Raw genomic sequence first — 252,269 nt, forward strand, 5'->3', positions numbered from 1 at the left:
CTTTTTGGATGTTTTATACACGGACCTGAGCTTTTTAAGTATTGCTAAGGTAGGTCAGGCTAACACAAAGATATTTTTCAAATTTTGTTAGATGAATGCTAAAGTTAAACAAATGTTAAAGTAATTTTAACAAACAGAACCTTGAATGTAAAACTCCGAGGTTAAAAGTCACTTGGCCCATCCTCAGAGGTGCTGCAGCATCTATTGAAATCAATTCCAGGAGTGAGGCTACAGAGAATTGTACTGGGATCAGCTTGCAATTATCCGCTGGAATGTCAGTCCCCCTGCAGACCCCAAATAATCACAGAGCCACCTCCTCCAACAAAAAAATAAATACAACATAGCATGAGTGTAGACTAAACAATTGCTTCTGTAAATTATTATCTATTGCTTAAGCAAAATATCTTGGGAGACAAAATGAAAGAACAATCCTGTGCTCTTTCTACCTAATCTGTAATCCATTAGAGCTGAGTTGGTGCAATCATTTTATGAAGCACTTAGAGAGCAGAAAGCACAGTGCAAATAGCAAGTCTCTCTGGGAATGTAGGGCTCTCTTCCTCTGAATAAAGGCACAAGAAGTTCAAAACACCATAGCAACCACCTTATTTTCTTCCCACACACACAGTTTGCAATCACTAAATTGCTTGGAAGTGGTTGTAATATAAGCAGAATATTTCAGCTCTGCAAAATATGTTGTAGGCCAAAGGAAAACCTTTTGAAGACTTAAAAAAACCCCAGTACTGGAACTGGAGGATCTGATGAGGATTGCTTAAAACAGAAGGAAGTTATTAACATTCTTGGTATTGACAGTGTAGCAACATGCTTTTGCAGTAACAACCCTCAGCCCTTCTCAGTACACATAATTTGTTTCAGCCTGCCTATGGCATGTCATATACACCTGACAATGTTAATACTCCTATGAGTAAGCACAGGGTAGTGGTCAAAGACCAGATAAACCCCATCAACCTTTGCACTTTGATCTTGTTTCACATGTTCAGTCTCTCTGGAGACTGGAGTGCTGCCATCCAGCGAGACCTGGACAGGCTGGAGAGTTGGGCGGGAAAAAAAATAAAAGAAATACAACAGGGGCATGTGTAGAGTCCTGCATCTGGGCAGGAACAACTCCAGGTTCCAGTATAAGTTGGCAATCAACCTGTTAGAGAGCAGTATAAGGGAAAGGGACCTGGGGGTCCTGGTGGACAGCAGGATGACCATGAGCCATCACTGTGCCCTTGTGGCCAAGAAGGCCAATGGCATCCAGGGGTGTATTAGAAGGGAGGTGGTTAGTAGGTCAAGAGAGGTTCTCCTGCCCCTCTACTGTGCCCTGGTGAGACCACACCTGGAATATTGTGTCCAGTTCTGGGGCCCTCAGTTCAAGAAGGACAGGGAGCTGCTGGAGAGAGTCCAGCACAGGGCAACAAAGATGATGAAGGGAGTGGAGCATCTCCTTTATGAGGAAAGGCTGAGGGAACTGGGTCTCTTTAGCTCAGAGAAGAGGAGATTGAGGGGTGACCTCATTAATGTTTATAACTATGTAAAGGGTGAGTGTCACGAGGATGGAGCCAGGCTCTTCTCAGTGACAACCAATGATAGGAAAAGGAGCAATGGGTGCAAACTGAAACACAGGAGGTTCCACTTAAATATGAGAAGAAACTTCTTCACAGTGAGGGTGACAGAACACTGGAACAGGCTGCCCAGGGAGGTTGTGGAGTCTCCTACTCTGGAGACATTCAAAACCTGCCTGGACACATTCCTGTGTAACCTCATCTAGGTGTTCCTGCTCCGGTGGGGGAGATTGAACTAGCTCATCTTTCGAGGTCCCTTTCAATTCCTAACATTCTGTGATTCTGTTGATCACATCATTAAAATGCTGGTTTTGTTTGCCTCAGAAGGGTTCCTCTAACCATCAACAGCCATGCCTTTCACGTTTCGGTCAAACATTTATATGTGCATTTGACCACGGGCCTTCTAGCCCCATGGACAGATGCTATGTCCTATGCTTTCTCAGCCATTTGGGATTTTTCTTTTCTTTAGCTTTTGGGGGGTTCAAGGGCTCTTCAGCTTAATGGGAATAGGGCTTGAATGTGAGAGAACAGTCTGCTGCAAGCAATGACCAGTTTCCTTCTTCAGAAGTAGCACCCTGAAGTCTAGTCCTCAGTTCAGCCGAATTAGTGTCCCTGAAGGCTCCTCAGTTCATGTTGTTGATGAAGCACGTTCTCAGACCAACGCTATCTACTCCAGCTGCTCACACCAGAGTGTTCCTCCACGATAAATTATTTTATCTGGGGTGTACAACACACATTCCCAGCAAGTCAGGACAAAGACCTGGGTATAGCTGTTCTCCATGAGCAGAAGCAGTGCAGTGTTGACAACAGACTTTCCACCTGTCCACTTTCTTTTTTTTCTGTAACAGCTTCAGGGAAAATAAACAAACCCCAGATCCTTCCCAGCCTCTGCTTACCAATTCCCATCCTTGGGGAATTGGTAAGCTCTGCTCCTGTGTCTTTGGAAACTTTGGACAGCTGACTGGATAGGAAGAATAAGTATTTTTCAGTTTCTTCAGAACATTGCAATACACTGTTAATATAATCTAAATTCATATTTTTAAATGTAATATCAATTAATTACTTGGCATACTTTTATAATTCTGAATCTTCAATGAAAAAATCTTAAAACTGTACAAACTGCTTTTACTAGAGAAGAAATAGGTGAGAAGTAGATTTCTGCTTGTCAGACTGAAAGGTAAACATGCTTGATGTTTCCAAATTCCATATTCAAATGAGCAATGCAATCAGAAACAACCATTTGATTGCTAAGTCTTTAGATGTTTTGATAGGTTTTTATGATAATTATCAAAGCAGGACTGGAATCCACTGTAGCTCCACCAGAGTAGAGTGCTTGATGACACAGTACGGACATGACAGCACTCTTCGCTACAGTACAGACAGCTGTAGCTCAGTATCCAAGTGCCTGCCACCTCTGTTTCATGGTGAATAAGATAGACCAAGATGCTTTATGCCAGAGCAAAACCTCTCTGGTAAGATCTGAGCAAGGAGAAGCAATTGAAATAGGCTACATCTCATTTTCTGCTCTTGCATTCTTTTTTTTTTTTTTTTTTGGTTATGATCCCAAATTCAATTAGATTTTAAAATTTGGAAATAGCAATAAAGCACAGATAAAGAAATGAAGAGTCTCACTGAGCAAAGTCTGTCTTCTCTCACCAGTTCATGGAGCTGAGGTATAAAATAAGGAGAAGTATTTCTGTGTCCCGTGGTGCATGCATTTCAAATAGCAGATGCTCAGCTCCAGGATCTTTGTGTTATCAGGTGCACCCACAGGACTTTGCCAAGGAAAGGACGGAGATACTGCGTGTCTTTTTCTGAAGCTGAAGGAGGAAGCATTTGAGTCAGTAAACATGTGAGGGCCTCCCTGCAACGGTAAAGGGAGCAGGCAGAATTACTCTTGGGAGATAGAAAAGACATATGTACTCCTCTCTGATCCTCACTAACACCTTGTAACAGCAGTGAGAAGTGGAAAAGCAGTTGCACACTTCAGTGTCACTTAAAATATTTAGACAGATATTGCTGGTTAGCCAGTGCTGCATCTGGAAGCTCCAATGTCTCCTCTTCCTCCTGTATGATACTTGTGTCCTCTACAAATAACAGTGTTTGGGAGTGGACACGCTGCCTGTCCTGCTGTGATCAAGTTTCCACAGGCCTGCATAAGCTGCTCCTCATGGTTTTCACAGAATCACAGAATGTCAGGGATTGGAAGGGACCTCAAAGGATCATCTAGTCCAATCCCCCCACCGGAGCAGGAACACCTAGGTGAGGTTACACAGGAAGGCGTCCAGGCGGGTTTTGAATGTCTCCAGAGAAGGAGACTCCACAACCCCCCTGAGCAGCCTGTTCCAGTGCTCTGTCACCCTCACTGAGAAGTTTCTTCTCATATTTAAGTGAAACCTCCTGTGTTCCAGTTTGCACCCACTGCCCCTTGTCTTATCCCTGGTTGTCACCGAGAAGAGCCTGGCTCCATCCTCGTGACACTCACCCTTTACATATTTATAAGCATTCATGAGGTCACCCCTCAGTCTCCTCTTCTCCGAGCTGAAGAGACCCAGCTCCCTCAGCCTTTCCTCATAAGGGAGATGCTCCACTCCATCATCTTCGTTGCTCTGTGCTGGACTCCCTCAAGCAGTTCCCTCTCCCTCCGATGTCTCTCTCTGACCCCACACGCCCTGCCTGAGGGAAAGCGCAGGGGGAAGACGACACCAAGGCTCCTCAGGAAGGCACCTCCCGGGAGGCGGGAGAAGCCGGCCCTGTCAGCCCACCGGCTGAGGCGCTGCGCCCCCTCTTCACTCGGGATCTCCTCCCCTGCGGCCGCCGCGGCCCGCTCCGACCCGACTCGGCGGTCGCCTGCGGGAGGAGGCCGGCCCGCCGCAACCCGCCTCTCCGCGCCGACCTCGGCCTCAGGCCCCGGCGGTCGGCACGGGGGCGGTCCGGGGGCGGTGCCGCCGGCGGCGCTGTGCCGCGGAACGGTCCCTGGCAGCCAGGAGGCAGCTCCTCCTTCTTCTCCTCCTCCTCCCTCTGCGCCGGGGAGGGCTCGGCCGCGGCAGCCGGGCTGCGCTGCCCCGCCGTCCTGTGGGCGCCCGCGTATGCCATGGACTGGCAGGTGCTGACCAAGGAGCTCTCCCTCTACCTGGAGAGCCAGGTCCGCGTGGGGCTCTTCGGCTCCGGCGTGGGCTTGTCCATGGTGCTGGGCTTCGGTGTCGCCTACGCCTGGTACTACCTCAGCAGCATCGCCAAGGTGAGCGGGTGAGCGGGAGAGCGGGAGAGCGGGCGGGCAGGCTCTGCAGGTGTCCCGCCAAGGGGAGACCGTCCTGGCGGGGACCGTCCCTCGAAGGTCACCTCCAGCCGGCGCCGTTCTGCCGAGGGGAGCGGCGGCACCCGAAATGGTCGGGCCGGCAGCGCCCGCCCTGCCCTCGCACGCCCCGTCTTTCCCCCGGAGGTGCCGCTCCGAGCTCTCGGCTGGGCGAAACCCCGCTGGCCGGGCCGCACGGGCCCGTCTCCGCGGCTGGGCCGGGCTGCGCAGCCTCCTCCGCCCGCCGGGGCTGTTGGGGTCCCTTCCGGTGAGGCGTCTCCTCGGCCCGCCGGGGCCCGGGCTGAGAGGGGAAGGAGCTCTGGCGTGGTGGGATGCCTGAAATGCAGTTGTACCAGGGGGAGAATTTGGCTGGGGCGATGGTGGCCAGGAGCCCTTCCTCCATCGTAAGAAGGACATTGAGGTACTAAAGAGAGCGCAAAGGAGGCGACAAAGCAGGCGAGGGGTCTGGAGCACAAGTCTGATGAGGAGCAGCTGAGGGAACTGGGGCTGTTCAGCTTGGAGAAAAGGAGGCTGAGGGGAGACCTTATCGCTGTCTACAACTACTGAAAGGAGGTTGTAGCATGGAGGGTGTTGGTCTCTTCTCCCAAGTAGCAAGTGACAGGACGAGAGGAAATGACCTCAAGTTGCACCAGGGGAGGTGTAGATTTGATACTAGGAAAAAATTCTTCCTGGAAAGGGTTGTCAGTCATTGGAACAGGCTGCCCCGGGAAGTGGTGGAGTCACCGTCCCCAGAGGTGTTCTAAGGGCATTTAGATGAGGTTTTTAGGAACATGGTTTAGTGCTAGAGTTAGGTTATGGTTGGACTCGATGATCCTGAGGGTCTTTTCCAACTGAAATGATTCTGTGATTCTATAAAAACCCAACCTGTTCACTGGTTTGCTAACAGGGCAGGTAATAAAGTAGTTTGCTGCCCTTGTGTCTGCTTTCATTACCAATGTTAATATCTTTAGGGCTGCTGTCACTGTGTTTTAGGGGGCTGAGACACTCTTATACATCTTCTCATCTGTAGTGGTTTCACAGATAAATTAGGCATTTGCCAATTACTTGAATACAGTGAGCCTGATCTGATCTAGAGTGGCCCTGTGGTGAGAGCACCTCGTTGAATGCTTAATCAACTGAAAATACACGTATCTATTATTGTCCTAATTATGTCTGTTATGTTGTCCCAATAATGCCTGAAGTGCTGGAGACCCAGTGTAAAAGAAGTTCAAGAAATGTGGTTGCTAGACTCTGAGGTGTTTGGTATACAGGGATTTCCGCATTAATTGGTGTACGAACAGAAGCTGCAAGAAAAACCTCTATACGCAGAGTGTTATTAGAGATGAGTAACCAATGCAGTTGTGTACTGTAGTATGAGATGGGAGGAGGAGTGTCCTACCAGGTTAAAATAGGTACTGCAGGTGCACAGTCAAAGTACAAAGTACACAGATAAGTGTCCTTTCTGTGTGGTGCAAGAAAATGGATTCAGTAAAATCTTTCTTGCTTACTGTGAGACAGTGTAGTTTTGATTTGCCAGTGAAAGATACAATGCTGATAAAAGTAGAGCTACAACAGCATATTATTAGAAATAGGTAAGGAATCCATAATGGTGAGTGGGTTTCACTTTTCAGTTTGGCATTTTGTTGGGTTTTGGTTTACTTATCCATGAAAGGAAAAAGAATTGCAAATGATTATATGCAAGAAATCAGTTTACTGGGAGAGGATTTTTAAACTTTCATTTCTTTCTTTATTTGTTTGTTAGGTTGTTTTATATGAGTGCACATGCCTGACTGTAGTCTCTTTCCTTAGAAACCCCAGCTGGTGACCAGCAACGACCGTTTCAGCCGCTTTCTCGAGGAATATTGCCCTGTTGTGACAGAAACGTACTATCCCACAATTTGGTGCTGGGAAGGCCGGGTGCAGACGCTCCTGCGTCCCTTTATCACCTCCAGACCCCAAGTACAGTACAGGAAGTAAGTGTCTTTCTTTCGGAAAGTGATTGATTTGGTAGCTGGCAGTTATCTTGCACTGTGTCACAACTGCCGTCATTGCTCAAGCTTGTTTGTGCCTTTTTTTTTTTTTTTTTTTGCTTTATGCCTGCCTTTGCAACTCCGTCCTAGGCTTGGAATCATCTCTATCCTGGATTTAAGAGGTTAAGGTTCCCAAATGACCCTATTTCAGCTCAGAGAGTTTTTGAACACTGAAATATTTGTGACAATATAGGAACTGATGTGGTTATGTGTTCACAGGATCACACAATGATTGAGGTCAGAAAGAACCTCTGGAGGTCACCTTGTCCAACCCTCCTGCTCAAGCAGGACCACCTAGAGCCAGTTGCCTCCAACCACGTCCAGATGTCTTTTGAATATCCCTAAGGATGGAGACTCTGCAACCTCTCTGAGCAACCTGTGCCAGTTCTCGGTCACCATCACAACAAAAAAGTATTTCTTGATGTTCAGAGGGAACCTCCTGTGTTTCAGTTTGTGCCCACTGCTTCTTGTCCTGTCAGTGGGCACCACTGAAAACAGCCTGGCTCCATCCTCTTTGCACCTTCCCGTTAGGTATTTATGTACATTGACAAGACCTCCTGAGCTTTCTCCAGGTTGAACAGTCCCAGATTTCTCAGCATCTCCTCATGGGAGAGGTGCTCCAGTCCCTTCATCATCTTTGTGGCCCTTTGCTGGGCACTCTGCAGTATGCCCATGCCTCTGGGGAGCCCAGAACTGGACCCAGTGCTCCAGGCCTCACCAGTGCTGAATAAAGCAGAAGGATCATCTCTCTCAACCTACTGGAAACACTACTCCTAGGAGGCCGTGCTGCTTCTTTCCTGGAGGGGTACATTGCTGGCTCATGTTCAATGTGGTGTCCACCAGGACCCCACATCCTTTTCGGCCAAGCTGCTTTCCAGCCAGGCAGCCCTAGCCTGTATTTGTGGATGGGGTTGTTCCTTCCCAGGTGCAGGACTTTGCACTTCCCCTCATTGAACTTTATCAATGGGCTGGTAGCACCGTCATCTGGTGTATCAAATATTCTGGTGATTGAATGCCATCATGTTGCAAAGGTCATGCAATCACTGTATCTGTTCATTGAACCAACATGTTCAACCTTAACCGTAGCATGGCCACATTCAGCCTTGTTTCAAATATATAAAACTTCTGGGATTTTCAGAGTAACTTTTACCTGTGGAGTTTGTGTTGGGTTCTTTGATGCCTAACTTCTAAGAGGGGAAAAAACCTGAAATGTATTGTTTGTCCTCAGCTGACCCGTCTCACAGAAATGAGACTTGGTCTGGCAAACGAGACATTTGGCACAAGACCTAAGGAGAAGTACTTTTATGTGCCGGAACCTGGATACAGCACAAGTTGTTTCAGCTCTGCTTGCATGGTAGAATAGATTTAGCATTTAGCAGCTTCCCTTAGTTTTAGTAACTAGGAAACATTTCAGTGGTATGGCCATGTCCACTTTTTCTAGCCCTTCTTGTATACTCTCTGTTTCAAGGTTTGTGAGGGAAGAAACATAGTTCCATGGGGCAATGCTTATTTTGCACCATTTGAGATTGTGTTGGCAGTACACACCAGCATTGCATCTTCTTCCCATTACTGAAAAAGGGCAAAGCTGAACTAATGAGTCCAACAAGGCTGATGAGCTTTAAAATATGAAGTAGGTGTTATCAAGACTTTCAAATGAAAAATCAAGTGCAAGGTAGGCTTTAATTTTGTTAGTTCCTATACCAGCTCTCTCATACAATGTCTTCATTTCCAGATAAAAAGGAAGATGCTTTATGTTTCTGAAAAAAGACTGAAACCTTCTTTTCATTGTTTAATTGATGCTTAGCTTCTTGGCATATTATCACATTTGCTGCATTCTTAAGATGTATGGTTTAAGACTGCATCGTAGCAAAGTTTACAGAGATACAGGGTGAAAAATATCGTAGTGTGTGTCCATGTTCTGCATGTTTAAAATGACAAAGTGCCTTCCGTTATACATGTTACTTCTTCGGATGATGAGAAAAAAATGTGATAGATGTTCAACACATTGCCCTGTGTGCTATCAAAAGAATCTCAGATGATCCAAAGGAAATCTGCATTACACAAGCCAATATAAATTAGATGGCAATGCCAAAAATCACTTTAGTTACGAACTTTCTGTACACCAGCAGCAATTCATGAAAGGCCAGCTCTTCATTTACTGTAAACAGGAATTACTCTGCAAACTGACTGTGCTAACTCACGTCAGCTGGAGGTATGGCTCTTTCCAAATGGTAAGCATGCAAACATACCTAGTTAGGTGGCACTTTGAGTATTAAAACATTATTAAAATGCAGAAATCATACCTGGTAATTTGTACACTGTAAGCACTCTTAATAGCGTGTATGTATTTTTCAAGCTAATCAATGTTATCTTGAAATGTGCCTTTCAGTGAGCTCATTAAAACAGCAGATGGAGGACAGATTTCGTTGGATTGGTTTGATAATAATGACAGTTTATATTATCCGGATGTCAGCACGAGACCCACTGTCCTGTTACTGCCTGGCCTGACAGGAACGAGCAAGGAATCCTACATTCTTCATATGATCCATCAAAGTGAAACGCTGGGATATAGGTGCTGTTGTATTTAATTGCTAGTATTTCTCTGCTTCCAATAAGATAAAATATAAGTATCTATATGTATAGGATACCTTCCTATGGCAAATGAGATCTAAAAACATTAGTTAATGTAAGAAATAATAATAATAATAATAATAATAATAATAATAATAATAATAATAATAATAATAATAATAATAATAGGATTCTGTAACAGGCAGTACATTTGGAAGGGCTGTTCTAGCATCTACAGATGTGCTCCAGAGATTGCAGCACAAGCAGGGGAAGTCTGCATAGACCTTTGCTACTGCTTCTTAAATTATAATATCAGTATTTTTGTTACCTTTACACTTTCTGGAGAAGGGGTTTGTATTCAGCTCCAGAACAACTTGTGTGGATGGGTTGCTGGCAGCTGGCCTTGGAGGAGGTCAGTTTCTGAATGCCAAAATTGCTTGATTCAGCAGCCTCAAATTGGTGAGTGCAGAAAAGAGAGCTAACCTATTCTTACTGGTGGTTAAGGAAGAGGTTTGTCACCTCTTAATTGTCACTGCCTAATTTAGTTTTGTTATTAAGGCTCCTGGTCAGAGTTGGGTAAAATAAGTGGATTAGTTGATGAGTAAATGCTGCTGCTGTGTTGTAAAATAAGTTGTCATTTTCGCAGGATCTGTATTTGGAATATTACATTTTGTCTTTGCAGATTCGCTTCCGGTACTGACTTTAATAAGTTCTTCAAATATGTATATATTAGCTTTTATCTACATGTCTGGCTCTCTCTTCTCTGTTTGGAGGTTTGGATAACTGCTTTACTAAATTACGAAAGTAAAGTAGCACTTTAACTGTTCAAAGGACTTTTAAAATAACTTTAAAGCTTACCTGTAAAAAATATCAGAGGAGGAAAGCCCTCAAATCAACAGCTTCTTACTATTATGTATTCCCAGAAGAAATATCTGCATTTGATCATCTAACAAAATAAGGTATAGCATTACAAAGGAGAGCTTTAGCTCAGATTTCAAAAGAATGCTGTAATTTTGGTTTTCAAACAGCAACATCTGAGAAATACCAGAATAATTTTTCATGCCTTTAACCCATTCAAAATATGTATATATTATTTAACAATGTTATTACAGCAAGATAGTTGAAGAGTAATAGAAAAGTAAGATTTATTACAAAAGCATAGATCCTTAAATCAAGGTAATAGTGCTAGAAAATTTGGAAAATCCCACCATCATAGAGAGAAAAAAAAATTCTTCTATACCAGACAAAAAAAAATCCCATCCTCAAGAACTTGCAACAAGAATCTGCTGAACTTATTCATAGAACTGGCTTATTTTTATTTATGCATTTTCAATTTGTTTGTGTTTTAGTTATTTTGTTAGTGAAATAAACATGTATAATTGAATTTACTTTCTCAATTTTTAGATGTGTGGTTTTTAACAATCGTGGAATTTCTGGTGAGGATCTTTTGGTAAGGATGCCCTTTTTTTTTCAAAAAATACTATAGTATCTAAAATGCACGCATCCAGGAAATTCAATTCAATCGATGCAATAGATGCATTGTTTTAACATACAACTCCAAATATAAACTGTCATAATTACTTTTCTGGTTGCCAATAGGAGTTTAAACTAGCTTTTGATATGGTTAAAAAGTTGTGCCATTAAAATCAATCTGTATTGTGTGTTACTGAAATAATGAACCAGATTTTTATGGATAGCCATATCCTAAAAGTTGAACATGTTCTTGTCTTTTTCTCAGCAATTATGGCACAAACTCAGCTACAAAAGACGTATTTTATGTTTGGGAAAGACATATCATGTTTGCTTAGAAATATCTGGCAGTTCCACAAATGACAAAGTCTTGAAGCTAAACGTTTTCTGCAGCTAGGGCCAAGGCATGATGAACTATTGCTGAATAAGCTTTGTTTCTTCATATGTGTTTTGTTGACAATTCTGCAGCTGGAATGAATGTGCATAATACTCGGTATTGTTTTGCATTTTTTAATCCCCTGGTTTCAAACTTTTAAAAAGCTCAGAATGTTTTCCCATAATCAGATAAAGCATTTCAGTGCAAATATTGCCATGTTAAGTTTTCTGCATAGTTTTGGAGATGGATCTACAAAGCAGTTTTGTGACACACAAAGTCCTTATTGATTAATTTCTGAATCCTTAACAGAAAAGATCCCTTGTATGGATGCATTGTGTGTATTTTACTGTAATCAGATTTACATCTTTAAGCTTTATAAGATTTTACTGTAAAGCAAACCAGCTGAAATTATCACATTTTCTGCAGAGTGGTTTCTATATTTTAATATAAAAACCCTAGTTAATGAGTTTGAAGCATAGTTGTACACCACAGTAGGAAACAGTCAGGCAAGTAGTTCTTTTTCTAGTCTCTTCAAAGATGGATTCAAATTTACTCCAAATAATAGCTATTTAAAGAATTGGTTTTAAAATGCCGTTGTCATGTGTTACTGGAAGTTGCTGTGAATTATTGTGATGGATTAATTAAATATTATGTTGACCACAGCCAATGTGAGCTAAGATGGTGTTTTAAAATATCTTCATACAATGAGTAGATAAATAGACATTCAAGTGTCAGGAATTAATTGAAATTAAAATGGAACATATCCCTCTAGCTTTATAAACTTTTAATCCACTTTCACTTAGAATAAACTTTAATACACTTTCACTTAGAATACATTAGACCCTAGTTACCAAAAATAATTTATTTTTCCAATTTCCAATTTAATTAAAGTAAAACACATTCACACTGTTTATAATTAAGAAAGTGTAAAACAGTGAAGAGTGATTCACGTGCATGAGAACTGGAAATGCAACATAAATGGAAATTAAGAATCTCTTCAGTTTTAATTATACAGACTTAGGGTTTTTTCCTTTTTTTTTTTGTCTTTGACAGCAACATTTCAATATTCTTGTTAAATGTATTCTAAGTAATTAGTTTAATCTAATTAAACTTGTTAAAATCGTCCACAAATATCCAAGCTGTTTTACTGAAAGCAATTTAAAAAAAGAAAAAAAGAAAAAAACCCTTAAACTTATTGTTGTTTCAGGCAACAAATAAGTTCAATTATCTCAGAATTAAGTATTTTTATATTTAAAGTTTATGCTGAATTTTGGCAGGCCAGCCACTGCCTGTAATTAAGTCAAGGTCACTAATACATGAGTAGCAATTCTACAGTTTAAAGCTCTCTTGTGCTGTAGGTGAAATCTAGAGAACAGCATTAGAAAAAACCCTTGTTTTATTGTACCAAAAAGGATTTATCTCCCTTACGCTGCTCCAGATATTCCCCAGGTTGTGGCCTGTAGCTGTTGTCTGTGCAGATGAGGCTGTAAAGCTGTGTGGATCCTGCCAGTAAGCAGGGAAGGGGTTACTCAGACCCCAGTGATGCCAGTGGAAGACATTCAAAGTCCAAATTAAAGACGTGAAGAGACAATGATGGTGGATAGAGAAGGGATAATACAGGTGTTTTATTGCTTGAGTTAACAGAGGATTTCAGTAAATTAGGTAAATGGCACTGGAGAATGTATTTATCTATTTGTTTGGCTATATGGTGTGTAGAATCTAAATATGGGCTGCTTTTCAAATGCTAGCTGACAGAACTTGAAATCTAATATTTTCTTTTGTATTTGAATGTGTGTGAAGATGGCAAAATTGTCATTATAATTTTCTTTTCTGTAAATAGCAGCCTCTGTGATATGTTTCTGTTTCCTCGGGGTATTTTAAAAAATATCGGTGCCTATTTAGTTCTGATCTAGTTCTGTCTAGTTCAGCTTGTGGCTCAGTGTTCAGATCTTACCTAATGGCCTGGTGATTGCAGATGCTGAAGATATTTGTCACATGTTCTATTTTGGAACAATAACACGTGTAACTCTTTCCTCCACCTCCTCGTGAAGTGCCCTGGCTTTACGTTTGCCATTTAGCACGGCTTCATGATAAATGCTAAATTTATCTTGTTATATAAATGAGCCACTGTTCAGTTTGCTTTGTCCTTGAAGTATAATACAAAAGCTTACGATGGCATTTTTCCTTCTGACTCTTTACAGACACCGAGGACTTACTGTGCCAGTAACACAGAGGATTTAGAGACCGTTGTTCATTATGTGCACAACCTGCACCCCTTGGCTCCCCTCATGGCGGCCGGTGTTTCTATGGGAGGGTAAGGTATTTTGTAACACGTCTCAGCTTAACTACCATCATAAAATAAGATTGTTGTAGCCTGATAGTAAATTATTACTCTGCAATACTTTAATGTTACTTACTGAACTGCAGCTAACTTGGGTCTGTCTCAAACAGACAATATTCAGAAGACTTTTAGAAACTTAACATCTTTAAGGCTTTTAGCGCTGTGTCAGGGAAGGTCGAAACTGGCCAACATTGAAAAGCTGAGGAGGGTGGAGAGAGGAAACGCTGACAGACAGATTGACAGCCGAACAGGTGGGCAATGCAATCTTTGGAAACAATGGAGGCTGTCTTTGGAGCAGAGTGATAAAAAATACGAACTAGAGTTAACATACCATGTTTCTTAGCAACCTCTGGAAATTACAAAATTTATCTTCACTCTGAGTTCTGCAGTGTGTGGGTAGGTTAAGCTGGAAGAGATGTGTGTATCTGCTCTGTCTGGCTCAGAAGCAAGAAGTACTATTGTCGCTGAAACCACTATGGGTTGATACAGCATGTGGTATTAAGACTTGCTATGTCCTGGCTTGTCTCCAGAAAGCACAGCTAGAACAATGATAGCACAGTTTCTTAGAATAAGCACTGCTAGAAGCTAGGAGAAAAGTACAGACAGCCTGTTTAAGGAAAATTGTAGAAGAGGAGAACTTCCATTAGAAATACTGCAGACAGTGGTAACTTCCTGAGACTTCCCTTCCTTCTGATAAATTTTATGGAGGGTGGGTGGATATATTGACATTAATCTACTAACACCTTGTAGGAGCTTTGGGATAAATACAGATTTGCTCAAGCAATATAGTTATTGATAATCGAATAAATAAGTAACTTGGAAACCTTTTAAATCAGGCCAGTCTTTTTCCATTTATGTCGCTGGGATTTTGCCAGTGTCTTCAGTATGAAGACACATGAATCTTTACAGTATGTCAGTGTCTGTGTTGCTGGGAAGCCCAAAATTTGGCACAGTGTTCCAGATACAATCTCATAAGTGCCAAATACAGGAAAATCATCTCTTCTCTAGACCTGCTTGTTTCGCTCTTACTAACAAAGCACAGCATGCCATTAGCTGTCTTCATTGCTGCGAGGGTGCATTGCTGAATCATGTTCAGTTTGCCCACGTCTTTTTCAGCAGAGCTTCTCTCTGTTCAGTCATTAATCTTGTCCTAGTTGTAGGACTTTGCATGTGCCTTTGTTGAACTTCATAAAGTCTTCGCCAGCCCATTTCTCCAGCCTGTTGAGGTTCCTCAGAATGGCAGCCCTGCCTTCCAGTTCAGCAGCCACTCCCTACAATTTGACCTGCAAGCTTATCAAGGGTGCATTCCATTTCATCATCCAGTTAATGAAGACATTACCTAGTACTGGCCCCACTATTGATTCCATGAGGGTCCCTGCTAGTAAGTGGTCCAACCACTCCAGTTCCTGATCACAAGTCTCTGAGCCTAGTGATCTAGTCTGTTTACCACTCACATTGCAGGTAACCTATTTGAACCATGTCCCTCCGATCTGGCTACACGGAGATCATGGAAGACTGTCAAAAGCCTTGCTAAAGTCAAAATAAGCAACATCCACTCCTTTCCTCCTAATTGACGAAGACAGCTCATCATAGAAGGCAATCAGGTTGTATTCAACCTTGTTAAATCCATGCTGGCTGTTATCAGTCACCTTCTTTACCTTGACATATTCCTAAAGTGCTGAGGTTGAGCTGACCACCCTGCATTTCCTTCCCCTTGCCATTCCTGTAGATGGGTGCCTTTTTTCCAGGTATCAGGAGCATCCCACAGTTGCTGCAACCTTTCAAAAGTCATAGAAAGCAGTCTCACAGTGACATTGGCTGCCTCCCCCTGGAGCTTTGGTGCACCTCACCTGGTTCCAGTGACATGTGTATGTCTGGTTTGTACAACTGGACCCTAACTCGATCTTCCTCTGCCATGAATAATAATAATTCACTCTGCCATGCTCTGCTAAATAGGCACAGGGACCTGGAAGGCCTGATAACAGACCTCAGCAGTAAAGACAGGGAAGACAGGTAGTCCGGGCCTTTTAGAAATCTTTTGTCACCAGGTTACCCTCTCTGTTGTATAGTGGTCCCAGGAGGAAATAATGGCTGGGCAGCCTAGCCTCAGGTACTTGGGAAGATCCTCCAGAAGCCATTTCCAAGCATATGAAGGATAAGAAGGTGACCGGATTCACCAAGGACAAAGCATGCTTGAGCGATTTGATTGTCTTCTATGATGAGACGATGGGCTTCACTGGTGAGGAGAAAGGAGTAGATGTTGTTTGTTCTGAGGCTTTCATTGCACCAGCGTACAAGAAGGGCTGTGACAGAAGCCTTTCTTGTTGCAGAAGCCTTTTTCTTGTTGTCCTGCATATCCCTTGCAAGTTCCAACTCCAGCTGGATTTCAGTTGTACTAACTGCATCCCTGCATGCTTGCGCAATGACTGTTCTCCAAGGCAGCCCCCTTCCATCATCTTTCTTGAACTCGGTCAGGAGATTTTGTTCTTCCATGTGGTCTTCTGCCACTCTTGCTCAACTCCCTGCTCATCAGAATGTACCACACTTGTGCTTTATGTTCAGTTATCCTTAAGGTCAAACAGTTCCTGTAGACCCCTTTGCCCAGCAGGGCTGTCTCACATGGGATCCTGCCAACTAGATCCCTGACCAAATTAAAGCCGGCTCTCTCCAGTATTGTAACTCTGCTGCTTGCCTTCCCCACTCATGTGTCTAAAAACCTGGATTCTGAAATTTCTTCTCATGATGAGGAGGTCTATGGCAGATACCTAGCATGGTATCTCCTTTGTTAGCTTCCTCTCTGATTTTTACCTATTAGCTTTAAACTGCCTTATAACCTGCACCAGGAAAATGTTCTGTGCATTTAAATGGCTTCTGTTTCTAAGGTACAAACTCTCTTTGTTGCCTTCAGGACCTTCATGAAGAGTCTTGTTTGCATCCACCATTGCATAGACTTGTGTGCCTGTGAGCCCTCCATGTCTCTGTGATCCAATAAGCTTGTTCTGTGACTGTGCAGAGGCTTCTGATTCCTCCCATTTTTTCCCATGCTGTGTGTTTGTGCATGTGCTGGCACATGAGATGAGCTGCAATCCTGATGCTTTCTCAGGTGTGAGAGCCTTTTCTGTTATGCTGCCCTTGGGTGCTTCATCAGGGCCTGCCAGGCCTTCACTTCTCCTCAGGCTTTGATCTCCATCCCTCAACAAACCTGGTTTAAACCTCTTCTTCACAATATTAGGAGGTCTGTTGGCTCTTGTCTCAGCATGCTATCTCTCCCTCCCCAGCTCTGGCTTTTTTTTTTTTCATACAAAACATGAAATAACATGATGTATTGCAAAAACATGTTTCATTGGAAACGGTGAAAGCCAAAGAAGTATCTGCAATAGAGGCTTGTTTCAAGAATGACACACAGATTTAAAGCACACTAGTTCTTCATGGGTAGCTTCATGTGTGCTGCACCATTACACTAGAACTAAGAGGGCCAGGGTGTAGCAGGTGAAGCACCAGGTGCTTGGGGCTCAAGGTGCAGTATAAGCTGATTGATCTACAACTGGTGTGAAAGACCAGTTCAGCCCTTAGTGTCATTTCTGTCCTTGGCTTAACCTAGTTATGGTATCCTAAATAACAATGAAATATGTTACTTAACTCCTATATGTGCTACGGGTGACTTTCCTCATTGGGCTCAGCTGTGTGAGCTGATGGCAGCACTCCCAAGTGTTGTTTGCTGTTCTTTTCCAGCTGGTTCCTACCAACTGGCAAGTTCTTGGTAATACCAAGGACTGTTTTCCCTCATTGTCCTGTGATCTGGTAGGTAGTGCATGGGGATAAACTTCCTGTGATGGCAGGCTGGTTCATGATGTCTTTGCTAAAGGTTGCTGTCTCCTAGAGTATTGTAGATGAAGCCAAGGTACACAGTGTTGGTGGTCCAGGGAGCTATATTAAGTTGTAGAACTTGTTTTGAGCTAAAGGCTTGGTATTAAAATGCTGGTTGTAAACTTCAGGGCCTCAGGCAGTAAAGTAAGACTTACAGCTTTTCTGTTAGTATTTTTCTTTTACTCTTTTCCTGATATTTTAATTTTTCTGCATTTGAAGGGTTGGGTACTGGTGAACTCTCCCCTTTTTTTCAACTCAACTACACATCAGCAGTAGAGACTGGAAGTTGCAATTGGTCAGAAAGGCAAGACTTCAGACATTTGTTTGGCTCATCATTTTGTTTTGCTGGTTTTATTCATTATCCAAGACTTAATTCTTTACATGCTTTGTGTTAAAGAATAGCTGTGCTCTGCTCATATGTGTGAGGTGGGGTGAAGGCATTACCTTCAACTCAAAATCCAGCTTCATCATGAGGCAAGCATGCCAGGGACACTGTGCATTTGTCAGGCACATTGATCAGATTTCTTAGATCAGGAAGACCAAGAGCTTGTAAAACGGTAAAACTTACTAACAACTTGGTAATACCTGTTCTATGAGTAAGATACATTTCTTTGACCGTTTCCTCCCTTTTAGTGACATAAATAAGACTAGTGCATCTCTAATAATTTCTAAATGCACTCCTACACGCATCCTACACAGTGCATTCAGTTACCCTCTGACAGTAGAGAGAGAAAGCAAACTTCATGAGTTGTATGATGACAACATTGCCTACCTTTTAGAAGTATCAGGCACAACTCTAGGGCTGATCCTAGAAATTATTGAAAAACAGATGAAAAGGTGGCTGATTGTTATATTTGCTTTAAAAGGAAGCAAACAACTTGATAGTATATATGTTTCTGTTTTTCATTTCTGTTTGTAGCATGCTTCTTTTAAATTACCTGGGCAAAACTGGCAGAGACACTCCTTTAATGGCAGCTGCAATTTTCTCTGCGGGTTGGAATGTTTTTGAATCTATAGCATCTCTGGAGAGGCCACTAAACTGGCTTCTTTTCAACTATTACTTGACTACTTGTCTACAATCCTCTGTCAGCAGGTGAGTTGCCTTCTAAACTATTTAGCAAGGTGGAAGGATCCACAGCAGGTATAATATTGGCAAAATTAATGCTGTAACAACACTTCAAATAGTTGTTATGTCAATGTGACTAAACTTCTCTGCTGCTCAAGGGACTTGGTACAAGACAAAGGTACTTCTATATTTATGGGTAAAGTTAACAGAATTTTTTAATTTTTATGCATGCACAGATTGACTTAGAGTATATATGTATACATACTAACTCTTTTAAGTCAGCCTTGACTGCAAAAGCATGGAAGGTACTAGTTCATTCTTTGCTTTGCAAAATTAGGGTGTATTTTGTATTCCCAAATATTTAACTCTCTTAATTCTCTTATCTTTGGCATCCTTCTCATGGCTCATGCAGATTTTTACTATGTTGCTGGATGTGCCTGCATATGAATGAATAATTCTGCTCTCGGATTCCAGACAGATTTTTGATATGACAGAAAATTTAAACCAAGCATGTTCTTGTTAGGGAGTTATTTCTATCAATGTATCTATTAATATAAAGCAGATGACTTCTACATCTGTTTATAGAACTAAATACAAGCCCTCCAGTTTTTCTCTCTTTCATTTTAGGCATCGACAGATGTTGGAGAAATCATGTGATATAGATCTTGTGATGAAGGTATGTGAAAATGTTACTTCTGCTTTAGCTGGATGCTGTTTTCCGAATGCTGACATAGTTCCCTATTTGAATTCTGTACTTCAGGCTAGATCTATTAGAGAATTTGATAAGCAGTTCACTTCAGTCATGTTTGGCTACCGTACAGTTGATGATTACTATGAAGATGCTAGCCCATGTCACAGACTGAAGTCAGTAGGAGTTCCAGTGTTATGTCTAAACTCTGTGGATGATGTTTTCTCACCAGCTCATGGTAAGTTTAGGCTTTTAAAAATATATTTATCTGTATATGCAATCATTAAGACAAACTACATAGAACTGAGAATAAACTCAGGCCTATGTGTATTTAAATGTTACTTATATATAGGATCAAAACCTCCAGGGATGGATCAGTCTTGGAGTTTACTTACAGTGTAAGACACATGTAAAGCAGCTGATGATGGAGAGACCTGATTAGTACAGAATGCAGAAGCACATGGGGTGGCAATCATTAGCAGGCTCCTTACAGTCAAAAGAAAGAAAGAAATATGCACATTTAGGGTGTGAGTTATCTCATTATAAGGAAGATATCAGATGTATTGCCCTCTCAGAAGGGTTGGGTGGTTTTTTTTTTCTGTTCACCAAGTACAAAGAAAGCCTATAATGAGAAACTCTGAGGTGTCTGGATTGTAGACATTCTGAGTTCAATACAAGTGAATACAAGTTGTGGGTTTTTTATTGCTATTTTTCAATCTAGTCACTATGAAGAATGTCTGGGAGTTGCTTATGTTTCAGATTACTTGAAATCCTCAGCTGTTGTTGCTCATGATCTCAGTGCCACCTCCAGTGACTGAAAATTAAAAGTAAGAAAAATTATAAGTTAGCATGTAGACCAAATTCTAGGGTAAGGGAAGAGATATTGACAAGGTGAGCTCCTAGAAGGGAGTGTGTTGAAATTAATAAGAATCTAACTATAATAGAGGATGAAGCAGATAAGGAAAACCAGAGTTTTCAGCCTTTCTTCCTATTTTCTGCCAAACATGTGATCATTACTAGCATTTTGGTTTGTATCTGAAGATCAAAACCCTGTTGCTGACTGTCTTAAAAAAATAGGCTTGTTCCTGCAGTCTGTGTATTGGTTATAGTGTCTGAGAGGAAGAACAAAAGTGAATGTAGAGGAAAACCACCATAATGAACAGCTGGTTGAGGAGACTGTCTCCAGCAGTGAACAGCTGAGACCTTTAAATGTGAAGTTTATATACTTGATTTATTTCAGGGAAGTTTTCTTCTGCCACCATGAGTCAAGTGAGATTCTTGTAGAATGAGTCATGAAACCAAAGTGAGTAGGCAAACAGATTAGAACAACAAATGAGAATGAAGGAATTTGAAGAGGCTGTGTGTGTACTGTTTATCTGTTTGCAGATATACAACAAATACAGAAAAATACACACACCTTATTATTTATAGTTTGAGGAGCTGTTAGAGACAAATATGCCTTGGAAAGGACCGCTCTAGTAGAGTGCACTAGAAAATTACAGTCCAATTTCTTCTCTTCTTGAGCGGAAGTCATCCGCGATACACATGAACGATATAAAGAGGTGACAGCCACCCAACATGAGGGGAAAAAATTGTGACTGTGGATTAGCCAAACTACCTATCCCTTACATTGGCCAAAACGGAGGCTTAAAAAAAGTAAGATCTGGTCAAACACAGAAGTATTCCTCCAGAATACTGCATCCACCAATTTGCAGTCCAGGGACTTTCTGAGCCAGATTTAGTCCCCTTGTATTTACTAGCCTCTGCGGGATTTTTTTTTTCCTTCAAAATTGTCCTGTTTCTGTTAAGAGCATATCATGTCCTGGAAATGAGAATGGATGGGGCTGTGGCCCTGAAATCTGTGTGGAAATACAAAATCTCACTAGTCCTAAAGATAAATTTTTATGGGTCTCATGACCCTTGGGGATGACTTTCCCTGTAGTACCACAAGGTGGGTGATCTGTGGTGTCACAATTCTGTGATTAAGTGCCTTAAGGAGAGAACAGTGGCTTCACCTCTATGTTTAGCTCTAGCTTGGTTTGTGGTTTCTGTTTTAAAGTGAAGGAGTAACTGTGGCAGCAGTAAGCTAGCTAGTTGGAACAACAGCAGTGAACCAGACAGTGTGCCTCTGTCCCTGGAGGATTTGTTCATCTTTTTCAACCTATAACTACTGGGACTGGGACCTTTGATAACTAGATTTAAGCTAGTGCAGATACTTCATCCCCTTGTCTCTTTATTTTATATTATAACCTTGAGCTCTCATGATCCAACCATTGTTGACCTTGACCCCATGAAATTCAATCTGAACACAAGAAAACACTGTTTTGACTGTGAGGGTGATCGAGCACTGGCATAAAGAGGTTGTGGGGTCTCCATCTATGGAGATGCGCAAAGCTCATTGGATACAGTCCTGGGCAACCTGCTCTAGGTCACCCTGCTTGAGTAGGGGGGTTGGACTAGGTCATCTCAAGAGGTCTCTTACAGCCTCAACATTTCTGGGCTCGTGTAGTTTTGACTAGCCAAAAGGTTGAGTCCTCTAGACTACAGCTGTAGCAGATCTCTCCTCCCTTGGAGCTGTTTTCTAAAAGAAACGTAACTGTGAACGATGGATTGTAGGGATGGCCTCTTGTGCAAGATTAAGTCTCAAACCTCTTGTCAGGATGCCATAGAAGACTTGCCATGTAGAGGGAGGTGAGGTAACGCACTGTGAGGAACCTGAAACAAGAAGTGTTAGAATCTGTTGTAATGACTGTCCATGCCCTCTTAAACTCTGACCCTAACCAGCCTTTCTCCGTGAAAGTATTTGGGTTGTTAGGCATTCATTTACTCCTTGTTCACCAAGTTAATGCTTTTGGCTGTAACCCATTGTCCTTGTGGTGACAAGTTTACCTTGGAAAGGGCCACCAGGACAATGTTGACTTATAGCTAATGATGTGACTCTGTTTGGTGTGTCTATCTTCAGCTCCTTTTTGTTTGTGCTGTGCACCCTTGATGTGAAAAATTGTGCTGGCAGGAGACATAAGGCACCCTGATTAGCAGCCTAGAAATCATAGCTGCTGCCATCAGTTACTGGAGTTCATGCATCTTGACACTTTTGTGGGCTGTTTTATGTTAAGAAACAGAAAGGGCTTATGTTACTCTGGGAGGTGACTTTATTCCGGTAACGGGCTTGTTTGTTCCGACTTAAAAGTGTGTGGACACATGTAAGGCTGTGGCAACCAGAGACAGTTTCCACTCACAACTGCAATGGATCCAAAGCCACAGAATTTCTTCTCATCCAGATCTCAGCCTTTTATTGACTTTGGGCGCTGGTTATTTCATGCCTCATCTCTCCCAGTAATACCTACCAGCTTTTAAGCTACCTTCCACCTCTGTTGTGGATAGCTGTAGTTTCTGACAGCTGGGAAACAGGCCTAGAAAACTCATTAAGGGGGAAGCTGTGCCAGAAATCCTTTGTGTTTAAATATCTTTTATAAAGCCAGCCACATCTATCTTCCTATAACAGAGTTTGGTGGATACAAACCCAAGTCTGCTTTGTCATTACACGATATGGACCTAAAGAGAGACTTCCTTTAAAAAATGTAGATGCTGTCTCTGTTGCCTCTTTTCTTCTCATGTGGCTTTTTGATACACTTTGCACTTCCCAGCAATTATTTTTTAATATATTGCGAAAATGTGCCCTTTGCTCTCAATCCAGTATCAGGAAGAAACAATTCATTTGCAGTCCTTCCTGAAAGTTGCTGTTTAGAGTTCATAGAGCTTGGCAGCTGACGTATCTGTAGTTTAATTCTAGAATGCCATTCTCATATTGCATAATACTAACTGATGAAAACAAATGCTTTCTTCACTGCATGACACTTCTCTCACCATAACTGATTTAACTAAGTTTCAAGAAATATGTAATACAACCAAATCAGCCTCTTTTATTTGTTTTGAAAAATAAATCAGGAAGGTGGAATGATAGCATGCATTATCTGTGCCATGTGTCACATTTAACTTTTTGTCTGAAGCAGAATTTTTCTCCTCAGAGACTTTAAGCAGCGTATTAGGCATCTGACTTAAATTTCACTAGACTAATGCTTAGCTAATTGCTGCTGGTGAGCATTGTGCCCAAGCTGAAAGCCTCCCCTTGAAGCTGTGTACTGTGCCAGCTCCCTCCTGATCCACTGGGCCAGATAAGTGCATGTCTGAAGCTCACTTACACTTTTTATAGAACTCTTTGAACCTTTTCCACTCCTCTGAATCCAGACTTGGAGTAATTGCTCTTAGGTGTTATTTTGCATCCTATTATGTAAACAGCACAATTGAATGAAGTTGTCTGGAGAGACCAAATGGCCCAGGAATGGCCATATGGATAACAATATGAGTAAGTGTTTAAGGAACAGGAAGAAATCAACCAAACAATGAACAGAAAGTCTGACAGCAGTGACTTACTTAAGCTGATGCTGCTTCACATGTATGTTTTTCTATTATTATTATTTTAAAAATACTTTTTGCAAAGAATGTGCAACAAATTTATTTTGAATGAGATAATTCTGTATATGTTATTTACCTTGTGGTTCTGTGATCACAGATAACAGGCCTGTGGCTGCTGGATCGAACAGCAGTACAGATGTTGCTCAGTAGAAACATAAGTACAGGGTTACATGTGGACAAAAATGAACAGTAGTATCTTTTGGCATGTCATCCTATATCCTAGAGTGCATCACATCCAGTGCTCCATTCATCTGCCCTTTACATTGCAAAATTTGCTCCTTTGCATTGTGGATTTATTTGGGGACAGCTAACAGTCCCTAAAAACAGCCTTGAGCAAAGCACCACACCACTGCCAAGCATCATTTGCATTTTGGCACTGTATTCAATTCTCTCCTGAAAAGCTGCAGAACAAGCTCTGCTGTGGAGGAGTCATACAAACGGAGACCCAACTTTATCGAGACTGACTATGCCAAGGGCAGGCTCTCCTGTTCACCACAGGGGAAGTAAGAGCAGAGGTAACAGCAGGTCAGACTTGGCACGTACTAAAAATCCTCACTACAGGTGGAAGCAAATGACTGCATAATCAGCAGAGTCCTGCAGCTTGTAATAACAGCGATGATCTGTGGTAGAATTCTGCTGTAAACATGTGTTAGTTAGAATAGGTAGAAGTTCAGGATGGGGAAGATGACATTCATAAAGACCTGTGTGTGGCTCACACCTTACTTGGACAGAAGATAACCCACATCCGAGTGCTGGTAGGCTTCTAGGAGCAAGCTGCTGTAGATTTTTGGAGTCAGGCAGCACATGGCACCCACTACAGTACTGCCAGTCAGTTTGGGAATGAATAATTAACCACCAGCAAACTGATTTGGGAGGGATCATTATGCTGGCAACCTTTGAGTGACAGGTCTGCGGAGGTCACGGTGAGCTTTGCCTGCAAGGGCTTCCCCAGCTGGGTTGGCACAGCAGACAAGACATTTACTGTCATCTCCCTTTCACAACCCCAGTGAAGTGCTTTCTCAGCAAGAAAGGATATTTCTCTCTACCCTTTGGCACTAATCTGAGAAAATGAATGACCATCATGGGTTTGCACAATCTTAGCTAGTCAAGAGGCGTGTTCAGGCCAGTAGGCAGTTGAACCTGAATCCGTGGTGATCGATGGAGCTCTTATGTTGTTTCTGGTTCTTGGAGATCAAGCCTGTCTCTCTTCATACACTCCTCCCCATACCTTTGCATGTAGGCCTATCCATGAGTTCCCTCGGTGACCAGGGAATGGCAGAATGGCCATGGAAAGTGGGATTCATTGCCTGAAGCAGGAATGGAGGACGTGGGCTTGAGTCTGGACCCCACTTCTCTATCGGGATTCTGTTTAACATGGCCCATGCACTACTAGATGGAAGAGGAGCAGCTGGCTTGGTACAGGGCAAATTTACCAGGGCAAATTCCCTGGCAGTCAGCAGAAGCTGACATGAATTGTAGCCACTGTCATTGTACACTGCAGTGTGTTCATGCACAGAATCCAATGGAGCCAGAGCAGAGATTGCTGGGCAGATTAACTGAGGCAAAACTCCAGATGAGCACTTGCTGAGTTTGGAGTCTGAAAATGATGCATGTGGTGGATTGCAAGAAATAACACATTGTTTTCTGCATCTCTTGTTTTCAGCCCATGCTATTTCCCAGTCAGGCCTGGCAGGCTGTAAGCTTTTATTCCATTGACTTTTCTTTTTAGTCTTGCCTCAGTATTGCTTTAAAAGGGCCAGATACTGCATATAGTATTTTCAGTTTTCCAGCTGAACAAAGGAAAAGTCAAGGACTTTTTGTAGAGATGGTGAGAGGCATGGTTTCTTCCACTTAGTAAAGAATCAAAATCATTTTCTAAAGCTGGACTCTATAAACTACTTAGATGCATGCAACTTAAAGGAGGAAAAGAGTGAAATAAATGAATAGCACCAAGTAGCAAAGAATCCCCATTGCTCTCTGGAGCTCAGTCTGTGCTCCATTCAGGGCACAACTGAGTATTGTGTGTTACGGGCAGGAACCTTGTAAAACAACATTCATAAAAGACATTAACCCCGCTATGGATATGGCTGGTTTAGCATCCATGCTGAGGCCCTGGCTTGGAACAGAGCATGTTGTTCCAGCACCACTAGTAAGGACCTCTGGGGATGGCTCCCTGACTCTGCAGGTCCAGTGCTTCTGCCCTGATCTGTTTTAAGTTGCGCATCTCTTGACCACAGTCATTGCATTTGGGATTTGGAGTGATGAACTCTGGCTGAGGTCCATCTTTGGCCAAGGAACGGGGACCATGCTGTTCCTCTAGTTGCTGAAAATGAAGGCAAATGGGCATCTAAAGCATACAGCAATGAGTCTGCCAGCACCCAAATGAAAGTCAGAAACTCAGTGAAAAGAAGGTAGTGATATGCAGGGATAATGGCTATTCAAGAATGACCTTTGAGATAGCAAATGAATAAAAGGGTAAAGGAAAGGAGACTCCTAGAAATAGGGGTGGTCTGAAGGAATTTCAGTCAGAAGGAGATGTGGACAACTGAACCCCCCAAAAAGTGAACCTGATTTAGAATCATAGAATCATTTCAGTTGGAACAGACCCTCAGGATCATCAAGTCCAACCATAACCTAACTCTAGCACTAAGCCATGTCCCTAAGAACCTCATCCAAATGCCTTTTAAACACCTCCAGGGATGGTGACTCCACCATTCCCTGGGCAGCCTGTTCAATGCCTGACAACTTTTTCCATGAAGAATTTTTTCCTAATATCCAATCTAAACCTCCCCTGGTACAACTTGAGGCCATTTCCTCTTGTCCTATCACTTGCTACTTGGGAGAAGAGACCAACACCCTCCATGCTACAACCTCCTTTCAGGTAGTTGCAGACAGCGATAAGGTCTCTCGTCAGCCTCCTTTTCTCCAGGATAAACAGCCCCAGCTCCCTCATTTTAAAAAATCTCTATTCAAAAATGCTTTAAAATACATGAGGCAGCAATAGAAATCCTGCCAGTGACTCACTGCTTTGTGTCGTAGTGTCAAGGCGTCTTTACTTTAGCAGAGTGTGGCCTAAAATCAGATTTATTTTTTTTGTGGAACCAGAACCTTTTTTAGACAATACAGTGGACTTCCCACTAGTCCCTTCTGTCTGGATGAAGCATGTCTTCTTTTGCTGTTGTGTTTTTTTGTCAGTCCTGAATAATCCAAAATTCTGTATGAATTTGTTTTCCTTCCATGAAATTTATTATTTTAAAACCGGAACTTTAAAAGGCATTCTTTGCTGAAATGTATTGAGATTTCTGCTTGTTCTGGAGTATATTTAGCGTATGTAAAAACTCCAGAAGAATTTGCGTAAATAACTTTTCTGTCAAGTGTGCAAACACCACAGCTCCATAAAGCTCCACTGTTGTGTCAACCAATTCATATAACAGTGTCATCCCATCACATTGAAACACCATTTGTAAAGTCCTATGCTTGCTTTGTTGTCAGTCTGCACTGACCTTTATTTTTTTTCACAAGGGGAACTGCCCAGGTGATAGGACTGATTAAGCTACACACCCATGCGTGTTCAAAATAAGATGCACTGAAGCCTCCCCTCGTATCAGCGCTTGTCTCGGATGCAGTTCAGGGGTGACTTGAAGCTCACTGTAGGCTCCAGTGGCAGGGCCACCTCAGTGCAGTCCTCATCCGGCTGTGCCTCCTGCCATTCTTATGTTGGCATTATTAACACAGAGAACCAGACCGGGGAGCTGATGCAGCTGAAAACTAATGCAGAAAAAGAAAAATCCTTGTAGTATCTGGTCCAGTAATCTAAATTAAATCCTTTTCTAGCAGTCAGTATTCAGTAGAGGACCACTAACCCACCTGGTGACACGGGGCAGCTTTCTGTGTCCACGTGCAGTTGTTTCTGTTTACCACATATATTTAGATTATGAGCTCCTCGGGGCAAGATCCATCTCCCAGTGTGTTGGCATGGTGTGGTCTAAACGTGCAGCTGTAAATAAAAGAAACCAGTATCTTCTTTAATATTAGCTCATAGGATATCTTAAAAACTTATTGTGATATTGAAGGTTTTGTGTTTGGAGTCGCCTACAAAAAGAATAGGATTCATAATTAAGGTCCCAGTTCCTCAGTTTTTCCAAAGTTGAATATTGCAGCATGGGTTAAAAACTACAGGTTCGATTGTCCTTTCACTTACACTATTTATACCAAATAGCAAGTCTGCATTAATATGGGTGCTGTTCCATCAGTGGGACTGAAAGAAAGATGAAGCTCGGTGATCTCTGAAACTTTCATAGCAGCCAGAAAAATCACACAGAAGGTGAGTTAATGATTAGGAGAGAAATGGCTTTTAACGCAGCTATGGCTCTACATCCTACAGTACGTTTAAGCATATGTTAAGATTTTGCATATTTATAAATGCATTACATGAGAAACATTAAAGAGAAGTTATTCAATGGATGGCATTCCATCAAAGGATAAGGACTTAAACTTTTCCCCCCCCATTTTAGCTATACCTGTAGAAACTGCCAAACAAAATGAAAATGTTGCTTTGGTTCTGACTTCGTGCGGAGGCCACATTGGTTTTCTGGAAGGAATATGGCCAAGGAAGTGCACTTACATGGACCGAGTCTTCAAGCAGTTTGTGCAAGCTGTGTTTGAGCATGGAAATAAAATCTTTAGCATGTAGCTTTGGACCAGTATTACAGCCCAGTGGCACATTCTGACAAGGGCAGTTAAGCTTCATGCACAAATTTTAACTCCTGTAAGCCAGCAAATGGATGAAGTCCATTACTACATGCAAAAATATTTTTTTGCATAAGATTTTGTAGCAAGAAACTAAGAATTATGTTGTCAATTTTATATTTCTTTTTAATATGCCTTACTAAGAATGACCTTAAATGAAACAGCATTCTGCATACATCAAATTGCACTTAACCAAAACCATCAAGTAAACATTGTAATTCCTCAGGATTTTAATTTAAACCAGTACGTATTTAGGAGAGTTAAATTAGATGGCTTTTAATATTAGAACGCCAACACTCAAAATAGCATATATTATCCCATCACACATTGTACAAGTTCACCCATTCCTTAGGGCACTGATGGTGAAAATCTTAAAAATATGAAAACAGAAGAAGGCAAGAACATGAAGAAGCACTGGTTCTTCATGTAAGTCAAAATTTCAGCATGTTGTTCCATAGCATTAGATTGATATCTGCTTTTACTGTTTTACCCTGAGAATATTCAGATTTAGGGCTAGTTATAATTTTTTAAACTATGTCAATGTGATATTTGCCTTACATGATTGTTTTTAAAGAGCTAATTTATAGTGTTTACATATAACCAAAAGATTCCTTTAAAACAGTACTTTAATAATTTTCTGTAAGTAAGAGATATCTTGCATCTCAAAATTCATGTAAAGCTGGGTGTTGTCATAGAATGTAATACGTACTTCATGTAACTGGTAAACTGAGTGATTCTATCTGTTATGTTTATATTATCCTGCAAGAACATTTCACTTTTACAGAATAAACATTAGAACATCAGAAAATTATGATACAATCTGCTTTAAATTAAAAGAAAAATCTAAACCCTTTGTCTCTGCCATTGTTTCAGATAATTTCTAAAAAGATTGTAACAAACTGTTTAAAGCAAGCTGGGAGCTGGGCTGGGGGCTCGGAGCTGTGTCTCTCTGGTTTGTTTATTTGATCATTTGTCAGCACTTCGGCAACAGGTTGTCAAATCATTGAAGCCTTTGCCAAGAGGTTTCTGCCTTAGTGGCTGAGAAGCTTATGAGGCTGACCAGGGCATCACTGTTCTCCTCAGCCCTGAAACAGAGGCAACATGAGACCCTTGAGGAAAAAAGGATGGTTGGACAGAAAGTATTTTGAGACAGCATAATTTAAGGCATACTGAAATTTTTAAAAGGCTTTTAACGAGCTTCTGTGGAGCTCCCACCTCATACTGATCACTGATTTGGGCCAAGCCACACAAGATAAAGCAGTAAAGATGCCTTTGCATTTTTATTTTTATCTTTTGAACGGGGTCAGTACAAGAAGAAAACACGGATAAAAAAGCAAGTCAGGTCTTTTGTCTCAAGCAGTACGTGAACAGTCCTCTTGCAAAGCATGTTTCCTAGTAACAGCAAAGGAAGAACAAAAATACTTCTTGTCTTTAGAAAAAGAAATTGGAACACGCTATACAAAAACAAATTTTGTTGGGTAGAAGATTAAATTAAAAAATTACAAACTGCTTTCAAGTTTTGACTTTTCAGATAAGCATTGGCCCTTGCCCAAATAACAAAATCTTATTTTTCTCTAATAAGCAAAATGAGAAAAGTGCATTTTGTGCATGTTACTACAATACATGAAATCAGCATATTAGTAGGGTGCCTTATTTATTCTTACATTCATTTCCAGCTTTTATGTCCATACAAAAACAATGAGCAATAAACAGTGTTTTGAGTATTATATTTGTAAAATTGTTTGGGTATGGTACTGTTCAAAACTCAGCATCAAGTATTAATAAAAATAAAACCACTTATATTGAAAGCACACCTTGCTGTTTAAATAAAAGCAACATGATTAATGGCAGAATTCGGCTCTTGGCACTGTTTAATTTCATTTAGGTCCAATCCCATATAGAAATCCCCATGAGACATTTCTCGCTACGTCTAGCAAATGTCCATATAGCTAGGTTTTTTGCCTCAAATGTAGAGTGATTTTCCTTACACCCCATTAGGGAAAATGCATTATTCAAGGCACAGTGTACAAAGTGGCAACAATCAAATTTTACTATGGATTATCTTCAAGCTTTCCCAGACAGATTTTCTGAAACATAAAACACAGACATCTCAGTTCTTGCAGAGGACACACAAGCTAGCAAGAAATACCATAAACATTTCTGCCACATAACTTCTTTGTACCTTGTACACAGTTTCACCAGTGAGCCAAAACTGACTCAAAAATGTGCCCTCTATCCAAAACAGTGTGAATTCATAGAGTCTCCAGACAGCAACAGGGCATCCAGACAGCAACAGGGATATGAAATGTTGGAGGTGAGGGAAAACTGTTAGTTGTCAATGTATTCATTATTGGAAAGACGGAGTATAATGAAGATGAAATTCCAAGTCACAAAGTTTGCAGACACGACTTAAGGAAAACTTTCTTCCTAGTTCAGAATCACATGGTAGTTGAAGTTGGAGTGGACCTCTAGAGATGGTCTAGTCCAACCTACCTGCTCAAAACAGTACATACTATTTAAGTACTCTAGAACATCCACCTCTTCTCAGTTTCCTCTTGCAGTCAATGCAAGGTCCTGTTCTTATCTGAGAGACCTTCAGTCACCCAGGAACTGTCTGTGACCTTAGCTGTCTTAGTAGCAGATCATAAAGACCAACATTTTAAGGTGTAATTTAATATGCCTACTCTTGCCAAATAGATCTAGAAAAACTTCAAATTTCAAATAGAAAAATTCGGTTTCTATGAGTGCACAGGAGCTATCCCATGGTATACATTTCGTGCTAAGCAGCAGAAGGATTAATGCTCTTTTTAGAAACCAGGACGTATAACAGACCAGTTTACAAGACTTGGCAGAATGGGCTGTGGAGAACAGCGTACAACCCTAAAGGAGACGGTCATGAGAAAATGTCAGTAAAGTGCTGGTGACTCCAGGCAGGTCATCATGGTCCTGTCAGTATGACACTGAGTATCACACTTCAGAAGCTTTTCGTGGCCTCCTTGCTGCACGTTGCTATTTTCAACTGAGATCTAGTAGTCAACTGTTTCTGCCCTTCAAATCAACAAACTGAAGCGGCTTGCTTATCTCAGAAACTCCCAAGTGTTTCAGACAACAGCCTCCTTCCCTTTTTCTGTAACTGCCTGGACGCCTATGCATCACATATATAGCCAACTGTCTGGCCTGGCACCAAATCTCTGCAAGCCAGCTGCCAGGCTTCCCTCCAGATGTAGCTACCTATAGTCCTTTCTATCCCTGCTCCCCTCTACCCCCCCAAAAAGATCTCACATTCAGCACACAAGCAAAATGGACAAGTCCCAGCCCAGCTTTTTCCTGCCTCCCTGCAAAAAGCAAAACACCAAAACAAAATGAAAAAACAGCTCTGTCTCCCTCCTGCCCATTTTCACCACAGGCCCCCTGCTTTCTCAGCTAGATCCCCTGTAAAGCTCTTTAACTCCGGGCAGTCAGGGCAGTCTCCAATCCCTGTTGTCCCATGTGCCATCTACACAGGAATTTCACAGGGGAGTGGGCTCTTTCCCCTACAACTACCTGGCTCATGCACACGACTCAGACCTGCACATGGTACTCATGAGCAAGCACACGACGCTCTCCCTCCCCAGGCCACTTCAGCTCAATGCACCATTGCCCTGCGAAAAAAAGAGGGAACATTCATTCATTGAGTCACCAAGTTGCCATTATGCACAGGCACCCTTCAGCCTGAGCTATGTGCTGTGGTTCTCATCTCAGGATGCCAGCTGGTCAAAAAGAGCCTTACAATGCTCAAGGCAGTGAAGAATAAAGAAGGAAGGTGTGAAAAAGCCCAAGAGAATGTCCCTGGATGCTTTCCACACACCTCCACCATACATGCTGGATCACCTCCCCACAGTTAGTGGTGATTCAGAATCCCCTGACTATGGTTTTTGGTTTGTTTTTTTAATTTTCATTCCAACAGAAGAAAAATCTGCAAGATGCACCAGTAGCCACAACAGCCAGCAGTTCTTCACTGGCAAACACCTCTTCCTCTGGGGGACCCAGTTTTTCTGTCTCTTTTTTTCTTTCTACTGAAGATACAAAAATACAGCCTCTCCCTTCTTCCTGGATGAGGGTAGAAGGACTTTTTGAATCTGCTGAATGGATGGAAATCAAGGCCCTATGCTGCATCAGTTGCTCTTCTAGTTCCTTACAGGATTTATATACATTTAGTGATTAGCAAACCACTAGTTTAAATCAGCTTCACGTGGCCTTAGCTAACCTGTCTGAGGCACTCTTCTGATGCACTAGGAGTACTTGTAGCTTTAATTACAGCTGAAAGGTTTAAGCACCTACTGCCTCTTGGTTGTCAGTCACCAGTTGCTTGCTCAGAGATGTCTGATAAGCAGTAGGGTAGATTGGGAGTGTGTTTGCATGTCAAATGGGGCTGCAAGGTCTGTGTGCTAGCAGGCCTGCTGTGATTGAGTTTGGGATCAAGAGCTCAATCCTCTAACTACGTGGCTGGTCCTAAGACTGCAGTTTCACAAGCAGCTGCCAATGTTAACAGCTCCCTCATGCCAAAAGGGGAAAGCTTGCCCTTTCCCCTCCCCTTTTTCTTATCCTCCCTGATTCTAGTCACATGATTCTCAGCATTTCTTGCTCTGGCACAATGAGATCCAGTTTTTCCACTGGATTAATTTTTTGCTCTCTCAGTAAGTTAAATTTGCTTGGTCCCTCAGGTGCTAGAAGGAGGGTGGCATAAAGTAAGAAGTTGAAGAACACTGCTGAGAGTGAGGAAAGAAAGTGGAGAAAATAGTGGGAAAGGCTTCCCCTTTATGGTGACAGTCAGCTCTTACACAGGGTCACTACATATCCTGAAGCTGCAACCTAACCAAGCACTCTCTGCAATTAGTGGATGATCCATATATCAGCTGAGATATTGCTCCTGTCAAAAAAGGAATAACCTAGAAGCAAGTCATTTTTCACTCAGCTGCAGACAGGAGGCACTCCAGCAGTAGTGGTAAACAAGGCTAATATTAACATAGAATCCTTTGGGGGTTAAATATGTCCTATCTACACACTCCACCCATGTGAATGCAGTTTCTCCTCCCTCCTCAGGTCCCCTAGTTCTACAGCAAATCTGTGCCTGAGCACTCTTGTTCACATGCGCTGCAACTTCTAAGGAGAGTAAATTTCTGTAAAGTTTGTGTTCTTCCAGCAAAGTGACATCTGCGACCAAGTTCATACTGACATCAGTGCTTCGGAATGCTGCCACCTTCTGTGGAAAACTGGAAATTTACTCCTTCCACTCCATGAATTGAGTTTTCCCAAGTTCTGTAATTTAATGCTTTATAAGAATGGCTGCTTCTTTACTATTTGCCTGCTGAACAGAAAATTACTATTCCACAGAGGGATGCGAGAAAATCTAGGTTTACTTGTTTCATATTCCTAAGAGAGAGGATTGGAAAAACATCATGTTAAATTTACAAACTTAGTGATAACATAAAGAAATGCTTTTATCATCCTCCAGGAAATTTACAGGCAACCCAGTGATTAAAATATCCTTCATCTGGAAAGTATTCTGTAGGTTACTGTAGGAAAGCAGGAGACCACATGTTGCTGTGTTCATTTTAAAGTCACAGCAGATTATCATGCATTAAATTGGAGTTGTTACAAGGAGTTATAAATAACATCTCCTCCTATCAGCTTTTTTAAAAACTGCAGCTGCTGAAAAATTTCCATTTGTCTAGGACAAACTATGCGTGAATGAAGTGTGTCCAGAAAGAGGACTTATCAAGGAAGGCAGTTCCTTGTTTAAGTTAATAAAGAGACAAAAAAATGTACAGGCAGAACAAAATATCTCCAGGTAGTTTGATCTGTATTAAAAAATATCTATCCAGGAACTTGAATGCAATTTCCAACAATGAATACTGTAAATGTAACAGCTACAAAAATCAATACAATCTTTGGAAGATTATTAAAAAGGCCTAAAAAGTTTATTATAAAAACCAAAATAACCACTTCTAAAATACTTCAGACATTAACAAAATAATATCTGCAGATTGTCTATGCCGTGTAGCTTCCAAGTACCAAAATACTTGTGTGGTCTCTGTCTGTTAGATCAGCAAACTGTAACCAGAAATCTGCACAGAACCTCTGGGAGAAACCCTGTCACGTACTGCCATTCAAAAACTTCTAACATTTTTCATGGTCATTTATTGGTTGGCTAATGCCAAGGTTCATCATGCTGTTCTCCAGTCATTCAAATGTAGTGATGTATACACATCATTAGGTAAATTTGCAGTCAAATAAGCTGAGACTGTGTCTATATTAACAAGTAGGACTTACTGATAGGAGTGGACCAGGACAGCAAAGATACTTAATGTTGAGATACTGACACACATAATATATGCATTTCGGGTAGGATGTGTGTCAGGTTAGCCCCAGCCTGGTAATATGGTTGGAATGCACTAGGAATGCACAAGCCGTCTCTACATTAGTATTCTAGTTAGGATCAGGAGCACACTTTTGAAGGAAACCTTCTGATTGCTCCCACTTGTCATGCAGGCTCCTGGAGTGTTTCCTTCTGAAGGAAACCAAACCCACACATCCATCCCCAGAACATACCCAAGGCATTCCAACCCTGGCAGTCACTGCATCCACAGGACTAGACTAAAGCTGGTCCGGACAGGTATGTCAGTGGTGTGGGTGTCAGATCCTCAGCTCCCCTTCTTCTGCTCAGAACTTGTCGAACTTGTCATACTTGTCATCTTAAGACATAAGCTCAGGAACAGAAACATCCCGAGGCAATGAAGCCTATAAGGTTAGATGACACAAATCCATTACCCAGTGTAGTAAGGACTGAAATATCCCAGATAATGGGGGGAAAAAAATCACAAATATGTGGTTATGCCATAGAATGAGTTGAGAAACACAGCTCAGAACACAGCTTTTAAAACGCCTAGCTGGTTTCTGCAGGGTTACTACCAAGCTTGGGAAGGCAGACCTCACTGGACTCAAAAAAGCAGTTCACTGAGTGAACTCATTGCTCTGGAGAGAAAAGGGAACACTGTACAGAACCAGGACATATCCAACAAGCCTCTTCAGTCTCTGAGACACAGACAAGCATCTGTCCTGCTTTTACACTCAAGCGACATACACTGGTACAACGCTGGACCTGCGTTAATGAGACTGACTGCTGTCTGTGCACCTGAAGCAAAGCCAATCAGCAGGAAATCCCCAACAACCACAAAACGTCTCTTTGTATCCTTAGAGAATTTTCCAAAGGTGGTGTCAGAATGGAGGTCACTTCCAGTACAGCACCAAACCCATCTTTGGAGGAATTTCTAAACACCTTGGTGGGAAGCAGCCCATGCACACTTAGGAAATGCTGCTGTGGGCACATACTGCTGTACCGCCACCACCACCACCAGAATACGACGAGGGGAGATTTCTCACTTTGCATCTAGCTACCACTGCCAGTCATGAGGTGTCACTGACACACCACGGGCCACCACATAAGGCATTTCATCACCACAGGCCTGTCAGCATGGAGCACTGCTTTGCCCCTTGTTTTCGACAGAAGAGCAGCCTAACGCCGACACGGGGCCAAGCTGGTCTGACCGCGCTGAACCAATGCGATAAAGCTGCCAGGCCAGTTTAGCACGGGGGCAGCACCAGGCACCTGCTGGGGACAGACCCCCTGCCTCACAGACAGTGAGTCCCGCGGGGAAACTGGGACCATGAGCCAGCACTGTGCCCTTGTGGCCAGGAAGGCCAATGGCATCCTGGGGTGTATTAGAAGGGGGATGGTTAGTAGGTCGAGAGAGGTTCTCCTGCCCCTCTACTCTGCCCTGATGAGACCACACCTGGAATATTGCGTCCAGTTCTGTGCCCCTCAGTTCAAGAAGGACAGGGAACTGCTGGAGAGAGTCCAGCACAGGGCAACAAAGATGATTAAGAGAGTCGAGCATCTCCCTTATGAGGAAAAGCTGAGGGAGCTGGGTCTCTTTAGTTTGGAGGAGACTGAAGGTGATCTCATGAATGTTCATAAATATGTAAAGGGTGAGTGTCACGAGGATGGAGCCAGGCTCTTCTCAGTGACAACCAATGATAAGACAAGGGGTAATGGGTGCAAACTGGAACACAGGAGGTTCCCCTTAAATATGAGAAGAAACTTCTTCTCAGTGAGGGTGACAGAGCACTGGAACAGGCTGCCCTGAGGGGTTGTGGAGTTTCCTACTCCGGAGACATTCAAAACCCACCTGGACGTCTTCCTGTGTAACCTCTTCTAGGTGTTCCTGCTCCGGCGGGGGAGATAGGACCAGATGATCTTTCGAGGTCCCTTCCAATCCCTGACATTCTGTGATTCTGTGGTTGGGCGGTGCAGCGACCCCGCCCGTCCCGCTCCCCTCTCACAGACCGCTGTACCTGCGGGCCGGTTGCGCACGCGCACACGACATCATACCCCCGCCCCGTGTCCCGTCTCCAGCCGGTGGATGGGGGGCAGGTCCGAGCGGCGGGCGGGGCGGGGCTGCCCTGGTGCCCGGATGTGGGCAGGTTCGTGGCTCGGGCTCGCCGCTTCGTTGGGGGGGGGGGGGGGGGTGGAACGGGAAGGGTGCGCGCGCGCCTCCGCTCACGCACTCGCGCCCCGGCGGCGAGCGCGTGCGCGTTCGCCCCCCCTCCCCCCCACGTCGTCGCTCCCCTCCGCCCCGCCCCCTGCTTCCCCGTCCCACCCCCCCCCCCAGCTGGCGAGCCGGGCGAGGAGGGCGGCTCGCGCTGCCGGCACGTCGCTGACACTCGCGCGAGGTAAGCGGCGGCCTCGCGCCGGAGCTGGGGCTGTGAGGAAGTTTGCCCCCCGGGCACCAAGGGCTCCCGGCAGCGTTCCGCCACCCGCGCCGTCACCGGCAGCCCGTCCTCGCGCGGAGAGGTGGCGTCTGCCCCGGCCCGGGACCGAAAGGCCGGCGTCTCCTCCTCGGGCCTGCCTCGCCGGCCGCGGCCCGGGCCCGGGCCTCCCTGCGGCCGCCGCTGTCTCCGCGATCGCGGTGGGAGTGAGCGGCGATACCCCCTCGCCGAGTGGGAGCTGGGGGAGGCGCCCTGCGGCGCACGGCCTCTTCTCCGCAGCCTCCGCCGTGCCCCTCAGTGGCGCCTGCCTTGGCCTGAGGAACGCTCGGCTGGGTGTAGGGGTTCCCTGCCAGGCCCTGCTCCAGAAGGGCTGTCACGGCGGGGCGCTGGGGCGGATGACACCGGGAGGCCTTCCCTTCCTTCGAGTTCCGTCCTGGGGTCTCAGCCGGGAGTTAAGGTGGCGGGGCTGAGAGGTTCTGCCGTGACAGTCAGCGGGGGAGGCTCGTGTGTGAGACCTCAGCGCCCTGTCAAGCAGGTGGGCCCTCCGTCTCAGCCTCTGCTTTAAGGACTCGAGGGTGTGGGAGTTGTGTGCAGCTGTTTTTCCTCTGCTTCTTGCAGAGGAAAACAACCTTTGGTTGTTGTGTAGTTTGTTGTCATTATTTCGTGTCTTCCCTTCTATCCATAACCTGGCTTTTACTAGAGGGGACTTCTTCAGGGAAGAAACTGCCAGTTCTTGAAAGTCAGGAAAAGTCCTTGCTTTGCTGTGCAAAGTATCAGTAGGAAATAAATGACTATTAAAGAGCTAGTTCACTTTGTGGGAGGAGAACGTATTTGTCAGCGTCCTGAGAAGCAATATGGGTGAGGGAAGGATTATGTTTTCTCTTTTGTACTTGAAAGTCTTTCTTGAGTATGCCATGTCATGTGGCTCAAAGTGACAGTAATGTCTGTATATGTCTGGAAAAAACCCAGAATGGTCTAGGTGTTTTCAGTGTGTGTCATGGTGCTCTCAAATTCTGTGAGTCAATGGGGTGCTCTAAACTAAGATAAGACTTATTCAGCAACTAGAGTTGTTATTTTCAGTGTGAGTGGCTATACTGTGTTTCTGATGGATGATCTTTCACTAGTGGAAACCTGTAGGCTTGCTAAGTGCCATGGAGCCATTAGAAGTAAGACATACAAATTCTATTACCTGCTCCTTAGGGAGAGACTCGGAAATAGCACTATGAAAAGTGCTATTAGAGATTTCTTCCCTGGATATATTCTTTAATTCTACCTCAAATATGAACTGCTGGTCATGCAGCTTCTTTAAAGGAGAAGATCAGAAGACAGCACTGTTGTCTGGAATTTGAGCACTATTGGTCTTGCATGGTTAGAAGTGTCTTCATGAAAGAGTGGATAAATGAAAATGGGGTTAAGGACAATTAAGAGTCAGAAAGAAAAGCAAAAGTACAGCTCTTTACTTTTCCATTTTGGATAATGAATAATTATTAAAAGGAACGTAATGTAAGTATCTTTCAAACTGTTAGACAAAAACATGGATTTGTCAATACAGAAAGGCTTACTGTAGTACCTAAATGAAAGTATCTGGTCTGTGTTATAGAATTGGTAATTTAAAGTTCCTGTTTGACCTTAAAATCTGTCAAATTTAACATCGGATTAGTTAAGCTTTCAGAAGTGTTACAGTTTTGTTACAGAAATATTTCTTTGTCAGTCTGTCAGTGGCAAAAGTTAATAGGTAATTCTTGGCTTTAAAAAGTGATACAGGATTTCTGAGCACTAAGTCTTCCAGTAAATTTAATTTTAAAAATGTATTAGTGAGGCTTGGCTGAACAATTTACTTGTGCCATAATACAAAACGGTGTCTTTGAATAAGAGAACTTAAAAATTTCAGAAGCCAGAAATAGGTGTGAAAGGCATGATCAACTGGATCTGTGAAGAGCTTTTACTGAGGATCTCTGCTAGTTTTCAGACTCTTGTGCAGATTAACTTCTGCATCGTTAACGTCATTTCAGTGTTCTTGAAGACATCGTCTTTAACTGCCCAAGGCAAATGTCTCAGATAATGTTAGTTTCTAGGCTGTCTCTGATTTGCAGTGTGTTGTATTAGAAGGAACAGTTATAGGTGGTTGCTGATGTCTGTGAAGTTCTACAGCAGCAACCATGAAAACTTTGTAGTCTAGTGGATTTATTCACTGTTGCTGTGAGGCACAGGACTGACAGCAGGCTCACTTTCTTGCGTGCTATGAAAGAGAGCACCGTACTGTTTTCTGGAAAAAATGCAAAAGGCTGAGAAACTTCCTTTCAAAAGGTAGAAGGGTAATGCTTGAGACAACAAAATGCCAAAAATGTTTGGATATGGAAAGAAAATTTGTAGGATTTTTTAAAATTGATTGTCAAAGACATTTTAAAGCTAAACGTTTGAGGGGGTGAAAGAGGGTGGGAATGCCAAATTCAGAGTTGGACAAGGAAGTTAATAAAGTGCTTACCTCATGAACATGTTTTATTTATCATAGGTGGCATGAAACGTCCTGTTCGTAAGCATATACATAAGGAATGCTCTTGGCACACCTTGACAAGTTGCTTTGGCCTAAACATCGATTGCCCCTTGTGAAAACCTGTAAGTAAAATGAACGTAATTTGATTTGAGATTGCTTTTGTGATTTGCTTTCTGATTACAGTTAGCATGGTCTGCCCCTAAAAGGAGAGCCAAGTATCAGTTACCTTATTTTGTAAAACACGCAAATCTTTGGTTATATTAACTGACATTGTAACTACAGTTGACAGAGATTCTAAAAGCTGAATCAACTATTGTGTCTTGCAGAAATGGCAGCTCAGAAAAGGAAGTCGATGTTAGTAGAGCCTTCTGCTAAGCGTCCAAAGCTGGACAAGAACAGCAAACCGTCATCAGTGAAGAAGGAGAAGGAGGTGTCAGATATAAAACATGTCTCAAATAAATCAAAACCTAATCAGTGTGCAGTGCAGGAGAAAACTGTACTCAAAACCTCTGCCAAATCAAACAGGTCAGTGGCAAAAAAAAGAAGTAATTTTTCTAGGTTATCTTCCTAGACTAAATTAGTGCAGAAACAATGTAAGCAGAATGAATTTGAGTCAAATATACAACTAAATAATTAAATAGTAATAGTGGGAAGATCAGCCTTAAATGATTGTGATATCTGCTACGTGGTCTTTCTCTGGAATTATATTAGTGTCTCAAAATCCAGAAAGCCTTCCTCCAAAAAAAAAGATTCTGAAGTAAAAATTAATCAGCTAATACATCATTTGAAATCCACAAATGTCAACAATTAAAAACTGCTGGAGATATTAAAAAGCATTCATCTGTGATTCATAGATCAGTCTTGCCATGCATAAAAAACACTAAGTACTACACTTAAGAGTAACCAGGTGGAAAAGAAGTCTATTTGGAATGATTCTAGAGAAAATTCTTCTATCAGCATTCAGGGAGCAAGATCTAGTGTTTCAAAAAAGAAAAGAAAGGTTTGAGGTAGAGGCTAGCAGGAAGGATAGGAGTCTTATGACAAATTCTACTTTTTGAATGCTGAAAAAATAATTATTTGAATTTTTCAGTGACAACACCAATGAACCTGAACAAGGAATGCGCATGACTACAAGATCATCAGGATTCAACTCAAATAATAAAACAATTCCTGACAAAAAGGTCCAACAGCAGCCTAAATCTGCAAAAAGTAAGGAAGTATGCCAGAAAAAATCTGTGCAAGAAATTCCTAAGTCAAAATGCATAATTGCACCAAATGAGCCAGTAATGAGGAGATCACAGAGGCTGCAGCAGTTAACACATGTACGTGTACCAGCAAGATCACTGCGCAACAGGGAAGTTAAAGAAGAAAAAGCTTCGGAAGTTAAACAAAGTAGCCAGGCAAGAAGACATGCTCAGAATGTTGCAGCAAAACCACTTAAATCTACTGAAAAGAAAACGGAACAGAAAAACACAAAAGCAAAGCCAAATGATACAAATGAGAACAAAGAAATACACGTACAAGTGACGAGGTCTCTAAAAGAGAAAAAATGTAAAGCAGACAATAAAAATGATAATTCGAACAACTTTCAACAAAACCTTCAAGGATCATCAGGTCCTGATCAGAGTCTTAAGGAAGTTAAGAAAGACCTAATGGGCCCTGTATCTCCTATTCCTAGCAACACAAAGAAAGTGGAAACAGATTCTCTTAAGCCAAATTCTAAGACAGTAACTAATGAAAAGCAACAAATACATCAGAACGTAAAAAACAGTAGAAAACCAAAAAAGATTTCACAGCCATCTGTAAGTGAAATAAATGTGGCTGATCAGCCAGAGAACGATGTGAAATCCAAAAGGGTAAGCATCCTTGAACTTTGTGAAGAAATCGCAGGTGAGATCGAGTCTGATACAGTAGAGGTGAAAAAAGATTCCCCTAATGCTGAGTGTAGCAAAACAGAAGAAAAGCATGCCAGCGTACAGTTTCAACAAAGTGAAATGCTTACTCAGAAAGAAGCTAGTCAAAGTACTCAATGCAAACGTTTTTTCCCCAGCAAAAAAGGAATGCCTGTTAAATGCACTCTGAATGGTAGAAATAACTCCTCGAACAAAAACTCTAAATGGACCAAAATTAAATTACTGAAAGCTAGTAACATTAAGCAAAGTAACTTAAATTCTGCAAATGTCCCCAAGCTTTCTTTGTTAAAAGATTACACTGAAGTTTCAGAGGCAAGTCAAATAGCTACAGAAGCAGAGCTTTCGAAGGCACAAGACAAGCTGTCATTAACAGGACTCTCTGAGAATGAAAGTGCAACTTGTGTGCAGGAGAAATCAGATCCTTCATCTGAAAGAACTGAAGCTAAAGAAGTAACATTGGAAATAAAACAGCCCACAAAGAGAGGTGCAGAAAATGGTTTGTTGCACAATTTGACAAAACATTTATGTGAGTCAAGACCAGATGAGGTAAGTCATTTTAATGATGGCATATGGCGGGAGGGTATTCTCAAACTGTTCTGTTTTCTGAGAATGACATGCTTAGAAAGTGTCTTAACAATTACTTTATTTTACAGTAACTTAGAATTTTTCAGTGTATTAAGGATCCTTTGCTGGTGTGTTGTCATAGACAGGATGATAGTAAGCTAGAAAATGAATTTGTTCCATCATCCTAAATTCTGTAGCTAATGAAATGTTGATCGATAAAATTTTCTGCTGGAGCTGAAGACTGTACAGATTCATATGGATGATTTTTGATGACTTCAACTTGCATAGCTGTTCTATTCTGAAAAGATGTATTAGGAGAAATGAGAGGGGAAACAAAGTGTTCTCTATTTGAGTGACCTTCTATTAAAATTTAAGATTTTAAGGACAAAAGTGTTCCATATGAAGTATTTTATAAGCTTATATATCAAATGAAAAAGATTTTTTTTTCAAAATTAATACCACAAACTTCAGTATGGACTAGCTAATCAGTTGCATTTTGTTTGCTAAAAATAATGTAGGAATCAGAAAACTGGTGCTATATCTAAGATGTTAATACTTAGTTAACTCAGTGATTTTGTTAATAGGTTAGAGGCGTTAAATAGTTTGGGCTTTTTATTTAATATTTTCTGTTTTGTTCAGAACTTTCGATTACATTTGGAATCAAGTCCAGAAAGTTCTCCAGTAAAGTATGTCACAGCTCCTAAACCTCCAAAACAAATTAAAAAAGAACCAGGAGAAAGTGAACCTCAAGGTAACTTTACTATTAATTTTTCCTCTTCTTCTGACCAGTTGTGTGGGAAGCATAAGTCTTCCTTTTGGGGAGTGCTTTACAGAATAAGGTACAGTTGGTGCAGAACTAGACTTCTGGGATTGGAACTGTTGACCAGGGTTTTCATATTTCTTTGTGTGTCACACCTGTGGCCACTTCAGTATGAATAGCAATGGATATCCTTTTATCTCTGGGCTGTGTAGCGGGAAAGACACGTGTCTGTTTTTCTACTGAGCTCTTGTTTTAGTGCGTCTTTATGCTTTATGCATGAGTATTTTAATGCTTAACTATTCTGTTTGAATAAAAGTGGAGTGACAACTTTAAAAAGAAACAAACAGAAAAAACCCTAACCAAATCCTTTCATTTTCTTTGTAATAAAATAGTAAAACTTCCATATTTCAATTGAGTTCTTCTCTTGGATAGATTTCTGTTAGGGATTCTCTGTTGGTTACTGCTTCCTTTGAATAAGTGTCTGCATTTCTTTCTCTTAAGTTGTTCTACTCCATCTTGACCAAATTATGGATTGAGTAATCACTCTCTTGTTTTTATTACATAGCCTTCATTTGTCAGCCTGTGAATGCAGTTTGTCAAACCTTATGCTAAGTGTGATGTGAATATTTTGACACAAGTATATTTGACTAAGAAATATTATTGATGGATCACTAAAATAGCTCTTCATTAGCTTCCCTCTTGATATGTCATCCTTTTGCCTCCAGGTTTTTGATTTGTTGGGGTTTTTCGTTTGACTTTTGGCTGGTGCTTTTTTTTTTTTTTTTTTAAATTTGAACCTGATTTTTAGTGTACTTTTTAACTATTTAGCTTCACTAAATAGTTCTGTTGGGGTTTTGATTCTTGGTTGTGTTTGGGGTTTGGATTTTTTTGTTTTCTTTGGTTGTTTTTTGTTGTTGTTGGTTGGTTGGAGTTTTTTCTGTTTTGTTTTTTGTGTTTTTTTTTCTTCCCTGCCATTATAGGGTAATTTTGAAGGGCAAAATACTCCAAGTGTACTGTTAGAGAATGTAAAAAAATTTTTTTTCTTTCTTTTGCTATTCTTCATTGTTTCTTTTCCTTAATTGTTATAGAACACACCTCAGATGGGGACATACTATACATTTATGATTCTAATACTATACATAGAGCTATTTGTATGGGGGTCATTAGAAAGAGATTTAAACTGCTATGTAGTTTTGCTAGTGGCCTTACTTAACTGCTGGCAAACTGCTCTGCAGAACTGCTGTGGAAACGTTGAAGAAAATTGCACTTTAATATATGTGGAGGAACACAGGAATACTGCCTCAAGGTTGCATATTTTTTTATTAGCCATGAACAAATGGCAACATTGTCTTGAATATACTTTTGCAAAGCACTATTTGTGTAGCTCAAATTTCCTTTGCAGCTAAAAACTTTTTAATGAAGTTGTAAACTTTGATTAATTTTAGGTTTGGCTCCCAAGCATTTGACACATACTTCATTTACAAATCAAACTTCTGAAACTGCGAACAGGTATAGTGTTTCCTACATTATGAAATTACAATAACCTTCCATAGAGTTATGAGGGGTTTTATTATAAGACTGTGCTGTTGTCTCCCAGCCTCAACTTTCAGTTTCAAATAAGTGACAGATTTCAGATAAAAACAGATTTTCATTTTACCCAGTTAGTAAGGGATGTTTTTATTTTGTTAAGAAAATTATTAAGCAAGATATTTGTGACTGCACGCTTGTTTTAAGAAGTAGAACTTAAAAGAGTTGGGAAGACATTTCTAATGGTCTCTTGCTCAAATCAGATGACGAGAGAGTATAGGAAGAGTTTACCGCAGGTTTTTCACTTGTTGAATTATGGCACTTCTGTAAGAGTTTTCTAATCCTTAAATTATGGGAGTCTATATGAGATCTTTTTAGGTGGGGAAGAGGGGTTTTAATTTGGGATTTTTTTTGTGATTGCCGTGAAATGAAGGTGTCAGCTGCCATATAAAACATGATGCTTGTTCTTGAGACTAACTAAATTGTTCTTACTACTAACAGTTCAAATTTACATTTTGTCCTCAATCATGTTAACTGTTGTAGTTTTTGAACAATTCTGACATAGTCTCTGGTTTTAGCCAGTTACAAGCTAAAGACAATGATTTCTTCATACTTGATACCTCAAACAGCAACATAGTTGGCACAATGGTTAGTACATCTATATTGTTTTCTGTATTCGTAATGGAGATAAGAAGAAATGATGCAGTTCATTTTCAGTACATCTGTCTGAAGCCAGGTTAGCAATTCTGACTGTTCAACCCTTTTGTACATGTTGAAAAACTCCACTACTATGGAATTTCACAGAAAATGGGTGGTAAGGTAGATGTAAAACTAGTTAAATGACTATTGTTAGATTTTTCAATAAATATTACACTAACTTCGATTTTTTAAAGTATTTTTTACTCTCAACTGCCACACAGCTTTATGGTTTCTACACAATTTTATTAACTTTATTAGCTGAACAAGCCCATATTGCTTTGCTGTTATTCGAAGATATATTTTTCTTGTGAGAGTTTCTTACCCTGCTTTCCATATGCTATCCAAGATTATAAGCCATCATTCTTTCTGTGGTAGTCCTGCCCTAACACAGAGTAATGTGCGTATCTGTAGTGTAGCTCTCTTTAGAGCTTTGTAAGAAAAGGTTGCAGCCGGAAAAGGCAAACCTTGAAGAAACTACTTAAGGAAAAATTTGCGGCACTGACAGGAAGAAGAAAATTAGCTCTGATAAAGTGCAAAAAATGCTATTTTAAAAATGTCTGGCAAGAATTTTTATTTTTTAAAAAGCTCACTGAGTTAACCTGCTACATATACTACAGCAGCTGCTACAATTAAGCCCTATATCCTTAGTTTGCTCAGAAACAGAAAATATGTAAATACATAGTTGAAGTACGAGTATTTTTGTCTGTGTTTCGCTTTGATGATCTCCACAAGTTTCATCCAAACCTGTAGTTAATGCTATTTTTCCACTGAATATAGTAGCAAGTTCATAGAATAACCTTGTTGATGTGTTATAGTACTTTACAGTGTTTCTTTCAGTTGTGACAAGGGGAAACTTACACTGAGTGAGATTCCCATTATATGTCGATTTATTCCTCATGTCCTCTTATTCCTCCCTTCACTGCCAGCTGTTAGAATAAGTTTAAATTGTATTTGAAAGATTTATGAAATCTGTTTTATATTGCCCACTTATATTTATGGAAATATTTACATGGTCTGCTTTAGCAGCTGGGTGTATGATATCTGAAACTAGAAACCTAAACCTTACCTAAGAAATATAAAGCATTGGGCACCATCTGTTATGCTCTGAAAATGCCTCAGTTAAATGCTTGTATTAATGGTTGTGACTAACCTTCCCCACTTGGTTGTAAATTTTTTATTTTATTTTTTGTCATTAAAAAACAAAACCCCAAAATATTAATAATAAAAAAAACCAACAACAACAAAACCCACAAACATTGTAATTAGACTACTTACAATCTGATTTTTTGTTAATCTTTTTATTTCCTTATTTTCCCGTTTGAATTACAAATTAAAATATATAGGATTGTGTTTTGGGCAATTAACTTGGATTTGCATCTCGTTAAAGTTTAGTTATACTAATCACAACGACTTTGATTATCTAGGATGACTTGTATAAGCAGTCCCGTTTTAACATGAAACATTTGTATTTCAAGGGTTCCATTGTCAAATCCTTCATTAGCATCAAAATGCAGTAACTTCCTGTCATCTGAAGAACATAGTCAGAAGCTAAAAGAAGCAGGAAAAGATGGTGATAAGCAGCTGATCATAGTAAGTAATACCATTTTAGTAAGGCTTATAGCTTCTCAAAGAAATTACTTTTGAATTTGCAGTGCTGTGTTTTTCTGAACTTGTCTAAAATTCGTTACTTATGGATACTACTATTACCATGGTGAATGGTTTGTCAGAGTAGAACCTCTACTAGATTGTCATTCAATGTTGATGGAGAAATGGTGGCAGACAGACTTAACATTTAAAGCTGATTCTTGTTAGTACAAATTTCTGAATTTTTTAATGGAATGGCTATTCAGTAAGAATACAGTTGTTTTAGGCAATTTGCCTTTACTTAGGTGCAAAATCTCAGTTTCTTAAAATTTCAGAATTATATGGGGAGGTGCATCAGGCAGATTGTGTGCAAAGTTAATATAAACAGTTTCATTCTCGCATCATTCATATGTCCATTGGTCTGAGACAAATTTAAAGATGTTCCTGTGGATGTACTCATTTTCACCATGATATTTAAGCAGCAATAGTAGTGTAGTTAGTTGTTCTTACCCTTTTTGCTATTAGCTACCAAATGTAGATATTTCTTTTAACACAAGAAAATGCAAAATGAGGAGGAGAGCAACACAGTCGTTTTTCGATATTGTGGAATCAGACAACTTGATAGTGGAACAATTGTTTGGTTGTATTGAATTTTATGTTTTTAATAATCCACGCATCAGATAATCCTTGAAAAATAAAAGGCTGGAGCTGGGAAGCTCCAGCAGGAGAGGAATCCAGGCCATTAGGAAGGAGGACTCTGTAGGAAGCTTTTTATGAAATTGCCTCTCTCACAAGTATAACTGGTGGTCTTGCTGAATTACGATTTTTTCATATAATACATGGATTATGCACACAAAAATATTAACTAAAGTAAAACCAGGTGAATTCTGAATACTCTTTTATATCCATACTGAAATATTTTAAAATCAGAGCTGCTGAGAGCTACATTGATAAACATATCCTTGATTTGCCTGAAGTTATACAAATCTAGGCACTTGATTGCCCAGTCACAGGATGATAAATGAGCTGTATCTAACATTTAAAAACATTTCAGCTGTTGCCACTTTGAAACGCATTTAACAGACAGAGTTAAAATGCATGATTAAATATCTTGACTATATTAAAAGATATATAAGAGTATTCCTTTTCATTCCAGTAAAGCTAACTTAGTTTTTGCTCGTACAGTAATAGAACTTGACTGAAGAGTTCCTAGGATCTTTGACAAGAAGAAATACATAACTTTCTGCTTACTTACTGAAGAGAGCTTGTGTGGCTCTTCACAGTATTCATGCAAAGAGGTTTTTTTGCAACTTCTTGATTATGCTGGCAGTATTCTTGTTTTCAGCCCAAATTAGGAGAGTAATATTTTTCCCTAGGTATTTATCAGTAAGTTTTAACTTATTTACCTAGCAAAATTTTAGAATATAAAGAATGGGTCATCATTTTCCCATACTAGGGAAAATGGGAAAGGCCTAGTTTCTTTTCTTCTGTGTGTATTTCTGCAAAGTGCAAGTGAGCACTGTATTTCATTTTAAAATGTGAAAGTAACAGCTTCATAATATCTAATATATTTCAGCACTTCATACAAATCTAATTCACTTTGATTTCATCACATTCAGAGTGGGCTTTTTATTGTGTTGAAAGTGCATTTTGGTAATGCCTGTAGTTTGCTTTAGGGAGAAAGTATTAGGTAAGGTATTGCTCTGTTATTCTTTTACCTGAGGGAAAACTGCTTTTATCATTGTCAAAACATATAGAGGAACCCAAATATTTGTTAAGCTATTTTGTAAAATACTATCCTTGACATCAGTTACTGTGGAGACAAGACATAGTTATGTCTAGAATAGCTTGTGCTAGCATCTGGAGAAGAAAAATCACTCAATTAATTTGTACAAGCATCTGGAGAAGAAAAATCACTCAATTAATTTGTATAGTACCTGACTTTGCTTTTCAAGTACTCAAAAAATTGGGGATTAAATGCATGTAATAAAATAAGGTGCGTTTTGTAATTAATAGTTTTGTTTGCAAAACTATGGTGAATTTCTTAAATGTGGATTCTGAAGGGCTGGGCTTTTTGTTTGTTTGTTTTGTTTGTTTAGGAAATATTTTCAAATACATTTATATACTTCTGTAACATTCCTCTGAGAACAGAGAAAAGATTCATTTAGTTTAAAAGCTGTTCGGGTTGAACTTTCTCCTATAAGAGGCAGCAGTCTTAGTACACACAGTCAAATCTCTTAGATTACCAATTACAGTGTCTGCAATTATAGTCAATAGCTAGAAATAATTTTTATTTCAAATTTCTGGTGCGTTGTGTTATGAGAAGTAGTTTCATCGTTCTTATTTTACCTTGAGCAAAGTTAGGAGGTCGTGCTTCTTAGCAGGGAACGCTTAACTTGCACTTCGTTGTACTTTTTAAAAAAATTAAATGCCTGAAAGTTGCGATTTTGGGCTCTATTGTGAGATCTTATTCTTTTGGAGATTTGTCAAGCCAGTCCATCTTAATGTATGTACAGAATCCTTTTTTTCTTTTTGCAACCAAAGTGTAAAAACCCGTTGCGCTTGGTTTGACCCACCACATGATATACTATCTTTGTTTTTGCTGGTTTTTTGCTATTAAATTTTTGTAGTCTTTTGTATTTAAGTTTTACATCTGTCCTTTTATTTGTCTTTACAGTATCTAAGCCTCAGAGTCTGGGATGTTTACAATATCGTCTGTGTATTCTAACCTTTTCGTTTCTTGAGCTATATTTAGAGAGGTGTTATTGTAAAACTAGTCTTTGTTTTCCACAATATGCTTTTTTTTTAATATTTAATCCGTAAAGATGTATCTTACCTTCCTTCTTCTCCCATATAGTTACTATAATGATAGATTCATTTTTTATTTTTCTTAAGTAATATAATCTTTAACAAGCTTTAAGACTATTTGACTGTAATAGGAGTAAAACAATACAACATCCATTTGTAGAAGAAATATTTAGTAGCTGTACTTGCACCATTTTCTTTCTTGGTATGCATCATTTAGTTATCTGAGCAGCTTTCAAACATAAAATTATCTTCATTTTGTAGAGGTACAACTAAGATCAAAGATGAGTTTTCTGTTTTCTTCAGATTTGCTTGCTGTCACGCATCTTAAAAAGCAAGTCTCTTCAGAGCGTAGAACTTCAGCTGAAAACAGCAAGGAATCTAATGCTGCAACAAACTTTGTAAAACAAACGGTGACAGGAAAAAACGGTGTTTGAAGTGATGGCCAAGATTTAGGTTCAGACTGAGGAGAGTACGATTTGTTTTTCTGGAGCAAAGGAATTAAAATTGAGGCTAAAATATGTTCCAAGTTGATGACTTAGTGTTTAGATTAGTCTGTTCTGAATATTTGTGAACTGTATCCTCTTGCACTTCATTTGAATGTTCAGTTGGTAGGTTGACAGGTTATGTGAAGCTCCATGTTGGAAGTTTTATAGAGTAATGCAGTGAAAGCATACTTTCCAAGTACTTGAATCTGATGTGCAAATATGAGAACTTGAATATGAAATCATCTGTTCCTTTAACTTCTGAAATTGAAAGAACAACACATGTGCAAAGCATATGTTTTCAATTTTCTTAAAATGAGATATGCTTTTTATCCAAGACAAGGAAAGTCAGTTGTTTGCTTCTTGTAAAAATTCTGCTTACCTGCCAGATCTAGGACAAAATTTTGACCGTAAGATGTAGATGATCTTTGTAGCAAATGTGTGGATCAGGGTTGCTTGATAGAAGATGCTTTCGATTCTAAGGTTTGAATTGGTGCTATATATTAAAGTGATACGCATGCTAATTCAGTTTACACATTTGGATATCATACTTAAGTATTTTCTTACATATATTTTGGTTAAACTTGAACATAGTTTCCTGCTTGATGTAAATAGGTAATATATGAAAGAAATGTTTTTATTTAAGCTGAAAACAGAATCCTCAGTGGAAATAAGTGTCTCATAAGAAATCACTTTTACAAAGTTGCTGTTTTCTTCCTTAAACTAGTACAGACTGGTTGTCAATTTCTCTGAAGAACTGGAGAATATCTTTTGGGCAATCTCTTGTTGTTCGCATTAGTTAAGTACCACCTATTTTCTTTCCTGTAATCCCAGTAACAACAAGGCAGTGGTTACTGCAGAAGTGACTGCAGAGGGAGTTTGGTAGTTGAGAGCAGTCATGATTCTTCCCACACAAATCTTACCTTTGGGGATAGCTCTGCTCTTACGGGGGCAGTAATGACCATCCTTTCTTATTATCACTCCTTCCCATTTCTATGTCACTGCAGCAACTCGGCTTTGTTTAACAAATTCAGGTGGTTGTGTTTTGCGTCTTTTGTCCTGAAGGTGAGAATGTTTTGTAAGGTTAGCTGGGAACCTGATACAGGAATTCAGGCACCAAGGCTACAAATGTGTTGTGGGTTACCCCTGGCAGGCAGCTAGGCACTGTGCAGCTGCTTGCGTACTCGCCCCAGGTAGGATGGGGGAGAAGGCATGTAGTTGACATAAGGACAGTTTAATAGGTAAAGCAAAAGCTGTGTGCGCAAGCAACAAGGAATTAATTCACTACTTCTCATTGGCTTGCAGGTATTTAGCCATCTCCAGGAAAGCCAGGCTTCATCTTGTGTAACAGTTGGGAAGACAAATGTTGTAACTCCAAACGTCCTCCCCTTCCTTCCTCTTCCCCCCAGCTTTTATTGATCAGCGTGATGTCATATGGTGTGGGACAGTTGGGGTCAGTTGTAGTCAGCTGTCTCTGCTGTCTCTACTCCCCACTTTCTATGCAGGCCCACCCGACTCAATGGCACAGCAGAGTGAGAAACAGAAGGCCTTGATGCTGTGTAAGCACTGTGCAGCAATAGCTAAAATATCAGTGTGTTAGCAACACTGTTTTGGTCAGAAATCTACAAGATAGCACCATAGCAGCTACTGTGAAGCAAATTAACCTTATCCCAGCCAAAACCAGTACCCATTGGAACATTCTCTGTAATATTCTTGAATAATGTTTTTATATGGGTCGAGAATGGATTGATTGTCCATTGTAAATATTGTGCAGATTTGGTCTTTAACTTATTTTTTTCATACTGCTTTAGCTAGTGACCAATGAGGATATTATTTCATAATGGATAATGACCTTTCATTTTCATTTTTCAAATATGTTAAATAAACATCACAGTTTTGAAAGTTTCAAGTTGATTTATATTCTTTGGCTAAAATAGCTTTTCAGAAAGATGGATACTGGTGTTTTTTTTGTTGTTGTGGCTGGTTAGTTGTTCTTTTGTTAAATACCACGGTCTTCATTTTGAAGTGAAACTTGTTTCTGAGTTGGGTCATGTCTTCTGATCCTTCTGGTCAGCAAGGGGATCCACCCATCAACTTCAATCTTGAATCCATCTTTTGTTGAAATAGCATTCTTTGACCTTTTCATTTTCTGTGGAGAGCCCAAAAATCTTTGTTTTGTTCCTTCCCGTTCTTCTTATATTACCTTTCCAGCCTGCCTGTTTCTATGGCTGGGTTTTATTCTTTGTTCTGTGAAAAGACTAGAAGAAAAAATAATCTTCATCTAACTAACACTAGGTAATCAAGAAGGGGGTGACCTAATCTTCGCCTGAAGAGAGAAAATATAAAAAAAAAAAAAAAGAAAAAGAAAAAGGAAAAAAATAAAAAAAAAGGGGCCCCTTTTCATCTCCTACAGAGGCACCAAATGCCTTTTTTGCTTGCAGGGCTCCTTATTCCACATATGGAGGATCAGCAGACATGCACCTTCTCAAAGAAGATGTTGGTAAGACTTTTCTTTCTGTCTAACACAGAATTAAGAAACCCTTCTGGAGATTAAGGCAACATGTCACAATGTTCAGTTGCAGTTAGCTTTGAAGCAGTGGATTTTGTCTATCCTGTGCTTATATTAATGAGGATTGCCTGAGATGTCGGGAATGCTTAATTGCCATCTACACATGCAGAATTTGATTAGGAAATAAAAGTATTCTTGCTCTTTATTGTTACTGTGTAGAAAATTGCATTTATTTTTAAACAGAGTAACATATCTTTCCGCTTGTAACCCCACATTTTCTAAATATTGTTCTGAAAAACATTTCTGTAAGTTCTGAGAGTCGAACCTCTTCCATCTTTTTCTAGTTGTGACAGGTTGGCAATTTATTCTCCAGTACGCAGTATGTGATGTTTGCTGAGCAGGTATATATATATATATATTTTTTTTTTCCCCTCTCCAAAATCCCAGTTTGAGTTTTAAGCTTTTATTTACTCTAATGTGTGACGCATATGGTGTTCTTGAGTTGTTTTTTGTTGTTCCTCCCTCCCCATTAGGAAGGACTGGCAACCTTTAATGCAGTATTTTTGTTTGGGAGCACTTTTTCCCTCTTGATGCATGCCCTTTCCACTTTTGCTTATGCAATGACATCAGGTTAAAAATAGATCCTGTAGATGTTTTGTTAAAGTACAAAAATGCATTCTTCATAATTCCTGACTTTGTTTTGCATATCCTGTTTGATTTTTTGTTGTGTGTTTTGGTTTTTTGTTTGTGGTTTATTTTTGGTTTTTTGTGTTGTGTGGTTTTTTTTTGTTTTGTTTTGGTTTTGTTTTGTTTTTGTTGTTGTTGTTGTTTTGTTGTTTTTTATTTTTTTGTTTGTGGTTTTTTGTTTGTTTTTGTTTTTGTTTTTGGTGGTGGTTTTTTTGGTTTTTTTTTTTGTAGTTGTAGTCTGTACTGGATTTTTTTTTCCTGAAGAGTTCTGTACTGTCGTATGGGTTTGAAATAGTACTTCAGTTACACAAAAAGTCTATGTTCTTTATGACCCTCAGGATACTGTAAAGTATTTGCTAAAAAATACAGTCAGCATTTGTTAGGGCTACAGCGTTTATAAGATTGCTTTAGATACTACAGTTTGTTTTTTCTGATAATTTGCGTAACAGATTTTTAATACTAACCTCTGTGTGTAGCCTACTGGTAGAACTGGATGCATGTAAAAATACTAATATCAGTGAAATCTTTAAAAAAAAATCTCTCCCAAAACCTAAACCCACAATACCAGCAATATCCAAGCAAGTCAGACTGTAAAATACAACAGGGCAGTGCTATTCCAGGGAAATTATCTGTTCCCTGCAAAACAGTATCTGTATGGACAAGGCAAGATGGATAAGTTTGGTTTGATTGGTTCATCTTAAGATGATCGCCATACATCATCCTTCCTGCTGAACGGCCCTTTTTCATCTTTCGTGTATAAACCCTTGAAATGCAATATGTTTTGGTGGCCACATGGGTACTTTGTTTTGAACTACGTTGCTGTTTTAAAGGAAGTCTGCAGGTAAAATGTGTTGGATTTTTATACCTTCAGAAACCTCATGTTATTCTGACTTTGCAAATCTAACTTCAGGGTTCATCTTTCCTTTTTCCTTCAGAAAATTAATGTACTCCTGTTTCACCTTCTGTATAGAGTAGGAATGCGTAAATTGACGTACTATTAAAGCAATGACTTCTCGGATTCAGCTGCTTTCTTTTGGCTGATTTCCATATATGTGCCCTAAAGAGAAGTTGAACTCTGAGTTTGTCTGGCCAGTTGCACCTTTAGTCTCTTCTCGCAAAGAAACTGATACCTACGTTTTAGATTTCACTAATGACTGTGTGATACAAGTTACTGTTGTGTGCAGAACTGAGCTGTCATCTAGCTCTTAGATGTATTTGGAAGAAGGAGTGATTTGTAAACACTTTTGCTGTGTTGCATAGTGCTTTCTTCTGTAAAGTTGGCTTTTTCACTATGAATATTTTCAGCTCTTAGAAAACAAAAGTAAATTCAGGTGATCTCTTTTCTTGCAAATTGTGCACTTTCAATTTGTGTACACAGATCGATTTCCTTTAAAAAAACACCCTCAAGTTGTCTTTTGCTTATATAGTATCCTACCAATATACAATAACTTTTTGTTTATTACTTGTGATATATGTTAAAATAGATTAAAACTGACATTTATTACTGCTTACATAAACTCAAAAGAAAAAAAAAAGTATTTGAGAATTAAACCGTAACTTAAATCACACTTATTTGTCCAGAGGCTTCAATCTAACTGGTATTTTTTTTCTCTTTGCAAAAGGCGAAGTACCTGACACTTCACTGTTAGGCACCAACTCCCTAATGTGATCATGACTCCAAATTAATAACACTGTTTTAATGAATAAGTAGCAAAACAATAGGTACTGGTAGTGCCCTTAATATGGTAATTCTTGGTTATAGAGTAGGAGTATCACCTAAAGGGTCACGGGTTAAATGATTTGATCTTCTGTTTGTATTGTAGGTGCTATCCAGTGTGTGAAAAATAAGTTATGAACCCTGTGCAGTTAAGATAGCATGTCAAACATCATAATTAGGTGCTTCCAGTTAAGAGTTAAGACTTAAGTTCTGAGAGTATATTAAATGAGGCTCTTAATCAGTGAAGAAAGGACCAAAAAAACATAATGCTATTTGATTGCCTTGAAATATTTGGTTTTCATAAAAATTTAAAAGGTAGCAATCACCTACTGCAGATGTATTGCTGATCTTAAATAACAATTATTTCCGTAACTTTTGTTTTTTATAATATCCTTCCAAACGTTCAGGAAAATGGTTCACCTTTGGCTTGCCTTGAAGCTGCTCACAGCCAAAAGACACAAAGGAGCAGAACTGTAGGGAAAATCAAATAGCATGGGACTGGATGTGGGAATTTTCTTTCTGGAAGATGACGATATTTATTGCAAATAGGGTAACAAAGAAATAATTAGCTGTTCTTTGTATTTCATAAAATAAAAGAGAAGTTCAAAACAGTGGGGGGGAGCTAATTTTAATGTTAAGTAGAGTTTGCTCTGTGACTGATGCTTGTGCCTTTTGAGTCTGCTTGGGTTTTTGAAAGATGGAATTCTAGATTCTGTTCTTGTTTTCTCCTGTTTCACTCCATTCTAGCCTCTGTGTTGAGTTTCCAGAAGATAAGTTACAAAGAGCATGTCTGATTAGATGAAGGTTCTGTTGAACTGTATTTAACTGTGCTCACAATTGATAAATACTTTTCTTTTTTCTCTCTTTCTCTCTTTTTTTTTTTTTTTTTTTTTTGTTTTTATAGGATGCAGGACAGAAGAGATTTGGTGCTATTTCCTGTAATATTTGTGGAATGCTTTACACTGCATCAAATCCAGAGGATGAAACCCAACATCTGCTATTTCATAACCAGTTCATAAGTGCTGTGAAATATGTGGTAAGAAAACTTGATCTTTTTAAAGACATAAGCATTATCTTTTATTTGCTGTATAGTAGTTACAATATGTATTACATTAAGTAATATTTTAATAGATTAGTGTCACAGTAGGCCATAAATAATCCACTTTGGGAAATAAATGTTTTAAGAGCCATGGCAGACAGGTTGTATGTAATGTATAAAAATATTTAGTAGGATAGTGGTGTTTCATTGCTGTTGCATTCTTTCTGTTACAATTCCTTAATCTTGGAGTGGATGAGATTCGTGGTAGAAAGACAAAAGAATGTCACTGTTCTGAAAAAGCTGAATACAGCTTTCAGTACAACTGGTATTTGCAATGGTTGGCTTAATAGTCAGATGAAGAGCTGATTGTACTGTTTTTTTGATTGTGCAATCTCAGATGACTTCTAAATTACTTTTTCTTAATTATGTGTGATTTGAAGAGAAACTGCCTAGGAATCCAGCTGATACAGTTTTATTAAAACTATACTGTGTATTTAAACTTTACTGAATTGATAGTGTGATGGTAATCTTTGTATTTAAAGTGTAAAGTATTATTCCTTCATTATATGTGCTGTATCTATCTTCCATATTAAAGCTTAGATTTGAAAAATTCTGTGCAATTTAAAGTGTATTGTAAAATCAGCTACTTCACACTAGCTGATATTACAAAACTTATAGGAAATACCTGTTCAAATGTCTGAAATCCAGAACAGAATCCGCAAAGTCTATTTTCTTTATCACACATGTTACCTTCAGTACTCTACACTCGAATAGATAAGACCTCCAGGATAACTGAACTGAGGCCACCAATTCATTTCATGTAGGTACCAAATGGCTGTTGGGCTACTCTTAAACCTCAAGCTCAATTTTATCCCAGTGTTTGCAAATATAAAGATACATCTTCATAGCTGAAGTGTTTGAAACTATCTGGTAAATTGTCCTGGTATTTGTTCTGTTCTTGGTTGGTTTTTGCTGAATAAATGAGACATCTTGAATGATCTCTTCTGATATACATGAGCTACATTGTAGGGTGAGACTGGGCAGAAAATGTGCTGGAATGTAGTACATTATAATGGCAGTATATAATGTGTTTCCCCGTTTTGGACTAGATGATCTCCAGAGGTCCTTTCCAACCCCAACTATTCTGTGATTTTATTCCTGTTTGTCCTTTCTGGGCCATCCCCTTCAGTCCCCCACTCAAGTACTTTCAGATCTTGAATGTTGCCAAAGACATAATTTACAAAATTATTACAATCAAAATTTACAGAAGCTGGCACATGAGTTCAGTAGTTACTTAAAGCTGCTATGGTCATGTAGGTAGGAAGCTGCACTGAAGTGGGAATATTTTGGAGGTTGAAAGAGCCGAATTTTCTCACGTGTACGTATGTCCAGAATTACAACATCGCTAACATAAAAATGAAAGAGCTGACTGCTGTAAACTAGATGTAAATAACTATGTATGAAGTTAGGTATGCTTTCAATTTGAGAAAAACTTTCACTATTGTTTTCTCAGTTGCTGGTCATCTCTTTAAGCCTCACACAATTCATACTCAAATTATTTGTGTTGTCAATTCAGTGAGTAAACGTTTCTATCTCTGAAATCTTTCAAGACTCTAGTTGTGTTTTGTGACATTATAGACGGCTATAGAGTGATGATTTAGATGGTTATTCTAGAAAAGAAACTGTAGAGTAAGAGGCAAAGGAAGGAGTCTTATGAGTCTTTAAATTCTCCTCTGATATTTGTTTTTATCATAACAATTTGATTGTTGCTCTGTTTTCTGCATGGGCAAGTAACTTTTGCCATGCTAAACAGATAAGTCTGTAACACATTTGACCCATAGTGGTTCTTAGGTGATTGTATTGTAGTGTCTGTGACAAAAACATCTTTACCTCCTCTTAGAAAGTAATCTGAATTTTAGATAAGCCCTCTTGGTAGTTAATTAGTACACCAAGTCTTTACTTGTTAATTCTTAGTCATCCAGAAATACTAGAAGAAGGATTACTAATTATCTTAGTTATGCTAGGAGGATTCTTGTGGGGATTGTTGGGAGGATGGCTTGGAGGTGTGATGTGCTTCATTTCTAGATATTTATATGTAGTTACTGTGTTGAAACTGTAACTACCTCCCTTTTCATGACAAAAAGTGTTAACTGGGCAGTAGCATCATGAGATTAAAAAAATTGTGCTAGAGTAAGTCTTGGTAACTTCTTGGTTAGACTTTCTGGTCCAGGAACATCTGTTCTTGGTCACCTTGGTATGTTACTTTATTAGCTCTCTAGATATTCTTTGTTATGCAGTTAATATATTGGGCATTATTGTTGATTTGGAGGCCATTCTAAGGTACCTTATAAGCATTTTTCATTCTCTGCTCATTCACATTCTTCATGCCACATGATGCAGTCCTAGTCTGACTCGAGATTTTTCTCAGTTTTTCTCCCTTTTGAGTGTTTCTTGTCATGTGCATAGCAGTTAGTTCTATTGGTAATTTATTTCACAGACAAAGAAAACCTATATTCATTATCATGCTAAAGCTTCTTGCTGTGAACTGTGAAAATGCACTTTATTGCTAGTGCCTTGCTCACCTACTTGCAGCTGCTTTGTGGGTTTTTTAAAAGTACTGAGTAGCCAGAAGATAGTTTGCATGGAAGCAATAAATTATTTACTGTCTTCAAACAAATGTAATTTTCTTTGTGTGTGTGTGTGTGGTTGTTGTTTTGTTGTTGTTTTGTGCTGTGTTTTGTTTGGTTGGTGTTTTGTTTTTTAAGGCCTATCTTGTTTCTTTTAGTACAAATTTATTTTTAAGTGTCTAGAAATTCCATGATGCCCCCAGAGGTAGGACAGGCTACATTGGAATACTTGTTTTGTCATGGATGGCTGCTAGACAAAATGAGGAAATTGCAGGCCTTGTGTGGAGGGAAGGTTTAGCAAGTTTAATGTCATTTTCTGGATTTGGGAGCAGAAGATTGGCAAGGACAGACAGGGGTTTTCTGAAGGCTGCCATTTGCTGTTAACAGGAGTGTGCAAATTGAATAAGCAAGTAGGTAAAAGTGGTCAAGGATAGTACTGGAGCAGGAAGAGCCTAGCATGAGAGATGTCCTCTACTGCAGACCAGTGTAGGAATCTGTCTCACTGTTCTTCTGGTTTCAGACATCTGAAAGTCTCCAGAAAGAAACACACCTTTCTAGCATGTGTGTGCATTGAGTGATGACACATCCATCGAGTTGTTAACTCCAGGGGGATGGATAACTTTGTGGAATGGATCTGTGGTTCAGTTTTATAAAATCCTCTAGCTGTGATACCACATGATATCAAGTATGTATCCTCTCTGTGATACCACATAGTATCAATTTAGTATTCCTGAAAAGTTCTTTCTAAGGGCAAGACGTTTTTAATTATGTTTTTAAGTTGCAGAACCAAATACTTCAGTTGATTTCAGGTGCCTGATGTGAAGGCAGTTAATGTGTTTTTACTTCAAACTCATGATCTTCATTAAGAATATCTCGAGCTGAAGAAAGTGGAAGAAGCTGTTATTTGGGCAAATGTCTAATCTGATACATTTTAAATAGCTATTTTGCTGTAATTGCAACCAAGCCCATCTGTGAGGTTCTTAGGATTTTCAGATTAAAAAAATAAAAAAAGACAATCTTTGATTTATTGGAACTTAATGTTAACAGAATCAGGATTGAAGGTGATGATGAACTTCATGTCACCTTAAAAAGATTTCGTGGTCGTCTTGATTTGCATTAGTTCCAAAAGTGATACATCTGTACAATGTAAAACTTAATATTTCAAATCAAGTTCTTACCATTAGCTGTCTTCTGTAAGAATCTTAGTTTTAACAGAGGGTAGTATTTAGTAATTACATCTGAGGATGTTAATGTTTTCTACAGTCAAAACCTGTTTTTCCATGTTACATTCATAGGAGAGAGAGGCAGAATATCTGTAATTTGATGAAGGGAGTGGGAAAGAAGAAGGTAGTAACCCCAGTTCTCAGCTACAAATTATCAAGGATAAAAGTGCGCAAAATTTCATACTGAACTTGATTACTAGGGGAAAATTTCGTTCGTGTTTTTCTTAGTGAAGAACAAGAATTATACAGTATCAAGCACATCTTTCTCACTACCTCAATATTTTTGAGGAAAAAACAGTAAAAGAAGAAAACACCACCGATTTTCACATATTTGTATTCATTTGTGAAATAGAGGGCACAGGCAAGCCAGAACTCACTTATACAGAAAAATACCAGGTTTGCTGTCCCATTTCCTACTCTTACGTAAGAACTTCTAAAACGCAAGGAAATGCATGGGAAGCAGTTTATTGTTTCTCCTAAGTTGGGCTTTTAAAGGCAAATCTACATCAGATATTATTTAAACTATATCAGAACATAGTTTTTGTGAAATCAAGAGCTGAACACTTCAGCTACAATGCCATTAATATTGGGGCCATCTTTCCAATTGTATTCTACATCATTCATTAAATACATATATAATATTCAGTGAAAGCAATGCACTACACAGTGCGTTCGTACCGTCCATACTACTTCTTCATGGTGTAGCAGTGACTGCTCATCTAGATTGCCTTTTTTGAATTATTTATTTCTTCTGTAATCCTGTTGCCATTGCACCTTAATAAGCAAGCAGAAGCAATCTTAAATCTTGTTTGAATTGGGAGGAAAAGTTAGAGGTAACTGTTATTGCAGAGTTGCCGTATGTTCTCGAAAGATGACAAATACCTGTAGGATAAGTAGCCATAATGTGGAGGGTATTGCAAGTTGTCACCCACCAGTGGGGCTCTGTACAGCACCAGTCTGCCCAGCTGTGGTGATGAGGCCGTATGTGCCTTGCTGCTGCTGCCTATAGGTCATGTGTTGTTGAGCTTTGACTTCAATATCAGGGAGGAGAGGTATAATCATGTTCTTTTACTCCAGGCCTTGCAGAACCTGTGTCCTGGTGTGAATAATAGCTTTCCTTTTAACTTCTTTGGTCATCACAAGCAACATACATGGATCTTTGGACATCTCATTCAACAGTAAAAAAGTCTTAATGCCCTTAAGTAAGGTCAAATAAAAGGAAAGGAAAAGCAAATTTTCTGACATTGCAAAATTGTTGCATATTGTAAAGTGCATTGCAGACATAATGCTTTTGTTACTTACTATAGTAAGTTGTTGTTGCCATCTGCCTGAGTGAAGGAGTCCTTCAGTTAACAGTGATTGAAACAAAATACAACAGTCTGCAAGATGTTTGAATAGCATTAAAATACTTCTATTTTGCTAGAAACTCCACATTAATAGGTGTGTTAAGGGAAATCGTTTTCAGACCACATGTAAGATACCAGTACTAAGGCATATTTTGTGTGTTGTAGATATCTATCTAGTAGGATCAGTCTCAGTTGAAGCTATAGCACATTTTCCTTAACACCTTTAATGTTAGGATAGGAAAGTACTGTGACCCCTCTTGTGCATTGCTTCCATAGGTCTGGTTTAAAGGAAGCACAATTCATTCCTTACTAAGACTGAACAATAAAGATACTGGAGATGCAGATACTTAAAGAAAATCTAACATTTCACTTAGGAAATTCATAGAGCTGCTTCAGTAACAAAGGAATATGACTTTTAAATGTTTTCTCTGATGTAAAGCAAATGAACTAAAAATCTTGGATGAGCCTAGGATTTGCAGACGATTTTTTGAAAGCTTTATCCAAAAGATTTATTTCTGATCAGATTCCAAAAGGCTTCAATTGAAACTCCCCCTCCTGTAAATATGATCAGTCCTCATATTATAGTAATTACTTAAGAAAATGAATAGGTGGACAGTAGTGAAAATAATAAGTTCTAAGTATTAGAGGTCAACTACTGCATTTTTGCGGAGTTATTTTTAGATTGCTACTAATATACCATTGCTTAAAAGTATAACAGCAGTAAGCTGTTCAGAAACATTTTCTTCCATCAGATTTTGTTTTGTTGGAAATACCTGGCTATTATGTTAACAGAGTACCTTGACCTAAAATTTAGAGTTGAATTTTCTGCATTAGGCCTGCAACATTCTGGAGGCTTTAATGGCAGGATTATGAAACACACTGAATGTATCTGCTGAGGAATGGTCACAGTTGGTTTAAAATAGGTTATGGAAAACTTTTGCAGGGCAAGCAGGCATCTAAAAGGCAGCAAAAGACAAAAAATTGAGAAAGGATGGTGTTTGAGGTTGGAGAGGAGTAATCCTTGCCTGAATGTTTTGAAAACCTTTCCTAACAGTCTCAAAAGTCATATCGCAGCCCCACAAACTGCACTTTTCTGCTTACCTGAATATTATGATGTTGCTGTTTCCTGTCCTTTGTGTTCAGACTGTAATATATAAAAATCCAAATAGGATCTTCATTTGCATTTGTATTTAGTGCAACTACTACTGAGAAGAAAAGCACGCAGGATTGAAATGGTGTATGTGTTGCAGCCATTGCCGTGCTGGGTGCTAAACTCACCCTTAAATAGTTCCAGGGCTACCAGCAAGTAGATACATTTCTAAGATTGTTCTCTTCATGTCTTGTTGGGGGTAAGGGAGTAAAATCAGCATGATTAAAATGAGATACAGATCAAGTATTGTAACACTTAAGTTTGTCATTTTTTGTGGTAGTATATATGGCATTCAGCCAGTGCCAAATTCCATTGTTTGGTCTTTAGTTGAACGTTATTTTGTGGGAAGGCACAGATTTCAATGAGAATGATTCCATCAATATTGTTTCTTCAAAGGCTTTTTTATTTAAAGTTGCTTTGAGTAAGACTTGTACATCAGCCTTTCTAGTGGCTGAAGTTACTTCTGCATTCAGTATTTTTAGGTCCCATCAAAGCAACTTGAGTTTTAATATCTACCAGTCCCATCTTACTAGATTTAAGTGGCTTTTTTGTTTTGTTTTTTTCCATGCAGGTACTGCTCATTATTCACCACGAGTGTGGATCTGAAGAAGAGTTAATTACCTCTATTTTTTTGAGTATGTTTATACTTCAGATACACACAACGTAGCCTCCTTCCCCATTAGATTCTTAGAAGGTAGTTATAACATTTTTTTCTAGTATCCTTCTTGTGGCTTTAACAGTTATGATCAGTAACAAAATAAACTATTCCTTACATTTTGGGCAACTGCATGCCAATCAGTTCACTTAGAACCTCCTGGAGGTCTTTCGCATGCCAAACTTTAAATCTGAGTGTGTATTTGTGGAGGTAACTATGTTAAAAAGAAATACTTTATTAAAACTTAGGGTTTTTCCCATTCACTGGACTTTGGAAAATAAGTATTACCTAGGTTTGGAAATCAGTTATGTGAGCCGAGTTTGCTACTTCTGTTGTAAAATTCAGTTTGCACTGCAGTCCTGGGGGGAAAAATCTAGTTGGGAATTATAAGACACTTTCACACATTATTTCTAGATATAGATAGGCTATTGTATAAATAATTGTATAAATAAGATATTTTATATGTTGTGCTCATTTTTAAAAGCTAGCTGAAGTTTCCTTGTCTAGCAAAGCAGCTGCTAAATAGTGTGAAGTCTCTGCATAAGTTCAGTTGTCTAGAACAATAATGTGCAATTTTTGTTTGTAAAAGTACATCTTGTGTATGGTATTTAGATAAGTGTTTGTTTTATTTAGGGTTGGAAAAAGGAGAGAATTTTGGCTGAATATCCTGATGGAAAGATAATAATGGTTCTTCCTGATGACCCAAAGTATGCACTTAAAAAGGTATGGAGAAAAGGAGTGGACTTGTATATCTTACCTTGTTTGATATTTCAATATGACTAATGAGAATGTTCATAGAAAGTTTATTTAATTTATGTGGGAGCAGCTGAAGTTAGACTCGAAACTTCAGTGGTTCTGTAGCTTTTTCCATAAACAGATTGGACATCTGACTCTTAAGCACTGCTGCTCTCCTCCTGGAGAGGATGATTCTAGGCATGAGTGGGAAAAGCATCAACCAACTGATATTTTTACATTTTTAAAATATACTTGCTAGAAATCTGGCAGATATTTTATGTAATAAAACTTCCTGCTATATTTAAACAAACTGAAATGTATTAACATTATTACACAGCATGAATATGGCACCATTCTCTAAATGATTTTTGGATAAAACCAGATTTATTTAGAAAGCAGCCTCGAAGTCCTGTAGTCTATTCCTGTGTCCAAAGCAGGATCATCTCTGGTTGTCATGGATCTGACAGCTTTCTAAAACTTCTCCCACTGAAGGTTTTTATGACCCCTTCAGGCTCTGTTACAGTGCTTCACTCTCCATAACATTAGGAGATTTTCCCTAAACATCCAACAGAATCTCCATACTGTAATTTATGCTTGTTAGTGCAAATCATACTGCCATAGCTGTGGAAAACATCCTTCTTTTTCTTTTTGGAACAGCTTTTTGCACCTGAACAAGCTCTCATTGTTTCATCTGAAGGAGATTGATGCGGTGTGCTGGGTTTTAGCTTATACTCCTAAATAATGTTTTATAGACCTCTGATCATAATCATACTCTCCTCTAGATTATTTCCATTTGTGCCATGTCTCGCATCTCTTGAAACTCGTCATCTAAAACTGAGCACAGTGGAGCCTTAGAGCAGCAGGTACTTTGCTGTCTTGCTGGCTAGCCTGTGTTCATACATCGTAGTATGTCATTGCATCTGTTTTTTTTCAGTAGCATGGCATTGATTCTGTGTCACCAGGGATTTGCTGTGACCAGTAGGTACTTTTTTTTACAGTACCACTGTCACAGGATCACAGAACACCTGTGGTTGGAAGGGACTGTGGAGGCTGAACTGAGGGCCAAGAGAGCTCTTTCTGATGGTGTGTGTGACTGTAGTGAGTTTTCTTTAGGTAGATTAACATAACTTTTTTAAAAGTTATCAAACTGAAATGAAACTACAAATTTTCTTTTTACAGTCTTTCATTCAGATAAGTTTATTGTAAAAGTTTTGTTTCTCTGGTGGTATTATCTTGATTTTAGTACATTCATTGTTCATTTATTTTTTACTAAAAAGCCTGAAGAAAATGTTACTTAAAATACCTGAGTGGAGCAGAGGAAAGGAGGACTGCATCAAATTGAGTCATTTAGGATGGAGTTCTCTGTAGTTCTGTGTGGTTGAAGTTGCGAGAATCTACAGCTGTCACCACTGTGGATGGCTGACTTCAAGAATGGTTACGTAGTGTTTCAAATTGGCTAATTGGACTTGTCATTAAAAGACTTCTAACTGAAGGTTAGATGAGAAAGCAGAGAGTAACTGATACCGTGCCTTAGAAAAGTTATTTTAAAAGCATTTTTTAACATAATTTTCTTTTGATCAGTACTAGCTTTATGTATTCATAGCATCAGTAATTCTAGTTTCGCTTTACTGATGTAACTACAAAATGCATTAACAAGCTAATGCCATTTAATGTACCACATAGGAGAAGCCACCTTATTTCTGTTTCTCACAAGTGCTGGGTTGATAAAGGCTGCTCCAATGCCCAGCTGTAGGTACAGGAATCCCCCAGTAAAATCTCAGCTCATGCTTAAGCTTTTATTTACATTCATGTTGGAGTTTATATATATTCTTCTAAACTTGCTGATATCAAACAAGATTTTATTTTTAGTTTCACTTACTCTTTGCAAGGCTAATGGAAGAGTGGAAAACTTAAGGAAAGAGGTGGCAGTTACAAACACATATATTTTCTAGCTGCCTTGGCACTGTGCTTGCAATCATCTGTTCAAAAGCCTAAATGGATTAGTTCTTTCAAGACTTTAAAAATAACAGACAGAAAACCTTCAACAAAGCTGGTTTAACTTCTGGCATAGATTTCATTTACTTGTAAGAATATCAGAGTCCACACTTAAAGCTGCATTCTCTATTTGCCTTGGACTTACTGGAAGCTGACTTAGAGGCCACTACTCTTCCTGTTTGCAGCCAAGTATTGTTTGAGGAACACTTATGTGGTTCCTTAGGATAATCCTTAACTTCTGGAATAGCTTTCAGTGTTCTAGATACCTCAATGCAATTTTGTAAATCTGTAACTTTTTATGTATATTTACACAAATGTATATTTACATGTTTCTTACACATCATTCAAACTTATTTTGACAGGTCGAAGAAATTAGAGAAATGGTAGACAATGACTTAGGATTTCAGCAAACTCCGCTCATGTGTTACTCTAGAACAAAAACTCTTCTTTTTATTTCTAATGACAAAAAAGTTATCGGCTGTTTAATTGCAGAACATATCCAGTGGGTAAGTAATTGAAGTGGAGAAAGGCAGTTTGTATCAGTGCTTAGTGACTGTGTCCTTCAGACATTCTGAAACTATAGAATTACTTGAGACTTTAAGTCTAGCCGTTTAGCAAATAAGTATTCCATGTATGGCTTTTCCAGAGAGGAAAAGACTTGTGGTGGTGGGCCATGCTGAAATGTAGCTGTTCATTTTTGCTTAGCTGACACCAGGCTGAGACACATGTATGGTGTCGTGCTTGGCTCCAGCCTGCTCATCTAAGCACTTCCTACAGGTGAAGGGTGCTCTTCTAGCCCTGGCCCTCCTCTTTCTTCTTGACAAGCAGGTTCAACACCCCGCCTGGCAGTAATCTAACTCGGATGAAAAAGTGGGTATTCTGTAGGACTGAGCTGAATCACCAAGGGCTGAAACAGCTCCACAGTGAACAGAAGCAGCAGGCAGAACTGTGCAGCGGAGAGCAGGACAAGAAGTTGAACTGCTAGTTGTAGTTCTCTTGTAAACTGGTTTTTTTCTGTCCTCCCTTGGGAGTAGCAGACAAGAAGCAAAACAACCTTTGTCAAAGGCAGAGAAATTGATGCAAACACTCTAATATAGGTGATAATAAGAATTAGATTACTTGGTGGTGTTATTTTTAAATCAGATAAACTTTAGAGGCATTTTTGGTTTAATCTTTCATCCTCTGTTCCAATTTCAAAACTGTTGAGAGAAATTAAATGAGGCACCTATATGCAGACTTTTTGGTAAGGCATTTAAGCAAACAAATACATTTAACTGAAATAAGTTACACAGTAATTATTTTGTTCAGTCATTAGTGATGCTTTTATAAAGTGATAAGTATTTTTTTCCATCACCTGCAGGGCTACAGAGTTATAGAAGAGAAGGTTCCAGAAGTCAGTTCAGAAAATGAGAAAGTCATATTTGAAAGACAGAAAGCATGGTGCTGTTCAACTTCTCCAGAACCTGCTATTTGTGGGATTAGTCGAATATGGGTATTCAGCATGATGCGTCGGAAGAAGATCGCTTCTCGGATGATAGAGTGTCTAAGGTAATGTAAAAGAAGTTCCTTGGTTACCTGTGTTTTAGATAGAACTCAGTCCAAGACATTTGATGCTTGGTGTGTCTCAAGCTTGTATTTTCTGAGCTGCCGTTCGTATTGGGGGATGTAGATTTGAGCACAGTTGACAGTTCCAGCATTATTTGGAGTTCAATAACGTCAGTGTTCTGCAGTAGTTTGTCTTTAACAGAAATCTTCCTGCTCCATGGAGTTGTAATGAGTCACCCTAGCAGACTGCCAGTGGGCCTGAGTAAATTCCTCTGAGGTAATTACGAGCGAAGGAAATGAGGCAGTCTTTGGTCAAAGTGTGAGACTACCCAAGTGGTAAGGACTGAAACCTAATTGTTGGCCGAATGTCCGTTCCTTAAAGGTAGAAAGGAGGAAAGAACAAAAAACCAGTGCACCGAACTATTTGATATAGTGTGGTGGCTTCCAACTGTACTTTTTATTTTTTTGCTTTGCTGTGGTTCCCTGAGCCTTATGAGATATTTTTGATTTCCATGGAGCTTTAGTAGGTAGTGATGAGTGTGTTCAGCTGAGTGCCAAGTGCTACATCCATAAAAGGACTCCAGCATCCATTTTACTGTTTAGATAAATGTTAAAAATGTTCAATCTCCAGATGTTAGGTTTCTTCCAGTGACATTTCCTAGAAGTTTAAATACTGCTCTGAGAAATGCCAAGAACTACCCACATTTTACTACCACTGGGCTGTCAGGTGTGTGCTGGGTGCCTGGCTGGCCCCATTTTGTTGGAGTCTGTGGCACAGGTACTCCTGTGTCTGCCAGTCCTCGCCCTCTTGGGGTTTTGGAGAGCCTGGCAGAGCTCTGTAGAATGCATCTGGCCTGGCTGGTGAAGCAGTTAGAAAGTTCCTATCAGATCACGTTCTGTCTGAACTACCAACTGCAAGGTTGTATTCAGATAAGCATATTAACTTTATGATTTAGTTATATTTTTAGCTGATGTGTTTTAAATTGCGTATTTGGTAGCTTCCTATAAACTGTTTCTGAAGGAAAGATTTCTTCCCCAAAGCAATGCTGGAGATGCTCCATCAGTTCCAGCTCTAAAGGATCTTTAGAATCAATTTTAATGTTTTTTGAGGGCCTAACTGTGTGCTGTGTCTTACCTTTTCTGTCCTCTCGTGCTTGTTTGACCTTCCATCAGCCCATTGCTATGTTAGTTAAAAACCAGGTTCAGCAAAAAGTGCTTTGTATTGTTCTGGTGCTCAGGCAGTTTGTAGAAGGGTCTGGTGAGCTCTAGAGTTGGGGGAAACAAGGGAGCCCAGAAAGTTGCAGAAGGCAAAGGAAAGGAGTGAGACTTGCTTTTTGATGGCAGTGAGCAGTTAGGTCTGCTCAGCTGCCAGTCCTAACCTAAATGTCTAAACGTCTTTTGTAGCAAGAGGTAGTTTGAATGGGGTGATTCTGGTAGCCAGCTAAATCCCGGCTTCAAAATGGTGAAGGCATCCTAGCAGGTGTTTGAGTCCATTTTAAGAATGTCTGCCCTGTTTCACTGGAGCTTTCACAGCTGACCTGAAGTCACAAAAACCTGGTCAGACAGTCTCAAGAATCTTGAAAATCGTCTTCCTAAATACACTAAAGAGAAGAGAATAAAAGTCGGTCATAATTAAAAAGGACTTTGTTCGTATTGTCTTTTCCTGATGATGTAATGAACATGTCAGTGTGATTGAAGTTGACACTTGCTCTGCAAGTGAACGTATGTTTATTTTATAAGAATTTAAAAACCTAATTTCAATGGGAGCTGCTTCTGTTTCCAAGGAGAACCATTGCCTCCTCCTTCCCGCGATTGATGTCTTAAAGCCTGAGATCAGTTTGCTAAATTTGCTCACATAGCCATCCAGAAAAGTGCAATGGTATCCCTTGATTCTCTCCTCTTTCTTCAAATCAGAATAAAACATACGTAAAATATTTTCATGAAGATGTTAGGCAAATGGAATCTTCCTTTTCAAATACCTACCACTGAAAGCGTATAACTTTTGAATTATGCCTTACAGCCGTGTTCTTAGATGTTCCAAATTAATCCAAGATGTGCTGTCATCTGAGTGTCAAATGTTTTTGCTTTATTTTTGAACCAGGAACTTCGAAGTTCATCAGGTCCTTTCAGCCCCTCTGTAAACACCCTAACTTGTTTGTAGCCTGTGTTTTCATTCCTAGTGATTGCAGTCATTGTCCTAGCAGTCTATTTTCTATGAAGAAATGGTTGGAATGAATTGAAGTCTTGTTTTGAACTCTGAAATTGAACACTTGATGCAACTCAAAGTAATTGCTCTATGTGAGCATTCTTCTAAAATACCAAAACGCTACAAAACCCTTCCAGAGCAAGTGATTCTTTTTGCCCTTTGGAAGGTGATACTTCATATACAGTCATCATCTCCTCCTTACAGAGCTGCTTCTTTTCAGTGTCTGTGCCACTTAATTAATGCTTTGCGGCTTAGTAGCATAAATATCCTTGCATTATTGCTTGAGGGTAATTCTATTTATTTTTTTATTTTAATTTTTAAACAGGAGCAACTTCATCTATGGCTCATACCTAAGTAAAGAAGAAATCGCTTTCTCTGACCCCACTCCCGATGGAAAGCTCTTTGCAACACAGTACTGCGGCACCGGCCAGTTCCTCGTGTACAACTTCCTCAACGGGCAGCACCAGACTTAACTGCTCCCGGGGGGAGCTCTGTTTTTATTGGGAGGCTTCTGCCAAAACACACCGAATGGGCACACCCTTCAGCAGAAGCCAGGGCCATTTTTATTACAGTGAACTCAGGACTGGTAACAACCGAAAAGGTTGTACTATTTTATTAAAATTGTAAACAATGCAGTAATAGGCTAACTTTGTTTTTTTAAAAAGAAAGATATTTTATTAACTTTTGCAAAAGTTTTATTGTATTTTATCTAGTTAGTCATGTTTACATGCAGCAGAAAATTGTTCATAGTGGACTGTAAACTAATGCAAAAACTCTGGTCTCATGGACGAGTACGTGGTGAAGTTCCCAATGTGGTGATATACCAGTGCTGCTGGGTGAGGCTGGGAGCGGTCGCTTGCTCGATGGCGTCGCAGGCCCTGCTCGATTGCGTCCGGGCAAGAAGTGATAGCGTGCAGTGGTCACGGGTGACAACCCTCACGGACTGTACGCTGCCTTCTGGGGTGCATTCTGCGCCCTGCTCGGTGTCGGGGAGCCTACTGGCTGTCAGCAGCGGTGGAATCTGCTTTTACTCACCCCCCTACTTCTCTCCCAGATTAGTTGTAGAGTAAAAGGTGGAACGAAAACCCTGAGGACTGGTGTACTCGTCATTTTTCTTCAAGTACTGTACTGAGTATATACCTTTGTTAGTGGACTTGGCTTTGATACTTGTCACTCCTTCATAAATCTCTCCTCTTTTCAAGGGTTTGTACGTTGAAAAACTGCTGTGGCCTTTCTTGATCTGTACATAATGTAGATAGATTAAAAATAAAATACTTGATAGCTTTTTTAAAGTTACTCTGTATTGATATGGAGTGTGAATGAGTCTTTAGTGTATTTCGTAGTTTTGTGTGTGAGATGCTTCCTTAGTGGCTAATGGCAGTCTCTGGAGAACATGGTCCCTGCATTTGTACCTGCTTGGGGGTCAGAATTCCCTTTGTGCCAAGGAATTTGCATCACACCCCAAGGATCAGTTCTGCAGTAGCTCTGGATCAAAGCCATCCTCATCCAGGGCTTACAGTTAGGTGAGCCTTGAATGATAGCTTAAAACCTTACTTTAAGATGGGAAAGAAAGATTACATTTAAACTTAGAGTTTGTTTTAGTTTTGGAACCTACTTACAGTAAGGTTGTGCTTGTTTATATTGTGCTGTCTTTAACCTTGGTCTAGAGCTAAAGCAAAAAACTCAAACCACCTCTGGAAACATCATTCAGACTCCTTAAAACTGAGGTAGCTGAACAGTGGGGAACTTCTGGGCTGTAGAGGTGGCTGTTCCCTTGTTGCCATTTGTTTGCAAGGGGATTGTGAGCAGACAAAGGGCTTTGTCAAAAAAAAAATGGTGGGGGTTCACAGAACCTCCAAAGGTGATCCCCTCTGGTGGGCACTGCTGCTGCTCCCAAGTTCTCACCTGAGCAATACTGAAGCGTGGTCCAGACAAAGCCCATTTTTGAACTGCTTATATTTAAGGGGGGTAAAAGTTGGTCTGTACGGCTTGTGTACCTCCTCCCACTGGTCTGTTTGACACAAAGCTGCTCTCCCAGCTCACAGTACCCAGTTTGAAAGAGGGCCAGTACAGGCAGCACAGGGCCCAAACTCCACCAAAACCAAGGGGTGGGATTCACGTTAGCAGCAGCAGGTGGGTTTCTCCAGGGCCAGCACTGTTGTGTGCAAAGAGAAAAAGAAACGGTGTCCTGTGCAGAGCTCCGGTTAAGAGAGAGGCAGTCTGAAATGGTAACTTAATATATTCAAATTTAATGAAAGCACATTATAAACATACCATAGCCACAAGTTCAGACAGTTTCAGTTCATAAACAATAACATGAGGTAGACTGACTAGTGAAGCTAAATTCACCAAGTTTTTGGTTAAGAAAACTTTATACTAGGAAAGCAACATTTTTTTTAACCCTCCTCCAAAAGTCACAAAACGCAATTACATAAGTTAAGCAAAAAGCATCTGCATATGATTCTTTAAATCTTAGTTTACATTCAAATTTAACCTGTGACTTGACAAGAACATCTACAGGTAAAAATGTAACGCTGGCCAGTTGAATACATTCATAAGAACGGCCTTGAAGGTGAGGCTTAAAACTAAAATGGAACGGCACTAATCTAGATGTCACGTAACCGTCTCCCTCCCAGGAACCCACAGGCCTACAGCTCTGGAGCTGCTTTGGTGCACCCCGACATGGGTGTTACCGAAACTCCTCGCTTCCGCAGGGCAGAGAGTTAAGGAAATGGGTTTATTATTGTTTGGTAAAGGTGGACAAACGCGCTGACTTCCTGACTGCGTTCTCAACCTTCAGGACAATTTTGCACTGCTCCACCAGAGCGCTAACTCCTCCTAGTAGTCTCAGCACCTGGAATTTTAAGAACTTAGTGCAAACATCAAATACACAAACAAAAAGGAAACCTCTTTTTTTTTTTTTTGAACACGTAATAACCTGAAACTTCTACACCACACTAAGACTCAAGGTTGGCCTTAAGCCCTCCTGGCAAAACCAGAACTACTGGAATACATTCAGGTGTGTATCAAAAGCTTCAAGAAGCATCTGTTATATCCCTACTTCTTCCAAGTGTTAAAATAGATAAGGCAGGCTGTGTCTGAAGGAAAATGAAAAACACATTTACAGAAATGGGTTGTTCTTTTGGAATTTGCTAAATGTACAGCATCAGAATTAAGCTACATTAACACAGGCATATGCAAACCATTTTCCTTTAGCCTCCATTGAATATATTACGTTTTTTCATCTGTAAACATCTCTTTTCACATTATAAAAAAAGTTGCTTAACTAACACTAGGTGTAAAAAAACCCATGCAGCTTTGGCAGGTCCTTCTCCAATGCACTGCAAGTAGAAAGATGTGTTACTTTCATTGCTTTTTTGGGAGTAATTAGACATTCCTGAATCACTTTGAAGAACACGCTGAATTTTTCTTCTTAATAAAGGGGTCATTATTGATTTTTTTGTACAGAAACCTCAGCGGGGTAACCCCTGCGAACTGCGGGAGTAGGACACCACTGCTACGATTTAACCCTGACAACCAACAGCTACTTGACCCAGTTCATTCCAGAACAAATTAATGAGGATCATTAACACGCTTGTAAGTAGAACAATGTGTGACTGCTGCTACACCCAGTATTTACAGAGGTTAATTAAAAAAAAAATAAAGGGCTGACAGTGTTGGGCGATGCATTCAACGGTCTTTGCTGCTGGCCAGAGTCTCTCCTGAGCAGTCCCAGCTCCCCCCGGAGCTGCTGTGAAATACCTTCTGTTTCCCTCGGATCCCGCTCAGGCAGCGCCGCCCTCCTGCACGTGCATTGGTACGTCGCTTCACGTATGGGTACGACTTGACAGACCTGATCTCAGCTCTGCAGCCAACTGGGGCTGAGTGAAAAGCACACGGAGAGTAGAAGTTGCATACGGCCCACCGCAGAGGCATCAGACATACAGGAGGACCTGTTTCAATATGCAAAGGAGGATAGACCACAGGTTTTCAAAACTCTGACGAGAGTGAGAAAGTGAAGGTGAGTTGCTGGCAAGTTATTCTGGCCTCTCACTGAGGAGAGAGCATCTAGGAGGAACCTTTTGCTTTGTCCCTGGAGTCGAGGAGGTGCCCAACTGGTGAAGTAGCGCTGCTAGGAGAACCTGGGTGCACAGTGCCTGCCACGCTTCTGCTGATTTGTTCAGGTTTAAGTAGTAAACTTTGAGCATCTGTGGAAATTTTGCCAAGGACAGTTTCAATACATACACAATTACAATTTTTAAACTAACACTGCACAGAGAACAAGACTATTCTTTTTTAATACAAATATCTACGTCATATTGTAGTTTCAAACCCCTGAGTATTCCTGTACCACAGTACAGAGCTGAAGAGACACAGCGGGCTCTCCTCCACACAGCTTCAATAAATCCCACGTGCTGGGTTGCATTTCATGTACCACATTCAAGCCAGCAGCTGCTGAGAGAGCAGCTTCTTCCTCTAGCTCAGCTGAATATCAAGAGAATTCTTCCTCAACCAAATCACATCATCTTCTAGATCCTACAGATGTGTGATCAGTGTCAGCGGTTGGGACTGATGTGAAAATACCTGGAATCCAGGATCCGTTAAATCCTGACCGATGCGGTAATTTCATCTCTAGGAATAAAGCCTACTTCAGAATTGTGGGGAATCCTTTAGAGCAGTCTAGATAAATATTGGTTGCACTTTGCTCCACAGTGATTGTACTTAAAAAAAAAAAAAAAAAGAAAAAGAAAAAAGTTTGTTTTTTCTACGTTAGCGGTGTCTTAGCGAAGCTCATATATGGCGTCCGGTGAGAAAATAGAGCGGTTTGTCCTCACTACTGTTCGCAGTTTGAAACTCATCCCGAAGTCGGAACTGCCACTCATCCTCCAGCTCCAACCGGACTATTGTCTGCCGTAACGAGCTTCTGTCTTGACATATGACGCACAGGGTGGCACCTTCGATTGAAAAGCACGTTAGATTCTCAGGGTACAATAACAACTCTATTTCCCTCATTCATTTTCCTAAAGTGTTTTAAAGAAACCTCTGCTGTAGGTAGGAAAAGAGAAGTATTAGAAGGGTTTACCCACAAGTGTCCACAGCCCAGGCTCAGCTCAGTCCTGGAGCCCTGAAACAGAGGCAAATGTGTCCATTTGCAGGAAGACATGGACGGGGAGAAGCAAGTGTAGTGTGGGGTCTGCTCTGTATCACAGGATGTCACTACCTGACTGGAGTTAGTGTCATCAGCCATAGCAGAGGCAACACAAACTTGAGTCCAAGATCCTTAAATCACGACTGATAATTATGCCAAAAGAATAAAGCCTATGTTTTCATGGGACATTTAGGTTTCTACAAAGTCAATGATGAAATTCTACTAATCCAAACCCGTTACAGGTCTGACTCTTGAGAAAATCTGCTATGAGTTCCTTAAGCCTGAGAAGTCCCCCTTGGCAAAGCACTGTGAGAGGAATAACAAACCAAATCCTTGATTTCTCTGTCTTAACAAACTTGCCAGCTTCCTTCCACCTGGTGTCACCAGACAACATAGTCATGTAATGAGCAGGAGAGCAGGACACCATCAGGGCTTCCTCTGTTCCATGCTCCAGCCCACACACCTGGCACATGGAAAGTTCAATTTCTGATTTGAGTTCTGATCAAGTTCTGCCTGATCTGAGCAGATGAAGGCCCTTCCTCCTAACCAAGCATCCACTGCCCATTTTTGTCAAGAAACTGCCCCTGGCCCAAGAAACAACAAACAACGTGGCCCCTCTGGCCACGTTAAGCCCACATCAGCTCTGGCGACAGCAGCACCATCCCCACTGCAGCCACTGCATGGCTGCACCTTCCTGCACTGCCCTGTGCTGGAGAGGGGGGGAACAAGTGTGTGCAGGAGCAACCTCCAAAATGTGCTTCTTGGCTCAGGGTCACCCCCGCTGCCCACCCTGCACCTGCACCATCCTTGCTCAATGCGAGACGGAAATGGCTCAGCCACGCCAACACAGACACCCTGGGGCTCTGTAACGCGCTTCAGTGTCACCGAATGCCTACAGCAATCTGCTGTGTGCTGCTATTTCAGACAAAACATTGAAGGAAGATTTTTATGAGGTTTATGAAGTTCTGACCCCACCAGGCTCCAGCTAAGAGCTGCCCTGATCTAGAGTACTGAGTATTTATTGCCATTAAAGACAGATTACTAGAGTAGAATTTATCTTCAGCAGTAACATCCACGCTATAAACATGCTGCTGACTGCACCATTCACTGACTTATTTCCATTGATCCTTGTTTTTCTGCACCTATTTCCATTTGATGCTGGTTTAAAACAATTCAATGACTGTACTTTATCAAAGGTTCAACTGCCTGCACGGGCAGAAGTTTTAAACACTCCCAAAAGAAACACACCATCTATTTCTTTTGAAAACAACTGCAGCACTAACTGAAAATAACAGAGCTGTTTAATGGAGCTGGCTATTCCTCCACCTTTCTCTTTTCCTCCATGCTGTTGCTTGGCAGGAAAGCGCCCAGGATGCCCAGCAGAGCCAGGACATTACCTTTCAGGAACCTGAAGCGTTTGAGGAGGTCCGCACCAACGAAGGAGTCACAGAGATAGAGCAGCAGCCCGCTGAAGAACACCCCTTCGCAGTTGACATTGACCGAGTGCGGGCGGGAACTGATATAGCAGATGGCCACCTGAAATGGAAGGGGGAAAGAAAGACTTGAAGAGGAGTGGAATATGACTGAATGGTGACAGGTGAGTCAGCTGGCGCTGGTGAAATGACAGCCTGACAGGAACGCAGGACTGAGCAAACTTCCCCCAGGAAATAACACAGGGGACAAACTTGTAGATTCAGATTTGGCCACTGAGTCTGCAATACATTCTTTCAGGGCCCTGTGTAATTCAGCTTGATTTTCTGCTTCTCTGTGAATTACCCGCTTATAGCGACTGTTACGATTATTTAGGTTTGATCGAATGAGGCTACATTTATCAAACACCGTAAGCAACTTCACGAGTATTGAAACTGCTGAAGCTTCAACTCCTCTGCGCTGCCACGTGTCTTCTCTTGCTGACCACAAGCATCGACTAGGTGGTTCCCAGCGTTGGGGCTCTCCTGCATTTCAGTGCTGTGATGGCTGTTCAGTATCAAAGGATTTCTACTCCATCTTGTCACTGACCCCATCTAATTTGTCAGAACAGACCCCTTGTTGGAGTTCCACCTTGCTTCAGATCCAGTTCAAACTGACCAATGGGTTCAAAAATCCTGATCTCCCAACCTCCAGACATCTCAGACATACTTGCAGCTCCCTGGCTTCCCTAGAAACCCAGGTTCATAAAAAGAAAAGCATCTAAAAGGAGAGCTGCATTACAAAGGAGGAGCTTTGTGCACCGGTGAAGCAAGACACCAGGAAAGGGTCACATCAGAAACTCTCTCAGCCAAAACAAGTTTGTTGCAAGGCCAAATCAGACATGGGCGATAAAATGCCGTATGGGTATGACAGTGATCTAAATGATTTTGTGGATAATTTTTGTACGAACAGCTAAGTAGTACACCTAGTTCTGCCAAGAATGGCATCACTTTTGGGCTTTTGCTTCACATTAAATATAATATCAGACAGACATGCCCAATTCCTTTGAAAAATCACATTAATCCACCACAGGCCTCTGGGTCTCTACCCACCCCAGCCAGCCGGGAGACCTCACTGCCAGCTCTTCCAGTGGAGCTGGTTCTTGGGCTCCAGCAGCAGAGTCTGACTATTTGAGACCAAAGTCTTCAAACACTACCCTTGATGCTGAAGGAGCATGAAAGAAGGGCTCTTCAACACAAGAAAGATGTTGAAGATTTGCATTTAATGATACCCATTGTCCCTGCAAATATTTGGTACCTCAAGCCCGATGTTCAGGTAGCAGTCAATGGCCAACACCGGGTTCTTGAAGTTATGGATGGCCTTTGGGAAGAGTTTGTACGTCGCGTGTTGAAGGAATTTCTCCAGGAGGAACTGAGACGGGGCTGCCAACAAGGTGTGCTCACTGTCAGGGGCGCAGACGTACTGAAGGGGCATTATTGGTGCCAGGCTGTCCGAAACCTGCAATGAAACCATGGGGAGCGCCTTTTAACCCACGTACTCAGTGTATCTTCTCTGCAGGAGCTTCTCTAGCACCACGACAGGGCAGGAGGAGAGAGAAAGCTGGGGGAAGGAATCAAAAATCTCCACTTGATTTTGACACAGCACCACAGCACACGAATTAATTACTTGTTCTGTGGTTGCCCAGTACTTCTCAGGGTATCTGCTTGCCTGAAGAAGGGACATAAAATAAGGACTTCAAACTGTCACAACACCCTTCATCCTGCCTTACTCCTGGACAGCCTAGGAAATGACATCCTCTTTGTGTGGTGTCAGCCACAGAAAACGTTTTCTATGGAGTTTTCTCATAGGCCAGGCCACTGCTGCAGGTTCCACTGCAACCACAAGAAATGGAAAATTCAGAAAATGGCCTCCCAAAATACTAAAACCTGGGGCTTAATCAGTTTAATCTGAAATACAGGGGGGAGTTTTTGAAAGAGGAATGGTAAGGGACATGTTTAAAATGACCAGGATCACAAACTCTAAGACTGCTAGATTAAAACCACCCCTTCAAAATACACTTCCATTTAAAGCTGGCACAGGTGTAACATGCTCTCTATAAATATATTTGGTATCCCCAATATTTGGTTTGCGTAAATATTTGTATTTCAGAAGGTTCGAATTTTCAGTGCCTTCCCTCAGGTCTCTTTTCACCAGCAAGTGCGAGAACTGAAAGTCACCACAAACCAGCAAACACTGGAAACGAGTGGCTGTGTTAAAATCATTGAAACTGGGTCCAGTGCAACTTCAGTGCTTTTGATCATAGTGCATGTCTGCAAATTCTTCCTCTGTCAGAGATATCGGCTAGACTCCACTCTTTCCAATCCAAGTCCATCTTGTAATGGATTAGGAGGGTTATTGTTAATGATTTATAATGAGCAAAATATTATTTCCTATTTCTGATGTGGCAGCCCTACCATGGAGTAGCCCACAAATGTCAAACAAGCACTAAATAAATCTAAAGGGCTAGAGAATTTGTTATTTCTAGCAGAAACAGGTCCTGGTGTGACCCTTCATTATGACAGAGTGTACATCCACACTCACCATGATTTTTGGCTTGACAACAAAGTCCTTTTGTCCTCCAACCTGAATATGTTTCTTCATGACACTGAAGTTGTTGAAGCGGCAGATGAGGAGGCCGCTGCTGTTTGTCCGCAGATTAAAATCTACATCTTCACAGAAATACCTGGACACCAAACACAAGATCACTAAACCAGCTGTGTGGCTGCTGGGTCCAAGCAAATATTCATACACCCACTACTGAAGTGCAATGGAACGGGCTCAGCAGACAATTTGAGAGACCATCTGATACGGTTCCTATGCAAATTCTCTGCACAGCTCTGAAGCCCTGCTCCTTCAGCGTGTTCCTGGAAATCAACTTCTGGTCATCTGAAGACCAAGTCTTCACTTCTCAATGCACCTGGATGTTTCTTTCCGTACCAAGTCTGACTAGCCCTCTCATCCCCATCATGTACTGCCATCAGTCATTTCGTCCTCATCCTTTCATTTTTTTTAGATCTTCTTTTTAGATATATTTTAGAACTGAGAGTAGCTCTGCAGTGACCAACCTCCATTTCCAAACAAGCCAGTTCTACATGACATGCTTTTTGATGAACTGGAATCAGGGGATAAAAGTGGCTTTGACAAATACCTGTCTGGAGGAGACAAAGCAGCTGAGATGTAATATTTATCTTGCGCTATTTACGATAATTGTTTACTCCGTGGGCTGATTCCCATCTCATAATTCAACCAGCCAGAGAATGTGAAATGAAGAGCTCTGGAAGCCACACTGAGAAGCTACAGTTCCTCACTCAAATATATGGGATCCCTGAAAACAGCAGCAGGAGACCAGGGTGAGATGCCCTTGGACCAGGCTGCAGCTCCAGAGACAGGGTTTGTTTTAAATACATCTGGCCAGGGGGGCTGGAAATTGGATATTGCATCAGTCTGTGATGAAAACTAGAGGTAAAGCCCCATGAGAACAATGCTTTACTGCAAATCCTTTCAGATGGAGCTGGGTGAGAAGGGGAATAAAAAGAAGGAAATAGTGGAAAGTTATTCATCTGACAGTATATTATTTTACCACACACATATATATATTGCCTACCTGTTCAGATCATATTGCACATTCTGGGTCAGGTCTATGTTGAGCAGAATAAAATCATGCACGTGGCACCTGGAGAACGGAGCTTTTGTCTTCCTGGCATTCAGCTTGCTGTTCCATTTCTGAACACCCAGTATTGCATAATGGACAATTTTGGGGGTGGCTTCGATGTGTTGGAGGACGCTCTTCAGAGACACATTTTTGCTGGAACCCCCAGGCTCCAGAGACTGGCTGCAAAACATGATCATACAAACAAGGCTTATTATATTTATATACCATACACTGCATATATATATGTGTGTATGTATGCAGAGGTCCAATTCCATTAACAATTTAAAGTGTTTACTCTAGATGCTGTGAAAATGCATAGATAAATGCAGATTTTTTTAAACAACCGCCAGCTAATCTTATCCCATCAATTTAGTCATTCTATGAAAACAGGCCCTTCAGCAGAATAGGGTCTTAGATAGCAATTTAGAAAGGGAAAAGGAATCTCCTCACGCTCCATTCCTGGAAGGCTATTTTCTCCATAATGGACAGCATAAGCACTCAGAAGAGCAGGAGCTTCATGCCTTCTGAAAAGCTAAAGTTCCCAAAATAAACTGTTCTCATTGAGAACCACAAACTGAATGAAAACAAATCAGGGAAGTAACATATTAAGAAATAACTCAAATAGTCACTAAAAGCAAGAGTGGCTTTAGGCAAAGAACAAGCGTGAGCAGAGGTTTGTTGATGGAACTGACTGTGGGGCACGGATGTGAAGGCAGAGCCAGGTGGAAATGTTCAACAGCAGAGGCTGTATGTTGGTGGTCAAAAGATAAATCTACAGCCTTCCTATTGCTCTGAGGGAAAGAGTTGTTTGGGGTTTTTTTCAGGTTAGACAATATATCTAATGCCCAAATGTACAGTTCCTGGCCTGAGTAACTGAGTGAATAATGACTTCGGTGAGGCCCTTTGGACAGGCAGCCTGGTGTTATTACATCAAAGCCCATGCTTTTGCTTTGCAATATTTCCAGTAGGTTATCAGCAGCTCCACCTGCCCAACTTTTCTAGTTGTCTGGTCCTTCATACCCCATCAGATGCTAGAGAAGGGCCTAAGTCACAGGGTATGCTGTGGTCTGTGCTGGATCATCAAATGTCCTTAGCTGGAAGGGACCCACAAGGATCATCGAGTCCAACTCCTGTTCCTGCACAGGACAACCCCACAGTTCACACCATGTGTCTGAGGGTGTTATCCAGTCTCTTCTTGAACACTGTCAGGCTTGGGGCCGTGACACCTCCCCCTGGGAAGCCTGTTCCAGTGCTCCTCCACCCTCTGGGTGAAGAACCTTTTCCTAATGTACAACCTGAACCTCCCCTGGATCAGTGCAGGGACCCCAGCACTGGGTGGTTACTCACCTCGACTGCTCATGGACGCTGTGCATGTTCCACAAGACGCAGGAGTCATCCATGACCACGATGAACGGCCACACGCACTGGCGCTTGACTCCCAGTTCCTCCAAGCGGTTTCGTTCCAGTTCAAGATTGTGGTAGGAAAGTTCCTTTATAAGAAACCTGGCAGCACCTGAGAAAACACCATAAAGAAAACATGTGGAGATCTTTATTAGACTCTATCACTCTCCTCCCAGAGAAAGGCTACATGAACATCAGTAATCATTACACTTTATGAACTTTATGCTCATATCTCACTTTATAAAGAAATCAGTATGTCCCTTTTCCAGTGCGAGTAAATCTGAAAGGTAGATGGCAATAAAACTGAACCTTTCAAAAGACTCTGCAGAACATGATTTTGTGGGCATTAGTAGCATAACTTGAACCAAGAAAGCTTCAGTTTTAGCATCTGAGCCCCATTTCAAAGCTCTTGCAGGAAAAAGTCAGCATCCATGAAAGTGAAGTCCAAAGTTCAAGCCCCCTGTGCTCAGATGCAGTTAATATTTAGCTTCATCTAACTAAACAAGTTGCAATTTGAAAAATCGTTTGTAAAATGTATAGAATGAACATTCACACCGCAGGGTTGAGTAAAATGAGTGAATACGGCCTATAAAACCTCAGATGTTAAACCTGGAAGGGGGTGATCGATACAAACACATATTCCACATCTCTAACAACATTTCTTACACACCAGTTTATTTTAAATAGACATTGCTGCTATTATCACAGCACAAATGTGAGGAGCTGCTGTAAAGTTTCCTACAGCAACATGATCCACCTTGTCCAACATGGATTTTGCTGCCTTCACAGCAAGGCATTGATGGGGTCTCTTACCAACGCCAGCATTGTTGAACATGCCTGGCAGGACCAGCATGATGTGGTTGGGCCAGTATTTACGGTAGAGCGGCATTTCGTACTCCTTGACTACAAGGAGGTGAAGGTGGCTGATGCCTTCCATGGCATGGTAGAGGTTCAAGAGGCCATGTTCATGACGTCCACTCGATGGCGTGAAGATAGGACTCTTGACTGCATTCAAATTCTGCCAGAACAGGAGATATTTTAGAAACATTAGGCAAATGCAGGTTATTCCTCATATGGATTTTTATTTCTTGTTTATACTGGATTTTAAAATTACTGATCATTGCGACATACATGAACTCGAAACTAGGAATGCAAAAAGGATGATTCTTGAAACGAAAACCTTCAGTTCTAAGGACAGTCAGGCAGGAACCCTGGAAAGAACTTTAAACCAAGAAGAAAACAGAGAGAAAATAGCCAGTCAACCACCGTTGATTTGCAAACATACGTCAAGTTGATGGGATTCAGCATTTGTAGTTAGGCGACGGATAAAAGCAGCACACACACCTTGTCAGAGACGAGTGGGAGACGCATGCTTTCTAGATGTTTTCCCTGCTTGCTGAAGACAAAATGATTCTCTTTGGACTTGGGGATTATAAAATGCAGCTGAACCTCTTCTCCCAGCATCGAGGATGAAAAGGTGAATGCATGCAGAGTGGAGTCAGATATCTGTACACAATGAAAAAAGTGGAAGTAAGATTTCCAAGTGGGTAACCCATAAGGAGTAGATGGCAACCTGCTCTTGCAGTCATGATACTGGAACGCACCAGAGAAGAACAACCAAAACATCCTCTTTCAGTAACTCTATTATATTCTCATTTTTCTCTACCATAAGCCACATCACTTGGCTGTGTAACTTGCTTGCTATTAAAACAATCGGCTTTCTGTACCAGTAATGATCTTTGGCCCAAGTGGACTCTTCTGAAGACCATTCAAGCTGGAAATTATTTATCAATATTTACAAAGATAAGTGAAAAAAATATGTATACCGTGAAATAAACTGTCCAAATAATTTTTTCCAGAAGATTCAAAGAGCAGTGCAGCACACAAGTGCACCTCCATAGCAGAATGTGCTGCCCTTCAGGCCCCTCAGCAGCAGCTCAGTTGGGTATTTTTCCTGGGGCAATACTGTGCTAGGCAGCCAGGGAACTGAGGCAGACCGTGCCATTTACAAGGCTGTAAAGAATCTGCATGAGCTTAAGTTTGCACGGTGATCGCTGAACTGTGTAGGTGTACACAAAGCACCTACGTATTTGTCACGGTTTAAGGCGAGCTGGTGATCACAACCATGATAACTGCTCACTCACCCCCCACCCCCAAATAGGGGAGAGAATCGAAAGGGAAGGGAGAAGCTCATGGACTGAGATAAATACAGTTTAATAAAATAAAAAAAATGATACATCTAAAACAGAAAATAGAATAAAAAATAAACGCTACTCAGTGCAATTCCTCACAAGCTCTGTCCACACCAAGCAGCCAGTCCCGGGCAAAAAGAGCAGCCTGGTCCCAAACAGCTGATCCCAGAGAGAAGAGATTAAAAACGCAGAAAGGCCCAGAGGCCTCTGCAATACTGCAGGATGGCAAAAGTAACTCCCAAACAGAATTCCACCAAAACAGATCAGGTCTTCGTCTCTGTTCTCCTAGCCAGAAAATCCGACTCTCCTTAAACATGAAGCACGACGCTAATGGGTTGGAATATTCTTATTGATCAGTCTGGATGTCAGTCAATCTCTGCCCCACTTCCTCAATGCCTCACACCTGTGGGCAGATTGCTCAGAAAGACCTTGGCTCCCAGACAACAACTAATATAACAACAAGCTCTTGCATTCTTTTTGTTCCAACTCAAAGACACTTGAAAAATATTTGGAAAAACACATTAATTCTGTCCTGGGGTGTTATCTTTTTGTTCTCAAACTAAATCCAAACAACAACCGTGCTAGCTACGAAAAATAAAAGTCTCTGACTGCATGAAGAAAATTAACTCACTTTCAGTCAAACCAGCACAGTGTCTGACAAGACTTCATCCTACAGAAGCATCTGACTTAGCACAAAGTCAAATAATTTACTCTTAGCAGTCATCTTTCTATATTCTTTAGTAAAGAATTGAAATAATTAGCCTAAATAAAGATGAAAAAAGAAAGTGGTTTTACTTAGGTTCTTTTAGAGCATTGAGGAATCTGCCTTCATAATGCCTGCTATCCAGTGGCTCCCCTTTTGATGTGTAGTTTCTCTGAATTCAATTATCATAATTCTGTATACACAACTCGCACTTGCCCATACAAGTATGTGTTTATATTTATTACTAGTCCTTATGTTTGACCACATGCCCAAAGATGAGTGGATAGAACAACAGGTGCCCCTTGGGCTTGCTTGTGTCAACATACTCAATGAAGCATGAGGTTTAAATCAGAGCTGCCGGTGCTGCTCCGCAGTAGCCCACACTGTACATTTCCAGGTCAGTGTGTCTACGCTGTGTTAGCCTAATAGCAAGCTGTTGGGAAAGATGAGTAAGCAAGGAAAGAATGATTTGAGATAAGAAACTTCCAAGTAAACTGCTGGTGGTGAAGAAATAACATCTGAGCTACTAACCATGAATAATCTTACTGCCAGTCTCCTGCAAGCATAACTACTTGTTTTACAGGTCAACAGCTTTTTAACTAAGCAGATAAAAATATTCATTTTTGTCCAGTGACTCATAAGCTACTGTGGAGAAGCATGCACAGTTACATACAACGAGAAGAAGAAGGAGCCTTCCAGTCTCCCATCCCAGGTGTGGATGGCTGCCATTTAGGTAAGACAAGCATCTCTCTCAATTTTATAGTTATCTCCCATGAGATGCTGCAAACCCTCTGGCCAGGTTGAGAGACACTTTGGCTTGAGGCAAATAGTCACAATATTTACCCTTTGTCAGGGGCAGCTGGAGAGGAGAACTCTGCTCACACAGAATGCAGCAGACACAGCTGATGCTTCAGCATCTGTAGTTCAGTATCTCCCCTGAGAATGGAAGAATTAATTCCATCTCAGGGAAGGTGAAAGCTTGAGTTCTCAGACCAGAGAGGAACTCCTGGAGAAACCACCAAAAAAAATCAAGGATGCAGTTTACCCTCAGACCTTGACACCAACCTGTGCGGTGGGATTGATGTCCATATACTGGTGGCACTGCTCACAGTGATGGAATGTATTGTAAGCTGCATATTTGGTCAGCATCATGGACACAGTCTCCCTTTTCTTAGGTTCCTCTGATTTTGTTTCTTTGCTTGTTTCTGTGCATAAAGAAAAGAAATAACAAAAATTTTATGAGTGTTAAAAAGACAGAGACTGTGACTCTGGTATCCATTTTAAAGAACACACAAATCGGTTTCTTCCGTATCATTTTGGAGACCAGTGGCTCTTGTGATCTCATGTGTTCATCTGAACCCATAAAAACTGGTTCTTTGTTAGAAAGTATTCCTAAAAACTTTTACTTACCTTGTTTTACTCTCGAGAGTTGTTCCGTGTATACAGGACTTATAGTTCTGTACTTGGGGTCATGTACACTCAGGTCAAAAGACATTTTGCTGAAGATCTCAATGTCTGGCCAGTGGTCGTTGCTAGACTGAGTAATTTCACTGTTGTCTGTATGATCTGCAAAAATACAGCTCAGGTAAGCAGTATCAGGTACCCACTGAATGGTGTTTAAGTGATGTTTGCTGATTTATAATTGCACGGGAACTCACACAGGTGCGCACACACACACAGACATCCTTGAACATCATAAATATTATCAAAATTGAAATTACAATCCACACAAAGCCACGTCAAAGAAATGGATTCCTTGGAAACTGTGTGCAAGCAAAAGAGGGTCACATGTATCTGCTCTGCTCCTCATCAAGCTGCTCAGGTATAATTCACTCCAGTTTAAGCACAAAATGCTCAAAGGAACGGTCCTATCTGTGCAGAAGATGCAGGTGTAGTCTCAGGCCTCTCTGAGGTGGAATGAGGAGCACAGGGTAAACAAGAAGCAAAAGTACCCAAAAGGAGAAGGATGAAAACAAGGAGAAAGAGGCTGTACAAAGTTATGGTGGTACATGATAAAGGCAGTAAAAGACACATTTCTGTTAGAGAATGGGATGTGGCCAGCAAGGATGAACTGGAACTTACTTACTTTGATCCAAGAGAGATACGTCTGAAGTAGAAAATCACGTGTAAGTAACAGGAACATTAGAAAGTGCCAAAGAAAAAGACTTTGGACTGCAGCTTGAACATGAGTCAATTCCATTTAAAATGAGATGGCAAAACACACAAAAGTAGGCACATAACTGAGGTTACTGATTTTAGAAAAGCAAATTCAGGTGAAACGAACGTTGGGTCTACAGACAAGCACATGCCCGCCCTACACAGCCTGACCCGACAGGATGAGTCAGCAGCAGCTGAGAGGCCACCAACCTCACCGGCACTGCATCAGGCTCAAAGGAACACACGCTGCCGGTGAAGGGAGGGGTTGTTAGTTTGTCCATACAGACGAATCCTGAGAAAGCTCTCTCTGTACGTCAGCCAGCCCGAGAAAACCAGCGAGTTGCCTATGAATGAGGCTTGGACTTCTTGGTTGCCAAATAACCAGTAACCAGCACTCCAAGCAAAATACAAACACCAGAAGGCAAGGCCTTCAGAGGCACCACATCAAAGAAGGACACTAAGAACAAAGGCCATGAGGAATGGAGAAAGCTCACCAGTGGATGAAGTTTTCTCTTAAAAGTCAACAAGCATGAGATAAAATAAGCTTTGCCAAATGTCAAGCTGAGGTAGACCTCAGAAAAGTGTGTGAAACAAATTTTCTTTGCTATATCACCTCACCTTTTTTTTCATTTTCTTTTCACTTTGACAGTTACATTTTCAAGGGAATAAAAAGTTTACTACAAGTCAAGGTGTAAACTAAACTCTAGAAGCTTGATACACACTCTAACTAGAGAAAGAATGATCTCCGTGCCAGTTTTCTAAAAGAAAAGGCATATGAAATGAGGCAAAACACTGATTTCCATGTAAGCATAGCACATATATTATCACCATTTAAGAGGAGACACAGCAGCTTATGGAGCTCTAGGTTCATTATTTTGACCTTGGTAACATCCAAAACTCAGGGAGGATGAAGGAAATAATTAAAGATGTTGAAGGAAATGAAAAATGTAAGAAAATCCAACATGGGTTTACCAAATAAATCTTCTGTTACTTTCATTATACAGCTATGATATATCTATTTCTCTGAACAAAGGATATGCGACGCATGTTATTCTTTTGGACTTTAGTATTTGATATGATACTATATGCCAAATTATTAATACATATGAAGAAAATGGAGACAGTGAATAGTCTATAAATTGAAAGAGTTGATTAAACAGAAGACAGCAGCATGTCACATTGTAAGCATGAAGGTAGATGGAAACTATCAATGACATTAAAAGATCAGCAGAGGGGCATCTTGCTTAATATTTTCACTGATGTCATCAACTCAAAAAAAAAAAAGTCGGCTTAAGTTTGCTGGTGGCACATTCTAAGAGTCATTGTCAGTATGGAGAAGGAATAGAAGATCATCCAGAAAGAATTCAGTGCTCTCAATGACGGATGATATTTAACAGAAAAAGTACAAGTCACACGTACAATCAAAGACTAATAACAAGTATTTCTGTAGCAGGTTGGGAGCACTTTGGTTGGAAATGACCAAGTTGCAAAGGAACAAGTGATGTATCAGTGCCAGTGAACTGGGAGAACGGAAAAGGTCAGTAAAATCACAGAGTTCACCAGTCATAGGCCTTTTTGTGGGGGCAGGGGAATACACGAGCTGTTGTACGCTGGGCTGGGTAAACATGCTGCAGAATACACATTCTGTTCTGGTCACCCGTGTAACAGAACGATAAACTAAAAACAAATGTGCAGGCAAGAGCTGCTGAACCGATAAGCAGAATAAAGAGCCTGTCACTTGTGAGGATCCTGTAAGAAGATCCAGGTGACACAGATAAATGCTTAGAGAGGGTAAGATTGCTGCCTGACTACACCAAAGAAACAAATATCAAAGAAGAGAAAGAGTATTTCAATTTAAAATTAGTATTTTCTTTGGTCTCAAAGAGAATGTTGATAACTAGGACAGGAACATCTTTGGGTTGGAGAACAAAATATTTTCAATCACCAGAGCACTGGGGCTCTGGAAAAGCATTCCAATAGAAGGAGTGGGAGCGAAACAGCCACAACCAAAAACCCCAAACAAACCCAAACCGCTCTTCTGCTGGAGCTTCACACATTCCTGGCAGGGGTGTGACATGTTGCTGTGATCACAATAGGCCAGATGGCATGATGCAGAACTTCTCTTACGTTTTGATACTTCATCCTACATTTCTGGGGTATTTTAGTTCAAATAATGAGAGAATAACAGCCCCCAAAAGCTCCAAATGAACAGATTTTTTTTTTTTTAAATTTAATAGCACTTTCTGAGCAGACAGAAAAGTTAGTCTCTTCAAAGGTTTCACAACAACTACATTTTCAGGACACAAGTTTAACAGTCATGAGATTCACGCATTACAGAGTTATTTTCATTGGAAAACCACAGTTATGTAAAGACCATCCTGAAGAGGACTTGTTTCTAAAAGGGTTTGTGCATCTCAAGGCAAAGTGCTGCCACAGCAGTTAATGGATCTGTGAGATCTGACAAATGAGGCTCCAAAGAGGCTCCCTCTCCCCTTTTTCCTCAGCATAAGATCTGCAAACTGCAGACAGAAGACAGTCTTATTGAAAACTGGTATCTAACTTATACATACGCATAAATAAGAGTGCTATTTTGGCCAGAAACAAAATGTTCTGAAACGTCTTGTCTGCTTAGAAGCAGCAAGTGCTTAAAAACGAGCAAGGAGACGTAACATTGGCAGATGTTGCCCGTTTACAGTTTTGTGTTCACTTTCATTTTAGTGCTATCCAAATGTATCAATCCAAAATACAATTAATAGTTCTCAGCTGAGCCCAGTATAAAATTTAATTTTTTATCCGTCTATATTTAAATATATGCAGACACCTAGAGTAAGTCTAGCTATACACAAATGGACAGGACAAGTGATAAGTATAATTTCTAGTCTTTCCATGAGCCTAAAAATTTGTCACTGCTCAATAATACATAACAGAGGTTCTTTATATGCATATTAAGAACAAATACTAAATACTTACTGGCATTAATCTCTTCTTCATCGTACACATCTACTTCCAACAAGCGGATCAGCATGCGGAAGAGAATCCTCAGGAACTGCAAGTATGAGCCAGTCTTTCCCACCTGAGCCAGAGACAGAAAAAAATCCAAACCCCAACTCAGACTCATATGAAGGAAGGATGGATATGTTTCAGATAAACGCCTTTGGCCCCATTCTAGCTCTGCATTAAAATATAACATGACAAAATATTCCCCATTGTGCTCAATAGTATTACAAAATTGATCTGTGAGCAAAACCTGGCCCACGGCCACTATTGCTTTTGTAGGCAGGGAGACTGGCAGCTTCTCCACTGATACACTCACAGCAGTTGTATGCCCAGTGCCATCCACACATATTTCATTGTGGTGCTTCGGGACATGGTTTAGTGGTGGACTTGGCAGTGTTCGGTTAACGCTTGGACTCGATGATGTTCAAGGCCTTTTCCAACACAAACAACTCTACAATTCTACTGTTTGGGCTACAACATGACATGCAGCATCACCCTTCCTCTCCTTACCCCTTCCAGCATGGATTTAACCTTAAAATTTGACTGATTTTTGACCTGGAAATACAACGCTGCGTGCAGCCCTTTTAGGGGGCCTTTACAGTACGATCCCCAGTCCTTGTCATAGGTCCTCTCATCCTGCTAATAAGGCAAGAGAAAGGAACTGTTCTCTTACTTGTGGTGGTCCTGTCAAAAGCAGCCGCCTGGGGTGAAAACTCCTCGTGCCAGACGTCTCACCCTGATTGCTGAAGTCCGCGTGGTGCTGTCGGGCCGCTGTCCACTGCCTGTAGTAGAGGGACTGCTCCTCGCTGCTCATGTCCTTGTGAAGCAGAGGCCTCAGAGAGCTCAGCCAAGACACATCAGCGTGAGGAAGGAGGGAAGAGGAGGAAGGCAAATTCCCACTTTTCTGCGAGCTCAGGAGGCAGTAGGCAGCTTTTGACAAGATGACGATACGTGGCAGAGCGGCACGGAGGGACTTGCTGTCTTTGGCCGAATGGGCAGGCCACCGAAATGTCTGAGAGACTGAAGATAGCGATGATGATAGTTTTGAAGTGGTGCTGCTCGCCATCTGGTTACCCAGGGAGTCGCATTCTTGTTTCAGGGTCTCTCTGGCTGTGAAACTGGGGTAAGTTCCCTCATCAACTGAGCTATGAGCCACAGTCTGGAAGTTCAGTGACGGTGCTTGCTTCTGAGATTTGTCTGCAGCACTCGAGGAGCTCACACCGTTGTCTGCCAGGGAACCTGGGGAAACAAAGAGCAGGCAATGAAGAGATACTGGCCGACAAAAACATGTAAAGAAATAAACTCACTTCATCTATGGGACAATCTTAACCTTCAAATACTTTGTTCAATGAGTGCTGCTGGGTGAGCTCATCATGTGGCTTATGTCAGTGTTTCGTGACTTTAAAATAAATCATTGACACCCATCTGTCCCTCTTGCTCAAGAGGCAACAGCCCTCTTCTGTTCAGGTTCAGAATCCAAACACAAGTGTCCCAACCCCAAATGACTGCTAAGCTCCATATATTAGCTACCATTCCTGCCCTGGGATTTGGAATTTGATGGTACAACCTTCTGAAATTCAAGTATAAGACATCACCGTATAGGTAGATCAATTTGACACTCCTTCCTATGGGGAACAGAGCATTCATTTCACTGCAGCCTTAATGTGAACTGGGATATGCTCCCTCTTTCATACCAGTCAAGTTTAGCTGATGTATGGGAAGATCTGGTATACAGTAAAGGTCCAGTTCAGCTGTCTCATTCCCTCAAACTCACAGGGAAAAAAAGGGACGGATCCAGAAGTGTCTGAGGAATGCAAGGAAGGGAAGGCCTGGTGGGAGATGATGCTCCGTAGACGCCTGAAGAGGTAGGGCAAGACCCTGCCATTCCGCTGCTCTTGGCAAGGAGGCAAAGATCTACTCCTCACAGTCGCAGAGCACTTTTCTTTTCCTAAAATTTTATACTATCTATTTCTACTCTGATTTTTAAGATATTTTTCAGCATCCACCAGATTAAATTAGCAACAAATGTGAAATGTAAGTTTAAAACTAAAATTCCCAAGGGACAGTTAGCTATGACAACCATCCTCCCACTGCAACACCATCCTCTTTTAGCTGTACACAGGAAAATTGCTCACTGTGGAAAGAATCTGGTACCAACATTTTGTTGCCTAGCTTGCAGCAGGATACAGCTCAGCAACCCACATTTGACTAAACATCCCAGTGTTTGCATTCAAATCCCAGTGACGCAGGAATGAACACTTCTTTCTCAGAACAACAGCAGAATAACTGACCTGAGGTTCCAGTGACAGCGCTGCTATTGCTCTGGGGTCGGTCCAAGTCTATCAACAGCTCATCAGAGTCGTTCTCACTCCCATTAGCCTTCTCGTGCTCCTTCTCACTAAGGTCAAGAGCTACAATAGGTCCTCGAATCGCCTCCTTCGAGACGTAGCAGCACGCCAGGCCTACTTCTTGCTCTAATGCAGTCCGAGTTAAGTAGCTTGAGTCAATTAGTCGAAGGTCACAATATTTCAACGACCTAGTAAACCCAACCCAAGAAAAAAGAAAGCTTTGTTTTCTCTGACTTTGAAGAATTCTCCCTATCTTTAATTGCTTATTAAATATCCATGAGCAATTTTATTAGCCAGTAAATATAAAATTATTTTAAAATACCCAGCACATAAGCTATTCTCCTTGGTACTTTGCACAGACATTCCTTGACTCACGCAGTACATTAGCTTTAATTTTCACAAACCACACCTTCCAAAATTTTAAACTGTTCCCAAACAAAGTCTAAAATACTTTTCTTTCACGTGTGTGAAAAGTGGCCAGGTGGTATCAAACCACTTATCAGCCCTCCAACTTATCTAAACATGTTAGAGAACAGCCATATTGCAAGAGCAATAACAGCACCTGGGGAAAGTTTCTCCTAGTGGGTCCTTGCCGGTTAGAATAACAATGCAAGGTAGACCTTCCAAATCCTGGTAGGTGCGAGGGATCCAGTCATCCTGCTCATTTCCCCTCCAAGCCTGTGAAGAGAGAAACTTCCAGTCACATTTAAATGACAACTTCTAAACCTGCACCTGTTGTTTTTTTTTTTTTCCAGTTCCTACTTTTTCTTTGTACACTGAGCTTGCTTTACCCCACAGCCAACAGGAAAGAGACCTTAGGTACAGGCATGCATTTTTTTTCTGATAGCGAAGCGTTAGCCAAGCATTCAATGCACAGAAAAAGGATGCATAGCATATATTACTCAGTGCTGGACACATACACTTGGTGTGGTATTAGCATGGCCTGTCAGAGAAAAATGCAGTTGATGCCTTCAATTTGAAGCTAGCACAGATGGAAGTTATTTGAAATTAACGTAAGGCAAAGAAACCTTCAAGCGGAGTACGAAAGTGATTCCATGATCCTCAAATATTTGCTTAATTATTCTATTTAATGAAAGATCACATGAAAGAAAAAAATCCCCTTTCACAGGAGGTAATCCCAAAACAAGGGACTCCTTGCCTACAGCCTACTAAGGTCCAAGACCACAAAACTGTACCATTTTCCGCTAACACTGAAAAGGGTGGTGGCATCAGTTCCATGTTCTAAAGCCCTTCAGCCCCCTTGGTTCAGCAGAGCCTACTGAACCTGACTGAGCCCATTTGTGTTCCCTGCGTTGGATGCAGCCTCCTGAAAACATTGCTCTATCTTGAGCAACACCACCTTTCTTGCTGTGTTGCACGGTGCTCAGACTTCCAGATGATACAGGCAGTATCTGACCAAGACAGGCCTGAGCACCCCACAGTAACTCTTAAAAGGAAGTAAAGCTGAAAGACTCTGAGCCTCTCACTTTGAAAGGAAAGAAGCCATTCTATCTCTACAAACACTGCAAAGCTGAAATGCAAAAATGCAGGTTCATAGGTTCTTAGGGACATGGTTTGGAGGTGGACTTGGCAGTGCTGGGTTAACAGTTGGACTCGATGATCTTAAAGGTGTTTTCCAACCAAAATGATTCCTGTCAACATGTTATGGATAACACCAGGAAAACTGACAACACAGCCTCTTAGAACACTGACCAGTCAAGATGGGAGATCAGCAGAGAAGCTTCCATATAACCCAGAGACTTCACATTTCCACAGTGATCAGACACTAAGGAAGTTAAACCCTTATGGTTACAGTATCACCAAGTATTTGAGTTACAGCCTATCACCATGCCGGAGAAAGGTTTTCCTTCTGTCTTATTAATAACAGACCAAATCAGTTCTGGAGAAGACTCTTATCTAGCTGAGGCACAGAATGTACTTTACTGAGTCATGACAGCAAGCTCAACCACTCAAACTGCTCATTAAAAATAATACATATATATAGATATTACTCTTCTCAGCACAGATGTGCAAGAAAAGACACAACTCTCTTGAGAAAACAAGACTTCTTGCAAGGTATGCTTTCCACAAAGCTTTTAGAAGAACCCTATCTTGAATTCTCTCTTGGTTCTTCTAGTCTCAACCTGTACCCTCAACCTGTTCTCTCCTTACCCTTCCTCCTTCCCAAAAAGGTCATATTTTGTAAGTAATCTTCTCTGACAGGTGAGGGGGATCGAAAAGGAGGACTCACTGCTGGACCAGTGACTCAGCATGCCATTTGTCCTTTTGAAATCCTCCACCAAAAAAACCCCTATGATTATTTTGTTCTTAGCTTCGGAAGAGCATGATTTGAAGTAATATTCCCCTTTTCTGCTACGGCTCTATTCTCTTTCCCCAGTACCCCCCCAGAGAGATGTTTTCTGGCTCAGCAGGGTTAGTCTGGCTGTGTGTTATCCTGCCTCTCCAGTGACAGAAGTTTCTGCGAAAGTGCATGGCTAGAAAATGAAATAAGGGAAGACAAATACAAAGCTCATTTTCTTTGCACTATCCTAAGGACTTAAAAAGAATCCTGAGTGTCTGTGGCTTTAAGCCATAAGCTTGCATAGAGAAGCTGTATTTCTTGACCATCTTATTCAGAAGGGGCAAAGAGCTACATCCCTCTGGGCTTCTCACACCTGATTGCATCTGAAGAGGTTTGATTCTTGTTACACTTAGAGGGTATGCCATGACACCATGCCTGGTCAACAGAATCACAGAATAATTTGGGTTGGAAGGGACCTTCAAAGGGCATCTAGTCCAACCTTCCTGCAATGAGCAGGGACATCTTCAACTAGATCAGGTTGCTCAGAGCCCTGTCCAGCCTGGCCTGGAATGTCTCCAGGGATGGGGCATCCACCACCTCTCTGGGCAACCTGGGCCAGTGTTTCACCACCCCATTTTAAAAAATTTCTTCCTCATGTCTAGCCTGAATTTCCCCTCCTTCAGCTTAAAGCAATTACCCCTTGTCTTATAACAACAGGCTCTGCTAAAACCACTTATTTAAATTATTTTCCATTTCTTCTTTCGTTCTGTACCTCTGGGTATACCATCCTCCTTGAAGCCTGGCTCCCTGATAGAGAGGACTGACCTGTCTGCCTGGCCAGAGGGTTGGTGTGACAGGGAGGGGAATGGTCCAGCTACCAGCACTGCAGAGGCAGCTGCCACCCCCTGCCCCGCTGTAGCACCACACTCTCTGCTTAGGGAGAGGATAAATTAAGTCAAACTTTTCATTTGGGGTTATAATGGCCATAAGATTTCCCTCCCTGCCACTGAAAAAGGTCAGGATGAAGTCTAATCTTCCCTGCAATCAACAGCAGTCATTGGTGGGACCAGCATTTCGATCAGTTCCTCACTTGCTCTAGTCCTCCAGCTTCAGTTCTCCATATAACATCAGGAGAAAAACCAAGCAGCAGAGAGACTAAATCAAAATTGTTTGCAATAAACTAGACTCAATGGTAGCATGGCTGATGAATTTTATAATGGGAACCCGTTGCAGAAACACATGCTCACACCATTTCAGATACCCTGTGTTATCTCTGGTACCAGACTGGCAGGTACAGCTGCCCAGCACAAGACTCACAGGCAAGCTTCATTGTTCTGGAGCACCATTGGCATAACCCACCTAAGAAGACAACACAGGCTTATCTTTGGGCAAATGAACTCCCCTCTTCACTCCCTTCTGATACACCTTTAAGAACTGAGTGGGTTTTTTCTAGTCAACTGCAAGGAAAGAAACAAGTCCAGAATTCTACACCTTTGTTTACTCCAAAAACGTTTCTTTTGTTGTAGGGGAGAGCAATAAGAAAAATAAGCTTTTTCATTCTCTGCCTGATCAAAATTCCTCTTTTCCAGATGAACGGCTACATATTCTCCTGCAACAGCTAACACTCAATCCTGATCTGCACTCAAGGCCTCACATGCTGCTCCAACAATGCATAAGGGCTGCAACCCTTTACAGCAAAGGGGCATAAAGAAGCCCCCACGGGACTCATAATCCAGAATGATTTAAGGTTGGAATGAATGTCTAGCCAAAAAAGCCCCACAGCAGCACAGAACTCCTATCTCATGTGTTGTTTTCTCCTTCACAACTACTACTTTCCTCTCTTCCCTCTCTTGTTGCAGAAAAGGCTGGAGAAGCAGAGGTGGTAGTCTCTTTAAAGGACATTTTATCTGCTTTCTTTGTAGGCAAACTGTTTGAGAAAGGCTCACAAAATTAATTCCTTTTCCATGCGGTTTTGAATGTGTTGTATAACTCACAGTAGAAACAGGAAATGAATATCTCTGTGAGGCTTAGAGCAAGGATCAGGACAGATAACCAGAATTACTTTCAGGCTGGTACCCAAGGCAGGCAATCTGTTTCTCTTTGTTTAACGTAGCAAGGTTAATTCAAGAAGCAAGTCTGGCTGGCTGAACCATGCTCTTATAAATCCATGCAAAAGTTTAGCTTGGTGCCTGTATGCTGTGCAGAACAGGCTTTCAGCGTGCAGTGGTTTAAGAAAAGAAGTCTGTGACAAACAGAATACTTTACCCGTTACCAGAAGGGCAGAAGATGGATGGAGAGAGCAGACAACAGATACACTGGACAGACAGATAAGTTGGTGGAAAGAATTAGTTTGCCTAAGGCGACCTGAGTTCTGCTTTCTGAGATTCAGAGACAAAATCTATCTGATCATGCTCTTATTCAGCTTTATCAAGGGAGATAAGATCCAATGTTTGACTTCATGGGCCAATAACAATTCTGTTTTCTTTCAAGTTTCTAAGTCATTTATGTTTACCAGAAGCACAGTAAACTTTAATGGAGACAGACAGAGAACATGCAGCCTTTTCCTATAGAATAATTAACTTATAAACATGAGAAAATGAACACAAAATGTGTACAACTGCCTGATGACTACAATAGGCATACAAAGAAAGATTTAGTTTCTGCTGACCTTCAATCGTGTCACAAAGTGTTTCGCGACAGTAAGCTCTGAGGCAGGATTCCCAAGGAGGATCTCAAAACGATACTGCAGACCTAACTTGTCTCTTACTTCTTGTAACCTCTCCTTGGCCAGCATGGCCAGCTGCACAGATGGCACCCTAATGACAAGCATGTGGCCACAGCCATTCTTATCCTTTCCTGGAGAACTGATAAGGTCATCCATGATGCTGAGTGTTTCAGGTGTGCTGTGATCCCTTAGGGAGGCCATGGTTGTGAGAGCCATCAGAGCTTGGGAATACTGCTGAATGAGGAGGTAGCAGCGGATGACCATGCTATGCAGCCGGGGGTACCTTTGAGGAGATACAGTTCTGTGTTAGCACATACAAAGTCACAGCAACGTCTGAGTATCAGCAAAAAACCAGGACCATATGGTAAAGCACTACCCAATTTTTTTTTCTGTAGTGCTCAAAGAACAAAGCCTTTGATTTTCATGGAGAGTGATTTTGCACAAAACCTACCTATGTTTTAAAGAAATGTATATAATAGTCCAAATGCAGAAGATAAAGAGCTAAGTAAGTCATGTGCTCAAGCAACTGGAATTATGAATTTCTGTTACCTCCATTTGGGTCAGAATTTCAGCTAAAGATCTTCAGCTTGATGGAGATACAGATCCTCTTGGATGTGTTTCACTTCAATGGCACAGGCTAATAACTACTTTGCTGTCCATAAGCTTTTTCTTCTATGCCTTTGGAGGACCATTGCTGCTTCAAGTGGTTTGTGAGAGAAGTAACTTCATAATTTCACATCTCTCAACTTCTCACCAGAAAGTCAGACTTACCAACAGCAAAAGCTGGCTCTGAACCAAATCTGAACTTCCATTTTGCCTTTTAACTTGCATAGCAAATGTTTCTCTCATTACAGCTACATGCAGTGAAAACAGATATGAATTCACAAGCAAACTGTTTAAAAAAAAATAAAAATCAAATTCTACTCAAGGTATCCTTAAGATACCAATCAAGCAGAATCCCAAGCTCCCTATTTACCTTTCCAAAAGCGTGTTGACCATTTTTTCAAAGGTTTCATCACATCTCAAAAGGGGACTTGTGACTCCCCACTGGAGGGATTTGCTGTATTCATTCAAACCAAAGTACAGCTTGTCTTCATTTGCTGTGTCATCCTGCTCCATACAAAGATAGCAAAAACATAAGGAAAACTGGAATCAATTTTAATTTCCAAAGTATTTTCCAATAAAAGTGTCCTTTCTTTTCATTCATTCTCCCTCACCGATGTTATTTGTTTGTTTCAAAGAATACAATAAAATGTAAACTGTTTTTTACTTAACTAGTCTACAGCTAGGAAAGACAGACATAGGTCCACGCAAACATTTCAATACATCTCCTACTTGTGATTGCATGGGGTTTCTAGAATCCTGCTAATTATTTTCTGATTCTCTATCCCTGGCTTTATATCTACTGACAACTGTTATTTAATTTCTATTTAAAGCAGAACCTGAAAACAGAAGGATTATTAATTTCCAAAATTCCTCTTGATTGTTAGATTCTACAGATCTCTGGCGATCAGAAACCAATCATTTCTTCACTGGAATGTAAATCTGCAGACAGCAATTGGAAAGGCAGAATATCTGCTGCCTCATGAGGCCTTTGCTGGAAGGACAGCATGGTCTCCAGTGCATTTACATGACCAGTAATCACTAGGAATGCAATTAATCACATTCTGTCTCCCCCTTTTTTTGCGGGTTTTTTTATCAGAAGACTGAAAGTTGTTGATTTTTTACTTTTGGGAAACAAAAAATTGTCTAGACCATTTTACAGAAGGTCACCACACTGGCTTATATTAACAATCAACCAAAAAGCAAACTTGGAATATTAATTCACTCAATTTCCACTACTTCATTTGACTCTTAACTATTTTTTACAGCTATGACTTTAAGACACATTACAGACACAAATGGTCCACTCAACACTGTAAAGCCAAACTTGATATAAATTTACCAAACAAGGAATAGGAGAAAAGGATATTTCTAAAGCAGGTTTAGCCAGAACATCCTCAGAATCTGGCTAAAATGGTGAGAAAAGCTAGTGGCACAGAATGTCAAACAGACCTTTCCCATGTCTTCTCTGCATAATGACAGCAACTACTACACCGTAACTTGTTAACCTAGCACATAACTTTTATTACAACCAGAGAAGTAATGAACAGATTTGACAGGCTGTGTGACATACGACTTACAGTCAAAAGTCAGACTGCTTGAAAATGGAAAGCCAGCTCCAGAGCTTTATGGCACATCTACAGAGGTTTGTCTGATCAGAGTGTAGAAAGTACTTTCTCATATTGCACAACTAGACAAAGAAAAATGTGCAATTCCTGGGCCTAAAATATCAGTGCTACCCATACCATCAGCATCCTGGGGCTACATATCTGGAGCCTAAGAGAACAACCTCCAGCATAGATAGACCTCCCTTGTAGCAATTTTCTTTAGTAGACATCTGCTAGGTGTGAAGTCCACATTAACATTCACAGGTAAAATTAACAACTAAACACTTACCACAGCGTCAAATTGTATCCAATGTACCTCATTGCTAGAGTTGATCCTGGACTGCTGCGTTTGCAAGGCATAAGGAAAAGAGCTGACCTGAAGAACAAGGAGGTTGAATGCTTCAAGGACCTCCCTGCAATTAATAACTCTATCAGCCAGACCATGACTAGGCTCACCATGTGACAGGGAACTTGAAATGGCACTGCAGAAATAAGAATGCAAAGAATTGCCTTACTGACATCCTGAGATTTGATGGCTTACTCTGTTCCTAAAGAAAAACCTCCAAATGATCACGGCACCGAGAATCACAGCTGAAAAATCTTTTCGGAAGGGTGAAAGATGTCAAAATCATCTGAGTGTTCTCTATGGGTAGACTCAGGCAACAGGGGAGGGAAAAACTAAGGATCAAAATCTGCTGAGAGTGGAAAGGTGAATTAGCGTGCTCATTTAGAAGAGCATTGCATGGAGGAAACAAAAAATAGGCCAAAGGTGATGAAATCTCTCACCAAGAAACACTTTAGAGTTAGGATATAGCAACAATTTTACAAAATCCAGTGGATTTTCCAGCCTGAAACAACATATTTCTAAAAGACTGGGGAACCTGAGAGTCTCCTGATATCCTGATTTTCAGCTCTGGGAATTGTACTTGCCTCCAGGCTATTCCGGAATTCCAAATTCAGTGTGCAGCAAAGACAGTAACAAAATTGTGATGGTGGGGATAAGGCAGGAAGAATGTTGCTTTTATCTATTTCCAGCTGTCCTTCAAGGAAAGTATTTTATTATAACTCTGATATTCAAATGAATCCCACAGCCTTACGCACCGTATCTAAATCACACTAAGATTTTTCTCCTCAGTTTGCTCAGGGTACAAGAGCAGAATAATTAGCTTTAGTTACTTTTTTCTTTTTCCATAATAAAGTTGTGATTCAGTGTGAGGAAATGTTTCTGCACACGTGTATGTGGTGTTGTAGTCAGACCTAATGCTGGCCAAATCCAACACAGATGTTTTTAAATACTCTTCTCACAGTAGCTAGGGCATTTTTCAGATGATGCAAAGAGTTAAATGTCTGTAAGCATTCTTATATTAAAAACAATACCATCATCAAGGATAAAAACATGAATTAAAACATGAGTAGCTTGTGAACATGGGAGAGATTTGGGTTAAGTCAAGAAAAAAGGGCAGAATAGAAAAAAGACAAGAGGAACAAAGGAAGTGGCAAAATTCAGCCCTTTTTCCTAGACTTCAGTACCACAGCACTTACACCTAGAAACAGTCTTGTTAGGGATCCAGAAATCTGAAACTAGTCTCACCTATCTTCAACTGAATCAGGATTAGTTAACAAATAACATGGGCAAGCAAAAAGGATGATTTCTGATTTTGAGGCACAACATGCTTTAGGCCTCGAGAAAGCACTGGGTGTCTAAGATGGTTATGTCTTTTGAAGAGCCTGACTGAAAGATACTGGAAGAGGATGGTTTTCCTTCAGTAGGCTGAAGCATCTACCTTGTTAAATCCACGTGGGCATTGTCATGAACCAGCACAAACAGTGTATAGGGATTCTGCTTCACTCGTCTCATGAAAACTTCAAATTTTGTTTGAATTTCATTGTCCAGCCGAACCACATACTTCTCTGCTCTCTGATATGCTGTGCCATTGTCTTCTAGGCCCAAATCCACAAGGACACCTGTCAGAAAGAACACAACAAAAATCTTTTCCTTTGAGTACACCCAAAAATGAAGTGTCAACAGTAGGATGCCACTTGTCTGCCAACACCAGGACTTACCCAAATCACTGATATGCCCTAGTAAAGATCATTAACTGAATGCATTTTGCCTTATAATGGGAACAGAAAATTTGCCCACATTTAGCTAATATATTAATCCTGCCCGAGTCAGAAAAAGTTACGCTGATCCTTTCTTTGCAAAAAATCATAACTTTAAAAAAATCATAGTTTTATGCAAAACTGACTCTCACTAATATAACATAATTTTTTTTCATGCTCTGGTTTAATGTTTGTGCCAATACAACTGCTCTCTAGCACTCTTTACAATGATAGATTGCCATCCCGTTCATAATGTAGGCGTGATGGCTATCACAGTATACAGCTTTGAATGCCATTCCAATTAAAGAAGTAGCAATAAGCTACTGTGAAATGTGGGTCAACTATGTATCTGCCAGGGTCTTGATGATTTAAAAAAAACATTTTTAAAAAGTAAAGTAAAACCCATTCATTAAGCAAAAAAAAAAAAGCATAAACCCTGTTAACAGACACCAGAAAACCTCTTCTTTAGTGTGTAGCAGCAAATTAAGTAAATATGTCTGGAAAAAAAGAGGAATAAAACAAAAAAAAACCCCATAAAGTAAGTTACATTAGAAAGGAAAAGAAACCCAGACTTCAAGTAATCTATTTTATTCTTTTCACTTAACTAGTAAAGTAGTACAAAGCAGATTAAAAAAATACAGAGGTGGAACACAATACTGAGCGATATCAGGGCACAGGTGCACAATCAAAAAGTGTGGGACTGTTTAGTTCGGAGTAGAAAATAAGAGGGAAAAAAAGCCCACAGCTACCCAAAAAGCATTACACCAGAAGCATATATTCATGCTTTTCAAACACAAACGCAAATGCAAGTTATTATTAGATAAAGCTGAAGGCAGAAAAAAAAAATGTTCAGCTGATTAAAAAGAAATCCTAAATACACAACTATCCGAAGGACTTATTTTCTCCCAGATATGAGTGATCAACAGCTAAAAAGGACCAAACATTTACACAGACAGTTCTATTAGGCAGTAACATTCTCCAGGGAGAAGTTCTGATGCTTTTCTGGACCCATGTCAGTCTGTAGCAGAGTGGAAAACAGAGGTTATTCTCAAGGGGGACATATTCCATAACCTCCCCACTGAGGCTTTCTGGTTTCTCTTGAAGGACTTGGTACCAGTCATGGTCACACACAGAACCCCAGAAGAAGAAAACTCACCATGTGAACCAATAAGGCAATTATTGTGTGTCCAAGTGCATGTGTTACTCAGGCATCTATCTACCTAATAAGAGACCTTCCTGCACATACATCTGTGCTAATATGTACATGAGCATATGCACAAATGTGTGCCTAGAACAAATGGCACTAACAGCTCTAGGGGATAAAAGATCTGAACAGCCCATCTCCTCCCTATTTTGACAGGTCAGTACTACTCCAGGTCACATATTTGTCAGACCTGCATGAATATGGCAATTTCTTTTGACACTTACAAGGCACAGCTTGGGCCCAAATTATGAAAGGAATATCCTTAGAATTCATCAATGATACCAAGTAATGGAGCTACTGTGATACTGTGAATATTGCAAAATACATATTGGAGCAACTTCTCCATTTATAGCAGATATGATTCAATAACAGCACATACTTTGGTTTAACAGTCTCTTTTTACCCTCTCCTCCCTTTTACCTGATTGTCGAATCCTTTGAAGGGTCTGCTGCACCAGGACTTCTGACCGGGGAACTATAACGATGAAGTCCACTTTGCTGAAGTGGCCCAGATCCAGGCTCTGATTGCCACTGTCTGCTATAGCACAAACCTGGGACAAGAGCTTTCTGGCAACCGTAAGCTGTGGCTGGTAAATTTGGAAGGTATCAACATCCAAATCTAGAGTGTGTTTTTTTGAAAAAGAAAACAAAACACAACAACAAACATGTTTACTTTCCCACCCCCCCAAATAAACATGACTCTCCAAACAGCTTACCCTCTATGATAGGGGCCGGGGGGGAAATCACTTATCAGAATAAATCTCACCACTCTGGAGAGCTGGGTCCAGATTACAAATGCCAAGCTTCTTTTTTTGATCAAAATGTGATACTACATCAGATGACCTTAAGTACTGCACTGCCCATTTTTTAAATACCTGAAGTGTTTTGAGGATTTTTAACAGTGCCGCCCAAGGAAACCTCAATGCCAACATAGTGAAATGCATTCTGTTACCTGAACCACCACATACATAACATGCATGCACACATATATATAAAAGATATGCATGTGTACATATATAAAAAGCATATATATATATACATATATACACATCCAGAGAGCTCTAATGTTCTCCTGAAACTTGCAGTTCTTCAGGAGCTTCCCTCCCCCGCTCCTGCTGGGAGTGAGGTGCTGAGGTGGTTGTGCTTGGGATGTGATGGGATGAGAGCCAGCACACCTATCGACTGAGGAAACCGAGCCTGCATTGATAATCCTGTCAAAAAGACTCTGCCAGGAGAGGAGGTCAGTTGGAAGTTTGTTTGTACATCGTCTCTGCTGTGAGGTACTGAGTCTCACTCTAAGTCATGACTGAGACAACCGTATGTCTATATACTGACTGACACTAATATACACTGTGAAGGGAAGATGAGCAATACACCTAGGCAACAAATCTCAGTTATTGGGAGGGGCCATTTATTTCTTTGGAGGTTTCCTGATTTTTAACAAAATTTTAGTCTCAGATTTATTTTAACTTAATGAATGTACCAGTACTATTCAACATATTCGTCAATTACTTGGATGAGGGACTAGAGTGCACTGTCAGCAAGTTTGCTGATGACACCAAGCTGGGAGGAGTGGCTGACACACCAGAAGGCTGTGCTGCCATCCAGCAAGACCTGGACAGGCTGGAGAGTTGGGCAGGGAAAAATTTAATGAAATATAACACGGGCAAGTGTAGAGTCTTGCATCTGGGCAGGAACAACCACAGGTTCCAGTATAAGTTGGGGAATGACCTATTAGAGAGCAGCATAGGGGAAAGGGATCTGGGGGTCCTGGTGGACAGCAGGATGACCATGAGCCAGCATTGTGCCCTTGTGGCCAGGAAGGCCAATGGCATCCTGGGGTGTATTAGAAGAGGGGTGGTTAGTAGGTCGAGAGAGGTTCTCCTTCCCCTCTACTCTGCCTTGGTGAGACCACACCTGGAATATTGTGTCCAGTTCTGGGCCCCTCAGGTCAAGAAGGACAGGGAACTGCTGGAGAGAGTCCAGCACAGGGCGGCAAAGATGATTAAGGGAGTGGAGCATCTCCCTTATGAGGAAAGGCTGAGGGAGCTGGGTCTCTTTAGCTTGGAGGAGACTGAGCAGTGACCTCATGAATGTTCATAAATACGTAAAGGGTGAGTGCCACGAGGATGGAGCCAGGCTCTTCTTGGTGACAACCAATGATAAGACAAGGGGCAGTGGGTGCAAACTGGAACACAGGAGGTTCCACTTAAATTTGAGAAGAAACTTCTTCACAGTGAGGGTGACAGAACACTGGAACAGGTTGCCCAGGGGGGCTGTGGAGTCTCCTACTCTGGAGACATTCAAAACCCACCTGGGCACCTTCCTGTGTAACCTCATCTAGGTGTTCCTGCTCCAGTGGGGGGACTGGACTAAATGATCTTTCAAGGTCCATTCCAATCCCTAACATTCTGTGATTTATTTTACCTTAATGAATGTCCATACAGCACTAGCTGCAGAAACCTTGGTGACCGGAGCTTTGCTCTCTATAGACGTGTACCACAGGGTTCTTCCAGAAGAAAAAGCATGCTCCTGTATTTCAGTATTTCCAGCAGGTAAACTCTATGCCCAACAGTCCATGTTTTACTAGTTCCTGAATATTTTCAATTTGCAGGTTAACAAATTAAAACCTATAATGCCATTACAGGGTTTTTTTAATGTCGGTTTTTCTACTACAAAATAACTTTCTGATTAATGGAGTACTTATAAAAATACCTAGGGCAAAATTCTTAACAAAAACCCAAAACAAAACAAAAACACAACACGCCACAAACCCAACAGAAAATCCAAAACTACTCCATAGTTAATACACGAGAACTATTGGTGCTTTTTAAAATAATAAGCCACTTTATAAAATCTTGAAATTTACATGAAAATCGGAAGGTGACTGGAGCAAAAACCTGATATGTTAGTTTTATATAGACACACGTGTGTTTGTGTGTATGCATTTACCTGCTGCTAAAACCTGCCTCAGTGTTCATTTCAGTAGATCTACTACAGGATAAAGATACCTCTCACTGTCTAGGAGACTTACCTCTGCTTTTTTTTTTTTTAAATTCAGGCAGATTTCCAGTGGCTTCAACACTCTGCAGCCACATTTTAAAGACAAAACTAGCTCAGAATAATTGTTTGAGAAAACAAGAACATTGAAAAAAAGCACAGCTGCACATCATTACACGGTGAGAACAAAAAAATAACAGATCCAAAAGATTGTTCTCCTTCAAATTTATCCTGTGAGGGAGCTCAAGACTTGTCCTTCCAGGGGTGCCGAAGTACTTGGCAGCCTTCCTTACTGGATCTTGCGATCCATGTGGAGACCATAAACCACCTTGTTTTCATTCAGACCTAACACGGAGCTGATTACTTCAAGCTAACTAATGTGAATCAGGAGCATACCTTTCACAGCGAAAAAGCTTTACTGGGGGTTGAATTTGTTTCAATACTAGACCTAAAAGAATCTCAGGGTTCACAGCAGATCAGTGTATCTTTTACCATTACTGTCATATGAAAAGGAAAGTATTGTTAAAACTCTGAATTATGTAAGAATTCCAAAATGGTTAAAATTAAAATTAGCATTATTAGACAGGCAATCCTAGCTCATATTTTGCACCTAAAGTATGTCACCACATTACACTGAATCAGACACATCTCAAATAAACAAATTACAGGTTACACTTGCCTGGTACTTTCTGTCCAAGATCTTAAACACTTTCCCTACAAGCTTAAGCCTCAGGGCACAAGTGTGTAGTACGTATTATTACCATTTTACACGTGGAAAGTGAAGAATATCGTAAATTAAGATATAGGAAGACATCTGGGGAGATCAGAACAAGAACACAGTTTCCCTGTGCTTTAAGCCCAAGGTTACATTTCACTGCCAGGTGCAAAAGAGTGAGATGAGTCCACAGCACCAAGGAATATCTTCTCTGCTTAGTGCAGGACAGAAGATCACTGATTTTACCTTAGAAATTATAAAACACAGGGAAAAAGCATTGCTGAAGGTTACTACAGCAATTTTCTGAGAGACTCCTGTATTGCTACATTCAGCTGGTAGTATTAATATTTGAAGGTTGGCACACTGATTGCAGCTGTGCCCTCGGAGTCTTCTGAAGCACATGCACTTTGGCATATAACAAACTACCCACTTATTTCACATATTGCACGTAAAACAAAATTACCTGGTTCTTGTGTAGAAACCATGGCAATTGCCTCCTGAGATGACACACACTCACTAACATCTCCATTAAAAGGAATAATGACACTTTCCCCTCGCTGCTGTAGCATTTTCTCCAGAAGTTTGTCCAAATCATCACCTGGATAAGAATTAGCAACACCAAATTATCTGGTAGTCATTTCAGACAAATGATGTAGAACATTACATACATATATGTTATCACACAGCTGATGTTGAATCTGCAATGGGGCAGGGGACTGGAGATACACGGAACAGAGGGAGGAAGAATATTTTTCTCTTGTATTTACTGATTTGCCAATTGAATGAATTCCAAAAAAAAAAAAAAACAAGTACAGCTGAATATTTTCAGCTCTGTGCCTTTACAGCTGGCGATGACATCTGATGATTACAAGGAAACACACACTATAAAACCAGCTCTAGAACTTGTGCTAAAAGCGCAAACAAGAAAATACTCAAGTACTTATGTGTGCCCTGCCGTCACATTCAGCAATATAAACAGTCTTAAAAATGTTTTGCCACAGGACAAGTAACTCACAGTGCTCGGGTGAAGGAGACGAGCGTTCCTTTACACGCAGGGAATGGAAAGGAGGCAAGAACACCTCTTGGGGGAGAGGGCAGGGCTGTATTCACGTGTGTTTTAACCACTGAACAAGACAGACACCAACCCTAAAGAAATTATTGTCTTGGCTGGAACTTCTGTTTCTTTGGATCACTCACCTAAAGACGTATTTTTGAAATGCGATGCCAGGAAACTAACTTTCCCTGTGATGAGCTCGTAACTGATTTCTTTTAAAAACTCACTGGTGGTAAGCATGCTTTCTGCAAGTGCCCTGGATTGATACTGACCTGGAGAAGAGGAGGGAAAAGCAAAAGCAATGTTAATACAATTATTAACACAATTTTTTCATCCTAGAGGTGTGGGACATGCCGATCTTCAGTCAAGGATCTGCACCGTCTTTACCCAGTAGCCTGGGAGAGGACTCTCAAGTCTATTTTGCTAGTGATGGGAGAATCAGTTATATTGGTTTAGCACACCCTTTGCAAGCTGTTGCCCACAGTTTTGCACACTTGGGTGAAAAATGATATGCAAACTATCTGTACCTTAGATGGAACAAAGAATTCTGGTTAAATATTAAAAAGTAATTATTCTTAGTATGAAAAATATTAAAAAATTGAGATCACTAATTTATCTACCCACAAAGGAAAGATGACTAGTCAAAATCCACTTCCATCCTGATACGCATACACACAAAAACATCGCAGCTAGTCACCACTGTGGAATCTGAAAATTAACATGGTAAAAAGGATAAAAAGCATGTTCTGTTTTACAGAGGTCTGCAGAAGACTGTGGTCAATCCAATTTTGTCATGTGAAATAGCACAACTGCTACACAAAACAGAGAAAGACAAACTATTTTGTCATTTGGTCACTTCAAGGTATTTTCTAAGGTAGTCACATAAACAATAAAGGACTCCCAAGGAGCAGTAATGACTAACATACAGTCATTCTTCTAGATCCTCATGGACACCAGTACTCCAGTCTTGATCAAGGAATACTAAACTGTGACACTGCTGTATAACAATACAAAGGAGAACAGAAAGAACAAAAGGGATTTAAAAGCTGGAACACTGACTCAAGAAAATTAATTCTGCTAAATGGCATTGATATTTGAAGCATACTGCAAATATACTCACCTAGGACTACCACACAGAATTCATTCCCTCTTATCTTCGATGCACAAATGGCAACAACATAATCTGGTAGCTTCTGCTGATGTTTCATTTCATTAAGAGACCTCAGGGTCTCTGAGATGCCCTCTGCCAGCGAGTTCTGGGTAACAACCACATGCACGAGGTCCCGGGACACACTGGTGATTAACCGAGCAAGCCAAGGGAGTTGACCTGGTGACACCGAGATGCACTGTGCGCTCATTTGCAAGGACCGCTCTCTCAGAGTGAACTCCTGCATCGCTTTCAACATGATCTGCTCAAATTCTTCCCTCAGGGGTATTTGGTCAGGACCTACATTGAAAACAAACAAACAGAAGAACAGTATCTTGTATCAAAATGTTATTGAACTCACAACAATCACTTGTCTGTCTTGATCTGAGAAGGTCCTTCACTGTATTTTTTACATTTACAAAACCCACTTGCTACTCAGTGAACATCTACTTGTGTGGCATAGTCTTGTTTTTTCATATTAGAAACCTCTCTCCCCCACTATCTCCTCCATGCCCCCCTTTTTTTTTGGTTAACAATGAGGTATTCTATCTCACTCCTAGATTTTTCTGCTTTCAGAAACTGGTGGGACAAACAAGAGAGTGGGAAAATATGTGTCTTTTGCTTAGAATGGAAGATGAATCATGTAGCCCCATATGTTTTTACAGCAGAAAACCCAAATACTTATCCTCGCAGCCTAATCACAGCCATGCACTATGAACGAGCCTGTCAAGCGGTCTTTGTTTTGTTCTTTTTCATCACACATATTAATAAACTAAGCATGGTTGTAAACAAACAAGTTTAACCTCTTCTTTTACTATAGTTTAAATTTAGAAGATCTCATGCTGGTGCCAAAGGAGACAGCTTCACACTTCAGCAACTTGTTTTTCTATGAAAGAAAGGGGGGGTTTAAATACCAGAGACATGTGAAATGCTGGGGTTTTGGTCTTATGTTTTCTTTCAGGGCCAAAGACAACAAGCACAACGGGCAGTGAAAAAGAGAAAACAGGTTATGAGAGAAACAGGGCAGGGAGTGGGTAAATAACCCATAGCACATGATCTGTAAAAACTGCCACCAGTTGTCATTTTGCCTTTTTGAGAAGTAACATACGAAGAGTGTCACCACCCAACAACCACAGGATGGTACGACAACTATAGACTTGTAAATGCAAGGCTCTTTCCATTCTTGATACAAACTGAAAAGTTCTGACCAATCTAATTTAATGCAGTATGGGCATAATTCTCTCTTTCTAGCTCTCTTTAGAAAAGAAACAAAAGCAAGCTTTTGCTGATTGAGGGAGGTTACTTAAGAGACAGGTTCTAGACACACGGATCATAGAATCATAGAATCACAGAATAGTCTGGGTTGGAAGGGACCTTCAAAGGTCATGTAGTCCAACCCCCTGCAATGAGCAGGGACATCTTCAACTAGACCAGGTTGCTCAGAGCCCCGTCCAGCCTGGCCTTGAATGTCTGATGGGGCACCTACCACCTCTCTGGGCAACATGTTCAATTATTTTACTGCTCTCAATCGTCATGAATCCAAGAAATTGAAAATAATTGCACAAATGGAAGGACTTCTGTATAAGAAAAACAACAGGAACTAAGATCAGATGAGAGAGAAGACAAAATGATAGATATTGAGCTTGTGAGCAGTTTCATAAATACATAGACAAGAATCTGTCAAGGTTAAAAGAGACTATTTGGAAGCTTCTCTACAGAAAGGAGGAGGCAAAGGATCATCTTGACTTCAGAAAATGAAACTGCAAAAAAGAAGACCACCATGTAAAATTCATAGCTGAGAAAGACCTTATTAACCTAGTTATGCTTCCAAAAGCACCACAGTTTAAGACAACATATTCCAACGCCATCCATTTCTAGGTAGAAATCCTTCACAGTGTACCCCACGAAAACTACCCCTCCAACCACTTAAGACCAGAGGGATTGCTTGAATAACCTATTGCTTTGTCTGTCTGAATATCCCTTCCACCAAAGCCAGAGGTTTGTTCCTGCCTTGAGTTTGGATGCAGATCCAGGTATGGAAGCTACAAAATACCTCTGGGTGTCATGGCATGAACACAGTCAAAGTCATTCAGCTGTACCACAACAAGAGAGAAGGGAGAATGATTTTATAATTCTACACAGGTATTTAACAGAGGGTCCAGAAATCTCCTTCAGCTGAAAAACAAAAGCATAGACCTCAGCACCACATCAGATGAGATGGTGTTTGTAGAAACCTGAGTGCAAAAATAAAAAGCAGATAATTATAAATGATAGAATGTAACCCATACTGCAAGTATGCTCAATTTGAGGTATAAAAACAAAGCCTGAGAATACTTCTCTATGAATGCTGCCAAAGGTAACACATGAAATCTGAGTAAGTACAGGAGACAGACTGTAAAAAACACTGAAATAAAAAACACCTCTTCATCATGTTTTATTTATTCCTTTACCATAGTGGAATTTATTTATAGCAATGCCACGGTTCACAACCACAGCTTTAACTGTGTATAGTCTTAATAGTAGGCTTAAATTAAAAGTGTCAGAAATTCACTTGTTTTGTCTGCTTTGATTTGTAATGTCACTGTGCAATTGCTCAGCTGATTTCCGAAAACACAACAGCATTGTCCTACAAGTAATAATAATGTTGTCATAATCTTACAGGAAAACTGAAAGTTCTCAGATATATGGTTTTTTTAAAAAAGGAGCACTTTCATAAGTAGTATTCTTATGATCTGCAATTATGGTCATCCGCAAACATACTCCGTATAAGCAGTGAGATCTGAAAAAAATAGGCAAGACTATTTTGTTCTTCTGTCTGCTTTTTTATCCTTGCCTTTATCTTATTCTTTTGCAATATACTCTGGAAGAAAGAATAACTTTTTAGTCCTACTTTCTCAAGAAAATAAGAGGCTCACATGAAATAACTGTTAATTTATTATGTGTATATTTGTCTCTCCTCCTCATCAAAAACTTTTGAAGCTGGCTGCCCTCCAATCATCTTTGCTGCTTTGATTTCACAAAATAGGATAAAGGCTACAGTTCAGTGCAACTATCACAATTCCATCAGTTTTAAGTTTGCAGCAATACTCAAACCAGCAACGTGTTTCGATCCCTGTGCTCTGCAAAATGTTTTTACTCTTCCCCTCTTAGGCTCTTTCATCTTACAGTTCTGGTGCTCACCTCCATGTTAGGCCAAATGGAAAACTATTCTGCTTTGCACAGCTAAGAACAAAAGCCAAACTAAACACCTTCTTATAAGGGAACTACTTTATGCTGAAGACATAGTGATCACTAGACAGAGCTCAGCTTCAGAAGCTTTGCATGAAGCCTCCTCTAGATTGCAGCAAGTATGGACTTGTGGCACGCATCTAAAGGTTGGATTTGCTCATGGAGCATGGTTCACTGACTCAGTAAGTTTCAATAAATTGCTTATTTTTAACTGGAAATGCTGTCTCAGCTGGCTACATCTTTCTCTGAAGGAAATTCACAAGTTGCCTCTATCAATCCAGATCTGTGTAAAGCAGCAGGTATTAACATGCAGACTCAATAAATCTTTCAATGAAAATGAAAACCTCAAGTAACAAATTTAAGACCACTGAGAAAATGGCAACAGAAAAACATTTAGGCTGCAAAAAATGAAGAAACCTCTGTGTCAGTTCTAAGATGGCATCCAATGGACTACCGAGGCAGAGAATGATAAATAAAGCAAATGGGCCACTTATTATTTCAACACAGAAGATGGCCTCCTTCCTCTCTGCAACAGTGCTGCATCAAGGGAGAAGAGCAAAGCAGAACCACCCATGGGTGAAACGTGCCCAGAGCACATTTGCTCCCCATATTATAAGGTTCTCACCAATTATGCTTCTTCTGAAATATGTGCACATTTCATACCATTATGTATTACAGATGCCCTAGTGGAAACCCAGCACATGAAAAGCAGCATCTTTTCAAAGACAGAAGTTAAGACTGAGACTGCTGTGAGAATTTTCCCAATGCTATCCTGCATTATTCTTTAACTTCTAAAACCTTACTGTTAACACCACCGGCTTTTACTCTGAAGCAGGGAAAAATGTCTGAACGAGCAATAAGAAAATGTGGTTTGCTGGTTTGCTCTTAACCTTCCAAAGAGTCCATTTCAAAAACATTTAGAAGAATGAGATATTCACTGAATCACTTGCCTTAAGTCTGAATAACAAATGCGGTTTTCATGTAAACGGTGCTGTCACCGAAACAATGATGACCATCACACATCTGCCAGCATTTGTCACAAAACTGAATAAAACTGAGTGTCCTTAGAAAGAGCTGTGATAACTGATGGTTTGATACCCTAAGCAAATGAGTTATCTGCATTGCAAATCCATTTTCACAAAAGTGACCTGGTCAATCCCCATATGGAGAGCAGAACCAGTATCAGCCTTTAAATTCACTTCTTCAGTCTGATAGACAAAGTAGTGAAGTCACCCACACTAGATGGAGCCACTTACCTCTTCCAGGCACAAAAATTGCCAGAAGATTGTCTCTGAAACGGACATAATGAGGGTGGGGAGATAAAAGAACAGTCACAAATAAAAACAAGAGCTTATGACAAATGGCTTACCTAGTTGGACAAGATACTGAATAGTTAAAAGTATCATATTCTCCACACTCAACAGCTGACTGCTTGTCACACCCAAGAGATCCAAATCCTTGTTTTCCAACTGTGGAATCTTGTAGCAATTCACCAGCAAGGGACTCACAACAATATCACCGACATTTCCATAGAAATAAGGTAAAGTGCCATAACCTTTGATAAAAGAAGTAAACCCCCACCCCAGAAATTCACATTAAAGCATGCACAACATATAAACTTTCAAACTTATCCTTAATGCTGTCTTGCAAAATATACTGCATCAGTGACTGTTCTTGGCATTATAATTGCTTACAAAATAAATGAGATAGGCCAGTGAACCTTTTCTGTATTTTACAAGTGATCACACAGATTTGCAAAAACTAACAATAACTGCATGCTAGCAGCATAATAATTATTTTTATCTAAATACAAATGAGAATATTATCTTTTGGGGTCTTTCCCTGATGTTTAAATACAGATTCTCCATAATATAGTGTACAAAAAAAGCAAAATCAATGGAAGCAAAAGTACATTGATCTTAACGTTATAAAAGCGACATAAGTCACATTAGCATTGATTCAGCCACTATGGTATTACTGTGATTGATTTCATTTTTTTTGCCACGTTTCCATTCTGTTTTCATAAACAGGTTAAAGAAACATCAACAACTAAATGTGCTGTTCCGTAAGGTAATGCACATGAGCACAGGCTAACTCCTCTTTTCCTCTAGAATGTTTTCATTTTAAAAGAAAAAAAAAAAATCCACACAGATTTTGCCAAACCCATCCGTTTGGGTACATCTGGTTCTGTACTATTAATAGGACGCTGTTTCTTAGGGCTACTAACATTTAGCCTAACTGAGGACTTCATTGGCAACTCTCCAAGAGCCTGAGGGCTGCATTCAATTTGCACTTAAGCTGATGACTGTATGACTGTAGGCACCCTCATCTTTAATAAGGAATTGTTTCTCTGAAAACCATTAGAGCACCATCCTGGATCTTTAGAGGAGGATTTGAGAAAACAAGGCTAAGCAAAACAAACCAGAAGCAGCGTAACCCTCTCCTTGATGGTTTTACTAGGATTATCTGTGCAAGTGGGGACTTGGAGCACTTCATTTCTTCAGGAATGATAAATTATTCCATGGATCGTATTCATAGGCATGTTCTGTTAACACTGAAGCTACTTTATACAACCACCTGTATGATGCTGGACTGAGAGGAAATTTAAAGAGCCAAAAGCATTTTGACAGTGCTAGCCAACCCATCTTTGTTATACAGTATGCCCAAGTAGCTCAGCTTGAAAGGGATATTTGCATCATAAGTCACACTTTTAAAGTAAAAGCCATGTGTTTCTAAGGGTTAACAATGTACTTGATACAGCTAATGGATTTTAAAAGCCTGATCTGTTATCTCAGTTGCTTACAAGAAGTATGTATGACAAAAGACAAAAAGTTAGTATGATTCACTTCTGATTAGTCAGTTCAAATACATTTTCTGGTTCCCATGCAGAATCTCTGCCCTGGGCTTCAAGATCTGGACTATAAATGCTACAGGAAATATTTGCTTGTTTTGTAAGTTGTTTACCCTGGAAAGCTATTTTCATTCCATGGAAATATTTCTATTCTTGGATTTTACAAAAATCTTATTTGTACAAAACTTTGATTTGGCCAGAGGTTTTGTATAAATTTGACCTAGTTGTGACCCGTTTGCAAATCAGGTTCTCCCGAAATCACTTAACTTCCAATCTCAACTTGTTGAGCAACTAAAGCAAACTATCCGTGACAAACTGACTTTGTGTTGCACTGAATGCCAGAACCAACAAAAAGAAATCGAAAACCTCTTTCTCCTAGGGAGAGTATGTATTTATTCAAAACACAGCATTTGATTCCCCAGTGTAAGACTTACCTATCAGAATCACTGGTCTGACTCCTGAGTTATTCAGCAGGTTTTCAGGGACTATTACAGTCTCCCCTGCTGGGATGGGTTGAGGCTGTAAAATTCCAGTTAACATGGATTGAGGAACTGGGACTGACAAAAGAGGCTCTATAAAATAAAGAAAAGAGAAGCTTCCATTACTAAAAGGCTCATACTGTGATTTGGCCGTATGAACAAATAAAAAAAATTACTGCAGATCAGTAACTGTAATAAAATTCAAAGGTCTCTGCATTTCCTGCTATAGTTTTAAGTAATTTAAATTAGGAGCCTATATTCTCCTGTAGCCCCACCCCTAAAATAAAACTTTTTCTGACCACTGTATTGTTGGTGGGATTGAGAGAGGAAAACACAGGTTTGAATATGCATCTTCAAACAAAGCCAAGTACTAAGCCAAAAGGCCACCTCTCAATAAAAGGGAAGAGACTGCTTTGACTTCTGACATAGAATATATGTAGATAAGGAAAAAAAAAACCACAGGCCAAAAACTCAAAGTTGTCCTTAGTTGTTACAAAGATAAAAATTGGGTTTTAAAGAGCAAAATCAGCTTTCACATGGAAAAAGAGGAAAAAAGGAAAAAAAAAAAGCAACGAAGTGCAAGAATTTTGTAATCTGTCATCAGGTTACACCATGAGGTCTGCTTCAGAAGTTTCTCAGGCTTCAGCTGGTGGTTTTTAACAGATTTTTCAAACAATGCCATCAACAGAAAAGCATCATAGGCAGCATAAAAGAATGCATGCATGCATGTGTTTTAGCAGTGGAATTGTTTATCCAACAGAAAAAAAAACACTACGAAAGACTCTCACGGAAAATGGAGTATGCAGCAGAGGCAATGGATTTGCGAAGACAAACTCAACAAAAGGAAAGATATTGCCTTATATTGCATATGTTCAACAGGTCTCTCAAGGTAGAAATCTACAAAAGCTGTGACTGATTTGAGCTGCTCAAGTAGGCACTACCATGTAACCCTTCTTTCCATGACAAATATATCTGAAAATCAATTCCAAAATATCCCAAAATCAAGCCCTCCAAAGTGGAGTTAAAAATATATTATGCATGTTGACAAATGGTTTTTTTCTTCCCTGTATATTTTTTCTTCCACTCTATAGAGACAGGGATAAGTAACTGCATATTCCCCTTTACAAAGTATTTTGAATCCCACAACTGAAAGGTGCTTAAATAGTGAGCAGTTTTGTTGATAGCTATGTATGAAGAGGTACCTACATGGATATTGATGAGTATTCATACATACATTTAATCCTGTTTCATATTAGGACATTGCTTATCCCTCTTATAGCTTTTCTATGCACAACAGAGATTTGGTTTCAAAAACTTTACGCTTTAAACTGAAAATGACCTAGTGGACATTAGTGTCCTTTGTTAGGCCACAATTACACAAAGCCTTTTTCCTGTGCAGGAACTGAATGTACTGTTTCTGCGACATGCCACACCAGACTGAGACACAACATTCACAGTGAAGGCTATTAGAAATCCTTCAAACATATCCATATATATGCCTGCACAATTTTAGACGAACTGAGTTACATTGGGGGACTTAGATAGCTTCGGATCCTTACTAATATTACTCTCCTCTTCCTTTCCTCTCTCTCCCCCAATAACTTTACTTTCCCCTTGTACCACCTTAGATTACGGCAACAAAGACCAAGCCATCATGTGGTTTTCTGGGGTATCTGAAAAACTCTCCATGGTGCCCTTAACTACTTCAACAAGCTTAGTTATGTTTTCTGTGCAACACTTGGGAGAAGCAGCACAAAGCTGCTGCTGCCTGGCTGAGTACAGCTTTTTACAAATGAGATTTGTGTGATTCACGTTTTACCTGTTCTTGCTGAAGGCCGAACTGTAGGAACAGGTACCGTCAAACCAGGTGGAGGGACTGGGGATCCAGGAGACCATCCCCGGTGACGTTTCTTTGGTGGTCCAGAACTGGACATTGATGCTAAGAAAAAAAAAGAAACTAATTCTAAACCCCATCTTTCCAAATCAACAGATTCCAGCCCACATTTGCATTTCACATTGTCATTGAGCTGGCATCATGCCACAACAGTGTCAGAGGTTTACACCCAGATTTTCACAAAGCTATACTATGATGTGAAAAATGTCATTACCCGCGTTAAAAAGCATAGCACTATCACTAATGGTCATGCCAAAAACTAAATGGGGCTCTGCAAAGATTCGATTGCAGAAACAGCAATGATGGGAAGAAGAACAAAATAAAAAATTTCAGGCTCAAGTGTCAGTGTAGTTTAAAATAAAAGAACAGGTTTTCTTCACCTTGGTCTCCAGCTGCACAACCAGGGCTTGGAGATGTTGAGTGAGGCATTGGCCGAGAGACCGCAGAACTCAATACACTATTTCTTCCTCCATTAGCGTTTCCATTAGCAACATCAGTGGCACACAGTGAAACAGGACCTGAGTAGAATAAAATACAGAGTGTATGGCTTGAGACGATCTTGAAAACAAACAAACACACAAACACAAAAGAACAGGGCAAGATGCGCGAATGAAAGAAGCATACTCCAGGGAAAGCACGAAGTATATTTGGCAGAGAATCACCTGGGCACAGGTTGCAAAATCCTAACCTTGAAACAGGGTCTCCAGATTTCAGAGTGGGGAGGGTAAGTGGAAGAAAACACTCCCAAACAAATCCCATTAAAATGACATAGAAAATTACACATACGCACACACACAAAATATTGAGAAGTTTGTGACACACATTTTTTTTATACACTGAAAATGTAAAAAAAATGCACATAACTAATCCAGTTTGTAAAGATTTCTAAGCTTCTCTGGTGCATCTCTGTGTTTTTCTGCCAGTCATTCATGTGCCGTAAACATTCACTACCGGGCTCTTACCTAAAGCTTTCGCAAGGGAGATGGGATAGAGAAGACAGCACAGTTTGCTGTAAAGTATATATGCTCTAAGCACTACTGAGGCAAACTATGCTTAATTTTGCTACCTCTGACTTAGACAATCCTCCAGTCACAGCGAGTTCCTGGCAGGACCCACTATATCCAGGTCATAAAATGAAATTACAACAATGGAGGAGCACACGAAGTTCTCCTCACTTCTGAGCTCCTTCTTATTCTTTTTCAGAGCCTAATTTTTGCAGGAGGAAAAAAAAAATGGCATAAGCTGCATAGAGCAGACATGGAGCCCAGTGGGGAACTACAGCTCCTTGCCGTACCCACCAGCTCCACAAGGATTTTGGTCCCAGGAACATATTCCAGGAGCAACAGCAGGAGATGGTCCAGCAGCTTGCTAATGTCAGCTTCAACTAAAGGAGTTTGAGAAGTGGGTATTTGGCTTAAAACAATATACCATGGAACTCTCCAGCCATGGTTATGCAAATAAATTCAGGCCCAAGATTCTCAGGTTGCCAAATAGCAACATTTGAATAAGCACACTTGCCCATTGTAAGCTCCCCATTTGTACTCTGAAGCAACTGTTTGGTGCGAACAGATATGGCAGACACGAGTTCTACTTTAATAAACATGCAAGAGAGAAATAAATAATTAAAACAGCACAGGTATTAAAACTCCTTTAAGTGAGACTAAATTTCATTAAATGTATCCGGTGAAACTACATTTGTTACAAATTCAGAACAACACAGAGCTCTCAGTTACTGAGACAAAAAACAGTGCCGTATAAAGAGGTGACTTTTATGCTCTCTTAGATATCTTAAGAAGTACGAAGAGGAACACGACATGCATTTTTCCCAGAACGTCAAATCAGAAAGCCCAGGTGTTGCTTGGTTTGGGGACAGTAATGGCCATGCAAAATTTCTATGCAGATGACTGCATGAATACGAGAGTTTTGGGGAATGCTAGTGTCATGAATGTTTCCCTTTTTCCACCAAAAAGACGACTCTCTTATTTCTTGGCTGTTAAGATGATAATTCACTTGGCTTTCAGCTATCCTGGAAAGCAAAGCTGTACCTGCAGCAAACGCCTTTCCTACGAGCTGTACCGACAGAGCCAGAGGTTTCACAATGTTCTTGTTTCGGGATGAGTCTTGAGTTCCACTTAAGTTAACAGCAGAAGAGGATTTTGCTGGACTGAATACTGAAGAATCTGAGAAAACAAGTTGTTTAATTAAGTAATGATTAAGAATTATATACATATGTATGTGTATATATAATTTGTACTATATACATGTGAACAGTCATACTTATTTGTCTAAACTCATCTCTGCGTATAATGCAAACAATTATTTTACACTCCTAAGAAATCATAATGTATTGGTATCTTTTAGGAGTTGTAAACAAACATTTAACTGGGCATTTTTATAGAATCTCATAATCTACTGACTGATCTCTTTCACAATATTTTGTATTCACATACACTAAAACCATATTTTAACTGTAGAAACGGCCATCTCATTGCTCCTCGAAATCCCCCTGTGGGACAGGCAAGTAAACACAGTTATCCCATGTTACAGATGAGAAAGCAAAGGCAAAGAGCTTACAAGACTTGCCCCTGGCAATCACAGGGCACAAGCACCGCAATAAGTTGCCTAAAAAGGTTCTGGAATTCTCTAACACTCCATCACCTGAGATTTTCAAGAACAAGTTATTGCACTTCTGTCAGATAGAGCTATGCCTGACTTATGGCAGAAAAATAGATCAAATACATAATCTCCTTACAGCACTGCTGTCTATAAGGCTATGAAAAGTTTATGTCCATTGATAAGTCTGGGTAAGAAATAGAGAGTATCTGATCCCAAACTTTTTGCATGAATTAACAAACAGCAACTCCTTAGAGCACTTTACTAAGGCTGAAAAACATAGACCCTGTTCTATAGATGGATAAACCAAAGAATAAACAAATTCTAATACCTGCCCCACTATAAAACTGTAAACCAGACCTGATTCCAAACCGCTAAGCATGTAGGTCCCTACTTTAACTTCAGGCATTTAATATCTGCAATTTACTTCAAGAAAAAAAATGACATTTGCATCCTGATACACTGACAAATTCTTATAACCAAGGTGAAAGAATATTGACCCAGTGTTTGTCCAGAAAGTAGCTTGCAACAAGTAGGCAAAGTAGACGAAGTTCCCCTACAGATGTCCTAGTAAAACAGCCAGGGAAAGAAAACAGAAGGCAAAGACCAGGTTGATCTGCCAAATATATTCACCCTCAGGCCACAAAGCATCAGTGAAGGAGAGTGGGGAGCAGAGTCTGCTTTGCTAGACAGAGTAACTGGGATGGCAATTGAACACAGGAGCCTCTGCTGCTGCTGCTCCACCAGGAAACCTCATCCACATTCACAGGGAATATGTCGAATGGCCAACAGCACAGACCACCAGCTCAGGGGCTCGGTAAGAAAATGCTGGTTTCTCATTAAATATGAAGTAGCAAATATGAAGTTTTATGTATGAAGGCTGATGTGGCTGGTATATTTTTAAACATCACACCAGCACCTAAGCAAAACTCGTAGTGCTACCAGTTATTACAATTGTTCATGTTTCTATTGTAAAACCCCATTTCTAGTTGCTTAACACCCTTTAAACACAAGAATTGAAGTTTTCCCTCTTGTCTGCCTAAAACTGAATTTTTGAATCTGTTTGAAGTTTCAGCCATTTTCACATTGCCAGCTGCCTCTCCTCTGCAACAGAACTGCCTCTTCCCACATCGTTTTGAAAGGGGACCTGACACCTGACTGCAATGTCATGGCCAGACCATACTGTCAGCTTTAACTATGATATTTCAAAATTCTCTTTTGCTCCAACATCTATAATAAAGTTATCATTTCAGTGCAATACCTGTGTGTCTCCAGAACTATCTATCTACAGGTGTCTTCTAGAATTTGGAGACTGAACTGCTCACTTACAAGGCAGAAAACAGAAATATTTACACAACTTTAAAAGGAAAAAAATGGGTATGAGTTGACAAATTGAAAACAATTTCAGAAAGCAACTTGCTAACAAGTACTCCCATTTTAAAGCAACTGAGAATCCAACTCAAAGCACAGCTATGCAGAGCTTAGGAGAGAAAAAGTCAGACTCCATCATGGGCAACACATGTCAGAATTCACACCGCCAAAAAGAGGCGCCCTCCCCACTTCTTCTGGTCACCAGGGATTCATATGTATGCATGTGGCATTATCTCCACTGGAAGATAATGGTAGAAGGAGATGAGAAGGTTTTGACAACTGTGACCTATGAGTACAAACAGTGACACACAGAAACACCAAGCAGACTGAAAATCGCACTGAGTGATAAGGAGCAAGCAGTGTATAAAAGGTGTATCTATTAACTTGGAAGGTACAATAGAAGACAAAGCTGTGTAAATATTGGATCACTTGTTTTTTCAAATAAATAGGTTCTCGTGCATCTGCACAGTTCTCATGCCAGGATCTGGAAGCCAGTGGAACATGCAATGAAATGCAGATGTTTAAACAAAACTCCCCTTTCATTTTCACCAAAGCCTAAAACACACAGCTTCCCAAACAGAGACAGGGATGACCACCTGGGGAAAGTGCCTCTGAACATGCTGATCAGTGATTACAATTTCATAAGAATGCACATGTGCAGCTTTTATTTGTTATTCCTTTTTAACATACTTCGTACACGGAAGAAGTATTATTACAGTCTTGCTTTTCCATCTGCATTTCATACTCCTCTAGAGAAACATATGTTCTGGTACAGACATATCAGCCCACTACAACAACAAACCGAAAGTTTTCTACTGTGTTTAATTTTTCAAGAAATAGCACAAACAGATACAAAAGCATATAACAGCACAGATGAAGCTGCAATAAAGCAATGAGGAAAAAAGCTCAAAGAAAAGTATCTTGGCTATTAGCAATCAATAAACAAATAAATGAAATTAAGATGCTGCTTCTTTGTCAGCATATGTCCATTTGTTTATCATAGTTTCTCCTTGCATCAGTATGTTGTTAACAGCTTTCTGGAACGGTTGTGAGATGCATGCTAGCTCATACAACACAAAACCACTGTATGTATATAGGGAAACTGCTATCCTAAGTATACCCTTGTGTGGAATAGTATTTAAATAAATAAATAAGCAAGCAAATAAATAAAAGCTGTCCCCCTGACCCCAAAAGGAGATTATTTTCCTTTTCAAGACAAACAAGCTGGTCTATATACTAAGTAAACACCTCCCTATAAATGTGTAATTTGAGTTTTTTGAGATCCACAAAAAAATAAATGAAACAAACACAGCAAGACACAGAATCAAATAAATGAATCAAAAGATCTTTTAATGCTTTTTGATTGCCTATTCTTACGAGGACTGTGCTAACCTTCAGCCTCACCTGGGTCTTTATCTTTCACAAAGCAAATTTTAAAAGGCATCCTCCCCGCTGTAATCTACACACAGCTTGAGGTAAATACCCAGTTGTTTAAAGCATCCCTGAACCAACAATATCTGAGGCAACTTACCACCCCCAATGGTTATCTTTACAGCACCTTCAGCTCCTACCTGTCTGAGTGAACCCTGATTTGTATCCATTAGCTGATCCACCCTCTGGGGTCGTGGACGGTGACACCGCAGCATTTGGTTTAGCAGAGAGGCTAGCAGCAGATGATTGCCTGCTTCTACATTCTGCAAATGAAGCAGCTACAGTACATATTAACGCGGCCAGCCTTCCAGGAGGAAAGTTTCAGCAACATGGTGGCGAAAGGTGACAAAAATGTTAAAAGCATACATACAGCACGTACAACAAACAGCGGCAAATGGCAGCATTCACAAAAATACAGCTCTCGCAGTTTAGTCAACTTTGTCTTCTAATTAAGAAAACCTCCCTGGGGGCCACTCAGAGGGCCAGGCAAATACAGACCAGATGCTGCAAAACGGCAAGAGCCCTCAGTTTGTAGCTTCCAAGAGATCTGAAGGTATTGGATATATCCTCAGGAAACACTTCTGTGGCACAACCTTTATACAAACCATCATCTGTTGCCTGTTAGAAGGAGAAATTGTGCTGAAACCCAGATTCTTAGTATGCCTCCACAAAACCTTCAGGGAGAGCTCAGCGCCGTGAGTGTCTGTCTGGATGAAAACTAAGTTGAGGGAGAAGAAGGTCACCTTAAAAGTCACACATTAATCCATTTTTAAAACTGAGATCTAATCAGGTTTTGTTTGACGAGAAGATGATGCTTAAAAGCATTTACTTTCTTCTAATTAGACCTTTATTGTAAGTAAGGGGTAAAGAGTAACTAGAAGGATGCTAGCAATATGGGGATAGTACCTATCAAAATAATGCCCATGAGGTTGATGCTTGGTCGATTTTCTAAACTTTCATGGGTGCTCAAAACACTTGCAATCAGCATATAACCAGAAGTGACCCCAGTATTTGCCTCTTCTGCGTGTGCATTACTCCTGACTGCATTTGCCAGGACAAACACCAACCCCAACTGCATGAGCATCAGGGAAGGGTTTCATAAAAAAGGATTCTAAAAGTAAAATAAGGTTTTGTTTTTCTGTAATTAGAACTTCACTACCAAATTACAGCTTTCTGTAGTTTTTGTGAAAAACGCTGCTGAAAACCACATCCACTATAAAGCAGTAGTTAATTATACTTGTAACTGAGAAGAGCAAATGAAGCCAGGGTCCCTTTGAACCACTATCTGATACAATACTATAATCACTCATACAGCTTGGTGATAACCATCTCTTTCTGGTGTCATGCTGCTATTCACATGAGGATGTGACTCTTCAGATATGTGTCAGTCCTCCTGCAGAGCTCCTCGCTCCTCTCTCCTCTCCTCTCCTCTCCTCTCCTCTCCTCTCCTCTCCTCTCCTCTCCTCTCCTCTCCTCTCCTCTCCTCTCCTCTCCTCTCCTCTCCTCTCCTCTCCTCTCCTCTCCTCTCCTCTCCTCTCCTCTCCTCTCCTCTCCTCTCCTCTCCTCTCCTCTCCTCTCCTCTCCTCTCCTCTCCTCTCCTCTCCTCTCCTCTCCTCTCCTCTCCTCTCCTCTCCTCTCCTCTCCTCTCTCACATGCACCAGATCAAACTCTTGTCTTTACCAAGGGACATCACAGCAGAGAAGGACAGGCAATCTGCATCTACACCAGCTTAGCAGACAATGAGTGGGCAAACCACTGTCTCCTTGAGTCTCCGCACAGCTCTGGCTCCAAAAATCTGCATCCCCCAATAACAGACCCCATGGCTACCTTGCCTTGGGGTCACAAATATAATCTCTTCAGCATATAACAATATTACCCTGGTAGAGGGTAAGCCCAAGTGTAGAACACTGTTAAATGGCAAGAGTATGATTTTTCCTCTTGTCCTGAGATCAGGGACGTGAGATATCTTAATCTTAGGGTATGCTAGGTATCCTCAGGCATTAGATTGAGTTACACCTGCTAAGATGAATATCAGTGGAAAGCCAACCTTGGAGTCCTGCCTTTGAGTCATCTGGCTTCAGGAACAGGGAAGAATCAGCAGACTGAGGAACCTTATTTCTTCTACCACAATGGCTGCACATCCTAAGAAGGGCAGATTTAGGGCTCCCACTGAAAATACGGGGAGATGGAAGGAGACCATTTACGATTGCATGGTTACTGTTAAGACTTAAGTAAACCTCTTCGGTAAAATCCAGACTTCAGTGAAATCAGTGGGAATTTTTCCTTCAAGTAGTAATGGAAGTAATCTTTTACACCTTCTTTTGAATTTTGAAGGCATACAGTTTCAACAGCAACTGTCAATTTTTCATTCCACATCACACTAATATAATAAAAAACCCCTAAGTGAATGGGCATCTTTATTACCTTTCCAGCAAATAAGAGGTCCCTTTGACAGTACACCTTGGGAGCTTCTTACTAGGTAGTACTTTAAGTGCTTCTGCTTCTTTGGCTGAGTGGTTAACTTCAGGTTGATATGATTGGAAAACTCTGTGAAGTACCGAAATCCTCTTTCTCCACAGCCTATACAATTCCCAGAAAATCCTGCAAGAACAAAGCAGAAGATGTACATCCAGATTAAATGACTTGTACTATCTGGTAGGAATAAGGCCATTTTAACCCACCTGCACATCCAGTTCAGAGCAACCAAAGGCCTCCAGCCAGACACATTCTGCAGATGCCTTGCACAGCACGTTTGTGCCACGAATCAGACCAACACAGGCAGATTTTAGTCTTAGCTTTTCTGAAACTTTTCCCTCTTTCTAGGTCATACTAACTTATGCCAAAATCCTACCACCAATTTTCCACTCTATACAGTGCAGAGTAGAAACACTACTTGGCAGGGATGCCAGGCTAGGAAATTTCCATGCGGAAAAAAAAAAAAAGCCATTTTTTATATATTAAAACACATGGATCACAAGCTGCACACATCTCTCTCTCCAAATGGTGGCTGATCTGTGGTAGCCACCACCAAATTAACCTTAATATCTAATAATTCTCTCAGAGACCCCTTATACAAAGCACTTTTCAGGTAAGCTGGACTTTATGGCTTATTAAAGCCTTAAAAGCCATCATTTGATGTCAAAATTTTAATGGCAAAATTCAGGAGTGCTTCAGAATACTTTTAAAAACCTACAACCCCTCATGAAAGCAACAGATTCAGGAGCAAAGGCAGAAGATTGCTTTTCTGCAATGTTTCCAACATGGTTTCACAGAAGGGGGTGAAATTTTGAATCGGGATCTGGAGAACAGGGTCTTGATTTCCAGTGCCATCCGTAACTGTGTTAATGGGAATCTTGCACATAGATGGCACCGGTCTAACATCTCCCAGAACAAAGTACAGGGCATGTTCTGAAATGGGGCTGCCTTAAAATCCTTTTCGTTTGAATAAATTCTCTATTACCTAATGTTGAACAATTAAACTCCTCTGGGTCACTTGCCACTCCACTTATCTCTGAATCACTTTCAACCTTTAATAAAGTAATATTTTATGTTCTTACTGGAACATTGGCAATGATTTATAATAGTGCTGGGCAGATTAATACCTAGTAGAAATGCTTTATTTTGTTGGGGGAGGGGGGTGTCTGGTTTTAGGTTTTTGGGGGTTTTCTGTTTGTTTGGTTTTGTGTTGTGTTTTTCTTTGTGGTTTTGTTTGATTTTGTTTTTTTGTTTGTTTTGTTTTTTTCCATTTACTAATCAGTTCAACAATTGTAACAGAACCAATTTTTCATCCTCACTGCTATCATTATTTTCCACAATGCCAAGCACTATGGAGAACAGTGGTGCCTACACTCACTCGTCAGCCAACTATGCAGTTTTATGAAAAAGATATTCAGTCTTTTTGACAAAACGCATGTTCCATGAAACTATTATTAATTAGGCCATTGTCCTTAGCCTTACTGTGCCTCATTAACCATCTTTTACCATCACGTTGCTGAGGATGCCAAGAAGTAGATTTCTTCATCTTGTTTCTCTTGTTTCTTGAATCAGTCCTTCTGCCTTGGGACCCAAGGGAATTATTGGTGCATCTCCATAGTTGTCAGAAACAGCCACTGGGGTCTCAGAGAGCAACCAAGTCAATTCTTTGCTCAGAGGTACCAGTTATGCAGGCCCAGAGGCATTTACATATGTAACATCAGCAATGCCAGAGCAGAGATGCGAGTCACTGGCCTCATTCTCAAATGATACCAGAGACAATAGGCGGCTACAAAGCTGAGGAGGTGGGGAAGAAGACTTACGACAAACAGAAGTAGTAGCACATTAAATCAGACTAAACAACACCTGTCTATCAGATTGTTCCTACTGATCAACACTTGACCCTTTCCCCTGCTCGGTGGGGCAGAAGCTCCTCTGAGGACGGTAGATACACCAGAGTATCCTGTGATCTCGCATCTCTAGCTGCACCCAGAAAGGGCACATCGCACACAGCTCCCGTCCGCCTCACGCCAGTGGGATTTCTGCCTCAGGTCCAAAGGTTTACAGTGTGCAGTAGCATGTTAAATGGGTCAGAGGGAGAAACAACATTAAAGCATGTTAAGTGCAAAACTGAGGTGTTTTCAATAGTCATCCAAGATACTGCCAGTCTGGATGAGAATTTGAGCAGCCTGCTTAAATCAGGGTATTTATGCTTTAGTGTAATTTTTTCCTCTGTTGAAAGGTCTTTCTGAATATATTCTAGGCAGCACAATGACTGGAGGGAGAAATGAGAGAGTAAATTCAAAACAGGCTGAAGGAGCCAAAATACATTAAATCAGTTTTACTAGCCTGTTAAAATGTTTACCAGTTGTGAGCCAGGCAGGAAATCTAGGTTCACGTACACCTGTCTTCAATCACCAAGAAGCATTCCTGTATTAAAATTTTAAAGCTCATAAATGTAACTCATTATAACACAAATGTTTGGTTTAGGTTTGGTTGTTTGTTGTATTCCACCTCCCCCATGTATAAGATTTTGAGAAGCAAACTGCCCTCAGAGCTCCTATTGAGAACAATGGTCCTGGTGGAGCCAAATGCAGAATTTATCCCGTAATCCACAGAAAAATACAGAGCTCATCTCCAACAGCTGCATGAGCCTGCTTTTTCTTAGATGAAAATGCTGGCAGCATCAGCAGAGATGAACAGTATATGGATAGTTCCCATTTAGAATGGCAGGGCTGCAATTGACTTCTGCCCACACAGAAACCACCAGGCTTCGATTGTGGTTAATTGTGAAATGAGGGACTTGTTTTAAAATAGGCTTTTAAGGCAGGTTCAGCTACAGATTTAATTTAATAAAAACAAGCCTGTCCTCAACATATTTCCAATAGAAGGTCATTAGCTGAAATGACTTTAGATTATTTTGAACTGACCTTTCTCTCTGAATTATTATGGCACAAGAAAAAAAAAATCTCTTACCTAAAAGTGCATTTTTTCCGTGATCATCTGGCAAAAACCGCTTGTCAACAGCGCAGACCAGAATGTGTTCAGGAAGGTTTGGAGATTTGGCTCCTACTAACAGGAAGCCTGCTGGAATATCAATTTGCTCCATGCACAGAGATACCAACCGTAAATCCTTGCCTGCTTGACAAAAACCTAAAAAGCAAACCAAAACAAATAATAGATCTTCAAAGTTTTGTTTCATTTTCTTCTTTTTATCAGTTACAAAAGTAAACAGAGCTTCACAACTTGATGCTGTAACTGGAGGTTTTAATATATCCTTTTCAGGAGAACTAGAGGAAATGGAGATAGCATCTCATCAGATGGACTAGCTCAGGGTTTTGGAGACAATAGATAAACATTATTTTAAAGAGATCCTGAACACATTCAGGCAGAGAAGACATGTGAAGTCTCTAAAGATTAGACATCAAATGGCTCAGAAACTCAATTTTTCAAAAACATTCAAAAAAAAAAAAAAAGGTTTATGATTTTATAACTGAAAACAGCTCTTAAAACATGCCAAATAATATTTTTTCTTTGCTAAATTTCAGTTTATGGTCTTGTCAAGGGAACCAATTTCATCTTTGTTGCTTTTAACAGGCTGGCACTGGTACATCACCAAGTAATACAAAGGAAGGATAAAAATTGATGACTGTAGTTTAGTACTGACTACCAAAGGAAAAATATCTAATAAATATGTAACTTGTCAATACATTTTAGGAATTTTAGCAAGTAAAAGATTAATTCACTGGTCTTAGAGATGTACGCCATGTTTTCTGTAAGTCTCTTCAAGTCTCAACGGACTGCATGACTTCAAGTCTCCAGTTAAGTTTTTTCCCCGCTCAAATGCACGAGGTTGGTCCTTGTGCTACTGGTCAATGTAAGGCTAAAGCCAGCAGCAGCAGTGAGCTAAACTGGGGACTGGAGTGAGGTCCTGCTGTCCCATGTCCTGCAGCGAGTAGGTGTCAGGCTGGAACACACATAAATCACGGCTGGGCAGCCCAGAGCTGTGGTCGGCCATCGCAACAGGGCCCCCAGGAGCTCAGGGTTCGGAGAGCTTGGCAGCCATGGTGAGGATTTTCAAAAGGTTGGATGGGACAGCTTAGAGCAATTATGGGACCTCTTGAGGTTTGGTTGGTCTAATCTTTTACTCAAACCAAAGCCAATGTCAAAGTTCAATTCTTTTGACTAAGTAAATAGACAACAACATTTGAAGACTCTTCCATCAGCTTCAACACCAGACTTACAGGGACCAAAATCACCTGTGACTTCTTTGTACAGCTCTACCCTACCTACATAGGTTGGAACACCTCTCCTATGAGGACAGGCTGAGAGAGTTGGGGTTGTTCAGCCTGGAGAAGATAAGGCTCTGGGGACACCTTATTGTGGCCTTTCAGAACTTAGAAGGGGCTTATAAGAAAGATGGAGACAAAGTTTTTAGCAGGGCCTGTTATGACAGGAGAGGGGGTGATGGTTTTAAACTAAAGGAGGGGAGATTCAGGTTACACATGAGGAAGGAATTTTTTACAATGAGGGTGGTGAAACACTGGCCCAGGTTGCCCAGAGAGGTGGTAGATACGCCAGCCCTGGAGACATTCCAGGCCAGGCTGGACAGGGCTCTGAGCAACCTGATCTAGTTGAAGATGTCCCTGCTCATTGCAGGGGGTTGGACTAGATGCCCTCTGAAGGTCCCTTCCAACCCAAACTATGCTATGGTTCTATTTTTATTGAATAATTTCTACTTTCAAGGAAACAATAGATGTGAGAGAAAGCAAAAGCCATGTGGCTTCCTCCACAGGAGAGGACACAATCACACCAGGTTTCCTCATTTCCCTTAGGCAGAAGTGAATGAAAGCACCGTCAAGTTTTATGAAGTACTACACTCTTACATCGTGTTCCCTTCCAATTCTCACTTCTCCAGCTGCAAGCTGAGCGCTACGGTCCAGCCTCACGCCACTCACAGCAGCAGCTGGTGGAAACCCTCCCTATTTCAGGATATCCAAAGACATCACATACTTATCCACTGACTGCCTCTCTTCTGCTACAACCACAGAAGTGTCGTAACATAGACAATACATGCGTGTATCCGCATGAATCAATAACTCAAAATAAAGAAAATCACAATCACAACAATCAACATTACTGTTAAAAAAAATAAAATTAAACATGGAATTACTGTAATATCTATTAAGAACTTCAGCCATAAATGTATATTACTTACACTTAAACTATTATTCAAGTAGTCCATATTTGTTACAGAAATTGTAATAAAATCAAACTACTAGAGAAACCAAACCACTGCCTAAGCATCTAGAAACACAATGTGATCACAGTTCAACCCAAGAGCCACTTCGACCATTACTAATATGTGTGTCTGCCCTCTTTACCTAGTGTGCTAAAACCCATAGTTTAAAACTTCAGCAAAAATTATGAAAGTGAATTGGTTCTGGTTTTATCTCAAAACTGCACCAGGCAAAGAGCATGTGCAAAAGGGAACGCAAATGCACAGAACCAGCTAGCGTGAACATCCTGGCAAGCAGCAGCTGGCTGAAAATAGGGTCCGATACAGGTTCAGTCTTGCACCTACACCCACAATCTGCTGAACCAGCTCTTGGCTGAATAGTTTCTCCAAGTTATTCAATCAGCTCAGTTCAGCAGCAGCTCATTTGAGCTGAAAGTTACCTTGGACTCACCCCTCACACACATCTTCTTCCAGACAATTAATTAAAATCAGGTGCCTAAAGTTTTTATTTACAAATCAAAGGATTATAACAATAACTTACCAATAAGAAGTGACATAAGTTTTAGCAGAAAAACATTAATATTTAAAGTAAAATTTATTATTTTCTGATTAGACACAATTTGGTTTTAGTATGTTAAATTATTTTAAGGTGTCTTCCTTAGAAACATATTGATCCTAATAAAATAGAATGCTGTGTACCACGCTGTGTATTATCGAGGCTTTTCAATATAATTTAGAAAAAATAATTGCAGATAAATCTAGGAAAAACAAACAAACAAACTCCCTTACATTCAAAATAGAATTTGCTTATTCAGATGTTTATGCCATTCAGGAATTATATCCAGAATTTTCAAAACTGGCCTTAAGTATTCAGGCATTCAGTGAAATTGGAGTAACTGACATGCCTAGAAAATACCACTCTACATCTAGATTTAAAATAGAAAAATTACCCACTGCTGACAATGTGGGCAAGCAGGAAATCTGCAGATAAGGATTATGAAACAGTAAGTGGAGTAAGATTTCAAGACAGACTTAGACCTGCGCTTTTACACAATTACTCATTAGCCTTGTCTCTACCTAAACATTTTCAGGAAATGCCCAGAAGCACAAATGGTGACCAGTAAGAAGCTTTTGAATGAACTGTTAGCAACAGCAATACCAGGAAAGCAGGATTTTTGTTTTTAAATGTTGTTACGTTTCAATGTAGACTTGCTTCCAGAAAGAGCACACAACACTGAGAGCTGAGTATCATATGAGAAACTTAGAGCCTCTTTGGATGCTTGAGGGTTTTGGTGTCCCAGTAAGGTGAAGCAATACTCCAGCACTCCGTAACACCAGAGACAAAAGCAAAGATTTGGCTGTTATCCAGGCTAGGAGAAAAACAACTTCAGCTATGCCTTAAGCAGCTGCACATCACCATTCTGCATGAGTCCCCAAGGGAGGAGGTGCAGGAAAACTCTAAGAAACCCATCACAATATCACAACATCTTAACAAGTTTCTAAGTGTTACTTGGTGACATCTTAGCAGTACCAACTGAAACAAACTGATGTATCTCAGTCTGCAGTCACAGGCAACAGCAGCCTCTTGCCTGAGAGACTGTTGATCTGAATATACTTAATATTTCCCACCATTTAGGATATTTAGGACTGTACTGTAGAAATGCTGCATCCTGCCTAATCTGCAAACAACACCTCAGATTCCCTGTATTGTCTCTTACTGCACCCAAAGTGCTCTCAGATTCCTTCCTCCTTGCACAATCTCCTCCGGCATCCTCCTCCGCTTTGGCTGGCGACATCTCTGGATCAGAGGTATGTCTGTGCAGACTGGCTGGCCAGCACATGCCTCTGTAATGTTCAGGCTGTGTAAGAGGAGAGCTATAATTAGTTTTCCACCCCAGGGGACATGAGTTTGGGGACACTGATGTCATCCAACCAGCTCCTGAACTTCACAGATCTTGCTAAAATTCAGTATCTTTAGCAAGAGGGGAAAGTACAGCCAGACTCTTAGAGCCCCCAGGAGCTCCTCTCTCGTGTAGCCAAAAACTGGAACAGCTGGAGCCAGCGAGAGCTGTGGAGCTTGGCCAGGTACAGCTGGGGCTCACCTCCACCAGCAGACATGGAGAACATGTACATCTGCTTCTGTGAAGTAAGAGTCTTGCATTTTCCTTCCAAGACATGTAGATGTCTTGTAGATGTCTTTTTAAGCTGAATGAGAAAATTCCACCCAAGACACACGGATTTGGAAGCAAATAACTGACTGCGGGGAAAGGAAGGAAGATTTAACCCCTTTCTCTGCTACATTGTCTTTTCATAGCTAGCAAGTGACACAGAGACCCCAACCTTATTTTCTGTTTTGCATGATTTTGCATTGGTATTTAATTACCTGTTAGAGATAACCATTTCCACACTAGGAAAGACAAGACATGATGTCTCTGTACAAAGAGAACTTGTGCTGCCCATGTTTAGGATTTAGAATATGCAAAATCCATTTACATTTCATAGCTATTCACTTACAATTTAGCTTGCACCTAAATTTCTATGTCAAGCAGCACTAGCACTTATCACTTTTAAGAAGAAGGAATGGCACTTTAGTGTCACATTTACCTGTGTACCTTTTAAGGACGTCTAAGTATGAAGAGGAGAAAACCCGTGACCCACTAAAACAAACCAGCTTCTCTTTACGAAATTGTTTATGAACATGTAATTATAAAAAAGTAAAAGCACACAGCTAAGCTGTTTCATTTAAAAATCATCTTCCCATAGGATCTCAGCTTTGTTTTAAATAAAGAACAGATTTATATTCTCATTAGAGATTTACAAATACCAACAATCACAAAAAGAATAATGAATAGCTTTTACAGACATTATCTGCATTTCTTTGAAACAAAATTCATTAGTTTTTACTTCTGAGAAGCACATTTGTGTTCTCCAACATCACTTCATTTAAAATTAATGCAGTTCCATCTTCCTGAAAAGGAAAATGAATGTCCACAACTGGCAACACACAGAAGTGCTGGAATCTTCTTAAAAAATGAAATTTGTATATATTTGCCCTTTCCTCACCAGCAACAAGAAGTAGTTTCAATGTGGGGTACCAGCCTCTTGTACTGCAGTAAATAGGGTATTTGCATAAGGAATTAGCTTCCAATAATTACATATGAATTACCGGTCACTGTCACTTGCTATTGTAACTTCACAGTAACTGATCAGGTGTTAAGTACCTGCTTACCTAATTGCTTCTGAAACTACCTTGGCCCTTCTTTAAGCATCCGGTAAATTGAGGATTTACAAACAAAAGAAAGGTGCTACTATTGTGTTTCCCACAGCTTGCATAAAATGCTACTCCACAAGTTAGAAATAGCCTCTTTTAAAGCTACAGCAAACAAGTGATTCAGAACAGCTTCTTGTATTATTTTGTTGCATATTTGAGGTACCTGTATGAAAAAGAAGTATTTTTCTTGAAGCCCTATTTTCATGGAAGGTGTAAGTTAGTTACAGAAGTTTGTGTTGAGCAGAAAAAAAAAGGCCCTGAAAATCAGGTGAATGCCTTTTATGATGAATGGTAAGTATCAATGGCAAATGCAATTGCTCTTTCCAACAGGGCAAACAGGAGAGTTAAAGGATCTAATATTATGGACAGCTGAGAAGGAACCTCCAAACTGTCACTTGTGAGGCACTTATTTTTTTAATTGATAAATAAAGGCATTAAAATCTATTTTCTGCACCCCTGTGACTGACAACTTAGTCATCTGAATAAAAGAACATGTCACTGCAGAAAAGAATATAACGGTTCTGGCATACACTCTGAATTCAGGAAAAGCAAACAGCACAAAAAAGGGGAAAAGGTTTCACCCCATCTGTGCTAGAAGGTGGGAGACAGGTTTTACGGCAGGCAGAGCTATGGACTTCCAGTACCAATATTTTGCTCTTTGATAATCAATTAAATACATGCTTAGTTTAAAGCATCCAAACACTTAGAGTAACTTCAATTAGTCTATCAGTATTCTTTAACGTTTTCCTAAAGTTATTTATCTTCATAATTAAATAACTAAGATAAGGGATGCCAACAATGGCAGCCATCCTGTTTTACGTCTCTAGAAGGGCATATTCATGAGATGAAAGATGAGCTATCAGATTATTATCTTGCTGAGATACGATCTGAATGTTTGGGAACCTGGTTGTTTGAAACACTTAACTCAAACTGTCCTAACATATCATTAGCAGCGTCTTAAAAAGACAAAACAAAACGTATTTTCCTTTCCTTTTCCAGATAGAAAACCACTGCTCTCTTAAAATCAGCTACTTGAGAAAAACATTAAAGAGCGAGACGGATTCTGTAAATTCAGAATGGTAGGCTTGACAGAGACTAATGAATTCTGAGGATGTAACACAGGAAACTTTCTTCTAGCGTGCTCTGATCATAAAAGACTTCTAGACAAAAATAAAAACACAGAACTCCCCTTGGAAGGTAAACATGGAACAGCTTTGCATGTGGATGAAAGGTCATACACCTCTCCAGCAAAGACATATCTGGAAACTCACAAATAACACTTTTTCTCTGGGCACGCAAGTGCAACGAAGGATCACCAGGATGTGTGAGGGAGACTGAGAAAGATTTCTCGATGTCATATATAAAGCTCCTTCACAAACAAATGTATGGTGGCCTTGAAGCCAGATAAGGTCCTGAGCCCTGTTCCTGCTACTGGCAGAGCTGTGTCACCAATAGCTACAGAATCCCAAACCCTGAACCTGAATGCATTCACAACCATTTAATGCATCCATTACACTCCCATGGGACCCTGTTGGCATGATCTCCCTCCTTTAGTGTTTATTCTTGACATATCTACAAGGTGTAAGTAAACACTATCTCAGCTTTTGTCTTGGTAAGCGAAGAGCCTCGTTAGCTAGAACTTCTTCCTCCTACCATCCTGTTGGTTGTCCTCTGAATCCTGCCCAGTTTATTTTACATTTCTCAAACAGAAGCAGTAAGACCTCCTCCTGCTCTTCACAGGAGATTTTGCAGGTTTTATTGATATTTGTCCTCAAGTGAGAAAACCTCTGTAGAAATACATCTCCTTCTCTTCTCCTACCAATTTAGGTGCCTCCAAAGGACAACAAACACACTTCTGCGTGAATAATGAATGCTCCCAACAATATTCCCCAGCTTCCCATCGTAGCCAGCCTTTCTGTTTTTGTGTTACAGGGAACTCATGGTACCTTGCTATAGAGGGTAACCATGCATCATGTAAGCTGCATTTGGAAGGCATAAATTCAAAAATGTCAACATTTGCTACCAATTACCCCCCAAAAATGTTGCAGGATTACCTGTCACTAGTGCTTTCTTCTGTTACCTCATATAACCATACACTACAGTAAGGTACTAAAGCATTCTACAAATTCGTCTTTTTATGACCTCTACATAAGAAAGCCTATAATTTAGGAAGATATTGAACAAAATGTCAAGAAGGGGTTTTGAATCTGCTGAGAAGGGTTGTTTTCCACAGTTTGGCAGGGAAGTGCTTTTAAGATAAGCATATCTAATAAGTATGACTAGATCTTCTTTACAGAAGTTAAATCTTCAATATAGCACAATTATGAAATTAAGATGAACCAGTTACATCAAGTTTACTTGGTCACATAGGTATATTCATAATTATCTGATCCTTTAACATATTTAAAAACTTTACTGTCAACAACTTATCTTGAAAAACAAGACAGCTCAGAGTTAACTAGCAACGGCCAACTGGCAGGTAGGGAAGACAAAACAGACAAGCTTCCACCACCATCCTTCTTATCCCCTTGGCAGCAGAAGGAACACCAAGTCTCTCTCATAGATTCATAGAATCATTTCAGTTGGAAGAGACCCTCAGGATCATTGAGTCCAACCATAACCCAACACTAGCACTAAACCACATCCTTAAGAACCTCGTCTAAATGCCTTTTAAAGACCTCCAGGGATGGTGACTCCACCACTTTCCTGGGCAGCCTGTTCCAACACCTGACAACCCTTTCCACAAAGAATTTTATCCTAACATCCAATCTAAACCTCTCCAGTGCAACCTGAGGCCATTTCCTCTTATCCTATCACTTGCTACTTGCTCTTCTCCATTTTCTCTCTCTAAACTCTTCCATCTGCACATGGAAGCAACTAAATCCAGTTTTGCCAATGTTTCTAAGAATTGAGGGATAGACAGAGAACCAGCCATACTGAAGCTGACTTCAGTAACTTCCTTGAGGGCAGTAAACCAATGATGACCAAAGAAAATAAGGGACTTTCAGAAACTCAGTGCCACAGCGAGTCCTAGACCCCACTTTCAAATAATACATTGTCAGAAATACATTCTCTTAATCCATATATTCTCAGATTTAAGACTTTGAGTAGAAAATGTATTTCCAGGCTTCCTAGCTCCAGAGTACCTGACTTTAGAGACAACACATTATACTGAGAATTAGCTGTAAAGATTCCCCATGAAAAAAACCAGACACCAACCATCAGTAGTGCAAGACCCTTCTGGGGCAGGTTTTTGTGAATATGGAATTGGTGGACTACTTGAATCTGACATGTCTTCATCCTCCTCTTCATCTTCCATTTCATTAACAGTTTGGTTGGTAGAAAAGTCCAGACTTCCATTTTGCGAATAGCGATGTACTAACTCTTTATCCAACTCTTCTACCTTCGGCTTCACATCTGCAAGAATAAAAAAAAAAATAAAATTTTCAACAGTACTTGCATCTGTCTCCTTTTAAAATAACTAGCATGCCATTCCTTCTCCTTAATGAGGCCAAAGATTCAGATTTTGTGTCACACAATGAACTGCTGTGTGCCTGTTTTTTTAATGAAATGCATCCCACCCTTTTCTCATACAGAAAAAAAACCAATTGAAACGTGCCATACTTTCATGGTTACCTTCCGGTAAGAAAGGAGGCTGGTCAGGGTCCAGGTACAGCTGTGAGAAGATTGGTCGTGGGACAACGCTGCTACATCTCAGAGAAGCTTCTATGGAATTATGAAGAGCTTCTTCAAAACGGGCGGATTTTAGTTGCCCTGCATATGAATTCCCCATGATCTAAAAAACACAGAGAAAACAGTCGATAAGGGGGTGGAGAAATGCACACACAGACCATTTACAAACAAAGAATGAGGTTTTATTAACATCCATCGTGACAGCGATACGAAGTTATTAAGAAAGTATGCTACGAAAGTAACACCTCTAACTAGTACTGCACGCTCACATTCTCAATCTGGTAGACTGTATCCTCTTGTTTCAATAACAGCTTTTAGCACATTTCCAACACACTGCTTTGTGTCTTCTGCATACGTGGCCTCTCAACAGCCTCAAGAACCTGTCTAGTGTAAAAGTTAATGGAGGATAGATAAAATCATTATTATCATCTTTTTTTAGAATTTTCGGATTAGGCTACGGGAGAATCTGTAATACAGAAAATTAACAACATCAAGTTTGGCACCATCACTAGTTGTCTAACAGTGTGTTTACAATTATTTTCCTTGTCAGTATGCCATCATTTGCAGAGAAATAAGACATACAGACATCCAATAATGGGAATTTTTGTTCTTGCTAATATTTACTGAAACTACATGGAAGGTCAGTTCTCTGTCTTTTCCGGGTCTTCACCTCTTGTTTTCAACATAACACTATGATTTACATGTAGTCCGAACCATATAATTCAAATGATCTAATCGTAGTCTTACAATATAAAAGTAAAAAAAGATATAAATAAATAACATCCAAACCATACACATCAAATGCTGTGAAATGTTTTTATTTTAAATTATGTTTTATAGTAGTATAGTGATAACAATAATTTAAATATCTGCTTTGCAGTTAATACTTATATCAATGATGCATTTATGAACTTCATAATATTCAAGCACAAACAGACCAGTAGATCGTAACTTCTTCTTGCTGACATTATACAGCCCATAGACTGTTATATTTGTGCCCCCAGCATTAGAATACACCCTCTCAAATGTAAACATTTAGTAGCAGGATGGCCACGGAAGGTTTTACGAGGTAAGGAAGACTCACTGAAACATTTAATTTTTCACTTTGATAGATCATCATACTATGTGACATTTTCCCCAAAGAAACAGCAATCTAACATTTTCCAATATTGTGATTACAGGACTGCATTTTCATAGAATTTTATTTCAACAGAGAGAACTTTTCCCCAGTTAAATTGATAGAAAAGCACAAAAACGTATAACATTATCTTTGTACTTCCCTTCACTAGATGTCACCTAGCCCTATGACCAGGAAGAGACCTTGGCCAAGAAAATCAGTTGGCATTTAGAAAAACTACAATTCCACTCCTGCTTTATCACTGAGTTGCTCAAGGTTCTCAGGGCCACCTGTAAAATAGTAATAATGATGGCAGTCACTTACAGCAGCATTTGAGATCTGCTGGTATAGACAAACATCCAAGAGCTAGATATTACTATACTAGTGGAATACATAGGCATGAAGCTTATCTAATTACCTTCAAGTTTGCATTGAATTTGGGAATGGCAGGGAGTGCCTACCAGCACACACCTACAAAGCGAGTCAGGGAAAAAATTACATCGAAGCAGGATTAAGGTTGCAGTTCACTAAATCCTGTCAGGTGCCTTCAAAGAACTGATGAAAACAGCTAAGTGACTGAAATAATGGTTTTACTGAAATCTGTGACAGTATGTCCATAAATGTCTGTGAAATCATGACAAAGTACCGTACCATTAAATTGCATTCCATAAAATTTCATTCCTGTGCTACAGAATTTTATGTCAGGTACAATGGGCTTAGGGTAGGATTTCAGGGACATATTCAAACAAAAATACTTTAGTTAAAACGCCATAATAAAAATTAATCAATCTTTAAGAATCAGAAAATTTGCAATTCTCACAGCACATATCTGCATAAAGTCTGTTAATCCTCCATGTTTTCTACAATCTATACCATGGGTGTCAAACTCATTTTCACTGGGGGCCACATCACCCTCACAGTTGCCTTCAAAGGGCTGAAAATAATTTTAGGACTGTATAAATGTAACTACTCCTACATTTGTACAGTCCTAAAATTACAATGGGCTCTTCGAAGGCAACTCTAAGGCTGATGTGGCCCTGGTGAAAATAAGTTCGATACACCTGATCTATGTGTTGTGCACAATCTATGCCAACGACTTTCATTCGGATGGGAAACTGCCTGTATGCACACAGCAAAAACACTAGCCAGCCAAGGCTATTTAATTTGCCTCCTGCCATCTATACAAAGAATCACAGAATGTCAGGGATTGGAAGGGACCTCGAAAGATCATCTGGTCCAATCCCCCTGCTGGAGCAGGAACACCTGGATGAGGTTACACAGGAAGGCGTCCGGGTGAGTTTTGAATGTCTCCAGAGAAGGAGACTCCACAACCTCCCTGGGCAGCCTGTTCCAGTGTTCTGATATCCTTACTGAGAAGTTTCTTCTCAAATTTAAGTGGAACCTCTTGTGTTCCAGTTTGAACCCATTACCCCTTGTCCTACCATTGGCTGTCACCGAGAAGAGCCTGGCTCCATCCTCGTTACACTCACCCTTTATATATTTGCCTGTGGACGGCGATTGTCACGATTCACCTGAGAAGGCGGGTTAATGTTACCGGAGGACGCTTTTAGCTTGCCAAGAGAAGACAAGATTGCAACTGGAAAAGCCATGCGAAGGACAGCTTAGGAACCGCGACTGTGTGGAGCCCTGGGCTCTCTGCAGCAGCGGAGCGGAGGAGGAGGATGAAGGGTCGGCGGGGATGCACTTGTGCCCGGCGGCAGGGGAGCGGCCCGAGGGGAGCCGGGAACCCCGGAGCTCAGCGCCAGGGAGCCGATTTCCTAACGTTGCCCGAGGCCATTAGAGCAGCGGCGCCTCACGGGGAGTTCAAGGCAGCTGAGGGGGGAGAGCAGGGGCGGGAACGGGCGGCTCAGCCCCTGCGGGGGAGGGGAGCGGGAGGGACCCTCCTGTGGCCGGTTCGCGTTGTGCCACCCGGACCCAGCCTGCCCAAACGCCAGAACCACCGATTAATTTAAAACGTATTAATGCCTCAGCGATTCTGCTTTTTGAATCTACTCCGGGTGCAAATAGGGAGCACCTTCTGTTCCTCCTACCCATGTAAATGGGAGAGGCAGGTCCTAGCCGGCGGGCTGAGGCGCAACCTGCCCTAAATGTGCTCATGGGGGGGAAGAAGGCGGCAAAGAGTCTGGAGGAAAAATAGATTGGTGGAATTTGAAAGGAAGGAGGAAGAAGAAAAAAATCTGCTATTAAGACATGTACCTGCCGTATCTGCATTTAAACGTGGCCAAACCCAATGATTTAGTGTAACTAAATTAATGCTCATTACTAAAAATAACTTAGGCAAATAGTATGTCTACCCTACATGCCTATATGAGGCCATTTGGTAAAAATAAACGAACAACAACAAAACCCACTGTGGCTTTCTAAAGTGAAATTAAGCCAAGTGTTCCCTAAAATTTTGCACATTTAATGTTAGATTCAGTAGGCTTGGGGGATGTGGGAAAGCCAGTCCCAGTCTGAGTGCAGTTGGGACTGACACAGCATCTGAGAGAAACCGCAGCTGAAAAGGACTGAGCAGCTGCTCCTTGGTCTCACATACCTGGTTTTCTCCTGTCCACATATCAGCGCTCACCCTCACACCTGCTGTCCTGTATCCAGCTGTACCGCACCAAACTATGCTGGAGCGTACTTGGGTGCACTGAGAGGTTTCTAATGAGCAGGTGGTTTGATTTGGAGGCAAATAATTATTTCCATAGCTGCATGTGCAGTAATTGCTTGCTCAGCACACAGCTCATTAGATTCCCAGTGATGAGCCATTTGCACATCTGTAATACTGTGCTCCAACCCTCGCCCTTCTGCCAGAACCACAGGATACCAGTGTAAACCATAAGTCACCTACTTTCTTAGCAACCTTTTGAGCTCTGTTTTGGATTGGACTGTACAGGATGTCAATATATGCATCATGCAGAGTATGTATGTATAGCAAGATGTGCTGCTGAACGTTCTCCTCCCCCCACACCCCACCAAGAAGAAGGTTCAGTTTGATGACAGCCACTTTCCAGGCCTCCCCTCTGCACCTCACCAACTTTGCCAGACAATTTTTATTTCATGTTCTTAAAACTTACTATAGAGAGTTTAGAAGGCACAATTAAAATGGAATAATTTCAAAATGAAAGCTGCAGCAAAACGTGAAGTAAGAGTGGAATTTCCTAACATTCAGATCACCTGCACCTCCAGGCTCTATCATGCTCAGGGTACTCCTCTGCAAAGATACAGATACTAAGGCACCATGATGACTACCCAACACATCTCCGTGGCTGCTATGCTGCTTCTAAGCAGATTTCCTAAGCCTACTTCAAGTAGTCTTTGCAGCGGCCCGTCTCTGAACTGGAGGATTAACTGTGAGATTTGCTGGAGTTTGAGAGCTGCCTTACAACAGAACAGGAAGGCAGCCCTCACATCTCAGTCTGTGTCCTTACAAAGACACATGGACAAGGCAATCATGAAATTACATTAACCTGACCACAAGCAAGTAAGTGTTAATGCTACAGGTTTTAATAAAAGATTAAATATGGGCATTTGTTATGGAAAGTAAAGCTACAATTACCAGGTGCTTCCATCAAAGCAGACAGAAGTAGAAGTAATAAAAGCAAAATTTCAAAGATGATTGATTTTAGTACCGCATCCTTTAACCGTGTGGTAAAGGACCCCGGGAAATTTTGATCACTCTTTCAACCCCACACACTGAACTTAAAGTCTTGTCAATTCAAGCAAATAATCTTGTCCCATGGGATCATCCAGGTTTTAAAAGATCTGTGCAAAAATGTGACACTAGTTGTTCAAGAAGAATCAGAGTCCAGGACCAGCAGAACTGCAATGTGCATGTACAGTAAATGCTACCCCCTTTTAGTTAGAAAAATCAGTGACTATAGTCGTTCATGTGCCCAAAAAAAAAAAAAAAAAGTAACCTCTGGAAAGTGGATTGTTACCCAACAGCTCTTGGGAGCTAGAACTCCACATTGAGTTGAAGGCTCTGCTAGTAAAAATATAATCAGATCATTCAGTACACCAGATACCACATATTTGGCCTCCAGGTAGGTCATGACCCCAGAGACTTTAAAGGAGAGGAACTGAACTGGAGGATGAGGGAGGGGTGAGTGTTGTTGTTATGGCTTAAAGCAATTTCACAATTACCTGATAGCGAATGATGAATCTGATGCAAACACCCTCCATTAAGCCAGCTCTATCAAGTCCTTACTTTGTGTTTAACCTAATGATGTAATTGTGTTCTCCAAAACACATAATCTGGCTTCTGATCTGGCCTAACCCCACAGGAAAGTTTCTCTTCAAAGGAAAAGAAAGCAAGTTCCTTCACAAAGGCACTGCCAGGCCCAGCACAGCTTCTGTATCTCAAAGAGTTATCTTAGGCACAGAGACCAGGCATCTGTTTATGCTGTAGAATTGTTTGGGAACTGATTGTTTCAGGTACAGCTAGCATTTTCTATTATTTATGTCATTCTTATTCATGTTCTGGGAGTAGTAGTATTTTCCCATTAGAGCATCATTAGGATTTATCATTAACACTAATAGAGCAGAAAGGATGACAGTTAATAATGACAATAACAAATACATATGCCATGTGTAGACATGTATATGCCGTATGTGTAGACTTCAAAGTCAAAAGAACATAACCAGCTTTAACTATAGCATTCAGTGAGGAAAGACTTATGTGTGAGTCAATACAAGAGCGCAAGGTGGAGTGGTCTCATTAACAGATCCCTTATCTCATAACCTTTGCAATATCTCTTTTTCCGCCTGACAGTCCTTTCAAGATCCTGAGATTCTCCCTCTGTTTTTGTCTTGGTTAAGGATATTCAGATTCAACCCTAAAAGTGTTTACAATCTTATGTAGCAAGTGATAGATAAATGATTTGTTCGCAAAGTCTCTCAGGAAAAATGACTTATTAGTTTGTATTGCTCTGTTTACAGTGGAGCCCCCCCCCCCCCTTTTTTTAATTTTAGTTTGAAGAAACTCAATCTCTTAAAGTTTGAAATGTCTCTTTAGTTCTTTTTAACAGTATTATTTACTGAGCTGTACATATACATAGGAGTTTACACCTGCATTCAAACAATATACTGCAAGGTGCCGTGTTACAGAAGTCACTGCAAGTTAAGCTCAGGTCAAATTTTACAAAATGGTAGTTTACTAGTTTTAAGTTACAAGTTCAGTGCTTGTATTTATTGCCTAACATCCTTACTTTCCTTCATCTTTCAAATGTTCTGATAAAACTCTCCCAGAATCTTTATATTCAATCTGCTGTAAGTCTGAAGCTTCAGAACACTATTTTAGAGTTAAGTCTGTGTAGTTAGAATCAAACTGCATCAACCCAACAACAGTCAGTTCTTCTTATCCCTACACTGGAGCTGGAAGTCATTTTGCAAGATTTCTGAAGGTGAAGCTTTGTGACAAGAACTGCACAGACCTTGCACTGGCCTCACTTTTCTCCAGGTTATGCCCTCCACTCAGAAAATAAATGTTGCATTCCAGGTAGGCTGAACTCTTATGGCACAGTGAGAAGAAAACTGCTGCAGTCGGAGCACAGGGGATGCTCAGCACATTCCTCCAGTGAGGACTGAGATGACTTAAGGATTAAGCATGTGCCAAACTTCATTTGATGCCATTTCCTCAGTAAACAGATGCAATAAGCAGATGAAAGTAAATATCTGACCTCACTAATTAATTTACGTGAACTCACCAAATGCAAAAACTATGGCCTATTTTCTATGAATCAATGACGCTATACTGGAAGTATTTAAAGCAATATATGCCTACCTGAATATGGAAAACTACATTAAAAAGTACTATAAAGAGACTGGAACGTTAATGGAGCAAAACTGCAGGTGGTACCATTTGGTAGGGTACTTGGATTCAAGGAACATCTTTTGATGATGGTTGTAAATGCACAGCACATTTTCATGGGCAAAGACTGTCTTATGCTCACAAATACTCATATACAAGTAGGCACTGTATGTCCTGTCACCACTTGCATGTACTCATACACTTTTACTGTCTCTTTTACACTCTTATCCACCCACACATGTCTGCTCACACAACCCACCATTCCCCCACAAGCTTTTGCAAATACCATAATTTCCTCTGTGTTCCTACTGTGGAAAAAGGAAATTGATTAGAAACCATAAATCATATTTTGTGTTTATAATTTTTTTTTAATGTATATATTTTTAGTCTTCTCCCATTGTATCCCGTGGTATTTCATGGAAAAGTCAATGACACAGGGTTGTGGACAATGACAGGAAGTTAGATGACAACAAATTTTGACTATTAAAGAGTAGAAGAGTTAATAAAAATTCAGTTGTCAGTAATACAAACATAAATGCTCAGTAGCATATAACCAAGAATGAGAAAATCATATAGTGGAGTACAAACCTGACATGAATAGGCTTATATCCTTCATCATATAGAAGCTTTCAGGAGTTAATTATGTTGATTTAACATACTCTGACTGCAAGGCTTTTTAGAGCCCTTTTAAATAATGTTGTGAAATTTGCAGATAAATAACTGTGAAGGTTTTCTAGGGTTTTAAAAATTAATTTGTAGAAGATGGAGCAATTCCTTTTACACTATTGGGATCTTTCACAATGTACATAGGGAATGGAACATTACTATGCACCTTCAACGGAAAAAAGTACATTTTCTCTTCTCTTTCAACAGGAAAAACCTTCAGGTGAAAAAAAAGAAGTTATTAAACTAAAAACACAGCTTTTAATTTTGAAGTTTTGGTAATGTTTAAAGACTTCATTATTTTAAAAGGAGTATGTGCTCACACTTGGATGCTCACACAGTCATTGCAGGGACAGCACAGATAAATCATTAAGGAGCACTTTTGAAAATCTCAGCCTGCTTCCTTAAAACAAACATGCTCATCCATAGCTTTCCCCAGTTATGTTCTCTGCCCTAAATCAATAGGGCTATTAACATTATTAATGCCAGTGCAATACAACCAAATCAGGAATGGTGCTTAATCCCACCTCTAGGACCAAGGCATATTTTTGCTGTGTAATTTTGATTTTGCAATTAGTTGTAGATGTGAATTATGATTTATTCTCCTAACAACTTAACTTGTTAGCACAGGCAGGTTACAGGTTTGAATCCTTTCAGCCACCACCACTAATAACACAGCAGATAAAACTAATGTAGTATCTAAGTAATTAATGTAATAACTACTTAAATAACTGTAACTGCATGTAGCATTTTGCTGCTTATGGAAATGTTTTCACAAGCCCAAGTTTGTTCCCCAAATCATGTATTCGAAATCAGTACCTGTTCCCAAACCTAACAGATTTTTGTTGAAGCTTTGTTATCTACTTTTCATATACATAAGTGTACCGTCATTCACTGACAATACATATTCTGCTAGTAATACTCACATGTTACTGTAAGCTATTAGCTAACAACTGTGTTCAGTAATTACTAATTAAACTATTCAGAACTATTAGAGACAAAAAGGTATTTATGTAGTTTGCAATAATCTATAATGTAAACTGTATCTTCTCAGATGCATCAATTAATTAAAGCTGTGTTTTAAATGGAGATGTAATGTTTATTTCAATGGAACACTGCCTAATATTACACCATTTAAAAAAAAAATTGCATGTGGACTTCTTTAATTTCCATACCTGGGAAGCTAAATGAACAGCCTTGTTGTTACATCTTCCTAAATAGGAAACACAAGTCCATATTTGTCAGCAATTTTAATGCTGATAATTATCATCAATTGCTTACTTTCATAAATTATGCATTTTTTTTTCCCTGAGGGGTTGCTTCTATCCTGAGAAAGCAAAAGGGAAAGTTACCAGTGTTTCAAAAGAGCCATATAATGACATTAAAAGGAGCATTAATAATGGCATCTCAGCTAGCACTGCTCAAGAAAATGAAAGGGATGATCTATTCAGCATATGTGGCCTGGTTATGTGGAAGCCGAGCACTTCACCTACAAACCCAAGCATCCTTTGAACCCCTTATCAATAAAGTTTGTTACCAACTCTTCAACACAACTGGGCTAACAAAGACCACCATATGAAGCTAATAATATCAATGTCATTTCCAATCACTAGTTTGCTCAACTTGCTTGTACTTCTTATTCGTTTTTTTTTTCTACACATCCTCTTTACACGATTTCTCATGATCTGCCTTCAGACCTTAACACTGTAAGTACATATTCACCTGCCTGGTGGTTTTTATTGTCTTCATTAGGACTACAGAGTCGGATTGCGCACTATGGCTTAACAGACCATGTATGTAAATTACTGTAAGTCCTCAGGCCACTAGGCTGCAAAAATTTAAGTTTTGAACAACATAGCTCATGCTATTTATTTATAAATAGCTACCATTTATACTTAGGCGTATATACTGCTTGACATTTTTTAAGACTGCTAACCAAGATGACAATATTTAATAGAAAAGCAAAATAAATATTCATTACTGAGATACAGAAAACAGAAGCTAAAATGTAATCCATTCTGATACATCTCAACATCAGATTGTACAGTACAAGCATTAAAGAGAAAATAAAAATCATCCTAGGTATTTACATCTGCAGTAAAAGTGTTTTTCCACATGCTCTTTATTTTTTCTTTTTTTTTTTTTCCTAACTTTTCTCACGTGAAAGTACTACTAAATAAGGGAGACAATTTTTTATTGCCAAGCAATATAGATTAATAGCTATTCATCTTGCAGAGCCATTACTTGTTCTGAAAATTCTTAATTCTAACAACATGTACTAATTGACGCTACTAAAAAAATATCTTTCTGAGTAATAGGCATAATGGTAATACAGATTACATTGGCTCTTAAAGCTTTCCAAACAGAGATGACCCAACTCTTCAGGAACATCCACGCAGTATTTTCATTTTCCAGAGTATTCATCTTACCTGCTGCATGTTCTGGTTTGTGACAGCTGTAACAGATAGAAAATGAAGCATTGGAGTAGAACTTTGTAAACTTCAATCTTTCTTTTGCTGTAAGCAATATTTTATTGGCCCCTGAAGCTGGCAGAGTTGGAGATACAGTGTAGCAGTTCTTCAAGCATGCAACCTGAACCTAATTTCAGGGTTACCAACTTGAAAAAGAGATGGTCTCTGCAGCCAGAGCAGGTCTGTGACACCGTTCAAAGGAGAACACCCTGCACCCAAGAGCCTCACAAGCGGCATTTCCCACATTTCCTTCATCTGTGAAGTGTGTAACCCTGCCAAAAGCACCATTGAGTTTTATTCCTTTCCTTCTCCGGGAAGATGATTAAGCAAATCCCTAACACAGACTTCTAGATCAAAAAGTAAAATTAAATCAAGGAGTAATATAGTCTTAAGCAATCAACTTGCTTTTGCTAAGACACTGGGATAGAAGATGACTAGGTAGGTTGTTGGTTCTTCACCTCCTCCAAAAAATGACTCTTTTCCTCCCTAGAGTCCAGTTTGAACACAAAGCAAGTCTGAAAAAGAGTTCTCCTTGTTTTTAAGAGGCTTGGAAACCATCATCCCTAAAAAGGAACCACCAAAGGTGCAAACAAAGCTCCTCTTCTTTTGCAGAGGTTGTATCAAAATGTTCACCAAGTCTACTCAGAGCATGTTCCTGCGCAGCTCTTCTGAAAATACCATTTTCAAATACGTCAAAATGATCACATTTTTGCTCATCTGAACTCAGAATATGTTTTAGAGAAGAACAAGTAAATCTTTTCTATTCTGAAGCTCCTATGTAGTCTCTAGATAGAGAAGCATATCTAACATCATTCATCTGCAGTCATTTTTTAGCTTGTGATGCAGAGACAAAACCCAACCAACTCAACAAAAACCACAATAACAAAGCCAGCTGCTTTCATGGCCATTTCTATGCAAAAAGCAATGCAGTGAACAGACACAAAACACGGCATACATTAAATCTATAACAATCAGAACCTGCAATGAACGTCAAGCCTAATTCCATTTGGACAATTTTTGTGACTTCTGTGCTGCTGGGAAAGAGTCTCTAAATTGCCCATATAATTGCTATTTAAAAAAAAAAAAAAAGAAATATTGTATTGAATTTTAGTGGAACTGAACTTCGAAGTTCAGAGTGCTTTGTAGAGTTCTTCCTTTCACACAACATGTGTTTGTCATGTGTCAAAGCTGACTCTACTTTCTCCCCTCCCCAGAATACCACAAATTCTTCTGTAAAATAAACAAAGGTCTGTCCAGAACCTCTGAAATTACCAGAGGCAACCTCTGTTTGAGATCAAAGATGCACATCACTACTGGGCCTTCTGCAACATCCCACATTTCAGTTAAGATGAAATTTGCAACAAATGCGCAATCGACAGAACAAAACATTAACATCACATCCAGGGATATATCTAAAAAGAGCAGCTTTGACATTCAAGCCACCTTCTCTAGATATTTAGGATTCCAAATAGATATTTGTGGGATACATGTCTACAGATGGCATTTTTATAATGCCGTTTGGGTCTGGCAAAAAAACCCCTTTATCTTTACTTAAAACAGAAATGCAAGAATTCTAAATTACATATTATTAACATTTAAGAGGAGAAAAAAAACAATTTTCTGTTTCTAATACCTGTATTTATTCTGTGATACAACTCATCGCCCACTATGACAAATTGTGCATGGGGTCTTATGCCTTGGAAGAAGAAAAAATGATAATAAAATACATTATTTGCTGGAGACATTAGATGTGCTTCTCTACTTTTTCTCCCCAAAGGAAAAGTCTCAATGGTGTTTACAGGTTGGACCTAATTTACCTGCAACATAAACATGCAGCAGAGGCAATCTTGATTCCCAAAGCTGCTATTATGGTTTAGTGAGTCAATAACGCAAAGAATTCACAGGTTCTGTGCATTCTTGAAGGCATGCACATAAAACTTCCAGTAAATACTGACACTCAGGAAAACTGTGCTCATGGTATTTTTCTGTGACTGTTGCCACAGTACAATATAAATGCTATGTATAACATTCTCTCTGTGGGCTACAATCAACTTGAAAAAAACAACCACCTGATAAATAAACACTTTATCTATAAAGAACAATTTTCTCCAGTAGATGAGAAAAAAATCTTAATAATTCATATACTTCCATTTTACACACTTCGAGTAATTAAATTCTAGGGCTACAAACAAAATTTTGCATTATAGCTCAAATATGTATTTCTCTATGCAGTTTTATTACACAGTTTATTTTATATAGCCCTTAATTCCATATAAATATGTGTAAAATGTTATATTCATTGTTTATAGGGATATATTTGAAAAGAGATTCAGACAACTCATTGAATTCCTGCAACAAAAGCCAGTCCTATCTCATTGATAAATAAATCACCTTAATGCTTTCTTCATTTGTTATTGCCTTATTGCAAAAGCATGAAGCTGAAGCCTAGAAAGTCAAAGTTAAGACCTGACCTTCCATCCCTGTCCTATCTGGCCGCTCCCTTGTGTGCCCCTCAAACACACATGCTATCGTTTCCTGATGAGTTTAGAAGGGGTTATCAGGAGAATTTCAAGACATGTGTCAGTTTTGTAGCAACCTGAATGCTATACAAACATCTTCTGTGTTTAATAGGCCATTTGTATTTCAGTAGGTTTATCCATTCCCAACTTTATTTGTTTAAAGGTGCCTTAACCTTGACATAAATCAATGCTACGCATCTGAATAGAGTACTTCTAAAGAGTTTAAAAATTAAGCTCTTTGGAGAGCTGTATTTTGCAAGCATGCTTCTTTCAAAAAAAAAAAAAAATTACCTGTCAACTTCTTTGATCTTTTATTTCCCTTTGAAAATTATGCAGTTTATTCTTTTACACTCTTCTTATGGTATTCTTTTAAAGATCACGATGAAACACCAGGTTAGTCACTATAAAAATGCCACCACCACTGGCTCCCGAGTCTCTTTTTCTTCCTAGTTCAACAATGAGTGTTTGTGTAAGACAGTAGGGCCAAAGAGTCGGAGGCCCCGGGTTGTGTCTTGAAGCAAACCCCCCCTTCCAAAGGAAAACAAAAAGCACTGAACCCTTTCTGCCACATGCCTGGTCCTTCCCCCACCACCTCTCTGGTGAAGACCGCCATTATTACATTTCCTTTCGGGTTATTTACAAGGTCTTGGCTCTGACATTGATTTCTTATCTGTTTCTATGACAAATGTTAAGTGTTAATAAGCTGTCGCTTTAAAGAAAGATAATGCTAAACAAATTATAGGAATTAATTGCTCAAAAACTATTACTTTTTTTGGTCATCATTGAAACAAGAACAGCAAAAATTGCTGAAGACCAGAAAACCAACTCTTAAAAAAAAAAAAAAGAAAACTAATAAGCGTTAGCAGATTAAAAGGAGTTTTAGTTTAAACTAGGCAGTGTCTTGATAATCTAAAGCTAATTTGTCAAGTTTTTTACTTTTTACTTTTTCAAATATTTTGCTCATGGTATAAATTTCAGGATCAAAGGTGAAAGTTCAGAAACCTTTTCAGGTACAGAATCATTAAAATGATAAACATTTGGGATCCCAAAGTACACTTCTACTCTAACTGTCCTTTCAGCCCCGCATTGACTGCACTATAATAGCTGCCAGCGTTGGGTAAGGATTAGCCTTTCATTGAGACAAAAGCAAGCATTCCTTAGCTAAATCAGCACTTTTTGCCATCAGACTCATAAAACCTTTTCACAACACAGATTTTCAAGAGAATCCTTTAGGGTTTTAGGATGCTGCTCCTTTTACTGAGTAACAAAATACACCCCGGGGTGTCTCATTGACCGCACTCAGCTGTCCTTTGACCTCCCCAATTGTTTGGCCTAACTTCAGGGCCACAGAATCGGCCTTCCCCTCCCCATCAAAAAGGCTAATGTTGCTTCTTCCTAGCACCTGGCCAAGCAAAATCCTAGAGGTTCCCCCACTTCTTCCACACTCCTGCCGTCTTCCAGATGTTGCTGAGCACAATGCTCCTGCAGACAGGTTTTGGGGACCCGCCAGTGGCGCTGAGAAACGGGGCTGTGGCCATGACCCCCTGGCTCTGCTCCGCGCTGCCCTTGCCCCAGGGATAAAACAGGTCATAAAGCAGGAATAGCCTTCTGGGCACGCTGGCTATTTAAATGCAGCAAGAAACTATGCGAGCCTAATATTGTATCCTGAGACGAGCCTCCCCCCTTGAAGAAGTCAGGAGAAAAAAAAAAAACTGTAAGAATTTCATTTGGAAGCACAAAGCTATCCCCATCACTACAAAGATCTGCATTCTTCTTCCCATTTGTTTGAAACACTTTGAGAGAACAAACAAACAAACAAACAAACGTCCACCCTCCAAGCGCATAAACCATATATTTAGCTAGTTGCTTAGGTATTTGCAGTGCTTCTAAGTAAAACAGCAGAAGAAAACTGTTACCACTTCAAAAGAACTGCCATTAAATAATGATGTTGACCTCATTGTGGAGATATAAGAAAGAAATAGAGGCACAAATCAGCCCTCTTTGATGAAGGCTGTTTAATTATATGAACTAGATTTCAAGATTTCTTGAGAACTTATGAGGCTGTACCTGCCCAAAGCAAAAATAAAATTGTTATTTACAGTCCACACTGTTCCTAAAATGCAGTCAATGGAAATGAAAGCACAGATGCTGAGCACAAACATACCATCTATTGTCTATTAGGAAAGCCAAGTACAGTACCTTCGCAGATTCCTTTTAGCCTATCTGAAATGCAGTCATGATTAAAGGATGCAGCTAAGAGTTCATGAAGTCTTGCTGCAAAGTTGTTTAAAACTCCTGAACACCTGAAAAACAAGAAGGGAGGAAAAAAATAAGAATGGCTCATGCCAACATACAGTTTATAACAAGCCAACAAAACCTGCCTATCTAAAGCCTGGTCTAGGGTGAAAACTGAACTGGGGTGAGGAAAAGAAGACTGAGCACTTAAAAAAGCATCTGTTTTTTCACAGGTATACTTGGGTGAAGCTGTATGGCTGCTTCTCTGCATTCTGCCACATGTAAAGTACAAGTTTCTCACAGAATCTGTACATTTTTGGCACTGATAGCGCTATCTGAAGTACTAGGAACTTAGCACATCAATATGAGAAAATGAACTGTCACAGAAACATATAAAATAGATTATAATGTAGAAGTAATTATTTTACTATTGGTTTAAAAAGAAACAAATTAAATGGGTGAGCAGTTATTTACACTAAACTGGAGATTAATGTTCAAAATAAAGTCAGAATTAGCTGGTTGCTGTCATATCTGGCATCCCCTGAAGGTATTTAAGTGAAAACATTTCTAACAGGAATTGCAATTTATAAAAGAGAATACACCTGAAATACCTCAAAGAATGGCAACAATGGTAGAGTGGGCAGCATGCAAAAGAGTAACTCCTAAAATACCTACAGCTGTACAAAGCAGTAATTAATACCAGGAAAAGCTTTAAATTAAGTGATCATTGATTGGACTTCGACAAGACTGTCTTAGGCACACAAGCTGGTTTGGTTTCTCAATAGAAGTGGACAATATTTTTCCCAAAAGATTTAAAGGAATTTTCCATGGTGCTCACAAACAGGATTTTAGGCTTAAAGCTGGGACCATAGCCTTAGGCCTGCTGTCAAAACCTGAGCGAACATGACTCTTTCAGGTGTATACCTAGAATTCAGAACCCAGGATTTAAAATTAAGATCAACATAGCTTTAAGCTTCCTCCCCTTCCTCCTGTTTTTAAAACTCAGCCTATTTAAGAGAACAGCTGTAACCCTCACCTCTCGCTCAGGAGGAGTTTTGGGTAGGACTGTTGTGTTCCAAGGAAAGACACAAAACAACTCTACTGCCAGGGACAGCCAGAGCCACCCTGCCCAGCGCATCCCCACCATGCTATGAGTGAACCCTTGGCAGGTGGCCAGCAAGGTCAGCAGACAGCTCCCCACAAACTGTAGGGCTGTGCAGAGCCTCCAGTGATTGCAGAATGTCAGTAATCCAATTCCAACAGCTCCTGCCTCTGAAATTGCTATTTTTCGGACACGTGCTGAACATTTCACCTGCTAATAATGACATTTTTGTATTTTCTTCTAATTACACTCAAAGCTAAGACCTTTGGCCCTAGGCCACAGACCTCTATTCAGGCTGCACACATTCTCTTAAACGCCCTGATCCTTTGTTGTCACTCTCGGTCTTTCATCTATTATTTACATCCATTGAGAAGAGAGATACTCTACCATTTGTGAAGCTTTAAAGCTTCTAATCATCTTAATTTCTTCGCCTTTCAACCAGTGCTTCCCCTCATGGACCAATGCCAATAGTGTGACAAAATAATTTTTCAAGCCAAGATCCTCCTAGACCCTTCCCAAACCTTGACACACACACACTGGGCTGTAAGGTCCTTAGCTGCTGCTTTTGCACACACAGACCTTTGCTCAGGGGGGCGGGGGAGATGGATTTGCTTGCCAGTGGCTTGGGGGGGGTTTCTGGGGGATTTTTACACCATTTTCTTTCTGTTAAAACGTCTAACTCAATTAGTTCAGCTAAATCAGAGATACTGTAGTGAAGCTTCCCTCTTTTAAAAGCGTCAAGTACCCTCTGAAATACAAACAGCTACGAATTTTAAGTTTACTGTTTCTTTTCCAAAAGCCATACTGCTGATAAGCTGGTTTGGTTTTATACTGTTACGTGCCCTCTCAGTACTGACAGATACTCACACAATATTTAAGACACACAAAATATCAGTAACCCTTTTTCTGGTTATTTGCACCATTATTTTATCTTAACCTTACAACACAACGTGACAAAAATACAATTTCTTCATCTGACCTTCAGACCATCTCCTCCTGATCCTCTCTTATTTGCAAATGAAGGAGGAAACAAATCAGTGGCATTGTTGTCAAGGAGCAGAAGATCTCTTCAGAATTCATCAGTCAGCAGTCTTTGTTTCCAAGACCTGTGGGATCTGCTAACACATGATCCATCTTGGCTCTTTCTTCCACTACCGCCTGGCTTACTTTTGATTTCTAACAGTGCTTCCTTGTTGTTCGGCCCCTCTCAAGACCCCCAACCCCCTTGTCTTATTTTCACCATTTGCTTCAACCAGCAGTTCACTTGAGACTCATCCATCTTACAATGCCTGAAGTGACAGATGCTCTTAGGAATGACCATACTGCCAAGTGAACAAAAGATAACATCACCTCTAGGAACTCAGGGAGAAATACAACTTCAACCCTAAGACAGGGTTATCCTGACGGACACAGCACCATAAACCTCTCTCAAGTGGTGGGAGGAAAAAAAAAAAGAAAACAAAACAATTGAGGAGAAAAGGAATCTGACACAAAGGCCAAAAAGAGTATTCTTTCTGTTGTAGTTGTAGTTAATGGTGTTGATGACCTTTTTTTTTCCTAACACTCCATGGAAGAATTTTGTAGAGTTTACCTGTGATAAAATCAAGAAGCACAAAGAGAGTGGAGAAATTTCACACAAAAACTGTCTCAAGATCCCTACAGACTTGACGGGAGGAAGAAGGCACTTTGGAACAGTTTCAGCAGCATGTCACACAAGTCCTTCGCCAAAACACAAACATCACCTTGTTAAAATCTACACATCCTACAGACCAGCTGTTGCTCAGTTAAATTCTCCAGGAATTCAGAATCATCATGCAAGCCAGTGTCCTTGACAAATGCATACTGGAACTGGAGTAAGATTACTTTAATGTTGTGGCTGCTTGATAAATCTGCAATTTGCAAGTAACAACCCCCCCAGTGTTTTGACATTTGAGCACACACCATTTAGAAAAAAAAAAAAAAAAATTAAATTAGAATGACAGATTTTCCAGCCAACATCCACATCCCCATCTACAGAACGATGCCTGTTTCTAAATGAAGACCTGCGCTCTGTGACTAACAAGACTGAAGCAAAAAGTGCTGACTTGAAATATGCCCCAAATTCTCTATCCAGTTGGTGGAACAGGATTTAGCAAAGTGACAGGAGTCCTGGGTGGTGCTAGAAATCTCTTACTTAACAAAGGAAAAGTCAATATTACCATCTCTCAGTGACATATTCACAAAAGTGATGCCACAAATGCGGGGAATCTCCTCTCCACAATGAGATGCAAAGAATTCCCTTTTCTCTCAGCAAAGCTTTAAACAGCATCACACATTCAGTTTTCAAACACTACAGGAAAAAAAACCATTACAGCACATGAGATTGACAACATGTGAGTTTAATTAACATAAAAACTAGAATTGTAAAACAGAGACCAAGATAGGGGGCCTATTAACCAAACATCTTCCGTGCAGTGTAAAGTCAGGGAAAAATCACAATATGCACTTCTTTAGCCTTATTTATTAATTTTATTTAGCCATATTTACTAATTTGTGATGAGTTATGAATTGAGGTTTCTATCCTGATCGGGAATCTTTCTATTGCACTCTCATAGCACGGCCAACATCAAACCACCAGACTGTAAATACAGAAGTAAGGCATAAATACACCATTTTTTAATATAGGTGATTTTCCAGTACCATTTTGGACATCCAGTATATGGAAATTAAACTAACAACCACTCAGGTTTGGTCCTTCCTAAAGCAGATCCCACCTCTGGACCCCACACCACGTTTAGAGTTCCTCTTACATTCTGAGCCACCAAATGACCTGGTACTTCAATCTTTGATAAAATCCCATTCAATTAGGGAAAACACACATAGGAAACTCTACAGAAGATAATTACTGGTACAGGACTGAGAGTTGCATTCAAGACTTTCCACCTCACATTCCAGCCTTCTCAGTCCACATGGACTCTCAGTCCTGTACCAGTAATTATCTTCAGTGTCACCATGTCCAGGATAATTCTCTGAAGTTCCTTCCAACCTAATCAAATCAAAGAAGCAAATAACAAAGTCGGCAGTTCACATCCTCCCAGGGAAAAAATCTTGAAAATATATAACACTTTCATCTGAAATACTTGGAAGATCTTGGAATCAGATACGGACCAAGAAGTAGTAAACCGTGTCCTGCCTTATAAAATCTATACTCTGCACTTAAATGGGCTTCTTATCATACAGACAGTTCTTACATGTTGTATCTCCAAATATTTATCACAGTAGAGAGAAGTGTTTATAGTTAATATGCAATCCATCTTCTGCATGCTGCTGCTTTTAAACAAGACAAAGAGTGAGGTAAAAGGTCAAAACTACTAGAAAGAGTGCTGAATAAAAACTCTGACATTACAAGCATTTTGATAGAAGAGACAAGGTATAAAATAGGTTCTTGGAGCCAAACTCCATACGCAGCAGGGCAGACCAAGGGTACTGATCCAACCAGTTGTGAACAGTAACACAACTGGTAGCATTGATGTGTTTAGTAACACCAGGCTGCTTTGAAAATCTCTCATTTAATGAGAACAACATTTTTTCAATCAAAGCTGAACATTTTCACATGCACACATGTAAAATTAGTTCTCATACTATCGCAATTTTAACATGGCATAACTGAACTATTGTCATTACACTTGCAGGTAACTTCTGTCATTCCTATGAAGTTATTGACACTGAAACATGACCTTGAAATGACAGCTCCATTAATGCAAGTCTTACTGGGAAAGGTTTCAAAAAGCCCCGATTAAATTAACTACTTTTAGACACAATAGGATCAATATGTATGCAGAGAATGTACACTCCCATGGCAAGTTCTGCTTGCTTGATTGATCAAAAACAAACAAAAAAAATCCTGTGGCCTTCCAGATCTCAGCTGGTGCCAGAAATCCACATAGAGGAAAAAAAAAAAAGATCCATCTAAATGAAACACTGAAAAGGTTTACCCTTCACCAGTCTATTTGCACTTCAAAAACTCTTTAAGTCCTTCAGCTAAACCCCAGGGTTGAACCATTTCAAAAATGAGAGGGGGATGGCCATGATTTATCTTCCTTCTGTGCTCTGGACAGAGCTGTAAAATCTGCCTGCTGGTGCCCGTGAGTGTTACAGGCTCATTTTCAGTAACCTTGGATATTTACCATTTTTAGAGATAACTCTGCCCGATTCCTCACCATCGTTTATCTCCTTCAATTGGACTCAAGTACAATTTCTAAAGCAAAAATTTGATTTCTGCTTCCTGTATCCAAGCTGATGAAGCTGAGTCAGCAAAATGGCCAAGCATCCGAAATCCTCATTTCAAATAAAAATACAGAGGACCTTATGCATACGTGCAAGTACCAGCTGTTGCCTCAGTGAATTTGTGTTGAGGGAACATTTGTTTAAATGATGTAATTTAAACCTACCCCTTATATTGACTAGTATCAAACACACTTTTAGCAATAAGTCCAAAATAATTTTCCCTTTGTAAATAATCAATTGTTAGCTTGTGCAGGATGCATTTTTCAGTCCTCTGCACTTCAAGATACATTACCAAAAGAAGGAAAACGGAGATTTCATGGGTCACAAACTTCTGGGTTACAAGGACCTTCCATGCTGCTGTCAGCCTAGTAAAACTCAATCAATATACTCTTGCTTTATATGTCCACTGTTAAAAACCCTGCACCTGAATTTCTACATGATTTTTCTGTAGCAGAAGCACCAACTCAACAACATTACTGACATTCTTTGAAGATAAATTAATACTCCAGTATTCAGTTAACATGTTAAAAATACAAACACATGCACATACAAATTAAACATATGCCTCCTCCAGACATCACAGATAAATCCTACAGCTTTAACACTGTAGAATGGCACAAAGTGAGGGCACTGAAACATGCCTGTGTACTTCAGTTCTTCTAAAGCTTGCTCCTACTCTTAAGACCCAACCCTATACACCACATATCAGTGATACAATTCTTATCAATCTAAATGCTTCAGACTTTCATAAACAGACTTGTTCTAGAGGTAAATAATAATAAAATGAAATTCAATATTATCTATTTTTTGCATGGAAAAGGTCCATTTATTTCCAAAGTCCTTTTCAGGTTTTTGTTTTATCACCAATTCAGTACATTCCTTTCTAAAACAACAGAAACAGATAAAGAACATTTCATGAAGAGATAAAAATACGGAGAACCTGTCGCTGTAGGTTGAGTCTTAATTAGACTAGTTCGAAGCTTTAAAAACATTGACATTGTGCTTGGTTTTGTGCAAGCCAAATACTGGCCCTAACAAAACTGCAGGGTTAATCTGAAAAAAAGAACACGCTAATCAGTCTATTAGCCCTCACTCAAATCCATAAAGACACTTAAATAAGAGGTTGTGGATATAAGAAGGAATGGCATCTTACTCAGTATCTGACATTCTCCCCAACTTAACTCCTCAGAGTCTGAAATTCTCCTCTGCTTTTCAAAAAAAAAAAGAGTACAGGATGTTTTCAACATATATTCTCTTTTGATTATATATATCCTTTTTGTACTAAAAAAACCCTTTGCTTTTGCAAAATCTGTAATGCAGTATTCACTTGACTATGTCCTCCACTGGCTTAAAATTACAAGACTGCATTCACGGTGGTTTTAAACTTGCATCTACTTCTGTATGCCTGCAAAATTTTACTATTCCAGCTGCAGCCTCATTAGCAAAACACTTCAACTTCTTTATGTCTGCCAACACTGGTTATTTTAATAGAAAGAACTTTCCCAAAGGAAGGCAGAGGTTTGCCTCTTCTTACCACATCCAGTAGTACCATGGCCAAATTTTGTGTGTTATTTATTGTAATAAATAAGTTTTAAGTATTTGTGTAACCATCTATTTTCAAATTATGAGAAAACCCCGAATGCACATTCTGATCTAATGGATTTGCTACTTCTATTTCAAACCAAAATGAACATCAGCACAGCCAGGTAAAGTGACTTTAGGAACTGAAGTCAGAGCAGAGCAAAATTCCACAAAACCACAAACAGATTTAAAAAAAAAAAAAAGCTGGAAAAACAAAACCAAACCAAGAAATACCCTGTGGATTCATTAGCAACCAGGGTGGCAGGCCTTCCTCTAATTCCCTTATAAAAGCCCATGACTACCTGCAGAGCCTGGGAGTGCAAATCACATTAGTGGAGCCACCAGATGACCAAAGAAAGCACTGGAGGCCTGGTGAAACCGGTAAACAAAAGGCAGCATTCCAGCTGAATGCCGCTGCTAGAGTCAGCATTGTAAGATGCTTGGATCTGATAACCCAAAAAGCAGATTAGCTGCAGGCAACAAAAAAGTAAAATGAGAAACAAAGGGGTCATTTTGACACATGAAGAAATCATTTCTATTAAGCCATCTTGAGTTTACTGTGTAGTTACAAAAACTGCTCCTACTTGAAGTGACATTTGAAGCAATGAAGCTGTGACCGTGAGACGACTTGAACAAGGTCCTGAAATAACGCATTCCTGAACGCAATGTAATTTAAAAAGGCAAAACGGCCTCTTTGCCTTTGAATCTTTGAGACTTTTTAAAGGCTTAATAATGATTTTTAAATCTGTTAACACAGATTTCAGTTCAAAGACTTAACACCTATTGCTAGCCTTGACAAACAGAAGATTCATTAGTTTTATCCGTATTTAAAAGTCTCCTGAAGAAAACGCACAGACCGCAAATATTCTGATGTAATTACATGAGAAAGTTGCTTTCTCTCCCTGGTCCTCATCTCCTTGCATGTGTGTTTCATTCCCTCACTCTCACCAGATGAAAGAGTTGCACTGTATTCCTTACCTGAAGCTTAAGAAAGGATTTTTATGCTGAAACAGGTCTGGGGCATACGGTAATCGTGAGGACCAAACTGCAAAATTGAGATACAGAAGTCCATAGGAATACGTAGGCACTAGGGAAAGAAAGGTCAAAACTTTCCGGGCTAAAACTGGAAAATTTCCCACAATTTTGTCTTATACAATAAAGAATTCTACATGCTCAAAGCCAAAACAGGTCTTTTTCTTTCTTCACAAGACAGTAAACTGCCCTGCTATGAAATATGCATAGGCTAGAAGAAATTTCTGAGGAACGCTGTGGCACACGGAGAATGTTTCAGCTTGCTGGCTGTGCTCTGTGCATCTCCCGTTGCTAGCACAAAGTACAGAAACCTGACACACGATGAGGAAACAGGGCTTCCTTTAACACAACAGCATTCCTTACCTGTCTTCTTTTTTTATGTACACGTATAGCAACTAAACCTGTTAACTTCAGTAGGGATGGGACTTAACAAGCATATGCATCCACAGCTAACTGATTCTTCTCAGTGACGAGTGCAGAGAAAATAATACTCCCAGAAAAACAGCTCAGCCAAGCCTAAGAGGGACAGCATAAAAACCCAACCTACGGCTGTGTCCGGATACAAATACACGGTATGCATTGACATGGAGGTCCTGCTATCAAGGCTCAGTGAAAGGCTCACCATAAAAAACTTCTGCAAATGCATTCTGCTAGCTGGTGACTTTGCAAAAATCCAGAGGCACTAAACATATCTGAAAGGGATAATGCAGACATGTAGTTATACAACGTGCACATCCTCCAAGGAGATCCGACATCAGGAGAAACACAGCTTGGAGAAGGTTGAGGGGGGACCTCATCACAGGCTACACCTTCTGCAAGGGGGTGAGCAGAGGAGGAGGTGCTGATCTCTGCTCTCTGGTGACGAGAGATGGGACACAAGCAAATGGAGTGAAGCTGCATCAGAGGAAGTTCAGACTGGACATTAGGAAAAGATTCTTCACTGAGAGGGTGGCTGATCAGTGGAGCAGGCTCCCCAGAGAAATGGTCACAGCACCACGCCTGTCAGAGTTCAAGAAGTGTCTGGACAATGCTCTTAGTCATATGGTTTAGCTTCAGGTGGTCCTGTGAAGTGCAGGGAGCTGGACTCGATGATCCTTACGGGTCCCTTCCAACTTGAGGTATTCTATGTTTGTATTTATAGCCATCAGCCAGTCTGAATATGAAGATGGATGCAGCCAATAATCAAATAATGACATGATCCACTTCAATGCAACTGGCCTTTATACTGCAGAGAGCAAACAACATGATTTTCGCTTGGTAGTCATAGATGTTAGTGGCTAGACATTACCATTAGTGATTTTTCACAGCATCTTTCTAATAAAAATGTCATGTCAGAGCACTCTAGCCAAAAGGGTGAGCTGATCAGAATATTAAAAAAATCTTCAGATGTTTAATCCAAGCAGACCCCATATTTCAGTTACAAGGGGCTTTTCCAAGCAAGGGTATTTCAAGTTGTATTGCTCTGGGTTCTCTCATCACTAAAATATTCCAGCAAAACAGAAACCCTGTCAGGACTTGCTGCTTAACTGCTGTTGTTTGTGCAGAAGGACATAGTGTGGCCAGACCTTCCTAAAAATGCTAATGTGAAAAGCCTTTATCTCTTTGAGGAATTCTAGTTATTTTTACATAAGGACAAGTACCTGACTTACAAGTCTTCCCTCAGCTGGGATTGCCATGGACCCAGTTCTGGGCAGCTGAACACCTGGGAGATGGAGCAAACTGGTTTCATGTTCCTAAGGTCACTCAGCAGATCTGGCAGAAGGTCCCTGGAACAGAGACCCCCTCATACACTGGAAAATTGGTGGGCTTCTTATACACCTGATAGGAGAACCGCAAACAGATTAGGGTATCTTCACTAACGCTGATCTACATCCTCCGTGATTGCAGTTCAGGTCTATATACATCCTCTCTCACATTAAAACTGCTTTTGTTGAAAAGGCCCCCAAATAAGGACTCACACTATGCCCACAGATCTCCCTAGTCATTCACCTGAGCAAAATTTTGGGCCACAAATAGCAGACGTGAGAATAGTTATCTCAGCAGAGTAGAAACCATCCATGCAGAAATTATTCCTAATGCAGACACTGCATGGCGTGCTAAAAGTTCAGGAGCATTTCTAGAAGTGGATATTGAAGCATTTTACTTCAAGGTTGGTGGAGAAACCAAACTGGTCTTCTAATAGTTAAAAGAAATCTAATGTAGGCAAAGGACCACGTAAAAGACACAGGACTGAGAAAGAAGAATATTTAGGTTTCACAAGGACAAGATAGTCATTAGTACTTTTGATCAGTTCTTCTCAATCTCCAGTGCTCAGGCATGCAGAGGAAGCAAGAGGGGAAAAAAAAAGAAAATCAGTCAAGGAAAGAAAAGGCCTTTCAAAAATAAGAATTTTGTAGAAAAGTAAATAGAAAGAGAACACCTTGTCCTCTCTTGCACACACTGAAATGTAGAGGATATCTCATAAAGACACGAGTAAGGAAAATATTTTTCTACTCTTGAAGTACAGGGGTAGGCAAAAGTTGAAAACAGTGATAAGAAGCTCTCTCTGCTTGTGGTTACAATCCTGAGAGAGTCTGGTAAAGGTGGGTTAAGGAGGATAACAGCATTTTCTTCTCCTGACATCATAACCAACTTACAGTGAACTCATCTTGACAGAGACAACTTTCCTATAAACTAATACAGGCCTCTGTTCTTGTCAAGGCTTCTTTAGAAACTACTGCAAAATGCATAAACTGAAAAACCCACACAGAGCGATCCTAGAAAACACATTCATATTCCCAGCTGTTAATTATAACATAACAATCAGGAGTGCATACAAAGACATATATTAAAATAACGTAATCCTTTCTACACATCTATTAAGTCTGACGGGCTCTGACATTGAAGTCCCCCATCCACCCGCCTCTTCTTCCCAGGCAACAGTCTCCATTGCTGTTAAATGTATTGATTTTCAAGGCCATACCCATACATTGGTCTATAAAGAGAACAACACACTTTGATAGAGTAGGAACCTTTCCACAAAATTCAAAAGCAAGACGATCTTTTGTTCCCCACTTAAGTCTATTCTTATTGCACAGAGAGTTTCAGAGAAGGGGTTCTGTAAAAGCTAAGTGGGGAGAAAAAATACTGGCTTCACCGCCTGTCACCCTTGAAATCCCTAATACGACAATAAGCAGTACTTTCCTACCATATGCTACATGCTTCTGGTGCCTTCCAGAAAGCCTTTTTATCTGATGCAGGGAACAGACTCTTGCTGCAGATGTGAATGCAGAGGACTGAAAGTACTGCACAAATGAGAGGCAGAGTTGGGGAAAATGAGTGCTTGAGTATAGAAAGAAACAGGACATCAATTCTCAGAGATGCTATCTTCACTTCAGTGCTTCTGTTCCACCTCCTCCTCCCACGCTTGCTCTCTGTCCCTCACCAGTTTCCGACCATACCAGCTCTTTTCCTTGATGCCTGCTAGTGAAGGAAGGAACCTTTACTAAGATAATCTTTCCTCTGTTGGTGAAGTATGCCTTTGCCTTAAGAGTATGGTTTGGTTTACCCTGGTCTAAAAACTCATCTAAAAACACAGCAACTTTTTCTTCCAGCCTTTTCACAGAATCACAGAGCATCAGGGATTGGAAGGGACCTCAAAAGATCATCTAGTCCAACCCCCCTGCCGGAGCAGGAACACCTGGATGAGGTTACACAGGAAGGCGTCCAGGTGGGTTTTGAATGTCTCCAGAGAAGGAGACTCCACAACCCCACTGGGCAGCCTGTTCTGCTTCCCCAGGTATCAATCCGGATCCCATCTAATGACAGGGGTTGAGATATCACAGAAACTCAGAAATCAACAGAAAGATGAAAATTACAGTGTAGGAAGAATAAACAGTCATTAAAAAAAAAAAAAAAAAAAGGCAGGGTCCAGCAGGATAACAATTCCAGATAAGATTTAAATAAATATACGTGGGAGGTAGCAGGAAAGGCATTTAGTTCCTCACGCTCAGACGCACACAGGTAATGACCTCTGGCTCTGGCTCTCCCAAAGCTAACAATGTTGGTTATTGCACTCCTCCAGCGTGATCTGGAAAGGATCCAGCGCACGACTGATTACATTTCATCCACAGTTAGTTTAACCTTTGAAACATGACAGTCAGTGGCAGGGAACAGGCCAGCACGTAAGGTCAGCTCAGCCTTGTTGGTCCCAGCATTCTCCCAGTGTTTGCACAGAAAACAACCCGGTGATCAGGGGTTTCTCCCGCCCCGTAAATACAAGAGACCCAACAGGGACAGCACCGAAATGCTGCTTGTATTGCATGATGCTATTCACAGCCGTTCATCTGCCAAAACAGAAAAATACTGGTTCTCCTTTTCCAAAAAAAAACCCAAGAAATAGTATTACAAGAAAACAGTCGAATTTAGGAAGGCAGAGATAGGCAGAGATGCGACTGTTTGATCTAACGTCAGGCATCAGGCAAATGTTGCACATTATTCCTCCAACAATATAGAAAGAAAAAAAAAAATGAAGAGAAAATAAGTACGCTCCGAAATAACAGTGAAACAACTGGGTCAGCAAGTGTAACAAGAACACTTTGTGCTAAAAGGAAGACTAAAAAAAATTCCTGTTAAGTCTCCCATTTTTCTTGAGTTCGCTTCCTTTCCAGAACAGCCTCTTTTGAAGCTCACATTTTATCTGTTGTATGTCCAATTTTAAAATGAAAAAACAGCATCTTCAATTACCCCGTATTTCTACAGAAAAATACAGGACTTGGCAAGATTGGATATTTTATCTCTTTCTAAGTATTATTTTTAAGTTTCAACAAAATCCTTAAGTCACAGGAAAACATATGCAAAAGGAGAGCAATAAAGATATTCCTGGCCTCAAAAAGGTTCTAGTTGGTTATTTAGGAGTTATCACATTTTCCTTCTGGGTAGACTGAGAGCATTTTGAAGTTATTAAAATGGAAAAACCCACAATTTTCCTTAGGAACTGCCGCCTTCTAACATAATAGCAGCGATAAGAATTCTTTCTAGTGATGCTTAACTAGCCCTTGGAGCATGTGCACTTGGGTTTTTCATTATTTGGGTGTTTGTGTGGATGGCTCAGGGAGCCCAGGCTTTTCAAGAGCCAGTAAGAGGTGAAAAAAAGGTCACTTCAGCAGAATTCATCTCCTCTTAAATTCTCAGAGAAATGCTGCTAAAACGCGGCAACATCAAACCTTTCAACTCCTCCTCTCGCTATTAGCACTTCCAAAGGTTCCTTCGGTTAGAATACAACAATATCTTTAGTTATACCCCATCACCTTTTTCTTCCTCCTCTAAAAGGAATTTTATCTCACATGCTGGCAGCAGTTCTGTGAAGAGCAGGAGCTGGACTAGACCTCCAGACGCCCCTTTCCAACCAGCACTTCAGCGCTGCCATCAGCAATCCACTTGCCCACAAGCCACATCTGCTGCTGCTCTGGAGGGAAGGTCTCCCCTCGCTTCTGCAAGTCCCTGCCATTATGCACAAGCTCTCAACCTTGCCTCTGGATTTGCCTGAAGGCAAAGTCAGGGTCCTTTAAAGCAGGCTAAAAAGGATGTGGGCTTGCATGAAGAAACCACATTCATCTAGGTTTACTGTGAAGAAGTAACATTAATTCTTTACAGTAGAAAGAGGACGCTGCTTTCAAAACTAACAAGCACACCAACAAACAAAAAAAGCTTTTGAAAAATCCAGAGTTTTCTCACTCTGAACTCATTTACTCACAACTCATCACACCTCCCCACCCCTCTTAGGGCTCTAAAATGGTCAAACACCTGTACCTGTATGTATGTAAAGCACAACAGAACCTTCTTAACGCTTTGAGTTACCTTGGAGCTGGCAGTATACAGAATCATTGAATGTCCCGAGTCGGAAGGGACCCACAAGGATCATCGAGTCCAACTCCTGTTCCCGCATATGACAACCCCACAGTTCACACCATGTGTCTGAGGGCATTGTCCAGTCTCTTGTTGAACACTGACAGGCTTGGGGCTGTGACACCTTCCTGGGGAGCCTGTTCCAGTGCTCCACCACCCTCTGGGTGAAGAACCGTTTCCTAATGTCCAACCTGAACCTCCCCTAGCACAGATGCTACCCTGACTTACAGACTGGATCCTTCCCAAAGCATCCACAAGAGCCGACACGGTGCACCATGGAATAGAGTCACTCTCTGTATCCAGAGGAGTGGGTGCTGGAATACACCAGATAACAGAAAAATCCAACTCTGGAGAGCAGGACCACAGAGCAGAGACATTTAAGCTGCTCTGTCTGAAAGCCACAAGGCCAGATCTGTGTCAGGGTGAAAAAAAGCCCACTCGGAACAGAGCTGGTGCCTACAGAGGCACTGGCCTCCTCTTGCTCAGAGAAGGCTCACCCCACCCTGGCTCAGCAGCCAGTGGGGCTGGTTCCGTACAGCCACCCTCCCACTTCTGGAGCCAAAATGCCTGTGCAAAAGCACCACATAATCGAGACTATGTGAGTGAGCTGGGACTCAGCAGGGCTCACCAGTGCTGGCCTGGCCCTAGATCAAGGCTGGATGTGTGTCTGCCCCATGAGGCACCATAGGCTTGAATGGGTCCTGGGGCTGACATCTCAATAACAAGGAGAGACAAGGGGCAGATAATGGAGAGAAAAACCCTCAGGGATTTCAAGGCCTTCAAAGAGAAGATAAAGAGCTTAGGTCCAATGCTATAAAGACAAGAAAACACTGGCAGAGGAATGCAAAGCAGAAAGGTAACACAGGCAAGGTGACGGGATTCAGAAAACAGTTTTCACACAGAGCAGGCACAAAGCTGTGTTTGTCCAGGCCAGCAAACGCAGTCTTGACGTAGCAAAGAGGGAGGTGAAAGCCTGGACACCTGGACAGTGATTGTCCCCTCTCAAAATGCAAGAGCAAAACTGCGAGGTCAGAGGCATTATGCAGGAAGGACCCACAAGAGACAGCCCTGGGACAGGTGGGCACAGGGACAGGTTTGAGTGACAGAGACGGCTGAGAAGGGACACAAGAGGGAGGACCAGGAGGAGGGATGGAAATCATGAACGATGCTTTCACCAGACTTTATCTGGCAGCTAAGCATCCCAGAGGATATGTCGGGGAGACTGGCCAAGATTTCAGCTCCAGCCCAGGGAGATGGATGATTCACTTTATGGCCTTCAAGCACTTCCCACCAAAGTTCACACAGGAAGATAATGTCCCCTTCAAGTGAATTTACGCAGACAGTGGTTCATTTGTCAGAGGATAAAAAGATGCAGTTTCATTTTAAAATTAAAACACTCAAGGTCCTCAGCAAAGCACAAACCAAAGTCAGTATCTGTCTATGAGCAGCTTCCACACACACCTATTGTGTGATTTCAGTGGGAGTTTACACCACCAGACCAGCTACATGGGCTCGCTGGTCCACGATTATGCCCCGCTAAATCCCATATGAAGTTCATACTTCTCAGAAGATGGCAAATGAAAAAAAAAACAAAACAAAACAACATGGATTGCACAGGCAGATGGTCCTGTAACATAACTTCTGAATTTAAAACAAACATGAAACAGTATCAAGTGTGCTCCAAAATGAACAACTGCTAAAATAATACAAAGCTGGATGCTTCAAAAGAAAAATATTTGTAAGGCAAGCAATGTTTCTTCTCTTGATTCAGATTAAAACCCATCTTTACTGATACTAAGCTTCACTAAGACTTAAAAAAAAAAAAAAACAAAAAAACAAAAACCAAACCTGCTTCAGAAAGTTATTCCTTGACTAGCCCATTATCCAGTTTCCTGTGCCTTTCTCACATGACCTTGTAATCCTTGACAAGGCTTACACATGCGAAAATAAAGTTTCAAGCTTAAAACCAGTATTACCTCTACACCAAAACACTATCTCATGTCAAGCATTTGATACAGTAGAAAAAGCACAGTGGCAGAGGGATGCAAAAAGAAAATACTTCATTACCTCTGAAATCAGACACTGAAACTTGTTCACTGATTTTCCTTCATTAAAAAAATAACTGATTGTAAAAGAAGTGTTGCTTGGTAGGATCAAAGCCTATCCTACAGGAAACGCACACACAAAGCATTTGGAAATGAGGGTTAATTTGGCATGCAATTTAGCAGCATTACCTTTTATCAGCAGCATTTCAAGGTCAGCCACATCCATGTTTAAAATGTTTGGTTTTGTAAGGATTTCAACTATCGTGTATTAGAGTTCAACAAATCTTAAAGTGATATTAATTTGACGGAAGGCTGCACAGAAGCACAAAATAAAAATACCTCACTGTTCATAGTTTAGCTTTGCAAACATTAAAACTAGAAAAACTATTCCAAAAAAAACCACCCCAAAACACTAAAAAAGTGATGTGACTCTAAGTCTCCAATTCCCTTTTATTAATTCAAGACTTCTTCCTTTCAAGGGAAAATAAAAAAAATAAAATCAGCAGGTTAACAAAAAATTCTGTCCTTCATCCTCTCTTTTACAGGACTAAGTCACACATCAAGCCAGATGGAAGGAGTCCTTTAACTGACAGCGTTTGTGCAAGATTTAAAGAGCTTTTTAAAAGACTTTGTTAATACATCAAATAACATAGTCAAAATGGCCTCACATTTTAAGAAGTTTTTTTCTTTGTCTTGGATTTTTAACACTTGTTTAGTTAAGCTTATTCTGTTCAGAATTCAAGTTAGTTCATTGTATTTATTCCCCAAAGGATTAATTCAAATTGTAAGATCATACATTTTTTGTTATACTTACACTTAGTTTATACAGAAAACATTACAAAAGGACAATGGATAAAAGAAAATATTAACTATAGTTGCTCAGCTCCAATAAAAAGGTACTCCACAAACACTTGAGATTCTCCCTTTTACTGATCTATAAACTTCAAAAAATAATGTACAGTAACATGTTTTCATGTTCATGGTAATGCTACAGAAAGGTTTTCTACATCTCTTTTCACGGAAAGCTTGATCTTTATATACTCCAGAAACCCACAATGCTGACAGACTTCAACAGTGGTTGGCACCAAATGTTTCATGGGATCAAGTCCCTACTGCACTTGAAACAAATACTTTGATTAATCAGTTACTGGCAGAACCTCACAGTACCACAGATGTATGCCTAAGAGCTTTCCAAATGCTTACAGGACAGTGATGTTAGGAGACTGAAATCTCTTAAGCCTCTTTCTTTGCAATTCTCTGACACAGTTCAGAAGAATGCCACCTTATTACACCAAAACCGGGGGGAAAACAGTCGCTCTCGCCTCTCACATGAGCATAATTAATCTTCTGACATCTTGACAAAGCTGCTTGTTGATAGTCAAAGAAAGGATTTTTCTGATTTCCTCTCAAGACAGGAGATGGTCTTTATCCATCATCCCTTCTTCCTGATCTCTTCTTCCAGAGTCCCCACATCAGCAGAACGGTCTATCAGAGCAGACAGCAGGAGGGAAAGGTCTGGCTGATTGATAGGGCTCCAGTGCTCGACAGTGCTATTTAAGTGTAGGAACCCATTGTTAGAAACTTACTTTACAGCAGTTAAACAAATATAATGGCAACCAATTCAACCATTGTACTACTAGAGTCAGCTCAAGCTAATAAGTAAAGTTAGCTAATTACGCTGATCTGATTTAAAATCCAGACAATTTGTAGAGACAGTCAGCATTACTGCCCACTGAAAGAGCAAAAAATTTAAAGGAAAAAGTTTCGCACGTACTGTGCTTTCTAAACTGAATTACGGTGGCTTCCATTTTCACTTTCCTTTGTGAGAATGATCATACACCCAGGTCTCCTTCTCTCCCAATCACATACCTTGTAGGCATGCCTAATTAATCTAAATAAAATAATTTTTCTTATAATGCAGTGGAAATTTCCTCCTCTTCCTTAGCTCCTCCAAGTTTTAACATATTTACACGTGAAGACTGAGAGGAATTTTGGTTTTTATGGGGAAAACATCACAAAATGCCTTTTAAGAGTAGGATACTATCTACTACAAACTAGCCCAAACTCCACTCTAATAACATTATCTTTGAGGATACTGATTTGGTGTAACCCAGCATGGATGTCCTGATATAAAGACAAAGATTCTGCTCACCTATCAAAAACAGGCATTTAATATGCAAAATGCTGTTTTCTCATATATAGATACACATTTTTATTACAGACATATTGTATATATTTATATGTATCTTGTAGTTCTCCTCTACTCATTTCCCTCACCTTCTCAAAAAAAAAAGGCTAAGAACAAGATTTGGGCATAATTATAGGGCCGTTTCATTATTTTCTGCACTCCCAGAGAGAGGATAAATTGTTTTAATCACTCCTTTTAAAGCTCTAAGTCTTTGATAACTGCTGGTCACAGAGCAGACCAGTCCAGGTCAGAGAGGACCAGGACATGGCATTCTGGGAACTGCTCCCAGCCAGGGCAAGTCTGACTCAGTTCTTGGTGACCTAGATCGAATATAAATCAGGCCACAACCTGTACAGACCTCTGTCTCACCAGGGCAACAATCAAGGCAAAAGTGTACAAGAGTCTGTGTTCTCTTACTGAGCTTGCCAAGAAAGGCGGCTTCATCCAAATCACAAGAACTCAGTAACCCTGGGTTTAGCTACGTCACTCTGACCTTGACCGTTTCATTCAGGACTTACCCCTCCATAAAAATAACTGTCCATGTTATCTGGTCCAGAACAGTTCTCCGAGCAGTCTTCTTTTGTTCAGTTACACCAGAAAATCTAGCAGTATTTACCTCTACGATGTATAAAGTCGATTTAGTAAAATTAGCCGTTCAAAAAGTGAACACAGTGTCCCTTCCATAAATCACGTGACATTTCAAAGGATACCAACCAGGTTGGAGTGATCTGTAACTTAAATATAGTTTATGACAGAGCAAGAGTAAAAAAAATGCACATTCTTTCTGCAAAGACAACTGCAGGACAAAACCTGGAGAAAAATGTCCCTGTCTCTTTACTGGTATTTTATGCTTGCAGATGTTAAGGCAGCAATAAATAGGAACAGCCACTTGCAGTTTCCTACTTTTTCTCATGCAGTTTCCCAAGCCAGCTGCAGGAACTGACAGAGGAACCACTGGTATTTGTGCCAACACAAGGGCTGGGGCAGAGATGGGGAACACTGGCACAAACAGACCATCCAAACACAAAGACCTGTGGCTAAACGCAGAGAGGATGGGAGGCAAGAGGGGCACAGGTGGGAGAAGCAAGGGGGTTTCTGCTGCATGTTGCCAAAGAGGAAAGTGGACTTTCTAAGCTTGAAGGGTCTAGACTGGGGTTGATGAGACACAGGACAACAAAGCTGGGCAATCTCAGTCCTGAGGAAGGGTGAACATGAACAAAGGGCTGTGGAACACAAGAATATGAGGAACAGAAGGAATATGGAGACTGCAGGGTGCCAAAATTTGATGTTACTATCTAATCCAAATATCAAGCACCCCCACTGCCAATCTTGGTCTAAGGGATGTGAAAATAAAGTCAAGACTGCCTCCTTCTGTCTTCCCCTCCCCCTTATAAAAAATGCTGCCTTCATTCACACCCTAGCCACCTTGTTTTCTGTCAGAAATAATGATATTTTCTTTGTTTCTGGATTGTAGTCCCACGCTGTTGACATTTTCTTAAGACTGAGAATGCTGAGTCAAAACGGGGCAGGGAGGGAAGACCAATAGATGGTAAGCTGTAACCCTGCAAATGTCCAGGCCAGCCAAAGGTGAACTCCCTAGAGGAGAAGAGATCAAAGAGCTTTCTGTCCATGAAAGCGCTCTACTCCTCAGCTGAGTACTCCCTCTCTCTGTTATCCAGTCACTGGCAAGAATTTATCAAGAGTTTACTGCCACAACGTAGAGTATCACTGGACCACAGGAACTTGGCAAGTGCATTAAAGATTACTGGAGAACTGCAAAGAATTTTCAATGAGCCTTCAACTATGCAAGAATCACCAGCACTGCTCTTCTCACAGGTCTGTATTCCCCTACCTATTTGCAAAGACCAAAAACAAGCTAGAGGTCTGTCAGTCAGAGGTGAAGTTTAACAACAAATGATAATTTCAGAATCCAACTGCTGAATTTTGCACTACATGCCTGAAAGCAAAGGAGCAGTTCCCTGCCTGTGGTAAAATGGGAGAGCTCTGGGACCTGCAGTAGCCCAGAAACTTGCAGCCAGAAGGCCAACTGTATCCTGGGCAGCATCAAAAGCATTGGGGCCAGCAGGTCAAGGGAGGTGATTCTGCCCCTCAGCTCTGCTCTGGTGAGACCCCACCTGGAGTTCTGTGTCCAGCTCTGGGGCCCTCAGTACAGGCAAGACATGGACCTGTTGGAGAGGGGCCAGAGGAGGTCATGAAAATGATCAGATGGCTGGAACACTACTCCTGTGAGGACAGGCTGAGAGAGCTGGGTTTGTTCAGCTTGGAGAAGGGTCTGGGGAGACCTTATTGCGGCCTTTCAGTACTTAAAAGGGGCAGATAAGAAAGATGGGGACAGACTTTTTAGAAGGGTGCATTATGACAGGACAAGTGGCAATGGTTTTAAACTAAAAGAGGGGAGATTCAGGGTAGACATGAGGAAAAAAAAATTTACACTGATGGTGGTGAAACACTGGTAGATGCCCCATCCCTGGAGACATTCCAGGCCAGGCTGGACGGGGCTCTGAGCAACCTGGTCTGGGTGAAGATGTCCCTGCTCATTGCAGGGGGGTTGGACCAGATGACCTTTGAAGGTCCCTTCCAACCCCAAATGTTCCATGATTCTATGAAATATAAGATGGGCCTTCAAAACTGTTGCCTTTGTTAACATAGCTGGCAGCTGACAGAGAGCCCAAACTAGGCTGTATCTTCCCAGCACATGCAGAGCAAAGATACCTGAAGGCAGGAGGCAGCTTGAGAACCAAAAAGAGCCCGCCAGCAGCTGCAGGCAGCTCTGCAGCCAGTGCGTTCTGAGTGGACTAGGCAGCTCAGATGAAGCATTTTGCTACCTTGGGTTGATGGCTTTCAAAGTCCAATCTTTCTCTAAACAGTTAAGCTTGCATACCTTCGCACTGCAGAAGAGGTATACTAAGAAACAACGTGTTCATACTTTTCTGTTTGATGGTAGGATGTACCCGGACATTATAATTCCTTACAGTAAAATACTGCTTTAAAAGAAGGCAGTTTGTTACTGATGGTTTCTCCCTGTAGACATTAAATAGAAATTGTTAGCATATGCATGTTCCTTTAGAGCAAATTTACAGATCACAGAATTGTGGATGGGTTTTTGCTGGAAATAACTGTCACAACAGCAGGCACAAAACATTTTCCTCTCCATGCCAAGTACCTCTTGGGCACTTACTCATCAGCTAGGAGAGTCTGGGTGCAGGGTGTTCTTCACTAAAAACGAGGGATCTGTTTGGAAAGATGAGGTCCATTTGACTTGTAAACAAACGTCATGGTATTTGATAGGAGAATAATTTCAAGGCCATGCTAGGGATGTATATGGAATAGTTCATCTCTGGGACTGATGGAAACGTGTTCCACAGTGAGTACAATATTATTTGCTAATCTGATCCTTGTGCTATTACAGAAAATACGTACAATGGCTAATGCCAGTGATCCCAATCTATATTGGCTCAGCAGCGGTCAGGCTTCCTCAGTACAAGCTCACCCAAGGCACAGCACAATAATTTTAATAAGCAGAAGCGTTTCGGTATGGCATGAGGAGTGCCTATACCCCATGACAGAGAGCTGAATGAATGACAGCTGCTACCAGCTAGAGACGGCTACAAGGCACAGTCCAGCAAAACAGCAGTAATGTGCTGCAGCAGTGCCCCACCACTGCTCAGACCAGCCAAAAGGTACAAGGTCCAGGAGAACATCCCCCCAAGAGCTGCCAAGCCAGCCTGGTCAGGACCAGCCACAAAATCTCCATATAACACAGTAAGGTATATTCTTCATATAATAAAGCACGCAAGAGGAAACCAAAGGGCAGTTGGGCAATGACATAATTCCAGTGAAGAAAAAACAAAAACCTACAGAGAAAATTTGCTCCCCTGTTTACTAACAACCTCCAACTCATACTTTCCGGTTTGCTCAAGGGTGGGTCTAAGTCATTATTCACAGCACCGCAACAAGTTTTAACCAGATCAAGTGCTTCTTCCCCTGGTGATGCCTGAGTAGCAGATGGATGTGTAGTCTTATTTACACCAGGAGCTACAGGTGGCCTCTAATGTAATGGTGCATCCGCCTCTGGAAGAGCATTAAAGGGAAAGCTGACTCCAGCAGAGAACCCCCAGCCCAAAGTTGCACGACTTTCAGAGTACTGAAAAAGAATACTTTGATTGATGTCTTGTATATGCTGACCCTGTGAGTGGGTTTTCACCACTCAGCTGGTTGTAGGACAGTGTAAATTTTTCCCATCCTTAATGTAAAGGAAAGAACTTTCCATCACCACACTGAAAAACAAAAAACTTTTACAAACTTTATCCAAGCAGAGATTTTACAGAACATATTATTACAGTCCTGATGCACAGAAATAAGTCATGTCTCTGAGTGCTAAACATGCCAATACTTGCTAGTTCGCATATCTGGAAACAGTACATATTTCTGTCCTGGGGATGAGTGACAGTGATGAAGAACTTTCATGACAGGTTGTGCAACTCTTTTTCCTTTGCCAACTCATTTAGGTGCCAGAAGTTTTGACTTTCCGGAAAAAAAAAAACAAACAAACAAACAAACAAACAAAAAAACAAACTGGGAAACTAGAAGTTACTAGACAACAAACAACACTTGCTTCAGATATACCAGAAAACAACAAAGAAAGAAAACACAAGGCACAGGATAAGCAGGTAAAAGCTCGGTACATGTAACAGTTTTATTCAGTATTTATTTAACAGCACCAGGTAGTGAGCAACAAAGGCGAGGGTAACGCTCTGTACCGTAGTTCCTCTGACTTTGTGCTCACAGCCAGAGCTGCACCTTCTGGCAACGCAGAACTTGGCACCTGCCAAAGGCAGCCCAAGGGAGTGCTCTTCTGCTCTTCTCCGCAGGACTCAGCAGCATGGATTAAATGGAAACTGCCTGTTTGGAACTCAAAGCAGTAACTAATTCTCATTTACAACACAAACTTCTGTTCAAACATTCAGCTTCAATGGAAAAAAAAAATGCTTTGTAGACTACAGTAACGTAAGACTTTCAACCGTGACCAGTAGTAAAGTATAATGGTAGTTACAGATAACATTGCCTTGTTAAATCACCCATTTAATTCCTCTCCCCATTAAAAACCAAACCGAAACAAAAACAGCACCTAGTAAAATTACTCATGATGAAAACATGATTCCTCTAAGTTACAAAAGTCTCTGTCATCTATTATTTAAAAGACTAACAACAAAACAAATGTTTCTTAAATTTCTATAAAAACTACTGATTTATCATTTAAGATTATTAGTAGAAATTATTTGAATAAAGAAAAGGGTCCATCATATCCAAACCTCTCACAAGAATTTTTCCACTACACTGTTAATCATACATAATTTTAATAATTCAGGTAGATGTTTTTCAGTGAGGTCTACAGTTCCATGAAGCTCTGTCAAATGTTACTGCAAAGGTAATGAAAGAATTGGGTAGCATCACTAAACACTTCACGAACCTACAACAGATCTTCAGTAATCAGTTCTTACAGTCACATATTAACAACGTGAGGCAGATAATAAAGAAGATACAAGTGAAATAGGTTTGAACACTTGTGTTGCAATTTTAACTTTGCTAAAGCTCTAAGTTTTATTGCAATTGCACTTGTTTTTAAATTCTTGACCGACAGATCTTCCAGCAACACGCACTATTCAAAACCAATGTTGTTCTGGCCTTACAAACATGCCAGTCACAGTGCTGTGACTATCAGGATTTGGATGCTTTTCTCTAGTTGCACCAGAATGTCAGAATCTCTACACCTGAGATTTTCAATGCAAGCCATGCTGCCAGCAAGAGCAAAAGACTGTAAACACAGATGTTTCTATCATTGTCAGAGATGAGGCTGATTTAGAAGAGCAAAGATCAAGAACAGTTCATCCCAAAATACTATTAAACTCAGATTTGGGGCAGTCACTTAGAGACTTGCCATCAACAGCTTTTTGATGATATAGGGGGAAAAAAAAAAAAAGGTTCTGTATCTTTTTATGTTATTACTTCAGCCCAATTTTAAGTCACTTAAATTCAACATCTGAGATTTAAAGAGGTGTCTGAATGATTTATGCTTGTTCATTGCATCCTGTTCTCATCATGAACATTTAGAACATTTCTTATCTTCAAAAAGAACACTTTGTTCCCTGCCACTCAAGCACGTACACAAAACATTAAGTTACAAAAAGAAAGCAAATATGTTGAAATGAATTATGGTTGTTTTTCATTAAGATGAAGTACAGCAGAGAAAACCAACTCTATTTTTCCTTCCCTTTCTCCACTCATTACACATTCCCAAGGCAAAAATATATAGTTTATTCCTTGCCTTATAACAAGCTGGATAATATTTGGGGGTTTTGAAGGTATGTATTCAATTGTCTCTAGAGTTCCAATATTACAGAGATCTATAGCTGCAAATATTCTTCACACAATTACCCATTACTCGGTGCCTGCCCAATTAACATCCCTTTCCCAAAGATCACAGATTAGTCACTAACTGTGGTGGCTCCACTTGAACATTGAACATTGAACATTGAATTGAGGTAACCCTTTATAAGACAACTTTCCCCCAGTACAAAAATTAAACGCATAATCTAGTGTTCTGAGGAGTCTCACACAAATCTAAAGAGTCCTTCTTTTGGAAGCTACTTCAGCAGGATGCAAGAAAGCAGGCAAAGTTAAGTACAGAACGCTTGATAATACTAATTTTGGAAAAGACAGTTGGAAGTGATTTTTTTTTTACAGAAAAGTGCTTTTTCATTTAGAAAGAATTTGTGCTTTATATGGAGACCATTTCAGAACAAATTTGAGCAGAGAGGTATGATAGTATTCGCTTTCTTTCATTCAACATCCAGCATGTTTACACTAGAGATACTTGAAGACCAATTCTATGATGCTCAGCAATGGAAGCAGGTAATATGAAATATTTTATTCCAGTAACTATATGCAGCCTCATAGACTGTTCACAGATTTACGCAGAACAATTTTCAGAAAAAGAGAAAGAAGTGGAAACTGTATAGACTTTAAAGGCTGTAGGTTTCATTCTTCACTTGCACTGTTTGCATTATGGTTTGAAACTAAAAATCTAAGTACGTAACAGCAAGAGAAAATGGCAAAGCTATAATGAAAAACGTCAAGAAGCAGATAAATAATGCAAGAAAATGATTGAGAGTTGTGCTGTTACATAGTGAAAGTTAAAATTATTACAGGTTCTCTTGAACGGGTACATTTCACCTCAATGGTTTCATATAGTGCATTTAAAAAAAAAAAAAAAAACAAACAACACAACAGTTTATATTTGTTTAAAGGTAAACATAATTGCAGTAGTAGCTATCAAAGTTACTTTCGAAATTCCATGCTTTTTTCTAACCTACATAGCCTCCGAACTACTAACATTGGGCTCTGTGAAAATTAAGAATGCAAACAAGCTTCAACACTAATATTTAAAGGAGATGAAGCAATTTTATTTACTGCAGAGCTATAACTGTTTGAAGTACTCAAAGACTGTCAAGTCAATGATATTTAAGCCGGTCTTACAAGCAACAAAACTGCAGTATCATTCTAAATTAAACAAGCTATCCTGCTTGGCAAGGGAATGTCTCTATTTTCTACTCTGGCTAATTTAAAAACAACTATATTTTGAAGGATTGTCTCTGCCTTTGAACTACCTTGCCTACATGTGGTCTTGCCCAGTGATTCACATAGCAACACGCAGAGAAGACCGTATGGACACTGCAGAAACTAAAGGGACAGTTTCCATTTTGTAGTCGATCCAGCCCAACTAGAGAGAAACTGAGCAAGTTAAGAGGAATTCTGCTAATTCTTCATGTACTGTCATGTAGAGAAATAAAACACTCCCACAGAAATATTATTATATCAGAGTCACTTGCTAAATATCCTACAGAATTTACTTAGTTGTAGAATTTTTCTGTAAATGAAATGTATATATACCAAAGAGCTTGAAAACATAGACAAAGTGACTAATGACACATAAATATCATGTGTAGTTCTTCACAAACATGGCAACAAATAGTCAGAGTGTGATGCAAAACTCTGCAGGGATTAAGTCTCTCTCCCTACCAAAGAACAGGCGAGTAAGCTAATGCAGCATAACAAAAAGTGGGTTTAGAGATCCCTGATCTGAAGAGTAATTTAAAGAACTGACTCCGTGTGTTTTGCTCCTCTACCACAGCAAATGCTATATTGCCGTGAATTCACACTGTAGTGAAAATATGTCATCTTCAAAATCAACTTCATGTTTAAACGCTGTTCTTCCTGCTCTGTTGTTTCTGGTGATAAATAGTAGGAAATCAATGAGGAAGCATCATTTGAAGTGAGCCATTCATCATGGACCGAAAAGGGTAAGTACCCCATAAATTGCAGTGATCCGTTTCCTATTAGAATCACAGAACAGAAGGCAACAGCATTTCCATTAGCAATTTTTATGACCTCCGTAGGTAGAGGATAAGGTTAGGAAGCGGCTTATTTTTGTCAGCTAGAAAAGCAGTTGTTGGATGAGGAGGAAGAAAACTTCCAAGAGAATCAGAGTTATTAATAAACCAATGGTAGACTGAGGAAAAACAAAAAATAACAACCCCACCAACTACATGTCTTCACACTTAAGAGATGTGTGGACTGGTAGTTCTCCAAAGTAATGTTAAATATTTTAATAAATTTTACAGTCAATGGAACCTTATAGTGCAGCATGGGTAGAGGCACACAAAATTTGCTGTCATTGCCTATGACTGCTTTTGTACAACCTAGGAAATAGAGCAACACTAAAAAACTAAAGGAGAATCGAAATCCTGTTTTACACAAAACATGCAATAAAAATTCAAGCTTTAAAATGAAAGAGCAAATTTTATGGAATCAAGCACTGCATTTTCCCTTAGCCCTGTTTCCCTTCACCATCCCATACAACACTCAGCTCTCTCCACCAAAACCAGGCAGGATGAAGACACTGCACAGAACAAAGATAAATAAAAATTACAATTTTTGATGTGCCACTTCACAACTTGCCAACATCATATATAGGGACATGACTAAACACCAGTCCTGAAAGAAGAATGAAGCTTTATACATTAATAGGCTACACCTAGGGTGCTGGCAGCAGGGTTGAGTAATGGCAGGAGAAAAAGGAAGAACTGGGTTTATTTTCAGCTACTCCCTCAATTAATTTTACTGTATTTAACACACAAATGTTTCTCAGATTCAATCTGATGTGCCAGCTAGGGACTGCCTTTTTAGTGTAATCTCACCCTAAATCCACATGATTTTAAAGTCCATACCAAAACACCACCTAGTCTTGTGAAACAAATTGTAGGAAAGCGTTTTGTATGTGTCCCAAAATTAAACAGGCAAACACCCAATAACAGTAATTAAGTTTAAGCAATGGAAAACCAAATTAAATGAAATAATGAGGAATCTCCTGTAAGGCAAGGTCTAATATGCAAACTACGGGAAATATCCTCTGACCTGTGTGATACATTAGGACAGCCTAAAGTAGCATTGAGTCACTTCTGTTCTCACTTCCTCCCCTTCCAGACACCCACCACGAACTAGCACTGAATATTTCAACAGAATTCATCACAGCTCAAAAAGTGTAAATCAGTATTTATTTATACAAGTCTTTGAGCTTAGTGCTTTCTGAGTTTCCATCTTACACAAGACAGTGCAAGACACTTGACTTGTCGGAGCCACAGTCCCATGGAAATCCAGATTTAAAATTCTACACTCACTCCATCGTGATTCAACTGGAGCTGCAGGTACACCTACCAGCCAGGACTCTGCTCCACTGCCTGTGCTAGTGGTGGTAAAAATATTACAGCCTTGATACCTAAATATGAATTTCCGCCTCAGTGATACCTGCTGTCACGTTACATACCACCCACAGATGAGCCCATCCCGCACAAATTATTAAGCTACTTTCTGTTGTCAGCATCCAGGATCAAATGAATGTTATTACAGCCATGAAAGTGAGAGGCTAGTTAGACTTCATAAGTGAGATTGGTTTCTCCCACATGAAATCTCACTAATTACATTTTTTCTAACATTTCAGAATAGCTTTCACACACACTTTCTTCTTTTCCTTAATGAAAAGTTAAGAATTCTCAGTTTCTAAAACAGTTGACTGTATAACTGTAATAATTTAGGGCCTTAGCTGTCTCCCAGAAAACCAATTTTAGTCTCTTAACAGTGCTATCAGGACCTTCTTCATTAAACTTTGTAAAATGAGAGTTCAGAACACGATTTCAGTGTAACATTTTTCTTCCCTCTGAGCCAGTGTACCTGCCATACCTGAGACAACACAAAGGCACCACAACACAGTATGAACACATTTGTAGCATGCTCCCCTTACAGAGTGAAACCCAGGCACCGGCAATCAGTCAGGAAAAAACACTAACAGTTATCTCCGATTATGTGACTGTGCTTTGATTCAACCTTTTTTCCCCATGTGACTGAAAGGAGTCCCTGACTCCACGAGCTGACCAGGCTGCAGCCCCAAATTCAGCCATACAAACAGAAAACGGTAGGTACATCTTTACAGAAGGTTTGCTAGGTGCTTGCCAACTTTCCTAAAACCTCGTGGTTTGCCACAATTTCTAGCCTTAATCCTTGATCTTGTTTTCTGACACTCAGGGACTCATTCCCAACCACCCTGCTTCACCAGGTTTTTCTGCCCCTGACCATGACCTGCTTCTGTCCCAGCAACAGCCTGACCCAGCTGTTAAGCCAAAGCCACCAATGCTCCACTGACAGCAGTGATCACAGAGTACTTGTGGGGATGTTTAAGTCCCAGATAGGGGTAGGATGGGGGGTTGGTTGATGGTCTACTTTCATGAAGACAAGCAGAAGACAAGCAGCACTGCGAGTATTCCTACAGATCAGCAAGGGCACTGTGGTGCTCACTTCTCTCTTGTCCACTTTGCAAAGAGGAGTGGCAAAGGTCTTTGGAGTTCCTTCAGGTCATGGTGCTCCATGCAGACCACCAGCAATGAGGCAAGACACTGTCAGTCAATAGATTTAAGAGATATACTGACAGCAGAAGAATGACAAGGTTAAAAAAACAAACAAAAACTGCACCAAAAACTTTGAGTTCTGTTTTAGGCTTTACAATGGACAAACTGCTCTGGGAACATATTATTCTGATCTACCACTCTCACCTCCTCTCCCAATTGGTTTGTCCAACTCCAGTCCCATTCCTTTCACTAGCCAGTCCCAGTCATCCCATAGGATCCTCATTCCAGTCCCGAGTTATGTCCCAGTAGCTCTCTCCATCATCCAAAGGCTCCTTACAAACCAGATCCCAGGTTTGTATCTGAACTTGTCAGAAGCACGTGGCTTCATCACATCTTTTTTCCCCTCATCTCAACGCTTCTTAGACTCCTTCCCAATATATTCTCAGTGTCATTGCCCAGCTTTGCCTTCAATGGCCCTTTCACTTCCATTTCTTGTTCTGATTCTCATACTCAATCTTGATTTATTCTACAACGTGTATGGTCAGTCCAATCTCCTCTTTTTTTTTTTTTCCTCTACAGCCTTCACTCCAAGTTCCCCTATCTTTCTCAGTCTCCTTATTTAGTCCCCCCACGTTTATTTCCATTTCCTCACCATCTGAGTCAAGTACACCACCTGCACATTGCCTACATCCAACCAGTAAAGTCACACACACACAAAACCAACCCTGCAGATCTCCTCAGTTTCAGTGCCTGACCTTCAGATGGCTTGTAAGGGCCAGAGGTACAACTGAGGGTTGTATAGCTGTGGGGTGGAATGGAGTCATAGGGAAGGCAAAATTTCAGCAGTGCAGCACTAGCAAGTTTCTGAGCACAAATAAACTACAAGTTTTGGCTTTAACTCGGATAGCTTTGGCTGACTTCTGAAGGGACAGCAAAGATGCAAACTTAAGATTAAATCTACTCCTGCCAAACAAAAAGTAATTAGAATGCAGGATGTTAAAAAAAGGGGGGGAGGGCAAGCAAGAACAATGTTTTTCTAGTATTCTCCCTTCCGCAAACAAAGCATTTGCTCCATCTGCGAGCCTGATGCCAAAAACTGACGGCTACTTTGATTGAAATAAGGGGACTGAGTTGTCTGCAACAGCTGTTCAGCAAGCCCAAGTTTCACACCAATGACTCAAATCTGGTAAAGCACTGGAACACCAAATTGTGTAACAGAAACTACTTGCAAATATTACAGATTACATTACCAGTTTAATCTATCTTTACTTAAAAAAAAATATTTTTTTTTGGTCCAAAAGTGTGCTGTTTCCTTCCATTTTTTTCTAAAAGTCACTCTTCTTTCATTGCCAATTTTAACCTCGGGAGGGCTTTTAACATTTATCTTGCCACCACTCCCCTCAGGTCCCAAGAGCACTCAACCAAGAACTTTTAAGTTTACATTCAAACATTGCATTGATACAACTGGCTTTAGAGCAACTCCTTTAGCTTAAGACAAAGTTTACATGGATTTGTTATCACCAAACACAGTCATTCACTGTGTAATTTCCAGTCTCCTTTGAGACAAAGATTCTCATAATAATGCAAAGTTCATCTTTATAGTAATAAATCAACAGCTTTGACAGCTGATGAAATAAATTCAACCTGCCACACCCACACGAGAAGACTACAGATTGAGACAGGTTCAAACTAACCAGCTCTACACTGATGAAACATTACTGTATAAAAGAAAACAAAAAGATGGCCTCCACACTTAGTCTCAGCAACCAGGAAAACAAAGTCACAAGAGCAAAAATCTCAGATTAAAAAGATTAGGTCATCTAATGCCTCTTGTCTTCCCAAGCTATTAATAAAGATATTTCCTAGTGCTGTATCCACTCCAGCTGTGACTCAGCTCCCTGATGTGTATGTGACCTGTACTCCCTCTCTCAAAATACCAGTCTAGTACTTTTCTGCTCCAGAAATCCCCCAGTGCACTAATTGGAAACTATGGTTTCTAAAGAGCCAAATAATGGCTTTTCCTTTCTCTGTTTCTAATTTTTAATCCTTGTAAGGGGTGGCTAAAACACACCGAAGTGCAGACTGCCAAAATCCCACCCTGTGCAGCACCCACACTTTCATACAGATGTGGGATCACCGTACAGTGCAGGAATTGGTTCAGAATCAATTCAAAGTTCATAGACATGTAATTCTGAACACTCGAGCAGAAGAGACACTACAACCCATCACCAGACTTCCTACAGCTGCAATTTCCGCCAAACACATTATGTCTGAATAAAAAACAAAACATACATTCATTCCCATGTTGTCAGTCAAAGGTAAGTAAAGAGTTTGAGTTTGAAAAACCTAGGCTTAACTCAAGAGGTCTTTACTCAAGTTTGATAAAAATAATTTATCTGTCAAAAATACACTACAGTCACATATATGGTCTGGAAGTACAAAACTACAAATTTTTGTTCCACTGATGTTTAAGCTACAGGGTAGGAGGAAAAGAAAGTTATTCCCAAAGCACAAAATGTGTTTCAAGAAATTTATTTGCTTTTCTTTTCTCAAGATGGTAATAATATTTCTAATCTGGTAGTACCTCACAATAATTAAAAAAAAAAAAAAAGCTAGTGAACCATGTGCTCCTATTTTTCACAGAAATATGAAAAAATCGCTATCCAAGGCTAAACTCACTTAAACTGGCACAGCACGGAAGTCAGACAGTTGTACTGATTCCATCACCACTCCCAAAACAGGGAAGTCAATAAACTGACCCTTTAAGATCTGTCTAGTTCAGTAATTGTCATCGGTATCCAGTTGGCATTAAAAAAAAGTAGACATGATCATGACCTTTGCATTTCTACAAACATTAGCCATTGTCATCAGGAAGACCTTTTTGGCCTCATAATTCACATGCTGTTAACAACCAGCAAGAACACAGCATGTGTGTCAGTTACTAAATAATGTAAGAAAAATTGGATGTCACACTCATATCCCACTGTTCCTGTGCATAGCCATGCACATTGAAGCTAACCTGTGTTACATTTAAAACTTTAGAAAGATTAAATATATTTTTCATATTCACAGGCCTTTTTTGGACTATATTGTTACCATTTTGTGGCACGATGAAGGATTATGTGGTTTATTTTATTTGTATTATTCATATTTATTTTGTATTGCTTGTTTCTCCCTGGTTTCTGAGGGAAATGTGGCTCATGTTACCATGTTTTATATCAGGTACTTTTTAAACCCACAATTCTATACAAATTAGGCAGAGGTACAGAGGTCTGAAAGACACTTCATCTCCTCAATATTCATGAAGAAACCTACTCAGTTATGCAGGACATCTGACTGCCTCAGCTATGGGTAAAGACAATACAAAAATAAACCATCACAGGGACAGATCCTCACCACATCCTAAATACAGAAGACATTTTAAACCAGAGTTTATCAACCAAGAAATCAAAATCTTCAGGGAACTGGGCTTATTTAGTTCTGGCACTCCTGGAATTGCTTGTAATACTTAGTTCTTATTATCTGCAAAAGCAACATAGCACAGAAAAGAAAACCGCACACTGCTTTCATCTGGCTCACTGCCTGCAGAAAATGCACTGTGAGCAAAAACCAGACCTGGACCACTTTCTGCAGCCCACCTCACCCAACCCAGTGACCCACACAATCAAAAACCAACAACAGGGTGGTCAGAACAACCTAAAACCAGACATGGCATGTCAGACCACAAGCTTTCTTCCCTATGTCACATAGTGGCCAACAACAGATACTCGGAGAATACAAACCCCGTGACATTCCTGTAGCAGTAATTATCCAAAATATTCTCCCAACCTCAGCTGCTCATTTAATCGCAACCATAAGTTTACCCAGCTGCTTTAGAAACCACGTAAACTTCCAGCATTCCTGCGTCCTGAGAAACGAGTGCCTCAATGCACATCACGCTTGCAGTTATCACCTTTTGTTTGCATTCAGCATGGCCCCCCATAATTTCATTTGATGCTCCTCAGTTCTTTTTCCACAGAAGACATGAACAGCTCTCACCTTCTGCCCCACAGTATTTTATGGACCACAGCTGTCTTACTCCAAGGCTGAAGTCTAGTCAACATCACTGTTCCTTACATAGTAGTTGTTTGATCACCCTTATTGCTTTCTCTGTATTTTTTCCAGTTTTAGTATCTGTTATTGCAGAAAAGAGAAGGATAAACTGCACATGACCTTTAAGAGGCAGGTATACTAAAGACGCATTTGCATGGCAGAATCATGTTTTTTGCTCTGGTTTCCTTTTTTTTTTTTCCTCTAATGACTCTTAACATTTGCTTTTCTTTGTCGTTTTTCCCCACTATTACGGACCATTAAGCTAGCATGTTAATAGCACTCTCTATTACAACCTCAAGACATTGTTTCTGACCAATAGCCCATTCAGAGCACATATACAAAACCGACACGTGCACGCACTTTCCAGGATATACACTGTGGAATTTCCGAAAGAGAACATTGTATATTCCCTGTACTACTATCCCAGTCCATCATGAGGATGGAAAAGAAGTAGGACAATCGAAATTCATCACAATCCTTCTTTTTGTGTTATTATGGTACATGATTAATTTTGTTACAGGGCTTCGCATCAAGAAGGAAGATACTGGCATGCAAAAGAGTGATAATAAATCAGAAGTCAATTAGAAATTCTGCATATGGCAATCAAACAGCCCAAGAAGGCCAACCCATCAACCCATCCTGAAATTTACTACAAACCAATGTTGCACTTAACTATATACAGTCTTCATTTCATACTAGAAAACTTGTACTAGGTAATAAGTTTCATTAGAGAAATTTCAGTACAAAAGAGAATGAAATAAAAATGTAAATACAGATTTAGATAGATCTCTATAAGTAAAGAATTAAGTAATTGAGTTATTTTTCCAGAAATAAATAATTACGAGCAATTACAAATACGATGTGAATATAATTTATCATCTGCCTGCTCAGTCCCTGAGATCTTCAACAGCAAAAAACTGAGATTAAAAACCACCACCACCACCACCACAAAAACCCCACAACCTGGTCTGATGGGTTGTGAGCAATCTGAAAGTAAATGACACTTTTTGTATGTGGATAATGGCATAGGCACATGTTGCTCTGTACTGACCAGTCATAAAAGATCACAAAATCAGCAGAATGCTCACCATGTGAAAACCAGAAGGTGGATTTTTCCTCTCTCTTCTCCTGAAGGCTGGCAAAGATCAGTGAAATTAAACACTGCCCAAGGCAATTGTTAAAAGCAGTTTGGCCATTAAAGTCATGTCATCTGGTGACCCAACTGACCTTCATTAAACCCAGGCTAAAGGGCAATGTCATCTTTCTTTTCCTTTAGATAGCATGACTTTGCATCTTCAGCACAGATGGAAGACAATCCCCTTGGCCTTCTGGTTTCCACTCTATGCCTTTCTACAAACCAAAGTTAGCTGCAACCAGTCTTTTGTACTTGTTTGGCCTTCGTTTCATGCTACTACAGCACTACTGAGCTGAAAACCAGCAAATTTTCTTCCTCAAGGATATTCGACCAATATCTATCTAACCAGAGGCTGTAGCACTCCATATACTTAATTTCGAGAAAGACTCATAGGCTAATACAAATATTACAAAAATTGCCTATTTAGTTGTCATTAGATACATACAGTTCGGATAGTTTGAATAAACAAGACGTGTTATAACCACTTGTCTATTAAAGCACTAGATGTCAAAGAAGAGGTTACTCAACCAATAGTTCTCTTCAGATCTACTGCACAGCCTACAGTTCCTCCACCCAGATTTGAGAGCTGCCCTGTCAATAATAAAAACATTCTTTTACGAGTTTTTTCTAAAACTTTAATATGCTACAAAGATCATTCACAACCCACAGAAATGCTGTGTCACAGATAACAGGGTGGGTCATTCCAACTCTCCAATCCATGTCAGCATTCCTATGCTGAAGATCCAAGACCATTGCTGGAAGAACTGCAACAGAAACAACCACCTCCAATCACAAGTTACCACGCAGCTGTCTTATATACATTCTACAGACAAATCAAGAGTACAAGCGGCTCAAGTTGGAGCACATAGACTAGTGAAGTGGATGTGAAGTATAGCAAAGCTCAGTGAAGACAAATATGACAGAACAGGATTTTGCTGTTGTTCAACCCATACAGAAAACTGCATTTTACATTTGAAGATTTGCATTTAACTAGGTCAAAGAGATTTAACTGTTGCTTATCCTGAGAATCACAGCCCAGTTCAGGTAGGGATGGACACTGGAAGGTCTCTATTCCAAGTTCCTACTAACAGCAAGGTCAGCTGTGAGGGTAGATTTTTTGAGTACAAACTGGAACACAAAAGGTTCCACTTAAATTTGAGAAGAAACATCTTCTCAGTGAAGGTGACAGAGCACTGGAACAGGTTGCCCAGGGAGGTTGTGGAGTCTCCTACTGTGGAGGCATTCAAGACCCGCCTGGATGCCTTCCTGTGTAACCTCATCTAGGTGTTCCTGCTCCGGCAGGGGGATTGGACTAGATGATCTTTCGAGGTCCCTTCCAATCCCTAACATGCTGTGATTCTGTGATCTGGCTACTCAGGGCTTCGCCCAGCCAAACCCCACAAATCTCCAAGGGGGCGGACTGCACAGCCCGTGGGCAAGCCCTGCCTCTGGCTGGGCACCTTCAGGGTGAAAAGGAAAGCAGCTCCCCAGCTTGTCCCACCCCACAACTGTCTCATTACAAGGGCTGTGTGTGGCAATTCCACAAAGTCAGTGCACAGGAAGAAAAGAAAATGAGAAGTAAAAGAACAGGTTTGTACAGTTTATTATTAATCTCTCATTTGTGCACTGTTATTGAGGAGAAAACCCCATCTTAATCACTGCAAATGGTGTTCAGCACAGGCTACTATAAGAAGTTATAAAGTGAATGAAGTCTCACAGCCACAAAAGGGTTCTTGAATCATTTATATGTTCTGCTCTCCCATTAGAGAAAACCACTTCATTAAAACCAAATAATATTCTTACATTTTATTCCATCTTTGTTCAATGTGAGCTGCAAGACACAACATTTATTTCTGTTGCAAGAGTTTTCTTGTTTGTCAACAAAAGACATTTTGAAGAGCTGCTGGTGTGCCCGGAATGAAGTTTATAGCTTGATCCTGCAATGTGCCTCTTCATTAGTTGTATTTGTGATGGGAATAAATTGTCAGCTAGCCAATGGCTCAGGCAAACAGTTTTTTCTCCTGTGAATAGTTCTTTTAAAGCATCACAAGCAGGAACTTAGAAGAATTTAGGTCTTCTTTGGTTTCAGATTATGCAAATTTATAATCCATATGAGTTTCCAGGGGTCTGTTTCTCCAGAAATTACACATCTGCTGAAGCATTAGGTTGGTTTTACTCACAAAGAATAAAAGTTATTCCCTTGTTTGAACCAGGAGCACACTAAACATTCCAGTAATGAAATCATCTTGTTGGTTTTACCCATAATTTCAGTCCTCAAAGTCTTTTAAGAGAACTACAGAAATGTGCATAATGCATAAGAATGTAAACAGCTAAGTCAACTCAGTTTAATTTAATTTTTAACAGCTAAATTATGTGTAAAAAAAAAATCAAACACAATTCAAGACAGTTGGCATTTGAATTACAAGGGTTTTTCTCTGGTGCTCAACCACACCTCAGGTAAACTGAGTTACTGAGGTAAATATGCTCTACTCCACTGATGGGTAGTATCTTACTGTTGGAAGATCTAAAGAGGCATGTAAGAAATAAATCCTCTGACTGCTATTTAAAAATAAGGGTATTCAAACAGCTTCCATTAAAAAAAGTTTTTAACAAAAAAAAAAAAAAAAAACAAAGCTACAAAAGCCTGTTTTCAAGTTCAGTCAAGGTTGGTACCCCTACTTTTATAACTCTAGACAGATATATACAGAAACATTACACAGATGTTCCTAAAAATATATGTGAATCATCTACTAGAATCTCTTCCAATCTAATCACTGATTGGTGTGTTGAAGGGAAAAACATGTATTTAACGCATCATGTGAAAGTATACGTTTCTTATGATTGCATTAACATATTTGTTTGTTCAAAACACTTTGAAGAGAAAGGTTTCCATTGGATAGACTCCTTTCTTAAGATTATAATGAAATAGAAGTTTTCAAAAGGAATTTAAAACCAAATCTAAAAAGTTGACAGAAAAGCAGTATTTCACATGGGCTAGTCAAGTAATTCCAATATGGAAATAAGGGTAGAACAAGCTCTTCAGCTAGAACACTTAGACTCTGTGTTAAATATGTTGGTATATGGTTTACTGCAACTTTCATAAACAGAAATGTAAATTGTGTCTTTTAAGAGCCACGCCTGGAATACTTGCAGGCACTACTTAACCCATCAATCCAATATGGAATGAAAGCAAAAGCTGAAGCTTAGAAAAATCTCAAACAGAAATAAGTAGCTTTTTGTTTGTTATTTAAACACCCATTTTCAGCATAACTATCCTTTCTCATTCTTTGTCCAAAGGCAACTGGCTGAAGTGCCAGTCACTGTGTGTAAGTGCTTAGAAACTAAGCAATGAGAACCTTAGCAGAAGATAATGGCACCAGTTTAAAACGTGAGAGATGTAGTTGAGAAGCACAACAGGGCAGCATGAAGAAGTGAAGAATTCTGTCCTCAGGATTTCCTAGTCCCATACTTAGTGTCAAACTCAGTGTCATGCCCTAATGAAATACATATTACTGAAGCTTATCTAGTACCTGCAATATACTAAAAAAGGTGATCACATAAGTAACATTTGCCTTTTGTAACATACAGATTCTCCTTGCCTCTTGTTGAGATTAAATATTGCATTTGTTAGGATGGCAAGGTCACACTTGCCTTAAACACAGCCCACAGATTTCTAAATAAAGGCTCTTCCATTTAATTGCATATAAGATTTGCTGCGAATTTATACTAAGCCAAATAGAGCTTCTATTATTGTTTTGTTGGGGGATTTTTTGTTGGTTTATTTTGTTTTGGTTTTGTTGTTGTTTGTGGGGTTTTGCTTTCTGTGTTTTGTCTTTAGTTTTGTAATATTTTTTTAAATTCAGATTGTAACTTTCACAAAATAAATAGATGTTGGTTTTTGCTGTGTTTGAAAAGCATTTATGTACAAGGCCCAAGGCAGCATTGCAGCATTGACAATTGGCCTAAGTAAACATGTAGGTTCTGCCTTTGGGCAGCTGCGTTTTCCCTAAAAAGCAAAGCCATGCACTTTGCATAAAAGGTAGTGAAACCTCATCAGATAACACTTTAATTTCTGTACACGGCAGAACCAAGCATAAGAAAACTCCTTAGTCTACACCCAGCTCCTATCCCAAACAAGACAGCAGGGACAGCAAGAGCAGAGCCTGTCCTGCTGGGCACCCTCAAGCAGGGCCAGCAGCATGTCCATGTGCTACAGGGGGACCTGGCTAAACCCACAGTTCAGCCTCAGCCACACGGTCCCCTCTACCTATCACCTACCAACTTTCTTCCTAGAGTGGCTCAAAACAGGGTAATGCCTATAAAAATAAAAATCCAGGATGATGGAGTAAGGAGTTTTAACTGCTCAGATTATCTTTACATATTTTCAAGAAGCATTGTATTCAAAAATTTGCTTCTTTTTCCCTACTCCTTGGGGTTTGTTTTGTGGTTTTATTTCTGGTTTAAAAAAACCAAAATTGTCAGACTATTTCAAATTGCACACACTCGCTGTTTATCTGCTCTTATTTGCTTAAACACACCATATATATGCTATACTCACTAATTTGATGAGGATTAGTTTCTCTCTCTGGCTACATTTTATTTTCTTTTTTTGATTGCTATTACCAACCATCAAGTAAGCTTGTATTTCCCAAATGTAGAAACAAATAGTATATGCCTCCACTGGACATGTTGATCTAAGTCTAAGAGCCTAAAGGAACTGTGGTTCTATTACAATTTTGTGCTTCCAGTTCTGTGGTTCTCCATTTATTTCCTCTGCCTGAAAACAATTACGATGCGGTTTGATTAGAACATAAAGTCAATGTTAAAAAAAAAAAAAAGGAAAAAGAAAAAAGTGAAAATTAAGTCTACTGTTAAATACAAAAAGATCTTGCTTAAAGAAACAAAACAAAACAAAAACACCACAAACAAAAACCTACAAACCAAAAGACACAGAATGGAAGAAAAATGTGTTTTAAAAAAAAAAAAAATTTTTTTTGCTTAATATTTGCTCCTGCCTTTTGGATGGGGGAGCAGAAGAGGGAAGCAGGAAGCCAGTTTTTTATTTGCAAGTGCAAGGATCCCTTGAGGTCCCCACAAAGGCACTTATATTATATTTGGTTACATTTGGAATGCCAGAATCTACATAAAACACCAAGACATCCTTCCCACTCCCTACAATGGAGCCCGTCTCTGGTGCCCTTGAGGGGTTCTGTACACCCAAGTTGGGAGAACATTCAATCCTTCTCCAGCAGGGAAGGAAGGTACTTACTACAGAAGGGAAAAATTCTGCCAGTGGGTCATTACAGCTTCCTGTCACATTAACTTTCAATGATTATTCCAAGTTTGTAAAACAGCAATATGAATTTTCTATTTAAAAACAAAAAAGCAAACTTCTTGTGGATCAGTCTGAATTCAAGTCTGTCGTTATAATCTTAACACTTTGGTGATTTTTTTTTTTCCAACTAAGGAATTCACAAGCTCTCCTAGTAAGCTTACAACAGTCACATGTTGAATACCAGTAGCTTTGGATCTCAAAAGCTTCAGAAGGTATAAATAATTTATTTCCCCCTCTCATTCTTTCTTGTCTTCATAAAATGTTTAGGAAATTCAAATAAAAGCAGCCCTGCAAATGTGACAATAGGCCTAAACAAACTTTTTAAAAATCCTGAACACACACGCACGCACACGCACGCACGCGCATGCACACGCACTTGAAATTTTGATAAGCGATTCTAATTCCATGGCACATCATTTTTTTTGAGTTGCATACCTTTTTTCTTTCATGCATTATACATACCTTTAAATGAGATAGAAGGATGATGGTTGTTCCATCTGGAATCTCACAGAAGTATATTTATATTTCCCATATTCACATTCCTTCATTCAGCCTTTTTTTATTTACCAGAGAGATTTAATTCTTTTTATAAGCAGCTTGTTATAAGGCTAAATGTTCACAGACATTCTGATGCCAAATTACACCTTTGTGCAGGGCCACATAACAACCATATGAGTAGAACTATTAAGGAAATTAACTAATCCAATTAAAGGCTTTCCTACAAACACTTTAAAACGATAATTTGTGAGAGATGCTTGCCAAGCACCTTCCGTCCTTCATCGCTGGGAGTAATTCTGTCTGCATTCAGCTTCACCCCTCTGGTGTCAGCCACCCATCTGTCACCTCCCTTTTTCTGGGGTAATCTGCTCTGTACTGAAGAATCTCTGCACACCAACCTCCTAAATCTCATCTACCTCAAGAAAGTTCCCTCTTTCCCATAGTGATGGTTGTAACCGAACATGGGTAACTACTTGCCTAACTAAGCACAAACCACTGTCACCAGCATCTACAAAACAAATACAATGGTGCTTAACAAAGCCTCTCTAGCTTATGCTTCCAAATAACCTATATTTAGCTGCAACCAAATGTCAAGAAGGTTATTTTCTATAACCTACTTTTATTAAAAAAATGTAACCTTGTGCATACTCTCAGAGTGAGAATCTTGCCTAGATGAAGGCAGTGTGGGCAGTGGTGGAGATTTATTTCGACAGCATGGGGATCTCATCCCCAGTTAGTGCCACTGCATGGGTTTGTCCAGCAAAGGGCTCTGGAGAATATGACAACAGACTCATTTCAAGGGCACACAGAGAAAACAACATCTGTATCTTCCCGAGTCTGGTAGAATTCTTCTCAGCTAGAAACATTTCATTTCTGACAGGCAAAAAAAAGACTCATTATATAGCATATCTCAACTGCACACGTCCTGCTTCAGACCCTGTACAGCAGTCAGCATTAAAACAGCTGCTCTGTTTGAGACGACAGCAAGGAAAAGCTACAAAGCAAACTGCATCCCAAACATGATCCCAAGCCCACTTCACACACAGTGTCACAGAAACTCCAGTCTTTAAGGTGATTGCTCTGATAAAGCTTTATTACAAAGGCAGAAGAGACAGCAACTGAAAAACACTGTTTCAGTCACAGGAAAAATGTTCCTAGAAAATTACTTTGGAAGATTACTTATTCTGAAATTCTGGCATGTAGATCATACAGTTTGAAAGGAGATTTTGTTTTAATGAAACTTAATCAAGGGGCTTTATGCAAGGTGAGAAATGCTACTGCTAGCTGCAGAATTAAAGATGAGTACAGGCTGCACACATGAATAAGCAACTCTGTTAAATGAAAAGATGCAACAAATTCAGTTATTAGCAATGAGAAAAATCAGAAATGTGAATGATTTAGAATGTATGAAGCAATATTTTTTAATCTGAAAGAGCCTGAAGAACACTTTTATAGTTTTCCCTGTTGGAACAGCTCTGTTCACACTCCTAGCAACATCAGCCATAAGCAGCTCTACAGCAAGGTGCTAACAAACTCTGCAGCTTTAAAAGCTTTTAAACTACTGCAGGCAAAGAGCAAAAAACCATTTAGAAGGGAAGGGGAGTGGAGGTGGCTGAAAAAGAAAAGTCACACTGAAAAACACCAATGCAACAAATAAGATTTAAACCCCATTATTTTTACAAAATAGCAATTATTTAAACTATGCCATAAATACACAATCATAGCCCTAGTTGGCTGCATGAGTGCAGTAAATTCAGTGCCTTTTTATTAAAGCATATATATAATTTAAACTATTATTTTTATTAGTATTAAACTATTAACACTATGTAATTATATAATCAAATGTAGCTTAACAAAAACATTGGGAAATCACTAATAGGAGGAGTTCTGATTTTGTGTGTCATGAGCTGAGCATGTCACCTTATACACAGCATAAAAATCTCCCATAGCACTTTACATGCACAGATCAAGAGCTACAGTCTTCCTTCTAAACTCATATCTGGGCATTATCCATATTTTACAGAAGGAAAACGATAACCAGCAAGTTTAAAATTACTCACCTAACAGTCAATCCATAAATCAACTTGAGGTAAAGGTCTCACTAGTTTCAATAGTTAACATTTGCACCATTTTTTTTTCAAATAGCTCTCCCACCACAGATGCAGAAGATGCTTGCTGCAGCAATGCACAAGCTTTTGAGAAGCCAGTAGAAACTAAACCAACTTAAAAAGTTGTTTTGTTAGAAATAAATATACAAGTCTGACCATCTCCTCCACAATCCAGTTTCCCAGGGAAGATATGAACAAGCATATTTCTGCTTGAGGTAAATGGACACAGAGGAGCATGAATAATGCCTGTTTGGCTACAGAGTTCTGCAGTTATACTATTTTTTACAAGTTGTTTTTTCCTATTTGTCCCTGGTTGCTTGATTTTTTTAAAGTACAATTTGACAGTAGCACAAAAGTAACACAGCTAACAAGATAAATCTTGTCTTGGATGTATTATAAGCAGAGAAGAAATACCCTGATGCAAATACAAACTTAAGTTTCTTCAGAACAATTCTGTTGGTTGGAAAAGGCACTAAGTCACATGTGGCACCCTTCACATCTGTATTTCAAAGATGACTGTAATGAACATGCCTCAAGAAAAGCAATTATCCATGCCTAAAATCCCAAACCTAAACCGCAGTGACATTTCATATGTAGTTTCTGAGAAGTAACACTGAAAATTTAAACAAGAAAGAGTAATTGATTCATTACATCTATTCCTACTATATTTCTTTTTGTATTTTTTTGGTCCCCATTTCAAAGGGCATTGTTTAAATTGCCCTAATCTGCAAACAGCAACAATAAGTGTAGCAAATACTTGACAATGAAGATGTAAAGCCTCTAAAAACCAGTTACCTTAGTAACCACGAGAATGCAGGAGAATAAGAATACATGGAGTGTCAGGACATCATTTTGGATTCCACAGGGTTTGGGTTGAAATACAGTCAGCTTTCATTAGCTTTTTGTTTTTCCCAGTAGGTCCTTGGACTTTGAAACAAAACCTGAATGACAGCTATGAGCAATTCCAGCCCCACTCCTGATGAGCCACACCAAACAAAACAGCTCTCTTCAGTGGGACCCCCCCCCTCTCTGCACCCAACAAACCTTATTAGTGATATCCTCCGTGGATATCACTAATAAATTGCATTCCAAAACCAAGAGTAAAACGAATAGCCACTTTCCTGAGACTTAATAAATAATTCACTTTAAATAAATGTACCATAAGAAAAATAAAAAGCCCACATTTCCACCGGGGACATCACTGTAACCCCACAGTTTATTTACAGGCTTTATGGGGTACATTACTTCAACACTAAGAATTTAGCTGTTAATTTAAGTAGCACTGTATTTTCATTTCTCTCCTGGATGGGGAAAACATAAAAAAGAAGATAAATAATTGAGATCCATGCCCCCACCCCCACCAAGGTCTGTTGGGAAGCTTGTGGTCAAGACTGAACAGAACAAAGATCTCCCAGTCACTGGCTTTAACCAGCTTAATTCCGGGTCCACCCCCTTGCTCTTTGCTGCTATCTTGTCACTTGGGAAAACAATCTGGGGGAAAAATAAAAAAAAAAAAAACACACCACAAAACCCACAACCACCCCCACCACCATTCCCCCCCCCAAAAAAAAAAAAAAAAAAAAACCAAAAAACAAACACACCACAAAAACATTTCAGGCAAAAAAGGTTGGAAAAATGACTAAGAAACTCAATCATCTCTATTATGTTAGACTCAGCCCCTAGAACACCTAAATGCTCCTTGAACTTTACACATACAGCTTTATGCTCATAGTTTCTTCCCCGTGAGTACAACCCTGGCCTGTTCAGAAAGCTAGAGAAAGCCAGCTATGCTCCTCACCCATGAATTCTGCACTCAACTACAAGTTACAAATATGCAGCAATACAGCCAACCAAGACACCTACCTATTAATCAACATTAAGTTCTTTAAAAGCCTGATCAACTTTCTAGATACAATGAAAAAGCATAGTAGTGTTGGAGAGTGAGAAAAATGGAGGGGAAGGGAAGAAACTGTTTTGCTCAGTGAGAGAAAAACAAGTAGAAATAACGGTCTACTTGGTCATCAGGTGATGACAAAAATCTTTGCATCAAAAAGCCTGGAAGATAACAGTAGTTCAGAGATATTGGTATTGGTCTTGGTCTTGCCTTACTTTCACTCACTTCTCTTCCAACTGATAGGGTATTTCTTTTTCATTCACAGAAATCGCTATTTCAGCTGTAAGAGCTGCTGCCTCTGTTTATTTGCAGTCTTCTGCATTCACTTACACACATATAAAGCAGTACTGCACAGTGGTAACACCCATTTTACACACAATACCCTAGATTGTTTTTTTTTTTTTTACATGATGCTGTATGAATGTCCGGATTGCGTTAATGTCATTAATAAACAGCAAAGCCACAGTGCAAAATAGCAGTGTATTTCCAAGCAACTGCAATTTCCAAGTTAAATCAAAAAGAATATCTAGATTAAATCTAATTAGCCATTATGTATGGAAGAGTATTTCTTGAATGATCCATTCACACATTTTGTAGATATACAGAGAAAAAAAGAGTTGCTATTCCCTACTCCCAAGAGTGCTCAGGTGTTCAGAAACAGGCTCATTTCTACAATGGTAAGCATGTCCACAACAGCCATGAGCCAGCAGGTTATAAAAAAGCACATTTTATCCAGTCATATGCAGGAGGAAGGCCACCTCAAGTTTTGATACATTAGCTTAGGCCTCAGAAGTCAAATTTCCAGATCAATCAGTCACTCAGTTCTATGAGGTAACAAAGAAAAATAAGCACAATCTCAAAAGGATGTCAGAAGAGACCACAGGATTTGAGAATTAAAAAAAAAAACAAAAAAAAAAACACAAAAAAACAACAGACCCACACCAAAACACACCTTCTCCATGGATCTCATCCCCTCACTGTGAAATATAAAAAACGAACAAACAAAACAAACAGCTGAAGCAGCAGTTACAAGCAGTGCCAGACACTTCAATCTCTTACAGGGTCCACTGCCAATTCCTAAGCAGTCCCACCACCCACAGCTATCACCCAAGAGACATATTAGATGACTACAGGGTGGAACTGATCATAAACTGATCATGATTGTTCTCCTACAACACACTTTCAGAGTGCTAAAAATAAATAAAGCTGCCAGAAGTGGTTTAAGTGAAGCATCTCAGTCAGTAGCCAAGCCAAAGCAAAGTGAAGATCAGAGGATAAGCAGAGTCCAGTATGCCCAGTGGCCAGAGCTCTTCCAAAGTTGAGGGTTTACCTGGGGAATAGTTTCTAACACAGGCAAAGCCTGTGACGGACTATGAAGTAGTTGGCCACATATGTCCATTCAGGTCATTCTTTTTCTTTCCAAAGTTGGGCTTCAGTTCAGTGGCTTCAGAAAACCACTCGCTGGAAACAAAAGGCTCCCTAAAAACCTTTTTTTTGTTGCTTCCTCTCTGGAAAGCCTGTCAGTGGCACTGCCAGCCACACTTTCCTAGAAGGGAAGCTTGGCACTTTCACCTTTGATGCGTGTGGTTTTAAAGTTGGGGATGTGGGTTGGGAAGGAAAGGATAGCATCATTATTATTCTTACAGCAGGAAGTCATTGCTACAGCATCCAAGCTCTCTCTTGCAAACCACAAACAGGCCTTTTTATCACAGGAGAGGAAGATTTCTCAAACCGCTATTAAGGACAGCAGCACTATCAGCTCTGTAAATGGAGGTTGAGTCAGAGCTGCAACAGGATCACTGTAACAATGACATACGTGAGGAGCGTACATGAACTCACCCAGTACGGAAAAGTAGCTGATCATGACCCTACCTCTGTGCTCCCCCTCCCAAAAGAAAACCACTGCAGAACACCCTGACACTGAATAGCATTGCTCAGACTCTCTGGTTGACTGCACTCAGGAGAAGGCAAAAAAATATACCTAAATAATTCCATCCTTGCAACAGCAACACAAGGAGGTGAATGCAAGCAGATGCCAGTCTTCTACCTGCTTCCCTTTCTAGAATTACTGTCCTCCTGTAAGGTAAGACACAGGCGCTTTGCCTTCTCACTGGCACACCTGTAGCTGCTTTTATCTGGGAACAAAGGACACATCAGATCTGTTCTAACAGAAGTGCAGTATGACCCGACCCGAGAAAGCACGAAGATAAGTGCAGGCCTGTGTTCTAACTGCTCTGTCATCTGCACAGGCCATGGCCTCAACTGCTCGCTCCAGATGCTGGGAGAACTGGACTTTTTGTCACTTCCCAACAATTTCAGTCATACAGCATAGTCACGCTCTTTCAAGGGAACAGTGAAAATCTGATGGATCAGAAAAATCAGTTTCTCTATGCCAGACACAAAACTGTGTTTCAAATATTTAGAACAGGTTTTTCAAGCCCAAAATAAAATTCTCAAGTTCATTTTTTTCCTCACAGAGACTCAGTTCTGCAGGACAAAAATAAACGAATCAGTTCTCAAACCAGTTCAGAACAGTTCCTTCACTGATAAGTTTAAACTCTTTGGCCCTAGTTGGGACTAGTTCTACAATTTTTTTTTTTTTTTTAAATAAATCTCAGTGTAATTCAAATCAGACTGAAAATGTCTAAAAGGCATCTTGGTGGTGCCCATCCCATTCTATCAAAAAGGGCAAAAAGTAGCACACATGCGTATTCAGTTGATTTTACAGAAGTGATTTCTGTATACCTCTCTAGTTTACAAGATTTCCAAACTAATTCCAAAGTGCAATTTCTTTACCTAACAGAAGATACATGCATAAGAACATATCCCAGTATATTTGGCACTAATGGTAAAAAGATTAAATTTAAATAAAATAAGAGATTCTGCTCTGTACTGATCACTTCCACACCCCTGTGTCCCACTGCACCGGTCAAGCTCAGTGTGTCACTCAGTGGTAAACTGGATCAAGGAACTGATCCACCTAACAAGTAATCTGGAAAATAAGTTTTTCAAGTGGATCAGTTCCTCTGGCAGATCCCAGCATACAACGAACAGCAGCAAAATGGGGGGAAAGGCTGAGGGTGAGGAAATGGCAACCAATAAGGAGGATGCAAGGACTAATCAACCAGTACACCACAGTGCTGGCACACAGACTCATTCACATTGTTTGATATGAACCTTCTTTATTAAGCCAAATCACAGATTTTTAATTCTACATGCAACTTTAAAAGGAAGGAAAATCTCACAAGTATGCCTGACCCAACAGCCACTGTATCAATGTTTGGTAGGCACTTTGCCACCAGCTTCAAAGCCAGCTGAATTTGACCTACCTCCAGGATGATGCTGAAAAGCTGCAGACTACAGCTCTTCTACCTGTGGAAAGCAACCTGAATAGCATGTGGGAAAAACAGAAGAGAAAGGGAAATTAACTTTTCTAACGCCTTCCACTCTGTGAAGTGACTTTTGAGAATTGCCTCCAAATTTCATCTACTGAGTGGTAAGTAGGCTCAACTCAAATAAGCACAGACATGTTAAGATGCCAGGACGTTTGTGCTGAAGCTCTCTACTTCTCGCCCTCCTCTCTAACTCAGCATCATAGAAATACTCCAGCAGAGAGTTTCACTGACCAAAGGAAAGAACAGTGATTATCATCACCTTATTGCATTGAGGGACTTCACTCTCTTCTTGCAGGTATTTCCTGTCTTCTCTAGATACACATGCCTTACTTTTTCTTCAGCAGACACCTGGAACTGTGAACCTCTGCTCTGAACCCCGCTGAAATTGAGGGCAGAGAATGAAATAGTATTGAAATGCTTAACAAATAATGGCAGCTACAGAGGTCATGCACATATTTGCATGCGCATGCACCTTGTACCCTGCATGCATAAAACTAAAGGAAGAATACAAGCTTCTGCAATATAAATAAAGCAGATAGCTTTAAAATACTCTGATCAGTGTTTAAATCTATCCAGCACCTTACTATTAAGAAAACACTGGGAGGTACTCAAACAGAGAATGATTTTCTGACAATTAAGCAAGAACAATAGCAAATATTCCATTTGCAATTAGGAATCTGGGTTTTGTTTTCACAGAAACAGTGGGGATTTCTTCAACAGTGACTTCAATTAACTTCTGCTCCCACCCCACCACCAAAAGGCTTAACACGCCTCAAACCATGGCTTTTTCCCAACAATTTCAGATTAAAGGCATTATTACCTCCTCTTTAAAAAATATCTCAATTACATTTATTACACTCACCTACTTTACTAATGTGCACTCCCCAAGAGATTAAAAAAAAAAAAAGAGCTAAAAAAGCCCCCCACACCACAACACAGATTAGTAAACCCATGGAAAACCACAGTTAGTGGCTCAGGAAGAACTAAAACCCCTTAAACTTTTTTTTTTTTTTTAAATATATAAAAATTAAATATAATAGGTCTGGTTTGTTGTTGCCACAAGCCATCCTGCTGATTCAGGGCAATGTCACCAACAGTATTCTTATCTGTAAAGGGTAACAATCAATTGTTTGACAGAAACAAAGGCGAGCTCAACAGGAAATCAACCAGCTCAGGACAGATGGTCACCGAATCAAGTTTCACCCCTCCCCTCTCCAAAAATAGGCTTAAGAGGCATTTTCTGTTACCAAGCAACAGCCCAAAGGAAGGCATAAATCTTTTCCTACGTGTTATTCCCCTCCTCCCCGACACGCATACATTTCAATCTACTAGGGGGGTATGTTTGTGAGTTTCATTTTTTAAATAACAGGTATGAGGGTTTATTCTGCTCAATGACAATGTGTTTCTACATGCCCAATAGCCACTTTTCCTTTTTTGGGGCAAGAAGGTGGCTAATGGTAACACCATGAAGGTGGGTTACAAGCAGGGGTACAATGCCAGTTAGTAACTCCTCCATGTTCAGCCAAGGTTCACTGGAGACTGAGAAATTACTCCCCTGAGGAGGAGAATTCCTGACAATTGTTTTATATAAAACTGACATGACCCTCATCACACTCTGACAAGAGAGGTGACCTTTTTTAAAAAAGTCATCATAAACCCCTGTATCTGCTTTAATCCATAAAAATCCATAAAATTTAATTCCCCCCGCCCCCCCAAAAAAAAAAATCACATTATCTTTAATGTACACACAGACCAGCAGACTGTCAAATCACTTGAATTTCTGGAGCATTAATTCTGTCGTACATCAACCACCTTAAGTGAGACTCGGCTAGTCAGGGTAAGGGATGAGTAGGAAAAGATAATCAACATTTACTTTTCTGCTGGGCCAGGGGAGGAAAGGAGGGTGGGGGTGGAAGGAGAAAGAGACCCGATGTGGCTTTTTTGTGGAGAGGAGGGGGAGGGGAGCAGGGAGTCAGGGGGTAAAGGAAAGTGGCTCTGAAATTCAGATCAGCATGCAGAGAACAAACCGGTTTGTTTGACCCCCTATCATACAAACCAGTAACAGGGTGGCAGGCCACAAAAAGAGATGTAGATAAATTTAGCCATACAAAGAGTAATCTGCAATTTTTTAAAAGAAAAGCTTTACAATTATGACCATCACAAAAATTAAATGGGGAAGAAAAAGTCTCACTTTGGCAACAAACTGGGTAATCATCCTTTAAAAGCGTAGACCCTGGATTACCACTAACACATACTTAGACTACTAAAACATATGGCCAAATAAAAAAGAGAGAGGATGTATGGGGGGAGGGGAAAGGTTGTGACAGCATGTGGGCTGCAAACACTTTATTTACTCCCTCAACTACCACTTGCTTTAGCCAGCTGAAGACCTTCTGCGAGACACAGCCTAGGCTATTTTCGCTGAGTATTTCATATTCTCCTTTAACACCAAAGCAGACACCAGTTAGCACCACTACAGTGGGTAAACAGAGCCCTGGACATGGGCTGCTTCGCAGACGAAGGGCCTTGGACTTTCGAATCCATTTCACCACAAAGCCATCTCAGTGGAGACAATGCCCTGGATCTCCGCACACAGCAACCAGATCTTGCAGCAAAACCGAAGTCTGAGATGTTTAAATTAAATTAATTAAAAATTAATTGAAATTGCACAGAAGGTTTAAGCACAAAAGACAAATTACTAACTGTTTATATGTACGCCAAGAACACAATTTGGTCTACTATGTCTAAAGCTTACTGATAGAACCATGAAACTCAGCAACGCAAGGTCCTGACAGAAGACTTGACCTAAGGACCCTCTAGGCTCAGCCACAGAAAACCATAATGGCTAATCATTAGTGAATATAGTGCTTAAAAACCTCCCAGGACAATCACTATCCTTGTTTCAGTTAGGAAAATGAAGGCATGGAGAAGCCATGTGTCTTCTCTCAGTGGCCAAGTCCACATTATAGTATCACCCCGAGCATTCAAATGAAAGCACGTTGTTTTTTTATGTAAATTCATGGCCAACATCAACATTTTTACAGCTGTTTTTCCTTGACTCTTCACAGCTTAGTGAGAGCCCGGTAGCTGAAATCCCTTTCTTTACCAAAACTTGTCTCTCTGAGGCAGGCAATGATAGATGTCCCAACATTATTCAGGAATGGATATACCTGTTTTTCTAATACACTCAGAATTTGGCTAAATAAGACATGAAAAAACGACAATTTTTCTCTAAGGCATGTTAGTAATTTGGCTGTAGCATATTATATTACTATGGACTGCGACAGTTTTGTTTCTTTTGGCCATCAGTGTACATGTTGTCAAATATATCATGGCAACAGAAGCCCCATACTCTTTACCTGCTAGCACATAATACATCATGTGGGGAAAAAAACTACATTGTAGTTTTGCATAAACATTTTTCACAGTTTTAGAAGAGGCTTTTTATCTCGTATTCACAAATGTATGTCTTTTGCACTGCTCTGCCATGGTAAGAGAGATAACCACATAAGAGGGGAAAGAAAGGTTTTTTCCTTTTCCCCGCTTAAGTATGCCAGCATGCTTTTCTTCAGTGGCCAAAGAAGTTTCCATATTCCTTAGCCAAGGTGGAATCCAGAGAGACACTGCACATTTCTTGGTAAAAATTTAAAAGGATGCAAGTTTACCTCAAATTTCCCTCAATAATTCTATGATTCTACAAAGTGAGGACTGAGGAGCTTGCTTTCTAGTATATATATATTTTTTTTAAGAAAAAAACAAACACACACCACAACAAAAAAACACCAACCAAACAACAACAAAACCACACACACAAACAAAAAAACAATTCCACACAACAGATTTTCTCTCTAGTTCTCAAACTGCTAGTTCAGAATTCTGTGTCTTCTAACTCAATCTATTATTACATTAGGTTCAACTTGACTCTTTATCTTGAACTAAGCCATTCTTCAGCAAAATAAAGTGTGTATCTGTGAATGATCAAAACCACAAATCTAATTTTTTTTTGCCATAGAACATAATAACAGTTGGCTATGTTCAGAACACAAGAACATCCCTCAGTTACATCTGACCTGCTCTGGTGGGATGTACTAAGCTTAAGCTAAAGCTACAAAAACCATGTTTTCTCAATAGCAAGTAATTCAGTAGTAGCAGAATTGAACCCAAAGATCAATTGAATACAAAAATCTTATTAAAATCATAATAGTGCTTCTCTCCAATAAAGGATGGGAAGAGGAACAGAAGGGTAAAAAACAATGATCGTCAGTTAAAAGCTCTGTTAAGTCTAACTGTAGAAACAGGGAAGGAATTACAGAGCATCAAGGATAGGTAAGCCAGTAATGACTGCAGATAGATCACTGCAAGCCTCATTTCCAAAACAAAATCACAATCTGAGTATAACCCTTCATATGGCTATATGGTGATACTGCATTTAACTGTTTACTCACCAGTTTGACATCAAGAGGCCATTTCTTTCATTTTCTCCTCATGAATTCATAGTTTGGAGCTGTTTTTCCTGGCACACATAAGGATAGTATGGACACAAGAAAATTTACCAGTGTGTTCTCTTATCTCTGCACACTGGCTGAAAGAAACAGAGTTTATGTGATTTATTCCAGATCAAAAAGACACTGTGACAACACACAGAATAGACAGTCATTTTCAACAAGCGTTTTAATGAGAAATTTACCAGCCCCTCTCAGCATCAACTGCACTTTGGAACAGCGATGACAGAACTGTTTTAATGAATTCATCCAGACTCCAGCTTCCTTCCAGGCACATGGCCTCACATACACTCATTTTCTGTCCTTGGGACAAAGCATTAGTTATGAATCATAAACCAGTTCTGCTCCCTGGCCCTTGTTAATATGACAGTCAACGTCTTCCTAAAATTGAATTTCTCAAAGAATATGCTATCTCTAGTTGCCATTTTTTAGTTGTTCTTTACCCCTTGCTGTGTTTTTCATATTCAGATTATTCAGTTTATTCAGATAATCATTTGGAGCAGAAAAAGGTATGTTGTCATCCAGCCTCTATTCCTCTTATCATAATTGGAAATAAAAAGTACAACCCACTTCTTTCCACACTTGGCTGTTTTTCCGCTACATATGGAATATGTTCAGCTAGAATGTGGCAGCTAGAGGGAAACTGCAACCCACATACTGAATCATCACATCGGAATAAATATGTCCAGAACAATAAAGCATATGGGCACACATACAACTCAGTTATCAGAAAGACGCACAATGGCATGTAATTGAGAACAGCAGTTCCCAAACCTTGCCAATTAACAAAACAATAAGTAGAAGTGATTGATTGAAACAACAAACAAATACCTCCTTTTTATGCATGCTTTCTTTTAGTCCTGAAAAGATTTAAAATTATTGGTCCTGGTTTTATTTTAAATTTCCTTAGAGTAAAATGTTTGATTATGAACATCCATCTAGAAAGAGTGATTTTCACACAAGGCATCAAAGTCAATCAATCCGTTAGGTATCACTATTACCCTTTGATGCTCAATCTTCCATCCCAGACCGGCCAAGCAACCTTCTTATTGAGTCACTCAAGCTTTGCAGCCTTCCTATTAACACATGCCCAGCAAAGCCTCAATCACCAGACCGTTTCTGGGTCACCATCCAGTATCATGACAAGACCTGTAGACAGCTGCCAGTAACAGGACACATATGTTAACGTGTGTGACCGGATACAGAACCAGCATGTATTTCTGATGACAAATAAAAAGCACATCTAGCACACAGCACAAAAATGGCTGGAAAGATGACAGCAGAAAGCAGGTCACCAAAACAGATCATGCTGGCAGTAGCCTATTCCTTTAATACATTTGCAAAGTCCTTGGGCCAGATGAATTGTTTCAGGAAGCTGTATCTTACTAATAGGTAATACTCCTTAGTTTTAGGGGAGTTGTACTACCCCACTTTACAACAAACAACAGAATCACAGAATAATTTGGGTTGGAAGGGACCTCTAAAGGTCAACCAGTCCAACCTCACACTCCAGGCAGGGCCACACTGGAAATCCTGTGAAAATAAAACACTATTGATATATTTTGGTTCATGGCTGATCTGCATGAATAGCTTTGACTGATTAACTTGTCAAATTTAAATGTGAGGTTTGCTATAATTCTCAGCTAGACTACAATGAAACAACAACTAAAGGTCTGTTTCTTAAAAATAAGAAGTCCAACACACAAAAATACAGGTTTTCCTCAAAAAAAGAAAAAAAAAAAAGTTTTGTCAATGCAAATACTTTCTGTTTCCCAATATGCAGTTTTTGCAATTTGGGCAAACTACTAATGAACTACAAAGCAAAGGATCCATTCATGTGTCAAGGTTATACATCAAGGTTCATGCTGTACTTGTTTATATAATGAATCAGAATAGAGAACACAAGCTTAAGATATCAGTGTCATCAGACATCAGAAGTATCAAAACTACGCAGCACCTGTTGCATTCCTCTCTCTTTTTCACCCCTAAAACCCTGAACTGCATGTTGTTAAATTCAAGGTTGAGCCCATTTTTCAATTAAAAAGCAACTGGAAGAATACTGTATTTTACTGAAAGCAAGTCCCAGATCCAATTCTCATTTATTACACTGCTGGGACAAAATCCTTTAAGTGTGGTGATCAAAAGCACAGCTTCCCCCCCCTCCCCCCCCTTCTTTAAACAGGCATCAAAGCAACAATGTTAGGATGAATTTTCAACTGTTCAAAACCTACAGATTACATAGATTTGCCTTTTTCTGCAGTAGGAACCCTGGCAACATATACACGCAACTTCACAAGTTCAACTTGGCAGCTTATCTGTCTGGCCTTAGCATATAATCAGAAATTGATTTACTATGGTGAGAGCAAATGGAGCTGAAAACCTACACTGCACTGTGTAGGTGAGTGCTTAACTCCTGTTGCAATCACAGCCTCCCTCTTCCTACACCAAATCCGCATCACAACTGGAATCACCCCAAATCCAAGTTTGACAGAAAGTCAGCGAGCTGTGCTGCAGATGAAAACTGAGCATCCATCTGCAGAGCCACCAGGCACAAAGCATCTCTCAATAAAACCACCATGCTGGACAGTCAGCAAGCAAACACTGTTCACTATGATAGCTGAGAGCAGCCAGAATATTTTTTTTTCTTCCTCCTCTCAGGCTTTTCTGCCACAAGGTCACATCTGCTGTTCAAAATTAAAGTGTTTTTTTTGGTGGTAGCTTTTGTTTGAGAGCTTTCGAGGCATACAGTTTTGAATAACATTACTAGTGGCACATCTACTACACACTAACAACTCCTGGTCTAGTCATACACACACATGAATGCCAACTGTGAACACAATGTTAGAGTTCAGACCAGCATAAGCCACCTCTGCCAAGCAATCATTAAAGAAAAATAATCCTATGACCCATTAAGATATTGGGCCATTAATATGTTAGACTCCAGTATTTCTAATTCATGTCCTCTTTCATATATACACACACACTATTCTCCCTAATTTGTAAAGTCTGCAGCTGAGAGGACATCTGGAGGAGGCAACTACCTATGCATTTACTATGCAGCACGCAAAACACTCTCAGGCACATAGTAAATAAGAAGTATGTTACTAAGATAATGCTACAAAACAAACAAAAACCCCCAAATCTGTATGTTTAGATGTCCTGCTGCTTCATCAGAAAAGATTCCATAGCTCTGGACACAAAAGCTTGTGACAGCTAACGTTTTAATCATGATGCCCTTGAAATCCAGCTTCCCCTCACATCTGTTAAAATCATGACTGGGGACCTGGAAGAAGAAGGTGAAATAACAATCTGGCAGGCAAGTTATCTTCCCTCTCCTCGAAAAGCTTAGAAACTGAGAGATGACTATCCTAACGCAAAAAAAAAAAAAAAAACCAAACAAAAAAAAAAAAAAAACAAAAAAAAAAAAAAAAACAAAAAACACAACCAAACACACAACACCACAACCAACCAATCAAACCAAAACCAACCAACCAAAAAAAAAACTGCCAAAAGCAAAGCTAACCTTCAAAATTTACTGAAACTGCTGCAATCAGGACTGTGAGGATATGCATATTTTTCACTCTGAACTTTGGCTTTGAAATAACCCACCAGCAGTTTTTCGTGCCTCTATCCAGGGCATTAAAGTCTTCTTGGATGACTTTGCCCTTTCCCTCCCCTTAGGTGTTCTTTAAAATTGCTTCTCTGTGAGCTGGTACTGATCACTCACCTAAACCACCTAATTTCCTACCCTTCTCACAGCCAGAATTTTACCCCTAAAAGATTAGAAAGAGTAACAACAATGTCTTAACATTTCATCTATACAAATAAATTTTTGAAAGCATTTTTTACAAGACTAGAAAACCACTATGTTCTTAAATGTCACTTACAACATGACAGGCAGGAAGCTGTTTCCCTTTTCTTGATGCAGTGAAGGGCATTGTAGCTGTAAAAATCAAGACCTAATTTCCAGTCTCCACAAATGAATCACCTTGTTGCACTAAGACCTTGATTCTTTAAAAGTGCTTTAAAGAAATTACAAGATTAAGCTTCCTTTATGAAACAGCTGTTCTCAAAGTGGACTGAAAGTATGAAAGGAGAATAAAGCCACCTAAGGCTCAAAAGGAACACAGAATCTGGGGGGCTTCCTGGCAAACCACAGGGAGATGGTCAGTGAGGCAGGAACAAAAGCAGTAAAAGTAGATGGCATGATTTCCTGAATAGCAAGACTGAGATGCAATCATATACTGTGAAACACCATATCACAACCAGCACCTTATCACCAAGGAGACAGTAACTGGAGAACTAATAGCAACAAAGTACTACACCAACAGTGGAAGGACACCAGGATTAGGCCACGGAATGGAGCATTTGGCTCTCTGCAAATCCTAAATTGACAGCCATCAAGACAAGGTTTTACCACATATGCTCTTTATCCTGAGACATCAGTAACATAGGTAGGCAACAGTACGGCTGATAAAACTCTGCTGTGAATGTCCGTTTTTCACCAGTGACTCCAGCATAAAGAGGTAGTTGCCCAGATTCCTCATGGTGTTGGAAGCAGCTGTACTCAGCTATTGGGTACTGCTCTTCCTGACCATTACAACAGCTCTCTGAAGTGGGTACGATGGAGGAAGCTCCAAAGAGCTCAGATCTCACTAAACCAAGGAAGCTGTGCCACATTTCAGTTTTTTAAAAAGTGGTAATTTCCTCTTTACTAGGAAGACTGTGGAGGATCAGGCACACAGTAATTTCCAAACACTCTACTAATTACTCTTGACTGATAACACCACAAGGAAGGGACAATACAAGTCGGACCATACATAACCTCAAAAGCATTGGCATTAGAATTGCATATGAACTACCTCTATCTTTTAAAAGGCAGCTGGGATTAAAAAGGAAGAAAAATGAATGCATAAATCAACTATCAAACTCCCAGAACAGGACTCTTAGGTTTCCTTACGTCTAGAGACCTGAGAACCTACAAGAAAGCAAGTTTTGAACTTGGACATAGCATTTTAAAAGCAAGGGGAGGAGAAGCCTAATATCTCTCAAATACGTAAAGCATTAGAGGGAAAATGTTTCATACGCACACTAATACATATTTAAACATTTTATGGTTCCAGAGAAAAACAGCAGTCGAACTGTCTTCCAAAGAAGGCTAGTGACTTTTCTGAAATTTTGGTTGTGTACACTCCATTCAACAGATAAATTTGTGCTGCGGAGGGAGATGAAGCAGAATTCAGTGCAAAAAGACAGAGGCACTAGCAGAACATTCAGTTGCATTTGATACCCTAAGTGCACCAGTTTAAAATTGTCAGCCATCTAACTAACCTTAACAACCTCACATTGTATGTTCCAGGGAAGACTTATCTCTGCATCTCACCAAAAGTAATGTCTTCATTTAAAAAAAAGAAAAAAAAAGAAAAAAAAAGAAAACAGTATTAAGACTACAGATACATTCAGAAACTAACTTTTTCACTTACTTCAAAGTGTGCGGCTCAGATCGTATCAACATTCCTGAAAAGAGCTAATTACAGACTATGATGGAGATCAGAGCAAGGGAACAGGAGGATCTTTGCACGGCATTTCCTAAAACTAGTTATTCAAGACTTATTCACTGAACCACTACAACAGATGTCTGGTAATCTCTTAAGTAACAGTATCTTAAGTCTGCCCACACTGTTTTGCTGGTCATAGCTCCATGAGTTCGAAAAACTACCTCAAAATAACCTCTCTAAAACCTTACATGGGAAATGTTAATTGAAGGTTTCTATCAGATCTTGTTATATTGACTCAGGCCGCTCCCTACCTTCTTACTCTTCTGGTAATTTTATGTCATAACATACAGTTCTTCCCACCTTTTACATTTTATGAACATTTTATTAATTGCTGTAGTATAACTGCAGTTTTAAAAAGTAAACGTTAAATTAATCAAAGTGTTTGACAATTTTTCCTGTAAGATCTTCAGATCAGGTATATGGGGTTTTATTTATTCAACCTCTGAAGTGCCATGGAATTTAAAATGCTAACTCAACGAGAATTATATCAAATACACTTAAATGATACACAATTCTCTCTGGCCTCTCATGTCCAAAAAGAATTTCACAGAAGCAGTGACACTACTGTGTGACATAGTTAGATGACAGAAATCAGCTGACATGACTTCAAGAGTTACTCAAAACAAAAATAATTCCATTTCAGCATCATTTTTATGCAGAACTCCATACTTCTACTTGGTACTTCTAAGCCAACCACAGCAGCGTACAAAATTTGGCTGTTCCCACTGTGATTAAACACTGTTCCAAATTTCTGTCATCCACAAGTTCCTCCAACAGGTATTCCATAGTTTTGTTTTGGATTATAAAAACATTAATTATTCTATGAAAACACTGAGAGCCTAATGATACTGGATAGTTCACCACTGTAAGCACCTTCACAACATGGCTCCTTATTTTTGAGTCATCTTCATTGCCTACCTGCAAGTTCGAATCCATGAACAGGGGCTATACTAGCCATGCTCAGAGTTGCCAATGGCCTCTCTAATGACTCACTGAAAACTCATTTACTAGTTCTCTCCTTATTGTATTAGGATATTTCCAGAGTTCTTAGAAGCAAGATGTGTTTGGGATATACAAGACATAAGATTGGTCCATTAATATATCTCCATACAGAATACATCATGAAACAAAATGATCAGGTTTGGAATTTTTTAAAAATTAAACTGAAACTATATTAGGCAAGAGTGTTTTGAGCAAACAAGCAATGCTTTTCACAGCACTTTAAGGAATGTCACAAGAAGAGAGGATTTGAGGAAAGTCATTGATTCTTAGAGAAAATAACACATCAACTGAAAAAAAAAAAATTAGTGGTGTTTTATGATCGCCACTGTAATCTGTTCCAGAATATTAGAGATATGTTAATCATTATACCTAATGAACTCTAGTTTGCGGGACTAATTCGCTAAAAGACATCACTGTCAAAATGTCAAGGCTTATTACTCCTTCATTTGGCAGTCTTTTCAACTGTCTTCCTTTTCACGATTCCATTTTAGAAACAAAGTAAAACGTATCTTCTATATTATGTGTGAGAAATGATTATGCAAGAATAGGTAAAACACATGCATCTCAAAGAGGTTATCCATCTAAAGTATAAAATCAAAAATCTGAAACTTTTTTTTACACTAACGATTTCACAATCCTTTTTACAAGACTGAAGATGTGATGCCTTAATATCATGTCCAAGCTCCAGGTTTTGTTAATTACATCTTACCTACCTAAATGCCCCCTGTAGTTTCAATTAGACATGGTATTCTTCTTCACTTCCCGTCTTGATTATTGTGCACTGTTGCTAAGCGCTAGTTAACAGTTGCCACATTCACCCCAAGTTGGCTGCACTTCAGTGGTCATTCAAAGAATTAAATCCAAAACATATGGTACAGAACGATACAAAGCATAAAAGTACTTTTAAAAACCACTCTAAAATGCTTAATATGAAAGATACTACAAAAGATTATACCGCTGAAAGTAAAATCCTTACACTTCTATGCCCACTCATAATCTCCTAGAAACACTGAAAATTAGTGACATGCGTTCAATCCTTTTTTTTTTTTTTTTTTGTTGTTGGCTACCATTAATAAGATTTCCTAGAGTATATTTTTGACATTATACTGAATCTAGCTTTACACTGAATAAACAGCCCAGCATTCATAATATGATACGCTTCATGGCAGACTTTTCCAGATTTCCCTTAAAATATAGTTTCATTACCTATATCCAATAGCAACTGATTGGAGTTTCCTAAATTACACCACTAAGTTTTCTTTCCTTTTCCTTGTATCTACAAAATACTTTAGACACGACTTGTTGAACTGCCAAATATCAATGCCAATAGTTATGTGTTTAAGAAGACCTTGAACCAAATGTGCTTTTTCGAATCCTAGACAAACCTTTCACAGTTAGATCACCCCTCCTTTCAACTGTGATGTCCTCTTGAGATCTTAAAGAACTTCACATATTTTAAGTATCCCAGTAAAAGCTCAGTAATCAAGTTGCCTGTTACTGCTTATTTCCTTTAGTGTGACATCCTGGGCTTAAAAACTGCCTTAGCAAAAAATCATCACCATTTATTTTTGTAACATTATCTACAGCCAAACCCAACTAATAAAAATTCCCGGTACATGCATATTGGTTTTTATAACTAAGTTATTTCTCTATTAAACACCTTACCCAATAATTTGTTTTGCATACACACTACCAATAACAAACAAAAACATATACTGTATTTGTTATCTGTATTACCAGATGCATAATTTAACCTTCAGAGCTCAACCCTTTAAAAGGGTAGGCACAAACTGAACATTATTCTTTGACTTTCTAGAGCATTTTGTTGGAAATACTTGAGAATATATGAGAAAAAGTATGCATCTATACAAAATCCACAAGTGTCAAAATGAGGAATAAACAAACATTTCTCAACTGCTATGAGAATCCTCACACAATCCTTATTCCTTTGCAAAGAGGTATTTAAAAAGTTAATCCACCAGCCCCATAAGTGCTTTTGTCCTACTCACAAGCAAATTCTTGAGGATAAGGTTTAATATTTCCAAATATATTTTTTTAGATCTCACTAGTGCTTATGTTTTAAGTTTGACAATCAATAGAAGACCCACCGTTGTTTTTCTTCAGAGGGCATATTTCAAACCCCTTAACAAACCCCAGACTTAAGTGTGTATTACAGTATTTAACAGTGCAGAAAGCTTCTACCTACTCACTTCACTCTCAGCTCTAAACAACAGTATTAATTGTAAAAAAAACCCAAAACACATATATATATATGCTTCAGTTATTCCTAAAGTTGGGAAATAAAAGACAGTACTTCCTTCTTCATTAGCCTTTTATTTCAGCCTTTTAAAAATCTCTTTGTAACAAGGCATCAATGAAGTAGACAGAATATGGAATATTATTTCAATACTACTTAAAATATAATTCAGTGAGAAAGTTCTAAGAGTCACCAATACAAAGAAAGCCACATGAAATCATGTAAAAAAAAAGGTCACATCTTCAGGGTAATTAAAGCACTCACACTGACAAGCCACAGACATGGGAAATATTTTTTCCACCATGTAACTTAAAGGTTTCCTGCACTTCAAACACATCTGACCATTGATAATTCTTAAGTTCCAGAATATGGATGCAGTCTTGGGGCCTAAACAAACAGCAACCCTTGACGCACCCACTGGGCTGGCCGAAATGCTATGGTTTAAAACAAGTTTTCACGTTTCAGAGATTTCAGGAAAGCCGGGGGAAGGGCTGAACCCCGGCGGTCCCTCACCGCTGCCCAGGGCCGCGGGGCGCCCTTCATAAACCTGTCAGCCGCCTCGGAGAGCCGGCGCTCGGTTCATCGGAGCCGGTTTTCTCCTCTCTACCTTGACTTCCCGACAGCAAACAAGTCCTGTCGATCGCTCGTCACCACGGGGAAAGGAATCACCCGAAGGCCGCCAGTGACAGGGCCCGCGACGGCAGCGCCTGCCCTCAGCGCGACCGTTACTGCCCGTTGGGCTGCCGCGTCTCCAGGGGACACCGCCGCCCCTCCGCCACGGGCAGAGCGCCCTCCGGGAACAACATCCAGCGCCCTGGCCTCCCCACCTCCAAAGCTGCACAGGTCCAGAAACACCCTCCGAACAACCCCCCCCACGCCGCCCACCGCCGGCGCTCCCCACCTCTGGCGAAGCCTCCCCGGGCGCTGAGGGCGAGGCAGCCGAGCCCCCTGCCGGTGGCCGTTCTCATGGCAGCGCGGGGCGGGGAGCAGAGCCACCTGCACCCCCCGCGCCCACCCCGCCCGCCTCCCCTTCGCTCCCCGGGGCTTTGCTGCCTCTGGGCCGCCTGCCCACAGGGTCAGCTTTACTGCGGCAGCCGCCCGGCCAGGGCGCTCCCGCCCCCACCTTGCCCCGTCCGCGTGGGGTCATTTCCCACCCCGGTCCAAAACGACGGTAACAAAGGGCTGGAGCCCACCCGGGGGAGAGCACCGGCAGCCCGCCAGTGACACCGGCCGCAGTCCCCCACCGCCCCTGGTGCTGCGCTCCGCGGGGTGACTGACACCGAGCGCGACCCAGCGAGCGGGGCCCCGCTGCCACCAGCCCGACCCGCTACCTTTGTGCCCTCCCCAGAAACCGGCAAGAAGGCGAAGTAAAGCCCCGCGTCCCCCACCGCTTCCCTTACCTTGCTGGGCAGAGAGGAGAAGTTGAAGCGCTCTCCTTCCACCCCTCCCTCACTTTTTTTTTTTTTTTAATTAATTTACTGAATTTTCCTCCCCTTCCCTCCTCTCACACCGAGCAACTGCACTCAGCGGTCCCGCCCGGTGCCGCCGTCTCCCTCCGGGTCTCGGTCTCTCTCCGGCGGGAGGAGGGGAGGGGAGGAGAATGGGGCGGACCCGCAGGTGCCGCCCCTCCTGCTCTGACAGCGGGGAGGGAGAGGGACCGGGGAGGGGTCGGCGAGCGAGGGGACCGGGCGGCGACGGCGGGGGAACAGCGCTCAGGTGAGGGGGTGTCCACCGGGCGGCAGGGCTGAGGAACGGCCTCTCCGTCCCTGGCCAGGCCCCAGGGCGACGGGGTTGGGAAGGGGAGCGGCCGCACCGTGCCAGGGACTGAGGTGATGGTTCGGGAATGGGCGCTGGGATGGACGCGGGTTAGTGGAGGAGGGATGCAGGCAGGGCGGTGAGAGCCGGGACATGGCGGCCGAGGCTCGGTGAGAAGAGAGGGAGCTGGGGTGCTTCCAGTCGGGGAGGGAAGGGGTGAGGCCCTGCGCGGAGCGGAACCGAAAAGGGAGCTGAGAGGCGTCAAAACCCTGTGAGGAATCCAGCGTGGCTCGGTGGCGGAGGAGCAGAAGGTGGCACTGTGAGATGGCCCTGCGGTGCGGGCCCGGCAGGGCTACAGTCAGAGTTTAGAGGGCCCACCTCGTTTTGTTTTGAGTTTAGTTAGCCCAGGAGCGGCAGAGTAGAAGCTGAAGGAGCTTAGCGTGGCAGGAGGACACTGGAGGTGGACTAGAGAAGGGTGCTGTGTGTGAACTTGTGTCGGAAGTTAAATTGAACAGGGCTCAAGGCAAGGAAGGTGGGGATGAAGGGATACGACTGTGTTGGAGGAGGTGGAAATGGAAGGATCTGGAACATTTGAAGCTGTAAATGGAGCCCAAGTCTGTGCGGGGAAGCAGCAGGTTTGGGTTGTTAGTGTCCGCAAAGACTTAAGTCAGACTTAGCAGAAGCACAGGATGGGGACTAGAAATACAGCAGGGCGCTCTGAGGGAAAATATCCATTGAACTGGGGAAAAATGATTATGCATTTTCTTCCTTTCACCTTTGATTGATTCAGCTACCATATGAGCTGTCTTCTCTCCTTTTCACTTTTTGTTTTTCAAAAGACCGTATTTCTTGAGAGCCTTTTCAAAACCCTTTTTCTTCTCTTGGGACCAAAGGGCTCAATCTTAGGCAGTGTTCTGTCTCTTTGTTTCAGCAGCTGAGAAAAACATAACAGTGACCAAAAAAAGGTGTTAGTGGTGTTAGTTTTCTTTGACAGGAGCCTGCTGCTGTGTGACGTTGAGAGAGAAAGATGTCCAGTACTTTTCTCGCATCCTTTTATTTTGTATTTGCTAGTTAAAATACTAAGTTCCAGCATCCCACTGAGTTTTCTCATTATCACAGATAATGAGACTTTCCATCAAAAAATGAGAAGGAAAAAACTGTCCTTACCTTCTGGAGGAAATGAAGATGGCACAGCGATGGTGTGGCACTGCAGTACTGCTGCTCAGTCCAGAAATGAGAAACAGAGGTCAGTCTAATAGATAATGTAGATGGCATTGTACATTCAACGAAGTTAGCCTTTTTCTGCATTAACCCCACTCTTTCTGATAGGCACTAAGAAGGTTTTCACTATTCTTTCTGTTTTGGTTTACTGTGATTTGAGCAATGCTTTTTAATGACATGCTGATTTGCACTTTGTTTCATTGAATGGGATGCAAAAGTGTAGTAATGGTACATATATATGTGTACATAAGTTAGAGACCAAAGGCTGGGGGATATCGCTATGCAATCTTCATAACAAACTTGCTAGGAAAGAATCTTCAAGCCGTCTCAGACAATGCAGCACATATATACAAAATGTATATACATCACTGTCTTTGATGCATCCGTATGAATTTATATTTCTGGGTACATGCTTTTTTCCTACCAACTTCTTTGGTGGGAAATACCAAAAGAAGTTGGTTTCTTACCAACTTCTTTGGCACTTCTTTGTAGTACTTGGGTACTTCTTAGTTAGCCTGTAGCCATGTCTGTAGCCATGAGCTCCAGAACTTTCTTTTACATATATTCTTATGTCACAGTTGTTCTCAAAACCCAGGTACCTCCCAAATAAAGCTTCGCAACTAGTTTGTTCATTGACTGCTTTGATTCTGAGCATATGTAGTTTTTATATGAACAGCTAAATCAGTTGGCTTTGACAGGACTATTCAGATACTTGAATTGCTTAGAGCTGGGCTTCAGCAGTGGATTACCTGAAGACATGCTACCTCCGTTAGCCTGTCTTGGTCCCTGTGTATGTACAAAGTTGCTAATAATATGACCCTTAACAACAGATAGCTAAAAATTTAGCTGAAGCAGAATGTGAAATACTTCACCAAGTCAGATCAGGCTTTAGGATCAAGTGCTAAAGCTTTGCCACTTTGCCTGTTCTAAGCTGGACACTTAATTTTTCTGGCAACTTAGAAGTGGATAGCTGCAAAAGAGTTCAGGCTGCCATTCTAATACATCCACTTGTATGTTGTATATGTCAACTGTGCTGTTGATACTCTGCAAAATATTATGAATTAAGCAATATCACTGTCAGTCCCTTGAGAAAATGTTGCCGTGTGACCCAGGGCAGATTTAGACAGTGACTTTGTTATTACTGTTAAAACTTCATTAGATATTTGAAAGCATATCAAGGCATCTGTTGAATACCTTCTGTAGCATATGATAATTCAAACCTAGATTACTTAATTATATCTAAATAGATCCCTGTAATTGCAGTCTAGATTTCTCTTGACATTTCAGACTCTTTAATTTTATTTAGAGGTATCTACTGAATGAGTGAGAATTTTTCTAGTACTTTTAATGCAGTAATTCATATTTTGACTTATTTTTGTTTTGCTCTTTTGAAAAGGAAGAAACATTCATTATGTGTTTTCTTCTAACTTTATACTTTGACTATCAACATTTACAGCTTGTAGGGTGGTTTCATCTGTACCATCTGTGGGCCATATTGCACATCAGATGGCAGGATAAAATCTGTAACGAGAACGTTTTGGGACAGAAAAGTCTTTCAGGGTTTGAAGCCTTGATATTCACAACACAATTGTGCAGAGCCACTTGTATCCGAAACAGAAGACGCAGAATGCCAAAGCAGCTGCTGGAGTGAAATAAATGAGAGACCACACAATTTGGACAACCTACAGGTATGGAGAACAAAAGAATGTTTGAGGGAACAAGAAAGTACAACTTCAAGCAGTGAGAAATTTGAGTCAGTTGTTAGAATTTACTGACAGCAGTCATGCAGTCACACAGCAATTAGAGGCTTGCTTTGGGAAGCAAGGTCAATTAGTACTGAGTTAAAGAGACAGCATTAAATAAGCACACCTGGTTTAGCAAGCAGGTTCTGATCCCTGACTAGGCAAGACAGAAGAAAATTGTCATTCTTGGATTGGGTTTTGGCCATTTTCATATGCACAGGGCACGATACCATCACATATATTATCTTCTTTTATAAAGGACTGTGTCAGAACATAATAATACAGTTTGTGCAAAAATGGACAGGTCCCCAGTGAAACTACAGAAGTTGATAGATATCCTTCAGTCATGAGCCTTCATAACGGATTGCATTTCTCCCTCCCTATAGGGATGTCTTCACTGTCTCTATGTTCTCTGGTTTTCAGAGCAACAGGAGTAAGATCCCTTTAGTTATAGTGTTCTAAACACTGTGAATAGTAGAAATTTATGGTATCTACCTTCCTAGCCATGAGGGCAAAATTCCCAGCAGATTTCAACTTTTTTTTTCATGAAAGTGAATGTCATCAGCTCATCTTAGATCACTCTCTGAACTGGAGCTTGTATTTATATTTGTCATGCCTGTTACATTTAAATATTCACTGATAACTTGATGTATCCAATCTCAGAAATTAAGTTTCAAAAAACAAACAAATAAATAGCCACACAAGGGAATTCTCTGCTTTCATTTGTTGTTATTTGTGAACTATGAAGTTAATACATGTTAAAACCAGTAATTTCTATCCTAGAAACGTTAGTATGAATGTTTTATTTGATCCAACCTACCACACCTTTGATATTAAACTTTACCTGAATGAAGCGTCTGAATTCCACAGACTTGGTCTTGCCATTGTTAAAAGCTGATTGCAAACTTTGCTTTGACTTCCTTTGTTGGGGCTAAAGCAAATCCCACTGTCCTGATTGGTAATTCTGGTACGAACCTTCTAAGTAACTTTCATCTTTCTGCATGGGTCATCTTTTATGATTCATTATATCTTATCTCCTTATTACTGTGATGTGAATTATTCTGTCTCTAGTTGTAATGTTGTGAAGTTGTACTTGGTCTATTTAACATCGAGGCATCTGTAAATTCAGTACAATCCAAATACTTAAGAGCTATTCCCTTAAAATTTATTCTAAATGTATGAAACCAGTGGATAGGATGAAACAGGAAGCAGTGCTGGAGATGGGGAGCTGAAGTAGGCAAAATCAAATGTTTTGAATGAAGGTAGAGGTAGGAACTGAATTCAGATCTCCTGATGCTGAGACACTGCTGTAATTCCATTGTCATCATATCTAAGCTTTCTTATCTCTATTCTTGTACTGAAACATTCTTAAAATACATATTTTGGCATCAGTGTTTTCAGTATTAATACTTAGCACACTTCCTACAAAAAAATCGGTAGTGTGCAGTAAGATGAAAGAGGCCAAGTGTTTCTTACAACTAGTAAGAACATACTTGTGTTGTCTTTCCATTATTCACTCCGTAGAAATTGCTTGGCTAATCAGCAGGCTTTCCTGGAAGTTCAGCACTAGCACGTAGTCACTGGCATACATATACTATCTATTCCTTCTTGATTTTGATTGGATTTTTCAGAATGGCCATTGAGATACTAATTTCAGAAAAAGAAATAGATTATTGTATAGAAGTCCTGGAGTTAATTGCTAGAATCTCAGTTGCCCTGACTGAAAACTATAGCCAGATTCTCAGTCTTTTTAAAACTTTCTATAAAATACTTGGTATTGCAATGTCAGCTCTTGTTTACAGCTTTATCATGCAGGACACAGTCAGGTGCCATTTCCTTTGCTAAGAAGCGTGCCCTTAACAGCAGACTGTGCCAGCAAAAGGGAAAGTTACCCTGCCTAAATCAAAAGCAGTCTTTGAACAGGGAGAACTGTTGGCACCTATGTAACTGTGCTGCATGACAGAGTCTGTAGCAGCGTTTCTCTGTATAATTTTCTAAATAATTTGTGAAATTCAATTTTGTTTCAGATAAGGCAGTGCAAAAGGACTACCCCTTTTTAGTACTGTCAGAGGTACTGTGAAAAAGTAAGTTCTGTCTTAAGGAAAACTCTGTAAACTAGGATTTGTCAAACCTGAGCCTCTACATAGTTTTAATGTTGTTGTTGTTTTTTTTTTTAATCTGTATAAATCTTGATTTGATAAATTATTTTCAAAATTCACTAATCTTTCAGTGGAATCCCTTTTAGCAACTAATCCGTGTATTACATTAGACTGTGGCTGATTGAAATTAATCATACAGTGTGAATTTGGGTTTTATGATTGAGCCTTTTTTTTTTTAATAAACCATGGAATTAGCACAATGCATTTTGACCTCTTTCAGTGGGAAAATACATTCTTATTTTTTACTATACAACAAAATGTTGTCAATACTCCATCATTTTTAAAGGGAAGATTAAAAGCATGGCAATTGATTGCTTTAAATGATTCAAAGAGAATTTTCTGATTGTAGTTGGATTTTTTCACTTTAACTAGATTATAAAGAATTTCCGTGTATCTTTGAAAGCATGGGTAGGACACTCATGAGCTCTGTAGATCTGAGGATTTTTTTTTCACCAGGGATAGATTAGTCTTTTGTTCATCAGGAAATATTATATTTAGAAAAATAAGTTTGCCATGGCTGCTTAAATAATTGTGTGTAATGAAGAGGAATAGCACCTTCTGTTTAAATGTTTTCGAAGTGCAAGACAATATGAAGAACAACCTCAGCAAAATGGAAAAGTATGCATAGTACTGACTATTCTCTAAAATACTCAGCTGTACTCCAGCTCTTTCACCATCCCCTGGGTTGCCTCCTCAGAGACAACACTGAAACCTAGATCCATTACCCCTAAATGACATGTCTCTATTGCCAAGCATGTAATCTAATAAAACTATTTTATAGCTTATAGTGAAATAACCCTTTTAAATAGGGCTTACTTGCAGAGGAGGTAGTCTGGCCTAACTTTAAGCTGTCTAAAACTTGAGCTCTAATCTGTCTTTTTTTATAGACAGTGAAAATAACTTGGCAGCTCTGGCAGGCTGTTTCGTCTCATTCCTAAATAAACACCATCAAAAGGCAACCCTCTCCCCTCATTCTCCTCCATGACTTTTGAAAGAACATAAAGACCTAGATTAGACTGCACACCTATGCACCACCAATACTGGGTGAATGCGGTCCCAATCACTTACTACAGGGATGTAAAAAAATTCCCTCCGCTGTTCCCCATTTGACATGTGCAACAGAACCACTTGCAGGCATTAGAAGTCTCCTGGCTTAGTAGGCATACACAGAAAAAGGACAAGTGGCAGTTTCATATAAGCAATTAAAGTTAGAGCTTACAAAGGTGGGTTTTGTCATGGCACTGACATGGTTCGATGAGTCAAGGTCAATGATAAAGGTTTTTTAAATTCCAAATTTGCAATGTTTCCTGTAGCTGTTATCAGTAGGAACAGTGAATTTTGTCAAAGTCAGTATGTCAGTGCTGATTGATGTTGGGATATTTGTTTTGAACCCAGCTGGGGAATGGCAGAGAGTTCACTTGCTGCTTGATTTTTGCTACCTTTTATTTAATAGTTATTTGCTCTTCATAAGAGTTGCTGCTCATGAACTAAGAAGAATGTTAACAATAGCAGAGAAAATGGCCCTGAATGCAAACTGGAGCCAAGCCATGGAAATTTGGCATTTTAAAGGTGAAAAACAGGCATCTCACAATTACAGTACCCATGGCCTTAGCATAATGTTTGTAGTGCAAGGCATTTTTAGTGTTTTAAAAATTTCTTTACATTTTTCACTACCTAGAATCTATGAAGGTTTATCTGTCTAGAGTATCAAACCTTCATCTTGGTTTGTGACTCTTTTGTTTTTCCCAGAATGTCATAGATGTGTTTTTTGTGGTTTTTACAGATGGAAAATACTTTTGAGGTGAGGTGGATAAGATTGCACAAGCCCCAGCCCTTCTTGGGTTTGTCACTGTTCCCTTTACACAGACAAAATTCCTACTTAAAGCAGCTTACAGTAAATTCCCTAGGCTTCTGTAGCTGCCAGAACTAACAGTCACTGCCCTCCCAGTTTTCCAACCAGGTCCACACACATCATGGTAGGCCAGACTTTATCCTAATGAAAAGCTTAGCTGCTAAATGAAGTTAGTCCAGCATTCACTGTATCTTAACAGGCCCAAGTGCTGTCAACAGCGTATCTCCCTCTCAGCCTTCAGTAGGCAAATCTCTGAGTCTACAGAGCTGCCTACTCCCATATTTATACATTCCCTATCTTCAGAAGAAGAATTTATGGATTTATGTGAATGCAGAGATGGCTTGGCTCATTCTCTCGAAGCATAGAAAGAAAGGTAGGTGTGTGCCATGGGGTGAGACCTGCCAGCTGGCTTTTCCACAGCAAAGGATTCCCACAGAGTTTCAGAAACATGTCTTAGAGCTGCCACACCTCTCTTGGGCAGCTTCTAATGTCTTTGCATTGAGCTGTCTTAACCTGCACTCTGCAGGTGTGCAGACACAGATTATTTTAGCTACTCATCTCCCAACTGTTTCTCTTGTTTCTCAAAGCAAAAAAAAAAAAAAAGGCAAGTGAAATGCTGCATTGTCTGTGTGCCTACAAACCTCCTTGTAAAAATAAATCTATAAATGAATTATAATGTATTAATTACAAATACTTTTGTCTGTCGTTTTCTTTCTCTGTGTGTAACTTTCCTGGGAGATTAATTTAGGTTATTGTCTCATAAAGCTACTGGTTTTAATACTGAGTTGCATTCATCTGGGTGTCAGGCATTGTTTTGATAAGATTACTATCATTTGCTGTAATTCACTATATTACCATCTCTCAAGCACATGGTACTACCAAATGCACAGTGAATTATGTTTGCTAACAAGTTGCTGTACAGGTTCTGCATTCTTGTGGGTCTTCTGGTGGCATCAATGAAAAGGAATCCATGGAGGGTCTCTACTTGCATTTTGAAAGCAATCAGTCGACTGGGATTTGGCCTTGGGTTGGTCAGCAGGGAGGGCTGCTCCTGCACTAACCCCCTGCATCGCTTCGCCTTGGAACCCAAAAGATCCAATAGATAGGCCCCAGTTCCAGCTTGGACAGTGTTAGATCCTCATGACTGCAGGTCATGTTTTATTTACATATTGTTTTGGGTTTTGTTGTTTGGTTTGATTTTTTTTAAGTTTTTTAACAAGTTTCTCAGTATATCCTGCCAGTTAAACAGGAAGGATTGTGATTGCTGTCGGGAGGGCAGGAAACCTGCCTGGTTGCACTGCTGGTTAGAAACAGTTCCAAACCCAGCTGCTGCCCAGTCAGGGAAAGAGAGCAAGAAAATCCCAGAGCGCTTTCTCTCTCTCTTCTCTCTCTCTTTCTCTCTTCTCTCTCTCTTTCTCTCTTCTCTCTCTCTTTCTCTCTTCTCTCTCTCTCTCTCCTCTCTCTCTTCTCTCTCTCTTTTTCTCTCTCCTCTCTCTCTCTTTCTCTCTCTTTTTCTCTCTCTCTCTTTTTCTCTCTCTCTCTCTTTCTCTCTCTCTCTCTCTTTCTTCTCTTAGCCCTTGAGAAAAGCTTTTCCTTATAGGTAAATTCAGTTTTATGTAACATTTTGTAATTGAAACTCAGAAGATTCCTCTTGGGTTTTTGCACACCAAAATTAAGATAAGGCATACTGCTGTCTGGCTCAGCAGGAACCTCTTCAAGGGACTGTGTGACAGTAACACTTTTCCTAAAGTACTAAATGTGCTGTGTTGTGTCTTACAGATTGTGGCTCCAGCTGGAGTGGGAATTTTCAGTGTTGTGAGACATCTTGACTCTTGGTGCTTGGGTCCTCTCTACATGTGCTGTGATCATCAGCATCAGGAACTTGAACACTGTGCAAAAGGAAACTTGAAAATCACAAGGCTTTGAGCTTTTCACTTCCAGATGTAGTTGAGGTTAGGAGGAAAAGTGTATCACTTGTGAATGGAAGAGTTGAGGAAGGAGTCCAGTGCTATCAGCAAATCGGAGTTGAAAGGAGACAGATATTAGGAGTGGTTTATAAAATCCTTCAAGAGATGCTACTAGAGAAGGAAGCAGAAATTACTAAAATTGGCATGAGAAGATCAGCATGAAATGGAGATAAGTAAACACAATGATCATTAAAGTACTGGTCAAAATAGTCTCCTTCTACTTCATCACTTTGGTCAACTACCTGGTCATTTAACTACCCACTGACTGGGAGAACAATGTTGCTGCTCAAATCTTATCTGGTTTCACTGGAGACGAGTTGCTGAGCAACCAGTTAGACCAAGAGCACGCCAAAGAATGTAAATGCCTCCTCCCTGCAAAGAAGTTTGGTCTTCATCGCATCGCCGTCAAGTATACTGCCTTCTCCTGTAAACACCAGTTGACACTTGCCTATTGGGGGACAAGAAGGGAAATTCCACCATGACATTAGGAACAAAAAAGAGCCTTTCAAGACTGGTTGCCCAGAGGGACTGAGGAATCTCCATCCTTGGCATATTTACAACTTGACTGGAAAAGACCCTGAGCAGCATGTGCGAACTCAGCCTCGTTTGGAGCAGGGTGCTGGAGCAGGTGCCCTCCAGGGGTCCCTTTTTCTATCATCAGTACTGCCTCAGTAAAAAGAATGGACATGGCCATTTTTAGGTATTTTTAACTTCCCAGTATCATAGGCTGTGGTGCTGTAGCTAACACTAAAAAATAACGCAGTGGTGAGGTGTTAAGATACAGGTAGCTGGCATACACCTAAACTCACAGGGACACAGGCAAGCGTTGTGGGAAAGCAGTCCAACAGCAAAATATGAGGGAGGAGAGAGGGGTGCTCACAGTTGAGGAAACCTGTGGAAAAAGCATCAATTCCTGTTCTTGCCAGATTTTGTTTCCAAGATGTTAGAATTGAGCCCCTGTAGCAAACCAAGCAAGAGCTCTGAATTAACAGCAGGTATTATAACCAGCGCTGAGAGCTCATTGCACAACTCGTGTACTTGCTAAACCCTTTCTTGCTGCACCTCCTTTCCAAGAAGTGCCAGAAGGACGAAATTAATTCTCCCCCCTGAATGGGGGAAACTCCATCAAGTCATTTAGTCTGGCATTTTCAAAAGTCCAGTAAAAGAAACAGTCTTGCATTTATCCTCAGTAATATGTAAGGTTTTACATGTTTAAGATAACTCTGCTGAGAGACATTTCTACCACCCCTATATACAGCAACTAATACATCATTAAAATAACTTTGTTCCTCTAATTTTAGAGCTGCATTCTTCTGAAATGGTCGATATCCATATTTCATATCCATATCAGCCTGGAGAAGGCTCCGGGGAGACCTTATTGTGGCTTTTCAGTACTTAAAAGGGGCCTGTAAGAAAGATGGGGACAGACTTTATAGCAGGGCCTGTTATGACAGGACAAGGGGTAATGGTTTTGAACTAAAGGAGGGGAGATTGAGGCCAGACATGAGGAGAAAATTCTTTACACTGAGGGTGGTGAAACACTGGCCCAGGTTGCCCAGAGAGGTGGTGCATGCCCCAGCCCTGGAGACATTCCAGGCCAGGGTTGACAGGGCTCTGAGCAACCTGACCTATTTGAAGATGTCCCTGCTCATTGAAGGAGTTGGACTAGATAACCTTTGAAGGTCCCTTCCAACCCAAACTATTCTGTGATTCTGCTGCTCTTCGTCTCATCAGCATTTTTGCACTTGTGTGGCATTACATGACAGTGGCCTCCTCCTCGCTGCCCATGAGCCCGCCCTTCTGCCTGTCGCTTGTCAATCTCTCCTTTTCGTGGAAAGGGCAAATCCCTGATCGGTGCCGCCGCAGCCCGGGCGACATTAGAAGCGCCTGACGCCGGCCGGGCCCGCCGGCGGCACCTGCGCGCCCGCAGCGCCCCCTAGCGGCGCCTCCCCTCCCCGCCTGCGCGGGCGGCCCGATCGGAGTGGGGGCCACGTAGGGGCGGCATGGGCCGCAGCGCTCCGAGCCCGGGAGCAGAGGGTGCCGGGGCTGTCCCGCCGCCGGCCGCTTCGAGGTGCCTGGAGACCGGCCTGCCTGTGCTGCGGGGCGGGGGAGAGGCTGCAAGCGGCGCTGACTGCTCCGCGGAGCTGTCGGGGGCTCCGGGGAACAGCACGTTTGCTTGGATGACTCCTCCTGTGTCCCCTTTCTCTGCTCCCTGGCTTTCACCACTGCAAATTCAGCATCTTCCCCCTGAATTATACATCTTTGTCCTGAGGCAGTGTTGTAAAATGTAAGCAGCTCTTATTTTCTCTGCTACACAGATAAGTAATGCTTTTTCTTTCTGTTCAGATCCTTGCATCACTGCTTTATTCCTTCCCTTTGTGGGCCAGCCCTGGGGATAGTGAATATCTGTGTGTGGGACTCCTGAGTGGGTATCTCCGAGTGATAAGCTGTGAAAGGTCGAGAGAGGTCTTCCTTCCTCTCTACGCTGCCCTGGTTAGACCGCATCTGGAATATTGTGTCCAGTTCTGGGCCCCTCAGTTCAAGAAGGATAGGGAACTGCTGGAGAGAGTCCAGTGCAGGGCAACGAAGATGATCAAGGGAGTGGAGCATCTCCCTTATGAGGAAAGGCTGAGGGAGCTGGGGCTCTTTAGCTCAGAGGAGAGGAGACTGAGGGCTGACCTCATTAATGTTTATAAATACGTAAAGGGTGAGTGTCACGAGGATGAAGCCAGGCTCTTCTCAGTGACAACCAATGATAAGACAAGGGGCAGTGTGTACAAACTGGAACACAGGAGGTTTCACTTAAATATGAGAAGAAACTTCTCAGTGAGAGTGACAGAACACTGGAGCAGGCTGCCCAGGGAGGTTGTGGAGTCCCCTTTCCTGGAGACATTCAAAACCCGTCTGGATGCCTTCCTGTGTAACCTTGTCTGGGTGTTCCTGCTCTGGCAGAGGGATTGGACTAGATGATCTTTCGAGGTCCCTTTCAATTCCTAATGTTCTGTGATTCTGTGTGATACTGTGAAATGGATGGACAGGTGATGGATGGAGAAGGCAAGGGGGCAGCGTCAGTGGAGGGCAGTGGTCTGCCGGTAAAATCTCTGCCCTGCTGGAGAACGTGCCAGTGATTCACCTAATTTCTAATTGGTTGAAGTCCTTTGTCATTCGAGTCAAAGTTAGGCAACAGTACAGCAACGGCAAATGCTGTCTGAGGAGAACCTGTGAGCCTGACCGTGGAAAGAACCTTTGTACGTCTGTGAGAGTATCTCTGCTCCTGGGATCTCACAGAATCACAGAATGGTTGGGGTTGGAAGGGACTTCTGGATATCATCTAGTCCAACCCACCTGCTAGAGCAGGTTCACCAGAGCAGATCACACAGGAATGTGTCCAGGTGGGTTTTGAATGTCTTCAGAGAAGGAGACTCCACAACCTCTCTGGGCAGCTTGTTCCAATGCTCCGTTGCCCTCAAAGAATCTCTCCAAAGGACACAACACTGCTATGTCAAGCTACAGCTCATTTTTATAGCTGCTGGTACGCTGAGGTCAGTTCATGGGAGAAGTGCACATTTAGCCTAAATTCTCTTCACCAAAAGTCTGTCTGAAATAAAGTGTACTTGATGGTACATGGGGGTGTGTCAGCATACCCCATTCAGGACGGGGTGGAACCAGGTTGTTTCCAGCCTGAGAACACAAGGCCGCCACTTGGCAAAGCACAGAACCCCTGGCAACATGCCCAGAAAACTGGACCACCCCACAAAATAAATCAATCAAACAATCATACAAATAGAAAAGAGCTCTCAAACAGGCTTCCTTACCTGGACCAGAGGCAGGTTTTGTTTGTTGTTGTTTTTTAAACCTTGAACTCCTCCTGTAAGCAACACCCAAAGACAGAGGTGGCACTGCCTACCTACCCTTCTCTGCTGTCCTGACATTATCAGAACAAGCCCAAGACCCACCGGCACAAAGTTAACATTTTTTCAAACAGAATTCAGCTAAAATAATGATTTTTTTTTTTTTTTTACCAACATATTTCACAGCATGTGATTGCAAACTTTTCTGATCTGATACTGGAAGTCCTAAAGCCAAATTTACCATGTCCCCATACTACAGCTCCTTAAAATATCTTCAGTTTTTTTCTTTGCATATTTCTCATCTGACTGGTGGTCTGGCACTATTTAGTTTATACAATTCAAAATAGCCATTGCCTGAGGTGACTAGATTTCAGGGAAACTGTTTAATGCAGGGTCTAGCTGTAGCCTTTGAACATGACAAACAGTTTGCACTGAGCTTCTTGATCGCACCAATTAAGATCATCCATAAATGTAATTATAGAAAAATATTTAAGCTGCTTTTTTAGGAACAAAAACCAAAAATGAAATTTAGAAATACTTGAAAAGCTGAAGGAAGAAAAAAGGGTGAAGGCACTTTTTCAGAAAAAGCAATTCCTTTAGCAGAAGGGCTTTTCCAGTAAGAGACACAAACCGAACAATTAACCTTTATATTGTAATTTTCCACTACAGATTTTGAAGTCTTTCACAAAAGTGCTCAAGTATCACTGACAGAAAACCTGAATTAAACCCAGTGGAATTACTTGCTGCAGCTCTGCCAAAGAGGTGAAAGCAGATTTAGATGCTGTTAACTGTCTTGTCTCTTAATTTGCTGTACTGACTCTCACTGCTGTAAACTGTATTTTCTATACTGAGTTGGAAAGGTGAAAAAATGATTGATACCCTTTAGATGCTAGTAAGGATCAAAACATGTTACTGCATTAATCAAATGTCACTGCATAAATCAAACATACCATTCTTTTTAAAAAGTTATTTTTAGCATTTTTAAACCATGTAATAAATTTATATTTGACTGAGCCTTTAAAAATTATTCTTTATGATAGCTTATACACCGCAGACATTTGTTTATAAAGTAAAAGATATTTTTGCGCAAAGGGTTCTGCATGTTCTGATCAACTCGTGGAAATCTCAGGAACATTGGGGAAAGCTCCCTTTGGTTTTGTCAACACCAGCATGAGGAGCAACTCTAAGTTGTAGCTACAGGGTATTCCTTCCTACGATGTGCTTCCAGACCACCAAGGTTTGGTTTGTTTGGTTTTTTTCACTTCAAATCCTTACATCTGGGTTGTTTTTTTGGTTTGGTTTCGGTTTTTTTTTCCTAGAAACAATGCACGCTCAGTGCTGTGTAAGTTAAAATATCATTAAACATCAATGTGATTTAGGACAGCAACACATTTCCTGACAACTAAGGAATGGTGGATGTTTCAGAGGGCACTGCCAAACTGCTCGGATGGCCTCAGACTAAAGATTCATTAGTGTCCGGTCTGTCCACTGATCGCACTCTGCAATTACAGCATGAAGAAACTAATTTCTTAAGGACTTTGCATCATTACTGCAGTGTACCAAAGCAACTTATCTTCTATAACCAATGGGACAAAAACGCTTTAATTAGAAAATGTCTGTAACATTTTACAGTGTCTAATCCAAATATACCTCTGAAGTGTCAAGTTGGCTTGGTTGGAAGACATTTAAGCCTCAGAACTTTGTCTCAGGTCCACTGTTGATATCAGCAAATGCTTTGAAGGTAGGGAAAGGAGTGCCTTATTGTTATAATTGCTGTCCTTTGGCTGAAATACTTAAACGAGTTGCATTTTCGTCTGCTGAGAGGTGTTTATCCCAATGTAAATGTAGATACAAACAAACAGAAGATGGGTTGTGTTTTCAAAGCCTGAATGTCTATTGCAGCTTCCCCAGTTTGGCTCTGAAACTACAGAGGCCAAGTCTTTCCAGTTCCAAACTATCATTACTTCACCCAGTTGGAAGCTACTTGGGATTTGTTTGAGGTTTTTTAATGCCATTCTCCTACTTAAAAACTATTGAAAAAAATGAATCTACCCTATGACGTGCCAGGAGGATGGCCAATAACTTCTAGATAAATGTGAATTGAGTCTCTGCTGACATGAGCAGACCTGAGCTGCAGCTGACAGGTCAAGCAAGAGCAGAGTTTTGTTCCAAGGGACTTTATCTGTGGGATGGCCAATGCTCAAAGGTGTGAATTCAGGCCAGGAGTCCATCCTTCAGCTAAACTCATCCTCATGGCAAGGACAGCCTACCTACCTGTGCTTGGGTTTTTCAGTGTTTTGGGGTTATTTGGACATTGCTATAAAATGTATGCTCTAAAAATGACCTAATGCACTAGTTCATAGAACATTTATATATATTATATATACATATAAAGCCTGTCTAGCTGTCCAATACAAAACAATCACGAAACATGGATCTGTTCTACTTCAGTATTTGAGGAGGTCATGTTGCTGGAATGTGGCTTTCCTCCCCCCCCCAAAATCTGAAGACTTTCAGTTATATGTTATTGGGGAAAGGCCTTAGTGTTCTCAGCAGCAATAGCAATGTCAAGGAAAGCTCACACGCTGCGTGGCTCACAGCCTCATGCTGCTGAAAGGTGTTTGTAGCTCCTGGCAGTCTCCTGTTGACACCAGCTATCTAGTGACAGCTGCCACTTAGCAAAATCTCATCCTGCATGAGTGACGGATACTGAGCAAATGCATAGCTGAATTTCTGATGGTGCTTCTCTTCCCTCATTAATACTCTTGTAAACCTTTGAGACTGCTACATATTTTTTCAGTTTGTTCTTTCTTGCAAGGAAAAGCTTACGTTTTCATTTATAAGCTGACTCTTCAACAAGTTTTTACTGGAAAAGAACAAAGAGTTAATTTTTTGGTTTTTTTCGGCTGGCCCCAAGTGACCCCTTGTTCCCACTGCTTTTGAAATTACTGGAGTTTGCTTAGCCTGAAAAATCACAGCTATAGGAAAAGTTATGCTTTACTGATCTATTTTAAAAAGGAACAGCAGAATTTTAAAAATAGAATCCCCCTTTTTTTTTCTTTTTCTGACTGTGGCATCTCCAACCCAAGTATGTTGATGCAATTTCCAAAGCACTAAGAAATGTCTTAGGTCACATTTAAGTTAGGTCAGCCAAATCCAGGATCAGTGAAAAAATGAGTTGTTCATCTGGCCTGGAATGAGATCTTTCTTCCCATCATTCTTAGTTATAAAGATATCTTTTGTGTGGTTGAAGCTAAATTTAAGCCCAGGCTGAGTGTATTTGTGTACTATCTATGCATGTTTTATGCATCAGCAGCACACTGTGTTACTAGTAGGCTGCATACACAATTAGGGCTTTATGATCTTTGAAGTTGGTTAATACAAAGATTTATATTTTTGCAGCAATAAAAGTCTGTGAAGTAATGGGAATAGATGTTTTTTAGAGCTACAGTCTCATTCTCCTTTGACTTGTATTGGTTTGGCTCCATTGTCTTCAATGGAGTTAATCCTCACCCTGATTTGAGCACGAGAAGAAGAGAAGACGACAATCCATCCCTGAATGTATGGCTGGGGAGGTCTGCTTATACAGAGCTTGCTTTTTGTGCAGACTGTAGCCCTGCACAGGGGAAAGCACCGAATGGGAGACCAGATTCTGACATGGAAATTAAACCATGCAGCTTGTTTCTTCCACTGAACATCTCTCGGTAAGGTGAAAACGTGCTCATTTAATATGTACTTTACTAATTTGTAAAGAACTGTCTTGTAGTCTGTTTCTTTTTGCCCAAGCATTCAGCTACTGCAATAGGATTTAAAAGTAAAATGAATTGAACTTCAACAGGTCTATAGTAGCAGTTAACTAGCAAAGGAAAGTCCATGTCTAGCTATTTCCTGCTGCTATAATGTTTTGATAACAATGGTACACAAAGACTTGTTTTGTTTAGCATGTGCCGCATTATTGCATTTCAGACAAAGTCTTGATTCTTTAAGTCCAAGACAAAGTCTCAATTCTCTCCATTTGAGACAAAACCCCAAGATGAAAAATATGGATTTGAAATGTCCCGAACTACAAGAGGAGTAAGGAATCAGATTAGCATTGATTTCTGCCTCTAGTTACAATGAAAACAAAGATAAGGCAAATACGTATTTTCTAATTTGACGCACAAATTCAGGAAAGATTTTGTTCCTCAGCATTCCCTAATTATGAAATCAGAAAAATGAAAATATTCTTCCCATTCTCTGCACGCACACCCTACTCCAGGCAATTTGCTTTCATACAGCAGCTGAGTTTCCTTTCAAGAGCTCACAGGCATGGAGAGCAGCTTTGTTTACCACCCCCAGGTGCAAACCTCATTAACTAATGTTGACTTCTTTTGTGTTTTCAGCTTTCAGTAATGAGCCAGGTTAATGGATAGTGAAGATGGTGGTGGTGGGGAGAATGGTAAGGAAAATTCAGGAGCTGGTTTTACATCTTTCAGTTTTGCAGGCTCATGGGCAAAATGGCTATCAGCCATTTAGCTATACCCAAGAAAAACCCCAACCATTGGAGATGCTGAACCTTCTACATAGGTTTTGGGGCTTTGTTTGTTTGTCTAAGGATGGTGGGAAACAAAGCACAGTCAAACCTCGGGCTCTTTGCAAGTTATAAATACTGTACAAAATTCTACTCCTGATACTGGAAAATGCTTTCTCCCGTTGTTCAAAGTGACTCCAGATGCTGATGTACTTAGTGCACAGTGTAAGTAACCCAACTGGAATGAAAAAGCAAGGTAATTGAGTTGACATTCATCTGCCAATATTCCTAAGGGACAGACTGTTCGGCCTGCCAAGTTTGCTCTGCTTATGCACACATAAGCAGAGCGTGAACTTAAACCGACTGGAGATTCCCACAGTACGTTCTCCCCGGTGAACACGGGATCTCTGCTGCTGCTCTAATCTGGTGGAGGTGGTGCGATAGCTTCAACCCTAGTAATTCCCCCATGTCCCACAATATCAGGAGGTGGGCTGAACGTTTGGCGGGAAAAGAAATAAAAGGTTGAGGTAGAACTGAGTTTTTCTGCATCAGATTTTCCCCTGACCCAAACCCCATTTTAAAAGGACAAAAATATTAGCTTCCTCCTAGGCTTTTCTATGCTTCTCACTATTATAATATCTGGAAGATTCACAGACATGTATATTTCTTTATCTTTCTAACATACTAGTGAAGGATCGTCATCTCTATACGTGAAACAGAACACGGAGATCAAAGCTAAAAGTTCGAGCAGTCTCGGACAGTTAGGAGTGGACTTTTTCAAAGAACTTGGCAATTTTATTCTTTAAATAGGTTTGTATTTGACTAACTGCTGTACCTCATTTAAGATAGTTCCATGAAAAAGGATCTCCATGTAGCTAGACCATGCAAACAGCAATCTCCATCCCAAACACAGGGGCAAGTCAATGCCCGCAGCAGATCAGACATACAAGACACGTGTGACAGAAGCAGCGACTATGGCCAATGTTCGATCCATGTTGGAAATACACGAAAGAAAAGCAGTAAAGATGGGAGAATCTGTGAGATGAAGCAACAAGGGAATACTCAGTCCTGTGGGCTGGGAGGAAACCAGGGAATGTGTCTCTGAGAAAAACAGATTAAGAGCCTCTTCAGCTGAGCTCGGCGTGGTAGGAGCTGGTGGGAACAAGCAAAGCAGCTGCCTCTTGCTGTTTAGCTTCTGCTGCATCCAAGGAAACAGTCTTGTACCTAACTCTGGGGAAAAGTGGCTCCACCACAAATTTCTTCTTGCAGTAGAAACAACCCTCAGCACATTGGCTCCAATGTCACATTAAGGCACAAGTCCACAGACAAAAGCATCCACCTTCCAATTGCAAAGCCAGGGCCTGACAGCCGCGGCCAGTGTGCAATGGGTCTTCTGCTGGGTGGGTTGGATCCACTGTATATACACTATGAAGCTGGCATAGACAGGTCCAGCAAATCTTGTATGTCAGATTTAAGGCTGGGAGGACTCAAAAAACATGAGCATGGGGAGTCAGGATCCTTTGTGCATGCAGGTCAGAGTTACCTTCACACGTGTGTGCTGTGTGCAGAGTTGCTTAGCTGGGCTCCCCTTTCTGAACTCTCCTGCTCTCCCGGCATCAATTGTCTCACTGAGGAATCTGGCCTGGCTGGTGGTAAGCTGTAGTTTCCCTCATGGTCCACTGCAAGGACCTGGGGTTTCACCATGGGGGGCGGTGTCTGTGATGAGTAAGGAACCTTGCAGATATGTAGAAACCAGTCCTGATGAACCAGAGCCCAAGCCACTTCACCCAGCATAAGCAGGACTAGCTGGCCCACCCCTTCTGGTCCTCCCTGCAAAGAAGACAGGCAACACTGAAAAAGAGCTGTGGGCAAGCAGGAGAGTGCCAGACACCCAGAGAAAGCCAAGTCCAAGGCCCAGTAGTTGAGCCTCTGAGACTTTCTGAGCACAGGCAGCCACAGGTCTAGTTCCTGACCTGCTTCCTTCCCTGCTTTCCTGTGAATAAAGGACACTTATGGTGGCACCTGCACAGCTAGGACCAAAAACCACAATTAGACACCTCCCTCTGCAGGCATCCATAGAGGTCCTCTGCTTGTATCTCAAAGCAGTGACATGGTGGTGGTCAGAAGGGGATCAGCTCCAACTATACATAAGCACACTGTGCAGCAGCAGCACCTGGAAGTAAATGATGAGAGTGCCCTAGTCAGCGTGGGGTATGCGTGTGAAGAAGGTCAGACCATGCAGTGGCATCTCCGTGTCTGTAAGGGGCTTTGGGCAGGGGTACTTTGGGCAGGGTAACAGGGCCATCTAGGAAAGAGAGCAGATTTCCAAGCGTCCCGGGTGCACGGTGGCTGCTCTGTGGGACTCGGTGTGCCCTTCCCGGTCTGACAGCCATAGCAGCTGCGGGATCTGCTGGTATTCCCATGCCTCGGGCAGCCATCGCCTCCAGTGAGGCACAGGGAAATGGGAGAGGCAAATGAGTGAGAAAGGGGTAAACAGTGTTTTGCTCAAACTAAAGTGGTGAATGTTCTTGCTCAGCAGTTGCTCTCAGCTACTTCAGTGTGCCAGGCTAAGCTCCCTTCAGAAAAAGCTTATCTACACAGAAACTGACCCAAGCCAACATCTTCTGGAAGAGAGAGCAAAGAGGAGACCAGGATGGGAAAGCAGACAATTTCACCCCTTTCTCAGGCAGTGTTCCTTGGATTTTGTTGCTCATCCTCAGTTCAGCCCAAGGGAACAGTCACCAATGGTATTTTCCTTTCTTTGTACAATGCAGGAAGGCAGCATTTGGGACTCAAGCCTTTGGAGATTCCTCTGAGAGTGGATATATACTTTCCCAAAACAAGGATTCTTCCTCCCTAGGAAAGCAAAGCCAGAGGTCCAAATTGGAGTTAGAGAATAAAAAATATTTACATAAACTACATAACAACTTATAATAATAAAATAATGAATGCAATTGATGATTGGGTAAGCTATAATAATAAAATATGAACTGTTTGTGCAAACCAAAATTCTTCACCTCCCAAAGGCAAGTATTCAGTGCACGGAGAAACTCTTTCGAGGTGCACAGTGGGGCTGACAGCAAGCAGCAGCTCCACACCCTTCCCCAGGGAAGGTGTAAGAGGAGGACAACCCAGCAAACCTGGAAGCACATCAAGTAGTTTCCCCAGCTGTTAGTGTGGGTTACCATGCCCTGGCGATTATCCCCGGCTCCCGGCAGAGTTGCTGGTCACCATGCCCCAATATGCAGGTTATTGTTTCCAGTTTCTGTTGTGCCGAGCTTTGCTGCCGCAGTCGCTTCTTCTCCCTCCCACATGAATTGCTGCAGAGTGAGGTGAAAGGCAGCAACCCCAGAGGTGGGCAAAATAAAAGGCAGCAAGGAGCCTTGTGGCCTACCTGCTTTCTTTTTCTTCTCTCTCCAAGCCAGAAAGTTCCTCAGCATGAGCAAGCCAAAATGTAACTCGGCCCCAGTACCAAAGATAAATGTCAGTATTTTCCCTGGCAGCTAGAAACAAGATGTCCAAGGAGATTTTTCTCTTAGAGGATGGCCTCCCCACTGTGTATGTTCCTCACCCATCGCCCTGTCTGCTGGCTGTGTATCCCCTACAAGGGCAGGTAAGGGGGGTTTTCCTCTCTGGCTCTTGCAGAGGGGACCCCCAAGAGCTGCCCTAGTGCTGGAGGTGAAGCTACACCCTGGTACGTGCTCCCCAGGGGGGCTGCATGCAGGAGGGCAAGCAAAGCAGCATCACCTGCCTGATAAAGCTATCCTGAGCTCCTTGTCACCAAGGGGCATGCTTACCTAAAGTACAGGAGGCTCACGTGATTCAGAGTGAGCAGAGAAGATAATTTACAGTCCTGATTCTCTTGAGTACTGCAGAAAGAAAGCAAAGCCTTATGGCAAGTTGGAGCGGCCTGTGAAGTGTAGCAGGGTAAATAACTTCTTGCAAGCAGCAGTCGAAACAAAAACAGGATCAGCAGCTGCTCTCCCCACCTCACAACTTGTCCAGCCTACTCCAGGTTGAGCTCCAGGCTCCTGCCAGGTTCTCTTGCTTTGGAGGAAAGTGCTTAGCAGTTTGATGAACTGAGATGGCTGTGCAGCATCCGCTGGAGATGCACAAGAATTTCAGGAATCAGTAGCAATTATGGAATGGCCGTGACACCACTGTTTCTTCTTGTCACCAATGCAGATGTACAGAGCTTTGAAGTCCACCCTATTTTTAGGCATCTGGATGTATTCTTGATGAAGATTTGGCTTTTGACCACTGCAGTTCAGTAATTCTTCTGGTTTGATATATTTATTTTTTCTCAATGCTGTTATTTGATCTTACGTTTCTTTCCAAGAACTCTGTCTAGGAATATCATAGCAAAGATAACAGTATCTTCAGCAAAGAGAGTAATTCATATCTCTCATAATTTTTTCTGTGTAGTTTTATACAGAAAGGAAACTGAAACAATCACAGATATAGGCTGTGGATGAACATTAGCTACCAATTTTTGTTCCATAAGAATATTGGTAGGAAATTAAGATTATCACAGGAGAAGGACTTGACTTTTTGCTGGTGCCTGTGGGAAATACTGATCACCTATATGCTTCAGTAATCCAGCATATGTGTGCTAACTGTTGGATAATTCCGAGTATTTCCTCTGCAATCTAACCTTCTTCACCCCAAAGCAGAATCCAAGCCCATGTGTACAATTTCCACAATAACATCTACAAGAAATCAGATGTTTTAACATATGTTTGGAAAGATTCTTCTCAGTCCAGTGGAAAGGAGAAATATCAGAGAGAAAGGCCATATCATTCACCAACCAGACAACAATTGCTTGGCTGATATGAGGCTGTTGTGCCCTCCATGAACAGCAGATTTATGCAGGTAGCAATTAGTGTGGTCAGAATTTTCTTGGTATCTGGGATGAAATTCTAGTTATCAAAGTGAGAAAATTTTCTGTCCTGTGTGGAGAAATATTTCCTCTCATTATGTACGCTGCTCAGCACTGGGGTGATGCATAGCAAGCTTGCTTAACAGAAGTCAGATTAAAAGAGTATTTAGGAATATTTTACTCACCGTAAGTCTTTTTAATGGACTGTTGACTGACCTCTTTACTTCAGAAAACAGTAAACAGAATCGCCTCTCCATTTGTCAGCTCTTCTGTCTGGAGATGAGAGCTGATGAACTACAGCTTGCAACTTGCAAGATGCAAAGTTTGCAACTTGCAGATTTCTATGCAAAGGCTGTAAAACACACCTCGGAGTTGCTCTGCACAAGGAGGACTTCACTGTGCTATGGGAGACCGTCTCTATGATACAACCTGACATATTCAAAAGTGGAAAGAGCTATACAAAATTACATGCTTCTCTAGCGTCTGAGTTAATTTAAAGCCACAAAGTTAACCTTGGACCCTTGTCCTGACTCCATATACTGAAGCTATGGAGTCACACTTCCTACCTGTGCAGCAACCCACCCAGTAGCTACTCCTTGCAAGCAGAGGAAATTATAATTTAAAATCAGGATTTCTCTCAACGTTACTCACTATTGCACATTCAAGTGAGACAAGCAGTCTTTGCAGTTGTCATAACTTTCATTCCACAACAAAACTACGGAGATGCTTGTTAAGCATCAAACTCCAGTCCTTGGGACAATTAGCGTCTTGGCGAGTCTCCTGCAGCGGTGTCTGGTGGACAGTCATTAGTACATCAAATTACGCATGCTTGCAATTTGATCTTGACCAATGCAATTTCCTTCCCTTCTTTAGGAATTCTTCTACTGCCTTTATGCCCAAGGGATAGATGGAGAAGATAACTGTACACAAACCGCTCCAGCTGTGAAGCTAATACTGAAAAGATATTCTACTTCTATTTATAGGGATACTCTGTTCTACAAATTGCTCGTAACAATCTCTGAAATTGAAATTAAAAAAAAAAAACATAGGAAAATATATTTCCATTTATCCTAAGTGTCCCTTTTTATAATTTATTAAGGTCATAGTTTTGGCCTATATGAGAAACAATAGCTTATCTATAGCAAAATGACATGCAGAGAGTTGTCATTTGGTGGAATTTGCATCGTATAAGTTAGCATTATTTAATCATTTAAGAAAACAGATTTTAATTAGTTGGCTGTGGAAATTATCTCAACCGTCCATGCAATGGCCAGGGACAGGAGAAAACAGCCGGACCAAATAACTCCTACTTATGCCTGACATCATACCTTCATTCCAAAGTTGACAAAATAAATGCCTGTAATGACAGCTTGTGTCACTGAATAAATGGCAGGAATCTGTGTTTCTCTACCCATGTTGCAGGGGACTGTCCTCCTCTAGCTTTTTTCTCCCTAAAAAACAAGCTAGGACATCCAGTTCCCTGTGCCCTCATCATTAAACTGAATCATTTAAGCTACAGTGTCAGTTCTTGATACATTAGAAAATGGCAGATTTAAGACTCCCTGGGTAATCTTTTTTTGTCCCTCTGCATGTGCATATGTTTTCTTACAAACCCGTCCATGACACAGTCGTATTTTAGACTTTCCCACAGGATGCATGCCTCATTCTGTACAACACAGGATAATCACACCCAGTGGTAGAAATAAATTAGCATAGCAATCTTAATCTGGTATTTCCTAATTCTCCTAATTTCCTTATCCTTCAATGTTCGTCTGCGCTACTCTAAACAATACTCTCTTAATGTAATTTTTTCATGTTATCATTTAAGTATAAGTAGGCACATTTGTGTATCTCTCCATCTATCTGGATCTGTTAATGTATTGGTAAACGCAAAAGGAAAAGATAAAAGTTGTTTGTTTTCAATTCTTTCAGAACTGTTTGATCTCTCCTTGCTTGTTTTAGCAGCTGCCTGACTGTTTTTCCTTGTATGTAAACTTCAAAGTCAATCAGAGGTCAAAACTCTGGACAAAGACAGAATAATAAAAACAACGGTGACTGGCGTATGTGATGGGAAGAAGCAGAGAAGCTGGGTCGTATAATAGAATATTGCCTGTTTCTGGACACGGCAGGGGGGAAATTATCTATAATGCCTCTTGGACATAACATTTCTTGATCTGAACATTCGATGTAGTTGCTGAGGCCTGTATACTTGCCTGGAAATGTATCTCGCAGAGAAACGAAGGGTACAGACATGTACGGAAGGACTTGACATTCTCTAGCTATTCTTGGTTCAAGCAATCTGGAAATATTCATAGCTTAATAGATTACTGTAAAAATGCTGGAGAAAAACAACCTTTTACTGGTTTCTGTTAAATGCAAAGGGCTTCAGGGGTGGATATAAGTTTCGATTCCCGATTTGCTATTTGCTGTTTCTGGTCGTAGGAAAATCAAAGGAAAAGCAAGCCCTGGAGAGGCAGCTTCTGTAACCATGTAACATGAAACGTTTTCTGTAGGCATGTGCAGTCATAGTACAGGATGTCTCTTGTGTTCACGCCTTTTTTTTTTCCTTCGGGAGAACATCTGCCTTTCCCTCCTTCATCCGTCTGCGGAATCAGGCCCCTGCTTGTGCAGGGCCCGGCTGACGGCCACGAGCAAGAGAGAGTCCCCGAGGAGGGGGGCTGCAGCGGCGCAACGTGCCTGGCAGCTGGGAAAACAGCCTCCAGAAATTGGGAACACCTTCGTGATTCACACATCCTCGCAGCAGCTCCTGCCAGGAGAGCCGCTGGAGAGGCCCCAGCAGAGGCAGAGATGGATTCCACCCTATATATGTATATATACACATATATAAGGCCATGGCAAGTCCTCAGATTTTGTGCGGGAATTTGTGTAAATGACCTGCGAGCAGAATCTGTTCTGGAAAAAAGTAGTCTTTTCCAGTTTAACCAACGGGGTGGATGGAAACAGGACTCGTGCCACCCTGTCTGTGGAGTCTGTGGGCTCTTCAGTTCAAGAAGGACAGGGAACTGCTGGAGAGAGTCCAGTGCAGGGCAACAAAGATGATGAAGGGAGTGGAGCATCTCCCTTATGAGGAAAGGCTGAGGGAGCTGGGTCTCTTTAGCTTGGAGAAGAGGAGACTGAGGGGTGACCTCATTAATGTTTATAAATATGTAAAGGGTGAGTGTCATGAGGATGGAGCCAGGCTCTTCTCGGTGACCACTAATGATAGGACAAGGGGCAATGGGTGCAAACTGGAACACAGGAGGTTCCATTTCAATTTGAGAGGAAACTTCTCAGTGAGGGTGACAGAGCACTGGAACAGGCTGCCCAGGGAGGTTGTGGAGTCTCCTTCTCTGGAGACATTCAAAACCAGCCTGGACGCCTTCCTGTGTAACCTCATCTAGGTGTTCCTGCTCCGGCAGGGGGATTGGACTAGATGATCTTTCGAGGTCCCTTCCAATCCCTAACAAGCTGTGATTCTGTGATTCTGTGAGTGTGTCTCCCCCAGTCTCCCTTGCTTTCATAAGTTGTAGACACCTTCTGCTTTTCCTACAGGAGGCTTCAATATATGTGATTTGTACTGTAGGGGCCAGAACCAGGCAGCCCAGAAGACATAAGTGTAGGAGGCCCCTTGGGGATCTGAAAATGCCAAAGCAAACCTGCCAGTCCTTCTGCAGGACACTGGTGGCAAAAACATCAGTTATAATATAATTTAAATTATTTCAAGTATTTCCTTCCAATTTATTGGCTTGTATTTGCTGCCTCTTCCGCTTCCGAAAGAAATTAAAAAAAAAAAAAAAAGCTCAGGTTTTAGTTAAGCTAAAAGCCAGGCTGTGAACCCTGTGCTGAGCAACACTGCTCTAGAAGACCCAAGAGAGACACTTTTTTTTCTCAGGAAGGCAGATAAACTTTTCCCTGTGGCTCCTGGTGCAATAGGAAAAGCTCACTGTTCTCTTACTACAGGCCTCCCTGCAAGGGCTAAGAAGAGTTTCAGACTGGAAACTTCTCCTAATTCAAGGAATATATTTAATGTGTGGCTTACTGTCCCTTGCTAGCATGACCAGAAGCAAAATTATCCTCTGTGCCTTCTCATTCAGCAACCTTTTTCTACACAGTTCAAGGCCACTGAACATCATGCTTTCCCTTAATTAGCTTTCCACTAGTTTTCATTTTAGTTGTGTTATTTTTCAGATGTATTGCAATGAGTGTTTCAAGAATTAAAATTTTACTCACTTTTTCTTTAGTGACGATCCATCACAAATCCACCTAATCTCTGCCATTAATGCCAAAGCAAAGATGAAAAAACAAAACAAAACAAAGCAAGAAGTCGGTGTGAGAAAAGAAAAAGTATGAAGTATCTCCATGAAAAGCCACATAGGAAAGGGATATAAGTGGTGTAAAGAGAAGCTAAGGGGATGCAGGAGCGAGCAGCTGGGAAACAAAAGCGGGGAGGCTGCTGGAGCAAGGCTGGTGGCAGGCGGCCCTGCGGGGAGGAAGGGGAAGTGGGAGCAGAAAAGGGAGCGTGGAGATTGTGTTTGGTCTTCGAGGAGCTCAAAGTGAGGAGTTAAGAGACGGGAAGGAAGCCAGTGAAGGCAAATAAAGACCAGAGAGCAACATAGTTTATGTAGTGAGAAGACTACTTGAGCAGTAGCATTGGGCATCGTGTGCTGGTGGACTGCATAATGTATAACCTGCATGAAGCAGCGGCTGTGATTCTTCAGGAAGGGACCTAGGAAAGAATACTGTGGCTTAATTTTAATCCTTTTTTAACCCAGGGTCTCTCCATATAAAGGATGAGCATTGTGTTGCCCTGAGCACTAAGCAGAGTGCGTTGTGTTTTGTGCATTGTCATTGATTCTAAATGCCTTTTGTGTTCTGGGGCTCTGAAAACAAAGGTCAAGTACTAGCAAATTCTGTTTTCTGTGAGAGATTTAATTAAATCCTAAGGACAAAAGCAGACTACTAGAAACAGCTATTGAGTGTGAAAGATGTGTAAATTTGCATTCCCATTTCTTAAAACCAGTTTGTACATAGCTTTGTAATATTTTTTTTAAAGCAATGACAAGAGAATAAACATCTAAAAAATCAAGATAAGTGTTACAGGTGTTATTTTCTGCATGTAAGTTAATTGTGCACTACAGGCTTGGAAAGAGATGCTAGGAAACAGAGCGAGGAAGCACATGTAGTAGGATGGAACCGTTTCTGAATATAGTTTTTGTCCTAGTAGTTTAGTGAGTGTAAATTGTAGGGCTTGAAAGTGACTGGGCTGCCTAAGATTTTTTTGTCCTTTAATAGACAACAGCAGCAAACCAGAGGGTTTCAGCAATTAATAGCACTCTGCTAATCAGAACTTCCTCATGAATAACTGGAGTAAATTGCCTAGTTAACTCTGCTGTGGAATACTCAGGACTCACTGAGTAGAAAACATTTTTCACTTGTTCAATATCGAGACAATTTTGTATGAACCTACTGTGCTTTAGAGCATTTGAATTTTCCCATACCAACCCATTTTTTCTTGTTTAAATAACAAGAAATGAAACAATGTATTAAGAAAAGCCAAGTTATTGAAACTGCAGTTAACTTACCAACAGGTAGGAACCAAGAGACACCACACAGCTGTTCCAATTCAACACACACTGATCCTTCTGCTTAACAGGTGATAAGGAGGGAATTCTTGTTGAGCTGGTGATAAGGCTGCCTCTGAAGCAAAGAGGATCATCTTATAAATCTAGCCATGCCAGTGCATGAACTTGGGAAGATAGAGAGGATGAAGTCATCTGTTTATGGGAGCAAGAAACCATCCAGTTTACCCACAGTTTTGCGACTATGTATGAGTAATGCAGCTCCTTCTCCCAGCGTAGGATTCGATGTACAGGAAAAGTCTCACAGACGGTGGGTCTAAAACCAGACAAGTTGGAATATGCCACAATCAAGGAACAGTTGGGGACCTGGAGGTGGGGAGCAGATCACATTCCAGCACCCTGAGTCTATCTGGGAGGTCACCCTTCCAAAGCACAGCCTCAAACTCTCTGCAGATGCAAGGGCAGACATATTTCATAGAATCATAGAATGTCCCGAGTTGGAAGGAACCCACAAGGATCATCGAGTCCAACTCCTGTCCCTGCATAGGACAACCCCAAAATTCACACCTTGTGGCTGAGGGAATTATCCAAATGCTTCTTGAATGTTGTCAGGCTTGGGGCCATGACTGCTTCCTTGGGGAGCTTGTTCCAGTGCTCCACCACCCTCTGGGTGAAGAACCTTTTCCCAGTATCCAAACTGAACCTCCTCCTTCACAGGACACCAGCCCTTGTGACAGCCAGACCAGCACATAGCGGTTGGGGGGTGACAATGAACCTGTTACATTTTACCTGGAAGCTAACCGACAGCCAGTGCAGACCTGCTAGCCCCTCTCTGTTCCACTACGGCATTCTCTTTAATAAATATGCTGTTGTTGTGCGCTGGGGTGGTCTTCTCCCACGCTTCCCGCACAGCTCCGCAGCTCTGTGCAGAGAGAGGCGGCTTGCAGACGTCCGTGCCGGCAGACATGACTCATTTTGGGGAGTCTGCGTATGGGGTTTTGCAACAGTCTGATCAGGACATGACGAAGACAGTAACAAAGCGTGTGCTCAGAAGTACAAGGCACCCCACCACGTTCACAGAGATGCTACAAAGATGACTGCTGTGAAATGATCTGCCGCCTGCTGGGGGTGAGGTGGGAGGATTAAAACCTCCACCCAGCTGAGAAAGACAGCAGCTAACAGCTGATCATCTCCTCCACTGCACAAGACCGATGTTTTTGGCCTCATTTTCCCATAGTGTGGTGTTACCTCCAGAGCAGACGGCTCTCCCTCAGGCTCGGTCCGCTCTCAACGAGCCCAAATGAAAGGCTGGAATGTATGGCTCATGTCACACGAACAGGAGGGGGATTTCAAATTGACAAGAGGCAGAGCGCACACCATTCTGGTAGGAGATCCTCTGGATGCAGGTTTGCAGAACCAATTTAAAGATGGTTGCACTAACTGCTGTGTGAATGATAAGACTGTGATGTGTCAGAGCCTTTTAGGAATGAGTCAAGAAGGAAACAGTAACAGCTAACCAAGAATAATCATGTAGTCATCAAATAGTAGAAATATTGGCCACAAGGCATTCTTGCCATATTTACCTGCACTGCAGATAACATCAGTGACCACTGTTATAATTGCATGACTTTTTATAATTGGATGGACTTCTGTTTGGAATTCCTATATTCAAATTACTGAATCTACAAGTACCATGTCCAAACTATTAGAGAGTCCAGGTTTGTTTCAGTGAAAAAAAAAGTCTCATGTTTATCCCATTTGATGCAGTTCCCATCACTCTTTTGTAGTGGCCTTTCCACCATTTTCTCCCCACAGGAAGGCAGCAGCATCATGCTGCCCGCGCCGTAAAGTGACCACAGCAATTCAGACCACGTCCGCACCACGCTTGGCAGATGTGATGGTGTAATCCAGCTGTCTGAAGAACAGCTGCATGAAGCTGTGGCAACATGGACTTCAGGGGCCGGGCAAGTAACACAACAGCTAGCGGAGGCTGATTTTGCCACTGTGGGTACCTCAGCCAGCTGATTAGAAACATGTCTGGAGGCACAGAGTTGTACGTTCCTTTTCTGCAGGCACATTTGCGGGCAAAAGGACCAACTTCTAGTCTGCTGACCTGGGGCTATCAGGCACCTCAGGGCGATGTGGGGTAAGAGGATGCAACTGCTGTGACATCAGCCAGCTGGATTACACCATCACGTCTGCCAGCATGGTGCGGACGTGGTCTGAGTTGCTGCGGAGTTTTTACAGTGCAGGCAGTATGATGTCGCTACCTTCATAAGGGTACAAAAAAATGGCATGGCCACCACAAAGGAATACTGGGAACTACATAAAATTAGGTACTTACTACTTGTAGTCTCAATAATTTGTTTAAAAGCACTTTCTCTAGTTCCAAATTATTCTCAATCCATAGTTTCACCAAAGTTTGGCACACAAAACGGAGTGTTTGCAGAGGTGTGATAATATAACTCTATACAAACGATGCTTTTGTATATGCGTTTTCACAGGTATGTTTTCATTTTATGAGACTCTTGAGGGACAGCTTTGCTTGCCATGCTACCTGTTGTTTCTATGCTAAAGGTGCCAGAACATTGGCCGGAAGCAGTTTTGCAAGCATTCGTATGGCTACAGGCCACGAATGAGTCAATCACCTTGTACATTTTTTTTAATCCAGGGCTTTACAGAGCAGCCTCATCTACTCTTATGGTGCACTATGGTATGTTAGGAGTGTCATTACAAACCTACTGTGAAGAAAAGGGCAAACATGAATTTTCAAGAGATTGCAACACAAGGTTTGGACAGAAGATTTTAAATGTAATTCTGCCCTTTAAAAAAACCCCTCTTTCTGACACAGTCACTCTAGAAAGAAGATATTACATACAACATAAGACACTCAAAAAGAAGCTCATGTAAACATTTTAGAGTGTTTCTTAGCATTTTTTTTTCTTTCTCCTTGCTTCCTCCATATTTCCAAGCTCCTAATAATGCCTTTTACCTGCACACTCATCCACCCGACATACTCAAAGCACAGTTACACTTAGAGGGAAATCACACCGTTCATTTCCAGGTCTAGTGACACCCCTAACAGAGTTTGCTATGGATTTTGCATTATGTGCAGACTGTGCCGGGTTTCCAGGGCCGGAGTCTGCTGAGCTGGAACCCTGCTGAGTGCTGGAGGGAGAGTTTGCTGCACTGTCAGCTGTGCTGGAAGCATTCCTGACCTGTGCCAGGTGCCAGCGCCTGCTCAGAGGCAGCTTAGGATGATCCTGCCATTCCCCAGTCCTGGTGAATAGGCTATATTTGAGGATAAGTAAGCTGAGTTGGCTCTTTTTTCACCTTGGCCTAAAAACTTGCCATCAAGAAAGTATTACTTGGGGTCTGCCACACTCCCAAAATGGATCTCAGCAAGAGGCCCGTTCCTGGTCTTTAGTTTGTCCCTTTGTCAGGTTATTTTTGCTCTCATCAAACTAGGAGTCTATGGGACTACTTCTCCATCTCAAACCAGTTCCAGGAAGTACCGCTCATTTTAAGTAATCAGCATAATAATGGGGTAATATCAATATAAAATTGCCACCTTCCAAGTATTAAGAGTTGAATTGCCCAACAGACCCACATGGTGTTTTGCAACAAGAAGTAGGAAGTTTAGTGTCTTTTATCTTTGAGAAGGAAAGAGAAGAACAAAGAGATTAACCCTTTGATCCAAGACCTGAGAAGGAGCTTGTTCACACTTCCAAACACATAGTTTTATTCCTGTGATTACACCTATAAAACTTCCATTTGTGGGGTTTGGGTTGTCATGGCCAAATGAAAACAGAATTATAATAAAAATCAAATTTAAATAAATAATCAAATTTTAAATAAAAATAAAATTTAAACCCTCTCTGTCCTCTAAGGCCCCTCAGTTCAAGAAGGACAGGGAACTGCTGGAGAGAGTCCAGCGTAGGGCAACAAAGATGATGAAGGGAGTGGAGCATCTCCCTTATGAGGAAAGACTGAGGGAGCTGGGTCTCTTTAGCTTGGAGGAGACTGAGGGGTGACCTCATTAATGTTTACAAATATATAAAGGGTGAGTGTCATGAGGATGGAGCCAGGCTCTTCTCGGTGACAACCAATGATAGGACAAGGGGCAATGGGTGCAAACTGGAACACAAAAGGTTCCACTTAAATTTGAGAAGAAACTTCTTCTCAGTAAGGGTGACAGAGCACTGGAACAGGCTGCCCAGGGAGGTTGTGGAGTCTCCTCCTCTGGAGACATTCAAAACCCGCCTGGACACCTTCCTGTGTAACCTCATCTAGGTGTTCCTGCTCCAGCAGGGGGATTGGATTGGATGATCTTTTGAAGACCCTTCCAATCCCTAACATTCTGTGATTCTGTGATTTCAAAGCTTACAGATGTGCTATAGGAGTAGTAAAGCTCTACAAACATAACCACAGTGGTAGTGTCAGTGTAAAATAACTGTTATTAGATTGTCTAGTGGCATGAGATTAACAGAAGAATTTCAAAATATCCTGAGTGTGAACAAAATCACTAGTTCAGCTTCTGTGATTTCATTATTAAAAGCCACCAAAAATTACTAGATTGGCTCATTTATAATTCCTGCGGTTGCAATGAATTTGAATTCCTTGTTGGTGACTAAACTTCCTAAAGGATTTTTTTTTATGACTATCTGGAAGATAGTCATATGAAACACATGAGTTTTTTAAAACTGCATATTTAGTGCCATTTGGGTGTCTTAAATTTAAGACACAAGCCATACAGAATCAAATGAAGCTTCATGATATAAAAGAAGCTGGCTAATACTTGTGTTGCCAAACTTTACAATGTGAATGTCAAGAACTGCAGCTTCCACTGTTCTGCCATATGACCATATGAAGCCCACTCCATTCATTCCAGCAAAGTTATGAAATGTGTAATTTAGAAGTTAATTATCCGTTAAAGTCTGAAACTCTTAAATACTTCCCAGGTCCAAGATAAAAACATGGCTTTTAATGGGTTTGACATAGTCTTCAGCGGAACAAAGCATTCACAGGGAGTGTAGATATTGAGGACAACGTATGAAAAACCAAAGCCAGGAGTTTACTTTTAAACTGAGCCCAGTTTACTTTTAACTTTTGTCTTCAGAAGAACAACTATTTGAGTAAGGACTGCAAAACTAATCCAACCACAGGAAATGTGATATGTGTACGTGGAGGAAGCAGGAGTAAGGTGGGGTGGAAGAAATTTGTTCTGGGAGAGAGCACTTAGGGTTAAGAACTGGAGAAATAAGAAGATAAATTCTTACTCTTGTAGGAGATTGATAGCTAACAAATTAATAGCAGAGGAGAATGTCAGATTCATGATAGCTTAATCTGCAAAGAGGTCTATAATGATGGCAATCACTCTACTTATAAACTACATTAAAAGACACAAATAATAGCTTACTTATGTTTTATATCCTGATAGATGGTACTATCAGGAGATTCATTTTCAGCTCCCGCTTTAATATAGTCCTAACATTCTGAAACTTTCATTTTTTTTTTGTTTCTCCAGGCTATTTTTTTCCATGGCTTTTCTTCCACTTAAGAGTTGAGTTTGTTTGGGTTTTTGAAGATTTTGAGCGAGAAGTACTTGGGCCATTTTTAAGCTCTGGGATAGTAAAAATAAAAAACTTTTTCCCAGGGTAAAAGAAGAATTTCTGGCATCTTAACGGTTTCTGTACCCACCAAGTGGCTTCAGTGGGAAAACAGTATTTGCCACGGAAATTGTCCTTACTGAGGTATGAAGCTTTCAGCATTCCAGTGGAATTTTGTTTTGATTTGATTTAAAATCACTCTGTGAGCTTTTGCCATACATTGGTCACAGGCTTTTTCTTCTGCAGAAAAGCAAAGGGAGCCTGCACTGTATATGTAATTGTGGTTAGTATTGGCCTGAGCCATATGGTGACCAGATATTTATCCTGTGGATTGCTATCTCTCTCTGGGCTCACAGCTCCCCTCCTTTTCAGATAGAGCAAAAGTTACTTTGGGAGTGCCTATACTGCATTGTTTATACAACTATGCCCTTGTCTGCTGGCAGCAAACTCATCTGTGTTTGCACCGGAGCAGACAATCCCATCCAGTTTACTTCCTCCATTGCAACAGTTTGTTTTCAGACCCAACCCTCTTCATCACACCGGGCGAAAGTTCCAAAAGGTGATAATTTTGCCTATTTCTAGCTCATTCAAGAAAAAGGAACAAGGTAAGTGTGCCCCATTTCTTATTCATTGCTCACCGCACACAGGCAGTGGGAACTGTTTCTCCTCAGGTTTCCAGTGCTGGATGCAAAAAAGAAAAAAGCACTACAGTGCGTGAAAACTGGCTGCACTGTGACAGGAAACAGCAACTGCCCTTTGTCAAGAAGCTGAGATACTTCGAAATAGGAAAGATCACATGCCAGGAGCCTTGCATCTTTATTGAAGCTAGTGACAAGCAGGAAAAACATACATATTTATATATCTCTATGTATATCTTGCACTGTTTCAGCATCTACGGATGTTTGAAAGATATTACTTTTGCTGAGCAAATCCATGCCACATTTCTTTTGATCGATTATATCCAAATCTGTCTTATTTTGCCTAGGTAATTTCTATTCTATTTCTACTCTATTCTGGCTCCTACATTTTGCCTCATCCTGGAAGAACCAACATGCCTTTTTTAAATGTGCAAATGATATGACTAATATCTATCACATTGCTTTCTCTCTCCTATTGATAGGGCATTTTAATGTGTTCACTACTCAGAGCACCTTGCACCTCAAGCTCACAGTCTGTAATTCCTTGAGGAGTTTTTTTGGAGCATAGCTGAACCCCCAGGGGAGGCGAGGGGGCTGCCCTGCAGTCAAGTGTGTCTGTGGCTTTAAATCAGCCACCTACAGCCAGCAGCTTCACTACCTCATGCAGTTTTTTTTCCTAGATTTTGCAAATACACTGCCATCAATGTTGGTATGATTTTATCAAAAGGCCTTTCTGTTGCACAGATGAGCTTTAGCAATGGTAAAATGTTTGCCCAAGGACTGGATTTGTTGACCACAGTTGTCATCTCAGAGCTTCGAGCAATACTGGACCATGCAAATAAGTGTCTACAGGACTAGAGCTGAGGCAAACCTGAGCCAGCTTTGTACAGCAAACCAGAAGAGAGGGTGGTGCACCAATGGCAGCCTGAATGTGATGTGATTTAGCTGCTGCAGGTTTCATGTTGACTGAATAGGAAGTTGAATGTGAAGGTAGATCAAGTGTTACTAACTTGGCCAAATACGGTGAACAGGATATAGTCTCATTTCTGCCTTGTGTAACTCTGCTGAAGTCAGTAGTTACATCAGGAACTCCAGCATCCCAGCCTTTTCTCTCATTCTGAGACTGCATGCATTTGAAAGATGCATACTCAGTGACCAAAAAAAATCTAGATGGCCTTTGACTTTATTACAAGCTCTTTCACTTCATTTTTCTTAGCTTTTGCATGAGAGGATGGGGGTAACAGTGCCTCCTCAGAGGGGGGCCAGCCAGTACTTGTCGAGTATTCCACTGCTCTTGTGCTCTTGCTGTTTGCTCATTTCCTGAAATGGGCACTCCTGAAACCTCTTATGAGGCACAGGCTTTTAAATCTAAGGTACACAGATGCTTTTTACACAATAAACACTATTACATGTACTTTTTATAAGTATGCCATGATGTTTTAGAGGAAGCAAATATAGTAATTCTACAGTTTACCCATTTTCTGCATTTAATAGTAAATTGTAATCTCTGCCAATCAATCAGCTCTAAACTCAATATCAATTTGTCACATTTGTATCACGCTAAAAGCAAGACCATTTAAATATCTTATAAAATAGGCAAGACAACATGGATATGAGGACTATGATTCCTGTTTTGTTAAGGATTCTCAGTTCACTTGTTTACTAAGCATGGACATGAGCTTACATAGAGACACTTCCAAGAATTAAGAGACTACATGCTTTTGAAGAGAGAAAAAATTGTTTTTCAGGCCTACATGCTTGATCAGTGTTATCAGGTCATAGATGTGTTGAGTAATTTCCATTTCACTCAGCAAAAGATAACTCAATTACAAAACACGTGACACAACAAATGCAGGAAGAAGGAATTACTAATTTTTAGTTTATTTGTTATGAGGAATGAAAAAACATCGTGTTAATGCACTATGATTGGTTACATAGGATGGAACTTCATAAGACTTCTAATGGCCAACACTGTGCAAGTTCCTAATCCTACAGATGCAAAGAGTCTGACTGAAGTTCATGAAAACGTGCTTCGAGATCCAAGCACGTGAATGAGCATTCACTGGATTAGAAACTATTACATTACACTGTCAAGTTACAATGGGAGCACTTAACCTATACCAGACACCACACCAGACACTTAACCTATACCTGCTTCCAAAATTAGAATTTATTTTCCATTTTGCTCTTTGTAGCCAAAGCCTCCCTGTTATGTTTTCAAAGCAATGCTCTGCGTTTCCTAGACAGCTTGGAGAAGTACCTGCCACACAAATTCTATTCTATTTGAGACAGACAGACAGACCAGCACTTTTACTCTACCATAGTTGTGAGAAAAGCCCCGTCTGACAGATGTGTGTGAAACCCGGTGCGTCTGCACACAGCTGAACACAAACACAGCAGCTTCCCTCACCACAAGCACTGGAAAAGGCACTTAGGTCTACTGGTCAAATGGCAAGATCCTTCACTGGCAAACAAATATGAGTCTGGGCCTGTCCAATGCTCAGCTCTCGCATCTCAGTGAATTCTCCAAGTTGCTAAGTCAATGGGATGGTGCTTCTCTCCACTTCACTGTGTCAAAACTGGGCTGCTGTAAAAGAAGTAATGCAAGATGCAATGGGCAAGTGAGAGTAAGACCCATGTAGCTTTGTTGCAGGGAGGCCTGGAGATGATGGAAGAAGTTTTGCATTTCCAAGACTACCTATATGTTTTGCTACAGACATTGGATAAAACACATGAGCAGTATCTGGAGCACAGCTCAGGACTGTGTCACTTCAGGCTTCCTCATCCTTATTCTATTACAGGCCTCATGAATTTTACATTCTTTACAGCTACGTGCTTCCAATCACCCTGCTGAGGCCTTGCATCCTCCCTGTGTATCTTTTAATGCCTAAACCAGGTGTCCAGGAGCACTGAGAACTTATATCTCTAACAATGACTTTCATCTTGTTTAATATTGTAAGAAGGGAGGATTTTATTTCTGTTTCAAGAATTACTTGCTGCATCATATATGAAATGATCCCAAGCCTACACCCTGTAGCTTGTGGAGTACATGCAATGTTCTCTTTGGACTGTGGTTGTTGAAATCGAACATCTGCACTTCCAAGAGCGACCAAACCCTCTGAATCAAAGAGCTGTGGTAATAGCTAGCACAAAGAGTGAAAGTAAACATGAGTGTAACGTTGTTATAGCATGTATTTTTGCTTTAACCATACATACTTCTCATTAGAAAAAAAAGTTGCAGGCAGTTGTGGACAAAAAAAAAAAAGGCAAAATGTACAATGCCAATGCTTTCACACTGCATTTTTTCTTCGAATAAAACAAGATAGCCAGTAGTGAATATCCATGATTGAATAGCTCAAACTGCTACAAACTATTCCTACATTTATACAGTCCAAAATTATGCTTGGCCCTTTGAAGGCAACCACGAGGCTGATGCGACCCCCAGTGAAAATGAGTTTGACACTCCAGCCCTAGAACTTGGCTATAGATCATTTGTTTCTTAATTATGACTTGGAAAATAACTCATAGTGCTGCTAGTGACGCAGGTTTGCTACTGGCAACTGTTCAGTGACCAGAGATTAATGATTTGCCATTCTCTACATGATTTTGAGTGACCTTTGTAAAAACACCATTGCCACTTCTGGAACAGCAGTGGAAGTCAAAGGACTAAACCAGTACAGCGGACTCCGTTTAATATTATTTGAAATAATTTCTTTACTTGAATTTCCTTATTTGAATAAACGGTTCCTGCTGCAGTCCCAGAGTAAGGTTTAAGCTGGAAACACTGAGATAAGCTGCACAGGTTATGTATTAAATGCTGTATGTCTCTCTTATTTCCAAGTCAGGTGTGCTCCCTTGCGCATGACTCTCGTCAGGGCATAAGCTGGAATGCTCTGAACTTCTGGTGTTGGACAAGGTAGCCTCTCCTTCCCCGGGCGCACAGAATCCGAGCAGCAGCAGTTAGAAGAGCCAACTTCTCCAGCCCCCCTCTCAATCTGGGCCACCTACAGACGGCTGCCCAGGGCCGTGTCCCGCCCGCGTGTGAAGATCTCCGAGGCCGAAGCCCCTCGAAGCTCCCTGGGCACCCTGAACTGGGTGACCCCACAGGCTAGCAGGCACCTGTCCCACCCCGTCAGCGAGCAGAGCCTCGCACTGTGCACCGCTCGCCTGCCCGATCGCAAAGCCGGGCCCG

General features: G+C 40.6%; 3 protein-coding genes and 2 long non-coding RNA genes across 22 annotated transcripts; 3 read left to right on the forward strand and 2 right to left on the reverse strand.

Moving 5' to 3' along the window:
• Positions 1 to 4,556: 4,556 nt before the first annotated feature.
• ABHD3 (abhydrolase domain containing 3, phospholipase) lies at positions 4,557 to 30,347 on the forward strand. Of its 3 annotated transcripts, none has more exons than XM_071804206.1 (9): positions 4,557 to 4,806; positions 6,670 to 6,833; positions 9,280 to 9,462; positions 10,866 to 10,911; positions 13,509 to 13,621; positions 18,435 to 18,608; positions 19,209 to 19,257; positions 19,342 to 19,507; positions 27,268 to 27,354. In XM_071804206.1, the coding sequence occupies exons 1-9, from the start codon at positions 4,660 to 4,662 to the stop codon at positions 27,282 to 27,284; spliced, it is 1,059 nt and encodes a 352-aa protein (XP_071660307.1). In that variant the 5' UTR covers positions 4,557 to 4,659; the 3' UTR covers positions 27,285 to 27,354. The 3 variants fall into 3 exon arrangements, with proteins under 3 accessions (XP_071660307.1, XP_065686424.1, XP_065686422.1); XM_065830350.2 differs by lacking the exon at positions 27,268 to 27,354 and adding an exon at positions 28,260 to 30,347 and having other exon boundaries at positions 4,558 to 4,806; XM_065830352.2 differs by lacking the exons at positions 18,435 to 18,608; positions 27,268 to 27,354 and adding an exon at positions 28,260 to 30,347.
• LOC136097686 (uncharacterized) lies at positions 15,319 to 37,036 on the reverse strand. 3 transcript variants are annotated; one of them, XR_011737455.1, is made up of 4 exons: positions 36,723 to 37,036; positions 27,613 to 27,742; positions 27,307 to 27,513; positions 15,319 to 20,083 (listed from the first exon to the last, which is right to left on the reverse strand). It is a non-coding gene; the product is annotated as an uncharacterized lncRNA (long non-coding RNA). The 3 variants fall into 3 exon arrangements; XR_011737456.1 differs by lacking the exon at positions 27,307 to 27,513; XR_010650863.2 differs by lacking the exon at positions 15,319 to 20,083 and having other exon boundaries at positions 22,398 to 27,513.
• Positions 37,037 to 37,170: 134 nt separating this feature from the next.
• Positions 37,171 to 70,863, forward strand: ESCO1 (establishment of sister chromatid cohesion N-acetyltransferase 1). Of its 3 annotated transcripts, none has more exons than XM_065832693.2 (12): positions 37,171 to 37,266; positions 39,815 to 39,918; positions 40,123 to 40,321; positions 40,887 to 42,255; positions 42,913 to 43,024; positions 44,479 to 44,542; positions 46,735 to 46,849; positions 55,951 to 56,082; positions 63,720 to 63,809; positions 66,179 to 66,322; positions 67,177 to 67,364; positions 69,893 to 70,863. In XM_065832693.2, the coding sequence occupies exons 3-12, from the start codon at positions 40,125 to 40,127 to the stop codon at positions 70,038 to 70,040; spliced, it is 2,559 nt and encodes an 852-aa protein (XP_065688765.1). In that variant the 5' UTR covers positions 37,171 to 37,266; positions 39,815 to 39,918; positions 40,123 to 40,124; the 3' UTR covers positions 70,041 to 70,863. The 3 variants fall into 3 exon arrangements, with proteins under 3 accessions (XP_065688765.1, XP_071660306.1, XP_065688766.1); XM_065832694.2 differs by lacking the exon at positions 37,171 to 37,266 and adding an exon at positions 37,548 to 37,837; XM_071804205.1 differs by lacking the exons at positions 66,179 to 66,322; positions 67,177 to 67,364; positions 69,893 to 70,863 and adding an exon at positions 63,003 to 63,125 and having other exon boundaries at positions 63,720 to 63,811.
• Positions 70,864 to 71,793: 930 nt separating this feature from the next.
• On the reverse strand, positions 71,794 to 213,909 carry GREB1L (GREB1 like retinoic acid receptor coactivator). Of its 9 annotated transcripts, XR_011737454.1 has the most exons (36): positions 194,503 to 194,578; positions 151,425 to 151,528; positions 146,665 to 146,690; positions 136,569 to 136,740; positions 136,164 to 136,361; positions 127,411 to 127,587; positions 124,387 to 124,563; positions 122,103 to 122,240; positions 118,593 to 118,727; positions 116,928 to 117,065; positions 116,473 to 116,592; positions 114,609 to 114,746; positions 112,693 to 112,878; positions 108,069 to 108,395; positions 107,092 to 107,220; positions 106,358 to 106,492; positions 102,601 to 102,798; positions 100,658 to 100,838; positions 99,163 to 99,355; positions 97,640 to 97,773; positions 96,607 to 96,946; positions 92,199 to 92,314; positions 91,580 to 91,824; positions 89,962 to 90,527; positions 89,262 to 89,364; positions 85,545 to 85,700; positions 85,200 to 85,339; positions 82,584 to 82,745; positions 82,053 to 82,257; positions 81,186 to 81,351; positions 79,791 to 80,018; positions 78,728 to 78,869; positions 77,444 to 77,644; positions 76,114 to 76,252; positions 74,152 to 74,522; positions 71,794 to 73,775 (listed from the first exon to the last, which is right to left on the reverse strand). XR_011737454.1 is itself a non-coding variant. In XM_071804202.1 (35 exons), exons 3-35 carry the CDS (start codon positions 146,671 to 146,673, stop codon positions 74,359 to 74,361), a joined length of 5,958 nt encoding a protein of 1,985 aa, XP_071660303.1. In that variant the 5' UTR covers positions 146,674 to 146,690; positions 151,425 to 151,528; positions 213,716 to 213,909; the 3' UTR covers positions 71,794 to 74,358. The 9 variants fall into 9 exon arrangements, 8 of the variants coding, with proteins under 8 accessions (XP_071660303.1, XP_071660304.1, XP_071660301.1 ...); XM_071804202.1 differs by lacking the exon at positions 194,503 to 194,578 and adding an exon at positions 213,716 to 213,909 and having other exon boundaries at positions 71,794 to 74,522; XM_071804203.1 differs by lacking the exon at positions 194,503 to 194,578 and adding an exon at positions 213,217 to 213,233 and having other exon boundaries at positions 71,794 to 74,522.
• On the forward strand, positions 213,438 to 227,886 carry LOC136098637 (uncharacterized). 4 transcript variants are annotated; one of them, XR_011737458.1, is made up of 5 exons: positions 213,438 to 213,682; positions 215,190 to 215,316; positions 216,748 to 216,979; positions 219,061 to 219,117; positions 222,824 to 227,886. It is a non-coding gene; the product is annotated as an uncharacterized lncRNA (long non-coding RNA). The 4 variants fall into 4 exon arrangements; XR_010650967.2 differs by lacking the exon at positions 213,438 to 213,682 and adding an exon at positions 213,982 to 214,031; XR_011737457.1 differs by lacking the exon at positions 213,438 to 213,682 and adding an exon at positions 214,047 to 214,144.
• Positions 227,887 to 252,269: the final 24,383 nt, after the last annotated feature.

Source organism: Patagioenas fasciata, chromosome 2, assembly GCF_037038585.1.
Source record: "Patagioenas fasciata isolate bPatFas1 chromosome 2, bPatFas1.hap1, whole genome shotgun sequence".
Classification (NCBI taxonomy): domain Eukaryota; kingdom Metazoa; phylum Chordata; class Aves; order Columbiformes; family Columbidae; genus Patagioenas; species Patagioenas fasciata.

Coding starts and splice junctions, on each gene's coding strand:
- ABHD3 (XM_065830350.2), top strand. CDS start 4,660: ATGGACTGGCAGGTGCTGACCAAGGAGCTCTCCCTCTACCTGGAGAGC. Junction 19,258..19,341: donor ATATAGATCTTGTGATGAAG/GTATGTGAAAAT, acceptor TCTGTACTTCAG/GCTAGATCTATTAGAGAATT. Junction 19,508..28,259: donor TGTTTTCTCACCAGCTCATG/GTAAGTTTAGGC, acceptor CCCCCATTTTAG/CTATACCTGTAGAAACTGCC.
- ESCO1 (XM_065832693.2), top strand. CDS start 40,125: ATGGCAGCTCAGAAAAGGAAGTCGATGTTAGTAGAGCCTTCTGCTAAG. Junction 42,256..42,912: donor GTGAGTCAAGACCAGATGAG/GTAAGTCATTTT, acceptor TGTTTTGTTCAG/AACTTTCGATTACATTTGGA. Junction 67,365..69,892: donor CGGATGATAGAGTGTCTAAG/GTAATGTAAAAG, acceptor ATTTTTAAACAG/GAGCAACTTCATCTATGGCT.
- GREB1L (XM_071804197.1), bottom strand. CDS start 194,540: ATGTATTCTTATTCTCCTGCATTCTCGTGGTTACTAAG. Junction 124,564..127,410: donor CGGAAAAAATGCACTTTTAG/GTAAGAGATTTT, acceptor TTGTTCTTGCAG/GATTTTCTGGGAATTGTATA. Junction 77,645..78,727: donor TTGTCAAGCCAAAAATCATG/GTGAGTGTGGAT, acceptor GTTTCATTGCAG/GTTTCGGACAGCCTGGCACC.